The sequence below is a fragment of the Centruroides vittatus genome, unplaced genomic scaffold (assembly GCF_030686945.1).
Source record: "Centruroides vittatus isolate TY-2023 unplaced genomic scaffold, ASM3068694v2 contig_474, whole genome shotgun sequence".
NCBI lineage: Eukaryota > Metazoa > Arthropoda > Arachnida > Scorpiones > Buthidae > Centruroides > Centruroides vittatus.
This window is the reverse complement of record NW_027122266.1, coordinates 3,155,516-3,400,705: the sequence shown is the minus strand read 5'-3', so window position 1 is coordinate 3,400,705 and position 245,190 is coordinate 3,155,516. Positions and strand designations below refer to the sequence as shown.

The 245,190-nt window shown below is 29.2% G+C and overlaps 4 protein-coding genes across 8 annotated transcripts; 2 read left to right on the top strand and 2 right to left on the bottom strand.

Annotated features, from left to right (window-relative positions):
* Window positions 1-4,540: 4,540 nt before the first annotated feature.
* Window positions 4,541-22,292, top strand: Sec20 (vesicle transport protein Sec20). Its single transcript, XM_067273263.1, has 6 exons — window positions 4,541-4,799; window positions 9,989-10,081; window positions 15,266-15,357; window positions 20,322-20,420; window positions 20,512-20,633; window positions 22,025-22,292. Exons 1-6 carry the CDS (start codon window positions 4,701-4,703, stop codon window positions 22,210-22,212), a joined length of 693 nt encoding a protein of 230 aa, XP_067129364.1. The 5' UTR covers window positions 4,541-4,700; the 3' UTR covers window positions 22,213-22,292.
* Window positions 22,293-41,032: 18,740 nt separating this feature from the next.
* LOC136977712 (protein CREBRF homolog) lies at window positions 41,033-131,267 on the bottom strand. Of its 2 annotated transcripts, none has more exons than XM_067273260.1 (7): window positions 130,797-131,267; window positions 70,173-70,305; window positions 54,447-55,601; window positions 50,064-50,478; window positions 47,447-47,520; window positions 41,225-41,344; window positions 41,033-41,144 (listed from the first exon to the last, which is right to left on the bottom strand). In XM_067273260.1, exons 2-7 carry the CDS (start codon window positions 70,195-70,197, stop codon window positions 41,047-41,049), a joined length of 1,887 nt encoding a protein of 628 aa, XP_067129361.1. In that variant the 5' UTR covers window positions 70,198-70,305; window positions 130,797-131,267; the 3' UTR covers window positions 41,033-41,046. The 2 variants fall into 2 exon arrangements, with proteins under 2 accessions (XP_067129361.1, XP_067129362.1); XM_067273261.1 differs by having other exon boundaries at window positions 70,173-70,288.
* Window positions 131,268-131,359: 92 nt separating this feature from the next.
* LOC136977709 (xaa-Pro aminopeptidase 1-like) lies at window positions 131,360-222,842 on the top strand. 4 transcript variants are annotated; one of them, XM_067273254.1, is made up of 24 exons: window positions 131,360-131,495; window positions 145,816-145,955; window positions 150,384-150,481; window positions 150,611-151,065; window positions 164,892-165,049; window positions 165,617-165,680; window positions 172,462-172,566; window positions 174,987-175,027; window positions 175,104-175,155; window positions 179,557-179,700; window positions 179,769-179,864; window positions 179,940-180,021; window positions 181,228-181,381; window positions 182,151-182,195; window positions 187,136-187,222; window positions 193,515-193,624; window positions 193,725-193,874; window positions 193,973-194,033; window positions 200,001-200,070; window positions 201,931-202,035; window positions 217,452-217,523; window positions 217,793-217,869; window positions 217,969-218,067; window positions 220,651-222,842. In XM_067273254.1, the coding sequence occupies exons 4-24, from the start codon at window positions 150,612-150,614 to the stop codon at window positions 220,768-220,770; spliced, it is 2,346 nt and encodes a 781-aa protein (XP_067129355.1). In that variant the 5' UTR covers window positions 131,360-131,495; window positions 145,816-145,955; window positions 150,384-150,481; window position 150,611; the 3' UTR covers window positions 220,771-222,842. The 4 variants fall into 4 exon arrangements, with proteins under 4 accessions (XP_067129355.1, XP_067129356.1, XP_067129357.1 ...); XM_067273255.1 differs by having other exon boundaries at window positions 145,816-145,959; window positions 150,389-150,481; XM_067273256.1 differs by lacking the exon at window positions 131,360-131,495 and adding an exon at window positions 131,531-131,621.
* On the bottom strand, window positions 222,825-244,951 carry LOC136977708 (uncharacterized). Its single transcript, XM_067273253.1, has 11 exons — window positions 244,706-244,951; window positions 227,819-228,699; window positions 227,472-227,689; window positions 226,060-226,192; window positions 225,878-225,990; window positions 225,521-225,771; window positions 224,553-225,445; window positions 224,282-224,478; window positions 224,043-224,181; window positions 223,857-223,969; window positions 222,825-223,792 (listed from the first exon to the last, which is right to left on the bottom strand). The coding sequence occupies exons 1-11, from the start codon at window positions 244,872-244,874 to the stop codon at window positions 223,741-223,743; spliced, it is 3,159 nt and encodes a 1,052-aa protein (XP_067129354.1). The 5' UTR covers window positions 244,875-244,951; the 3' UTR covers window positions 222,825-223,740.
* Between the last annotated feature and the right edge of the window lie 239 nt (window positions 244,952-245,190).

The window sequence follows — 245,190 nt, the reverse complement described above, 5'->3', positions numbered from 1 at the left end:
ATTATTTGATTTTTTTTCAAGGGATGTGAAGTACCTATAAAATTCAAATATATTTCTGTTCATAATAGCTTATCATAATTCTGTAGGAATAGGTTTGTCCTTTTACAGCATCTTCTACCATCAACAGCGTAATACGTTTGTAAATTTTCTAAAAATAATTTTCCGAGCTGCTTTCGGATTTACATAAGCCACTACTTCCCTCAACAAAAGTATGAGGTAGTCTTATCGTACGGTAGGAAACACGACGCTAATTAAAAATAATTATTTAGTGTTATTAAACATCCTATAAATTCTTTAAAATAGTTTAATTTGTTTATTTACCTTCGCTAGTAACATTCGTCGTTGTTAAACATGTTCCGCTATTTTTCAACAATATTCCATGAGTCAGTGCGCAACTTGTTTTACTTGGAGTTCAAACGTCAAACGTGTACTTCTGCTTGCCGTACAAGTTTAACGTTTGAACTTCGGCCGCAACCTCTCTAATCAATTTGACACCTTCGTTCGAATTGGTCCGCAAGTGTTTGTGACCGGAGGGTCGGCTCCTCTTCGGGGCCCTGTCAGGAATGACACCACCGTGTCCCGATTGACACGGAAGCCGCGACGGCGGTTGGATTAGAACTTTGGTTACGCCAGCGGTCGCGTGAATGAGCGATCAGATTCGGGATAGAGACCCCAAGTTAGCAAGCAGGAAGTGACGCACGCAGAGACTAGGTTAACTAAACTAAACAATTTATTTGTAAAGAAGGATTTTATACATTTTTTTTCCGTTAACGAGTTAAAATGAATCAAACTAAAAATACGTCTAGAATTTTCCCCGGGTCGCGAGAGAGAGAGTTTACATGAGGTTTGCGTGGCGATAAATACCTTATTGAGGATCTTGATCTGGTTGAAAGAAAGAATGTTCGGGATGACAGTTCGGGTATCCTATAGATAAAATGTTCATAGGCTTGCTTGAACGTATCCGGAAAGGTGTTCAAAACGATGCTCTCCGATAATATATTAGAATGATATATGAACGTATAATAAAATGATATATCCAACGATATCAGAATATTGAGGCACTTGGGACAAAGAACTAGTGACGACTCCGTTTTTCGGCCGTTAATTTTTGATATCAGTATGATATCGCCCAGTTAAGCGGTCAGCAGATCACGGGAATGCGTCGCTTTCGTCGTCGAGAAAGTGTAGTGGAGGTTTTTCAGGTAGCCAAGGATAACAATTATCGAGCAAGAATGGGGACATTGACGATCGATTTTTGTTAAAATTCGGATTATCACATCATCCCACCCTTTCTAAAATCGTGCTTGTTCTCAAAAGTGCAAGTTCGATTTTTTTCCTTGTTGGTTAGGATAAAAAGGGTTACTATCTCTCGATTAAATACATATAGACTATTAATCATTAAAATAATTCGTTACATTAAGATTAGGTTACGTTAAAACGAAATATTGTTTGCGACATCGCGTATAAAGTTGCCGCGAGTTATTTTTTATATAATAAGCGCATGCTTTAATTAAATCAAATGTACTCTCTCTCTCTTTTTTTGATAAGGGTGTTGTGTGTATACCCGCAGTGAGTTGCGGTTAGAAAGAAAAATATACGGTAATGAGTAATAACTTCATATTTATTGAAGAATAATAAAAGGAAGATACAAATATGGGATATATATTTCAATTAAAAAATTTTCTAATGGTTATATTAGGTAAATATGTGTATAAGAGGGGATACTTATGCTAAACTTAGTAAGTGATTTTGGACCTTATGTGCGAGGAGTGCGATGGCGACTTCGCTAAGATTAAGAAAAACGTGATAAATAGGATTAGTCTCGCTATTGGAAAAAGAAACATTTATTTATAACTTTTTATATTTTTAATTATCATAAAATAACAAAAAGCTTAATTGAGTGTAGTGATGAGTTTTGTAAAAAAGAAAAAAAAAACTTGCAATTGTTAATAACAAATAACATCTTCATTAAGTCTTTTAACCTTTAACCACCAAAATGCGATAACATCAATGCTTCTTATACACAAGCTATTATGCCAAATTTTATTATAGACATCAATACATCAAGCTATTATGCCAAATTTGTTATAGACATCAATACACATGTACGAAATATTTTTTCATTTGTTTTTTTTTTTTTTTTTTTTTTTTTTTACTTTTTGGGTTCAGAAGGTCTCATAAGATAGAGATTTGAAAAACTCTGAGGTTCAAATTTGACACGATTCCAATGCTTTCCTATATTACGTATACATAACGTCCAGGAAAGTAAAATTTAAAATGTTTAGAAATGCATTTAAGTTATCGCTACAGAATATTTTGTCATGTTTAGAAACGTTTGAATAAAGGGTTAAAGAAATAAATGTCATTTTATTTACTTTCAAAATTTACAAAAAGACTAAATAGAATCATTTTCACTCGCATCATCTTAGTTAAGCGTTAAAATTCTTCGGGTCCGCTCAGTACTCGGGGCGGAGACGACCTGGGAATACCGGGTGCTGCTGTCACTATTCTTTTTCTTTCATTTTTCGACCTATCTCTTTTTCTTTCGTCTAAAAAAATTTATCACTTGGCGCAGTAATTTTTCTTTAGTACATTATGTCAAGCAAACATTTCTTTTCTGTAACCTATAGCATCCTGTACTGTACATTGCTTTAAAAATTCTCGGTAAGTATCAATTAAAAAATGTTCTTTTACACGTAATAAACGCATTTAAATTACGTAGTAACTTCTATTTTTATAATTATAATACGATATTTGATTGCAAAATACAACGTAACGTAAATAAATTTATTATATTTAATAATATTTTAAAGCAGAATTGATCTTTATCTATTTATGATGGGCGCCGCCATCTTGGATTTTAAGAGTATTTAAGCTTTAAATTATAAACTACGCAATAACTTACATATTTTCGATCTGATACGATCCTCGATAGCAAAATACAGCGTAACGTAAATAAATTAAGTATATATTATAATATCGTAATGCATAATCGAGTTTTTTACATGTACAATAAGCGCCGTTATCTTGGATTTTGAGATTATCGCTTCAAATCATTAAATTACGTAGTAACTTTATTTTTATAATTATAATACGATTTTTAATTGCAAAATACAACGTAACGTAAATAAATTTATTATATTTAATGATATTTTAAAGCAAAATTGATCTTTATCTATTTATGATGGGCGCCGCCATCTTGGATTTTAAGAGTATTTGAGCTTTGAATTATAAACTACGCAATAACTTACATATTTTCGATCTGATACGATCCTCGATAGCAAAATAGAGCGTAACGTAAATAAATTAAGTATATATTATGATATCGTAATGCATAATCGAGTTTTTTACATGTACAATGGGCGCCGCCATCTTGGATTTTGAGATTATCGCTTCAAATCATTAAATTACGTAGTAACTTTATTTTTATAATTATAATACGATTTTTAATTGCAAAATACAACGTAACGTAAATAGATTTATTGTATTTAATGATATTTTAAAAACAGAATTGATCTTTATCTATTTATGGTGGGCGCCGCCATCTTGGAATTTGAGATTATCGCTTTAAATCATTAAACTGGGCCTTTAAATGCGTTTCTATAAGGGGGTTCCGAAATATAAGCAGTTGAAAAGTGCAAAGATCTCCATGAAAGCTGTATCTTTTCTCTTCCTTATTCATTTGGCGGTGCAGATGCTCCTAGAGAAAGAACACCACTGGGTCTAGAGAGCTCAAATTTTAAACTTGAGCCTTTCTCGTTATCAGTGAGGTGCTGGTGAACCACTGGCTCTCTAGACCCAGTTGTGTTCTTTCTCTAGGAGCATCTGCACCGCCAAATAAATAAGGAAGAGAAAAGATACAGCTTTCGTGGAGATTTTTGCACTTTTCAACTGCTTATATTTCGGCAACCCCCTTACAGAAAAACCCGAAATTTTGCACGATACCTAAGAAAACAAGTATCTTTTGAACGAGATATTCACATTTACTACAAACGTTTAAAAGACGAAGAAATCGGCAATTTTGCTGAGTCAGTTAGTGAATTTTCCATTTGGCGCTGTGTGACTGCGATACTGCAGAACGGCCTTTTTCCTTCGGAATTCACTAATTCGGCGTTGTAAAAGTGGGAGAGCAGTTTTGTTAGTGAATTCCCGATATTTTCCAATTCATTGCAAAACTATGGTACTCATTTTAATTACTTTATTGCCCGTTTCTACATTAAAAATAGTCACGTTATTGTAAACCGAAACGATGACAGGGATGGAAATAAATATTGATAAAAATAGAAACGTTTTAATGAATCTAAAAGTGTGCAGTTTTAATATTTATTTTGATAAATAGCCAATCTTTAAAATTAAATTTCATATTAAAATTTATTAATATAAGTTTCTATTCTCAGTAGATAGTAAAAATTACGTGTGGCCAATAACAAAAACAATACACCTTTCAATGATAATTCTATATGCTTTAATATTTCATTATTTTTCAACTCAATTAACGATTATAAGAAGTAACCACCGAGAGACGGCGCTATAAACCATCTTTCATTCAAAATTCGCTATTATGCGCTTATTGTAGCAGATTGTTGTCGTGTTGTGTTTGTGTTTTCGCTGAATAACAAATTAAAATGTATATAGGATTTAAAAAATAGTAGCTTAGAATTTATTACACATATTTAACATTCTATATACAAATATAAAAGATGTCCAGAAATAAAGAAGCTATCACTCTCGATGTGAATGTGAAGATGTGCTTACAAGATATAGTCAAGTATGATTTACTTGTTAAGGCCTGCATTCAGGTCAGTAAAAGTTTGATGTCACTCAAACTACCTCTGTGTTTACATTGTAATAGCACTTTATTCTTTGTTATAATTATAAAATAAAAATTTACAGACATTAAACATATTTCAAATTAATATATATGTTTTGCAGTAACATTGGCTGCTGTTTATGTACTGAAATATCCACTGATGAAATTTGGCTTTTCAAGTGATATCATAATGTTAAATGATGAAATTGTAGTCATGACAAAGTTATGTTTTGTAGTTTTCAACATCTAAAGGTCTCTCTTCACATGTATTAGTCTGCTCAGTTCTGTCAAATGTCATCTGTCAGTGATAAAAAATATCATTAACATCTTTATAAGTTACTGGATTTATTCCTACTGGATTTGTCGCAATGATCGACTTAACGGACAATTCGGACTTTTAGTCTCTCTTCGGTGGATTTTTACAATTGCTTTTCCTTATGTTTGTTTATCTTAATTAACACTTTCAATGTGTTTCAATTTAAATAAAAGATATTATAAGAAGCTCAAATTGTCCATTAAGTCAATTGTTATGACAAATCTAGATGAAAGTGGATCAAGTAACCTGTAAAGATGTCAACAAATTCTATTAGATATGAAGCAAACAACATAAAAAATTCTTTGCTTTGAATTTGATTGAAGTATTCACACATGTCTGGAACAGTGCTATATTACATTCAGTGTCTGATCAGTATTTGTACTGTGATTTAAAGTATTATTGCCAACAATATTTTTTCTATTTGTGAGTGTACTTAATTTCTATATTTTGTGTAAAAATGCTTTTTTTACGTTTTAAATGTTTCATTAATGAAATAATAATAATTTATTTTTTATATAATAATGTTTGAAAATTTTAAAATGTTTTATTTATATAATTATAAAATTTTTATATATATTTCATATATTGTATTTTTTTATATTTATATTTCATATTTTGTTTTCCTTCTATAGGATAACAAACTTCTTTACTACTGTCTTTTCTTCCATGCATATGTTTTTTACTGATGCATTTCCTCTTCATCCAAAATTATGGCAATTACTGCTAATTCTGTGAATTTTGACATCTGGAATATCACTGACATGACACTGATCAAACTGCATGTATATCTGTATATATATATATATATATTACTGATAGGTCATGAATGTCACTAATACAGAACTGATGTGTAAATAGACCTTAAAGATTGAATTTGTTAGATTGATTTTGTTGTTATTGTGCATGGCCAGAATGTTTTTATTGTGGTTTCAGATAATTATAATTTTCAAACAGAAAAAGAAATTAGTATTAGGCTGTGTACACATAGACTGATACTAATTTCAAGGTTTTAAATGTTTCTCAGCTGTCTTGAAGAGTGAAAGTAGTAGTGGCAATACTAACAATTGAATTTTATTCAAAATTTTTGATAACATATATTGTTTATTTGATTTTTTTTCTGTATACAAATGAAAAGATCAATAGAATTAGATGATTTTTCATCTTTGAGTGCTAAAGACTCGCCACTTATATTATACAGGTGTTCACTTTCACATTTATCCAAGTGCAAAAAAGATTTTTCCAGTATTGCATGAGTATATGCATATGATGTATTAGTTCCATTGTGATGTGTAGAGTAAAATAAATTAATTAATTCAAAAATGAGATATCTATAAATTGTGCAATAGTTCTGAAGCAATATGTAAGATGATAATTCAAATTAAAAATGCAATCGTGATAAATCATATGACAACACATGATGCTGATGTCCTTATAAAAGAGTCAACATCATGCAGTCTGCTAATTGTAACAATGTCTTGTGCTCACAAACACTACTGTGAAATGATTATACTTTAGGAGAAACAAGATGAAATGCATGAGAATCAGCACATAGATTCTATGAGTGCTTTCCAGCTGCATCAAGACCTACTGTATGCATATGGTGATTCTGCATATAATTTGTCTTTTGATAGTAATCTGTAATGTAGTTAAGAATCATGGTCCAGAGGCTTTGAGTCTTGACAGTGTAAGAAAGCACAAACATTTGATAAACACTTGACATCATGTAGCATTATGTCATGTATTCTCTTTACAAGATGGCAGTCTCAACATTTTTGGATACAAAATATAATGATTTGTAACTTGACTTGGTAAGGAAAACATATTACTAATTTTCTAGCAACCATTAATCCATTTGTTTGTTAGCTATTTACACAATGATGATTATATTCTTTGTATATATAATGGCAGTAAAAAGAAAAGACATTTTGTTAGACATCAGAATGATTAAGATGTTCTAGATAATGTATTTGTTGGCAAGTGAAACAATTAAAATATTTTGAATTGTTATGTGGGAATTTGTCATATTAATGTAATGAATAAATTAATTGTAATTGTAAGTGAATTCAACAGTATATCATTATTAATGACGATTACATCTATATATTTAGTTTTGCATGAATATAGAGGTTAGGCTTATTTAGCAAACAAAAATGCTCACAAAAATGCTCATTGAGCAAAAAACGACCACAACATGTTGTGATCTCTTTAAATCATCCACAATGCAAAATTCATGTTGTGCACTTGTAAAAACAGCCACAATGCATTGTGACTAACTCAAAAAGACCACAAAGTGAAATTCAAATCATGGCTTTCATATTTGACCACTACACATTGCAGTGATTAAGAAAAGCCATAACGCGTTCTGAATGTTATCTGACACAACTATGATAGAGGGTGATACGATGCACAGTGGTTTGTAACTTTAAAATATGGGTTCTAGCCTCAAAACATTTTCACTTACAATTTTTAAAGCTGAACAACTTTACTTCTACAGTTTTCCTAGAAAAAATTTCAAAGAAATAAAATGTATAGAGAAAAAATACACATTTTTTTTTTTTTGTTTTGCTTAAAAGTGCTAAAGGTCAAACTACATATACTAGTAGGTGCTTGATGTACTCTACATGATGACATAAAAATCAGCTGATAAAGTTAAAAACCACTGTGCGATGAATTTATTGTGGTTAAAGCTATCACAAGTTCTAGATGTTAACTAATAATGAGGTTATGATAAGAAAATAAAACTTTCTTTTTCATCATGATTTATTTATCTTCAATTATCTTATATAAGAAGGTAACAAAATTATTCACTACATACAGAAATGTAACTTAGTTACTTTTCAACAACATTTAATCATTCCTGAAAATCTGTTGCTGTGCTTGAGATGTCAACATTTTATAACAACTAATTTATTAAAAATAATTACTTTGTCAGGAACTTTTATTAATAAATCAGTCTTTTTTATGAAAATCAAGAATGTTAGTTATTTATTTTTACAAGAACTATTACTGTGATATTTTGAGTTGCATTTTATGTTCTTTGAGCAACATTTGCATTTTTTATCAATATAGTATCTTTTACAGTGAGACATTATAAATCCTTGCTTACTTCCAGATGTTGACATGGATGCTGAGTGAAGTGTTAATGAAGTTGAGGGTATGTCCTGAATGTTAATAAAGTTACTCTCAGAAATTGTAAATTTATCATGAGCGTAAAGTCGATCAAGAGGACCTTCCTTGTTTCCTAACTGATAGAGACCTGATAGATTAATGCTCATAACAACAGCTAAAACATTTCTGGGTGTTGTACATCCCTTATCAACATCAGGCACCCTAATTAAAACATTCAAACCAATTTCATCCTCCATCGTATTGGGTTGCATCAGCTAATGTTCAGAACGTGTTATGGCTTTTCTTAATCACCACAACGTGTAGTGGTCAAATATCATGAAAGCCATAATGTGAATTTCCTTTGTGGTCTTTTTGAGTTAGTCACAATGCGTTGTGGCTGTTTTTACAAGTGCCACAACATGAATTTCACATTGTGGATGATTTAAAGAGACCACAATGTGTTTTTTTGCTCAATGAGTATTTTCGTTCTTTAAGCCTAACATAGATATTAATATTTCAAGTCCTTGCTTTGAAAATATTGTAAATATTTGATTTTAATACTGTTGTTGAATTAAGGATAATCATATTTTGATTAAAAACATTATTTATAAATTTTACTTTGCAACCTAACCAGTTTTTTTATAATTAAAATAATTTTTAGATTGCAAAGAAAATATCAATAATTATATTTAGTTTAATAAGTTTTCATTCTTTTTTAGAATTTTATAGGAAATCATATTTGAGGTATTTTCATTAAATTTTGAAATATAAGAAGAATAATAATTAAACAAAACAATTTACATATAATTATGAAAAGCATAGGTACTATTTTAACCATTTATGTTGTTTCTATATTTGTGGAGGTTTCTATATGTCAACATTTCCTGTAAAAATGTGAAATTTTACAAAAATCTACTCTTGCCCCAAATACTCCAGATGTTTACTACATTATGCTTAAATGCTTATGAAACCATTTAAAATTAACAGGAAAATATTTAAATATGTAAGGTTTTTACAATAAACAGTAACATTTCAGATCCATGTTTCTGAAAATACTATATCAAAATTTTATTACATAGTTAAGAACAAGGTATTCACTCACAAAAGTCATAAGCCATTCTATTCAGATGCTACTTACTGTGAAAGTGAAGATACCCATACCCTACCATCACTCAGGGTAAATGCAATAAGCAACAGCCAAAGTTTTAGTATGACAATTTTATGATTGCCATCATGAAAAACATATCTACAAATATGGAAACCTGGCTATATATATATGAAAATAATTTTGTATTTCTTAATAACTATTTTTTTATTAATTAAAGTTTGTATCAGATAATGAAAAAAAATTAAAACAAAGTTTATTTTATAAGAATATTACTGTTGAAATTTATATAAGAAAAATTATAAAAATAAGAGTTGTTAAAAATTTATACAATACATAAAATAATATATACATATTTTAAAAATACTTATTTGAATTTTCATAAACAATTATGTAATAAAATAAATTTGTATAATTTACTTTATGCTTATTTTTATAAAATAATTATATATTAACGTAAAATTGTAATGCAATTTTGGTTGTAATTATTTAATTATAAGCAATTTTATACGTATGCTATTATTTTATAGAGAGATTTATTTTGTATTAAGTTTTAATTAAAAGTAAAAACATTTATATATAATTTGAACTTTGTATTTTAACTTTTGAAATATGTATATTTTTGAATTTTGCTAAAATTTATTTTCAGGATATTAGAGATTGTACAGGTCCATTAGAAGTTTTGAATATACTTAACATGAAAGTTGGAGAAAACATTAGAATTCTCAAAAACTGTCTCGAAGTAAGTTCCTTATTATTTGTATCTTATTATTATGATGTATGAAAGAGAACTAAAAAAACATATGACTTTAGTTTATTTCAGAATAGCTATTTGTGTATGGAATATATGTAAAAATATTTATATAGGAAATACATATAGAATCTTTTGGAATCACTGATGAAAATGTATTGAACCAAGTTTGACAACTTTAATTGTAAAGGGTAAGCAGTGATATCCAAACTGATCAAAAATTATTCCTTAAATAATTTACCAATGACAATTAAAAACTTGCCAGTGTATGATATGTATACAATAACAATGAATACATAGATTCAATAAGAAAGAATATACAATTGAACTTGGTAAATTTGAAGTTCAAAATGAATGCAAAATAATTTAAATTATCTAAAATTTGAATTAACCAATTTCATTGATAATTATTAAGTAAAACAGATACAGTGTACTTACTTTAGGTGTTACATTTTCATGTTAAGCTTAATTCACACTGAGAGTGAATCACTGGCAAAAGTGAAAAACAGAATGAATAACACATCATGCATTACATCATTTCTGGCAAATTTTACCATTTTGCAAATCGTCAGAAGTTTAGAACTGTCAAAGTTTTGTTCTAGGAAAAAAATATCACCGTCAATTATAGTCCTGTGTGTTGACACTGTTCTATGGGTCTTCTATGAATATAGATATCAATTTGGCTATTAATGAGGACTTATCACACCACAATCAAAAAAGGTGACAGATTAGAACTGTATTCTTTACTTAACTCTAAAATGTATATTCTGGGTCTTTGACCACTCTTCAGTTGGGATAAACCATTTTCATAAACTAGTAAAATTTATAAAATTTATAAAAATTACAATGTTACATATATTTAAACCCAAGAGTTACATAATTTTTTTACTTACAATTGTAATTTAAAATTTTCCATATATAATTTTCTTCTTTCAAGTACAATTTTACAAAAATTATCAAAATTAAATAAATTATAATATTATATACATTTATAAAACTATAAGTAATACAGTTACAAAATTTTACTTTCAATAATAGTTCCAAAATAAATTCTTTATCTTTTGTACAAATTTAAAACTTTAAAATTAATAGTTTATTGATCACAAACTACATTATGTTTATTCTTTAATCAGAAGTTTACTCGACCCTATCATCATCTAACAACAATAATAGTAATCATATATTATCAATTTTCATTCTTTCATTTTCATTCATACAATTATTAAACTTTTTCTTTAATTTTTGAATTTTCTTTTAATTTTCTCTTAAATTTATTTTTTCCCATTTTAAAATTTGTATTTTATTTAAATTTACTTTTGAACCTATTGAATTACAATGTTTTTCCATTACATAATTTTCATATTTATACTTTATTGCTCTATATATCTAAGCTTCATCGAGGAGATCAATTTTCATTTGAGATTTTTCAAATCACTTATTGAGAATATAAATATTTGGGGTTCTGAATGACATCTTGATTCATTGACTGCACAATGGAAATAATATTAAGTAGAAAATATGCTATTTAAATGCACTTTAGTTGAATGATGTCATGGGCTGTGCAATTATCAATAAACATTATCATTTTCTTATTAGCACTGTAAAATTTTTTATCCTGTGCTACAAGCCATTTTTGAAACAGTTCACTAGTCATCCAAGCCTTTTTGTTGGATTTATACTTTACAGGTAAACTTTTCACATTTTCTGTTTGCACCATCTTGTTTATTCCAACATTATGATTTTAGTTTTACTCTTTATAAAAGTTAAAATAGTAATTTTACTAACATGTCTGTTAATAAATTTTGTTAACTTATCTGAAGGTATCTGTTTGCAACAGATAAAATAAACAGAAAACAGAACTAAATGAAAAAATTAAAGTGGAATACAAATTCAGTTTTTTCAAACATATTGAATTTCTACATTGCATGTACCGTATTTTCATGGAATGACCAGCATACTGGTCATTCTGGGGGAGACTAGCAAATCAGATATTTCCACATGGTAATAACCAGCAAGCCAGTTTATCCTGGGTTTTAGTGAGGTTATACATCTCTCTCTAGAGGGCACATTAAAAAAAAACAAATGAGTTTTTATTCTAAAACTGTGAAACTGCCAGCATTTTATCAAAAACTATGATTATATGTTTAATTTCTTCATTTTGTCTTCTTTCTAATGACATAAAATATTCTTGGAATTCTGAAAGTTCTTTTTTTTGTGTGTGTATTTTATTGTTATTTGATTCAAAAACATAAAAATAAATATATTAAACTTAAGAAACTCTGTAAATTATCTCAGCTTACATCTAGCATCTGCTTTATGTGAGAGGATGATGTTATTTTTAACGTTGGTAGATGGTCGGTGTAGCCACACTGACTAATTACTAATAATAATAATAATAATGTCAGTAAGTCGTTAATTGTTTTATTGTCTTGTAAACAAAAACTCTCTTTTTGATTTTAAGTCAGTCAAATTACAATGTTATTATTTTATTGTACTCGGAAGAATGTTTTCTTTAACATTTAATTAACAACTAGTTTTGTTAGATCTGATAATTTTATATTCACAGTTTAACAGGCATACTGATCATTCTGCAAAAATACAGTACAAATTCAATATGTTTGAAAATATTAGGTTACATTTCCAAAAATTAAAATACAAATATAAATTATAAAGTTCCATTTATGGAAGTACTTAGTTGCATGTTATCATGTTACAGTAAGATATACTGTATATTAACCTATATGTTGAAACCATCACTTGTCTAAGAAAAGAAACTTTACATCAGTTCAAAGAAAATACACCAAACTGTGAATAGTGTATCTGTTTCTTTAAAATTAATCTCTACTCCATTGTTAAGTACATGTAAATTTCAATGGCCTTCATGTATTTAAGGTGTGCCTTATCAGAAACTACATGTAACAACCATATGTCTTTTACAAGGAGAGAGCCAGACATTTGGGTCTCCAATTCAAATGAAACTTGGTGAGCATGTATACCTAAATACAAACAGCTCCCTGTCCAAATAATTGGACCCACTTTTCAAGCATTTCCAAAAAACAGGCCTCTAAAAATTGAGTGCTTAGCTTATGTCTTTGGAAGTTTCACATCTCAGAACAATGATGGCTGAGTGGATAAGATTCTAGGCACTGGAGCTATATGATGTAGGTTCAAACTTCTGAAATTTTAGCTTTTTTATGTGTAACATAATTATCCTATTATTTTACTGCATTATTATCACTATTATTATTTAAAGCTTTTAAAACAAGTGATTGAAAAAACGTGATGTCATTTCCTGTGTAGCGAAAATGAAGTCTCTGTAGATTTAACTCTTGTATGTCGTTAAATAAAATTTTCATTTTCTCATATTTATTTTCAGATATTTTTGCTCATGGTTACATACTTTGTCAACACAAGTGAATAAGCTTCAGATGTTACTGCAGATGGACAAAAAAGACAAGTCTGATAGGAAAATAGGGTATCATAATTTTTTTTAATTATTAATGTTATGGACAATTTCCTCATGTATTCATATTTGCTACACTTCAAATATAACAATACTACTATATCTGAAAATTAATACAAAGAAATGAAATTTTATTTAATGACATACAAGAGTTAAATCTAGAGACTTCATTTTTGCTAAACAGGAAATGACATCATGTTTTTTTCAATCACTTGTTTTAAAAACTTTAAATAATAATAATGATAATATGCTAATGATACAGTAAAATAACAGGATAATTTTTATGATTATGTCACTTCCAGAGGGATATTTTTTAACCTTACATATGTAAGGGGGACCAGTAGCCTCAAACAAAAGGTTACTCCACCATAGAATTGTTATTTTCCTCATGTGAGTGTGAAAGGACTAAGTGAAAAGACACATTTTGTATGTATTGTCTACTCAAGAATTTTCTTAAAATTTTTGTACACTTAAATTTGTCCTGGCTAATTTTTATAAAATGTGTTTTTTCTAATACTTTGTCATCATCCACTAGCCCATCTGGCCTTGTAGCTAAGAATGGATATTTTGGATGAAGAAATATGCCACATTCTTTCACAGAAGTATTTACAAAAGAAGAATATGCTGCAATTGCTTCTTTTTCATAACTTAATCCATGAGATTTTGTCTTACTTTTTATTGGCCTGCTTGACAGTAATGAGGCACATAATTTCAACTGATTTTAATTTACAAACTTTTCCAAAGTTTGAAAATATCAAATGCAACAAATGTTCCTTCTTCCAAATTCCACTTTTTTCATTGTGATTGAGTCTCTTTTTCCAAATGTTCTATGAACTCCATACTTGCATTATTATCACTATTATTGTAAAGCACTTAAAAACATTTCAGACAGTGTGCTTTTACAATAATCATGATCAGACTCTAAAGCCCTTATGTTTGCTGGTTGCCTTAACTGCAATATCAGTATTGCACAACCAATCTGCATGTTCATTGCCAAATTAACAACAAAGTTTGTATAATCAGGAATTGAACTGCCAGGTGGTATAGGATCAAATTTCACATCTTCCAATCATTTCCTTTTCATTTCTCTCTTATTAAATATATGAAATGAAAGCATACTAACCTTAATTGGAAAACCTTTATGTTTGCAGGTAGGCTAATGGAATGATTGGACAACCTGGGTGTATGTTTTGTGACACTTATATGTGCCTGTTCTTCCATATTCTTTTATTGGCAATAGTATTACATGTACTGTACATGTTTGCAATGTGCTTTAGGCCCTTTACCTGCTTTACATTCACATATTGCATTTTCTATATCCCCATCATCTGTAATTACTGAATCCATATAATATGTGTTTCCTTGGTTAAATAAGATTTTATATTACCCTTAAAATATGAAAAATTCTTCTCTTTTGTTAATAAAAATTCATTAAAATACATCTGCACAACAGACAATGGCATTCTTTGATCTGACATCTCCGTACAGGCATGAATTGTCTCCATAGTCAAAACTGGCATTTGTAAACTTGGAGAGAGATCCTTATATTCAGATAAATCAGGAAGTTTGAGTGCAGGAGAGCTATCACAAGATATAGAAAAATTGAGTTTCCTGATTCCTCTCATATGCCAGTAACCTAAAAATTATTGTAAACAAGTTTAATAACTAGTTAACATATGATCACAAGTATTTTTTTTATAAATTTAAAATAGGAATTGGAGAAACTAAGTAATGAATATGATAAAGAAGAAGACAGGAAGAGAATACTGGATGAACTAGAAAATCATCATAAACAGTTGACAAGGTAAGTAATGTAATATTTTATTAGTAGGTCCATTTTAATAATAATAAAACTTTTTGATGCTTAGTGTATAAATAAACAATAACAATTTGCTTTGTTTAGAGAATATAATTTTAAAGAGAAAACAGTTCAAGTTCATAAGATCAACATGACAAAATATTGGAATTATTAAAAAAAACTTACTTTAATGGAACAGAAAGAATATAGGAGAAAAGGTTCAAGCACTTTTATTATAATTACACTTTGAGGTTAATATCCATTTTCAGAAATTAAGAAAATTTTAAAAAATATTATTACTATGGAAACATAATAACCATTTATTTAGAGACAAAAATAATTAAAATTAAGCAAAGGTTGGGTCATTTAGAATATTTCCTTGTGCAAAGCATAAAACAGAAATCTTTACAGATTTCTGTTTTATGTCTTTAATATTTTATGTTTTTGATATTAAGAATTCTGTTTTATGTCTTTAATATTTTATGTCTTTAATATCAAAACTATCTTTCTTAGACCTGCTTTTTTTTTTTTTTTTTTAATTTAAGTTTCTAAAGATGAACATTAGTTAGAAGCAACTGAATATTTTTTAATTTTTTTGAATACTCCAAATGTAGTAAATTTGTATTTAAAAATATTTTTAGTGTCTGACCTTTTGTATTCATTGAAATAAATAAATTATAAGTGATTTGAATAATATATATTCATAAACTTTGTAAATGTATTTAAATTTGAAATATAGTGTCAAACTTTGACATTGTTGTAACAATAACTACAAATAAAATTTATATGTATAAATGGTGCTCAAAAGTACAAGGATTGTCTAGTAAATATCTGAACTGATTTTATTATTTCATAAATATTATGCATAAAAAGATATTATGAACATTATTTTTCAACTTAATCCATTTCCACTTTCAAGTTTTTTTTTTTTTTTTTTCCAGTCTTCTAGTTTCTACATTCTGCAGCGGAGTATTCTTTTGGCTGGTAGAACTGTATCAATCATTTTATCATTAGTGAGGTTGAGGCCGAAGTTTTCAATGTAAAAACGTGTACGTTGGACGTTCAGCGCCGCTTTCCTGTAACCTAGAAGTTTGGTAATGGCGTTTGGAATGTCAAGCATGATTCCACTGACTTTCCAAACACCATTGTCAAACTTATAGGCTTACAGGAAAGCGGCGCTGAATGTCTGACAAAAACATTTTCATGTTGAAAACTTCGGCCTCAACCTCGCTATTGTCTGCATAATTTTTTTGTCAAGATATTCTTTGAGAAATCAAACAAGTAATAATCATATGATGATAAGTCCAAAATGTAGGGAGAATGAGGTAGCATTTTTATCTAATCACAGAAACTCTTCAGCATTCAGTAAAATGTGGAAGATGAAATAAATGTTTTTGGAATACATCTGATTCCAGCTTCAGGTTGAGATAGTTTATTTATAATTGGAATACACCAAATTAGAAATGAACTATTTCAACCTGAAACTGGAATCAGATGGATTCCGAAAATGTTTGTTTCATCTTCCACATTTTATTGGATGCTGAATAGATTTTGTAATTAGATGTTAATATATTTTCAATAGTAGAGAAGTACATCTTTTGTTTTCGTAGCATTTTTATTTTGGCTAAAACCTTTGTAGTTTCTTTAGCATAATCCTACAAGATAATGCCTATGCTTGATCTTCTAGATCTTTTCTTGTGTAGGACCTACCAGACAATAATTCAGTGTAGCTCAATGCATTGAAAGTTAATGTACTGAGCTACTTCTTTTCTTCAGGTATTTCATATGCACTATACTACTTTAATTCCAAAGATCACTGCCATGACTTTCCCAACAGAAAGATAGATGGATATAGAACCTGTATGTTTTTACTGCAGCATTTGTCTTGCATTGCCCTGATCAAGGTCAGTCAGTCCCTTTTGCCATCTGTGAGCTATTTTAAACTTATTATCTTATATTTTCAGTTTCAGTTTTGATTCTTGCAGTTTGGGTAGTTGTGTATGTGCTTTGTTTATATTGTCTTGGTCATTTGTTTCTTATAATACTCTTATGTTATCAGATACAACTATAAAGAGTGAATTTACTTCCCTTAGATGAAATTAAACTTTTGTATGTAGGCCTACAGTATTTTTTATATATTCATTGTTTTAATATTAATCATACCACACCATTATTTAAAAATAAGAATTAGTCTTATGTTATCAGATAGCTACCTGTGTAAATTGAGTTCTTTCAGTTACTTTTCAAGTGTACACGTGAGTGAGTTTTATCAATGGTAAAAAAGTTGCAATTGTCATAAAATACATCCATGTCAAGGGAAAGCTTATTACTTCCCAATGTAGAGTGTGTAAGCTACCTTAAAACTTAAAACCCCTCACTCTTCCTCTCTGATTTCATCTCCCTACCCCCAAACTCCCAAATCTTTTAAGTGACCTAGACAAATTTTGCATAATTAATGTCTATAATCCTCCAAAAAAAAATACATTAAAACTTCTATAGGTCAAATGTCTGTAACTCAAATATTTCTTTAACTCAAAGAAAATGAAGCACAATAGGTCTCTTGAATTTCCTTAACTCAAATTTTTTATGGTCTTCTGACACTGATTTATGTTACTTTCAGCTTCCCTGATTTGAATTTTAATATTTATTCTATCAAAAGTGATCCTAATTATTAGATATTCATGAAATTTCTGTTAGTTAGTTGTATCTACCATTCAACACCCACTTACAGACAATATTCCAGTCCAAAGTGAGAGGAGCTCTCACTTTATCTCAACAAGATATACCTGCAAAACTGTTTGATTCCATTAGTTATATTTAATATTTTGCTGAAAGGCATTACACAGGCTGTTTAAAACAAAAAAAAACGATCAAAGATCAATGCACAAGAGGTAAAATTACAAATCCATTCAGAATGTGCATTTTTTCACTCTATTCTTCTCTAACTCAAATCAAAGTTCCAAGGGGCAGAAAAAACTTTGAATTTTTGTATTGGAACCCTTCAAACTTTGAGTTTCAGAAATTTTACTGTATAAACTACTAAAAAAGTCAGACCCTCACTCCTACTAATTTCATCTCTGCAAATTGCAAAACCCTTTGACTGATTTGCATCAAATTTTGCAGAGTTACTCTCTGTCACCCTATGGGAAACATACACTACCCTATAATGAGTTGTCCTCATTATTGGCAACTGCTTGTTCCCCACTAGGTGGAGGCCATTTTGAACACTTATTACAAATAATATAACCAGTTATACTTACAATTTAGTAAATAACTTCTTTCTATAAGAGTTATTTCTGATTTGTTTCTATTTACCAAAAATATGTCATAAACCTTTCAACTCAAATGCCACATTCAATCAAAAACTTTTTTGGGTTTGTTTTCAACAAGGAATCATATGGTATGATTATCATTTGGGTCAGTTCTCATTACCCTGTATATAACAGCTGGAAAAATAAATGAGATGGTCTGGACAGGTCTGAACCCTTACTAAAATTGTAGGTCTATAAATTCCCACTGTTTTCTGTCTGTCCTTCCTTAAACACCGAGAATGGAGTTAGATTGATGAAAATCAAGACCAGATATGGAAAGTTTGGAGCAAGCGGCCTTGATTAACTGTGTAAAAACTTCTGGTTTGCACCAGAAGTCATGTTATTGCAATTTAAAAATTTTTCCCTGAAAGGAGTTAGATAGATGATTGTCATGACTCTATTGCTAGCAGGAAAGTATGATGTACAGGGGCAAGACATTACTAACTTGAGGTGGAGAGCATATATTTTTAATTAAATAAATTAAAAATTAATATGATTAAAATTGCAGCCCAGCATTGTGACTGTCACAATAAAATAATTGCTCATTTGTATTAAAATATTTTTGAAAGAAAAAAAAAGAAACTAGAAATAATTTTTTTGTATGAAAAACACAATGCAAATGTATAAACAATAGAAGAATGTCCTAAGATCAACCATCTCTAGTTGAGATTGAATTAAAGATTGATTTTGACCTCTCCCCTGATCTCAGTTGAAACCTCATTACACTTAGCAATGAGAGACTATCACTTAGAAAGCAAGAATGAGAAAAAGTGATCAATTGGAGTTGATCAGAGACAGAAAGTAATAATAACCCTGAATTTCAAGGACATGACAGCTACTTCTCCTGAAATGCAAAGTGTAGAACCAATTATTGTGTGTGTGTGTGTGTGTGTGTGTGTGTGTCTGCTGTCCAGGTCTGTCTCATGCCTATCTTTGTCTTTGTTTCCTTTCCTTGAATCGACATCTTTCCATTACCTGAAGTTGACCACATTGTTCTGGAGATGTTGAGAGAACTCTCACTCATGAACCAGAGATACTCATTTGTTTGGGACTATTTTGAAAAGGAAAGAAAGACCCAGAGACCACCATCAACTTTGAGCTTCCATGATCATGGAAATCTTACAAAATTTCCATGATCTTGGAAGCTGAAAGTCAGGCAAAGTTGTAAGCTCCTTTTGTTCTGAAACCGTGTCTTCTTTTATCTGTTTTTACTGTCACAACTAGGTGCATAGACAGATACTGGGCATTTCTGAAGATAAAGATTGATGTCAGAAATGCCCTGTGTCTGTCTATGCACCTAGTTGTGACAGTAAAAACAGCTTTTGTGTTAAATAAACAGTTTCTTGTAACCAGAGTCTGTCTCAGTGCTGATCATATCCACTCCACATTTGACCATTCATTCATCTCAACCATCATGCCACCATTGGCAATAAAAAAAATTTATTTATTTATCTATCTAATATGCCAATCTTGATTGTCAAATGAGAATAGTTTACAATGATAAAACACAACAGATTAAGAATTGAGAATGATCTTTCCATTGGAAAAATTGCTCTTAACTCTTTTTTCATGCACATTTTTAATATTTATTAGTTAGCAATTTTTATCTGAAAGAAAATTATGATAAACAAAATAAAGTTTAAAATTTTATTTTTATAGTAATCAGTTTGCTTTAAGGAAAGCCAATCTTGATTGTCAAATGAGAATAGATAAGAACAATAAGACAGAACTTTTCAGGAGACCAGCAAATGTCAGCAGGTAAGTTTTAAAATATTAGTACAGAATTTAATTATCTTATTGTGGACTTTTCTATTTTGAAAATATTAATATTTTGTTCATTTCATTTTAGAAAAAGAGCTGACAAAGAAAGTTTAACGAAAACAGCCTCAGGTATAACAGATAATTTAGTTAGTATTAGTAAAATGATGGCTAGTCAGGTTAAACAAAGTGAAGACACATTACATAGTTTAGGTATGTTCTCATTGTCATTTATTATTATTATTATTTTAATTTTTGCTTTGAAAATTAAAAGTATTTGTTTTAAATAATGTTGAATCTAATTATCAGAACCAGAATAGACATACTTTTGTCTCTGAAAAGATATTAAAATTTACCCTCCAGGAAAATAAGAACATTGCATTATTATTATTATATCTTATATTAATATTGAAATATTTATTTGTATTAATCATTCTATTATAAATATGCAAAATTTCTCATAATCAACATTTCTTATTAAATTAATAATAGATAAATTTTGATTGATTTTTAATCTCCCAATTAAAGATACATAGAATGAAAATTATATAAGTTTAAAGAAATTATTTCTTTGACATCAATGCCTAAGATTCAATGATTTTAACAATGTATATAAATGATTATAAATATCTATTAAAATTTATTTAATCAAGAACGTTTCTACATCTTTATTCATCATAATTCAGGATCAAGAATCAGAGTCAGAAGTTAATTATATAATATATTAATAAAATAATTAAAAATATAGAAATATCATTAAGATACATCTTTAGTTCTTTATTTTGTGTGTTGAGGTTAAGGCTACGATAAAGATTTTTTAATATGAATTTGCATGGGAATATGAACTCCCTTCAATGCAACAAGTCCTAGTTAAAAAGAAAGTCCAAGTAGACAAGTTATACTCAACATATAGAAATATCAATTTATTTATTCATTTAAAACTCATGAAGATTATTTCTGTTTTCATTAGATTTTAATATTTTTACCAGTTAATATGATAAAACACATAATGTCACACATAAACACATAACATCAGAATTCCATAGTGATCTTACCAATAGGAAAATTGCTCTAAACTCTATTTTCATAGGTATTTTTAATATTTATTAGTTAACAATTTTTATCTGAAATAGAATTATGATGACTATTAAGTTTTCATTTTCTTAAAGTAAACTGAATAATAATGGTTAATTTCTTATTCTGACTCTTAATCATAGATTGTGAATATGGAAATTACTCTTACAGTATAATATATAAATATAATATTGTAATTTGATTCAGTAAATAATAATTTTAATTTTACAAATAATTTGAATTTTGATATCAAATCATCATAATTTTTATTTCATGTAGTTCTGGCTCCTGATCATGCAAAATAGTTTTATATTAAGGCATCAGAGTTTTAAGGGGTCTTAATATTTTGGAATCTCTAAAAATAAATTTGAGTATTTAAAGGTTTCTGAAATTTATAAATTAGAATTGGTTAAATAGATTTTTTAAACATAAAGATATTGTTATAATTTCTTCAAATGTTTTAAAATATAAAATTAAATTTATTAATACTTACGGATTTTATGAATTAATTTAATATACCTAATTAACAGTAAATTCATCTAGTTCTGTTGGAGATACAAATGAAGAATTGAAAAATATGGGAAATGTTATCCATCAATCAAGAAAGTTGCTGACTAAGTACAACCGGCGAGAACTCACTGATAAAGTATTGATATTTCTAGCATTGGCTTTCTTTTTCGCATGTGTCCTGTATGTTCTTAAAAAGAGACTGTTTTAAATTTAAAATAATTCCATATTTAATTATTAATTATCTATACATATATAATTGTTAAATAAAATTATATTTAAATTGGGAAACTTTCAAGTGAATATTTAAAATATATACATATATAATAAAAACTGGATTTGGTGAAATCTTTGGTTATTTTAGATAAATATGTATTTACTTTTTCAGCAATGTACTTTTCTCATACAAAATGTGCCAAGCCATATATTAATTTAAACAAAATATTTTCAGTTCTGTATAAAATTGACTGTAATTATTTTCGTACTAAATTTAGAAAATATCTGTTAAATTTAAATTTGTGTTCCAACAAATTTGAATTTTCAAATGAACAAACTTTTATATATTCTATGCCACTTAAAATCATATATATATATATATATGTATGATTTTAAAAAAATGTCCAGACCTTCATAAATATATTAAAATTGAAAAAAATTGTCCAATGTATGTTTATATTCTACTTTAACTGTATTTTAATAGTAATCAGAAATATTTAATTTTTGGAAAATTTTTTTTAAATCAAACAAAATTATTCTTGCTATTTGTTTTGTCTAAAACAGTAGTTTTATTATAAAAATGAAAATATTTTTTTGAGAAATTCACCTCAGATATGTAGTTTTTCAATCCAACAAATTACTCTCTGCTACCTTAATGTATTTAGAATGAATATATGAATTTTAAAATGCTCTTATGTTGTGCTGCTTGCTTTCTAACAAAACCAAAATATTATTGTTTAAATAGATTATCTGCATAGTTTTAATCAATCTGATTGATTAACTATTTATCTTTTGATAAGTTAAGTCCCTGATAAATCAACATTTCTGTCTGTCCTATAGCTGAGAAACCAGTTCTCTCTTTCAAGTCAGCCTCTTCTTGGCTTGAGATCACCATTTAGTGTGAATAATGGATTCTGACGAAGTTCCATATACAGTCAAAGCTGTCTTTAACAGAACCTGCGTATAGCAAAAACCTGTCATTAATAGAAAATTTCTTTGGTCCCTTGAATTTTTTGCAAAAATTAATATAAATTAACCTGTATATAGTGGAACCTGTGTAACATGGAAACGGTAAGGAAAATTGGGCTGAAAAACAGAAAAATAAGTATCTTTATCCGATTTAACACAAATTTAACAAGAAGGTTGCAAGCCTAACATGTATAAATCAAAAAAAAGTCAAAAAATACACTTAAGCAATACAGAATAGCAAAATACTTTATATGGCTAATATTACAGTAATTTTATTGGGATTTAAACCATACGTTTTTGTGTATGTTTATTAACAGCTGTTTTTACTTAACATAAATATGTGATGTAATTACAAGTTGTGAAATTTGACATATTATTACTGATGTGAGATTGTATTCCTTGTTTTGAAGCTTATTTTAAACTTTTTTTACATCACATTTCATTTGAATAAAATCAAGTCAAAATGTTTGCAGATAAAATGCACATCGGGCATATTAGGCATACTTTTAAGTTTTATAAAAGATATGATGCTACACAAACAGTAAAAGATACTCATACTGTGTTTGAGGAAGATGCTTCCGAACTTTGAATGTGTCAAATGTGGTTTTGAAAGTTTTGTTCAGGAAATTTTGAACTGAAGGATACAAAACATATGGAATTCCAAAAGGTGTTGAAGAGAAATTGCAGGTAGAAATTGTTAAAGATTGACAAATAACAACTCGTGAATTTGCAACAATCTTAGTGCGTCACAGACACGTATTGTTGAAACACTCCATCCACTTGAAATGGTTGTAAAATATGCTGATTGTGTTCAGCATGCAGTTTGTTTTTTTCATTTATGAAAAAAACAAATTGAATTGAGTATAATTTTATCTGATGAAAGTAGGCAGCTGTAAGGTTTTATTTTATTTTTAAATTGGTTACTCATTTTTATCTTAAAGAACCTTTTTTTATGGATGAATTAAAAAATTAAAGTTAAAATAAAAATAGTTGTTATTAACCAAAAATCTGCTTTAGCAGGTGGTGATTGTTTGATCAAGTACCGAGGTACCGAGGTCACTGTATTTGATTAATGTGATTTGATATATGCAGTGACATTGAAAAATTTATTAATTGCATTAATCAAGGGATACCTATAGTAGGTAACCTGTATATAGCGGAAACCTGTCTATTAGGGAAGAATTGTTCGGTCCCTTGGGGTTCCGTTATAGACAGGTTTGACTGTACAAATAAGTTAATTTTTGTGGATAAATTCAAGAATGTTCTCAGAATAATGCAACTCTGATCTGGATATTGGATTTAAATTTGGTTCAGTGTATTTTCTTTACAGTATTATTATAAGTTATGTTATTTCAAATTCTTTGAGCTTTTGTTTTTGTTGATTTAATTAGTTTCTGGGCCATATATAGCAGTTGGTATGATGATAGTTTTCAACAGTTTTTCAGGAATTAATTTGGCAAATATTGGATTTATGAAACTGATATGTTTGACTAAATCCTGTTAAATTTTCCTGATTAGTTGAGTTTCATTTCAAAAATCCTGTAAAAATTGATTATTTTAAGAAAAAACTGTGAACATTTTTTTGCTTTTCCCTTAAAATTTGTTTGTTGAAAGTTGAAAATAAATTAAACAGTTCAAAATGATAACATTTCTCATATAAAGATTCACAAAATAATATAAAATTATCTATCATAATAGCAAAGGCTGCTGACGTGAGATTTTATCTGTATTTTTTAAAATTATTAACACTATAAAAATGTTATTAGTTAAATTATTAGTTGTTAATACAATTAAAACTTAAATATTACATATTTTTTAACTCATATATACTTAATGTCCTATATGTAGGATGGTTAAAAGTTGTTTTAACATGCTTTGAACAATAAATTTTCAATAGATTTTTAGGCATTTAGATCACAGTTATAGCTGATAAAGTAAACACAATTTGTGGTTTACTAGCAGCAAATTTTTGAAATATATTCAATTGAAATAGTGACTTTTTTATGATATGGCTGATTTTGGTGTTCACTTCAAAAGGTAATATAAATTTTGTAATAAGTGTCAAATTTTTATTTGTCTTTAGAAAATTTATAAAATATATACTTAAATCTTCTATTTTTTATTTTAAAATATTTTATAATAATCTTGTATAGAATTTAATAGCAAAGAAAAGTTAGGTGTCCTATGTGTAGCACATTAGGCATTTATGATGCTGCTTAGTTTTATAGATTTTACTCTTCATGAAGCATTGTCTATGTTGAAGGAAGATGAAATTTATTCTGAATCAATTGCTCTATTACCTCTTACAAATACATTCAGCAATGTGACTGATGAAGACTTTGGGGATAAGGATATTATATATATATATAATTTACTATGATTGAATTCCTGAATATTAAGTATTGCTTAATGAAACTTCATGCTGAAATTAAGAAAAAGTAAAAAGAGAAAACAACATTATTATGTGAAACAAGATTCATTGATAATCATGTCTTTTCTAGTGCTGAATAAACTTCTTTAGAATTACTTTCAAAATTCTTCAATAATGAAATATTAAAAAAACTGTTGAAAAAACAAATAGATACTCTCAACAAAAAAATGAAAATACTTGTGTTCAAATAACAGAAATACAGTATATTCTGATCAGGCATCTAGAGAAACTTCCAGTGCTTCAAAGACAAACAAACAAACAAACAAACAAAATGTCATTGTTGTTATGCAAAAATTACAATAAAAAGCATGATATGTGATGTTGGTCTGCCTATAAAGTGTTTTGTAAAATTCCACAAAACTTAATTTATAAATAACACAGATTGGATATAGCTAATATAATAGCATGCCACAGTTTTGTAATTTAAATAAAGTAATAAAAAAATTTAGTATAAACCTTGTATTAAAATAGAGACAAAAAAGACCGTTGACATGTTTTCTAAAAATTAGCAAAAAAAATATGGATAATAAACTTTTAGGCATATATGGATTAATAAATATTCTATAATTGCATTCCAATCAGATCAAAACAAGTGCCACACTTATAAAACATTTATTTTATTTAAAATTTTCAATGATACTTCAAGTAACAACTTCTAAGTAATGTGCATGTCAAGTACAATCCCCCATCAGTTGACATATGTCACTTAATTAGACCACAATAACTACAAAAAGTAATATTTATTTATAACCTATGCTGTAACTAGCTTTTCTTGTGCTTTATGCAAAATTTTATTTTTGATCCCCTTTTTCTTTGGAAAATAAAAAAAACATACATTAGAAATGATTGATTAATCTTTAACTTTAACCAAAACTGTTACAGAATGGCAAAATTTTCAAACCTTGGTTTTCAAACGCCTCACTTTTTGAAAAATTTGGTCTACAAACAGAATTTTGAACTCATAATTGCACAAGCTACTCGGCAAGAGCCAGCCACACATTAGATAGAGACAGATGGTCAACTCCCTATATTTCTTATGTTAAAGAAAATCAATGGCCCGACCAACCGACAGGACTACTGATTCAGAAGTTAGTGGTGCTTAGATTACCTCGTGTCATTAGACACCACGACATGAATTATTGATAACATTGCTATTTAAATTAGATATCAATGCACGTGCAGGAAAGATACTATTTCTGTTTTTGGTATGTGCCGTAGTTGAATCTGAATCAAATTAATTAATAAAAACTGCATTAAATGACATTCACATAATATAAATTGCATCCAAGAATTTGTGTTTAAATATGTTTACGTTGAATTAAATAACAAAAATTTATTAATATACTGTAATATAATACTATATTATTTATATTATATTGCATTTGTAGGCATTTTTATGCATGAAATACAGCTTAAAACAGTGTTGTCCAACCGAAATTGTTTACTGGGCCAAAACCAAAAATAAAAATACACTGTGGGCCACACATATTTATTTACGACAAAACAGATATAACTATACAGTATTTTGTATGTATTTTAATATGAAACATGCTTTTCAATTTTTTCACTTAATTTTTTAATATCAACAGGTATTTGTGATGTTGTACAACATAATTGGTTTTCTAATTTTTTATCGGTCAATCTATTACGATTTTTAACAATCTACAATTTTGAGAAAAAAGATCCACAAAGCTAGGCGATTCCAACTGTTGCAACTGTAATGCTTATTGCCAGGTTTTTTAGGTTAGGGAATTTATCATTACAGATGTATTTTGTATAAAACTGAACTTTGTCATTGGCCTCAAACATATATTTCAATTCAGAAGATGACTGGAGATCTATTAACTCCATCTGCAAATTTGTTGGAGCTGATTCAACAACAATGTCAAATGGACTTAAGAAAATATTAAGTATATTCTCATAATTCTTTAAGTATGAAAGTTTCTCCTGAAATTCTCTTAGTAAATTAGTAATTTCTTGTGCATATTTAGAAAAAATGTTTCTTGTCACTATTAAATTTATGTAATTTTGGAAGATGAATTGTAGTTTTTGATTTTAACTGACTTTCATAAAGTTTCAGTTTAGCTATGAATGCTTTTATATTTTGATACCAGTCTGATCAATTTGTTTTCACCTTCAAGCTGCTTATTAAGTTCATTTAATTTCATTGTGATATCTGAAAAAAAAACATAAATCCAAACGCCACTGTTTATCATATAATTCAGGAACATTCTGGTCATTTTAATTCATATATTTTAAGCTTTGTTAAAAAATATTTATTAAGTGCTTTAATTTCTGTGTACATGATAAGGTGTTATACATCATATTAATGTATTTAACTATACATGTGATATTTCACTGTAATAAAAATCTGTACAAGATAATTACTGTTTTAAAAGAGCCGCGTAAGAAATTTTGGTGGGCTGTAGGTTGGGCACCCCTGCCTTAAAAGATAAAAGACTGTTTTAGAGTCAGGAATGGATTAATCCCTTTTATGTTGTTTCTTATGAGAAAATTTGTTTCAGTTTTAGAACAAATTGGTTTTTGAACAACTTTTAGGAATGAATTATGTTTGAAAACCAAGGTTTGACTGTATAATATTGATTATTTTTGTAATACTCAATTCAGGGCTCCTTTGTTATGAGCTCTGCCCTGTGCACGTATTGCACTTGTCTAGTTATGATACTGTTTATAACATACTTTCTTGGTTCTCTTATTCCTGTTTAAAAACATTTCAACAAAACATCACTACACAGGCTTTTTTAAAAAAGTAATGACAATTTTCCAATATTATCTAAATCACTTTTTTTTAAACTATACAACTTCTCACAGCACTATCAATACATTAGTTACAACCAACTTTTTAATTTAAGTAAATGAACATGTCATATCCAAATATTAATTTACATACATACAAATACCATTAAATTACAATCTTTATTACTACTATAAGATGCAAAACTTTGGTTTCCAATAGCTATCAAAAAAATCCAGCAACGAGTTGCTTAACTTTCCCAACAACATTTGGTAATGCCATCTATTATGATATTTTATTAAAAATCTTTTTATATTTTTAACTATTATAAAATGGCAAAAAACTTAATTTTGAGGGTAGGGATGGGTTTTATAAAAAATTATAAATGCTAATACGAGTAAAATAGTCCTTAAGTCCAACCCTACTGGAGATACACACTATTCCCATTAATCTCCCCATCCAGTTGACCTTTAATCATCAAAATTTAATAACATCAATCCCCCTAATAAACAAACCTCCCTACAAAATTCCAGAAATTTGACAAAAAGCAGGAGTGTTACTAAGCTTCAAAGAGTGAACAAAATCATGCCCCCCACACACACACGCACTAAAGTGTGTGTGTGTGGGGGGCATGATCCATACATACAGGAAAAAAATCCCCAAATTTTTTTGCATTTCTCAATGTTTCAAGGTATCCTGAGTCCAAAAATATAAAATTCTTGGGAGTCATTTTTTGACCTATTGCCATACTTTTCCTCTGCTATATATAAGATCCAGGAAAGTAATTTTACATATTACCAGAAAATGCCTATATTACAGGAGTGTTCTCCAACTCAAATTTGCATTACATATTTTATTTTAATAGCACTCTAATAATAATAATTTTAATGTTTTATCATATTAAGAGAGATATTTTATTTGTATAAAATTAAGAAACTACCATAACATGAGAAAATTAATAATGTAATTGCAATATATTAGCAGCATGCTAAAAATAGGATTTTACTGCTCAGGACTTTTGGGTTGCATATAATAATATGAAGAACAAAATTCTTCATATTATACATACAATGAAGTTTTGCTACAATATATATTGTATAATTTTTAACAAGTTGTAATCAATTTACTTGATAAAATATTTGATTGTAACAGATGTTTCTCTCCCATTCATTAAACTAAGGATTTACTGTAATAATTAGTATTCAGTCATTGAGTTACTCTGTTTTTATGCTGTTCTGTTAACAGCATAAAAATTTGCATTTATTTTATAAAGCAAAAATTACTAAGATATGTCTGCTTGTTTTTTAATAATCCAAAGTATAGAATTAGTGTTAAAACACTAAATATTATAATGAAAAACAAATCAAATAATACTGTTAAAACCTCCTATTATTATCAATACAAAGTGAATTTCAACATAGGAACTTTGGAGTCAATTTGGAGTGATTGTAACTGTATAGTACAATCTAAATTCTTGTAGATCTAGACAAGATACATATCTTAAGACCCAATTAGCATAATTATAATGTATAGTATGAAAGCACGGATTTGACTTCTGTTCCATATTGTTTTTTTTTCTAGATATTTCATTGATATTAAGTAAATTTCTCAACAGATTAATATCAAGACAGACATTTCAAATTCAAGTTAATAAATTCACTAATTTTTAGATAATTCTTAGCATTGGATGTATATTTTATTTTTTCAATATCAGACTAATGAACATATTTATTGTATGAATAACAGTACTGTTTATGCAGAAACAAAAGCAAACTGTAAACATATTAACAATATAAAGTTGGTGAACAGAAACTAAGTAGCATTTTAAATTTACATGTTCATTCTGTATTTTTTTTTTTACAACAAAATAGTTTTTCTGTAACAAATAGCGTTTGCTTGAATTATGCAACCGAATAATTTTTCAGTTGCCTTATATAAGCAGTATTCATAGTTGAGATGTTTGTGGAAATTGAAAAATAATAATAATAATTTTTACTGAATTACTGTTTAGATTAAAATGGATAGCAAAAATACTTTTTATTGATTATAAAAATTAATATAATTAAACATGTTTTGCCTACATATTTTAAAAGCCAATCTAATTTCTAACATAAGTGAATTCTGTTATTTATTTCAAATCAAATTAAAATCCGTCAAATTTTTGTGGGCGTAGTAAATTTTATTTATATATCTATATTAAATTCAGCATAAATATTTATGATTTAAGATAGTAAAGGAATGAATCAAATGTCAAAATTTAAATTCATATGACCTTCCATGAAGTTTTATATTGTAAAATTTTTGTCTTATTTTATTATTATTAATTTTTGGAGGATAATTATTATTTAATTACATATGGTGTTCAGTTTATGTATTATATGAAGATTTAAATATAACAATAACTATATTTAAAGTAATTTTTTAAATGTTGAAATCATTTCTACATTTTTTTTTAAAACACATTTGTTGAAAGAATTGCTATATATATATATATATAAACAGTGCTCAAAATGGATAAAGCCCAAATATCAAAATGAATATTTGTGTAATATTTCAAATGTTAGGTATTGTGATATTTATCTTCAAATGTTTAAATTTTCTTATAATTATTTACAAGTTAATAAAAAATGTTATGAAATTTTAAAAGTTAGAAATGAGTTATCTGTTTATTAGAATGTAAAAGGACATAATATATGTTTTCTGTTCTGTATTTCTATATGAACTTAAATTTGTGATATTGAAATTTAATGTCGCACAAGCAGTATCAGAGGAACAAAATAACTATTATTGAATGATCTTTACTTCTTTTGATATATGGTGATTCAAATTAAAGTTACTCTTTCCATACCTTCTGTAGAGAAAACCAGTGGGCAAAACTTTGTTAAATTTTGTTTTTTATACATTTCAGGTCATAGGAAAGAGATTCACAAAGAAAGTTTAAAAAATTACTGCTAGGGGTTCTAATGGAGTCCATGCCAGTTAGATTTACAAAAAAAACTTTGTAGTCAACTGTAATTAGCTTATTCAGGCATATACATGTTTAATTAATGACACTTGTAATGATACATGAGTGTGAACAAGGTGCTGCTGCTGCAGAGAAATACAATGCCATTAGAGAGACATCCTCAGATTGTTAGTGTCAGTCAGAGGATGTATTCCATGTGGCACCATGATGATAATCAACAGCTGGTACTGCAAGATAGCATTCTTAATTGTAGCATGCAACTGATCTGATGTGATGAAATCTGTTGTATATGTTACAGTTAAGAATTAAAATTATAGTTGTCATTAAAATTGTCAGTGATTAAACCTGTCTAAAATATGCTGATTACAGTTGATTACAAAGTTATTTTAGTACTTTTTTTTATAGAAATGTCTTCTGCATGTCCTAAAATATCATTATACCACATTTGGTTGCATTTTGACTAATGTTTCTAGTGTTGAATAGAAGGATACTTTATTTACAATCAGCTGGTATTTGACTAAATTAGAGCAAGAAGAAATTTTAAACTACCTGTTTTTTAACACAAGTATTAATTTGCATAGTAAATGATATCTTATATGAAACTTTATAGGAAGTAAATATTTGAATATTCTCAAATGTACTTTAGTCCATCTTTAATACTATAGGTCAGTGATGTGCTACCTATGGGTCATGACCCAAAAGAGAGTATGCAGAAAAACACTCTTGGAACATAGTTTTTCCAATTTTCAATAAATGTATATATTTATTTTATTGTAAATATTTGTTTTTTAGATTTTCATGTTTGTTCTTGTTGTTATGTTCTTAAACATACATGTCCCCCTAACATTGAAACATTTTTTTCTATTGATGTGCGGGTAGATGTAAAGAAGGTAGTGACTAAAAAAGTTTAATGAGAATGTGTAGCAAAAGTGCACATTTATGGATGTCATTCATCCATAAATGTGCACTTTTGCTACACATTCTCATTAAACTTTTTTACTCAGCACATTACTCAAAGATTTAAACTTTAAAAAATCATTGGTCTATTTTCAATATGAGCTGAAGTCTAAAATTTTTAAACAATATTTGTAAATTATAACAGATCTTAAAAAGGTAAAATTTAATATTAAAAGTTGATCTTAATTTTGTGTCACTTAATTTCTTTCAGATTGAGAGAAACTTTATATCTGGAAATTAATTATAAAATAAAATTATTTGATATTCTGTCCTTATTTCAATTATAAATTTTGAGGTGATCTTAAAAAAGTGAACCGTCTAAGAAACCTAATATATAAAAGTTTGAAATAATAATTTTAAGAAGTATTTTGTACACTTTATTTTTGATACTGTTAATAAATCAAGATGCTATTTAGATGTACTGTACAGTACATATGTATGTATATATATATATAATGACTGAAAATTCATACACCGTATATATAATTTTTTTAAAATTGAAAACACTATATTAATTTAAGAATTTATTTCAATGAGAATTATAAATTTTTCACTTCTTACAATTTGAGATTCAAAATATGCAAATATAAAAAGTTTGAGTGCGCTAAGCAAATAACTCGAAGTTCGTAAAAATGCCATAAAGCAGAAATAAGTCAAAATTATAAAATAGTTGATAATATAAGAATATTTTTAAGAATAAATCTGTAATTGATCAAAATTTTTTATAATTATATTAGAGGTAGATTTGTTGAAACTCTTATTACATTTCTCTTTAAATTAACCAACACAATTCTAGTTCATCTTCAAAAAAAAATTTTCCTATAGTTATAATAATTACTCTCAAATATCTCTGAACTACTGTTTACTTTTTATAATAAACTAGCCAGAACCTGTTAAATATTTTATTTGATCAGAATATGGCTTACTAATTGGTTCAACATTACAGTCATTAAAATTTTGAATTACATTCATACCAAATAAAATCTCTAAATATTTTTCATAAATGCTATATTTTTCTGCAAAAATATTTATTTCTAGTTCACGTCAAACATTTTCACTGATTTTTATAATTTCAATGGTGCCGAATCTGAATCTGGCAACAGAATTGGCCCACCCTCTTAACTCATAAACCCTTTGCCTGATCTGCACTAAATTTTTCGTAGTTATTCTCTGGGACCCTGAGGAAAATATAGACTTCCATGAAATAGTCTCGAGTATTTTAAATTTCTAACAAATTTATTATTTCTAAAAACTCATGGAACACTTTCATTTAGTTTAAGTTAAAATCCAGATAAAGAATTTTGTGAAAAGTCATATTTGTAAAAGTACAAAATGAAGAATGTGTTGTAGTACCAACTGGAACTGTCTCAACTGTAGGAGTTCACAGAAGAGGTCAAACAGGCACTTGTCTCTCCCTGCAATCAAGTAAAAATGTCATAAATTATAGCAATGATTAAATTGTAAAAAGTGATTAAGGTATGTAACCTTATGCCCTTGACCATGGAACACTTTGTCTGTCTTTTTGTATTTTATAATCTACTTGTGAGAAAACCCCAAATAATTAATCTACAAATTTTTATTTGTCTCCAAGCTTTGCCCCCCTGGAAAATTTTCTGTGGACGTCCATACCAAGTGCTGAAACCATGGAACTGTTCTTAGTAGTTCTGAATCTGGAACTACCCATCTTTAGAATATATAATTATAATGAAAACTATTCTATTATGAAGTTATTGGTAACTGAAAAAATACTTGAAATCACATTAAAAAAACTGGTGGAACCAGGTTGAAAAGTAACTCAATGAAAACATCTTAATAAAGGTAACTTTTGAAAGTTATGGTATAAGAATACTGAAACCAGATTTGACAGTAACACTTAACATATGAATAAAGTTCACATTACACATAACTACAGGAAGTTTCGTATGAAGCAATGTCAGCATGATGATAAATCAGGAAAAAAGCACTGTCACAGAAAGACTGAGCTTTACTTTGTACCTTAAAGATTCCTTCACTAATATTGCTCAAAGATACTCTCATGTTCAGCCAAATTATTGTAGATGTAACAACTTTAAGGCATAAAATAAAAGCTTGAAGTCTTTTTCATATAAAGCTAAAATGTCTTCACAGAAAAAAAATCACATTTTCTTCTATGGGAGGATTTTGAAGCTTTTTCTGTGAAGCAAAAGGCTTTGATTTGTATGTGCCCGTCACAATCCAGTTATTGTTCATGTGCATGAATTACAATATATTAGGAGCTCAGGTTTTGTCTTCATCTCACACCTTACTGTCAAAATAATGATGGTATACTTTTTTTTCTAAAGATGTCAGTGATTTTTGTTATGCTTTCAAAGTCGGTTCTCCACAAATGCAACAGAAACAGTCTGGTTTGTTTTTGTACATGACATGTTGAGTTTGAGTTCCTTGGATCTCTGCTGGATCTTATATAGCTGACAGTCCATGCCTCCACAGCTGAAAGGTGGGTGAATGAGGCCACCTGACATCTGTGGTCTACTAAGATATAGTAACTGACCCAGGAGATCTTTTAAAATGATTCCTGACATAAAACTGAAGAAATCATATTTGCTTAATTTTTATGCAAACAACAAAGTTTGTCTAAAAGAGGCATTTTTGTTTTAAAGTGTGGGAAATAATATGAATCTGAAGTTCAAAATCTTCTAAGCACACTAAAATACATTTTTTTTAAAATTGCATTTTCTTTCATTGGAGGATCTCTTCTTTCACAAGTGTTTTGTAAAGATTTTTGGAATTATTTTCAAAATTTGAGAAAAATTTATTCAAAATTCAATTTTTTAAAATTTTAAAATCAGTTCAGAATTTTTGTGTATTACTTTATGAATATCTCACTGAATACATTATTCTTAATAGAAAACTTATTAAAATATTTACAAAAATGAAATCTTTTAAGAAATATTTTCTTAAAAGATTTCATTCTGGACAGAGCTAGTAAAGTACATAAAGTATGCTCATGCATTATCTTGCCTGTTTGATCAAGTTCTATTATATACATATGATTTTCCGATTCAAACTCCTGAAATCCAAAAGTATTTGGGCAAGTATTGTTTTATTTTGTGAAGTTTTATTAAATAAAGCATTAATTTATAGTTATTCGAATTGAATAGTTCTTTTTCATATAAAAATATTGATCAAAGTTAATGCTTTAAATTTAATTTCAAAGTTTTATGAAATGTAAAAATTTGTAATAGACAAATAAAAGCTTGATAAAAAAAAAACAAACAAAAACTGACTTATTAGAATATGACAACAAATAAATTTCATTTCAGAAAAGTTATTTTTGTTACAATGTATTTATTTTCTTTGGCTAAAATATACATAGAATTGATCAGAAGATATGTAACTTGCATTTCCACTGGCATCACAATAAATCACAGATCAAAGCATAATGTAAAATTAATTGTCGTACAAATGATCCAAATTATGTTAATAACTATTGGTGAAATTAAACATTTCACACAATTTTTTTTAAATTAAACTTAATATTGAATATTAATGCAAATAATTGAGATATTTTATATATTTATTGCTTACTTAAAAAGAAGAATAGTTGATTTATAATTTTTATTTATTTATTTATTTATTTATTAGTATGACAAAGATAAATTTCTTATGATAGAAAATGATTTCAAGTTGAGAACATGTTAATGACCAGCATTGGATTTAAATTATATTTTTATAGTACAATAAATATAAATCTTATCATTGAATGCATTATGTAAATGAGAATGACAAGAAAAATACTTCCTTGCTTAAATAATGGGCACTTTCACATTGCCAAACCCATATATCAAAGTGGGACTATGGTTTGGATGTACAATATCTTAAACCTTTTAAAAATATTTTCCTTAACAATAATATACACCAACAATGACTGCCATAAATAAGCAAGTCCATCCTGAGTTGAGTAGTCTCTTATAACAAATTTTTTTATTTTTTTTTAAATATTTATACAGGAAATTTCTTGTCATATACAATCTTTAATCATCACTGGCCATCATATACATATATACATTTTCATACATAGATAAATATATACGCATATAATATATATATTTATTATAATTTCTCATAAGACCACAGATATACTCATTGATTATATAGAGGCACTGACCTTTCAAACTAAATAATTGGTTCGTTCTCTTTTGAGAATGCAAGACATTTTGGAAGGATTTTAATGTTGAAAGATGATCGGGTAGTGCTTCTTCAAATTTTATTAAATGTTAACTTACACAGTAATGAAGAATCCAAAAGGTATTCACATAGATTAATTATTATACTATTTTGAACGTAGATTATAATATTTAACAAAAGAAGTAATGAATGTGTAAGGAACATTTTATTCATAAAAATTCTATATTTTCTAATAATGAATTAAATATATATTAATATAATTATGATATCCCTATAAGATATTTTAACTATTGTTATTGTTACTACTGTATGTTTGTACTATTATGCACTACTGTTACATATAAAAACTTTTGAAAATTTTTCAGTACTGTATAAATGATAAGTTTAATAAAATTTGTTTCCAGCAATCAGTCATCAATTTTACTAATTTAAATTGGTCACTTCTTAATTATTCAAGGAGCATATTTTCTGTAAAAGGGCAACTTCAGTATCCTAGGATCTGATTTTATTCATTTTTAATGAATTGCCAGAAAGTCAAAAGATGTAGGAGTTGAATTTTTTTGAAACTATAATTTGATCTATGCTCATTAGATTTATTAGCTGCTCTGTACATTCAAACTTTTTTTTAAATGTACTACTCTATATATAAGGCCTTGGGAGAAGGTGTTTATATAGAACCCTGATTGAGTGAGAATGTAATGATATTCAGCTATTTAAATAACTTTAAATTTAAGAATTGAAGTCCAACTGATGTGAAATACTCTTTAAAGAAATATACAGGGTGGGCCAATGAAAACAAAAGGGCAGAGTTAACAGATAACACATTATCAGCCTTAATTTTATGATCAATTTTTTTTCCTTGCATGATTTCCGAGACGTCCCTCTTGAGAATAAAATCGACCTGTCTGAGCTATTTTCTTAAATACAAATCCAACTATCCAAAAACTCTGCTGTTTCGTTTTCACTGGTCCACCCTGTATATAATTAAAATTAGCAGCCATTTTCAAATTAGATGATTCTGTATACATTAATAAACTATATTACAAATAAATAAAAATCTTTCAAGTATTATTTAATAAATTCTCTTTAGCTGCTACAGGAAACTGTTTTTATAAAATGCATTTACTTGAAAATAAGCTAAATCATACTTATTTCTAAAATAATAGTTAATTTATTAAAGCAGTCAAATTTATATATTTATTAATAGAAAAGATTTATGAAGTAAGATAATAGGATTAAATGTAATCTTAACAATTTAAGTACATTCATTTGTATATGGAAAATATTTTACTTCTTTTAGAAAGGCAAGCCTAAGTTATCACATATTAAATTTCATATCTTAATGTTTGTATCAAGTGAAACCAAAAATTATTTTACAAAGAAGAAAAAGGCAATGATAACTTATATATAACAAAAAAGTATATCATTTGGTCTCATTATTAATTTGTATCATGAATCAAAGTGATTTATAGATGATACAATATATATATAAAGTAATGGTTAAATAGTTATATACTACAAACAAATATGTATAATCAATCAAACATAACATGTAACAATAATTATATAAAATCTGATACTAGATAAAAAGTTTATCTTAGATTCTGGGAAGACTAATCCAGTTTTCTAATAATATAATAAATATTTTCTTGCAATAATTAGTGACTATTAGAAAAATCATTTAACATGTTGCTTAATACAACCTTTCCATTTTCCAATATATATTATTTTAAAATAATCACCTCTGATTCATAATCAATATAGTGTATTTATCATATCACATCATGGATATTTCAGTATATACATCTTTTTTATATATAACAAAATAAATATTATACATCATACAGATAAATGCAAGTTTATATTCAGAATTTGCTTATTTAAGTATGTAACATTAAAATTATAAATAATTTGTTCATAATATATGAAATAAATTCAAATATTAAATAACTCTGAATAAGCAACATGTTAAATTTAAATCAGCAAGTAAAATTAACATTTTCTTAAACACACATTTTACATTATTTAACACATTAAAATTTAAATAACCTTGTGTGATATTTCACAACTCATCTATCATTAAAAAAAAACTGTAAGATATCCTAACATTGACTCCTTTTGTCCTATCTACATAGTTTACTTTCTTTTTTCTTACAAAAATAACATCTTCCAAAAATTCTGTTACCCGTTCAAATCTCAAAGAAAAAATTTGACACTATAATCTAACAAAGCTGCTTAATAAAATGGTCTATGCTTAATACCAGTTATTTATAACATAAAAAAAGGCATCTTATATACTATGTATAATAGTGCATGGTATTTCAGACATGGTAATGCATAGACATATACACACTATTTACACATATTTACACACAGGAATAAGAATTTACAGATCAAGGCAAGGTGTGACAAAGCTTTGTAATCAGTTTTATGATTATTCCATCACATTAGTAAATCTAACAGATTTTAAACATATTCTTTATATACAGAGATATGTTTTAATTGCACAATATTCAAACTAAAATATAACATAATAAAACTACAAAAAAAAATTTATACATTCATCCGTCATAATAAGCAACTAAAAAGATGCTAAAAGGCAAAAAAAATATCAAATATAGTAACAAATGTTGCATTGATATATGCCTGAGTTTGATTAGTCACAAATCTATTTACTATTTTTATTTTTTGCTTATCTCTGATAGTGATAATAAGAGTTTATATTATCTCTATAAATATTCAAATTATTTTTTTTTATTTGTACTACACATCCTTAATACTTTTTATCACAGACAGTTAACCTCTTAGTTCTTTTTCAAACATTTTTAATCACACTCTAGCCAAAGCTAGCATTACATATTTCATATACTTAATGAAAATGAAAAAAGTGATTAAAAATTGAAATATAAAATAGTAGAATAATTTCAATGCAGGTTATTTCATTTTTTGATAAAGTGAATGAATTTTAATACTAAAACTTGTTATGAGTTCCAATTTCAATAAAAAAATGGCTTTTACTTCAATTTAAAATGCTGTTTGTTTGGAATGAACTATTTTTGGAAATCAATATTCAAAATATTACATTCAGTTGTTATTCAAGTTTTTTTGAAATTACATCATTGTTTATATATATAATTTCTCAAAAATTCCGTAATCTTAAGACCAGAGTATTTCTGGACATAGATTTAAGAATCAGAGGCTCTAATCTTAAAATCTTTAGTTTGATGTCTTTCAAAATATATATTGTTTGTAAAGTAATTTAATTTTTATTAAATACTTTAATAATTGATAAAATTGAATAATAAAATAATTCCAAAAATAAAATTAAAAATAAACAAGTACTTTTAAATGTTTAATAAAGATTTAGAAATGATCTAATAAAGAAAAACTTTTTTCATTTACAATTATTAATTTTACTTTGTAAATTATTTTCTTCATTAATACACACTTTTAATTATTGAAAGAAGACAAGCAATGCAAGATTTGTTCTGAAACTATAATGAATTTTTTTAAAATAATTATATTTTTGAAAAAATAAATATAGAAAAGAATCATTTATTTTATGTAGCAAGTTTTTATTAATTTTTTCAATAATTTTAAAAATTTTATAACTAACTAAAAATATTAAACAAATATTTAAATTTTGTAATTTAAACAGGTCTAACAATATTGTAATTATTCAAAGTATTATATAATTTAATTTGTTGTTCAATAATTACTTTCCCAACAAAATATTTTAATTTTTGAATACAATTCAAAACAAAATAAATTTTATAAAAATTATACTTTGAATCTGCTACAATAAGATATAACAAAAAGGTATTCTAAATAAATGTACAAATATAGTATATTAGTAAATACTATGGTATCAGTTATACTATATAAACACAAAATATTTATAATAATTAAATTTTTCAGAAATGAATATAAAATATTTTATATATGAATATTAAAATTTGAGATAGTTTAAATAATATATTATATATAAGGACAATACCAAGAGAAAAAAAAATCTGAAATTAAACACAAAAACACTCAAATGTTAAATTTTTTCTGCCATATAAGAAAAATGCAAATTGTAACTTTTATATTGGAATTGCTTCAACTACTAATTATTCACAATAATTAGTAGTTTCTTTTTATATATTTATTCACCATTTGCATTTTTATGTAAGAAATTAAATATATATAACACATGAAAATTTAAAAATTTTTCATTGACTAGAGTGTGATAGATATGACTCAATTATATTGTCCATTTATATATATATATAATTTTGTTTTATTATTCTCCAGTTTAAATTGTGAGGTATATGGAGTTGGCAAAAGAGTAAAACATTCCTGTTGGATAATAATTACATTTAGGAATGTTTATCTCAATCATAACATTTTGTTACTAGCAATCTGTGCAAACTATGGCAGATCTAATAAAAATCAGTAAGATAATATTTGTTGCTTACTGAAAATAATTGTGAAGACAAAAGTCTATAATATATATTACTCTATACATATTAGCCTTGATTACTATGCTTCTATCTTCTTTTTTCTTATATTGTTTTATTCATATCCTGTTTTCTCACATAATTCAGAAATCTAATAAACCTCCATTGCAATCTCCATATGATACTTTATCTAAAACTTTATTGACAAATTCTGATGTATGACCAGCAATTTTCTCTGGAACTGAAGAAAAATACATAAAATTATTTCACATTAAAGTAATATTATTAAACTTATTTACACTTTCAAATAAATATATATACTTTTGGCTTCAAATAATTTATCCAAGTCTTCTTGTAATAACGCTGTTTGAGGAAATGTAATTGGATCAATTTTTTCTTTAACTATTTCTCTCAAATCTTCAAGTAAAGATATTAAACTTTCTGAAAAAAAAAAAATTTATTAATTAAGAAATACTTGTGGTTTGTTCAAATTGAATACATAAATATATATATAAATTACATGCAAATTTTTATTATATGAAATGAAATAAATTTAAAAGGCATGTCAAGTCAGACTAAATTTAATACTTTTTCATTATTAAAGGACAAAGTAGTATATATATTTTTATCAATTGCAAGATGAAACCAGCAAATATCATATCTAATAGAAAAAATATTTTATAAATATATATAATATATTATTTAAATTATAACTATAACTAAAATTTCAATGCATGAAATTAATGAAACAATCCTGTATTGAAATTATTGTTTTGTATAATCCATACTTGGCACCATTAAAGAAATAAATGATTTATATTATAGGACTTTAAATTTAAGGTTAATGTTACCTTAGGATCCAAAATGGCGGCCGGGGAAATTTTTCCCTACTTTGAGGACTGGGGTTGTTCGGATTAGAGATTTGTTCAGATAACCGATTATGTACGAAAAAATATATTAACCTGTCTGATGTTCAAATTTTTCTCCATTGCGTGTCGCTTCGTGTTGAATTTTCGTCGATTTTAAGCCTAACGAAAATTTTTATAATAATAATCGAGGCTATTGTATCGTTAAAAATTATTTCTTTATTTTGTACAAACCAAATAAATATATTGAAGAATATAAAAACATGAAAATTATACTTTAGTAGTAAATCTAGTATCAAAAACGTTCGATTCAGCACGACACAGTCCGACTGAAAATTGTTTGGATATCCGGTGATTCAAATTACTGGGGTTTGGTTTGACTCTCTACTGTAACGGTATTCTCAAAATATATTTGTTCCATTGCAATTTAAAAGAGTTTCTGCTGAGGATGTTCTTATAAAAGGACAAAAATATTTCTGATTAAAAACAATTTGTTTGGTTCCTGAAAATAGCATTTATTCATTGTTTATTTGAGAAGTTTTTTAAATTTAAATATGATGATGATAATATAAGAATAATTTGTGAAAACAAACTGTCACAAAAAGTGGTTACTACCAGTTTATAATATTATATTAGCTTTCATAACTAATGATGATTGGTACCTCATAGTTAATAATTATACAACTGTCATTATTTTCAGAAATGTATACAAACTGTCATCTTCATTAAACTATGAGAATGATTGACAAATACCAGTTTAGACCAAGCAATCTCAACCAATTCTCATAGTTTAATGAAGATAACAGTTTGTATACATTTCTGAAAATAACGACAGTTGTATAATCATAATGTCATTATACGTCATGCATGATGTGTATATATGTTATGGACAAAGTGATTAATACGGGCATTATGAATAATGACCAACAAAATCAGGCATTGTAATAAACTTCAATAATTTATCAAATTGACTGGTCATTATGAATACTGCTATCACCTAGTCGGGCAAAGTGATGATAATAAGTTGAGGAGTGATCATCTGACATACGCTAGTCAATCAGAACTTACATCTTAGTTGTGCATGCGTATTGCATTTAGTACTGAATTTTAAATTTATATGACCAGTAATTAATCATTCTTCTTTGACAAAAGTAATGATCATGGAGGAATCATCAAGTGATATGAATAATCGCTTCAACAACCGATTAAACGAGTTAATAGCAGAAAAAGGTGAGAACAATCAAATTTTTACAAAATCAGCGTATTTGTCAATGATACAAAAAGTGAGAGTCAAAAATGAAAGTTACTTCTAAGTTACCGAAAGAATATCAGTTAATAGTACTTTTGAAATAATTCACAAAAAATAAATATTTCTAAATGAAACAAGTAGAGTTTTTTTTAATCAAATTTAAAATTCGGTACTATACATGATACGCACATGCAACTGAGTGCCGACTGGCTAGCGTATGTCGGATGATCACTCCTCAACTTATTATTATTGCTTTGTCCGACTAGGTGATAGCAGTATTCATAATGACCGGTCAATTTGATAAATTAATCAATATTTATCACACTTCGTGCCCTTTTTGGTCATTATTCATAATGCCCGATTAATCACTTTGTCCATAACATATATATTTTTAGATTACTTCAAAAGAACAAACTAAATTATAAAAAAGTTTAAGTTGAATATATAATATTTGATGGGATGATAAAGTTTCAAATATTAAAAATATTTTTTTGCAATACAGGACTAGTTAATACAAATATTTAACTTTAATGATTACAAACAATTTTAGATGAAAAGTTAAAATCATTTTGTAGACAAATACGAGTATTTTTGTACAGAAATATTTTTATAAATCTGCATTGCTCAACAGAAAATTGGTATCATAGTAACAATTTCACAAGAGTTAAATAATCTTAGAAATTCACAAATAAATAGGATCTAACTTTGTTGGCCCAATACCAAACTGTGAAACTAGCAAATTTTCATCAGTAATTTATCATAATTTTTTCCTTTCTGATATATATATAACACCAACATACTTGATTGTATAGAGAAGTTGAAATAGAACAAGAAACAATTTTGTACTTAATTCTAAAGAACACCAACATGTTTTGATTTTTGAATTATTAGAGCTGCCTAATTTTTTAAAAGTATCAATAAGAAATAAAATTACATTAAAGAATCAAATATCATTTAAATCATGTCCATTTATGTCTCTGCAAAATTATGCAAAACAGGTTCACTGGTGACAAGTTCTCTGCAATGGAAGACTGTTGTTCCTTATGATTGGACATGGCAAAAAAAGTGAAGACATTTTAGTCTCTTCTATGTATTTTTTACATTAATAATTATAATTAAATTAAATAATTTAAAATATTCTGGAAGAAAAGAATCGTCTGGAGCAGCACTCGAACCTGCAACTCCTATATTGTGTGGATGCATTACAGGTTACACTACCTGAGCCTCCAGACTGATGTCCTCTTCCAGACATATTTAATTGATATGATCATTCTTGGCTACTCAGAGTGCAACTGAGGATGCCTTCAGCATTCTCAGTTGCACTCTGAGTAACCAAGTGATTACAGGATGAAGATGCTGAAGGCATCCTCATCCTATAATCACCCACTTATGGCACTCAGCTGCTCAACCCCTGCATGGTATATATGTAAATACATATACAAACATCTCAAAATCTGATATATTCATAATAAGCAAAATAACTACCAGATTACATCAGGCTACTTTTCCATGATTATTTTTAATTAATTTCTAAATAATTTGTCACTAGAGGGAGACACACCATCTCTTATTCTAAATATTCTTAAATTGTTTGGCTTACTCGAGTTTATATCGATATATATCAAGTTTTGAGATGTTTATGCAAACATCTCAAAATTCAATATTATGATTTGGCATATATATACATTCATAAAATCCTCATAGTTGGAAAATGTTGAAATATGTTCGAATATTTTTATTGAAAAAAACACCTCAGCAATAGCATAGATGCTGAAATTGCACTGTACTTATGAACATACAGTATGATTTATTAAATGCATGGATTTACAATATCAAAAATTATTAATTTTAAACTGAAATTCATGGTATAATATTCATATTATATGAATAAATCATATTTATTGAATTTTCTTCTTTGAAAATAATGATGCTTTATTCTAATTCTTATTGACTGACAAACAAAATGTACTTCTTTATCACTGGAAACGTAATATCTTCTGACCACTGAACTTCTGCTTCCATCAACACCTGCTAGCTTTGCTCTTCAGCTTTTACTGCCCTGTCTAGGTTTGGCCTGGTAGACCATATAGAGGCTAAATTAAATCAGGCCCAGTTCATCAGATCTTCTACAAATTGGAACTACATCAGACTCATAGAATCCATTGAAATATCCAAAGCCAGCCATAAATCCAGTTGCATCAACTCTAGGAATGTGATACAGCTATCCAAAGCATAGTGAGTATGGTATAAAACATCATTATACTGTAGTGCTACGCAACTATGTATTATTGTTATTATTATTATTATTAATTTATTTTCTCGGTTTCCTTTTTGTATGTATCGGGTTTTCTTGGTTTGTACCGTGTCGCGTGGAATTTTCTTATGATGTCACCTTAGGATACGTGAAAAGCTTTCTGATTGGTTCAGAGTGGGACAATAAGTGAAGCGGACTTCCGGAGAGCGGGAAGTATAAATTGAGGAACTCTCACGATTGAGGACACTTTTTGGCTGTTTTTGGATTCGTCGAGGAAGGTCGTTGAGGAAAGGTCAGCAAGGACGTCGGAGTTAGACCGGGAGAACAGGAGTCTAGAAAGGGCGACCACTTTCAGTCGGGAAGCACAATCCGTTTCCATCGTAGTGTAATTGAGGAGTATCAACGAGGGACATACTTCTGGTGACGTAAATTACGTTCAGGTATCGGACAGAACTATTAGTTTTGAGAATTGACGTAAAGAAAAGGAACGCTTGGAACTCGAGATCGTGTTGCATTCACTTAACATAATACTGTGATTCGTCGAAGGCTAATATATGCAATTATCGTATAGAAGGAAAATGTGTATGTATATATGTATATAGAGTATTGTAAATTTCGTTAGTTTTAAGTCGTGTATCGTGTAAACTTGAGGGTTAGGAAGCATCTCGCGGTTATTGTACTGTTAGAATAAATTACTGTTGTTTCGCCAAATTCGTGCACATGTAATTGGTCATTACTTGAGTCCTTAATATACATCCTTATTACATCCGTGGACTTCGATCCATCGGATAATCAACAATACACTGGGTGACATAGTATGGGTCAGTACATGTCTTATATTGTCTTGTTCAAATTTGAATTCTATACATGCATTCAATTCGAAACGAACTCTCTGAACCTGAAGCTGGAATCAGATAAATTCCAAAAATATTTGTGAATTGATACATTTTACATGTTTTGCTGGAAGCTGAAGAGATTCAGTGGTTTGGCTGACAAAAATATACAAATCTAGCTGCCTTCCTATAACTACAATATAGATTTTTGCAGATAGATTTGATATTTTTCTGCAAATAAGACAAAGTACATATTTTTTTCTGATAGTTTCTATCTATATGCACAATGAAAGCACATTATTCTTAAGCAATCTTTCTCAAAAATACTAGAGATACAACACCATTACAAATATTTTTTGCTTCTCCATAAAATTGAAAAATATGCCTTTTATTGGTATTATTTCTGGCTATGACAATATTAATCTGCCAGCCACAATATTTCTTTATTGAGTTTTTATAGCCAGACATAATTTTGCTCATTATGGGTGGACCCAAATTTCAATCAGATCAACAGCATGGATGAGGATTGGGAGAATGATGCCCTATTCTTACTATCTATGATAAATTTTGAAGTTCCAAAATGAATCACAACAGGAAATCAAAATTCTCTACAAAAGGATAACATCTCAACATGTAGCTATCTAGTCACATACTGATATGTTAGCAAGTAAAGCATGTTATTTGACTAATATAAAATTAGTAAATTTTTAAATTGTTTTTATATATTCATATTCTGTCCTTTGATTAAATGTTTTACTAAATTTAAGAAGAAAAATAGTGAATATATAATACAATGAATAAATTTATTTTCGAAATTTAATCCGAAAAGTTATATATTTTTAATTATTATATTAAAATTAAATTTTGAGGATTTTTCATTCAATGGCCCTAAATCTCATATGACGTATCTTGATTAATCATTTCCATATAAAATTATTGTGAAAAACAAGTGATAAAAACAAATTATTGTAAAAATGTTTTCGAATTAAAATTATTTTTAAGTATAAATATACAGAACATAAATTATGAAGAATATAACTGATTGGCATAAATTTTTTTCTTTTTTTTTTTTAAATACATAAATGGAATTTTAAAAAGTATCATTTGAAATGTTTACAATGGACAAGTACTTAAGATTAAATTATACTTGTTTTTTTATATATAAAAATATTCATTTATATATTTTTAGGATGCAACTATAATCATGAAGAGATTTTTAAATCTGTTTGTAATTATAGTTGCATTCTAACAAGTAAATTCAATTGATCTCATATAATGAATTAATTCTTTTTTCAATTTATATAATTAATAAATAAAGATTAGGCCTTTATTTTCACTTACTGTGTTCCTGTTGCAAGCCATATAATTTTAATTTGTTTGCTTCATGTTGTGCTTTCTTTTTCAATCTACATGCTCTGAAAATAAATTATTATTACTTTTAGTTGTTTGAAATCAATCTATTAATACAAAAATATAAAAACTATTTATATAATATATTAGTAAAAATTTAAAAATTATTACTAATTTCTATAATAATACTAAATATAATAATACTAAATTATTACTAATAATTTTTAACAATATTTATAGGAAAAATTGTAAACGGTCTTACAATTTAATGTAATTTTTCTTAAAAATACTGTTAATAGTAATATTGGTTCAACGTTTTTATAATAAACTTTATTCTAGCACTAGTAATTCTGTCTGAGTTACTTATTACACTGTTTAGATAACAAGAAATTCCTAATTTCCTGACTGCCAGCAAATTTTTCATCAGAATAATAAAATCATTCTTTGAAAATATATTAATTTTAAAATAATTAGAAATCATATTTTTCTAACAGAAAACAGAGTTAAAGAACTTATCATTAGTGCTCCATTAATGAGATGATGACACAATGCAAATGCATATAACAGAAAATTTTGCAAATTGAATTAGAAGTCAAAGAATTTCTTTTTACTTAATTTCAGAGTTGGAAAAAATTAGTCTGAAAAAGTCTAATTGTTAAACTGAAGCTATCAACAGAAAGAATGGATAGCATATCCAGTACAAAAGCAAATCTTCACTCAATAAATTTAATTTAATTTAAAAAACCCTCTAAATTGAGTATTGAACACAAGACTGTTATTTATTAAACACTTGGCTTAATAAATAACACAGTCTTGTGTTCAATACTCAATATACAGTAAAACACAGTTTCAAAAACAAACAGATAAACTCTCCAAATTCTTAAAAACAATAAAGATGAAAAGACATTATTACAAGTATGATTTTATAATAATAGCTTTTAGCATAAATGCAGTATGATAATATTAAGATAGCATCTTTTATTTCTAATGATAACAACAGTAAAGGAAATAATTTTTAATTTTTTTTCCCCCATAATTTAAAGTTTTTTAAATTTGTTTAAAAAAGTTTGTAGATACTAGTTATGAGCTACAAAACTCCAAAAACAAATTTCTTAAGGAGTATCTTCAAAAATATGTTTATTTATCATAAATGTATAAATATAATTTGTCTTCCTATAGTTTATTTAAATATTCCTCTAAAACTTAAACTGTTCTGCCTAAAATGGCAAACTAACAGTTTATGTAAAGAAGAATATCTACAGTACATATTGGGAGGCTTTAACATACTGTTTGGAATGCAAAATAAAGTAACTGTCAGTTTTTTCTTTACTTTCATGCTTATTTAAGTGAATGGAATATTTCAAAGAAATATTCAAAGAAAAAATTATAACAATTACAGAAATGCAAATATGAGATTTTGAAAAGGATCTTTCTCAACTAAAATGAGACATACCAGTTACGCTACCCGGACCTTCGGTCCGATCCTCCCCTTCCAGTTGATATAAGATTACTGTACGACCATCGACGGCTATTACAATGCCGGCTGGGGACACATTAATTGCCCACGTCCTCCCAAAGGCACTCAACCGGCCATCGCAAACCCCGGCAAGGCGTATACATATAAATAAACAACAACTAACCCGTTATATATAAAGACCAACAACTGCCGAATTATCGGGCTAGCAAATGGCTATAGTAATATTAATAATTTAAGTTAATTTGGTACTAGAGTTAGGCGTTAGGCGCCATCTCTTGCTAAATTTAATAATTAGAATTTTTAATTAAATAATTTAAATAAATTTAGGCTTAACTGGAAGAAAAGAATCGGCCCGAAGCGGAATTTGATCCCGCAACTTCTGCTATCCGTGCAGACACGTTACCAGTTATGCTACCCGGACCTTCGGTCCGATCCTCCCCTTCCAGTTGATATAAGATTACCGTACGACCATCAACGGCCGATTCTTTTCTTCCAGTTAAGCCTAAATTTATTTAAATTATTTAATTAAAAATTCTAATTATTAAATTTAGCAAGAGATGGCGCCTAACGCCTAACTCTAGTACCAAATTAACTTAAATTATTAATATTACTATAGCCATTTGCTAGCCCGATAATTCGGCAGTTGTTGGTCTTTATATATAACGGGTTAGTTGTTGTTTATTTATATGTATACGCCTTGCCGGGGTTTGCGATGGCCGGTTGAGTGCCTTTGGGAGGACGTGGGCAATTAATGTGTCCCCAGCCGGCATTGTAATAGCTGTCGATGGTCGTACGGTAATCTTATATCAACTGAAAGGGGAGGATCGGACCGAAGGTCCGGGTAGCGTAACTGGTAACGTGTCTGCACGGATAGCAGAAGTTGCGGGTTCAAATCCCGCTTCAAGCCGATTCTTTTCTTCCAGTTAAGCCTAAATTTATTTAAATTATTTAATTAAAATGAGACATACATCAGATTAGATATATATTTGAAAAAAAAATTGATAAAAGAATGTGAAAATCTTAAAAGAAACAGTCAAGTGGAATGCAGTACAGAGAATTTGAGAAAGAAGAGTAAGGAAGAGCTAAATAATGAGGTATCATAATATGAAATAACTATTTTGAGATTCTTACCTTGATGCTAATTTGTTTTTTTCTTTTCTTGATTTTGATCTTGCATTAAATGGTAATTCACTAACAGGAGTTAAATCATTGATAATTTTACTTAATTTCTTTAATTCTGCACCAATATTGTAAAGTTTCCTGGGATTTGGTGTTAGATCATTACCATCACCTCTTCTTGCTTTTCCTGCATGTTTCACTCCATCCAAATGACAACTTGAACTAAAAACAGGATCCATTGCATCACTTAGGACATGAGGATCTGTAGATTCTGTTGCTAAAGAAATCCGTGGTCCTTTTGGTCCTTTTGACTGTATATTATATTGCCAAAAAAAACGTTTCTTCTTTTTGTTTTTTGTCCATCTATTTCCAAATGTTAATGACCAAGTTGGTGATTTCTTATCATATTCTTCACCATTGAGAGATTCTTTTTATAATTTATATAAAATACAAAAAAATTCATTTTAGTTTTATTAAATCTGAATTCAAAATTAATTCTGAAAATTTTAATTTTAAAGAAATAAAACAGAAATGAAGTAATTTCAAAATTTTAAAAATATTAGTTTACAAATTAAATAAAACTTTCAGTTTATAAGAAAATATTTTACATATTCCAAGCTAAACCATTCTATACAACTTATTTTGCTCAATAAAATATATGTGTTTATTCAATTTTTATATTAACTATTAACTAAGCTACTGTCAAAGAAACTATTGATATATTATATTCTAGAATATCTAATCAGTTTGCAAAAGAAATTCTATAAAAATGTGAACTCTTCACAAATAAATGAATAAATTAAAAAATAAAAATTTTAGTTTTTAATTCAACAGCTAAAAAATATTTAGAAAAGTGGTCAAAACCACTACATCAATTCCAATAATTTAATTGGTTACTTACGAGAAGAATTTGCTGGATAATAATACTTGAAAAAATTGAATTCATTAGATTATGCTCAAATTTGTATTAACTAGCCACTGGCTCTCAGAGAGTATTTTTTAATGAAATACAACAGATTGACAACTATAAAAACTAGAAATTTATATAGTTAATGCAATAATTATATGTCTCTTTAATTTAACACACAAACTATGAAAATTTTAATAGCATGATAAATAGACAGAAATAATTGTTAAGTGGTACAAAGAATTATTCCAAATATACAAATAAAAAATACCTATTTTTTTAAAAGTTATTTGAAATTAGACTTCAAAGTATTCCATCCACCAAAAGATGTTTGAGCAAGATTTAAGTATATCAAAGAGAGAGAGAACATTATAAATATAATTCTCAGATTGCTTTCATGATTCAATCTGTGGTAAAAAGTTCTTTTCTTTAAGGCTACTCAACTTCCTACAATAAATAAAAAATATTCTGAATCCAATTAGTGATGGGACAATACCAAAATTTCTCCCGATTCTGATTCTTTTGAATATTTTTTAAAGTTAATTTTAGTTTAGAAAAATTAAATTTACATTACAAGCACAGTCCATTCATTAATTAATTAATAAACACCAAACTCTTAAGAATGGAAAATGATTGGGAAATTCAGAGTCATCTTTTGAAAGAAACCTGGAAATTCTCTATTTATATGTGGATATGTATGCTTTTGTTGTGTACTGCAAAATAACTTTATCTGAGATAAGAATACAAAGTTAATTTTGCAACACTACCCTCAAAGGAATTACAGTTAGTTCCCTTTTTCTCAAAGAATTATCTGATCATGTCACCTAGGGTCACCATCTTTGGAAACTGCTTCGTTGGTCAATGCCATCACTGGAGGGAGGGGAAAGGTAAATGAGAAGATGCACTTCTGTTTTAATATTTCTCGCAATCATTATGCCCCATAAATGTATTATTCCATCATATTTAACACTAAATGAAGTTTGGCAAATGATGTAACAGGCTGAACAAATGCCATCATCATGAGTTAACCAGCTTTTGAATTCGTTCATTTAAGCCAGGTTTTCCTAAATGTACAATTGCGAGAAAAGTTTATGTACAATTGCATAAACTTTTTTTTGAGGAAAAGAAGAATCAAACAAACACCTAGACTGATTTGTCCTGAAAACATCCACAATAAGTTGCTTAACTTTCCTGGCAACATTTGGTGGCATCATCTGCTATGATATCTTATTAAAAATCTTTATATTTTTAATTATTATCAAATGGCCAAAAGCCTCTGTTATATATAATTATATATAACAGAGGGAAAGAGCCAGGAAAGTAAAAAATGTAAAATAAAATGTGCAAGGAAATTTTGGTTTAGTACCACTTTTGGTATCATAGTTTAAATTTCATCTGATAATGTGATGTAATTAAGTATTTATGGATGTCCCACTTCATACTTAGTGTCTTGATTTTTGAAGGTTGGTCAAAAAATTTGCAGAAAATACCCTTTAAAATTCCCACTTTGTGATAGTGTGTCAGTACCACTTAAACTCACGTGCAAGATGGCAGCCTGTTTCAACAACATGGAGATATGCAATCGTTCTACAAGTGCATCAATCCAGCCTATATCTTGCCTTCCTTGACTGACAAGAGAATTGCAATTTTGGTGCAGTTTTTCCTGGGAGACAGCAGTCTATGGCTGGATATCACCTTATATTTTTCAAGATTCCATTCAGATTGGTTTGTTATTATCAGAAGATGAAATTTTATAATTACTGGATGAACATTGATACAATGCCGGGCTGCAATTTTTAATTTATTTAATTTAAAATATATGCTCTCCACCTCAAATCTGTAGTAGCTTGCCCCCGTACATCATACTTTTCTTTTAAAATCAGTCATGCCAGTCATCTAACACATTTCAGGGGAAAATTTTTGAATTGAAATAACATTGACTTCCAGTTTGCATTGGAAGTTCTTATATAGTTAATCGGGGCCTCCTACTCCTAAAGTTTCCATATCTGGTCTTGTCTTTCATCTATCATGCTAATGCTGTTCTTGAAGTTAAGAAAAGGGAGACAGATGACAGTGGGAATTTATAGGTCTACAATTTTTTCAAATTGCAGCCCAACAAGAGAATTGGAGGGGAAGTTTTATCCTTGGTAAGGAGATAGTTTTGTAGAGAATTATGTATCTATACTTATTTGCTGTAGTGCTAATTTTTTTGTTTAAAAAATTTGTTTTTCAACTTAAGTTGAACAAATTTAAAATTAATTGGAAAGAATCTATTTATTTCAAGACTTCTATCAAATGTCAACACTATATTGAGGATAAAGAATCTTTACTCATCTAAAAGCACTTGTAGCAAAACTGGAAACAAATATACTAATCACACTATAATCTTACACACACTTTTCGTTTTTAAACTAAGGGAGACCTCTGAATGGAGTCGAAAACATTTCCAGCACTAGTTTAATCAAAACAAAAGTGTATAAAGTGTAGTGTGATTAGTAACTTTACTCATCTGTTATTTGAAAATGTTAACTGGGCAGTATTTAGACTGAAAAATGATATCAATGTTTTAACTGGATTCAATCCAAATACAAGATTGAGAAGAATAATTTATAATCTTAATTCTACTGTTTAAATTTAAAAAAAAATTAAATTAATATATTTAATATACAAAACTGAATTTAAGTTTAAAATATTTCATTTCTATATTACTCCCTTCCTAAGAATGAACAACCTAAAAGAAATATCTAAATTTAAAAAAATACTTTACTTCATGTATTTAATAAATTATAGAAATTTCATATATTTTTTCAGTGATGATTTTTTCCATATGGTTTGGGGATATCTGAAAGATCGTGTCTATAGAGGAGGCATATGGACTGTGCCTGAATTGAAAGCAAGCACAACACACTATATTATTGCAATTTCTCAAGAAACCTATTGGGCTACTGTTGAACATGCTGTAAGGTGCTTTGAGCATGTGACTGACACAAATGATTGCATATATAACAAATGTCGTGAATAAAAACCTTTTGCGTGTTTCCATTTTGTGTTTCTTGTTTTTCATGTGCCATTTTTTCACCAGGTGGTAGAAATTTGAACTAATTATTTTTTTTGCATTTTTATTTTCCCCATGGTCCATATAACGTATAGACGTATTTTGATGAAACTAGGTAAACGAGAATGGGCTCTATACAGGTCTGAGTAGGGCAACTTTAATTATACTCTTTCAATATTGCTATCATCCTCATCACAGAATGACAGAAAAATGCCAAATATTGGGTTTTAAAAAAGTTGGAAATTCAGTTCAGTTAGCTGAATTACTTTGGAAATTTTATTTACATTTGATATGAATTTTTATCTTTTATTGCAAAATACAGAACATTAAATAATTTTGTTGGCAAACAAAATAAGAAATATAATCACAAATAAAATGATAATTTGGTAAAGATATTATTTAATCATTATTAAAAACCTGATAAAAAACTTACCATTATCAGATGAAACAATATCATCTTGGTCATCATCTCCATCACTATTAAAATCATCTTCATTGGATAATGATGATACTGATGAAAAGCTGCAAACTGAACGATCAGTATCTCTTCTTGTTCTTTGAATAACTGGAGTTGTAGGTGGCTGTTTCTGTAAAGAAGGTACTTCTTGCCATTTTTGAAGATAATCAGTATTTGCTGGTGCAGAAGAAGACAATTGAACAATATTTGATGATGTTTCAGATGAGGAATTTGAAGATATGGCTTGAATATTTCCATTTTCAATATCCAATGCTTTTACTGAAGAGACTGTGTGTGCTTTTTGTGATGATGTAATATTGTTTTGTAAAAGGGAGGCACAGAGTATTGAATGTGAAGTTGTAGGAATGTTTGAAACTGGAGTTATATTGTTGGTTTTTTCATTCTTTTTATTGATATTAATAGGTTGCGATGTTGAATTCATAGAAGGATTAACAATTTGATTTATGGGAAGTGTTGCAATATTTGCTTTGGCGTTGTTAACTGTGACAGGGTTGTTATTGAGAGTCATTGGAAGTTGTGTTGAAATCTTTTTATTATCTGTTAGGAGAGAATCATAGTAGTCCAAAGAGTTAAATAAGGATTCATCATTAGCATTAAGCTCTGCTAAAGTAGGACCTTGTACAAGATCTGCTTTATCAACTTGAAAGACATCATCCATTTTTAAAAAGTCTAAATCCATTGGAGCACCCCAAAGAGAAAGTGGGCTCCTTGTTTCATAGTATAAATCAAGATTTCCATCAGGACATTTTCCTTGAAGTAAAGGTTCTTCAGTTTCCAGACCCCATAAGTCAGACTCCATTGTCTGTGGTATTTCTGACTTATTTAATTTTTTTCCTTTCATGGGAAGGGGTGTCAAACATCGCTGAGTGACAGTTTCATTTGTTATCAAAATATTGGCATTGCATGTATCTCCATCAGAAATATTTGTCTCATTATTATTTGATCCAAAAACAGAGTTGTATAGTGAATTTACATCCTGTTCTAATGTAGAAATATCAACTGTAAGCCACTGATCATTGTCAAGACACAAAGTTGCATCCAAATTTAAAGAGGAATCTGAACCTGGCGGAGGTTGTGGTTGTGGTTGCTGACTGGCTGCGCCAGCAGTAACTATTAAAATAATTTTATAAAAATTAATATTTCTAAAAGTAAAATTTTTACTAATCAAAATTCATTTAGTTTCTATTATTAAATCTTAAAATATTCTATAGGTTGATATTCACGCCAAATATTGTATAGTAGAATGGAGCAATCACTAAGATTGGCGTTATATGTGCATTTTTTTTGCAAGTACTTTTGACAAACCTATAGTCGTCATCATCAGGCAAATACAGAAAATTAATTTAAAAAAAAGTTAATTCTTAACGATGTTCTCAAAAGTTTTAATTTGAATAATATGTGTTCTGTTCTTCATCAGAATATTTCTGTTCATTTTTTAATAAAAATGAACAGAAATATTCTGATGAAGAAAAAAACACATATAACACTGTTCTCGGTAATTGCTCTGTTCTACTATAATCTTAAAATAAAAATAATTATATATTCATTTACTTAAGAGACTAAAACATAAAATATTAATAATCTTCAAGTTCCTAAAAGCAATGTTTTGTTAATAGTAAAAATGTAATCATAAATATTGATAAAATGTTAAAGAATCACTAGCAAAACTAGTAAAAAAAATTTTTTAAAGATACCATAAATTCTTGCATTGAACAAATATCTTTAATTGTTGCTCTAAACCAAACCAATAATGCTATAACCATTAATAAAACAATGCTTTAAAACTAAAAACTTACTTGGAGCATTAGCTCATTTGTTTAAAAATAAAAAATTATTTAAAATTTAAAATAAAAACTAATGTAAAAAAGTCATTTTCTTTTTCCATACTCTCATTTTTGACAGCATTGAAAAAGCTTAAAAATGGAAAGGCAGTAAAAATCAATGGTATAGTTACAGAGATACTGAAACCTCTCAGAAAGAAGACAAAAGTTTTTTGTTAGATGTAATTAACTTAATGTATAGAAATGGCAACCTGCCAAATTCTTTAGATCTGTGACGATACCAATTTCAAAAGTAAATAATGCCATCAATACAGGAAAATCAGCTCCACATCACATGCATCAAAAATTTTCTTAGGTGTTATCCTCCAAAGAATTAATGTGTGAGGCTCTGGACAGGTCCAAACCCACACTGAAATTCACATTAAAATAATTTTTTTTTTTTTGAAAGAAAAAAGAAGTTATAAATAATATTTTTGTATGAAAATATGACGTGAACTTTTAATCAACAGAACAAAGATCAAATATTTCTGGTTGTGAATAGAATTAAATTTCGATTTTGACCTCTTTTGCACCCCCCGAAAGGTGGTGAATTGTCATGAAGTGACAAGGAGAAACCAATTGGAAAGTGGAATTGGGAGAAAACAGATAAAACCCCGGGAATTCAGGGACATGATGGATTCTTCTCCTAAAAGTTTCAGGTGTGAGACCAATTGTGTGTGTGTGTGTGTGTGTGTGTGTGTGTTTCATGCCCATCTTTGTCTCCATCTCCCAACCTAAAATGAACATCATCTCATCCCCAGAAGTCAACTGCTTTGTCCCAGAGTCATTGAGACATCGAGAGAACTGTTCTTCATGAACCAGGGAAACTCCTTCATATGGGACTATCTTGGAAAGGAGAGGGAGACCTAGAGGCTGCACAAACTTTGAATATCCAAGATTGCAGAAATCTTGTAAGCTCCTTTTGTGTCAAATAAACAGTTTCTTGTAACTGTAGAGTCTGTCTCAGTGCTGATCGCCCACATATGACCCTTTGCATATGACCCTTGATCCTCTTGACATTTTTACCCCATCTGCAACCTTACACTGGTGTCAGAAGTGAGATTTAAATGCAGGCTTTGCAAAAATCTGCAGCCCACATTATAGTTGAGGATGCTGACATTGAAATTTTGCCTCAAAATTGGATTAAAAGTGGGTCAGAACGATAGATGCTGAAACAGAGACTTCAGCACAAACTCACAAGTTACATAGCAGTTCTCTTTCCTTCTTTGCCTTCGGAAGAATGATACCTGCTCTCTTTGGTGACAGTAAGCATATTAAGACATCTTCGATCCCTTAAAAAAAAATATCGAGCTCAGCTGGCTGACCTCGCAAAAATGATTTAGTTAAACAAGTGCAAGCTCGCAGGTGCGACAATGATTGAATAAATCAGCATGACTGAGCAACAAAAGGATTACTTGAAGCTGTACAAATAGGTTGTGAAAATTCTTTAGGCTGAGAAGTTATAAATATTTTTAAAAATGATCGTCTATAATAACGGATGGTGCATCTATCAATATTGGTCAAAAGACAGGTTTTTGGAGTTTGTATGAAAAAAAATTTAAGAATGTATTGGAAAGTGAAGAAACTGCAGAATTATTGCCCCTGTTACTAAAAATTTGGTGTGGAGCTCACAGGTAAAAAAATTTATTTATTTCATATTTTTTTTTTATTACTTATCAGTTAGATTTACTGTGAAAAATAAATGTCTTAGGAAATATTAAATCTGAATAAAAATTATTAATTTTATTAAAGTTTCTTGTTGTTTGATATTTTATCATCAATATTTATATTAGAATTGGAAAAAATTTAATAATTTAAATTTAATTGCAAAAATAAACTATCTGATTTTCTGGTTAGCTAATAATATCATACATGTTTTATTAAATTTAATATATTGCTTTCATTTAGGAGTGAATTAGCTTGGAAAGAAACATGTGATGTTACGGAAGTAAAAAAAAATAATTAGTGAAGTTTCATCGATTGCCACTTATTTTCATAAAAGTGGATTTAGAACTGCAGAGTTAAGAAAAATATCTGAAGAGAGGAATTTAAAATTAGTGACATTCCTAAAATTTTTTGAAATTTGTTGGACTCAATACACTAAAAATTTAATAAATGCAATTTTACAATCATGACAAGCACTTGTAATGTATTTCAACCAATCAAATGAACATGAAGCAAAAGGATAATACAATTTATTGATAGATAAAATTACTCTAACATTATTAAGTTTTCTTGTGGATGTGCTTGAAATTTTTTCAAGATTTCAAAAGAATTTACAGAGTAATGGTAAAGTATGGCAGTCAAGTTTGCAGTAAAATTAGAAGTCTAGCAAAAAAATAATTTACTGGGTGGCTGGTTATCTACTCTAAGTAAGGAAATTGAAATTGATGAAAATGATACACAAAGATTAAAAAATATTGAATTAATTGAGTACACGAGACATAATAGAACTCACAATTTATACGTATTCTAAAAAAAAGATATTCCTGCAATAATTAATGAAACCATAATGACACTAAGTAAATGTTTAGAAAAGAGATTTGAACAAAATGCTAATATTGTAGATGTTTTATGGCCTTTCATAAAATTTGATAAAGATGTAAATTTAGATGTCCACGAACTTACTGCTTCTGATTTAAGTTTATCAGGCCTTGATCTAGAATATTCAGAAATGACAGGAAATAGTTCACAAAATTTTGAAAACAAATCCTTACAAGAAATTTTAACATATTTGATAAATTTAAAAAATTATCCTACTCTATTGACTGTATTTGTAAGAATCACTGCTGCTAAATCTCACAGTGCAGACATTGAAAGGTTAAGTTGTAACAATATTTTAAAAACGTCAAACAGATCTTTATTACAAGTATCGACAGAGTTCCTATACTTATATATTTATTATAATATGCCTTCATTGGATAAATGGAATCCAAGACCAGCTATATCAAATTGGATCACTGCAAAAAATCATAGAGATAATAGTTGCTCAAAGGCTAAGGAATAAAACTGGTACAAAGGTATATTTGATTTTTCTGATATATTGAATAGAATCGACAGATCAAAAGGAAAAAATAGTCAATGTAAACCAAAGAAGTAAAAACAATGCTGCTTTTGAATTTAATTTAAAAATGCGTGAGCCAGAAATAATAAAACAAGTAATTTTAATGTAATTTTGTTTCAATAAACCTTGTCTTCATATTGAAATATAAATGCGTTAATGAGAATGCAATAAATTTTTTATCAACAATTATATTTCAAATTTTTAAAATTTAGTTTAGGTAATTGATTTTACTACTCCTGAAATTCAGATTCATCACTACCTGTTTCATCACAACTACCACTTAGAATACACCCTGATGTAGAATCTGATATGTAGAGGTCCTCCATTTTAAATAAAAATGGTTGACTCAAGGCATTGTCACTGTTGCAGTACAACAAAAGCACAGTGCATATCAAGTGCCTTTAGCTTCTTCAAAGAAGAATGATCCAAGAATAAATGTGGCTTTGAATCCATACCAGACTAACTTTAGGTAAGTGCAGTGGAATTTGCTAGAAAACAAGAGGAAAAAATGTTCTAATGAGGTGAAAATGTGCCTCATTGTATTACAGAAAACTGCTTTCTCACTGTTTGCAGTTTCAGAAGTGCCACAGTGATTAGTTTTGTTATTAATTTTCTTTTTTTATGGAAATGTCTTCTGCATGTCCTGAAATGTCACTATACCAAATTTGATTGCATTTGACACTGCTAAATATCTCCATCTAGAATAGAGATACCTGAATAGGATAGGAATATCTTAATTATACTACTTGATCATAGTTAATCTGCTATTATTTTATTAGCTAAATTATTTCCATATAATTTCTAATGATAAGAGAGAAATTTCAATATATGGAATTATAGTATTATTGCACTTCTCTCTAAGCTTTAGCTCAAGGCCGTGCGGTAGATTTTCTCAGTATGAAGCAAGTGTTCGAAATGCTGCTCCTTAAATGTTTTTTCTTTAAAATAACCTTCAATTGTGATTTTTTTTAAACTGCACAAAATGTACGAATACTATTTTTATTTTAAACTACTATAAAATATTGATATCAACTATCAACTACAGTTTTACTCTTCTAACTTTAACTTTAGCAAATTCGTTAATTAGGGATGTGTAGTTTAGCGTGGCAGCCAATGTAGATTCAATAGAAATTAATGATAGATTTCTAAGTTATGTTTGGCTTACTGAACTTTTTAAGTAGTTTTTTATTAATCTTAATTTGGAAAAAAACTTCTTTTCCCCACTAGCTACAGAGACAGGGAGTATTAATAAAATTCTCAGAGCTACAACGGTATTCGGATACAAAGTAATTAAGTTATTTTGGCACAAATTATTTAAAACATCCAAAGATTCATAGAATATGGTAGCATTCGGGATATATCACGTGATTCTTCTTGAAGATTATTTGCATTTATATCCGATTCATTTTCGATCCAAAATATTGACTGGAGACTGGTACAATAATTTTCTAGCTTTGAGATTTAAAATGTCATATAAAAACTGAAAATTTGCACCATAAACTGAAATCAAAGGGTACCGAAAGCACTTAGACAGAGGTGTGCGATGAATCATAAATCGTATACATCAATATTGGAATAACATAGACCAATATAGAAAAGCATTGCGTAAAAATTTTTAAATTATTGAATGATACAAATAATATTTTGATTTCATTGCTTATGACACCCCCTTACAGTGCCGCTTGATGCGGCCGCCTCTCTGCATCATAGCACGGCACGGCCCTGCTCTAGCTATCAAATTGAATATAAACATGCGCACACAAACCAAATATCCAGCACTGAAAAACTTAGAATTTAACATAAAACAAACATTTTTGGTTGTTAAACAATCATCATTAAGTTATATAGAACATTCAAAAGTTGAATGATATATCAAATTTCTGTGCTGAATATTTGGTTTGTATGGATATTTATACTAGTGATCCAGTTATCTGAGTTAGTTATAAAATTCAATATACTCAGACAACTATATGCCTAGAGATGATTGATAGTGTGTAATTGCTTTTTAATATGTAATGTCTAGTTATATATAGTGGCTGTCAGCCATGTGTGTTATATATTTTTGTATATTATTAATTGATTTAATTTTAAGTTCTTTCCTTTTTCTTTGTTTAAAAGACTCTTTCTAGAACATTCTCTCTTAACCCTTCTCCCTTGGGGGTAAGACTACAAATTCCTGGAACACATAAAAACAAAAGAGGGTGTTAAGCCTATAGGCAAGACGGCCAGAGAGAGGTCAATTTTGGGACGGATCCTGAAGAGAAAGGCACAGAGAAGGCAGTGCTCCCAAATGCAAAGACAGAGTAAAAAACGATCATAAAAGGAAAAAAAAGGAATAAAACGAGAAGGGACTGCGAGGTGCTGAGGGATCAGAGAGAGAAAATAGAACAGCGAACGTTCAATAGAAAATTGAGATGAGTAAGAGGTCACCGGCGAAGGAAGTCTACGGCCAAAAGATTAAAAGAATCTAAGAAAAAGGAGGGTAAACTTAAACACGGTGTCTTACCTTTGGATATATCGACACAAAAACCCCAGGTATTTCTTTACCTTCTCATTACTTGATTCTTAATGCTTACTCCTCATCATTTCTATTTCCTTTAGTTGTAAAGTAGTTTGTAAGATAGTTGTAAGTTAGATTTAGTTAGATCGTCCCGCATTTATGTGTTGTGCGTTAAGAAAATTTTGATGGTTGGATAAAGTAATGTTCAACGCCTGTGTACCTGAAATAATCTAGGGTCAACAAGAAGTTGGGATCTAAATAAACAAAAGAACCAATTCGTTGAAAAAAATAAAGTACGCTGTGTTACAATTTGTATCAAAGTCTATTTTATTGTACTATTCTAGAGTACGTCTCATATAACAAACATCACAATATAAATGTAAAAGTGAAAATAGCAATCACTTAAACTTCATATTAAAAAAGTTTCCATGTCAAACCAATAAATCAATTGATGCAATAAAAACTACTCAGTTAAATTACAATTAAAAGTCTATATTTCTATCTACCAACTCAATCAATCAAATAAATAAAATCTATTGGAATAAATCTAATGAATTCTTATTAGAATAAATAAACCATGCAATATAATTCAATTTTTTTATTTCAGTTAAAAAAAATTCCACCTAAAATCAACAATATTACCATAAATGGGCTGATTTATAAAAAGAATCTGTTAGAAATAAGATTAATGCTGGTAATTTTAATTTAAAATTTTTAATTATATCCATATATATAAGCTGTTGAGTTTGAAAGTGGGGCAAGCCCATTTTGTGAAAAAAATAGTTAAAGCTAATTCTTATTACAAATTAACATAAAATTTATGTTTTTAATCAATTCACAATAAATATCTTTTAATATCAATATAAATTTGTTACTAGTAATTTATATTGTCAACAATATTTATTGAGTTGATTGTGAAAGTGAGGGAAGTCCACTCTAAATAGTGACAGCACAGGAGAGTGGCTCTCTGTTGCTCAGGATTATTACAAATTAATGCAAAAATTTCTCAAATATAATTCATTTTTAGTACATGAAATGAAAAATGAAGACTTCTATTCAACCAAACCATTGGAGGAGACAATTTTGAAAAGAAAAAGAAATACCGATGAATAAACTGTCAATTGGTTGAATATTTTCTGGATAAGATTTTCAAGAAATGCATCATATAAATTGTTTTACAAAAAATCGATGAAAAAATATTTGCAATTTAAAACTCTTGATTTATCACCAAAGCAGGGTAGGCCAAGTAGTTTTGGAAAATAGTATTATAATCTTTAAATGCAAAAACTAGGCCTATTACTAAAGAAAAATATAAAAATACAATGGATTTATTACCCTATGTACTACCCCATTCATCATGAATACTTTAAAAATCTGTGCCACCTAAACTATGAAATATAATTATAAGCATGCAACTTATTACTGAATATTGTTTCTTTGTTATCCATTTTTCCTATAAAATTAAATTTATTTCTTGCTTTATTGTAGCTTTTCAACAGAAGTATGAAATGTTGAAATAAAATAAATAAGTAAATAAATAAAATAATCAATTTTTTGTTATTACAATTATATTCTATTCAAAGAAAATCAACGTTTTCGACAAATCATTGCTTTTGAAAGTGAGGCAGGTCAATTGGCGCACACCATAACCATGATTTTTTTCACCTAACCTGGATAATCATTATTGCATATTAAATTTACATGAAATAAGACCACAAAAAATATAAACAAGTCTATTACTGCTTATGAATATTTTTAAACCCATTAAATATCTAGCAATGATGTAAAATGAACTTGCCCCACTTTCAAAATGAACGGCTCATATATGTATTAATATTTAATGGATCTATAAATATGAAGGTGGTTCAGAAAAGTTTCAGGGTCTATATTTCATTTGTAATATGTTTGACACATGTAATCAAGTATATAGATGATTATGTATATTAAAAGATATTGCAACCTCACAAATAAAGTTTTTCAACACAGTCATCAAAAACATTAAAATGCTTGTCAATGGGTATATTATATTTATCTATTTTGTCAGCATAAAATTCCAGAGAATTTAATCATGAAATAATTATACATTCAATCATTTGATTAAAATGATAGCTGCTTAAATGGCCTTTCAAGCATAGAAAAAAGTAAAAATCACTTAAACCAGATAAAACTATAGTACATGAGAGACAACTAAGAACCTCTCACCAAAAATGCTGCATTGATGTTCTGAGTTAAGTGTTGTGTGTACATAGGTATTGTTATAAAATAAAGATGACACACTGGCTAAGTAGATCAGACATTTCATCTCTTAAGTATTTCACATTCAATAAATTAATTCAATGTTTTTATTCCATTCTATTTAGAATTTTGATGTTTTACAAATAAACTGAAGAATTATAAAATGAAACATACCTTTTGATTTCTAGCAGTATTTTATTTAGTAATCTGTTTCATTATATAATTGTTTTGCATTCCAGTGTAACTTGAGATTATTTAGCTTGAAGAAGCAATTAAATATGTCCAAAAATATTAGTATTGAATAATGTTAAATATGCGGGATTTAAAGTTTATTTTCAGTGTGTTAATACTTAAGTATTTCAGTATATCATATTATCTTTCAGCTGTAATGTCATGTCAAAGTTTTAAACATTCCATCAATACATAAGATGTTTGAAAAGATGTGACCAGCACTTTTCTGACAAAAGATATCATTTTGAACTTCTTTTTTATTAATGACTAGCTGTTACCCGCAACTTCGCCTGGGTGGATTTTGCAAGCAAACACCATTTATATTCAGTATTTCAACAACAATGGTAATTGTTATATAACACCTACCATTGAGAATGATGAGAATTGCTGAGAATCAAACGAACTGTTTTCAATTTAATCAATTTTCTGGAACATTTACAATAGTTCTATAATCGAACCAATATGCAATAACAAATTCAAATTTAAAACGGTTTGAACATTTAGTTAAAAAAAATCAAAATATATAAAAAATATTTATAACAATGTCTAAAATATTAAATTAGTACAGTAAAAGCTGTTCTTCAGGTTAAACCTTAATGCTCTCCCTCTCTCCCATGGGGAAATTTCAAAAAAATCCCTTCTTAGTGTGCATTTTCATGACGTACCCTAACAATGTACCAAATTTCACCTCCTTAGGTTCAGCAGTTTGCTCTGGGTGATGATGAATCAATCAGTCACCCAGTCAGTCAGGATATGTAATTTTATATATTTAGATATATGGTGTGTTTTCATGTGCTGTCTATGAATGTTTACTATTTCCTTGAAATAATGAACCAATATTTCATCAGCTGTCATGACTCACTGAAAAAAACTTTTTCTTTCTGTTGGATTAAATATTAATATAAAATTATTCAATTCTGGCAACCAAAAATATTATTTAATGTCTATTTTTGCCTGTTTTTAGACCATCTTTAACTACAAAAATCTATGTACATACATTTAAAAACAACAGCAAATTCAAAATATAATCAATTTGTACTTGCAGGGAACATTAATGTAGAGAATAATTAAAAAAAATGAATAACAATTATCAGCAGGAAAAATTATTATTATTATTGTTATTGTTATTATTCTGTAAAACTAAAAAAGTTGATAAGTTTTTTCTGTTGAACTAAGAACTTCTGACACCGTTTGGCAACATGTTATGACATCACACTTTTGCTGTATGTCTCAATGATTGGTTAGTGTTTATCTGTTGCCAAGATTTTTCTCATCCACATAAAATAAATAGTTGCTCATATCTTTGTAAGACCAACTTTGTAATCTAGTTACCATATCAAAGTGCAATATCTTCATTTCTCTATATACAGGTATCCCACGTACTGTACAACACGGTTTGAAAATTGGGTATATCCCCATACAACATGATTTCCAGTTTTGCTCTAATATGGTTCAAGAATTTGGAAAAATCCTCTGTATAAAATTTCACAACTTTATTCGATTTTTTTTAAATTTGAGTAAGCGTATGTGTTATCTCAAGGAACAAATTTAGAAAGTGACAAAATCTATGAAACAAGTGTGCTTCATCTAATTAATATTTTTGTGATTAAACTAAATGTTTTGAATTAAAATTTTTGATGCATTTTGTAACTTAATTATTTGTTTAATCAAGGAAATAGATAGAAAGTTAGATTTCTGTGTGTATAAATAGTATTCCACTTGTAAATATCAATATAATACTTTTAATTATAAAGTTTCTAAACTTTTGAAAAGCAGCTGTATTAATAAGCATAAGAAGGCTTCCTATTCGGAAAACTTCTTACTTATGCTACATTAGTATTAAATTATTATGTAGCTTCCATTTAGATCAATCACTAATTATATAACTTTCCACATTGTTATAACAACAAAGGACATTTTAATGTGAATTATGAAATGTAAAAAAATCAATTTGAACACATTCAAATGTCTTGAAAACTTTTTAATATATATAAGATGCAAATTTTTCATTCATTAATGCAAATTTTTAAAAATACTCAAAGTTAAAAATAGATAAAGTTTGATTTAAGAGACCATACTAAACTTTGTATAATGTCAGAGATTAGAAAATGATTTGGAGCAATCTTGTTTATGAGTAGAGAATCTAACAGAATCTAAACATTTCAATTTCCTTATTAAAAAATATTGCAGGGGAAAAAAAACGTTATAAAACATTTAACACTTACTTAACGAAAATATTGATTTTACAACATTCTCAATAAATGAAAAAGTTTTTTTTACAAATTGAAATAAAATAAGAATTTTATAAACTTTTACAAAATATCTAATCATTTATCGAAAATGCGGTATATATTCTACAATGTTTATATACCTATAATATTTGTTAAGATCGACGATAAAAAAAAACACCAAAGTTTATTAAAAATAAATCGTAAAAATTATATATTATTCATTTTAATTAAAGTATTAGCTCTTGAAAATCAATAATTAAAATATCGATCTACAGAAAGTCTTTCTGAAAGTACAGCATGTCTATTTCCAAGGACTTAGCAAAATTAAAATAAAGACTCGTAGCAACAAAGTTCATAATGACTCAGCATATACAATCAGAATCATGTGATGTGTAAAGGAGAGAACACACTCATTTAAAGTCAGCTGACTTCGAAGGTCACGAATCAGTTAGTGTAGTCACCTCTCGCCCATTTCCAGGAAACCCCACAAAATGTTTTTTTTAATTTTTTGACGCCCGTTGTTATATAAAAGGAGTGAAGTTATTGCCCCTTTGATCTTAAATAATATCTTAGGAGTGTCTTCTATTGAGGTTGACCAACTTATTATTTCAAGGTCACCTCTTGTAATTTGATTTTTTTCCAGTAGCAAGTGCATTCCTATTTCAATACCGCTACCCTAAGATCTTTAAACAAGTTTACGATTTAATTTACTTTTAAAGTAATTATTTGATTTTTTTGTTTTTATATCTTTTAGTTTATTAATAGATTTTAGTGTTATATGTTAATAAAATAAGTTTTTACACTGACTGCAAAAAATTCTTTTAAGCACTTAAATTTATAAAGAATTTACACAAAAAGTTGCCTATTAAATTTGAAAGTTTTATTTATTTTCTTTTAAAGTTTAAATACAATGCATTCAATGACGAATATTCTGCAAATTGAAATATTGCAGCTGACTGTAAATATGATAACTGAGATTGTAAACGTACTGTGCGGCCTCCAGAAAAAAGGGAAAAAAACCCGATTTTTCGAAATGCGAAAATTCTTTAACAAACGAGAAAACTTTAAGATTTATATTTTTCATTACAGGCTTTTAAAAATAGTGTTATAGAGATTAGAATGCCAAAAATTTCCATTTCGAATGGCTACGTGGTAGTCTAGTTCTATTTTCATCCTGACAAATCTTGATAGTTCAGCAACCTCAGTCAAACTATATAGCTCTTAGTTACCATATGACAACCGCTGTACAATCTGATACAGAGTCCAATAACATTTGCAATACTGCCACTTCGACATTATAATGTAACAATGACAAAAATAAAATTTATTGTATAGCTAACAAAGAAACTCAAGACTACACAAATTCGCGAAATTTAAAAATAATATAAAACTGGAATAAATGACAAAGCATTATTTATTTTGTTAAATGTCTTTATTAAGAAATTTTTCTTTATAAAATGAAAGTATATAAATAAAGTTATTAAATAAGTAAACAGCATCCAAAATCAGCTACTTAGTTCTTTATGTATAAGCTATTTATTTCATGCAAATATTTTTAAGCATCCAAGGTTAAAACTAAGGTTGTAAATTTATATAATTTCTCGAAACATTTTAAAAGCTGTTATTAGAGATGTTATATTTTAATATATTCTTTTTCTCCGAATTATTCACAGTATGTATAAAACTAATCAGTTATGTTTATAATAAGAACTTATCCGAAAATAACTTTTAAGCAGAGAAACTATCGTCCTAAATTCTCTTTTTCACACTTTCGTTAGAATTAAGAGAAAACTAATTTGATAAATTCGGGTTTAATAATGATCTGTGAATGTTTTCTAAAAGATTACAAATTCAATAATAAAGAATGTTAAAATATTGTATAAGAGAGAATCATGTAGAAAATTATTTAAGAATTAAATACTTTTCCTTTAGAAAATTATTTAATTTCAGATGTCGATATTTTCTATGGTAAAAAAATTTGACTTGAAATTATATAGGATAAATACAGATCTCTGTATGTTTTCAGAAAATATCCAAGCGTGTGCCCGGAAGTCAATAGCAATTTTAAAACGACGCTATCGATAAAGTAATCTAAAATTTCAGAGTAAACATACTTTGGCACATTTTCAACACAATCTCAGTTCTAGAGTACAGAGTCCGAACTTAACGACTCTACAGGAAGTAAAATCTATATCCAAAACGAATTTTAAAGAAATTTGTCCAAAAATATTTAAACTACAGGAAACAAAGGAAAAACTCTTGGACGAAAAATTGTACACGTGCGTTATATTTTAAGTTTTTAATTTTCGTTTGTTTAAACGAAAATATCATAAATATTATTTAATTCAGATGGAATGGAACAAACATTTAATGTTGTCAACATCGCTTTATTGCTTCCCGGATACACGGCAATACTTAAATATCCTGTCTAAAGTGTTACTGAGATGTAATGAGCGTATTCGCTTTCTATTATGTGAGAAGAGACAGCATTAGATCTCTTCTCTAATACATATAAGAATATGTAATTAAATAATGTATTGTATCACTTATATAAAACGATAAAACAATCTATTAAAAGATTCAGCAGAATAAATACACATACATAATGCAATAAAAAAATTCTAGCTGTAAAAAATTATTAATTCGTTTCAATATAACTTAAATATAATTAATTAATGCTTATTTACAATTAATTTATTATTATAAAGCATAATATTGCTACAGCTAATATTTATATATTCTATTATTTATTCCGTGAATACTAAATATTATACATACTTAAAATATTTTAAATTAATTGGTAAATAGAATATTGCAAAATTTTTACTAATTATTTTATTTTTGTTTTTTCGTTTTAACATTAATGTATGCATAATACGTAAAACTTCTATTTGACATTATAGTGTGTAAATAAATAAAAATTCGAGCATACCTCGATTTAATGATATTCTGTATATTTACTAAATTATATCGAGAGAATATCTCCATCTTAGAAGGTCGACCAGTCACTTGACTAAACGTCACGCATTCTAAAATGACGTCAGTAGCGTGTTTTTCAGTCATCAATTTATGTCATTAACATCATAATAATCTTTTATAAAATTTAATATACATGCTAAAATCATATATGAGGATTTAAAAAGTCGTTTTTTCACACTTCAGATATTAAGCATCATAACAGTACTTAATGAATTTAATTCTGTTCTTTGAAAATTATAAATGCGAAAATATTTTAGTTGCTAAGTGCAGTAGTAATTTGTTTCTTCCCATTAATGAAATTTCAAAGAATATTTTGTTCTCGGAGACGTTAACATATCTAAGAAGTCTCTCTGGCAGACGCAAATCTTAGCTTGAAAAACAGAGAACGGAAACAGCTGTGACGTGACGTCATCAGAAGCTGGCCTATTTCCAATATCTTTTGTATATTAGAAGGATTAATACAACATAAAATTCTTTAAAATATATTTCGATATTTTTACATCTGTTTTAATATCAAAATGTCATGGAAAGAAATATATATATATATTTGAAATATCTTTTTCTTAAATTTTAATATAATTTAAAATATTAAAGAAATTTATTAATAGTACATCTACTCACCTTGATTTCCTCCCATCTCCACCATTCTCTGACTGGTGGGTTCTTTCGATTCTGAATAAGTCTCCAATTCTTCGTCAAATATTGATGAGTCGACTACTTCTAAGCTCTTTCACAACCTTGTAAAAGAGATTCCCTAGTAAATAAACCTGATTTCACTTCATTGAGTAATAAGCTGTTATAGAATTTTTAATGAATAATCACCAATTATACATAACAGTACATATTATTTTATAGTGAATGTATTGTAGATAGGAATATAATTTAAAACAACTACAATAGACAATAGACTTATAACATTGTATCAACTAATTATATATATTTTTTTATTTCGCTTATTTTGAATTTTCTTCGTGCTAAATTAAATAGAAATTGCCAAATAATTTTATAATTTATTAGTTCAATAGTTAAAACTTTAAAATTAATATTTACAGTTATTGATATAAATAATTTTTTAAAATCATTTTTGAATTTGAACAGGACTTTTTCTAATAATTTCAAATTATCATTTAATAAAAATTTTTCATGTGATTAAAGATTTAATATTTATAAATGTGTTATCAAATTACAGTAAATATTCTTGAATATTGTTTTACCAATAAAACAAACTGCAGTTTAAAAATAATAGTTTATAATAAAACATAAATTCGTAGCAAAAGTTATTTTAAAATAAACTTGGCTTCATAAAAGTTTTACGCTATATTAACTTTTAAAAATAAAGTTACTACATACTTGGAGGTTAAAATGCGAATATTTAATCTACAAGTTTAAAGTTATTGAATGATATTAAAATTCTAATATAATATATTATATTTTTCGATATATTTTTAGCGTGATTATATTTTTATAATATAAACTATAACAACTTTTTATAAAATTAAATCTATAAATTCCAATAACTGGTAAAATGTTTATTTAATTTAAACAACGCCAAAATGTATCTATCTTCATTTTTTAATGTAACTAAAATATTTAGATTTGTTATTATAATCATTACTCACAAATAATAAATAAACGATTTTCTTTTAATAATATCTTTCACTAGTAGCAAAAAGTATCGGTTACGATTAACTTTTGAAATATAAAATTTAAATCTGGTTAATAAACCAATTAAAATTGATAAATATATTTACATTTAGTGTACTGGAATTATATAAACTTAATAAAGTAATATTTTGAAGGAATGTTACTCTATTTCTATACGGAAAAATGAAATTTTAAAATATTAAATTTTTACTTTAACAAATGATTAAAACTAAAGTATTAAACTGAAAGTTTTAGAAATATACTCTGCTAACATAGACCTATATTTCAATTTTTATAATATATCTAACAGTGTTATTCTATTTTCACTGACATTTTCAAATTTAATATTTCAATATAAAGAAAAGATATTGAAAAATGGAAAGAACTTTGAAAACATAAAAAAGCTTTGTATCTTGTTACTGAAAAGGAATCAAGTAGGCGACTACAATACAAAAACCAGACTATGCACCCACGTTATATACTTTATATAATTCTAATGTAGTTAGAGATAAATTTACCGCATTGATATAATTTACCTAATAAATGTTTTGTGCCTGTATCTTTAGTTTAAATTACATTTTATATTTAAATTAAGCATAAATAATCTAAATTTTATTCAATAGATGTCGGTTTGATTTATTCTAAAACAGCGTTTCTCAACCTGTTGTCTGCGACTGATGGGACAGGTGGTCCCCACAGGCAGCCTTAAATTAATAAAAAATTAAAACTTATTCAAATTATGATTCAATTTTAATAGTTTGCTTCCAATTTAATTGATTACGTTTCCATACCTAATCAAAACATGCTTTTAGATTTATTGTTATAAATGGCACAGAATGTCCAAAATGTTGGTCATAGGCTTTAAAAAATTAGGCCTACATAACTTAATAGTCCGTAGAATTTTTTCAGACATTTTACTGGTCCTTGGGCTTAAACAGGTTGAAAAACGCTGTTTTAAAATTCCAAACAACGAAAAATTACAACACTTAACCACTTTCCCCGCAGTTATATATATAACAAAGGAAAGTATGGCAATCAGTCAAAAAAAATGACTCCCCCCTTCAAGATTTTTACATTTTTGGACTCGGGACCTAAACATGTTGAAGTGCAAAAAAATTCGGCGGGGAGATTCGTATGTATGGATGTTGTGTGTGGGAGGGCACGATTTTGTTCACCCTCTTTGAAGCTTAATAACTCCTGTACTTTTTGTCGAAAATTTTTGAAATTTTGCGGGGAAGTTTGTTTATTAGGGGAACTGATGCTATTAAATTTTGGTGATTAAAGGCCAAGAGGGTGGGGAAATAAAGGAGGTCGTGTGATCTCCAGTAGGATCAGACTTATTGACGATTTTATTTGTTATTAGCATTTAAGACACATCCCTACCCTCTAAATTAAGCTTTTTGTCATTTTATAATAGTTAAAAAGTATAAAAAGTTTTTAAAATAAAATATAACTCTACCAAATGTTGCCGGGAAAGTTAAGCAACTCGTTACTGGATTTTTTTGGTATATCATGTTAATTAATCATTATGATTAATATGACATACTAAATAAGTGTGTGATATTTCAGTGATAGTATCTATTTTTTTCTAAGAAATTTCAATGTAATAAAATGTCTATTTTTCTAAAAAAGTATGGCATTACAATTACGATCCATGTTTTTATTTATTTAAAAAATTTAAACGTTTCACTTATTTTCTAGGCACATCATTTGCCACTTTTTTAGTTATATGATTGAAAAACATTGCTTTCTACATTTCCAGGTGATGATGAGAGGCTAAATAATGGAAGCTATTGACGTTATGATAACGTTGTTATTAGCGAGGTTGAGGCCGAAGTTTTAAACGCGAAGACGTGTACGTCGGACGTTCAGTGCTGCTTTCCTGTAAGCCTAGAAGTTTGACAATGGTGTTTGGAAAGTCAGTGGAATTATGCTCGATTTCCAAACACCATTGTCAAACTTCTAGGCTTACAGGAAAGCAGCGCTGAACGTCCGACGTACATGTCTTCGCGTTTAAAACTTCGGCCTCAACCTCGCTATTATCTCTTGCGAGTTTGTACGTTTGTCTAGATAGCCTAGTGGTATTTCAGTTGAACTTCTGTTTTAAAAATTTTCATCGATGGAATTTATAAGAAAAAAATGTTTTTCTAAATAAAATCGTACTGTATTCATTCATTATTGATTTGAAGCAGAAAGTGACATATCAAGCATTTGGAGGACACCAAGTGCAACTTAGTTTTAGGTCTCCCTTATTCTAAATACTAAATAGACCTAATGCTATCAAATCAGTTTATTACTTAATGAAAAAATATATACTAATCAGTCAATCATTTCCTTAAAAATAAATTTCTAAATGTCTAGATGAAAATGATATCTGTGCAGAATGCATCTCTTTTCCAAGCTGCTAACTTTTGGATCTTCGGATTTTGCACCTGTGCGAAGATCCTCCACTGGATTACAAGAATTCTTAAGGTATACAGAAGTTGCATAATCAAAGATGTATAAGCCATATTTGTTAAAAATAATAAACAAAAAGTACAATTTAAATTGAATGTCTATTTACAGGATAAATGTTATTCTAATATGATTGGCTGCAATGTTAATATAAAACAACAGAAAACGAATTAATTTATAAATTCATGTAAAATAAGTTATATGGCCTGCTGACACCTGCAGTTTCAATTTTCTCAAAAGAAATCATATTTGCATAATAAAAAAATAGCTAATAACAGATTTTTTAAAGGGTGGTGGATAAATCAAAATTGTTATAAACTTAATATTTATATTTTTCATATAAAATACACTGAATGACAAGGCAAATTGATTTAAGACATCTATATAATTTGTCAACGCAAACTGTATTGTTTAGTTTTTGCAAAATTCATGATAACCAATGTAGAATATAGTATTTCTAGTTAATAAGACTTATTTCCACCATTTAAAAAACGAAAACATACACCTATACTTTATAATAAAAATTTGCTTGTTAATCAAATAAAATTTTTTAATGGAAGAACTAATTTGGAGACTAATCTCAAAAAAGTTCTATCGCTAAGTAAAATATATAAGTATCCAAAATCAGTATCTGCTATGAAACATTTCAATTACAACAGTTTTAGTAAACTTCTTTTATTGTGTATGGATAGACCAATTCTTTCAAGTAATTTAATACTATTTTTATAACACTAGTGATTATAAATTTGAATTTGCAAAATTTTTATACTTTAGAATATAACATTAAAAATATTCTATCTTGAGGAAACCGTGTTTTGTATTTTCTTTTTCTTTCGAAGACACAATGTAGTGACTTAAACTTAAACACTGGGCAAATTTTTCATCCTTTTTATTCGGTTGGAACCGAATAAAAAGGATGAAAAATTCGCCCAGTGTTTAAGTTTACGTCACTACATTGTGAAGAAAAGATTAAAAATATTACATATATCTAAAAAAAATATCTTAACATTTCAATTATTTATAATTCCAAATATTGATGTTTTATTATTATTTTTTAACTGAAAATGTTGACTATCATACAGACTATTTGGTTAAATATTAATCTAAAGAAAATAAAAAATTACAATAACTCAATTTTCATATAATACAGATGGAAAATACTTCAAAAGGAAAATAATTCAATGATAACCTTGAATGCAAGAGTTTCTTTTTGTTAAAAAAATATCTCTAAGTTTTTTTTAATATGTAAATATTTTGAAATGTAGAAGTTAAAGTTTATTCAAAATGTATAAATATTTCCCTCCATTATTTGAAATTAATAAGACTATTAAGTTATAAAATCATTTTATTATTTAATTAATAAAACATTTATCTAATTAGTTACCAATTAAAAGTATTAAATAAAAAAATGAAATCAGTTTGGTTATTAAACAATATAGAAAATTAACAGCCCTTTTATTAACTATTCTCACATGATAACAAATTAAAAATATAATTACATAAAAATATTCTATTAAAAATTTTTTTACAGTAGTTAAATATGAAAACCCATCTCAAATTTAAAGAACAAAATTACATTGAAAATGGTAAATTTAAAAATTATTCAATGTTATAAATATCCAACAATTAGATACACATTGTTTATTTACATACAAAAAAAAAAGTTAAAACTAATATGTCAACAAACTGCCAGTCTGGCAGCAGAGTTTGTTAAAATGTTATTTTCTAATTCAACAGAGTGTTAAATCAAATTTTACAATGAAAATGTATATATATTGATATTGAAGATATGGAATTGAAGCGTAACATAAATTACAAATCGTAAATACTTGTACCTATCAATTATTAACAGGAATTGTTATTTATGGGAAATACCAGTGATCATAGAAATATATGGCATTGCATTTAATTAAACTAAAAAATGATAACTATTATCTAATATTTATTATTTATACATACTATAGGCTAATATATATATTTGGTTATTATACATAAAGCATTTAATTATTAAAATAAAATATTAATAAAACTTGTTTTATTAATATTTACATTTATATTTCTGGCTATTTAAATAAGTTTTATATTATTATTACTTATTCAATATAATGACTGTCTACAAATTATTAATAAACTTAACACTGCAAAAATAACAGATATTTCTAAAAATATAGATAAGAGATATTAGAGAAAATTTAGATTTTCAATATAACTTCTTTAGTTATAGTAGTTATATAATATATTTTATGAAAAAACAATATATATAGCATTAAAGGTATTTTGAACAGTATTATAGTATTATATCATCATCAATTGCTAGACATATATAGTAAATAACTGAATTTCCTATTTTATATAATAAAATTTTAAACTAATATTTAATCATTTATAAAAATAATGAATATATTTTATCTTACATTTAAAAAAGAAATTAGGAAACTGAAACAGATTATAAATTTTTTGTAAAAGTTTGACATTCTTAAAAGATAAAAATAATTCAAATTTTTGTAATACAACATAAGTTTTATTATGTCAAATAAGATTATTTCAAAAACTTAATGTGAAACATATAGTTTAAAAAATCTATCAACAATTAATATTTTGATTTGAGAAAATTAAAATACTGTTTTTAGACCTTAAATAAGGAAATAAAATTTTAAATGTTGAAATGACAATTATGATTTTAAAATTGAAACTTTTTGAATCAATCAAAAAGCAGAGACAGAGAAAGATTAATGATAAACATTTCAATATATTGACTTTAAAAAATTATATAATTTAAGAATTTTAATATTTTTGAAGCATTTGCATCTTCAATCTGAATAACAACTAATTTCTAATAGATTTCATTAACTAGTTCAGAAGATAACAATGTATGTTTCTTTATTACTGAAGTTTTTAGAATGTTATTTTTCATTAATTATAACAAATTATGGTAAAAGTTTTAATCAAGCAAAAGTTTTCATTAGATAATAAACATTTTCAATTATAATAAACAGCTATAATCAGTTTGAGCATTAATTTGGTGATGAACAGAATTGAATAACAACAAAATTAAATTTAGTGTTCACTGTTCATTGTATATAAAATAGTAATCAAAAAATTTATTATTTGTTTTTGTAACAATACAGTTAAAATGAATATATATAGTACACATACATTAATAAAGTTAATTTAGTAACAGAGCATAAAATATGTTAATAAATAATAAAAACTAACTGAATTTTAGAAATAATTTTCTAATTTAATTTTGTAATCCATTAAATTTGGCAGTTGTTAATAATAACTGTATAAATATATAAATTTATTCACAAATATTAAATTATAATTAGTTTTATAAAGTAACCTTTGATAAGTATAGAAAAATAAAGAAACTATCTATAATTAAAGTAATATTTCAATAGCAAAGCATTATTTTAGAAGGAGAACTGTGGATAATTTGGAGTATCTATCCAGGATATTTATTTTTAACTCTTGAATCAAAAGTTAACATTTCCCATTACTCGTGTGAAAGATGCACAGGTAGAGATTTAATTGGCAATGACTGTCAGCAAAATCAAGTTAAAATTCAATAAAAATTTTATTTTTAAAGCAACTGAAAGTCAAAGATTTAATTTTGCAAATAAAATGCAAATTTAAATAGTGAATACATATAATAATTACAACTAATTTTTAAAATAATGGATAAAATATTTATATATATATTTTAAATTATACTGTTTAACAAGTGAATTACAACATATAAAAACATTAAAATACTTTCTTAACATGATTTAAAATTATGTTTGTCATTGGGAACTAAATATATATATATATATTTCACATTTATGCTATTCTTGGAAGGAAAGAAAACAAAATTTATTATTCAATAGATATAATTTTTTTTATTTTTTATTAATTTTGAATTTGTAAACTCATTTTCTAATATTTTAATTTATTTTTATTGTCTTTACTTTTGTAATAATTAATTTTAACATGGGTCATTTTTGTTGGAAAAATAATTACTTGCTTTTAAGTGCTATCTACTGTATTCAGAATGTATCTTAATAGTTTCTATACTTTATTATAGTCTCTACTTATCTTATTAAATTGATATCTGATAAATAAAAATAAAAATGATTTAACAATAATTTTTTTTTAAACATTTTGTATGTAGTGTATGTAAATATAAACTTTATTGTACAGTTTGAAATACTTAGTTAATGATAACTAAAATTATCCTCATCCATATTTACTATCTATATCAGTGTTTCTCTAACTATGGGTTATGTTAAAATTTTAATAGATTGCAAAATGATACTACCTTCCACAAAAGTACTTGTAATACTTGTTATTACTGAAATAGTCTCTAAGAAGTAGAAGTAAAAGATGCAACTGTTAAGTACTGAAAAATTTTAACAACTTTTTTCTTATAATTTCACCCCGGTGCTCAAATTGGAATCATTTCTGAGTTCCAGCTTTACAATTAACAACTTGTACACTTCATTATTCAATATATTTTAAAATTTATGTAAGCATGCATGTTGTCTCAAATTTTCCCATGGATTTTAGAATATTGAAATTTTCAAATTATTTCATGCTTTTCATCAGTTTACTTCATTGACTGCAGAACCTGAAGATAGAGGCATAAGAACTCCAAAAATGTTAGTTCTAATGCTAATATTACACATTACTGCTGGAGTTTGGGTATTTTACTTCAATGAAAAACTGACAGGACAAGTAAGAAACAAATTACACTAACTTTCCTATCAACCAGGTGTTGTCATCGTTGCTTTCAGACTTTAAGAATGTCACTGTAACTGTGTTTTGTTTTTATAGTTTAATCTTTATATTTAGTAAAGTTTATTTAAACATTTTTAACTGTCAGTATTACTTACCTAGGGAATGATTACTTCATTCGTAAAAATGATGAACGAAATACAGCAGTATCTCAGTACTCAAACACAAATTCTGGAAATGTTGCTCAGTACTCAACTGAACAAATGCAACCCGCTAGAACGATTTTTGATCAATAACATATTTTTATTTCATCATCCATAAAAAATTTTTATGATAAAAATAAAAAATATGAAAATGTTGCTGATACTTCTGATCAAGATCAACAAAAAGCAGAGATGAAAACAATACTTTGTAAAAAGAAAACACCCTTGTTTAACTAAAATTAATATTAATGCATAATGCAGTACTAAAAGTACTGTATTATGCATTAATTTGTTGGTTAATTATTGATTGGAAATTAGTCATTGATTGTTTTAATAAACATATTTCTCTTAGTAATGGAAAAGAATAGTATACTTTTGCTAACTTCTGGAATGTAACCCTATGTTTTGCATTAGTACTTTGTTTCGTATAGCACAGATTCACATAACATGGCACTTTTTCAGAACATAACTATCATGTTATATGAGTGATACCTGTACTATAACACAGCAAACTTTCTCATAGCATTCACATAACTTCTTTTAGGAAATGCAACTTTTTCATGTATGTATTAAAATAATACATACAGGAAAAAGTTGCATTACCTTAATGCAGGGCTTTTTAAACTTTTTTTATTCACAACCCCATTTATGATTGTGATTTTTTTCGTGATCTCCCCCCAAAAAAATATAAAATAAAGACATATAAATATTTTGCAATATACATATGAAATACAATGAAAATATACATATATATTGAAGATATATACAAATTTGCAAAAACAATAATGGTGTACTACCACAGTTCACTGTTGCGTTACAATGGAACAGACAACTGAATACACTGAAAAGCAACAACACTACAGTACTTCACACTACAATCAGTGTTGCTGAATTGTTGTCTTGCTGCACCAGAAGTGACACGAAGTGCAACTCACGAAACCTACGACACAAAGCATGCCATTTTCAAACTCTCACAAATTATTTTCAATATTTTGCATTAAAATCTCATGACCCCAAGATTTCGCTAAGCGACTCCAAATGGGGTCACGACCCATAGTTTAAGAAGCCCTGCCTTAATGTATAAAAAACACTGAAGTACAAACCAGATGCAAAAGGCAACAAGAGACAACACGTCATAAATATGAACATTGTCTTATAAGTAGTAATGTAAGAACAGTTTTAACAATGTAATGCAAACTTTGTAATTGTAGGGATCGCAAAAACGCGAAAAAATGGTGAATAATTATAAAGTTCCGAAGTCGGAAAGTTTCGAGAGTCAAACCGTGTCAGGAACATGTGTGGGTGATGTAAACCAGACACGAAAGAAACTCTCCCAAACTTATCCTAAAACAAACGCGACACGATAATGAACGACCGAGAGGATGTCAACCGAGAGAGAGGGAGCTTTGTCCAGTTGCTCGTGTACGAGTGTCGGAAACGGGAAACAGAGGGGGGTAAATGGCCACCGAAGCATCTGGCGGACCGCGTGAGGTCAAAAACGTCAAAGAGAGGACCATAACGGCCGGAATATACGAGCACGAAACAAAGACTCCGTCAACACCTCTCGGAACTCTCCCGACCCAGATCGGTCTCCAGTTTCGCCTAGAAACAAAAGAAATGACCAATCGGGATAAGGGAGAGGAAGAATAGAACCAATCAAAAGGGTGAAATTCAGGGGGGAAACTCCTATAAAACTCCCGAGTCGCAAGGTCAAAGGTGGGTGGACCCTCCTTCCGTCGTTCTTGGAAGAAGTGCAGCAGTTCTCCTCTGGACCAGTGTTGCCTCATAGACGCCAGAACCTATGTCCGCCAGCTGGTGACCCCCGTCCAAGCCACACGTCCAGTGCAATAGACAGTTCGTCATCCCAGCCCCGGGCACGCATCTTCGGAAGACGGACCGCATCCGACTACCGACAACTGGAGATCTCTATCACCCCAAGAGTCGATCTAGATTGCAATTTGTACTAACAATATGTAAGTTAACTTAGTAGTTAGAATAAACGGTTTTGTGTAAGACACTTGTCATCTTTGTCTCCTACCGCCACCACCCACATACGTTTTCGACCCTAGGTTTTCCTGACGCGTGATTAACTGTTTTCCCCAGGAAGTCGGCGGCCTTACATAATGTAATGCAGTTTAATGTTTACATTAATATAATTTGGTGTGAACAACACTACATTTTTCTTTTTTTCTTTTAAACAGTTTTAATGTATAAACAAAATGACCTTTTTCTGTACAGTTTCCTAATCCTACAGAATATGTTTGTTCTTCTCATCCTCAATACATGCCATATAGCTGGATAATTCATTATTATTATCTGCAGTGCTCATAAGAATAGAAACTATTATGACTGTTTGCCATATCATTTGTATATTATATAGAATTTTATCATAGTTTCATTTCATTCTTTCACTTTTCTTTAATCTTGATTTTCTTTTGCTTCATTTTCCAAGAAATTCAAACAAAACCTGTCCCCGATAGGGTAGGCAGTAAGAATGATAGAAGGAGGGAAGGTCCTGAAGGAAAAACAGAGACAAGTTAAGCACTTTTTGGGTCGACACCAAGGAGACCAGACATGTTGAGAAGAGGCTCTTGGTCATTTTCTGCAGACAAGAATGTAAGGAAGTGGTGTTTGATACAGAAACACACAGGAAAGACATTTTTTGTAAGTGTCGTTAGGCATCTCTGAGAGAACATCCCAAATCGCAGAGAAGTACAAAGAAGTACAGAGAAAGAAAGAACATTAACTTGGACAAAGAAAGTTGAATCCGATCAATGTGCAAGAGGAACATTGAAGGCCATTGGGTACCCCTGTCGTAGATCTCTTCTTCCTTTCTCTATCTGTACATATATCAACTTATTTTAGTCATAATTAAGTTAAGGTTAGTTTAAGGACATGACCCACATTTGTAAAGTCCAGAACTGTTACATTTGTTATTTCTGGGACATAAGGTTTGTGATGGAGCCAGTTTTATACCATGAAACCCTGTATATAATTGTATCATGAGTAAAGGGAAATTCAAGGGACTTGTCTTGGAGTTGGGACTAAATTCTTGTTCAAATACAAAAATAAAGTTTTAGTGTTTTTCTTTTTTTTAAATTATACCTTGTGTATTTCTCATTTCAATACAAACAATAATACACTATTTCTGTGCCTTGTGTTACTAGGCACCCTATGTAGATGCCTAGATTCCTTAACATATTGCCTAATATTGATAATAAGCAGAAATATTAATAGATAAAATTATAACTAACTATCCAAAATATTGCTAATAGTAGAAATAAGCCAATAAAGATTTATTTTTATATATTTTAAAAGCCTAAGATTCATTATTAAGATAATTTATCTTAATATTTGATTTTTTTGTGTCTGAACAGAAAAAAAATAAACATGAACAAAGATTATTAAATAAAAAATTCAAATTTAAAATATGATAAATATGTTTTGTAAATAAAAATATGATAAATTTGTTAACAAATATTGCAATATCAAGGTATGTAGTTTATTCACAAATACATCTATTTGTAGAAAGAAATTAATATCCAGATAGATAATACAATTAATCAGTGGCATGCCATCATTGGAAGCAGTGGAAGTGCCGCTTCCCTTGTATTTTCTAAAATATAAATTCATATTGGGCGATTATTTTCATATTTTAATGTACTTTGAATTAATTAAAATGAATATTTTATTATAACCGCATTATGTATCTTATTACAAATTTCTATACTACGTGTGAAAAAAACAATATGATTGCTATTGTATATTCGAATATCAGTGGCGGAATGGAAGTGCTATATTGTTGAAACAGGGTCAGCTTCCACGACGAAAATAACTGAATGGTGTAAAGCAGCCAGATTACAGGCATTTGCACATGCACTTTACAAAGCACCAATCTCACCCGGTTTAGCTGGTGGAAGCTACATACCAAAATATTGTATAACGCTTCCAACGATCCTATCTGTTAGCCACTGGTAGGGAGCTATTTGACTACGTGAATTGTTTAAGATTTAAAAAGTAAAGAGTATTCAATGTTATTTTTATGTACGTTCTTTGCAAAGTGTACGGTTTTTATGGTACCATTTACCAGTGCGTCTGTTGAGCGCAGACCATGAAGCAAATTCATACATTGGTCAGGAACACTCACTCAGTCAGAGGAAAAAATGTCATTGTTAGCATTGCTTTCGATAGAAAAAGAGCTTTCAAATACGTTGATGGAGTCGATGACCAGCAACTTTTATGATAAAGTAATCGACGACTTTGTGGAAATAAAAAAATCACCGAATAGAGTTAATTTATAAAAAATTAAAAAACAAGTTTTTTTTTTATCATTTGTATCATATCAATTTGTATTATGAATGTATTATTTGTATTTTAGAAGTAAAATATATAAATTGTTTATTTTTGACATTTTCAGTATATGTTTAAAACTTTTATGGAAATGTGATGTACCAGACAGGTCTGACCTGTCACAAAAGATGCGAAAAATGGTTAATTTAGAGAAAAATTTATTAGTTTAAAAAAACATAGGTAAAAGTCATTTGTAGTCTGACACACATTGTTTATATCAAACTGCGATGCAGAAATCATAAATTATGGAAGGAAGTCGTCCTATGATCGGTGGAAGATCGAATTCATCTTCAATTTTGACTTTTCTCGCACTCCAGGTAAGAGTCTCGTTACGTTTAGTAACGAGGGACCAACCACTCGGGAAGCGTGATTCAGGGAGAATGACCAATCAAAATGGATGAAAGAAAGAATGGAGATTGATATAATCCCTAACAATCAAGGACACCTTGCACTCGGATAACGTTCCAAATAACCAAGACGCCGTGTGTCAACATGAAAAAAACAAAAAAAAACAAAAAAAACAGTTTCTTGTCTATTGTGTCAACCTGTAACCTGTGCCACTTTGGACTTAGACCGTGTCCCCCATGCCAACAGACGAAGACTCCCCATGCCTTACAGACTTGTCAACGCCACTGTCCTGGAGCCACCTTCAATCGACGATCAAAGAACCACATCGATGCCCAGGACGTCGAATGGCTGATTGTCCTAAAGCAACTATTTTGTACTGTACATAGTGTAAGTTTATTTTGTGTTAAAATAAATGGTTTTTGTCAGATACTTGTCATCTTTGTCTCTTCCACCACCACGCATGTACGAATGGACTCTAGACCATCACTGATGCACAATTAAGTGATTGCCTCTGGAAGTCGGCTTCTTACAGAAACAGTTTCCCTATCATCAAATATCATGGCACACCACTGCAATTAATTCAGGAAAAACTGAATTCACGTGGTTAATCATAGTTAACTTAAAATTAACTGCTCCATAGGAAAAGTTAAAGGTTCTATAAGAAGATAGTATGTCCCAGTAATTTAGCTAGTATATTTGGCATGTTAACAAAGAATGTGGGATCAGTTCCTATTTGGAACTATATACATTTTTCTGTCTAGTTTTTTGTAGCAAACAGTTTATAAACAAAGGATGTTTACACTTCAAATGTTGTATGGTAATTAAATATATCAATCATTGAATTACTTCATGAACTTATGTTTCTGAATAATAAATATATCATCAAAATTTATAAACAATGCAACATATCTAATTTCATTTTATTTAAATGAAATAGAAATTAATAAGATTCTGACCTTTTGTTTTTATTCATTCTAAAAATGCAACATATAAATTTAAAATATCATTTTAATAAAAAAAAACTGATGTCAAGTTTTTGATTAAAACATATATTTTGATCTAGTGTAAACAAGAATTGATTATGTGATTAACAAAAGAACTGATTATGCATACACTTCAACTATATTATATACAAAAAATTTTAATATTACTATATATGCCAGTATATAAGTCAATCTGATGTATAAGACAACTTCAAGATTTCTAGCTCAAAACTCTGGTTTAGATTTATCTACCCTATAACATACAGTAGACTACTATTAGGCTATTAGTTAAATGTGGATACAATATATTGTATTTTATAGTAAAATGATATAAGAAGGTCTCGTCATCACTTTCCTTGAGATACTATGTACTGTATGTTATGTACAGTAACTCTAGATAAGCATATATAAGCTTAATAAATAAGCATAATTCATAGTTGCATATAATTAATTACTGGTCCATGTAAAATTATCAATAATTTTACCAGTTTCTGATGAGAAAAAGGTTGAAAAACACTAATCTAAATTGTCATAATTTTTTACATCTCAAATTTTTTTGTTTGAATTAATCATATATTTAAATATTAACTTTTTAAATTTAAAATTTATGTATTCTTATTAACATAATATTTTATGTTACTTTTCAGATCTTGCAGATTTGATTTGTTAATATTTTCAAAATAAGTAATCTCTATTAAAATAAAAATACATTTTGTAGAATTAAATGCTTTGCTTCACTATTAAGTTATCTTAATTTTTAAAATACTGAAATCCTAACCTGTTATTTGTCAGGATTTAATATTCCAGGTGGGGAAAAAATCTCAAGATGAACTACATTCATTTTTAAAATGTTTAAACTAATAAAAATGCGTTTTTAAAAATTAAAGTCATCTTTAAAATATAATTGTAAAACTTCTAAAAATGTTATTTGAAAAACAGTCAGAAAATTTTTTAACAATACTGTCTTAAAATCAAAAATTGTTATGAAATTTCTCAATAGTTAAATAAAATAATTATAAAAACACAATAAATATTTTAGATTATTATGTTATCTTAAAAAACTAGTACATTTACATCTGTTATCAATTTTTTAGGATTATACTTTGATCCATAAAAATGATAACACAGATGTAAACAAATTACTATATTTTTATATATAAAAATATAGTAATATGTTAATATTTTAATAATTTTCAAATCTGATTATTTATGTCATTATAATGAAATATACTTTATGAATTGTTTTAGGTTTTACAAAGTATGAAGAAATATATCAAATTGAAAAGAAATAGGAATCATGTGACTATAAACAATTAAAAATGAATTAAATTTAATAATACACATGCAAAATTGTAATAAAAATGAAAAAAACTGACAGCTTTAGAAAAAATTTTTGTTAGACAAGACTCACAAGCAACTTCAACATTGATTTATGTTATATGTGTTCTGGATATATTCTACAAGTTAGAATTCTAACAGATTCATTAACATATTCAAAAGAGAATTTAGAATGGAACATTTAATTCGTTTTTGAATGTTAATGAATCTGTTAGAATTCTATATGTGTTCTAGATACATTCTACATTGCCCAAAGATGTCATAATACAATGGTGAAAATGCTTGTGAGTCTTGTCAAACATTAAAATTTTTTCTAATGCTGACTGGCAGTTTGTTTTTTTCATTTCTATAAAAATGAATTACAAAAAATTATCACTGTTTAATAACTATATGGGTCTTGATAAGATGAACAAAAATATCAAAGGTTCAATTCTATTTAAAATATAATATATAGGCCAAATTATATACTATTAATATGTCCATAAAATAAGCATAAACATTAATATGGTCTATATCTCAGGAACTATCAATCAGTTAATATGAAACTTAACATAGAAGCAGAACACTGATTCTTTAAATAACAAAACAATTGAAGTGAAGTTTCTTAATGCATGTATATTTGTTAAATCAAAACTTTTATCTAAATTACTTTGTCAAAACCAATAAGAAAAACTACTAAGCACTATTGTAAATCTTTTTGCACAGAAAATAATTAATAGGCATGTAATTGCCTCCTGTACACACATACTCAAACTCACACACTGCACAGTGATTGCTATGATACAACATTATTTATCAGCTCTGTCAGAAGCAAAGTCTATTCATGAACAAGACCATCTTGAAGCTCCTGGAATGTTCTAGGTAGAAGACCCACAAGATTTTAACCTATATTATTGTTGTCTACAAATTGCTTTGAAGTGCCAAGCTTGTTTTACCAAAGAAAAACTCATAAGAAAAAAATTTGACTGTCATTGTCATAATTTATTACTTAGTGCAGTCTTTTAACATCTCAGATGTTTTTCTTTGGATATCAATTGTTTTTTGATTAATACTTGTGTTATTACATCAAGACATAAAGACAAAGTACAATTCGGTCGGTGCTCTGCTACCACTGCCAAACTGCTTTTGATATGCCGTTTAGAATTAGAATATTTAAGAAGATATAAAGATGATATGCCATTTACAAGGATATTTTATTAAACTTGACAGTGTAATACATATACCATACCAGTTAGAAAAAATAATGTCAAGACAATAGAACAGGTGTTATTAAAACTCTTTTAAACACAAAATAACTTTAATTACAACTCCAGTATTTTCAATCAAGTCAATTTAAATAAAAATATAGATAATTAGTTAAGGCTAAACTTTATAAAATTCTACCCTGATCATTTTTATAATTCAAGTAAAATGCAGTTTTCATCATATGAAACAGCAATTCAAAAATTTTATTGTATTTCTTAATACATGTTTATTTGTTAAGTTTGAGAGCACAGTGATTAGTGTTGCAACCTTTACAAAATTGCCGACCCAGATGGCAGGTCAGGTTTGTTCGAACAGAAGTTCCTGATGCATGCGCAATGTCATTTTACAATGCGAAGAATAACTTGCATGCTGGTTCTAAATCAGTTACAGTTAGGGACTAGGGACTTGCATAGGAGTAACATACAAGCAAAAAATAAAAAAAAAAGGTTGAGAGGCAGGTTGTGTGTCACACATCAGCATAAACAGAGTAACATGGCAGAATGGCAGATGAGCTTCAGTGAGTGTGAGGTCTTTCGTTGTTCAAATGGCGTAAATTTATAAAAATATTTGCAAGAACTTTGCTTCATTGTAATTTCACAATTTCTACGAAATTCTCAGACAAAATTAATAGTTCACATGGACAGTGAGTCAATTTCCGGACAGTCCGGGAATTGACTCACTGTCCAGACAGATGGTAACACTAACAATGATAAATACGCCATATATGAGCTTTCAAAAAAAGCCATGTGTTGTCATGAAATAAACAAAGTGCCAAAATGAATGCTTGATGTGTGCCACATATCAAAAATTTTTTGGAATAATGTACAATAGCTCAGATCTGAATTTATATACTTTTTATTTTACGTTTAAAACTGAAAAGTTCTTTTAGCTCTCACATATTTTGCTAGATAGTTATTTTAACATAAAATCATTTTGTGAATTTCTCAAAAAGTCATAAAAGTTAAAGAATGTATTGTAATTTCATGTAAATAACCCACTGTGTTTTGTATACCGGCAGAAAATTGCAAGGACGAAAATAAAACATCAGTATAATGAGCTCTACTGCCTTCAGGGCAGTAGAGCTCATTATACTAATGTTTTATTTACTTTATTTACATTATACTTATTATACTTATTTATTTACATTATATTTATTATACTTATTTATTTACATTATACATTATACTAGTGCCCTGGAGCCATGGGTACTCCATGCCTCCAGGGCACCCGTTAAAAGCAAGAACAATAGTTGTGCCTGTTGTCTATACCAGGGGTGGCCAACTTTTGTGTACATAAGTTCTACTTTTTATCTAAAAAATGTGTCGCGATCGACTTGTTGTCATGGGCATAGTTTAAGTGGGGCGGGGAGGTGTGAAATACATACTATGTTTATACAATGTGTTTCAGTACGAGGTGCACTCCCGCGAGCTATGGGCAGATAAGCAAAATATATGTTCAAAACTATTTTTTAGTTTTTAAATCACTTACTAAGTTTTCGAGATATAGGCTCATAAAGAAAATAAATTTCCAGACCCAACTTTTGATATTTGCAGCTGCGAGTTCATTCCGTACAGGCGGAACCTAAAAAAATCGATTTTTGGATACTTTTTCAAGATAGATTTTTAGTAACTTAAAATATAATTTAATTTTTTTATCAATTGCAATGTATAAGTTGTGGTACTATTTGTTCGTAAATATGAAAAAGTTGTTATAAAAATGCACAGTATGGCTGATAATTTGATTACAAGATTTCACTTTCGAGATTTTTTTGGGCCAGGATAATTTATCATGGAAGAAAGATTTTTAGACTTATTTTTTGCTAATCTGTCAATAATTCACCGGAGTCCACCTCGTACTGGAACACCCTGTATACCTACCTACGTAAAAAGCAACATAATTGTTTAATGGGCCAAAAAACTCACGTCCAAGGGAATTAAAACAACATGAGTAATTATTAACAATATTTATTAATTCAAATTAGCTACAGATAAAGACAGATTTAGAATTTATTTTATTACCTTAACATTAATGGGAGGACTGAGTTCACATGTCTCTAACCAAAAAATCATAATTAGGTGTATATCCTGACAAAGATGATAATAATGAGTCTTCAGTATAGGAATCAGTCAGGACAGAATGTTGTTTAGTCTTCGTTAACTTTAAGTATGAAAATGCCAATTCACACAGGTATGAAGATCCAGAACAAGAATAAAATTAATATATTCGCTACATTTGGTGATACTGGGATATTTTTCTCGGTTGACGTATTTCCAAAAATCCAAAAATATAGAGGTCTGTTGCCGAAAACGCTCACTTATCAAGTAAATAGATAGGTAAGAAACGCCACAATTTAATTTAAAACATAAATAAAAGGTACTTACATTTTAAACAGAAGAAAAATTGAAACTCAACGTTGTCACCGTGGATAAATAATATTGATTAATAATAATAATAATATTGTTAATACTAAAAAAAAGAAGTTACCGTATGACAGTACCAAATATTCAAGCTAAATGGCTATGTTTTCTACAAGTCCAGACAACTGCATGCATATTGTTTTTGCGGGTTACGTTCACGCGTTGCGTTCAGTTACAAGTGTAATACATTAAGTCAAGACATCGCGAGCGATCGACCGAAATTGGCTTCGCGATCGACTGGTCGATCGCGATCGACTTGTTGGCCACCCCTGGTCTATACTACCGATCTCTAGACTTCAATGAAAGACAGAACATATAATTTTGTATTTAGAAATTTTTATGTTCCATGCTTGTGCATGAATAGCAATTTGAAAGTGTGTTTTTTCTCTAGATTTAGTGCAGTCTTTTAATATTTATGCACAAGAAACCATTTCACCATGTTACATGAAGAAGACAGTTATATACTGTCAAAAGTGTTCATACTCATTAATTAAACATATTTACCAGTAATGCCAATAGACAGTTTTTATGTTTTGTAGTAAGTGATGTTTCTTGTTGTTTTTATCTCTCTACTTTTATGGAAACTGTAAACAAGTGTTTCTTTCTGTTACAAAAGCAAGATAATACCAGTATGCAGTTTTAGAAGTTGCTGTCTAAATCAATAAAATATTGCTTTTTCTGTTTTATTTCTATTAATAAAATCACTGTAGATAAACATAAACCTCCAAATCCAAATATTCTATAATGATCACATTAATTATTAATAATTAATATAAAAATAATTTTTTCTAAAGGCAGAATGTTAGACCACAATCTTATACTGATATTAACTAATTATTAAATTAAATTTTAAATAATAATTAAGGAAACTGAAACTAAACATAACATTATCTTTTTGCTTTATTTTTTAAACTGTAAAATAAAAATTCATTTCAAATTAAACAAACATTTGAACAAAATTTAACTCAAATAATTAGAATAAAATATAAGATTACACATGTTACAAATATTTCTCAATAATGCAGGCTATCTTTATTTTTCTTGAGAAAATCTAGGTCTAATTAGTGATTTATCTATTGATATAATCTTTAATGTTCTTCACTCATTCATTACTCTAATAGTTTGTATTAGCATTAGTGAAAGATCATAATTTTTTTAGCATTTTGCAAATAATTTATCATTGTTTATATTTTCAAATTCATAATTTTATATTACAACTGGTATTGATCTGGTTCATCTTACACAGAGAAAAGTGAAATAAAAAATTTCAACAAAGCAATGGACAGAAATAATACTCTTCTATATGCTTTTATTTTTGTTGAAGATTTCCAATTCATTTTTTAATTCTGAAATTAATGAAGTTTCTGAAAATAAAGTAAACAAGTAAGGCTTCTGATTCTACTTATCAAAAACATCATTAGCATTTTATATCAAGAAATTTTAGTTTTCTTAATTAAGATACTAATGATGTTATCAATAATATTCTAGGATGAGAAAAGCAGCCAACAGTGATAAAGCACTTCTCAAATAGCAAAGTCAACAAAATTCTTGTTCCAATTCCAGACAAATATACCAATTGATTTTTTTTTTTTTGTTACAAGAAACATTTTTAAAATTAATAATAAAATATTTACATGAATTATAAAGTCCCAAGGATTAATTTACTTTCAAATAATGATAACCATACAAAAAATTTTGGGTTAGTTTAAAGTCTCCATCCTTCAATAATAAAAAATAAAATATAAATACCATGTAATAATAATAATAATAATAATAATAAAATATCTATATAATTGTTATGTTAACTTGCAAATATTTATGCACAAGAAAATACTTTCATTACTTTCCTGGCTCTGTTATACTAGAAGGGAAGTATGATGATCAGTCAAAAACTGAAACCCTTAGATTTTTACTTTTTTGAACTCAGAGGATCTTGAAACATCAAGAAATGCAAAAAATGTAGTTTTTTCTGTATGTATGGATGTTAGAGCTTGTATGTAGGGAGTGTAATTTTGTTCACCCTCTTTGAAGCTTAATAACTCCTGTGTTTTTTGTCAAAAATTTCTGAAATTTTCAGGAAGGTTTGTTTATTAGGAGACTGATGCTATTAATTAAATTTTGGTAAATTAAAGGTTGAGAGTGTGGGGAGATAATGGGAGCTGTGTGTATCTTCAGTAGGGTCAGACTTAATGATGATTTTACTTGTTATTAGCATTTAAAATTTTTTTATAAAACTCATCCTTACCCTCAAAATTAAACCTTTTGCCATTTTTTATATTTTTAACTACAGTATTATAAAGTTTTTAAAATAAAATATGATAACAGATGGCACCACCAAAATTTTAAATGTTGCTGGGAAAGTTGAGCAACTTCTTGCTGGTTTATTTATATATAATTTTAAGATCTTAGTATTAGAAATATTAAATAAAATTAAAATTATAAAATTTAAAATTTCTCAAGATTTCCACCACTTTGTACAGAAATAATGTGTTAAATAATAAAGTCTATTCTCTTTGTCATATGTATGTTCCTGTATGTTAAGTTCAACACAGCAACTTTGTGCATTTTTCCAATAAACTTTTAGGCACTGTTTATGTTTACCTACAACTGTTGTTTCCTATTTTTTTTAGGCAACCTGAAAGAGGCCATGGAATTCTGCTGGTGTAATAGTTAATTTTGCACTAGAAAATTATATTATAGTAAAAAAAAAATTGGTCATTCTTCCCTTTCCTATATCTTCTGTGGGACACCTTACTGTTGTTGATTTGCAATAATTGTAGATTGTGCAAAGTAAAGCAGATTAAGGCCATTGAGATATAGGTAGAGTCAGATGTACAAATACCCAAAATTGGCACACATAAAAAGCATCCTTCTTTGGCTTGCAAAAAAAATATACATGCACTAGATTTTTTTTAACATAATTTAATATGTACCTCAGCTCTATTATATAGATCCTGGATTGTTTCTTCTTTTAAAAAGGACTTTTCCATTCTATATGAAAGTTGTAAAAGTTACCAAAAAATTAGAAACTATCATTAAAATTTTAAAGTTTATATTTTTATGAAAATCCGTTTATATAGTATTGTTAACTACTACTAATTTCTTTTTCTCATTTTCTTGTCTTCTCAAAACTATTTTTATATATTCATAATGTAAGATGCTTTTAAAATTTAAAGCTCTTATTTTAAATATATTTTATCTTAATGGAATGTAAGGTAGGATCTTTTTAACAATGTTCTTAAAACAAAAATTTTAATATATATATATATATTTGCATCTAAAATGAAATTAGTTGCATTTAGTTGGCATTTTATATAAAATATATTCTTTATACATCAGACTAATAAAGACTATCTTAATTTTATTGATATGTGCAAATTCAAAAATTACCTCTCTTTATAATTAACTGCAATTGAATTCATTCTTTTCATTAATTTCATCAATAAATTTTTTTCGACTTCTCTCAACTGTTCATATTATTAACACATTAAAAATAAACCAAACTGTCTTTTGATATTAAAGTTGTTTACTTGCAAAGTTTTTAATTACAAACAAGTACTTTTGACATTTCAAAATGTCATTTGCAGGTTGAGCATACACCATTCAAATTAATGTAATTCCAATGTTACTCACTCAACCTGAAGATGACATTTTGAAATGTCAAAAGTACTTCTTTGTTTGAATATCACAAACATTTTATAGATTAGAGTTCCTGAACATTACACACCTGAGAACCCTTGTTTAACTCCAATAAGTCCTGTATGTATAAAACGGACTAACGTTTTCAATCCTTCTCTTTCCTAGGATCTTCTTCAAGTCTAGTTTTTCTTATAAAAGTATGAATCCAAAATAAACTTAATTACAAGTTCCAAATGCATACTCATTTTACAAAATACCATATTTACTCGCATATAAGATGAGGTTTTATTGATTTTTATTGCTTCAAAAACCTAGGTCGTCCTATACGCACAAGCAAAGGATTCTTTGCTTTTTAGCAATAATTTTTGTGAACCGTGTGTTAGCATTTTTTACCAGATGCTCACCCTCATGTTTAAAAACAAAAGTATTTTATCTGGTTCGTTTGAATCATTCTTGTGTATTGTCAGGAGTAAAGGTTAATAGCAATAGGGAAAGCAAAGCTGTTGAATTGAATTCCAAAATCACAAGGGAGACCGATATAAATTTTAATACATTCCCATGTGAAAACATATGGTTATTCGGAAATCAGAATTCAGAGAAACTCAAGTGTAATCAATGGATGGAAGTTGTAATCAACAAGTGGATTTGACTATTAAGAATTGATAAAAAAGGTTTCCAATTGTCCAGCTTTACATGAACAAATTACATTGTCGGTTATACGAGACTTTTCCTTAAAGTTTAAAATGTCAGTAATTTTTGCAGGACAATGTGTGCATTTATGTGTATTTGATATTTTATTTGTGTTTAAACAAAATAAAATTAGAATTGTATTAATAAATCTATCTTTCTTTATTTTGATCTTTAAAGTCACACTTCGTCCTATATGCAAGATCATCTTATACGCAAGTATATATAGTATCTAACAAAACTTCAAATTCAAAAATTATCCCAATACGCATTCTTTTTGTAGAATTTTTTGTCTAAAAAAAAAAAGAATGCATGTTGGAATAATTTTGTGTAACAATGATGACTACTACTATTTGTTTTCTGTAAGCTGAACATTAGCCTCTCGCTGGTAAAGTGCAAATTATGTTATTTCACAATGTTGAAAGAATTCAAATTGGTAATTATTTGAGTAAAAAAAGTCAGGGGTTAGTTTATCTATCAATAAAACTCAAAAGAACATGACAATGAACTTAATTTTGTCATAAATGCTAATATTAAAACTTTTGTTCTCAAGAAGTGACGATGCATAAAAATGACATCATTTTGCCAACGGAATCTGCACTAGATGCTACATGCAAGAACATAAATCTAGCTTAATGCATTTGAGTAGGCTTATACTATATTATAAATAAACTGAAGTTAGAGTGTAGTGGAGAAAATTTCTGATCTGAACATTTCCTACTTCAGCAAATATAATCACATGGGGAGCATTTTGAATAACTTAAAAAAAAATTCAGCAATGAGTTGTTTAACTTACCCAGCAACATTTGGTGATGCCATCTGTTATCATATTTTGTTTCAAAAACTTTTTAAACTATTATAAAATGGCAAAAAGCTTAATTTTGAGGGTAGGGCTGAGTTTTATAAAAAATTGTACTGTATTTTGGCAGAATGACCGACATATGCTGGTCTATCCGGGGAAACAATGAAATCAGATTTTTCTTTACAGTAAAAATAGGCATCCCAGTTCATCTCTGTGATGCTGGTATGCTGATTTAAGTGAGATTATATATCCCTTTCTAGAGGGCACGTTAAAAAAAGAAATGAGTTACATCACATAAAAACAACAAGATTTTATTCTAAAACTGTGAAACTCAGCATTACAACAAAAACTACAGTTATTTATTTAATTTCTTCAATCTTTCTAACAATGTAAAATATTTGTGGAATTCAAAAAGTGCTTTCCTACATTTTCTTTATGGTAATTTAATTCAAAAATGCAAACATAAACATATTAAATTTAAGAAACTTGCCCCAAATTATCTCAACTTATGGCCTTAACATTGGGTTTGTGTGAAATTTAACAGGAAGGTATTATTTTTAAGGTCAGGGTAGATGGTCAGAGTAGCCCACTCTGAATAACTACTACTACTACTACTAATGTCAATAAGTTGCTAATTATTTTATTGTCCTGTAAAGGAAAACTCTTCCTAATTTTAAGTCAGTCAAATTACAATGTCATTATTTTATTGTACAGGGAAGAATGTTTTCTTTCACATTTAATTAACAACTAGTTTTGTTAGATCTGATTAATTTTATTTTTTAGTTGCAGTTTAACCAACATACTGGTAACCCCGGGGTTTCTGGCATGATAGTCTCTTCCATTTATATGCAGCATGCTGGTCATTCCGCTGTTAAAACACGCACGTGGTGATTTGTGATCTAACAAAGAGATGACAAGAAATACAATAAAAAACGTTCTTTATTTCACCCGTGGTCTTTACAATAAGCAGGATTCTTATGGATTCCAATACTCCTCGTGGTCTGTTCGTGTTCTTGTACGAACAATTAACACTAGACCCAGGCAGAACGGTTGACGCGATTCCCGCAACAATACAAATAAAAAAAACGATCAATATTAATCTACTGCGGTACAAAGAAGTCTTATATCTAAAGATCTAAAAACTACTTATGCTAACATAAAAAAGGGAAGAAGGAAAAGGATAGAGAATAGAACGGGTATATCGATAGAATAAGACAAGAAGGGTACCCAAGATTGGTGAACACTCTTGTGGTGGTGGTGGCCGAAATATTTCTTTCTTGAGGGTTGAGGAAAAACGACGTAAATATCTTCAATCAAAAACTTTCCTATAACTTTCCAGAATTCGTGGGATCAAAATATTCAGTCTTAGCTTAACTAACGTCTCTCCAACTGAGGCTAAAACAGTCTGGAGAACACTACACTGCGTCTTCTTCCTTCGACGTCCCAGCTAAAAGTGGCTTATCATTTCTTACTTTTGCCCTCAGGGTTACCACCTTTCTTTTGTGTTTGAAGTAGGGGACTCACCACCCATACTAAGAAGTTTCTAGAAATTGAAAGACAAAAGAACCGAGAACAAAGAAGGAAAAAAAGTATAGAAATATATACATATATATTACATATATACAAATAAAAATATTAGTGTACTACCACACCGCAAAAATATGCTAAATGCTAATAACAATATTAGTATTACCTCAAGTCTGTATTTAGTACAAACAGTCCATACTTTAAAGGCTCTGTCTATGTCCATACCATGCTTAAAAAACATAAAAAAAAGATGTCCATACTTTTCAACTGATTGCTCAGTTAATAGTTAAATTATAATCACTTATATTTAAATCTGAAAAAAGGTGCTAAATTTTTGATAATTATTATTGCATTTGTTAACTACATGGCAACATTGTATAAGCAAATGTAATAGTGACATTGCTTAGGGTGATCATCCATCCCTGATTTTCAGGGGCAGTCCCCAGTTTTGACTCTCTGCCCCTAGCAAGTAAGAAATCCTCAGTTTTGTTCTCCCTGTCTGTCTCAGTTTTTTTTTGTTTCCTTTTGGTTATTGTAATATTGTCACTGTCACAGTTTTTCCACCAGAGGACATGTCCAATGTCTTCAGCATTTCAAGGTAATTTTTTAAAATGAAGTAACAAATTTTTTCAGGAAATGCCAAAAAGGGGTCAAATTTTAAAACGAAAACAAGCAATTATTTATTGTGACATCGTCACAATAAATAATTGGTTGGGCCTGTAATTTTTCATCAGTGTTCTCAATTTTTAGTAGTCTTGCCACTGTACATCATACTTTTCCTGTTAGCAATAGAGTTGTGCCAGTCACCTATCTACTTCCTTTTCAAGTGAAAATTTTGAATTGAAATAATGTAACTTCTGGTCCAAAGAAGAAATATGTATATAATTAATCAGAACCTCTTGCCCATAAGCTTTCCATATCTGGTCTCAATTTTCACCTATCTAACTCTGTTTTTGAGATTAAGAAAAGACAGACAGTGGAAATTTATAGGTCTAACAATTTTTTTCAAATTGAAATCCTACAGAAAATATGGCTAAAATGCACCAAAAGTAAATAGCTCTCCTCCAATAAGGTTTATAGCTATAAACCTTATTGGAGGAGAGCTATTTGATTGAAGCAAATGAGCTAAAACAAAATTTAAATGTTTAGGTTTCAGTCATGTGTATGTACAGTACCCATTTGACAGTACATACACACGTAGGCTGCCACTATGTACTCTAACAAGTGACGATTGATGTGTCCCCGGATTTGCCAAAAGAAATCTGGTCACTCTAGCTTAGAGAATGGTTTTTTTAAAAATTCAATAGTAGTTGTTTAAGTGATAAAATAGTTTTCTTATATTTAAAATTGCATTCTGTACCCCAAAGGAAAGTGTAAATTGAAACTTTATGTTATATGCCTACATTTATTAGGATGAAAATATGAATAAATTCCTTTTATTTTACTTTGCTGTCTGAGTACTTTTAATGTTAATCTGTCCATATTTTGCCTTCAACTGTTATCAATACTGGATACGTTCGTTAAGTCAAACGAGTTAAATGAGAATGATGTCATCGTTATTCTTGTTTTGTTAGACTTTTCGAACGATTCGTTATCACTAAATGGCTGTTTCTAAAATCGAAGATATGAATGTTGCTAGTGCAGCCTTATCCAAAATATTTTTCTTAGGTTGCTTCGGATGGACAGTTATTTCAATCATTTCACCTTTTAATTCATAATTTAAACACTCAAGTAGATCTAGAAACATCGATATCGTCCGGCACCATTTTCTTAATGAAGTAAACTAACTCTTTCCTTCGTGAACTTCGTTAGAGTTTAGTTCGATACGTCATCACTGTGGAGCATGCACACTGAGCGAGACTACTACTTTTTGAACGATTTGTTTCTAACGCGTTTAACTCGTTCGACTTAATGAACGTACTGTGCCCATTGTCATTAAGTCTGACCCTACTGGAGACATGCACAACCTCCTTTATCTCCCCACCTCCTCAAGCTTTACTTACCAAAATTTAATAGCATCAATCCCCATAACTTTGCATGAAGGTTTGATGTTGTTAGGAGCATCAAACCTCCCTGCAAACTTTCAGAATTTTCGACAAAAAGCACAGGAGTTAAGCTTCAAATAGGGTGAACAAAATCATGCCCCCACATACACATGCACACAAACAAACAGAGAAATTACCTGAATTTTTTTGCATTTTGATGTTTCACAGTCCCAAGTCCAAAAATGTAAAAATCTGGTGGGTCATTTTTTGACTGATTGCCTTACTTTCCCTCTGTTGTATATAACAGCCAGGAAAGTAATAATTAGATTTCTGTTTATTTGAACATTATTCTCAAAATTTAGTCAAATTTATCTGCATTTAAAACAAATAATTTATTTATTAAATTACAACTTTATGATCTGGAAACTGAAAGTTTGTATTCGTGTTGCTTCAACCTTTCTCATGGTAATTAACAAATCCGAAACTTGATTGAGACAATTTCTTTTCACAGTTAAGTTTTATTACACTAGTAATTCAGACCTTGATATTCAATATTATCATATCCAGAAAAGTGGGTGATAATGTCTGTAAATTGTTTATTCTTTAAATAATAAACTATAAATAAAGATTTTCTTTTGTTTTTGAAATCTTTACTGTACAGTAACAGATGTAACATATGTATCTTTTAAATTAGAAAAATATTTTAATTTACTTTGTAAAACTAAATATTAAAGGAAAAGTTTGATGTTTCATTAAAATAGAAAAGCATGCCACATGCACACAATTCCACCATGCATCTATAATTTTCTTTAACTGCATTTCTCTATCTCACATAAACATTTCAATTAATAAATTCAGCAAGATTATATAGAATAAGTCCAATGTAACATACAGAATTAAAAATATCCTAATGTAATTGGAAATATAATGAATTAATATATTGCATCAGTAAGTAATGCCATCTTGAAACAAACAACAAAAAATAATACTTTCAAGAATTTTATAATTATAAAAAGCAGTAAAAATTTGCACTTAATTTATAATAAAAATAATTATTATTAAACATTAAAAATTTTGTAATTCTGCTGTTTTCTGTGGCAGTGTAGAATAAGAGGTCTTTTAAAGTCACAATACAATATGTTAAATACAAAGAATCTCAAACATTTGAGAAAATGGAATTGTGCTAAAATTATCTGAATTTGAATAACATTTTTCACAACTAATTAGTCAAATTGCTAAAGAATTTTTTCAGGTAGTAAGTTCTGTACCTGTAAAAGATGTTTGCACCAGTGAAAGTATGGCATATCACTTTCATTCCCACAATCAATCTCTTAACACACAGAAATGTGCATTGGTTGCATACATATCTTTCATCTCAATTTCCATCTGGGATCCAATTTCCATGTGTCTAAACAAATTTCAATTTGTGGAATACTAACATGCCAGATTACCAGCTACTTTTCAGAGAAAGCCTGATTACCATACATTATAGATTATCAGGTGCCACTTTAACAAATTTCTACTGTACTAATTCATTTAATAGTTTTAATTCTAACTTAGATATTTTATTGTAATATTTGGAACTAGGAAATATAGCCAGCATCCTCTAGTTATTAAGAGAAATTTAAAAAATCTGACTATTTTTAGAAGTGTCAGTTAGTTAAAAAATATAAATGTTTCAGGAATTTTGATGTTTAGACTTTCATAATGTATTAAAAAGCTGATTTATTGTTTATTAATTTGTTAAAGCTAAAAAAGAGTTTAAACTGACCCAGAATTATTTTGTATTGTCATTATTATTTGAATACTTTATTGTTTAAACCTCTTAATCAGTTCAATTATAATCTGATAAATTTCAGCAATTGTTTGAAGTTAATCTTAAAATGATATTTAGATTATTTCACAAGAAATGACAGATTTGCAGATTAGTGCACTTTTTTTTACAAATTATTATTAACAGTAGATGTCACTAGTTGCATATTAAATTGAAACAGTCTACTGTACTTAAGGCATCATTTATTTTTTTCAGTTAAAATCAATTTAAAATTATTTAATATAAATTAAGTGAAGAATGGATCAGAGTCAGTTGAGTATCTTCTTATAATTTAAACTTGGACAGTACACAATAGAGGTAACTCATAACATTAATGTAGTATTTGGGAAAGATTCTTAAAAATTTGTTAGTTAAACAAAATTATAAATTTAAGAGAATTTCTGATAATCTAACAATGTCAAAATTTTTCCAAAATATTTTAACTCTCTCACAACCTCTAATAATTATCCTCACACACACAGTTAAGGGCAAGTGTTAATGAACTAATCTAAAAATGTAAACAAAGTGTAAAAGGTTATGAATAATTGTAATTTAAACAGTATCATTAATCATCAGTAATTTTGGACTATTTAACAAAAAAGTTAATTTCAGATTAATTTTTATAAAATATTAATAAACTGGAAGAAAATTTAAAGTTAAAGCACAAATTTAATAATTTATACAGAAAATCCTCATTAATTCAAACTTGGATAGTTCAAAATCCCATTAGTTTGTAACTGTACTTTTGTCCCAGCCAGGAATATAGAGATTTACATGTTAAGGAATTTGATTAGTTTGAAATATAGCTACTTCAAAATTCAAAGTGAAAAGTCCTGTCCAAACTGTGATGTGTGTATGTTAAACCATTTGTTTAGATCAAAGTGCCTCCATGTTATAAGAGAACAATAGACAAAGAACAACTCTAATCTAGTGAATATGTCTTTGCTTTTACAGTAATACATTTTCATGTGTCATCTTACTCATGGACTACCCCCTTTTTCTATTATAAAATACGACTGACTTTCAGGATTGCAAGATTGGGCTATGAATAGCAGATTGAGATATTTGTAGGGCTCTAGGCTACTTGATTTGGGCGACTTACTTCTTTTTGGGCCATTTTTAAAATAATTTGGGCTATATTTCAAGGAAGTCTGCTTTACATTTTATAAAACCTGTCTGACAACCTGTGAGGTTCTAACTGGACACATGCTGTTTACTTTATTATTATTATTAACAGAAATAGCATTCTTTATATGTAGCCTTATTTTGTTTCATTAAAAAATTACATCAATTACATTGCATTTGGCATACTGTATAGAAATATGTAAATCTGAATCTTCTCAAAGCTGGTTATACACAATTAAATAACTTTTCATTCTAATTTTGTAGAACATTAATGACCTGAAGCAGATCCATATTGGATTGAAAATGTTTGCCAGTTTGTAATTATTATTTTAAATATATTAGTGTGCTGGTACTTTTGAAGGTTCTTAGTGGAGTTATTTACATGAAATATGTAAATCTCAGATAATTCAAAACTCAATAATTTGTAGTCACAATTATTTCATCCCTTGAATTTTGAACTAATGAGGATTTCCTGTACCTTTTTTGTAATAGATTACAGGCTTTATTAATGAATAATGTATTAAAAGATTTTCTCCTTGTAATCAAAGTATATAATTTTATGGCTGTGGATTAACAACAGCATATACTATATTATTTTTATTTAATAAATGTGTTATTGGGCTTCAATTTGAAAAAAATTATAGACCTATAAATTCCCACTGTCATGCATCTGTCTTTCCTTAATCTTGAAAATGGAATTAGATAGATGAAATCTGAGACCAGATATGAAAACCTTGGGGCAGGATAACTAATTGACTATATATGATTTGCATTGGAAGTCATGTTATTTCAATTCAAAAGTTTTTCCCTGAAAGCAATTAATAGATGACCGGCATGACTTTGTTGTTAAAGGAAAAGTATGATGCACAGGTGCAAGATACTACTAATTTGAGATAGAGAGCATATATTTTAAATGAAATAAATTAAAAATATGATTAAAAATTGCAGCCTGGCATTGTGATGATCTCACAATAAATAATTGCTCATTTTAAATTTAAATAGTTCAGTGATTCTAAAAAATACCTCTCTCTAACAATTTTAATCAATTATAAGTTTTAGTTTGCAAAACTAATCCTTTAAAAATTGAAAATGATATTTCATAAAAAAGACCATTCAAATTACATTATTAAAAAATGTTTATCAATCAATTTTTACATTTTTTGCTGTTTACACATATACAGGTATACTGCGGGTTGCGTCATTTCGAGTTGTCATTCTCGATTATCAAAAAAAAAAAAAAAATATGGAAAAATAAAAATCAAGTTTAAGTCATTTTATTCGACTTTATGTCTGTCCACCACAAATATTAAAGTCATAATATCACTAGAAAAGCATTACAAGCGCATAAAATCATGTAACTGTACAATAAATAAAAATAAAAGTACTGTATATAAAATTATATTAAAATACGTACATTTACAGTAAATGTTTATACAATCATCATAAATCCTAGAGAATGAAATATGAAAACATCTGTGACTCTGTGTTGTCATCTTATTTAGCAGTCTTTAAGAGCTCAATATTAGCATTTTCCACAGTAGTTCCAATATCCACCATTTGCCGTCATTGTCAGTGCCACTTGTGATTCCCGTGAAATTGAAATCCAGTTTATTTACGCATACACACGGTACATGTCTGCTTATCGCCTACTCTCATTCTCATTCATTTGTGACTTTATATTTTGCCCCAATGGATCTTAAGAAAATTCCTAGTGCAAGTGCTAAGTGTCATGCTATAATGATGGACGATAAACTGGCTATGATAAAACGCCATGAAAAAGGTGAAAAGGTTATATCGATTGCTCAATCTTTTGGAATGAGTCAGATAACTGTATCAACAATTGTTTGCAATAAGGATAAGATTTTGGCACATATCAAATCTGATGCCGCAGAGATGAAGAATACTGTTATCAATAAGAAAAGAGGAAAAATCTTTGAAGAGATGGAACAACTTTCTCTTTGGATTAATAGGTTGAATCATCAGCATGCTGCTATTAGTCAAGAAATCATTCAAGTGAAAGCATTGTCTTTGTTTGAGGACCTGAACAAAAATACCCAGATGAAAAAGATGTAGAGTTTAAAGTGAGTCAAGGCTGGTTTATGAGATTTAAAGAACGAAGAAGTTATCACTCTATTAAGAAGCAAGATGAAAGTGCATCAGCTGACGAACAAGCAGCAGCCAATTTTCCTAAAGCATTGGCTAAGATCATTGAAGAAAATGGGTTTCTTCCTGAACAGATTTTTAACATTGATGAAACTGGATTATATTGGAAAAAACTGCCAGACCATTCTTTCATTTCCAAAGAAGAAAAATAAATTCCAGGCTACCAAGTCTCAAAAGAATATGTGACCATTATGTTAGGAGTCAACTGTACTGGGGATTTTAAATTAAAACCATTGGTGGTGTATCATGCACATAACCCCCGTGTCCTGAAGGATATAATCAAGGCATCTCTTCCTGTTATATGGATGGCTAATCCAAAAGCATGGGTGACTATTGTTATTTTTGAAGATTGGTTCTTTAAACATTTTATCCCAGCAGCAGAAAACTATTACAAGAAGGAGATTCCTTTTAAGATATTTTTAATAATTGATAATGCTCCTGGCCACTTGCAAAACATTGTAGATTTTCACCCCAATGTTACTGTCGTGTACTTCCCTCCAAACACCACATCTCTTATACAACCAATGGATCAGGGAGTCATTGTAATCTTCAAGCATTACTATATGAAGCATACATTGAGGCAAGCAGTAGCTGCAACTGATCTTGATGAGTCATGCACACTTCGTGACTTTTGGAAGGAGTATGACATATATAAGGTTGTATAGAACATAGCAGTGGCATGGAATGATGTTCAGAACACAGCTATGAATGGTGTGTGGAAAAAAACTATGCCCGCAATTTGTGAATTTCAAGGGGTTTGATAATGTTGAAATCAACAAAATGTTAGTGACCATGAGCAAAGAGTTGGAAATGGATTTGGAGGAGGATTTCATAGATTTATTTGAAAAAGACAAGCAGCCCCTAACGAATGAGGATTTGATAGAGCTCAACGAGCAGCAAAAAAAAAAGAAGAAAAAGAAGTTGAATCTGAGCTACATCACTTTTCCCTAAAGAAAATGCAGGAAGCACTTGCTTTTATTGAAAAAGGACTTCAAATCTTCAAGGATAAGGACCCAAATGGTCAACACTTTTCAAAAGTTATGTGTGCTTGTCACAAAGCTTTTGCTCCTTATCATGTAATCCTTGAAGAAAAGAAGAACACAGTTCAAGGTACTCTCGACCAGTTTCTTATTAAAAAGCATATCGAACAACAACGACAACATCAGCCAGAATCAGCTGTTGATACTGATGATCCACCGCCATCTACGTCCACGATGTAAATAAAGAAATTGAATGTAAATAATGGTAAATTTAACATAAATTAATTTATTTTCTGCTATTGCAAAATAATTTTAATAACTGTATTTGTTATTTAACCTTACAAAACCATTTTATTTTATAATGTCTTAGAGCAAACCAGGGCTGTGGAGTTGGAGTCGGGAGGAATTTCTGGCAGAGGAGTCGAAGTTGGGAAAAATGTGTCGACTCTGACTGGCATTTTAAATTTAATTTAGTTTTTTTTTATTTAAATGAAAGAAAATTTATTTTATATTTATTAATTTTTTAAAATGTTTTTGTATTTTGTTATAATTCATTTATTTTAAATACAAAATGCAACAATTTAATTTATTAAATATGTTTCAATAGTTTTCTTTGTTGTATTTGTGTTTAGTAGTTAAATTATTTTGACCCAATTGAATTTGAATATTTTTAATTCATTCCTTTATTATCCCTGCTCTAAATAAGTACTCTATTTTTCTGAATGAGCCAGACTAATTGATCAGAGTATATATTTTTCCTTTCTGAACAAGAAACAGAAGTAGCTAGATCGCACCCTTTTTAGTTGGACTAACTTTTCTGGAAAGGTGAAATTGAAGTGCAAAAGCTGTAGAATAAAAATATGTAGATGTAGAATTTTATCGCTCCCCCTTTTTCCTCTTATTAAATATCTGTTAAAAATTAATTTTTTTATACAAATAAATATTAATATATTATTAACAAAGTTCCAAGGATTAATTTTGTTGATTAAATTAAATCAATATTATGACCATATAAATAATTCTGCAAAGACCCAAAATTATTTGTATGGTCATAATATTGATTTAATTTAATCAACAAATATTAATGTAAATTAAATATTAAAAATACTAACTATAAAATTATTTGGGGAAATACCCAGGGCTCCTTTCAGAGTTCAGAGTAGGGTAACCCCCTATGAGTGCCTCTGCCCCCATAAAATGACTTGGTATTTAAAATTGCTGGAATTGGGAGTAGAAGTCTGAGTCGGCCTACTAAAATTATTAGGAGCCAAAGTTGGGTGTTTTTTACTGACTCCGCAGCCCTGGAGCAAACCACATTCACAAATAAAGAGTCCACAATGTACTGTAAACATGTTCATTTACAAGTATGTATGTATATGTATTGGTAAATTTAGATTACTTTTTTCTATATTACTACATTAAAAACTAAAATTTATTTGTTTGTAAGCTTAAAATAGATTCTTATTAACCATATATTATTAAAAATGCATTTATAAATAAAATACAGAACTGGGAATGGTTATTTGTGGTTTAGAGTAGTGACAAGTAAATTTGACTTAAGTCTCTCCTGGAACAAATTACCAACATAAGGTGAAGTATACCTGTATGTGAAAAAATCATCATCTTTTAAAAAGATACTGAACATTCAGTATTAATATGAACTAAATTCAGATTTCTCCATAGTGAATAAAAGTAAAGTGATCGACTCTCCACTTATTAGATATTATGGGCATTAAAATTATTTTAACATCCCAAAGCCCAATGTATTAATACTATCCAAACTCTTGCTGTAATTAATCAGGCAGTTATTATGTTATAATTAATAATTAGAAACTAAGTTGTAAGAAGTAACCCACTTTGGGCTAGTTTTTTTCTACCAGAATGTACTAAATTATTTAATAAATTATTAAATTTTTAATTTAGATAAGAGATGATACCTAATGTCTATCTCTAGTACCAAATTACTTAGTTTCTAATTTTTAATTCCAGCATAATAATACCCAATTAATAACAGTGAGAGTTTGGATTAGTATTAAAATTATTTTCTATTAAATTTTAAAATAAATTCAGAAAAAATTAATTATTATATCATCACTATATATTATACTGTGATTATTTTACATTTTATTATTTTTATTATTAGCGAGGTTGAAGCTGAAGTTTTCAATGCAAAAATGTGTATGTTGGACGTTCGGCACCGCTTTCCTGTAAGCCTAGAAGTTTGGCAATGGCCTTCGGAATGACGAGGATGATTCCACTGACTTTTCAAATGCCATTGTCAAACTTCTGGGCTTACAGGAAAGTGGTGCCAAACATCCAACGTATATGTTTTCGTATTTAAAACTTCAGCCTCAACCTTGCTATTATCATTATTTGATAAACAAAAACGAACTGATATATAGAAATATTTTGTTGTTTGGCATTTGTATCTTCCACATATTAAGTTCAGGAAATCTCTCTCAATATTCCATTTTTTCATTTAACTTTTTTGATAATTGCATCACAATGGAGTATAATAATAGAAAAATGATGTTTTAATATTTTGAGATGTTGTCTTAAACTGCATACCAGTAATTGTCTTGTTTTCAATGGCTGCTCCACGAGCACAAGGTATATGGTAGACTAGCTATGCAAAGATTTTATTTCCATTTTAGTAATTTTCTTCAGAGCATATGCCATTGTGGATTATAAAAATGAAAATATAATTAAAATCACGAAACTTTAAAAGAAAAAATTTAGAAACATCCTGAAACTGCATCTGCATAGTAAGCAAGAGTTGTGGGTTCAAGTCCCACTCCAGGCTGATTCTTTTCTTCCAAAATATTTTAAAATTATTTATAAATATTAATTTAATAAGAGACACTAATGCCTATCTCTAGTTACAAATTATTTAGAAAGTAATTAAAAATAATTGCAGTAGTCTGATTTCATCCAGTTGCTGGGAATAAAAATTTTTTAAAACAGTAAAAACAGTATTACATTATCAAACAGAATCTTTACATATTAATATAAATAATAAAATCACAAACAAACAGAATCAATATCTACTTGCCTTAACCTAATAACCAGAGAGTTAATGTTCTATACTTGCAAATTTTTTCGAAGCCCCTTCTGGGCTCTTCCTCAAGCACCTACATATAATTTCCTACAAGCTGGCCTTTAAAATTCCAAGTAGATATTTATTCACTCTGGTGTGGTGGATAGTCAAGTAACAAACAGAATCTCAATAACCATTAGAAATGAGCATTTTCTAAATGAAGATTACATTACTGTGATTGAAGACACAAGGATTAGAGTTATCATCTTATAATAAAATGAAATGATAAAAACAAAACAGAATACATTATTTTACACTAAATGTTATTTTTCTTTACATAAAAAGGTTTAGCATCACAAAATATATACTGTATTTATATAATATATTGATAGCAATTATTTTAGACAATTCATCAGTTTAATGAAATAAGTTATTGAAAAAATATTAAAAAAAAGAAAATAAAAAATTTATAATTCTGTATTTTATATTTTTTTATTCCTATTTCAACCAATATGGTTTGACTTTAAATTGATCTCTCTAGAAAGTATTTCTGATATGATTCATAACAATCACTAAATGAATTAATCAATCAATATACTTTTAACTATGACTGAAGTTTAAGGAATGCTAATGCTTTGACTCTTACCAGATCAGCTTTTAAAAAATGTATTAATTAATTCAATAGAGTAACTACTGTAGCTAGTTCAAACTTAATACATGAATGAAGTCATTCACTTGAAGCAAATAAATTTCTTATAAAATACTGTATCCTTTCTATAAACTAACAGTTCTCAATTCTTAAGGTGCCTGACTAAAGAGTTTCAACTTATATATGTAAGCAAGAAAAAAAATCACTGAAGATAACAAAATATGTTTTCATAAATAGTCTAAAAATGATATATTCTTAGTGATTTGCCTGTAAATGACATGTTACAAAAAGTCTCTTTCCTTTCTATAATAATGTTTTCAATTGATTTCATTATAAGCATTGTTACAGTTAAACAGGAAAAAATTAAAGTAAGTCACTTAACATTTTATATTCTACGTTTAAAAAAACTAAATTTGTGGTTAGTAAATTCAATTTAAAAAAAAAGACAATTATTTCATTCTTATAACAGTAAATTTTATTTGTTAAAAAGTACAGTATTGAACACAATGTTATTCACTAAATATTTTTAAAATAATTATAAATATTTTTGAAAACATTTAACATTTTTCATATTCAAAATCTAAGATTACAGGTAAAGACTGAAGTCAAACTAATTAAAACAAAAGTTAATAACATTAATTCAGAAAAAATATTTTAAAAATAGCCCAACTATACTAAAAGTATATCATTAAGCTACTGTTCTATATTCTGAACTATAAATGGACTTCTTGATATTTTTGAAATTATTCCAAAAACTAACTGTCACTAAGCAACAAAATGTTTTAATTATTAATAAAAGGCTTCTTGAATCAGGTATATACATCAATGAATATTTTTAAAGTTTACAGTTTAAACAAAAATTAATATAAATATTAGCATGTTAATGCCAGAAAAAATTTAATGAAACAAAATTTAAGTTATGAGGGAGGTGTGGTATGTGGTACAGGCAACAAAAATTTAAGTTATATACATATTAATATAATGTACTGTACTTTCAATTACTTGTATTTAGTGTAACTACATATTAAAAATTATTTATTTATTTAAAAAACACATACATACATACATGTGTGTTTATGTATGTATGTATGTATGTATATACATATATATATATACACACAAACACACACACCTAACATAACTATATTTTGTGTTAGATGTTAGATATGTATTATTTATGACATATGAATACTTTTAAATGCTGTTAGTAATTTCATCTAATTTTATAGTATGTTTATATTATTTTTTATTTTATTTATCTATTTACTTTTACAAAAATTAGTAATGTTTTACAAAGACAAGCAATGATTGCCCCCTAATTATCAAATATTAATAACCATTAAAAGCAAGATAAATGATTTAAAAAAAAGAAAGAAAATGTGACAAAATAAAAAATATTTAAAAAAAATAAATACACTGAAATAATGTATATAAAAATATACATGTTTTAATGATTTATATTTTTTCTATATCATAAAGAAGTTTTTTTTTTTTGCATAAAATGAGTAGAATATAAAAAATGAAAATTTTAAATTGGAGATAATATTTATTGTCTAAAATTGAACAAATGATAATAACATCAATGTTACTATTATATGAATATAAAAATTGTCTACATATCTTGCATATACAGTATCATAAGATTTTAATAATTCTATTTCTTATTATCTAATAACAAAAAAGTATGTATTTAAAAATTTAATAAATGAAAATTTACTGAAAAATATAATTACAGTGATGCATTTCATTAGTAATATAGTTCTATCAATTTTTAATTATAGCCTTCAAAACAACTTTATAAATTAGCAGCTGATAACGATTAAAACAAAATTTACATTTGACCTATATATTTTTAAAATAAATTTATTTTATATTATCTCTCTTTAAAAGTTATAAGTTATATATATATATATTTCACACAACTTCTTGACTCATAAATAAATAAACATAGAGCTTACAGTAACAGAAGTCAAGAAATTTATTATAAGAAAAATATGCTTGAGAATATATTATACTATCTTCAATTCTATATATAGTAAAACCTGTGAAAGCCAGAAAGGGGTGGAAATTTCAAATATTTTTCAGTAAAACAATTATATTATTGTTCTCTGAAAGCCAGAACCTGAAATGCAGATGGAGTAAAAGAAACTGTGCTATTGCAACACAAATATGGAAAGTATAGACTAAAAAGTGGAAACTTTTAAATTCTATATTTTTACATTACAATAAAATTAATTAGAAAATAAGCATATTTTGACAATACACTCAAATACTTTTTTTATATAATAAAAACAACAGTAAGCTTAAAGCTGCAAGTTATAACAAGTGAGTGTAAGAAAGAAAGAGGAAAGCTATGCTATCAATACTTAAAATAGAATTAACTGAAGGTTTTATTACTTTTTATGAAATTGATCATACTCACACCATCTATAACAGGCATGTCAAAGATATGGCCCTCTAGACAATTAGTTGCAGCTGGGGACATCAATTCAATAATGCTATTTGTTTACTTTTTATTATCTTGATACCAAAGAAAATGTGATATTTTGTACTTAAACAAATAATACTTAATTAATAAGTGAGTTCAACAATTTTGTTTTCGTTTTTATTTTTATTTATTCATATTACTTAGATACAGTATTTATTTTATTTGATTTATTTTTGTGTTTAATTTCTTGTTTACATTTATGTTTCCTCTATTTCATCTTTTGAATTTCAAATTAAAGTCCGTCTTGGCAAGATCATTTATTGCACAATTCTCACTATTTTGCACATAAAATGCGTGTTTTCAACATATTAGTAAATTACAGTTTATGCTTGTAGTTTGAGCCTTGCGATCCTTATTTCCAGATCATTTTACAGACCTGTAAATTGGCCGAAAATGTTTGTTCTGTGATTAAAGTTATTGCTAGAAAACTACAAATGATGATTTCACAATTTTATTGTGAAATCTTGCATTATTAAAAATGAATTTTTTGAGTTGGCTACTTTAGGGCTACATTTTAGAAAATTTTTGGCTACAAAAGCTCAAAACATCTGGCCCACTGTCATACTCAAGACAAAAAATTGGCACTTAAGCAGTTTGAGTTTGACACTCCTGATCTATAGTGTATATTTTGTGTTTGTTTATTTTTAAAAGTTTATTTCCTAAGATACGAAAATTGTTCTAGAAACCTGAATGGGACATTAGATTTATCTTCCAAAATTAAGATTGGTTTAATCCATTATACTTCTGTTTTTATGTCTGAGACACATTGCATTAAGAACTGTTCTACTCCATTGATGTTAGGTAGTTTTACTAAAAATTGAACTTTGCCACGTATTTAAATTATATTGTATATATATTGTGAAATTTTTACAATATATGAAGACATCTCTAACAGATTATAAGCATATATAAATTGTAAAAAAAATTATTTTTTCACTCACTCTTATAAAATCAAACATTTTCAGGGCATTTGTACAAGCAATAGAAAAGTGGTAAGACTACATCCTGTCTGTAGTCAAAAACCTGCAAGACACAGAAAGAATAGTCCTGTCATGTTCCAGCTTTTACTGTTTATAGGGTGACCAGACATCTAATTTCAGAGGACTGTTTCTGGTTTTGGCTGTTTTTAATATTTGATTGTAGAATCACAATCTTTGAATAGATCAATTTTATAACATGCCAAGATATCACCAATTTATAGATCAGTAAATAAATAAATTTTAAAAAATAACCAACTTTCAATCAGGTTTAGACCCCATTTTCACTTATTCTGAATATCCCCGATTGAATTGTAAATTTTATGGTCAGCCTAATTATATAGCAAATGAAATAAGTCAAATTAGTTTAGTTTTGTAACTAGGGCCTAAGAATAAGAAAAATATTTAAATTTTAATTAATATTTGGTATTTATAATTTTTAAACACAATTAAAAACTTTTTAAATATTGTATAAGAAATTTTACTAAAAAATCAAAAAGCTCTCTCTGTTCAAAGGATACATCTATAGTTGGTAGTAAATATGTAATGATGTTAAAGTTAACATGCTGTCTTTAACAATTAATCAATCAATTAGATTTTTGATTAATTGCAATTACCAATTTCTTCAATATGCAAATTGATTCTACCAGTGATAGAAATGCTCTCAAATAATTTTTGGTTTCAAAAAAGCAAAATCACTTAAAGAAATACTATTAGTTTCTTGCATTATACTTCAATAGTTTGCTAAGCACTAACCAAACAAACTTGTTATACTACCAATATAATATTGCATCCTTCCTTGTTCATTCCTACAAGTTTTAAAAGGGGTGATACAAATTCTTGCTTGATCAAAATCTTTCTTGCATTTTTTTTTTTTTTTTTTTTTAACTAACACCAACTGGTGAACAAAGAAAGCGTACATACAAATTCCCTTCCAGCCTCAAGTGTACCGACAATTTTCTCGCGTGGAGAAAAAAAAACATATATAATCGTTCAAGATTGTACCTTGGACTGTCCTATGTCTGTGCTGATTCACTTTAGTTCATTAATCTTTCATACGGCTCCGATGGAATTCGATTGTTGAAACACTTCTCCTTTGTTCTCCGGGGGCTTCCCGATCTTCGCTCACGTGCTTGACACAGGTCTTCCCCAACGGACAGCATTCGGCCTCCAAAGATCCGGAAAAAAGGTGCCCTTCTACGTCAGGACCTTCTATATATATACCGTTCGCTGTTGCCGTCTCCCACGTGATCCTTCGGCAACCAATCCAAAGGCCCCTTTTGCGCGCGTCCCTCAAAGGTGGAACAAAAAGGGACACGTGTCGTCAAAGAATGACGAAACAAAGAAAAAATAACCCGTTACAAAGAAAACGCGATAAAATAATACCCGATACACAATAACGCGATAATAACTCGATACAGTAATAACGCGATAATAACCCGATACAGTGACGCGAACTTAAGTCTAATAATATACAATATATACAATCAAAAAAAAAAACGAACAAATAGTGGCGGAGCACTACATATCTCCCCACCAAAAGAAACTTACTTCCCGTAGTGTAATCTACGGAAGTCAATTGCCCGCTCCCTCAGGTTATACGGCCTAACACGCGGTTCGATGTTAGTCACCTCGTTCGCTTCGTGTTGGTCACTCTGTGTAGTGACCGTCTCGCCGCGTCTCTGCATTAATCTGTCGTCAAACAATTCCTCCTCATTCTCCGATTCAACTTTCTTGTCTTTCTTTCTCTTTGCCTTCCTCTTGCTAACAATTATCCGATCGTAACAGGGCTTCATACGATCGACGTGGATGGTCTCCACATCTTTAGAGTCGCAACTCTCCACACGGTAAGTCGTTGGGCTTAGTACTTTTGTGACCCGGAACGGGCCTTTATAATTGCTGGAAAATTTTCCTTTCTTAACGCCCATCTTCCTAACCCAGACTCTTTGCCCTTCTAAAAATTTTGTTAAAGTCCTACCTTTATTTCGGTAGTCCCTTACTTTACGATTATGATTCCTCGCCCGCATGTTCGCGCAATCCCTCAACGAACGAAGCTTGGTTACCAAGTATGCCCTTCGCTCGTCGGTGGTCCAACGCTCGGAAACATGATCAATATTCGGGACGCGGGGGTCGAGGCCAAAAAGGAGGAAAGCTGGCGATTCACCAATAGCGGAGTGATGGGAATTATTATAAGTGAAACAAGCTGAGGGAACCATCTCATCCCACTCCACTCCCCCGCTGGCGGATGATTTAGCTATCATCTCGATTAATGATCTATTCACCCTTTCACACATACCATTAGAACATGGCCGATAAGCAGTTGTAATGTTACGATGGATCCCCAACCACTTACAACAATCTGAGAAAAGTGAGGACAAAAAGTTTGTTCCCCTATCGGAGATAATAACTTCAGGTGCGCCATACCTGCAGATCACCTCATTAAAGATGGTATTGCTAATAGACCAAGCCGTTTGATCTTTTAGGGGGTGCGCCTCAACAAAACGGGTGAAAATGTCGATAATGACGAGGATGTACCGGTTCCCGTTCCTTGTCGTGCGGATGGGCCCTATTATATCGATTGCCAACTTCTGGAAGGGTGACTCAGCTTTCTCATTTTCTTGGAAGGGCGATTTGCCTTTATGCACGTTATGTTTTTGGCACTTAGCACATACTTTGACGACTTGCTCTACCTTAGTTCTCAGGTTCTGGATATAATAGTGTTTTTCGATATTCCTGATAGTTTTTTTCACCCCCCAGTGCCCAGATAACTTATTCTCGTGCACCGCCCTGACCAACGTTTCGGCGAGACTCTTCCCTACACATAGTTGGTTTACGTACTGGTCACGAGACCTTAGAAATTTCTTTCGATAAAGACAATCATCTAGCATGACATATTGAGGCAGATGCCGTTTCAAAACATCATTATCGGGGTCTCGCGTTATGTCCCTCTTGATGGGGCCAAAGGTATCGTCGCAATCCTGGGATGAACGAATCTCATCACGGCTTACGCACGCAGTCTTGGCGAACTCTACGTTGAATTGGTTCACCCCGTCAATATTCCTAGATAAGAAATCCGCCACCTTGTTATCTATGCCCTTAACATGCTCGATCTCAATATGGAAATCCATCAATTCCATAACCCAGCGAGTCAACCGTTTGCTCCCATTCTGAATATTACTTAGGAACACTAAAGGTTTGTGGTCAGAAAGGATCGTCGTCTTCTGACCCAATATCAGGAATTTGAAATGTCTCAGGGCTAAGATAATGGCAAGGCATTCCTTTTCGATTGTTGAGTAGTTCCTTTCCGCCCCTTGGAACCGTCTACTAAAATACCCTATCGGGGCCAACCCCCCCTCTTTACGCTGCTCAAGCACGGCCGCCGCTGCGGTCTCGGAAGCGTCGGTATGCAAAAAAAATTGATTATTAAAGTCAGGGTGCACGAGGGTGGGAGGATTGATTATCGCCTCTTTTAGTTTCTCGAAACTCCGTTGACATTTTGCATCCCACAAGAACCTCCTCCCCTTTTTTGTGAGTTCGGTGAGGGGGGCTGCAATTTCCGAAAAGGATGGGACAAAATTCCTAAAAAAACCCATCATGCCAAGAAAGCTGCGGACACCCTTCGTATTCTTAGGTGCGTCGAGACGTTCAATAGATTCGACGTTACTAGGGTCAGGTCTCACCCCTTCACTGTTGATAATATGGCCCAAATACTTAACCTCGTGTGCCAGTAGTTGGCACTTATCCGGGTTCAACTTTAATCCCTCGTTTGTTAAGGTGCTAATCACGCGGTCTATCAGCTCAAGGTGATCCCCCAAATTCCGCGAAAACAAGACTATATCGTCCTGAAAGACGAAACAGCTGTTCCCCATGAACCTAGCCAGAATCTTGGTCATCACGTATTGGAAAAATCTGCCGCTGTTCTTTCCCCCCTGGGGCATTCTGCATAGTTGGTATTTACCCCAAGGCGTGGTAAACGCAAACACATGCCTCACCTTGGGGTCAAGAGGGATTTGAAAGTAGCCAGCTTTTAAATCCAACACGGAGAAGTATTTATTCCCGTTAAGTTGGGCCAGGATGTCATCGATTCTGGCCATGGGGAACGTTTGAGATTTCGTTATGTCGTTAACCTTCCGCAGGTCTAGGGTGATGCGGATCTCGCCGGAACTTTTGGGGACAATATGTATAGGCGAGTTCCAATCGGAGGAACTCTCCTCACATATTCCCGCCTTCATTAAATCACTGATTTGTTTCTTGAGGCCAGGAAGATAACAAAAAGGAATCCGGTATTGCCTAACATTAACAGGTTGATTTGTGGTTAGGGACACAGAATGCATGTAATTATTTGTACCGGGTAATTCGGATAATTCATTAGCAATGGAATCGGGATACCTATTCAAAACTTCAAGCACCCTTTTCTTAACGTCGTTATCAAGGTGATCTAATTTCCACCCGTTTTTGCTAATACCCATTTCACTGTTGATGTTAATGAGAAATTTTCCTTGGACAATTTGTTGGTTCGGTATAACCACAGATTTAACTTCGGTTAACACTTCAGGATTACAGCAGATAACATCCATGCCTATTATTATATCGTACTGTGCGTATCCAGGAAAATTAACACTAGGTGCTCTAATTCGGGTTTTATTACCGTTGTCGAAAAGGCATTCAATCATAACGGCTTCATGGCTTTCGATTAGGGTTCCTGACATCCCGCTTATTCGCGAATCATCCGATGTCACCCACCCTTTATTCTTCGACCTCATGCATTCGGTCAGTTTGCTCCTAATCACCGTCCTCTCGGCCCCCGTGTCCACCAGCCCCTTAATTCTTATGCCACCAATCTCTCCTTCCACTAAGGGTAGCCCTTTCTCAGATAATCGTACCCCTCTTGTCAGGTTAAGCCTAACGATCGGGTCATCCGCCTGACTTCCCGGATGACCCTCATCTAGTTTAAATCCTTCCTTTTACCGCACTGTCGGGAAAAATGGCCCTTTTCGCCGCACGAATAACATCTTTTATCCCCTTTCTCCCGTTTCCTAAAACCCCCATTCTCCTTTATGCATTCAACCAGTGAGGCAATGGACTCACTTAAAACTTGTACCTGATTCTCAAGTTTTACGATGCGATTATGCGTCTCATCCTCCTTTTCGGAAGGTGCATTCTTTTGGTCAGAGTTAGCGTATACTTCACTAACGGGCCCTCTTCCGCACGCGGTTTCGATCTTTTCCTCCTCTTCTGCCCTCCGGATAGCCTGGTCCAAAGTTTCAGGACGACCTTGTATAACAGATCTCCGAATGTCGGGGTTTAAGCCCTTCATGAAGCAGTCCTTGATGGTGTTATCACGTAAGGTAGACAGATTTTGATTCCGCGCTACGGCCCGAGAAAATAAGGATTTTATGCGTATACCATACTCGCATGCCTTTTCCCCTCTTTTCTGTGACATCTTCAAAAGTTGATCAAACGGGTCCTGCTCCTTCCCCTTACGATCAAAACACTTTACGAGACCTTCCTTTATCTCGTCATATAGCGTCACCCCCTGATCCTTCAAGTCAAAAAATACCGATAACGGTTCCCCTTTTAGTCTCGCTTGGACTACGGTCACTTTGACCCTTTCCTCCCATCCGGCTAAAGCCGCTACATTTTCTACAGTCTGGAAGAACCGATGGATGTCTAGGGTATCGCCCGGCAAATTTGAAAAACATGGTATCATTCCCATGAACCCCGTAACAATGGGAACATTGCATATTTCTGCTACCGATCCACTAACTTCGCCGTTCATCTCCAGGGAAAACACCACAACCAGTAATACACAAAAAAAAATAGTAGCACTAACCCGAACTAGAAAGGTTTGAGAGGAAGGGAATATAATACCGGCCGACTTCACACAATGCAAACAACTATCCTGTCGCGGACGCCAATGTTAAGACCCTGAGGTTAGACCGAGGTCTACCGGTCTACAAAAAAAAAAGGAATAAGTCGGCTTACAGAAAACGTGTTTATTAGTAACTAACACCAACTGGTGAACAAAGAAAGCGTACATACAAATTCCCTTCCAGCCTCAAGTGTACCGACAATTTTCTCGCGTGGAGAAAAAAAAACATATATAATCGTTCAAGATTGTACCTTGGACTGTCCTATGTCTGTGCTGATTCACTTTAGTTCATTAATCTTTCATACGGCTCCGATGGAATTCGATTGTTGAAACACTTCTCCTTTGTTCTCCGGGGGCTTCCCGATCTTCGCTCACGTGCTTGACACAGGTCTTCCCCAACGGACAGCATTCGGCCTCCAAAGATCCGGAAAAAAGGTGCCCTTCTACGTCAGGACCTTCTATATATATACCGTTCGCTGTTGCCGTCTCCCACGTGATCCTTCGGCAACCAATCCAAAGGCCCCTTTTGCGCGCGTCCCTCAAAGGTGGAACAAAAAGGGACACGTGTCGTCAAAGAATGACGAAACAAAGAAAAAATAACCCGTTACAAAGAAAACGCGATAAAATAATACCCGATACACAATAACGCGATAATAACTCGATACAGTAATAACGCGATAATAACCCGATACAGTGACGCGAAATTAAGTCTAATAATATACAATATATACAATCAAAAACAAAAAAAAACGAACACAATAGTTGCTAGCACTACTACTACCAATATAATATTGCATCCTTCCTTGTTCATTCCTACAAGTTTTAAAAGGGGTGATACAAATTCTTGCTTGATCAAAATCTTTCTTGCATTTTTTTTTTTTTTTTTTTTTTTTTTCTTTAGTAAGTGAAAGATGGGAGACTTAACAATTAGTTTAAAATTCTTAAATATTAATACTATATTCTTTACTTATAAAAGCATCCTTTGTTTTTATTATAAAAGATCCTAAATTTGACTATTATATACATCCAATTGGGCAAAGACAAGACTTTTCTGTAAGTATTCTCCAATAATCTATTCAAGTAACTAACAGCTGTTCTTGAATTGATAAGACCTTTCTCTGTCTTCCTGATTAGAACAGTAATGAACAATCTAAAAATAAAGAGTTCTTAAGAATGCTATTTGTATTTAAACAAACAATTTGAATGATAATGAATATAGGTCAGAAAATGATTTTCTACAAACAGATCTCTAACATGTTTCCAGAAATAATAATCTTGATTATCAAAAAGTTAATGATGAGTCTTGATTCAATAAGCAATGTTAAACCAGATTTTTTTTTAATATAAACAAAACTGAATATAAAATCAGTTAACTTTAATAAAAAATAAATATTTAAACAATGCTGATAACATTTTAAAATATTTTCATTTAAAAGTATTGAAAAATAAAAAAAATATACTCAAATGTTTTCTTTATTTTTGAAAACTGACAACTCAAGAAGTCTGTCGCTTATAGCTTATTAAAATACAGTATTTGATCAAAGTTATGGTAATCCAGTTCCAATTTTGTCCATAAAATATTCTATCTAAAAAACAGTATTAATAGTATTTGATAAATTTTATATTTTCAGAGATAGATCTTGATTAATTGTCTTTACAGAAGCAACACAGAATTGAATATACAAAGAAAAGTGTGCTTCTAATGTAATGTAAAAGTACAAACAATATAATCATTTAAGACTTGAAATTAATATAATCATTTAAGACTTGAAATTTAGTGTTTAACCTAGTCTACAATTTCAGACACTCTCAGCCACAGTTTCTAGAGAAAATTCTTTTGGATTAAAACCTATTAAGTTCATTTTAATGTTAATAATCAATTACAATTTCTTTAGAAAGGATTGGAATTGATCAATCTGCTATGCTTCAGTAAATGAAATCTTTTATAGCCTTTCAGATAGACAACTTTTACCCAAAGTTCAATATAATGATTAAATTTCTTCATTGTTCTGTTTTCTGAACTAAACTTACTGATAAGGTAGAACCTTATTTCTAGTTTCAGTACCATGTTAACTTAGGAAAGATAATGCTCTTTACTACAACTAGATATCATTCTTTGTCTGGTTTTAAGCAAGGAACCGAAAACACAAAACTTCAAATGTATACTGTTGTGACATTAAAAATTGCAGCCTGGTATTATAAAATCATATTTTTAAAAATCACATTACTACCAGTCTAGACTAGAAGTTTGTATATAGTTAATGAGGGCCTAAGCTCTCCATATCTGGTCTTGATTTTCATCTAACTCTGTTCTCAAGATTAATGAACAGACAGACAGATCAACAACAGTGGGAATGGAGGTCTGCCTGTCTGTATGTGTACAGTGTATAATGTACTGTACATGGATAGTGGATATACGTCTGCAATCTGAAAACCGAAGCCCAAAAAAAGTACATTCTCAAATTCTCTTTCAGCAATAAATCTCTGGATTTGCCATTTACTATTTAATTTATTAATTTGACCAAAACACTTTTAGCAGCAAAATGCAAAATATAAATCAAGTGTTACATTTCTTGTTCATAGAAAGAAAAATTGCTAATATAATTCTCCATTTTTTTTTCACTTTTGACATCATACAAGATTAGTTTGAAAAAATTTTTTCAGTTAATTTTGTATTAACTTAAATGTTCATTCTCCAATTAAATTCCTAAAAAGGAATAGTGTAAAGCCAAACTTATATGATTAAATTTGATTTACACACATTTGTTTATTTCGCTCCAAATAAAAGTGTTTTAGTCAGATTTTTGACTGAGGATCTTTGATTTACTAAACATGTAATTTATAATAATAATATTTTGTAGCTTTCATGAATTTTATATATTTTATATACAATATACCAAGAGTTCTAAAGTCTTTATCAGTTATAGTTTAGCTGAAGTCTCAATATAAAATTTTTTTTTTAAATGTTGATAATTTTTTTTACAATTTTTAATTTATTTTGCCAAGTCAAGATCATTTTTGCTTAGAATAAAATTGTGTATTATTATAAAATTAATCTATAAATATAATTGTAAAATCCATAAATTCAATAACAGCAATTTTATAACAATATAAAGTTATATCTATCACATAGTGTTGGTTTCTCTGTTTAACATTGAATTTGTTATGCACAAAATCTAGCTTTACAGGAAAACAAAATTATCTGTATGGGATAATTTTGTTCAATTTAAACAATTACTAGAAAATAATTGTTTAATTGCACTAACATTGAAAAATTATTAAGTAATGTACTTTGAGTTATATTAATTACATTACTCAATTAGTTAAACAAATTTAAATATTTAACATATACTTGGTAAATTTAGTTTCCATCCAGACAAATTAATTTTTTAAAGATGTAGAAAATAATTATCATATGCATTTTGGTTCAATTGATCCTTTAGAAAATCAACATTTCTCATATAGACTGCAATATAATTACATCAAATAAAATACATAATCAAAATATTATAAACTAAATTTGTAAAATATAATGTAGAAATTATTAATAAAAGAACTATCATGAGTAAGTATTCAGAAATCTCATAAAATCCTGTAACATTACTTTCTTTTATATTGAATTATGTTGTAATACAAATCAGATATATTAGTTTAAAAAAAATTACACTAAATATTTTATTTCATTTTTCTATGTTATGAGTTTTCTTTTAATTACATATGATTTATTTGTTATAAAGGCTCAAATGATAATTAGAGACAGTGTTTAATAAGAGATATCTTGAAATTCAGTTATTTTCAGGGTAAGTTTAGTAGATGCTGATAACTTTTGACAAAAACTCAACAAATAATTCTAAAAATACTACAAAAAAAACTAGAACAGTAAACAGAGTAAATATTTGCAAATAATTGTATACAGTATACAGTATATATAGGATTACATAATTAGGTTATTTTAGAAAAATATTTTATTTTATAAAAATACTATATTCACGCTAAAATATTAATATAAAAAACTTTTAAATCATTATTAAAAAATAAATAAGGAAAAAATACTATGTATGTATGTAAGATTAAACAAAAATAATTCATTTAGAATTTTTATATTTATTTACCTACTGCACAATCTGAGTTTAACCAAGCTGCATATCACAAAATAAATAATAGTCATAACTAAGAATAACAGAATATAATTAAAAAGAATATAAAACAACAAAAAAGTAATTAATACATCAGTTATGAAGAATATATCTTATCATTTTCTCATGGAATGTTTTGTTCAAAACTTTCCTGCACCAATATTTTTATCTTACCTGTATAAAGATGTAGCTAAAGATTGTGTTTTTAATACCAGAAGTCATGTCTCATATCTATCAGTGTATTCTAATATAATTTTATTCATACACAGAAATCATAAATATGTGACATGAAATTCTTACGTTGTTCAAATATTTTTTTTTTATAAGCATAGCTATAATAATATAACTTATCATAAAAGAAAAACATTGAAAACAATTTTTGTATTAGTATTTTGCAAGTATTAAATAATAGTTAATAGTTATTATTATTGTCAGTTAATGATGTATGCATAAAAAAACTCATAGTTTCTTTTTTAAATTCTGGGTGAAATTTCTTCATTAAAAAATAATTTAAACCAAATGTATAGAATCAATTTAAATATATTTTCATATCTAATTATATAAAATCTAAATTTAATATATATATAAATATTAGGTAAATCAGTACGATATATGAAAACATTAATTAATGTGACAAACAATTGCTGGAATTAAATCAGATTTCTTTACTGCTATTATTTTTAATTAAATTCTAAATAATCTGGTTAATTTATAATTGCCAAATTATTTAGAATTTAATTAAAAATAATAGCAGAAAAAATAAAAGCATCAGGTGCTTCTGTTTAGAAATATTCTATGACCAAAAATACTGTAAACACTGAAGAAAATTTATTTTTTACTTTTTAGTACATTTATCTGAATAAAAAGCATTACTTTAAAATGTTTCTTTTTTTTTACATATATTTTTTTTTATTATTCTAACACTAGTATCATTGGTACTATAAAATATAAATAACATATCAAATATAAATATATTTACATATATAAAGTGTATATATACAGGGTGTATCAGTACAGCAGTTACAAACTTTCAGGAGAGATAGAGTACATCTAGATGATGGAAAATCACATAGCAATGCATGGTTGGAAATGTTTTCCTGGCACGATAGTGACGACACAAAACACAAGAAAGGAAGGACACAAACAGAGTGAGAAAAAATGTTTATTATTCTTAGTACAGCAAAAATCAAAGAAGGTGTTCGAAATTACGACCTTGAGCTGTGATGCAGGCCTCACATCTCTGACACATTGAAGATATAACATTGTCGAAAATACCGGTGTGTCCCGGACTTCCCCAGCAGCTGCCACGATGTGTGCAACAAGTTCCTCAGCACTGTTAACAGGTGTTTCATACCCAGTGCCTTGATGTATCGCATACACCAGCCAAAGACATCCCAGCATTTTTGTTGTACTAAGAATAATAAACATGTTTTCTCACCCTGTTCATGTCCTTCCTTTCTTGTGTTTTGTGTCGTCACTACCGCACCAGAAAAGTGTTTCCGACCATGCATTGCTATGTGATTTCCCATCATCTAGGTGTACTCTATCTCTCCTGAAAGTTTATAACTGCTGTACTGATACAGCCTGTATATATATATAACATGAAATAAACATATTAAAACTATTTTAATTTTTTTCACAATTTAAAACAAAAAAAAATTCTTTGGATTCTTATTTCTCTAAAAAATTTATAAGAGAATAAGAAAAACTGATGAAATAATTTTTAAAGTTATAAAAACACAACATTTTTATAGTTTGCTTTAAATCTAAATGCATAGTATAAATTATTAGTGGCAGAATAAAAATTGATATAACAACTTGGACTGGACTTAATGGTTTAGTTACATACATGGTGCCAAGGTTCAGATATTAAGTCCAGTTTTCTTTAAAATGCTTTATTGACCATTTCTTCAGCAAAATATCAAAATTTATTTGAATTTAATTATCTTAGTTATCAAACAGATTTAAAGAACTTCCAGATACTGAAACAAATGTACAGTATATTAATTAAATTGTTTTCATACATAAAAATACTAAGAGATATTTTAAAAATATATCAATTAAAATACACTCATTGCCATAAAAATTAGCCCACCAAACAAGAGTTGTATTGCTGCAAAACTTGGCATGCAGATAAATCTCAAGCATATATGGAAATTATTAGAGTTATAGCATGATGTCTCATTGCATAATGCCAGCAGAGGGCATTAAACTGCATCCCCCTTGACCTTAATAAAAAAAAAAAAAAAAAATCACACAAAGGCAACCTGTCTGTAGTTTACCTGTTGCAGAGGGACACCATATCGCTAGAGATGCTTTTATGTCACAATCAAAGACCATATAAATAACTAACTGAGTTTGAGAGGAAAAGGATCATTGGGTTGAGAGAAGCCAAATAGCCTGCCATCTAGGCCATTCTGACAACTCTGTGGGGAGGTGTTGGAATCAGTGAATGAGAGAATGTCACATATACAGTGCCAAGGCTCAGGATGCCCTTGGAAGACCACTAGCCGAGAGGACCGCCTGGTCCTCCAACAAGCATGCACACAGCTGATTGTATTTTTGTCTGCCATCTGGATAAAGGTGGCATTGTCATTACATGCTCCTGTACCTATCTGTCTGTACCATTTCAAGGTGCCTGGATGAGGAAAATCTGCTATTGCAGCGACTATTATGTGTGCTGCTATTGACACCACCCACTGCTGCTTCTGTTTGGAGTGGTGTTGCACCCAACAGGATTGGACAGCATTGGAACCAGGTTGTCCTGGAGTAACAAATCAAGATTCAGTTTGGGCAATGATGACAACCATGTTTGTGTCTGACACCATTGGTGAACACCTAAATCTTGCCTACACTTTTGAGTGATACACTGCCCTCACAGCTGGTGTGGTGGTCTGGGGTGCCATCACATACGACATCTAGTCACCTCTAGGAGTGATCCAAGAGACCATGAGAACCTAGAAGTATGTTAGTAATATCCTGCAGCCACATGTGTTGCCTCTCATGGCATTGTGCCCAAGAACCATTTTCCAACAGGATAATGCTTGACCACACATAGCTAGTGTCACAAGACTGCCTCTGCCACATTGCCTCTTCTCCGGTCTGCCCAGTCCTAATTTGTCAATGATCAAACATGTCTGGGATCACCTGGAATGCAAAGTTAGACAGCCTAGGAGTTTGACCAAACTAGAGAACCACTTACAGTAACTGTGGACTGAAATGCCACAGGACACCATATGGCATCTGTATGCCTCCACACTCACCCATATCACATTATGTATTCATGCTAGAGGTGGCCCAAGATACTAGAACCTGCAATTTCATTTGTAGTTTTCCTGCAATAAATGATCCTTTTGCTTTCATTTTGTAATCATTTGCTTATATCACCATTACACACACACACACAATTTCATTCGATTCTTAATATTAATTTTTATGTCAATGAGTGTATTATGTATATGATTACACAGACTGCAATCATTTATTCTCTTTCTCTCTCCTCAACCAACTACTCTGTACCTTCAGATTCCTCAGTGATCTGAACATTATGTTCCAGTCCACTATAAACTTTATAAAACATATATAATCATTTATTGAGTTTTCTTTATTCTTCTGTTATAAATTTTACTTACACAATGATGACATAGACCAATAATTAAAAAAAAAAAAAAAAAACAGGAAATAACACTGTCAAAACACAGTATTATTTAATTATTTTATTTGAATTTCACTTTATTCACTTTAATATCTAAAATTATGACAAAGTTAAAAACATTGTAATCTAAGCAAAAATATTAATAAAATAAATTGATCATAATAAATTATGTTTATTTTCCTAAAATTAAAAGTAAATTATAAAAAAATATTGAACCTCTAAATGGCAAAAAGTTCATAAGATTTATTTATAATTGTTTCTACAGCAACTAGTTACCAGTAGTTCTATAAAATGCTTTATTTCATTCAAGCTCTTTTGTTATATTAGTTATATTTAAATAGTTTTTTGTTTTATAAAGTTTATAGCAATATAAACTCAACTGTTTAAAACAAATTTAGCATATTGCATTTAATATTTCCTCCAATGAAGCATTTCTTGAGAACTCTGTGACTAGATGCAATATAAGTGATGAACATCTTTAATCAAAAATACGTGGTACGATCCAAAAGTTTGGGGACTGCAGTAGTCTATGACAACAAAAGCATGTATTGAAGTTACAGTGCATGAAATGGATCCTACCAAACCACCTCTACGTGTTCAGGTTAATTTCACCCATGTCATGTGATTAAACCGCAAGCGCTGCTGTTTTTTTCTGGATATAGTTACCTTTGTTCTGTGACGTAATAAAAGTGGAGTTTCAAGAACAACTTCCAACATTAAATTTTGTCAGCATTTAGGTAAAACACCTATGGAGACTAAAATTGCTAAGAAAGGTGTATGGTGATTCTACCATGGCGAAGTCGAAATGTTGGAGGTTGTTCTTGAAACTCCACTTTTATTATGTCGCAGAACAAAGGTAACTATATCCAGAAAAAAACAGCAGCGCTTGCGGTTTAATCACATGACATGGGTGAAATTCACCTGAACACGTAGAGGTGGTTTGGTAGAATCCATTTCATATGCTGTAACTTCAAATACATGCTTTTGTTGTCATAGATTACTGCAGTCCCCGAACTTTTGGATCGTATCACATATTTCTTTAAACTACAGTATTTATAGTAATTTATTGAGATAGAAAACTATGCAAATCTTTTTATAAAAGAAATTATTATTCTGTTTTCATTAGTGAAATTGTTTTGTGAATTCTTAAATAATAAGTCTTTGTTTACAAAAATCAGTCTTTGTTTACTTATTTAACAGCCCTTTGGGTGCATAGAGTATTGTGACATCACTTGGCACATGTGTATCCATGGGATACATAATGAAATTAATGCAATTTTTATATTTTTACAGATATGTGCACTTGACTATGATTATATCTTTGATTTCTACACTTTCTCTACTATCTAATAGTATAAAATACTTGTGGGTTTGAAAAAATAAGATTTTTATTTTCTGTAATTTGATCTGTAAATGCAAAAAACTAAACTTATCAATCAAATTTCAACTCACTATAAATCATTTCAATTTTCACTTACTGACATCAGATTTCTTAAATTTCACTGGATTGTATTATCTTTCAACTTTACCATAGTCACTGTGAGGGACAACAAACTGCTAATCATTTTATTACTTTGTTTTCAAAAACTCTCTTATCTGTCAGTAGTGGGTCAAATGACTAACAAATTGTTTTCTTACACTCAGGGGAATGTTTTCTTTTAGATTTAACAACTAGTATTGCCAGTAATGAATTCTGTAATTTTATTTTTAATAATTTAAAAAATATTGATAAAATTACCAAATAAATGTTTGGGTCACAATTACTAAATAGTATTGCTCTGTAATAAACATAAATTTTAACTGTTACAAAATTGAAAGTATTAAATTTCTTATTATGCTCTGATTGCTAGAAAGCAGGGTGATAACACCAAAGCAAGAAAATCATTTTGTCAAAAATAGCTGCTGCAATGACTTATTTGAGATAAACTGAGATTGAATAAACGTTGCGAAAAGTTCACTGAGTTCAGCGTTATATCCACGTTTGCTTGTCGCAAGTACTTTCAACAAACCTTACTGTCGTTGTCTTCAGGCGAGTTCGTAAATTTGCCGAAAAACTTTAAAAAGAAACAAAACCGATGCAGAACTGGAACAACTTTAAAGCAACTGCATCGGTTTTGTTTCTTTTTAAAGTTTTTCGGCAAATTTACGAACTCGCCTGAAGACGATGACAGTAAGGTTCGTCGAAAGTACTTGCGACAAGCAAACGTGGATATAACGCTGAACTCAGTGAACTTTTCGCAACGTTTATACGGTCTTTGGCGTGAATATTGTCGTACCGACAAACTGAGATCGACTGGTCAAACTGAGATTGGTCCAGTCATTGAAACCAAGAGAAAAAGATAGAATGTGTAGCATTATGGTAAAGTTTACATATTCTATATTGTTATTTTACTGAATTGCAATTGTTATGTGCAACAATCAAGAGTACAGAGCTTTCATCCTGTGAGAGAATTTATTGCAGGTGGTAGTAAGGTATTGTTTTTTGTGAAATTTCTCTGAAAAAGGATCATAAACTTGAAAATCACTGTAGGAATCACTTCAGAACATATCGGTTGAGGAATGCTACAAAGCCCGCAGTTCAACTATTATTTATTTTTGAGAAATTCAATTTTAAAAAATGTCATGTATCTGCTGGATACATATGCCCTAGAATGTGGGTTAAAATCTCCTTTTGTTAAGGAAACATAGTTTCTATGTAACAGATTAGGTAATAAAATAAAAAAAAAATTAAATTTTTTCAGTTGCTATATTGTTTTCTGTAATAAACTGTTTACTGATATATGAATATAGCCTACAGTTATCATTTTTTGTTATATTTTGAGTTATGTAATGTGCAATTCATTTTATCAAAAAAATTATTATAGAATCATTCATTTATATAATAATAAGTACACATTATATGTGTATAAAAACAAAATGATTTAAGATATTAAAATTTGACAAAAAATATTGAATAATCAAAGTTAATATAATTCTTAAAACTGTCATTTCTTTGAGTAATTTGAAAGTAAGTTTAAATTACTTGTAAATAGTGATCTATTACTAAATACTGTAAAATTTATATTAATTAGATATCTACAAAGAAGTAAGAATAAACAGCAATCTAGCCTGTTTATCTTATCTATGAATAAAACTTTGGTATTTACAACCCATTCATTTAAAAATATATACTGTATTACAAAACATCAAATAAAAAATAAATCAAAAAATATATTATTGGCAAACTCAAGCAATATTGATCTGAAATAAAATATATTGTTGGATTATTGAAAACAAAAACTATAATTTTATTATAGTCATGATCTTTTCATCAATCAAGAAGTAAAATGAACAAAAATGTATTCATTCCAAAATTGATATTAATATATAATTCAGACTGAAGTGTTTTGATCCTCAAAAAATATAAACTTCAGATGATGACACCAAAGCAACATTATTAGTTACAATACTAAATTTGGCAGAAACTGACTGCAGATCTTCCATAGAAAAATTAAAATTTATTTGATGCTTTTTGAGAAAAAGTAAATGGCATATGTATCAAAATCAACTTCTAATGTATGTTGCTAGAATAAACATCATTAATTACACTTATCATAATTGAAAATTTCTTTATTAAACTGATAAATAATTAAATATTTAAAGTCATCAATGCAAAATCATTTTAAAGTTTATAGTGATATATCCCGATTGATTTAAATTTATTATTTTATTAATTTAGAAACAGCATCAATAGTCTTTCTAAATTAGTAGGTAGTAATAAATAATTCTTCATATATCATGTTGACATTTCCATTTAATAGTTCAGAGCAAATCAGTACTATAACCCTAAATTAGTAATTCCCAAACTTTTCAAGCCACTGCTCCCATGGTTCCATAAACAATGCTTCTAACCAGTTTTCCCTTGTGTGAGAAAGGCTTGGAAATATTCTTAGAAAAACTTTTCTATGAATCTAACACTTTGTGTCCTTACTGTATGTTGTTCTCCATATCTGAAAACCATTAAACACAATGTTTCTTCTTAGCCATTTTAATGGAGAAATAGGAAAGGTTGTCAGTGACCCCAACCGTTGCCTATGGTTGCTATTCAGTCAGGAACCTGACTCCAGAGCCCCCTGCCTTCTTGCATCTTTTCACCCCCATACATTTACTCACCACCCCAAGGGGAAGTAGTGCCTGCTTTGAGAACCACTGCTCTAAATGATTACCCTGTTGAAATTGATGACATAAATTAAGAAAGTATAGTACTTCTAATTTAAATTACTTTTGAAGATATAGACTTACTCTAAGTTAACATTTAAACAATTGCAGAAAAATTTTTATGGAACTGTTTTTTTCTGTCTTATTACATATCTAGAAAAGGGACAACTTCAATTTTTCAATAATTATCTAATGAATATAGAAATCAAATTCTTATTAACTTATTATATGAATATCCTATTTTTGTCTTATATGTAATTATTTATTAATTATCAAATAAGTATAAGAAAAAATTCTTAGATAATCCAACATTTATATAAAAACAAAAATAATAATTTTAATGATCAACATGTTTGTCTTTTTAATGAGATGACTTTCCACATAAAAAAAGAAAAAGGTTGACTATTAAAAAAAAAAAATTAAAATTATCTATTATTAGAATATATTGAATATAATAGTTTTATTTATACATTTACATATATATATCTTTACATCTACAAAAATTTAAAATATTACTAATATTAAAATTATTCTGATTTATGCTTAAATATTTTTAATTAAACAATTTGAAAGTTAAAATATAATATATTTTTAAAAATTAATAAAAACAAGACTATAAATTTATAAAACCTAAATTTAAATTTATTTGAAAAATTCTTGAGTTAAAATTAAAAAAATCATTTAAAGTCAATTCAAATGGATTCATCAGTGTAAATAGTTATCATATAATTCTATCTTTTAATTATAAATATTTATTAGATTTTAATCTTCATCACAAATATAAAATTTATGATCATGCTAAAGCTTATCCAGCATTTATGTTTACACTTTTATCATTTTTAAACACTATATAATAATAGGCAAATGGTCAATTAAAGAAATATAATCAATAAAAATACATAATTAAAGTGTAATTTATAAAAATTACTCATAAAATCATTATTAAAAATACTTTTATACATTAATAATTAAATCAGACTCCAATATCCATACAAAAACATTATTTTTAATAATTAGATAATAATTAGAATAAAAAAACAATGTCATATATTCAAAAACTTATTTATAATTTATCATCTGTTAAACATTGCATTAAAAGTTTCAAATATTATTCAATCATTACTTTCATCAAAAACTTAAGTAAACTAAATGGTAAAAGTATTCTATCATAAATACGGAATAAAGAATAATTAAAACTTTAAAAAAAAGAAGTTAAACAGACAATTCTTTGTTCTCTTTGTTAATATTTATTATAAACAGAGTTAAATTGAAAAGAAATCACTTTCTTGATATTTAAACATATTTAGTGAAGATTCAGTTTAAAATACTTCTTGGAATTTGTTTTGATATACTTGCATCATAAACAGAAGAAACATATAAGCAAGTAAACATAAACATATACATTTGTATTTAGATATAAATAAAAATCTGCTGATGATAAAACTTTAGGAATTAAAAACTTACAATACTTTATTGTTGACATTTTATTTGAAATCAGCCATTATTAATCAATATTTATAATTTAAATTTACAAATAATTTTTAAATTGAAAATACTGTTCAGTGTCTTTAAAAATGGGAAAAATAAAAATATTTTTCCTGATTTATAAAGTTCTAATCTTTATAATTAACATTTTGTTTTGATCATTGAATACATATTTTGTTTATTATAATAATCAGACAAAACTTTTATTTTAAAACAAAAAAAAACTTTGCCTGTTTATCAATAAAAAAATTTATATTGAAAAGAAAAAATTAGGAATAACGCGAACGTAAATGACAGTACGTAATTTAGGCCTATTACAATAGTACTCACTTATTTAACTTCTTGTAAACAACTAATTCAAATGTAATGAAGCCACTTATATCTCTAACCACAGTCTTGTATGATCATGATACAGTTTTAAGCCTTTCTCTTTGTTTGAAGAATAACGTAAAAGATAAGTAACAAACACACACTTTTAAGTTGGTATTTTTGTTCCCGTTTGTTTTGGTCTTAACCACGATCCGTCCGTCACAATCACATGATCTGACATCAGTCAACTCAAATTCACCAATGGTAAAGCAAATTTCACAATAAGCTCCACCTCTGCAGGTTTCGGTATTGGGAGAATTTAACCATTTTTTAATTCTTATCAAAGGTTAAAAGGTTATTCTGTTATAAATTAAGCAAACCAGAATAAAACTCTTTACAAAAATTAGAAGTATAATAACTTATATATAGGATAATATCACTAAATATGCGTGTCAATATTTATTTATTTCATCAGTCGAATGTTTTTAGCAAAACCGCATATAATAACACCGTAGTGTGACGTCAAAGGAGATTTCGTCATGTGTTTTGGATGCAGCACGTGAACACGTGAGGTCACCTTCAATGACTACCGCAAAGTGCCATCTAGTGGTCAATATTGACAGTATATAAGTCATGACATCTAGTGACGGAAATTTGCAACAAAAGAATGAATAGTCTTTTATTCCAACAACTTATGATCTGATTTGCATAATTGAAAAGGTGCGAATCGCTTTTTGTTCTGTTGTTTGTTAAGAAAAAACATGGATATAGTAACGAAACATATGCTATACCTATTATAGAACCTGCAGTAATACGATAAGTTACCGTTGCGGGGGTGGAAAAGACGTAAATAATTTTGTAAAAATCGGGAAATAGGTTTGATGACAATGTCGTCTGCTGTATTGACGTTAGGCTTAACGACCTATGTTAGGCCTAATGGTGTAATTTTAGATAATTGAAAATTTTTACACAGAGAAGAAAATTTTACTTATTTTATCATTTTCTTATGATAAATTTTAATTTTCTCCATTAATTAATCAATTACGATTGTTTTTAATTTAAAGAAGTTATTAGTTACTTATTTAGCATATTATTCCTTTTTTATACTTAAGCCTAACAACTGTTAAAAGATTTCTCAACTTGTTTTGACTGTTGAGTTCAAAAGCCTCTTTGAACACGTGGAATATGGGCTTTTAAGGAAGTCGCAATCGATCTTTTGCTTTTATTCAAATTTTACTAAAAACTCTTCAATTTTGCCTTTTTTAACCAACTTATTTTAATATATTTGATTTATTTTCACTTTTTAATAATAATATATATATAAAACTTTTCGAAACTTGTGTACAGATCAACACTCGCACGATTTAAATTGCCTTCATAGTATTTACAGTATTAAAATTCGCTTGTGGGCTATACTACTAACAATATGAGTAAATCATAAATGCTTCTATATATTTTTGCTTGTTTAAATATTTAAAATTTGAAAATTATTAAATTAAGATTAAATAATTTAAAGTTTAAATTAAAAGTATATTTATTTCATTTGATAAAAACATAAACTATATATTAATTGATATTTTTTTTTGTTATAAAGCTGGTGCAAATTTCAAATTTTATTTTAGAAAGTATTATTTTTAAGTAAATTACTCGGAATGAATACATTTAAACAAATCTCTGTCTGTTAAAATAAGTTAATCATATATCCAGAGAATTTTTTGAGATATATTGTTAGAAAGTAGACCTATTTTTATAAGTTCATTTTGATAAATAGTTATTGTTAATCAAATATATTTTTTTGGAATCTGATAAATTTTTTCGTTCATAAAAATGATTGGAATTTGGTTACATGAAATGAAGTGTTAAATTACTTTCAAAGAAGGATATAATTTTTAAACAACATTTATCAGACGGATTAAATTTATTAAATAGTATTTAAGTTAAAAAAAAAGTGCATGTTTTTTTATCGTTTATTTTTTAATGCATTTATGAGATATTTAAAATTTATGAAAAAATAAAAATAAAATAAAATTCTGTAAAAAGTAGCTAATTGTCAAACCCAGTCTATATGTAATAAAACATTTAGCCTAGATATTTTATTACTTACATAAAATATTAGGTTTTCTGCAATTGGTTTACAGAATTAAAACCCTACTGGAAATTTAAATCAATATTTTAAAAGATATTAAATTATATTATATTACATCTTTTCATTTAATATCTTTAATTTATTTTATTATATCTTTATCTAAATATGAATAGATGTTTTCTTCACATTCTTAAGTGAAAATAACAGTTTTCAATAATAATTAATTCAAAAGATTAATTTAAATCAATAATTCATTTTCATGACTAAAGTGTTACTGTAATAGCAAGAATATAATTATGTTAATGTAATGAATATGATTGAGTCCAACTATATTTTAACTGGCACATTATATTTTTCTTTACTACTATAAAATGATATATATATTTACATTTCCTTATTTCTTTATCATTATATATATATATAATATATTTAATACATTCACTGAATGATTTAGTATTATTTGTATTTTACATATTAATTGTTAATGTATACAACTAAGCATTAGAATTATTACTGATTTCCTACTAAAATTATTTAAATTCCTAAAAGTAGAATGATAGATCTTAAGAAAGTTTTTTTCCATTAATTATTTATAAAAAATGCTTAATATTTTGTTTTAGATTTTCTTTTTCAAAAATATCTTTACTTTTCAAATGCATTTGATATTTACTAATATAAAGCCAGAAGTTTGGATTATATAAGATTACTCCACCTACAGTAAATATTTATTTTTAAAAAATGAAGTATTAAATTTGAATTTTAAAGGAAATTAGCACCAGTTGATTTTTAATTATATAATTACAGTATAAGTACAGTACATTCAAGAAATTTTGTGTTTCAACATTATTCAATAATTTAATTAAATTATTGAAATTATTTATTAGATGATAGTGTTGAACTGTTTTTCTTTACAGATAATAATAAAAAATTTAATTAATATAATTAATATTAATTGATTAGTTCATTTCTGATGAAATAAGTGATGCAATTACAGTAATACAGAATCTAAAATTAATATTTTATTTATTATTATTGTCTTGTAAAGAAATATTTTAATGTTTATATTTAAATAAAATTAGTTCATTACATAGAAATAACCAGAACTTCTGTTTTTTTCAAACATTCACTTGTAAATTAAAATATACGTTAAGTATTATTGTGAAAACAAGGCATTAGTTTATATTTAGAGTGAGGAAAAAAAGTGTAAAAATTTAGACCAATGTATTATGCCTGCACATGTTGAAATACATTGCTGGCCACTAAAATTGCTATATCATGAAGGTAACACATAACATATGTGAAATTTGCATGAAAGGTACAACATGCTTGGATATGCAAATGATTAGCATTTCAATGCATGCTTGCAAAGAAGGTAGGAATAAGGCCATCTACATCCTGCATTAAAGGGAAGTTTGTTAAAGCTGGTTTCTCAAATGGAAACTGCATTTGCAAGTTGGTTGCTTGTGTAAAGGTTGTTATGCCTCATGTAAGGAGGAGGAATGTTCACCAAATTCAGTTTGATCGTGGTAGAATTGTAATCTACTGGGACTGTGGTTTATCATTCCAAATGCAAGCAGCTAATCCCATGACTGTCGTGAGAATATGGAATTGATGGGTCGAGGAGGGCGATACAGAACGATATGCAGGATTTCAGTGGTCCTGGTCACTAATGCCAAGAGGACAGGCATCTTGTCTGCCTGACCTTGCAGGATCATACAGCCACATCACATACCCTGAGTCATGAACTTGTGTCATTTTCAAAACAATAAGTGTCTGCACAGACAGTGCAATGTCTGCTGCATCATGGATTACCAACATGGTGACTATTGTTACAGCTTTTCTTGATGCTACAGCAGAGACAGGCATGCCTACAATGATGTGTTTAATGATTGCCATATCCATGTGGATGCAGGAGTGGCATCATGTCTTTTCAGATGGAGCCTAGTTCTGCATATAGCATCATGATTGCCATATCCATGTGCAGAAGCACCAAGGGGAACAATCATTGCCAGTTTTCATTCATCGTCATCATGTGGGTCCAGAACCTGGAGTAATAGTATGGGGTGCCATTGGGTACACATCTCAGTCACCTCTTGTTTGCATAGCCAGTAATTTGGACAGCTGCCATTACATTTCTGATGTGTTAAGGCTAGCCCTATCTTCAAGACCTTCATCCTGCTACATTTCAACAAGACAATGCATGACTGCATGTTGCCCATGTTGTCCTGACTTTCCAGAATACAGAGAGTAATTGACTGTTGCCCTGGCCAGCACATTCTCCAGATCTGTCATCAATTGAGAACATCTGGTCAATAGTTGCTGAGAAACTGGCATGCCATCGTTCACCAGTCAGTACGATAGATGAATGTTGGCATAGAGTTGAAGCTACATGGACTGCTATACCTGTAACTGCTATCCAAACTCTGTTTGACTTGATGTCCAGCGGATTACAGCTGTTATTGCTGCCAGAAGCAGTTGCTCTGGGTACTGATTTCTGCATGCTCTGTACCTCAAAATTACTGTCAATTTAATCATGTATTCCTCTCATTATACATTATACTGTATATGTATAATAAATATGATTCTGCTATTTTCTTTCCTTCTTGGTGTAGCATATTTAATGGTCAGCAGTGTACTGTACATTACTGCCAGTTTCATTTCCTGTACATATGTATACATATAGCAGGAGTCAGTCTGGAAAATATTTTAAAAAATCTTCAACTATTTTGCCAGTTTAAAAATTTTTTTTTTTTGCCACTTCAAATTATTTATTGCCTCCAGTTTTACTTACTAATTAATGCAGATGCTGGTAGCTTTATCAGTTTGGAGTCAGGAAAGCAAAAGTAACATGTTAAGCTGTCACTTAGAAATAGGAATTATTTTTGAATAATTTTGTAATGAGTAATTCCAAGTGACACATTTGATCACAATACTTAAACAGTTCTGTGATCTCAAAATTTTTATTCTTTAGTCTACTGAAAAAGTCAAAATAAAAAAAATATCACCACAAAAGTTCCCCAAATTTTCTGTCAGTTGATGATAAAATTAAACACTTGGCATCATTGCATGAAAAGTGCCTTTGGCTCTCAACATCAGTTCCTGCTTTCCTGTTGGAACTTGCTGCATGATGTCATGACATAGCTAGGTGTCTGGTGTACAGGATTTCCATTGTACATGAGCTCGACATTTTTCTGTTTTTCCTGAAGTGTGCTTTGATTGAATTTCACTCTGAATGTCGAAATAAGTGGGCTAAGGTTTTTATCATTACTTTAATAAAAAAAATATTTGCCAAGTGGCAATTTTGGCACTATGCATGCAGCACAACCCCATAGTATATATATCAATAAAACAGCTTTTGAATGACAATTTTAATAATTCTTTTTCTTTTATAGTTTTTTAATTATAAAAATTTTGAAAGATAAATATCATATTTAATTTCAAACTCCACAAAACTACTGGTATAAAGCAATAAAAATAATTTCAACCATACATAACTACCGACAAACCAGCATGAAGTAGATTTAATCAAACAACAAATGTTTTTTTCAGTTTTTAATGGCCGTCCTCAGGTTTACCAAGTAGAATTAATAGAATGTTTGTTTTTTTTAAAAAGAACAAAAATTTAAAAGTTTTGAATGTCATGAAATATGCACAAGTCCAATATTGCATTTAACAAGGTTCTTTAAACTGGATGACAGCTTTTAAAAATATACAGTCTATACAAAATATAAAATCCCAAACTTAATTCAAGAACTAGGTTGTATAACCCCACCACTTCCACCTCACCAAAAAATTGCACCCAGGACACAGATTATAGGACCATTGCTTACGACAGGAAGCTGTCCTCCCTATACAAGGAGGTACCCAAGAAAAGTAACTTTCGTTTAGCCTTCTATAGAAATCCCTCAATTTTCTCCCTCCTCTGCAATACTAAAGACTATCTGGACAATGTCCAGATAGTCTTTAGTATTGCACATTCAACCAGGCATCTACACTATTCCAGATACCGATTATAGATCCAGCTGCCACTTAGAATACATAGGCTACAACACTTATGTATTCTAAGTGGCAGTTGGATCCTTTAAACACCTGCCTCAAGGAATATCAGGCTTCCTTCACAAAAGGATTGGCCACACTGCATTGGCTATCTTCACCTTGGCTATTGACCCAGACATTGATGTGGACTTTGACAGTGCATGTCTCTTACATAACTCTTCCAGGCAACCCTTTCTCAAGCAGGTGGAAATCTGTAAAGCCATTCACATTAACACCCCTATTAATTTTCACAATGCTGACTTCTTCCCCATAGTGTGGAATGTGTCAGGCAGTCCCCTGTTGTTTAATTACCTGATGGGTAATTAGTTAGCCTGATGATGCCTGTTCAACACAGGCAAAAATGTTAGCACTTATTATAAAATTGCTGGAGTTTAGGTTTCTCAGTGGTTTAAATTCAAATACAGTAGAGCATCAATTAACCGACTTAATTGGGGACTGGGGTTGGTCGGATAACTGAAAAGTCGGATAATCGAAAAGTATGAAAAAATACATTATTAGTATAGTGTATTAGGTCTGGTTTAAATACTAGACTCCCTTTCATGGTCGAGCCAGTGCTGCCAGCTAAAACATGCAAAAATTTAACAAAAATAATATTAAAGTAGCCAAGACATAACCGAATATTGTAGTGCCACATCACTAGCGGACATTTGAATTTGCCGACTAGAACGCGGTCGGTTAACCGATAAGTCGGTTAATCGGGAGTTGGATAATCAATGCTCTACTGTATATCCAGTTTTGATTGGTAATATTCTATATAATTATTTTGTAATATGTAGCAGATGATGAAATATTGAGTTGAATCAAAAATAATGTCTTATTAAAACTTATAAAAAAGACATTATTTACTGTATTTAATCCAGTATACAATTTTTTATGTAAATATCGAATGCAATCAAGAAGCATTCGATTTTGTTTTAAATCTTTATGTTCTATTTTTGATGCATTCCATTGGTTCTACCTGAGGAAGAACTATTTTAAAAAGTTTGAAAACGTTTGTGAAGAAAGGTTTTCTCATGATTTACGCCGGTAACAGCTTCAAGATTTAATGTATATTTAATTCGTGTTTAAGATGTTGAAGTTGACAGTGTACATCCAGTAAATGCAATTTTCAGTTTATTATGTTGTATTTACATATTTTATATATTGTTTTCATGTTTTAATTTATTATCAGGGTATTTAATTTTGTTATTTTTATGTTAAATTATGTGTATTGCCAGTTTAAGTTTATTTAAATAGAAAGTTAATTTTTCCCATTAGAAATAATGGAAAATCAGTTAATCCATAACCAGTTAATTGACTTTCCATTATTTCTAACAGGAAAAATTAATTAATTAGTTAACTTCAACCAGCCTCCTGGAATGAACTAAATTCAAAGTGCAAGGCACCACTGTATTTTCCTCATATCCCACTATATATATAGCAGCATCTTTCATGGATGAAGTCTGCTTTGGTTTTTGAGTTGGAGTAGCCTGTAGATCTAACCACTATCTTTTACAAATATTAGTGTATAGTATCCACTTATCTCCAGTTACTATTCTGTCCAGAAGTGGGATTTCTGTTACCTGTTAAGGGTGATTCTGTTACCTGAAATTTAAGATAATTCTGTTCAGTAAGTTCATATTGAATATATATTTTACACTTATTTTTCCTAGTTGGTGTAACTGCCTAACTGCTATTGATTGGGACACTTCAATTTATTTATTTTTTCTTATCTAGACACTTTTGGATCAGCTTTTACTACTGCAACAATTTCAGCATTTTCTAAATCAGAAGGGTTGTTCAGAGGAAATATCATTGTCAAGTAGACCTAATGAAAGTGTTTGAAAGACAAAGTGATTTTGCCTGGATCAGTTTTTCTGGAGGAGTCAGTTCAGTGGGAGGCATATTTAACAAATTTGTCAGGAGTCACAAACAGGCAGATCTGAAAATGCTACTGGCCCAGCTCCAATTGGACGATCATTAGGCCTGAAAAATCCCTTAAAAAGTGGGATGGCAATAAGTAAAGGAGAGTTTCATCCAGACTGAAAAGAAGAGCTATCTCTGGACTGCTAAGAGGGAGCAAGAGGAAAGAAAGTACTTCAGAAAGCCTTGTCTGAACCTTGGAGAGAGAGAGAGAGAAGAAACTTTGTTTGGACACTATAGACTCATTTCCTGGTGCAATCTTTATATATGTGTAAAATAAAGGACTTGCCATTAAATTTGGGACTTAAGTGGCCTTTCTGATAAACTGGGACACACATTCATAGTGGAGAGAAGGACCTCTGATCAAGACTTCTCTCAACACAGAATATAATGAACTTTACTCTCATCTTCAAGATTGAAATCACCAATTCTTAAATTTTTTCATTTCTGGCATTTAGTGTGTATGGCAGTGAAGCATACATTTATTTTATGTAGTAAAGAACCATTATAATTAAAAAATTAGTACTCTAGCTGATTGGTGAATTATTGGGCTGCAATTTGAAAAAAATTGTAGATCTGTAAATTTCCACTATTGTCCATCCGTCAGTCCATCCATCCATCTTTCTTTAATCTCTAGAACAGAGTTAGATAGATGAAAGATGAAACCAAATATGGAAACCCTAGAGGCAGGAGGTCCCAATTAACTATATATGAACTTCTGATACAAACTGTAAATCATGTTGTTTCATTTCAAAACTTTTCTCCTGAAAGCTGTTAATAGATGACTGGCATGACTCCATTGCTAATGGAAAAGTGTGGTGTACAGGGGCAAGACACTACAGTACTAATTTGAAGTGGAAAACTTATATTTTAAATTAAATAAATTAAAAATATGAATAAAAATTGCATTGTAATGATGTCATAATAAATAATTGCTTGTACAAATTATGTTATAGCATGAAAACAATGCTTATAATAAACTACAGTAGTTATGATTAATACAATATAAAATGCTCAAATCAGTTCTTTATTTTACATTTTAAATCTGTGTTGAAAATCTTTTAAACTTATTAATTACACAATATCATCTTTCTGAAGAAGCCTTAATTGTTCTAAAGGCAAAAGTGCTTTCAATCAAAGTGTTAACTATTTATCATCAAATTTGTGTAATTAATAACTTTGAAAGACTTAGATTGACAAGAGAAACATTTATGTATTTGTGTATAAATAGTCAGGAATCAAATACATATGATTCTTTTACCATTAGACTGAATGGATTTCACTTTTCACAAATGTGAGTTGTGCAGTCTGTACATAGGCCACCTTTCCCTACTGAATATTAATAATTTTTGGAACTTTAAATTAGTTTTTATACATATTGAACTTTAATTAATAGTTAAAAATAATTATTGAGGAACCCCAAATTTCCATGCATTCCTAACTTGAATTCTGTTGAACCTTCAGGTTCCATGGAATGCAAAATGAAAATTGCTGATTGGACTGTCCATTTTGGCTGTGAAGACATGATGCAAGACTTATTTTCTAATGCACCCTTGCATTATGAATTCTGAAAATATTGTAAGAATATTCTTAAGTCACTACAAACCCAAGAGATGCTCTATGGAAATTTTTGTACAGGAGAAAATTCAACTCTTATAATCAACTTGATTGATGATATGATGGCAATAAATGGAGCAAATGTATTTTGTAAAAAGATAACAGACAATATCAAAGAATCCAATTATGCCAAAAATCTGTCAACAGAAACTAAAAAACTAAGCAGTATCAATTTAATATCTGAAGTAGAAATGTCACATGGAAGAATCAGGTTATCAGCTAAATTTGCAGAAGAGGTGGATTGATATTCAACAAGCAAGAAAGATAGTTGATTTTGAGAATATTGGTAAAATGTAGCTTCTATACTGTTTCATTGTATGGTAGCTTCAAGTGTCATCGTCAGCTTAAAATGTTATTGTATTATAGACAGACATCATCTATGATAGCTATATCAATTTTTTTAAAAAGTAAAGAAAGACTGAGACTCAAATTCCAGTAATGACAACTATCTGGCTTAAAAATTCTGGCTATCAAGAATTGATTTAAGTGCCAATGTTCATAAGACTTAGGACTCAAAAAGGCTTTAGAAATTGGAATTGTCAACTTTAGTGCATCTATCTTGGAGTGGGTAGCAAGGTTAAAACAAGGTTTTCTTAAGAGCAATAACAAAAGTTGTAAGAATTAAAACTTGGGACAAAGACATCAACATTAGTAAGAAGTGATAAGTTTTACAAAGATTTGATACCTATAATGAATGTCATATAACCTATAATCACATTTAAGAATGTCATGCTTTGTGAATGCTGCATTACTAGGGAGAGAAGTCGATGAGGCATTAGCGAGATTGAGGCCGAAGTTTTAAACACAAAAACGTGTATGTTGGACGTTCAGTGCTGCTTTCCTGTAAGCCTAGAAGTTTGACAGTGGCATTTGGAAAGTCAGTGGAATCATGCTTGACATTCCAAATGCCATTGTCAAACTTCTAGGCTTATAGGAAAGCGGTGCTGGACATCCGACGTACACATTTTCGTGTTTAAAACTTCAACCTCGCTACTATCGCAGATGTTGCACTCTTCTCTATAGGCAGCAATAACACATGCAACAAGGTCATATTAATCTTAGATGCCTCATATACCAAACTTATATTTTCCATTAAAAAGAAATTCAATTGTGATAGGTCAGATGATCTTGTGGGTCATTTAATAGTACACTATAACATTTCAATGGAGGTCAAATGTTTTGTTGGGGTGATTCCTAACAGGGACCTGGATTCACAAATGTCTCATAAGATACAGTATCTCTCCAATATCAATATGAGAAACTAATGATATTTTATATTTTGTATTCACAAATCATGTCATAGCAGTTACCAGAAAACAGAAAAAATTGGTAATGAGAGTATGTCTTATTAGTTATGACATCACTAGTGACTGCTTTTGTTTTCATAGAGCCAATAGGAAGATGTTTCTTTCAGAATTTTCTTGCTACATTTGGTACTTAATCTGTGATCTGAGGAAAGGTAGCATTTTGTTTCTTTAGAATTAAAATGGATAGGAATTAGTTACTTTTAATTAATCATATGTAATAGATGATACCTAAAAATGTAACTGATCTAAGTGTGGAATGAAATCCACCCAAAATTGATACATCAATACAAATAAGAAAAAAATTGACAAACTAAGTTTTTTGGTTTAAAAAAAAGTTATTCAATTATAATAAATGAATATTTTTTTTTCAGACAACATTATATAAACAGTTTTAATTTCGCCATGAAGAATTCTGTTAATTTTTTCAGCATTTGATAACATCTTAGAAATTTCAAATCAGAAAAGTTTAAAAGAAGCAATCAGAATAAACAATTGATTTGATTATTTGTCAATAGGTGCAAATACTCAACTACCAGTACAATGTCTTATGAGAGCTATTAGATAGCATAGTATTTGAAATTTTTCATCTTTCAGCATTGTATAATAAACTTGCAATTTCCAGCATATGTGCTGTACCCACATGTATGCTTCACAAGTGAGGGAATGCTCAACAGCCAAATTGAGCATTCAACATGGCTGTTGAATGCTCAATTTGGCGACTTGTGAGAAATTTCATTATAACTTATAGTACAAAGTGTTTGTGAATCCAGGCCATCCATGGATGACAAAGTGTTTGGATGATCATCATACTGAAACCACATATGTTCTTAGATTGCCAAGGCACATTCTCTAGCAGCTCAGAAGGCAAAATGTCTGTATGTGTAAAGTTCAGTCAAATTATCATGTATTATATTTGCCTATATGTCAAACTGATAAGAATGACAGGAATGCATGTGTATTTTCCTTATCCTAAACATGGCTGTTGAGCATTCCCTCACTTGTGAAGCATACATGTGGGTACAGCACATAAGCTGGAAATTGCAAGTTTATTATACAATGCTGAATTTGCAAACTTAATTGCGTGAAAAGTTTTTTGTTAGGAGTCCTTGCAACTTCTGACAATGGTACAGATTAGGGTTTCTCATTTTTCGGTCTTTTGCTTGTCCTGGGATTCTGTGATAAAAGTGAACTGTTTTCCAGGATCCCGGGAAATCCTGGGATATAATTAATTATTTTTAAAATATAGAATAAATCTTAAAATCGTATGATATAATTACTTTTCATTTTTAAGTAACTTAGTACATCCCGCAATCTTCAAAATAATAATAATAATGCTGTGTAAAATATGTATAAAAAGTTACTTTTGAGTTACATAGAAATTTTCACAAATAGAAAAAGTTTATTAAAGTTTGTTGGAAACTGCTTACAACAAAAATGCCTTTGAATTGAGCTGTAAATTTAAATAAAAAAATGAAGTTAGGTCAAACTTCTAAGTTAGAAGGTAATTTGTTATTTAAATAAAACATAATACAAAATATTATTGTAAATTTTTATAAGAAGATTTTAAAAAGAAAAGATGGTCAATACTTCAAACTCTCAATATGATTCTTATTTTACTAAAGAAAAGTCTTGCTACCGAGAATGCCCTTTTTGATTCAATGGATGTGGGTGGAATTGTCTTTAATGCATTTAAGAGAATACAAATGTTATATGTTTTTTTACCTGTAGCCTGGAAGATTTCTAGTTCATTTTGAGATGTGTTACAGTATTTCTTTTGCTGTCTAGTATTCTTTATCTATCTATCTCTTCTGCTTTAATAGCAGCATTGAGCTTACAGACTGATAATTCGACAGTTGGTTTGGCTTTAATAATCAGGTTTATGAAGAAACACTTCATACTTGCAGACTTTGTACTTGTTTGTATCCTTGCCAAATTTGCACAGCCTGGCATAATGCAGTTGTTGGAGCTACTGGGCATGGTTAAAAATTAAGACAGCATAAGCATAATTATTCCAGATATTACAGGTTCTGACAAGTAAAGAATTTTCAGAGTCCTGTCACAAATAAGCTAACATATTGATTATTGACCATCAGTGACATACTTAAAGAAGGGTTGTGGGCAAATGTATCCAAAATTATTTCTTTCACTTGTGTTTGAATGTTCTGTTGATTACTGTATCTTGTTTAGAGACCTGTAAAGATTCATCCTCTTGTAATTGATTATTATATTGACAAAAATGTGCCATAGCAAGAAGGCTTTTGCAAGAAATATTTTTTTCCATAAAGTTATCTGGCAGCTTTTCTGTTACACTTAGCTACACCATATACAAGGTGCATGTTAAAGTTGAGCCAGCTAGTTTGGTACAATACTTACATAGGCATAATAAATTTGTGCCTATGTAAATATTGTAAGTATGCCAAAAAATCATGATACAGGAAATCATTAATTCAAACTTGAATAGTTTGAAATCCCTCTATTTAAAATTTAATTTGTATACTAGTACATTCTATATATTAACAGGACTTATTATACTGGAAAATTATGGATGCAGATATTTAGTCTTACAGATCAGAAATAATGTTCTTTATTGGTGATAAGTGCTCTCAGGTGCACTCAAATAAAGAACATTATTTCTGATCTGTAAGACTAAATATCTGCATCCATAATTTTCCAGTATAATAAGTCCTGTTAATATATAGAATGTACTAGTATACAAATTAAATTTTAAATAGTTAGAAAGGACAAAAAGGCATAATAATTAGTTTGAAATCCCATTAGTTTATAACTGTCCTTTTGTCCTGGCTGGATATACAGATTTACATGCTAAGGAATTCAGTTAGTTTGAAATATGGCTATTTTGAAATTCAAAGTGAAAATTTGTCTGAACTGTGATATGCATATGTTTAACTCATTTGTTTAGATTGAAGTGCAATAACAACTCTAATCTGGTCAATATAGCTTTGCTTTTACAGTAAACGTATTTTCAGGTGTCAACTTACAAGGTCTACCTATTTCTCTTATTTCATAAAATCAGCAAGTTTTCAGGATTGCAAGATTGGGCTGTGAGTAGCAGATTGAGATATTTGTAAAGCTCTAGGTTACTAGATTTTGGTGACTTACTACTTTTTGGGCCATTTTAAAGATAATTTGGGCTACATTTTGAGGAAGTCTGCTTTACATTTTATAAAACCTATCTGACAACCTGTGAGGTTTTCACCAGACATGTGCTGTTTACCTGCAGTTTATTTATATTATTATTAATTAACAGAAATAGCATTCTGTATGCATAGTCATATTTTATTTTATTAATAAATTACATGGCTTTTTCATATTCTACAGAAATGTAAATCTCAGATAATTTGGAGTTGCAATCATTTTGTCCCTTGAATTTTGAACTAATGAGGATTTCCTGTATCAGTTACTGACAGGATAGTCAACTATCCTTATATGATCTAGACAGTCTTAATGTTGTAGAACTGAATGTCTTGTGACACAACTTTGCAACTGATTGTCTTAAATGAGACTTTTGTTGTAGTTATATTTTATTTTTATGTACAAAGAATAAAAACCTCTATGTGGCTGCAAATTCAATTTAATGTGTCATTTCTGTGTTCAGCTCAGCAACTATGCAGTTGCCAAATAACTTGATTGCTTTCATTTTTATCACCAACTAGGACATGAGCATTATTCTGGAAAGGTACTATGATTAGTTGATTATTATGGAAGTGCTGTATGGTCTGTTTCAAATGTAACGAATTTTGATTTTTATATACTTTTGCTGAAATTAATATTTATACTATAAAGATTTATTCAATTGCATTCTCCTCTAAAGTAGCATACAAAGATCCTTTAGTTTTTTTTATAATGACTGTTGGTAATATATAAATTTATAATAAAAAGCAAATTTTAATTCTATGCATTTTTTTTCTACCTTTAATCCCTACGTTTTGGTTGTCCTGCATTGTAGTTTTAGAAATTTCACCACTTTGGTTATTGGTATCATAAGTATACTTTTTCCATTATAGATTAATTAATTTTCATAATTTTCTTTTTTATAAATTAAATATTTCAGAACCAGCTATGCCAATTAGAAAAGATGAAGAGAGGAAAAGATGTGAAGCCAAATTTCAGAAAAGCAGACCATACCAGACCACATAAATAAAGTTTACTTGTCATGAGAGTAGACTGGAAAGCATTTAGAGAACTTGGCATGTATGTGTATTATTAAAATAATAATTTGTTAACATTGTTTGTAGTTTTAAGTTATGCCTATTTGACTTAGTGATGGGATGATGCTAAAATTTCTAATGCTTTAGATACCAATGCTGATTCTACTAAAAAGTCTTGATTCTGATTCTTTTCAAAAGTATAGTTGGATGTAGTCTGAGCTGGCAACGCAATAGCACTAGCTGCATAGTTATTTGGAGGGTTACCAGATCGTTTTCATTCAAAGATGTCAAAATTTGCATCATTTTGCATAAATATGCAAAATGATGCCAATTTATTCCATTGCCATTTTTTACACTCAAATGCTGTAAGTTGAAGTATAACATTTAGAATTCAATGACACTTGACATTAAGAGTATACTGAACAGATTTATTGTAAAACTTAACTTCATTTAAAACTCAACAGCAGTTTATTATTTGCTGTAATCAATTGGTGTATTAAAAGTTTTCAATGTAGATGCAACATTAAATAAGTTAAATATAGTAAAATCATTTCAATAGTAAAATTTTGACAGCAGTTTGGACTATCAGACTATTAATAGTCTGATACTCCAAACTGCAGAACAGTCTGATACTCCAAACTGTAGAACAGTCTGATACTCCAAACTGCAGAATAGTCTGATAGTCTACTTTTAATTGTTGTTATTGCTGACAGTATATTAATTAATGAAGAGTTCAACTTTTTGATGAGTAGATTTACTGGTTCCCTCTCCTCCCAGAATGAGTTACTTTTTAAACTAAGCATAGTTCATTTTCTGTCAGAACACAAATTAAGAATTGAGTCGAAGTGCTAGCAAGTCAAATAATGTTTGGGGACCATCTATAATGATCACTTGTTGTCACAGCAGTGACATTGCCACTGGAATAAAAAAGAATTTTAAAAATATTGCACATGCCTGGCTAAAAATAGAACATTTATAAAAAAATACTAATGTCTCATCTTTCTATTCATATTTCTTAATAAACTAGATAGTACTTTTTTCTGATTCCATTGTTTTTGGTAACTCCAACAAATCAGGATGAGATAGCAAGTAAGTCTACTACAATGAAACAAACTTGAAGAATGTATGTATGTGTATAATATACAGGGTGGGCCAACGAAAACAAAACGGCAGAGTGTTCATGTTCGTCCAAGCAAATCGCTCGGACAGGTCGATTTTATTCTCGAGGGGACATCTTATGCAAAGTTAGATAAAGTTTTTGCAAATCTGAATATTAACTAAACAAACATTTTTTTTTTTTTCAAAATAAATGTTTATTTAGATAATACAAAATAAATGAGTTTTTAAAATTTTTTGTTGTCTGTTGTATTCAGAATCACAAAAGCTTTATTGCAAAAGATGTCCCCTCGAGAATAAAATCGACTTGTCCGAGCGATTTGCTTGGACGAACACGAACACTCTGCCGTTTCGTTTTTGTTGGCTCACCCTGTATATATATTATACATACGTACTTACTCTGTAAAGCCCACTATATGTATCATATATATACAGAACTCATCAAAGGGTTAATTTATAAACAACTACTCACCAGGCTGAATTAATGATAACGATGCACTCAGAACCAATTACAGTGTGATAAAAAAACATTGAAAAAAAATGAATGTTTTTGAACCCCTTCTGGGCTCTGTATCAGGTTCTTAACTGTTCCTTGATGGCTATTCAATTAGGGATAATTTTTTCGAACTTATAATTTAAATGTCATTCCATAATAGAATAATCATCTAGGAATGGTTAAGAACCTGATGCAGAGCCCAGAAGCGGTTTGTAAACATTTGTTTTTTCAATGTTTTTCTTATCACACCATAATTGGTTCCGGGGTTAATTTATTTATGCCAAATATAATCCCTAATAGGGTTTAGAATTCCAAAACTTTTTTGTGTGCCAAAAAAACCTTTAAAAATGCCAAACTTGATAATACTGGTTACTTGCTAGTTCTGATAATCTGTGTTGCTCTTGTTTCTTATCACAACTTTGGGTTTTCATGTCACACAGAGTGAATTTGTTTAATTTTGTATGTCTTGACTGGCAATGCAAAATAACTTAATTGTTCACTAGAAATAAAAAATAAAGTTAATTATTACCAAACAAAAAATTAATTTTGTTATTAGATGTTAAAGAATCATTTTAAGAATCAGAATTCATGATAAATTTCTCTCAATACAAATCCTGAGTACTGAAAAATGCCCAATTCTTCTAATTCTTGATACCAATTCCATTTAATCATTCCATCACTACTTTAAACTAATGAAGGTACTATGTAGGATGGTAGTAGTCTGTAGTGTTTTTATATATAAAATATTTAAAATAGTTGAAATATTTTTCTTAAAAGTTTTGAGTAAAATTTTTTAAACAAATGATACAAATACAGTTACTTTTTGTTTAACAAGCAGAATTAGTTCTGATGATTTCTGTTGTTGAAGAAATCCATCATTAGTCAGGTGTATTTATATGTATCATAAATATCCGGTTTAGGGTGATAAAATTTTTAAATGACGATAATTTGCATCATAACAGATATACTCTTGTAACTTTACTATAATAATAAACAATTTACTGAAAAATAAATTCAAATATAATAAAATTCCTTAATTATGATAATTTCATTACTGTCAATTGTAATTACTTCTTTAGTGCACTACACCTGATGAAATTAAGCTGTAATAATAAATAAAATTCTGAATTAGTCTTTCAATATTAGATGAAATGTTTTCTTTATAATGATTAGATGTCTAGTAAATATGAACAATAAGTCAAAAAAATATATACTAGGATTATGCTAATCCAAACCCCAATAGTCAAAAATTCCAATAGGGCAAATAACAAAAACAATTTTTTTTTTAATTTATGGAATTTTATAGTAACAGAAGATTTTCTTCCTCTCTTCTTCATTAAGATCTCTGAATCATTAAGCTCAAAAGTGCTAGAGGGTTTATGGATTTTGTAAAATAAAATAGTAGTTTCTTTTGATGTCATTGTGTCTTCAAACTGTTTGTTATATTCATGGGATCTGAACGATTAATATCTTTTTTTGGCTTTTAACTTGTCGTATGAAAGCTGGAAAACTTGCTGCAGAAACAGCAGTGATATCTCTACTTTGTGAAACTTTTGTCAAAGCATTAGATAAATGATTTTATGAAGAGTTTTTTCACTCTGAGTATAGATTGAACAATTTTATTCTGGAATTTTCTTTCCTGCTTCCTGCACATTTGTTATAAAAAGCATATGGAACAAGCAATTATTTATTGTGACATCATCATAATGCCGGGCTGTAATTTTTAATCATATTTTTGACTTATTTAACTTAAAATATGTGTTCTTCACTTCAAATTAGTAGTGGATTTGCCACTGTATATCATACTTTTTATTAGCAATGGAGTCGTGCAGGATGTTTCATGTCTAACATGTTTCAGAGGAAAATTTTTGAATTGAAATAACATGACTTCCAGTTTGTATCAGAAATTCATATATAGTTAATTGGTGCCTCCTGCTCCTAAGGTTTCCATATCTGGTCTCATCTTTCATCTATCTAATGCCATTCATCAGATTAAGGAAAGACAGCAGATGACAGTGGGAATTTATAGGTCTACAATTTTTTCAAATTGCAGCCCACTAATTCAAATATATTTCTACTGTTGTAGGAAAAATGTATATGATAGAAAAAAAACTATCAGGATTTTTTGTTATTCAGACTGACTTAACTATCTAAGAACAACTATCTGAAAGAACCTTGTATTTCAGTAACTACTTATACAGTACTATAGTTTGATCACGTAGCTACGTTCATCTGAGATATTTTCAAGATTGACAAAAATTTTTGATGCATGAAAGGCTACCTTTGAAACTAAAACAAGTTAGTTGTGTTTTATACCTGATAGCTGTAAAATTTCTATTATACCATTACACAGTTTTAGCACAATTTAGTAACTGCAGTTTGATAGCAGTTCACATGCCAAAAAAATAAAATTTTGTTCTAATGCAGTCTTTTACTTTTACATTTTATTTTATTTTATTTTTTTGTTTTTATTAAATTTTTGATTATCAGTAAGGAAATATATGCTACTGTTTAGTGATAGGAATTATTATTTTTTCATATATTATTTTTTTTTTTTTTTTTTACTTTTGTTGATTGAGAAAATCTGGTGTGATAGAAAAATAGATATTTCTGAAATCTTCATAACAGAATTATTAAAAATATGCATGGTGTTTACAAATTAACAAGCTTCATTTTATAGATTGGTGGTGTTTAGTTTTTGCTGAAAATTAATTAAATTACAAGTATAAATGTGTGTGTGTGTGTACATATTTTTCTTGGTGGTGATTATAAATTTTGCAAAAATATTATTCTTTAATAATTTTATGTATTTTTATTTTAAATCATTTTTTAAAAACATAATTTATTGCTACATTACAGATCAGCTTTTTGTCCTCTTTTTGAAGAACGTTATTGAAAATAAGCTGGGATATGAATCATCACTTATTACTTTCATATATAAGTTGTTAGGAAAACAGGTTTAGTATAAATTATCAAACTTTAATTAAATAATCACTTTTAATGGCAACATGTTTTGATGTGTCTTCTACATATTGTGTTAATTTCATTGATAATATAAAAATGTTTATTTTTTAATAATAATTTAGAATGGAATGTCAATATGTTGCTACACAGAGAGGAGGAATAGCCCTTCTTTTTGAAGGCCACAGATATAATAAAGTTCGTGATGGTAAAGAAGGTACTGTTTATTGGAGATGTGCCAGAGATCGACAGTGTCCAGGACGAGCAGTGACTGTTTATAGCCGCATAAAGAAAGCAAATAATAAACACAATCATCCACCTGATACTTGGAGGAATAAAGTGGACCAAGTCGTGTCAGATTTAAAATTACGTTCTCAAGAAGATGTTACTGCCTTACCTACTCTTTTTACTGAAACGTTGAAATGCCTCGCTGCTAATCCACAAATGGCTACACTTGCATCAATGGTGCCATCACTTCCAGCTCTTAAATCATCATTATATAGGACAAGGCATAGAGGAATGCCAACATTAGTGCCATTTAGAGATTTCTGTCCAGATGATGAATGGACACTTACAAATAGTATGTTAATTTTTTTACGTTAAAATTATAGTATTTTCAATAAATGTTTGCCTGTTTATTTTAATTACCAAAAATTCAAAATGATTAAGATTTGATTTTAATTAAATTTGATGTGATCACTGAAAATTTTTCTGGTATTCAGTTTTACTTTATTTTCTTTTCTTTTGCTTATTGCTTTATTGCTTCCTGTATGTAGAAAGGTGTAGAGTAAATAGTGCTTTGTGCCGTAACAGTAACAGCATGCTGGCTTGCTGTAGTACTTTCTTTTTGTATGTTGTTATTGGATGGTTGTAGGAAGAGAAGAAAACTTTTTATCATCTGCTGAGGCAATACTTTGCATGTGCAGTTCGATTTTGTCCCCTTTCATGAAGGCTATTTAGATCAGCAGTCCAGAGAGAAAGAGCCAAATACAAGTGAGTAAAATCAAACAGCTTTGTGTTACCTTTTTTCCCCTGCTTGTTGCTTAACTAAGTGTGCATGTGATGGGGTGTAAAGTGTTATTATTTTTATCAATATTGATATAAAGAAAATTCAATTTTAAATTGATTTATAATATGTTGTTTACAATAAGTAATATAGGATGATCAAAAAGCCATTTTTTTCAATAGAAATACTTTAATTTCATAAATATATTTAAAATTGTTAATTAATTGTTACTTAATTAATTGTTACTTAATTAATTATTAAAAATATCATTTAAATGATATTTTTAATAATTAAGTAAATCAAGTAAAATCAAATCATGAACTATTTGGATTTGTAATCTTTTTTTAATTACTGTATTTTCACAGAATGATCAGCATGCTGGTCTATCTGGGGAGCACCATAAAATCAGATATTTCCATATGGTGTAAAAGCTGGCATGCCAGTTTAAATGAGGTTGTACAGTAAATCCCTCTCTGCATTAAAAAACTGAGTTATGTCATGTAAAAATAAGTGAGTTTGTATTCTAAAACTATGAAACTGTCAGCATTACATCAAAAACTACAATTAAATGTTTAATTTCTTCATTTTGTCTTCTTTCTAATGACATAAAATACTCATGGAATTCTGAATATGCTTTTTTTTGTGTGTATTTTATGGTAATTTGATTCAAAAATGCAAAACAGTCAAATTACAATGATATTATATTGTACTTGGAAGAATAATTTTTTTTAACATTTGTAACAACTCATTTTGTTACATCTGATTAATTTTATTTTTTAGTAGCAGTTTAACTTGCATGCTGGTAACCCCAGGGTTTCCAGTATACTGGTCTCTTCTAATTATATGCGGCATGCTGGTCATTCTGCAAAAGTATGGTATAAAATTTATAATTTACAAATATTAACATTAATTCATATTTAATAACTTTTTGATCAATCTATATAATTACATCATATATATATATATATTTTATAATAATTTAAAAATCAATCATTTATCATTTCTTAGTGTACTTCAAATTTTTAATTTAAAAAAACATGTGCTCAGCCATCAAATGTTATTTCCTACATACTGTTTATAATTGAGGAAGGCACTTGATCCCACATAATCACTAAACAATTTTATCATTTCTCAAGGAACATAGCTTAAATGTCAAAACTTTTAAATCTATAATTAGTCTCTCTGCTACTAGCCTGATTAATTACTGAATATAAATTTATTTTATATTGATGAAGAAGCAAAACTAAATTAATTACTTTTTAAATTTTCATTTGATAAGCAGATAAGATTTTTGTTAATATTTCTATCTAATTTTATTTTTAAGATACTTTTATTACAAAGTGCTTATTTTAGTTATAGATCTTGATATCATTCTTTAACTATTTCTAGTCTTAAATCAAATTTGAAATGGATAAATAAAACAATACTAAAACTGTAAGCTGCTTTGAGTTCATTTTTTAAAATTTTTAATTTTTTCATGTTGTTGATATCACATTCTTTTCTAGTATCTTCACATGACTAAACAATATATTTACTCCATTTAAATTCTTAAAAATCATTTCCATAGTCACTTTAGTATTTATTAATAATAATAATAATAATAATAATAATAATAATAATAATAATAATAATAATAATTTTTATTTCTTTTATAAAGTAGTTAAATACATTTTCAGATGGTTGTTATTTGGAATTATGAAATACAATAAGTTTTATCAGTATATTGATCAATTAATATTTATGATTATTAGCTGATAACCAATATTTTGTATTTTTCAAGATAAAACAAATATATTACAGGTTTTATTAATGTAGTATATTTAATAATATATTTAGTAAAAATGGTTTACTTTTGCTTTGTTGCTCGTGTTCCATCAACAAATGAGTTCACTCTGATGTCTCAGATGCCACTGTTTTTTCTAAAATTGTAAAAGTTTGGCATTACATCAAAAACTAAGATTATATCTTCAATTTCTGCATTTTGTCTACTATTTAACAATATATAATGCTTATGGGTTGAAAAAAAAAGTTTTTTTATGTTTATTTTTTTGTAATTTGATCCATGTTTGCAAAAAATAAACATATCAAATTTCAACTTGATATGTTTAAAAGTTACAAGGATTGACATTAGATTTGTATTAAATTTCACTGAAAGGTATTATCTTTCAAGGTCAGGGTAGAAAGCTTTGTTCATTCTCTACCAGGAAAATAATAGACCCAGTCACATCTCCTATTGTGAATGTGAAGGTCAATAAACTACTGTTTTATTGTATTCAGGAGAATGATTTTTTTTTTAATTTGACAACTAGTGTTGCCAGGTGTGAATTTCATAATTTTACTTTTAGTTTTTTCTTCCCACAATAGGTATCTGATTTTTGAAGCAGAGTGACTAACTTCAAAAATATACATTGCTCAAAGTATTTCAGAAAACAAAAGAAATTGTGGCTAATTGTTTAAACAGGAATGTGTTTTATATGAGAAATGAATCAATTGAAAAAGTAATGCAGGAACCCCCCAAAAATTTGGCAATTTACACGTCAAATGCCAAATTAAAAACTTAATAACTTAAAAAATCTTAATATTACCAAAAAAGAAGGCATAGGTCAAAGTAACTGAATGAAATTGTTAATAAACAAAAATTTTAATTGTTGCAAAGTTGAAAGTATTAAATTTTTTATCTTGCTTTGATAACAAGGAAGCCACATAACATCACCAAAGTGCAAAAATTGGATTGTTAAAAATAAATGCAGTGACTCATTTGAAATGAATTGGAATCTGTCCAGACATTATAAGAAAAGAATATAAAGAATAATAATATTGTAGTTATAATTATAGTACAGTGCCTTTGCATTGCAATAGAATTTACTGCATATGGTTAGTCAAGTATATTTTTTTCCTTAAAATTTGCAGTTAAAAGTTTCAGTATGCAATGGAAAATGTATGTATCACATTCTCTGTTACTTGGAGAGTTAGGAAGGTATTGATTTTTTTTCAAAAATTCTTGAAAAATAGACTTTTGATACAGATACATGGTGTCTCACAGATGCCACATACCTTTTAGACAGTACAAGTTCTTGTAAACTTTGACATTAAGCAAAATGATGTACAATGAAACCAATTTTACTATAAGCTAAATGATATAAACAGAATATAATTCAGTTAATAATAATCTTATTGGATCGTGTTTGCAACTCCATCTTTTATTTTTAACTTCATAAAATCAATTTTACTGTTTATAAAAAAATTTCAACAATAATTGTTAAATGATCACAAATGTACTTGTTTTTTTCCTCAACAATATTATAATGAAAAGATGTTAATTGAGGCCTTGCTGTACTTTTAAGTAAATTTGTTAATAGACAGATTGATTGAAGGATTGAAAAAGCAAATAACATTTCTAGTCAATATCAAATTTAATAATAAATGATGCTTTTAGCCCATTACTTTAATTTAGATAGATAGATAGCCTAATAAGTAGGATTTTAACAATTTGGAGGGACCACACCAATGCCGACTGAAAAATAGACCAGATCTTTTACAAAAAAAAATTTTGTCTTTAATAATCACTTTCAAATTTAGGAAAGGATGCATTTTGGGTACAAGGATTTCAGGTATAATACATTTCCCTTGTACCTGAAATGCATCCTTTACTAAATTTGAAGATGATTATTAAAGACTAAATTTTTTGTAAAAGATCTGGGGCCATATTCTGATCACTGTCTCTGGTCTCTTGTCTCTCACAAGGCAGTCACTGATTGGCTAATCCAAATGATTAGCCAATCAGCAACCATCTTGTGAGAGACAAGAGACCAGAGACAGCGACCAGAATACGGCCCCTGGTCTATTTTTCGGTTGGTTTTGGTGTGATAAACCCTCCAAATTGTTAAAATACTATTTATTAGGCTATCTAACTCTATCTAATATCAAATTTTCTGGCATGAACTATCAAAACAGTTTACAGGTATCCTTTGCTTAACATGGAATTTGATTAAAGTGCAAAATTAATTGTGGCAATTCCTTTTTTATATGCAGCTTTAACAGCTGATTTTACTTAACGTAGATATGTTTTTCTTGGAAAATAAGGTGTTAGTGAATTTGGTATTCTTGTTTATTAAAATAAAATTATTTGTTATTAACCAAAAATTCGTGTTAGTGAGTGTGATTGTTCAGTGGAGTGCTAAGGTACCACTGTACTTGATTGATGCAATTTTGATATATGCGGTAGCATCAAGGGATTAATTAAATGCATTAATCAAGGGATACCTGTATATGAAAGTGTTTAAATAACTAGCATTATAAAACTGTTGCCCTGTGTTGGTAATATGTATACTGCGCAAATATTTTTGAGCCACTCCTGAGTCCTGCTTCAGGTGAATCACATTGTTTCGTTGATAGAACACACAGAAAAATAAAAATTCAAATGTCCATTAAAAAACCAAACAAAATCCAATGTCTATTAAAAATTGAAACAATAACATAGAGTTTAAATTAAATATGTTTGAAATACATGATCTTAAAATAATTCAATATAAAAATCAGTATACATTTTTCAAAATATTTGTACTAAAAATTATGAATGTATCAAATCATTTGAATGATACTGACTGAAAATTTGTTGCTGTGAACATCTTGAAGAATCATAGAAGAATTTAAGAATTTACACATGATGTGTTTTATATTATAAAACATTCATTATAACTTTATGCTTAAAGTACCAATATAAGCATAAGAAAATCAGACAAATTAATTGGGCAATATTACGTTACAGTTAAGAATTATGCTAAGAATTAGAAATTGTGAGTAGAAATTAGAGGTAGATGTTAGGTGCCATCTCTTATCAAAAGCAGGAACTATAATTTTAATATAATTCAGAATAGTCTGGAAGAGAACAATCAGTTCAGAGCAGGAGTCGAACCCAGAACCTTCACTTGTGTGGTGTGCTGACTAGTTATGTCACCTGGACCTCCAAGTGACACTTCCCTTCCAGACATAAGTAGAAGTTGTGGGTTCAACTTCCACTCTGGACTGATTCTTTTCTTCCACACTATTCTAAATTATATTAAAATTATAGTTCCTGCTTTCAATAAGCGATGGCAAAGATTAATAATACATTGGGTTATTTAGATGTTTATATATAGCATAAGAAAAGTTTAACAATAGAAGTTTATTTTATAAAATTGTGGGATTAATTATATTTGATTCTTTATTGACATCAATGTATCGTTATTGTTATAAACATTCATATAAGAACTTGCTTGGTGTTTATCAGCCATATTGTTTTTGCTTTGGTATGTGTATTTGCAATCTTGTTTTTAGTAATCATCTGTTAATTATTTAATTGTTAATGCAATGATATAAACTTTGATATCTCCAGGAGAAAACAAAGCAAGAGCTTCAATGGTGTCTGAATTAGTTATATTTTTACAATATAATGTTAATACAATTAATAGAATACAATAATATAATTAATACAATATAATGGGCTTAGATGTGCAAATGCCATCTAACATTGTGTGTTTATGATTATAACATCCAGTAAATATAACATAAAATACATCCTGCACAAACTCTGTATTTTCCCAGCTATAAGTTTATACATCTTGCAGCAGGAAGCTCATACATTGAAGATGCCTAAATTTATATTTAATTGTCTTTATCTTAATTTTGGCCATTTTTTAAAATTCTCTGACATGTTTATTATTAATTCTATCTTTTATTAGACAATATATCTGTTTAAAATATACTTTTTCACACATCTACACATTTGCTATTTTCCAAATGCTGAAGCAAACATTTGATGAATACCAAGTAGTGTGGATGGTTTACTCATAATGAATATTTGGTATTCACTGTTTTCTGGTTGTTGTCAGTAAATTGTACTGAATCAAAGGAGATGAATATTTGCCTCCATATTTGTGTTGTCCATTCATACTTGCATTCATGTATTTTCTAGTTTTTGGTCATCAAGGCTAGATCTAGTTTAGTCTTTTGAACTAGATCTAGTCTTTCAGTTTTGAATTTAGATTTTTTTTTGGTTTATAGTTTAAACATATAGTTTATATTTTTTAATGTAGTTTTATCTAGTAATTTTTTTAATATGATTTTATTGTATTGTTTCTTTATGTTTACATTTTTCTGCTTTAATGAAGTGATACCATCCACTATCTTCTTTTTGGCTTCCATTTTTTTATTAACAAAATATGAACTACTCATAACTAAAAGTAGTGGCACAAGTTATTGTTTGAGAAGTGTTCCTTTTCTAGATCTTGGACAAACAGTATTCCCACAGTGACTGATGCTCAGTGAATAATTGTGTACATGTGTGCTTGCAAGTGACAAACAACTTTGGCAAATATTTTGACAAAAGGAATATATATTCAGCATTTAGAAGATACATAATGTATGGGCATATCCTTACAAGAAGATGGTTCATCATACTAGCAAAATTTCAGGTACGGAGGAGAATCATTTAGAGATATTAAAATGTGAAATTTTACAATTGAAATAATGTTAATGATTAATTATATAAAGATAAAGGAATTAATCAACAAGCAAATAATTCAAGCAATACTTGTTTTCACAAAGTGAACATTTTAGAAAAAGATCGTTGTTACACTTTTCATTGGTCAAATTCAAGCAGACTTTTGTAAGGTCCTGTATGTTCAGAAATGTAATCAGCCATGTAAAACGAGTCGAATCATATCTTATATCATGGAGCACAGAACTGATTGAGAATAAGTGTAATTAGTTTCATTAAATTATTCCTTGTTGAAATTCTGAATTCCATAAATTCAATCAGAACAGTAGTGCTTATAAATCACAGGTATGATTTAAATGGTCTGAAAAAGCAGCAGATCCAAAAGCTGAACAAGGTTCATTGTTTGAGGCCTGATGTTGCACAATTTCACAACTTTTGAATCATTGTGTTGTTCATGTATTAACTGATTAATTGATTCACTTGTTTGTCCTGCAGAGGAATCTTGAAAAAGAATGAAATGATCTGATGTATTAGGTATAGCACATCCTCGTAAAACTGCTTTACTTTGTTTTTGTCAACTTTCCAGAACAAGACTATATAACAACAATTGAAGGATTTTTGAACATTTAGTCTTGGACATTGATGTTCAAGTTAGATACTACTTTTAAACATATATAATTGGAAGGAGTTACCAGTTTCAAGATCACAAACTGAATTGTAAACAAGTAAGTGGTAGCATTACTATCTGCACTGTAGCCATTACTAGATGAACACCTTGATATTAGTGTATGCATCCAGAATATGTCTTTAATATGATATCAGTTAGATCCATATTGAACACCAGGATTCTGGTCACAGCATTCATATTATGAACAAATTTGATCATATCATTTTCAATTTGTTCCTTACTTTCAACATAAGTTAGTGATGAGATGTGTGTGTGATATTTTACAAGAAATGATACAGAACTTTTTCTTGAAAATATGAATCCAACCATGTAATGCTTGAAAGTGTCTAAGATTTACAGTTTTAATACTATGTAATGCCCAAATTCAAAGGTTCTGTTACTTTACAATGATCCATGTTTTCTTGCATTATCAAATTGCTGCAATGAAATAGATTCACATTTATCTGAAATTCCTCTGGTATTGGCTGTTTTCTCCATATTGAACAGTTGAGTAATTGACTGTACTATGCATGAACTTTGTTTCAATAATTGTTTTGAATTATGAGGCTCGGATTTGTAGTCATGCCAATAAGCAACAAATTCACACATCTTGTCAAGTGGAATGTAACTTGTGTTTGCAAACTATATTATTCACTTCTTTCATTCATCTGAGTATCACCATTGTAATCTTCTTCAAAAACCTCATAATTTTCAATTAAATCATTAAGGTCACAATCAAGAGTAATGACAGCATCCACTTTGCAACCCCAGAGCACAGGTTCTTAAACATTTTTATAAGGAAGTCAGATATTGTTTAAGTTATTGTAAGATAGCTGCTATAGTAATCTCAGATTAGCTTATGATTTACTAAAAATTTTCAAAATTTTTTAAGTGTTAATGAGTGACAATTTCAGTGAAAACAATGAATGCACTAAATATGGAAAAAATCAACATAAAAATTCACTGTTCAGTGCATTCAAGATTTTTTTTTGAAGCAGATGACTTTTTTGCACTCTTGGTCACAAGAGAGCTGGAAGAAAAAGTTGTCTTTTTTATTTATCTATCTATATTTACATTAATTTTTATACCATGCAATAACTTGAAGATTTTTGTAATTGCCCCTTCTGCAGAAGCATCCTACACAACTAAAATTATACCATCTATTATTTCATCAGATGTATCTTAGAGATCTGCTGTATCATCTTAACTTGTCTGATGCTAAAGAATGAGATAAATCAAATAAATATTCGTCATCCATTGGAAGACAAAATTTACCATCAGTGAAAATATCGTTCCCGTCAAATGTACTTTCACATTACAGTCACACCACTGCCACTGCACAGCACTGTAACAGATGAGTCTGGATAGGGTGGTTTAAAACTAGGTCAACAATTTCCCACAGGCAAAAATTCACTGCATTGTGCTGACATGTCACTGTTCTTGACAAGTTAAGATGATACAGCAGATCTCTAAGATACATCTGATCTCTAAGCATCAGATCTCTAAGATGATACATAAAATTTGTGAAAATGAGAATCAGCCCAAATAAGCACAACTTGTTAGCACTTCTTTATTCTGTATCATTGTTTGGCTCAATGAATGGAAAAAACCACCACAGGTTTGTTGTCACTTTACAGAAACAACCAAAACAAGAAATTTTGCATCCTGGCTGCTTATAAAAAGCCATGTTCTGGTATTTTAAAAAATGCCATAATGAAAAATTTGTATTTGATTGTTAAAAAATGACCAAACATATTTCAGAATTATCAACATACCATAATGCATCATTATAGAAACAACATGGAGTCATTTTTCTCACACACATACTACAATCTGCCATCTTAACCACATTGAGGAAGAAGAACAGAGCCCAGTTTAAGGTCCATTTACACACGACAGTGACATGCCAGCACAATGCAGTGAATTTTTGCCTGTGGGAAATTGTTGACCTAGTTTTAAACCACCCTATCCAGACTCATCTGTTACAGTGCTGTGCAGTGGCAGTGGTGTGACTGTAATGTGAAAGTACATTTGACGGGAACGATATTTTCACTGATGGTAAATTTTGTCTTCCAATGGATGACGAATATTTAATTGAAATCGTGCACCAACACCCTGTTTTATTTGATTTATCTCATTCGAAATACATGGACATTGGGTACAAAATGAATATTTCTTTGGTTTTTGTTTAATAAAATATGAAATGCATGTTGGGACATTCAAAAATATTCAAAATATATAGATTAGTCATCTCAATTTTTTATGAAGGGTATGAAACTCCCATTCTGTGATGTTTTTTGTCCATGCTTGATGTATGCTTTTTTGATTGCATTTCTTTTTCTTCTTCATCCAAAGATATAGTTATCATAGTCAATTCATCCTCAGAAAAGTCCATGACCACTCACCGACAGCATGGTCACATCACTGTTGTGTGTAAATACTCATCACTGTGCCGTGCTCGATGTCACTGTCACCAAACAGTCACTGTGCCAGCACGTCATTGTTGTGTGTAAATGGACCCTTACAGTCAACTCACAAGTCAGTTGTAAGCTGGTGTCACATCAGCAAACACAGGCTTCAGCTTGGGCATGAAATGTCCAGGTGATTGTCATTGATGTTAACTTGTCTGATGCTTTATCAGTTGGGTACAACTGATAAAGCCCAGACAAGTTTACCATCTCTTTGGTCAGACTAAAATTTATATCTGGAAGTAATCAGGGTTAAATTGCAATTAATATAAAAGGTCAGTATCTTTTATAATTGATAAAATTTGTACCATCATTTGAAAGATATCAACTGTAATTCTAAGTGTTGTTCTAACAATTCCTGCAAAAATAAATTAACTTTGTCATTGTTCATTGTTGTTTTCATGACATTTTTTTAAAATAGAATATGTCATGGCTCTTTACAAGCAGTCTAGAATGTGATATTTCTTACAGCTGTTTCTGTAAAGCAACAATGTGTTCTGATCATTTTTTCTGTTCAATGAGTATTTTCACTCTCTGAGCTTAGCATCATCACCAATACAAAATTGCTGGCTTTGTCTGTAGTCTGTAATTTTATCAGCATTTGCTTGTTTATATTCCATATTATCAGTTTTTTTTATTTATATTTTATTAGTCTTGAGTTACATTATCTCAGTAACTTCAGCTATCTAAATTCATTGCACAATAGTATGAATAAATTCTATTTTTTATTAAAACTTTTTATTCAAATATTATTAAAAATATATAACATATATTCCTCAAATTTTAAAATATATATTGTTTTTATATTATATAAGCTGTTATTTTTTCATTTAATGTCTTTTCTGTAATTTGAATAACATATCTTTATTCCTTATTGGTAAAGTTTTATAGCTTGTCAGACTATATCTTCACTTTTCTGATATTTGTCTGTAAATAGTATTTTTCTTCAGACAATGCAGAGAGAAGTCTGAAAGGGTTAGGGTAAAAAGAGATGGAGCAGTTTTTATTGACTTGACCATCAAGTCAGCAAATTAGTAACTGTTTTTACCTAACGACAATGTACTAAATCAATTTCAATTTCAACTAAATCAATGTACAGTTAATTCAATGACACTCATTGTTTTGTTTGATAGAGCCAGAACACTAGTATTTTGAACAGTGTTTATTTTAAATTTGAACATTTCCACTTGCCAGTATGGAACAAAGTGTCAACTTGACAACCTATCACCTGTTTATCACAAGGAATCATATATCAAGTTGACTACAATGTTCAGTTAGTTGTGTTGTGTTCAATTAGGTTACATAAGAATATATTGAATTAACCATTGATTGGTTGAAAACTGTTTTTATTCAAATACAGTAGAACCTCGATTATCCGGATTGTTGAAAATAAACAAAAATTTTACAAATTTGCTTATTTGCACTTGGCGATTGCGACACTGTTTATGTACATGATAGAATGCATAACTTTTTTTGTCCCAACAACGTCTCACCCGGCACAGTGGTCCTAAACTTTTTAATACGTTTTGCGTCGTAATAAAAATATAACTTGACATACATATTGTAGTTTGCATTTTTATGAATAAAAATTTGACAGTTTCAACTGCTTTTTATTTTATAAAATCCATCTTCTTGTGCCACCAGAGGGCTTTAAACAATAGGCAGTGTTAGTGCTGGTCAGTAGTAGTCCAAATTCAAAACGAATGTTTGTTCCTTGAAAATCTGATCACGATTTAAATACAGTACAGTATTATTTTTTGATTATCTAGATTTTTTCCTTATCCGGACTACCTTTTTCCCCAATTAGTCTGGATAATCGAGGCTCTACTGTACTAGACAATTTAGGTGCATACACATAAAGAGGCACTGGTAGAATTTACTTGGCATGCAAAATATAAGTTTTATTTAGTTTTATACATCCACAAGAGCCGAATTATCGGGCTAGAGTTGGCTATAACGCTGTATAGCTTTGTAACGGGTTAGTCGTTATTTATTTTTATTTAGTTTTACTATATAATATTCAATAATAATAATTATTAATCATAAATATTGTAATAGAATATTACAATAATTGCTTTTGAGAAGAACAACACTTTTAGTTTTATCCGCCTTAATGAGAACCTCTTGATTGTCATGAAGCCAATCTCTTGCTTCTTTTATATATGCGTTTCCACGCATATATAAAAGAAGCAAGAGATTAGCTTCTTTTATAAGATAAGATTAGCTTCTTTTATCTTTCCACACATATATAAAAGAAGCAAGAGATTGGCTTCATGACAATCAAGTGGTTCTCATTAAGGCGGATAAAACTAAAGGTGTTGTTCTTCTCAAAAGGAACACATACAATGAGAAGTTAAGGGAGCACATCAATGCTACAATAATTGCATTATTCTAACTCATCAATATGAAATACTCCAAAATCAGTTTAATGGAGTCATTCTGATAAAGTCATTCTTAAAATTAATTGATTTTAATTTTAGTTTATACCTATATAAATTTCATCTTTTAATTTTGGTATTTTGTTCAGTTTATCTTTTTAAATTTACTCTAATTAAAATATTGTATATTCATTTCTTTAAAAGTAGTTTTTCAGATTTGGAACTTTAGTGCATGAACATTTTTTTACACTTATTCACAAATTACAGACACTAAAAGGTTTACTATTCCTATAGTAGATTATATGGTGAGTGGTGAAAAACAATACATTACATATAACAAGTTTTCTTATTCACATATTGTTACTGTAAGGCAGGAACATTTTGTATTTTTTGATTTTTCTTAAACTAGCTTTATCAAATATGAGTTTTTTTTATTTTTGCCTTAATTCTAGTATTCATTTTTCCATAATATAATTAAAATAATTCTTTTGATACATCAGTAGCTAGATGACATCTCTCATTCATGTTTAAAGTTTAAGACAGCCATTTTAGTAGTCTTAAACTTTTTGTATATCACAATTGGTAAAGAACTTTATTTTAATTTATTATGTGAATCTATGTTATTATTCAATCAAAGCCTAAAAAGTCATTTCCATTTATTTTTATTGATCCAACAGTTCTAATAAAATCCTTTCTTTGAACTTTTTGAACTAGTAATGTTTCACAGAACAAATTATAAAGAATCTTTAAAAAAACCAGCTCATGAAATATCACATTTACATTTCTCATCTGATATAGATTTACAATAATTTTTGATAATCCTTCCAAACATATTAATTCATAATGATAAAATTATTAAGATGAAACAGATTGGATCAGTAAATGAAGCATAGTTCATCTTCCAAATTTTTCAAATATACCACATAGTTTACTCAGTATCTAATTATGGTTATGTTGAAAATGTTACACAAATATCTAGTTCTTATTCATATTTGTTATTTTATTCCTCATTTATTTGGATTTTGATACAATTTTGTTATCAGATTTTTCTTAATCAAACATTACATCTGTGAAATTTGGTGTAACATAGAATAATTTGACATTATTAAAAGTCAAATATATATTAGATTTGATATGTTTTTGGCAATTTTTAGTTGAAATGAGAAAAAAATGTGAGAGAAAAATTTATTGATTGACTTTTATATAAAAATTTTGCTTAATTATTATGTGAAATTGGTTTTTTATAATTTAAATATATTGATATGTATTTTAAAGTAAAATGATAAATGAAAATAGACATAAATTTTAGTATTAATTTATATTGTAATTTGGATTATAACAATTAGATAATTAAAATTAGCTACATATATAAATGTTTTATAATTAATATTTCATTATAAATTTAACAGATGTTGATGGAGCTGGGGCCTCAACATCTGAACCATTAGATATGGCCGTTAAAAACACAGGAGTATTATTAAAAAGATTGCGTTCTCTTATGAAGAATACAAATTATGTCAGTGAAATACTTCAAGCTTATATTATTCCTCATAAAGATTCTCATCAGGTAAGAATTTTTTGTTCGTTTGTTTTTATTTAAATTTTATTTTTATTTAAAAAAAGAAGAATAAAATGGAAAAAATTAACACTTTAATAATTAAATTAACTGCTAATAGAAATTTTGAGTAAATTTCTATCTGTTTATTAATTACAAAGTTACGGACAATGAAATCCAACAATGCAAATTTTATTGGATATAATCAAAATAAAGAGGTGAGAATCAGATGTAACTTCAAAATATAGATATATTTTTTAGGCAAAAAAACAAATCATAGGGGGATCGATTTTTGAAAGAAAGTATAAATCTAGAGAACAGAGTAAAGCTGAGTCCAAGACATGTCAGAAAGATTCAACCACTGGTCATTTACCACTTTGATCATAAATATGTAGAGTAGGGATACAGGACAGTACTAATCAGAGTATTTAAGAAAAACAAATTTAAAAACAAATTGCACAAAAAGGGATGAAAATACTTAGGATAAAAATGAAAAATTTCTTAAATTTAAAAATTAAATAATTTGTTCATTTTATTTATTCTATTTATTTGTAAGAAGTTTCTTATTGTAAATTACAGAGTGAATATCTGGCACCATGTGACAGAAGAAGAGCCTTCATAACTGGTTTTAGTGGAAATTACGGTATGTGATAAAAATTTCTTCCTATTGTTAAAACAACAAAAATCTAAATTCCTCATTCATGATACCAACCACTGGTCAAAAGTATGGATATTGTTCACTTTGCAATATGTCATTCAATTCAGCTTAAAGTTTCAAAAAACAGATGTTAAATAATTAATTCTTTTTAACAAAATTTATTTGGAGTTTTGTGCATGTAACAACAGAAAAGAGATCAAAGCAATTATATAAAAAATTTAAGAAACAGCATAGGCAATACTTGAGCAACACTAGACAAAAATATGGAATATAGTAATTACAGACACATAAGTATGGAAGAAAATAAATTTATATTGTGTGGGACTCCCTTTGGCCTTTATTACTGCTTTAACTCCTCCTTCCTTTTTGTTTAATCCCTAATGGCACAAAAAAATCCTCTAAGAATTTTATTTTTTATATTAAATAGATTTGCATTTGAGTGGAAATATTTAACATTAAAAAAATTGCCGAGAAATAATTCTTGCGAAACAAACACCCTCCCAAAAAGTGGTTTTACAGAAAAACTATATAAGAAGTTAAAAATAATTTTTAACAATTATTTTTATTTGATAAATATAGCTGCAGGAAGTGTTATTCTTTCATTTAACAAGATGTGAAATTTCACACTTGTGGTCTACATTGTTTACAAACTAGTTGACCTTGAGAACAGCTGGTGTCAGCTTTCCCGGGTAGTTCTCATATATGCTTAAGGGAAATATTGGTCTAAAGCTGGAGGGGTGCTAACTTACTGCATCTGTTCAAATATAACACAATATTTCTGATTTTTATGCTATTAAAATATGAGGGGATTGAAAAAAAGTATGAGAAAAAAATTTTACTGAATAAAAAATGAAAAAAAACTGCTGATGTCATAAAAAACATCCAATAGTGTTTTAAAAAATTTTATAGAAGTCAAATTGGTCAAATAGAAGTTTAGAACGATTTAATTAATATGTCTTTGTGTTGAAGAGACTAACTTTTCACATAAGTCTGCAGCTATTTCTGCCCATCTGGTTTGAATAGCACACTTCAGTTCAGGCAATGAAGCCAGTTTCTTTTTTCAAACCAGTTTCTTCAAAACATTCCATAAATTCTCTATTGCATTTAAATCCAGGTTGTTTGGTGGCCAATCTAAACATGAAATGCTTTTGTTTAAGAACCATTGACATACTGTTTCAGCATAGTGGGAAGATGCATTGTTATCTTGATTGATAAAGTCAGAATCACCAAAGTGTTCCTCTGCTGTTTTTAGCACAAAATTGTCTGAAATTTTCAAGTAAACTTCTGCATTCACTGTAGTGTTGACAATTTCCAAATGTCCAAGTCTGCAGCATTCATGGCAGCCCAAACCACAACTCCATTTGGAAATTTTGTTTTTCAGATACATCTGTGCCAGCTTCTTTCCATTTAGCATTTATTTCTCTTGATGACTTAAATTTCTCTTTAACGATTTTGATCAGGTTTCTGTCTTGTGCCATAGTTATGCAGATGCGTCGATATCTATGTTGATTGGAGACAGTTTTTTGTGCTTTATATTTAACTATAATTATAGACACTGCGCTTATGTACAGTACATTGTATGTGTTTTGCAATTATCTGCTGCTTTTCACCATGCTTGCAATATGAAATTATCAATGCTTTCTTTGCATCACTCAGTTCTGGTGTTTTTGGATTGTTTTAGAATGCAAACATTAAGCACGATTACAGTTCTGCAGATTCAATCTCAAAATATGATACGCAATGTCACTAAATTAATTTTAAAATGGAACATGCCCATCACATTCTAAACTTTTGTCTCTGCTATGCTTTTTCAGGTATTCCATATTTTTGTCTCTACTCTTGATTAGTAAAATGAATCATACTTTTTTTATAATACATAAACTGATTTCATTTTAGCACATGTTTATGAAAATATATCATCTCAAAATTTTCATAAGCAATCAACAACCAAACATTAAATGTTTTTTAATTTAATTTAATGTTTATTGATTTAAATTATTCCTTACAATGGAGGAACAATTTAGTTACATAATGTTATTTAATATACATAGTAATAAATTATCACAAAAATTCTAAAGATTTAGAGGAGGAGGAGAAAATCTTAAATAAAGTTATTTTTTGTCATGTTCCATTTTTCAAATGATTATACAGTAGAGCGTCGTTATCTGAAAGCCGGTCAACCGAAACGTCAGTTAACCAAAAGCTTTCCATTCGGACTGTGTCGTGCTGAATCGAACGTTTTTGATACTAGATTAACTTCTAAAGTATAATTTTTTTGTTTTTATATTTTTCAATATATTTATTTTGTTTGTACAAAATAAAGAAATAATTTTTAACAATACAATAGCCTTGATTATTATTATTATAAATTTTTGTTAGGCTTAAAATCGACGAAAATTCAACACGAAGCGACGCAACGGAGAAAAATTTCAACATGGGATAGGTTAATATATTTTTTTGTACATAATTGGTTATCTGAAAAATCAGTTATCCGAACAACCCGTCCCCAATTGATTCGGATAAACGATATTCTACTGTACTTAAAATCTTCTCCTAGTACAAAACATTTTAGTTGATATATCACTTGACAAGATCCAAACAAGTGTATTAAGAGATTCTCTTCCTCTGTACTACTGCAATAACTATAAAACTTTCTCTTGGTATATTTATCCGGTAGCCCTTTAACATAATTTGAAATTTATTAAGTCTAAGTTGCATAATGAAGCTTTTCATGGAAAAATTAATCTCACAGTTTAAGTAGATTTTTTTGTACACCAACTCAAGCACGTTTCAAACAAGTTAAACTCATTTAGCTGAAGTAGACGATATATCCTGATTTCACAGCTGGTCTGACTTAGTTTGAATTATAGCATTTAAGTGAGTTCTCAACAATGAAGCTGATCAAGTTGAAAACAAAAAGGAGTAACCCAAACTATCAAAAATATTCTTAACTGAAGCAGGCCAACTTTTCTTATCAGGTTTGACTGCTGTTAACAAAACATTATAAGTAATTCGGCACAAGTTGTATGAGGGTAACTCCATAACTTTTGACCAAAACAGAAGAATAGCCTTGACAAATTTCAACTCCAATGGAGGTCTTCCCAATTCAAGATAAACTGCAGAGCTTGAAGCTGTATTCTATTTTAAAAAGTCTCTTAAAATATTTCATTTGTACTTTTTCTAGTTTAGACAGAAACTCCAGTCCCTAGACTGGAAATAAATAAGTCATCTTAGAACCAATAAAAGCATCAAAAAGTTTAAAGATACTACTCATAGAACTTAGCCTCATTCATTTTTGTAGAGTAAGCATATAACCTGTCTTATTCTTTATGTCTTTGGCTATTAAATCAAAATGATGATTATATGCACCTGAAAAAGAAAAATGTACTTAAAATATGACACAAAACTAATTTCAGTATTATTCATAAATATCTTATCAGATTTAAGTAGTCTACCTCTGTTGCAAAAAGCCATTTCCTTCATTTTTTGTAAGTTAACTGTAAGATCATTTCTTTTAGCATAATTAACTAGCAGAGAACGTTTTTTTTGCAAACCCATTTTTGAATATGCCAGCAGAACTACATCAGCATACATTAAGCAATGCAGGTCAACAGATTTTCCAAGAACAAATCCCAAAGTTTCAGAGGTAGAAAACAATTGTGGTAAATTATTAATAAATAATATAAACAACAGAAAGCTTAAAGGTTTCCCCTGAGGCAACCCACCACCAGAAATGACACCCTTAGTATTTGCCAGATTGCCTCTCACATGATATATTGTGTTACAAAATAAATTTTTAAGTAGCTTAATGAACAAAGTTGAAACTTTTAGTGAATGTAACTTTTCCCATAAAATATTAAAATTGATTTATCAAAAGCCTTTTCCAAATCCACAAATATCAAATAGATTTTACATCTTTTTCTTGACAGGACATACAGTATTAAACCATTAAGTATAAAGATGTTGTACATGGTCCCTCTTCCTCTAACAAATGCTCCTTGAAACTGGGAGATAACATTAAATTCTCTTATCCATTGATTCAACCGATCTGCCAAAATTCCAGTGAACGACTTTCTAAAGGTATTTAACAATGCTATTGGACAATAGTTTTGAGGATTTAGTTTGTCTTCTTTCTTGTAAATCATTTGCAACAATACATTTTTCCAAAGTTCAGGAAATTTTGATGTTTCCTTAATCTTGTTAAATAGTTTGAGTAATTCTAAACACATCAGATAAGTATATAATAAATTCATTTTTTATACCATCCATACAGGGGCTGATTTTCTTTTAAGTTTGTGAATTGAAGTTTTTAACTCAGTGAAATTGAATCATCTGAAATAGGAGAGACATTATCACAGTCAAAATCAAGAATTGAATCAGAACTTGGATGGCAAAAGTTATATTCTAAAAAATGTTCCCAGTCATGAAGAGGAATTTGATTATCAGATTTCTTTCTCCTATTAAATCTATTAACAATAGACCAAAACTGTATAGAAGATTGCGCAGACTGCAACTGTCTATTAATATTTGACCAATAGTTCTTTTTAGTCTTGCATAATGAACGAAAGATTGCTTTAGAATCACTATATTTTATTAAATCTTCATTATTATGGGATACTTGAAATTTCCTCAGCATCCTGTTCTTTAGTTTCTTCACTGTTCTACAGTCTATCAAACCAAACTGAAGACAGTAATTTTGTCGTTCTCAGGTACATTGTCATTCTACATTGTTCAGCTGATGACGTAATCAAATCCAGAATTGCAGAATATCTGTCCTCTATTTCATCACTTAAGACAATATTTACATATTTGGCCAAAACCATTTCAGAATATAAACTGGATTTGTTTTCTTTCCAGATTAGTCCTTTTTTCTTGTCAATCAAGTTAGATTTTCTATCCTCGTTGGTGTCTATCAGAATTTGTCAATCAAGTTAGATTTTCTATCCTCGTTGATGTCTATCAGAAATGGTCAGACATATAATCTTCAGAAATAAAAAAATTTATGCAGTCTCTGTACCGGACTCTTGCTCAAGATCACTAAATCGATTATTGAAGCTCTCAGTTTGGAAGTGTAAGTAAAGTCTGTTGATGATTCAAGAGAGTATCGACCATTTATTATGTATAAATTATAAGTTTTCACTAGTTCAATAAGTAAATTTCCTTGTTTATTAAAATTTTATCATTTGATCGTCGGATGTTTGATATCGCATCTCCATGATAAATAATGTCCATAGTCAAGCCGATTCGTGCATTAAAATCACCCATCAGCAGAAGATCATAATCTGAAGTATAATCAGAAATCAAATCTTCCAATTTTGCAATTAAAGTTTCAAAGACAGGAAAATGAAGATATGCTAATATAACTATCATTTCTCATAGCCCTTTATTTTTCCTCTTTTTAAATTTCACTTTAACAATCATTCTATGTTGCCATGACAGCAGCAAGTTTACTTCCTCCAGGTCTTCATTTATACCTAGAAGTAACCTGCCCAAAGGTCTACCTCTTCCTAAACTTTTAGTAGCCATTACTTCAAAAACTTTTAATTTCCAGTTAAGGCTTTTCACTCTCGAACACAGTGGAGCTGTAGACCAAGTCTCGGTTAGTCCCAAAATATCAGTTTCAGACATACGTTTTTTTCTTAATTAATTAATCTTAAAAATATTGGAATTATATAATATTTTTACAAGAATTAGTAAAGCTATTTTAACAGCCAATATCAAAAGATGATGTTTTATTGATATGGAATTGATTTATTGTAGATTCTGATGGCTTTAGTAAGTTTTGTATCTCATTTGTGAGTGTGCATCTCTCCATTCTAGCAAACTTTTTATTCACATTAATCTTTTTTGAATATAGATTTGTTAGAACTCTGTTATTTTTTAGAGATTGAACTTCAGTAGGAATGCACAATGAACTTTTTAGTTCGAGGGAATTTAGTCATTTCTCTTCTCACTTACACAGTCTACACTTTGCGATGACAATTAACATTAGCTAAATAAAAATTCAATTGCTTTGAATATAAAAATTTTTAAATTTTACAATATATTTTCACAGTTCTTAATAACTTAAAATTATCATTATCATTATCATCATCAGAAATAATGAATAAAAATTGTGGCATTTTTAGAAATAGAAAATAATGTTTGTTTATGGAATTTTTTATCCAAAGAGATTAATATCACTACAAGTAACTTGATGATTGAATATAATATATTTTAATACATATATGAAATAGTGTATGCTCACATGAATGTGATAGTAGCTTTTTGAATTACATATAGAAGTAAATTATTTGTGTAAGTTTATTGTAAACTGCAAAAAAATCAGTACATTTAGTAGCTGTAGTTCAGTGATAAATTAAATAAAATACATTAAATTTTTCTTATCAAAATTCATTTAATTTTATGTAATTAAATATTCTAAAAGAAAATGCAGCTTTTTTGCAAAATTGAATGATGGAAAAAATTTTATACAAATTATCAATTGAAAAAACAAAACAAAAAAAAAAGATAAATTAATTAGGGAAAGGTAATAAAATTTCTCTAAAAGAATAATACAGAAAAAAATTTGATACATTATCTTAAAACAAATATTAAGATAATAAATTATGAAAACAACTAAATTATTTTCATAATTTAAAATGACAGTCACTTTAATTATATATATAAATTATAAGAGAGTATAATTTGAAAAGCTAATAAGCAAAATTTATGTAATTTTGATTATTAAAATTTGCTTTAATTTTTTTTAACTCTGTTCTAATAGGAACAGCAGTTGTCACAGAAGATCATGCAGCTCTATGGACAGATGAACAATATATTCAGCAAGCTGAGCAACAGTTAGATCATAATTGGACTTTAATGAAAGAAGGTAAGTTTTTAATTTATGTAAAGCTTATGTTAAAGAATCTATTGTCTAAGTAATATTAAATCTACCAAAGTGTTTAAAAGTCTCAAATTTTTACTTAAGTGAATGATGATCAAAAAATTTAGAATATTTGAAATCATGTTCAAAAAGTTCAGAATATTTACTCTAATAGTTTGTTACATCTAGATTATGAATTACTTATTTATTCTTTTTGGTGTACTATCAATAACATTTGAAATTAGTCTTGAACTGATTCACATTATTCAAGACTAATTTCAGACAAAATTTTTGTAAGTTTTTCTTTTAAATTTTGTTCATTGGTTGGGTTACATTCTTGCAGTCATTTTTTTACAAATGGACCCAATATTTTCAATTGAGGACAAGTCTGATGTATTTCCAGATTAATTTAAGAGCTTTATTTTTTTTTTAGATAACTCATTTGGCTCTTTTGCATGTATGATATTTAGTTCCATCCTGTTGAAAGATTACATTATCTTGAAAATGATCTTCCATTGTTGGAATGAAGAAGTATTCTAAAATATCACATCGCAAATCACTAATTACTGTCTCATAAAAAAAAAATTTTAAGTCTATTAAAGTCAAGTGAACACCTACACCATAACTTTAGTGAGAAATTTAATGACTTGTAAACAATTTGGATTGTTGGTTTCATATTCAAGTGCCAAACATTTCCTCCATTATTTAAATCAATGCAAAACATACTTTCATTATTAAAAATGACTTTTTGCCATTGTTCAGATGTATATATAATTGTATTTTATATATATGTTACTGTAAAAGACTGATATCTGGCAAATGTTGAGATTCTTCAGTAAATATCAACATTCACACAGTTGTTTTATGTATGTACAAAATATTTGCTAAATATCATTATTTCCCACTTACACTGGCAAATTTCAACATTCAGCACTGATGGTGAATGTTGAATAAAAATATTTTTCTTACATTAAGTCAAAAATGCTACTTTTTAACATATGATATATGTCAAAGTAGGAGAAAGTAACAGCACATGTAAATAAACTGTTGAACCTAAGACAAACAGTATATTCTTAATCAGAAAAGAAAAATAATACCAATAATAAACTAACACATAAATTATGAGATTAACATCATACAATCTTATTTATTGCAACAACTTAAACTGTTATGACACTTTGAATTGCACAAGACTCCTTTGCTTTTACAACTGCATTTAGTCATGGAACACTTTTTTTTCAATTACAGTGTGTATAGCCTTGCCTTCCACTTCTCGAATTAGTTGCAGCTGCTTCTCTCAGGGAGAAATTTTACCTAACCTAAACCTAACTTAACATTGCACGCACCAACAAACCTTGTATAAGACTGACAAACAGCTGTGTGAGATCCGGAAAGTCCCCTGAATGTAAAATTATAATAATTGTTCCCTACATTAAATTGAAAAATTTTCCTATTATAAACATCCTGCCTAAAAAAGATCCTGGCCGAGAAAATATGTGTCCCCGGCCATATAACTGTCAACTATCCATTGTTCTTAAGCTGTGTACAGATCATCTTGCAACCTAAGTTTATAGTTAACGTCCAAATTCGTCATATATTTTTGGTCCCAGGAACACCTATGACCCAAATCGCCATCAACCATCGATCATGTGACCAATGTTCCCAGCCTAAAGCTATAAAAGCCACTTCTTTTCCCCCTCAGGGGAGTCTCTTATCATCTGCCGGACCAACGTCATCGCAGGTAGTCACCGCTCTGGACTTAAGTTCCAGCATCACCACGCTCGGTTGTGACTTTATAAAACTGTGTCATTTTCGGATATCGATTTACTCTTTTTTGGATATCAAAGGGCCTAACTCGATAAGGAAACTAATAATGAGGTATGAACTGAACCTGTAAGCTCTCTCACGAACCCTATGTGAATTAGGGAATTTAGTCAATTTTTGAAATTGTGTCCTTTGGTTAATTCCAATAAATTTTGTTTTAATTGTTAAATGGTGTCCTCTTTGACTCGAATATCGCTTTCACCTTATCGTCGACCCCATCTCACCTCCTATCCACTCACCCGACAAGAAGAGTCTCGACTCTCAGGACCGAAATCGAAACTTTAGCCATCTTGACAAGTGAAAGGTCAACGACCTGTTGCCAGAAAGGGGAAATACGACTTCCTCCTACCTCCCTCGATCGCACAGCTGTGTTCGAGAGTATAACAAATAGATGTGGCTTTTTATTTCAACCTCCACCAAAGCTCATCTGTGCTTGTCGAATGTGTAATAAAATAACCAAGTATTCAGTCTTTCACCAATGTATTTGTATGTGTCGACATTCTCTAATTTCGGTCTTTCATGGTGACATATATATATATATATATATATATATATGATGATTTCTATAACATGTCTATATAATGATTTTAAAATTTTGATAGGTGCCCCAGGTACTCCATCTAAAGGAGAATGGCTAGCAAGGGTGAGCTTAATTCATTATTTTATTTATTTATTGTGGATTTTTTAAAGAAATCATTGTTAATTTTTATCTTTATTAGGTATTGCCTATAGGCAGTAGGATTGGTGTTGATCCTTATTTGATCCCATTTGGTAAGCGTTTAATCTTTATTATTTAATAATTATAACTGTTTTTAAGCAGCATCATTATGTTATTGAATTTAACAATTTTATTTTTATTTTGTCTAGATATTTATAAAAAATGTTTTATACAAAAATTCAAATGCAATATTATGTATTTCAAAATCATTCTGCTCACAGCTTGCAGAAAAACTAATTTAGTGTTAAAATGCATCTTTATTTAATTTAATTATTATATAGAAAATAATACAAAAACTTATTTTAGAAAATATTTTTCAATACATGTAGTTTGTTTGTTTGTAAGCTGTTTTTGTTGCTGTGAATTAATAAATTGCAGTAAATCAATTAATAAAAATTTCTATTAGTTTTTTCAGTATTGAATTTTAAATTTTATGGTAAATTTATATATTAAATATTAAATTTATATTACATTTGTATTTAGTGCATTTGAATAATTGCTTTAAATATACAGCTTTAATTTATATTTGTCAAATAGCATTATTTACCATTGCAGTTTAAAAAAGCAAACTGTTCAGTTTAAGAAGCTAAAATTAATTTTTATTCAGTAACATTTTTGGTCATGGCTATTCTCAGGTTGTATCAAATATAGATTATAATATGATGCTAGGTATTATACATTTTCATATCATTACAGCTACAATTTTGATATTTGGCAATTCTTTATAAACACTTGACCTTTCTTATTGATAATCAGAATCAACTCGTTCAATTTGAGGTCATTGAGTGTGTCTATAGCGACTGTGTTAAGTGACACTTGATTCTCGTGTTTTCTGTCATTGCCATACTGTCATCTGTGACATACATCACTGTCTCAGGAATAGTCAGTGGTTGCCGTCATCTAATTTTAGAACAAGGATTAGTCCCGCCTTTCTGTTTAGTACCATATGGTGGAAATCTCAAGATTTGGATAACCAATACCAACCAAACACAATAGCGAGGTTGAGGCTGAAGTTTTAAATGCGAAAATGTGTATGTCGGCCATTCAGCGCCGCTTTCCTGTAAGCCTAGAAGTTTGACAATGGCGTTTGGAAAGTCAGTGGAATTATACTCAACATTCCAAATGCCATTGTGAAACTTCTAGGCTTACAGGAAAACGGTACCGAATGTTTGACGTACACATTTTCATGTTTAAAACTTTGGCCTCAACCTTGCTATTAGGTCTTAATTGCTAGAAACTGTTTAGAGGAATGGAAACCAGAAATTGTTGTCACCTAACTTCTTGCCTGCAAGAATGAGAATTTACAGATAAAACTAAATAAGAAAGAACTAAAACTACTGCAGTCACTAATTAATGGGTTCCTAATTCAAAATAGTCAATCTGTTGGTTATGTTGTTGAAGTTGGGACATGAACATTAAGAAGCTTTTGATGGCTTAAAAGTGGCCTTGGCTTCAGAACCCATTTTATGTCATTATGATTATGAAGTGACAATTGAATTATTATTGACAAGCATCCACTGGCATGGATACAGTTTTGGTTCAGAATCACATAATAGCTTATGCTACTCAAATGTTAACAAATAACAAGAACTACTCAACTGCCAACATTCCTTTCCATTGTTGTTTGGACTATTGAGAAGTTTCTAGCTTACAGTTTTGGGCATCCCTTTTAATTGGTAATGCATCATCATTTATTATGCTGGCTTACAAATCTTTGGAATTCCTCTGGATAACTCATTCCATGGCCCTGTGGTTACAAGAGTATAATTTTACCATCATGGCCACAAACATCTTGACACTGACACCCTTTTACACAGCCTAATTTACAGCAAGGCTCAGTGCCAAATTAAGCCTCTAGCAGGCCCTAGACAAAATTTAAATTGGGATTCCATTTAAAGAAATCTTCAATAATGTCACTTAAAATTTTTATTAATAATAGAGAATACAAACTTGTATAATAATAATTGTATAATAAAAAGAGTTTCCAGCATAATGAAAAATATATAAAAATATATCAGGAGTCACTGCAGTGACTCCCCACCAACTAAAAAAACCACTGACTGACTATATATATAGGAATCAGAGTTTCCAATTTAGGGGGGTCAATTTCTCTGCCCCAAACATCTATAGTAATTCTGAATATCTTGTTCAAAAGAAAATCGTTTTCTTAGGTAATGTGCAAACTTTCAAGAGTTTCTAAAAAGCAATTGTTGAAATATAAGTAATTTAAAGTGCAAAAATTGCCAAAAAAGCTATATTTTCTTCTTTTTCTTCATCCAGCACTGTAGATGCTTGTAGAGAAAAACTACTGGGTCTAGAAAGCTCAGGTTTTACACTTAAGCCTTTCTCGTTATCAGTGAGGTGCTTGCAAAACTTCTGGGTCAAAGTTTACAGTGGTTTCCCCATAAAGCTAATTCAGTTTTATGGCTTAATATTATGCTTATAAAGATAAAATTGCATGGAAATACATGAATTTTATTCAAAATGTCATCCAGAATAAGAAAAGCTCAAATGTATGTGAATTAAAGCTTTCTATAACATTTTTTTATATAACCTTTTTTCTAAATTGTGTATCAAAAGTGTTAGTCAGTGATGTGCTCAGTCAGCACTGGACAAAATGAATATTGAAAGCTTTCAGCTTAAATTGTCAACTAGGACTTAACTATTATTAGGACTTATTATACTGGATAACTGGTTCTGCAAATTAAGTAAACAAAGTCAGAAAAACAGTCTTTATTTATCACCTAAACACATAATATCTTTGTGTTTCGAACCTGTTGGTCCCTCATCAGCATGTATTCGACTGACATGTTCTAAAAAATTTGAATTTCAAATTGTTACAAACTTATTTAAAAAACATAAAATTTCCAACAATAAAATCAATTTAAAACTTACAATTCTTGGGTTTTTAAATACATCCTTGAATCCAAATTTATTAAAGGCAAAGAACAATAATATAAATCCAAACATATTCCTGTTTTTAAACAATATAAATAATTAAATTAATAAAGATTGGTTTAAACCTATATTAATAAACTTACGTCATCGAGTTTTTGCTCTCCCTTGAACATCGTCTTAACCATATTTGATTTTTCCTTTTATACTTCCCCCCTCTCCCTCTATAGATGATGCTGTTCCATGATTAGTGATTTTCTCTTCCTGTGTTGTTATTTATTCTGTCTTTATGGATGTGTTTGTACAATTGCATTTTATAATTATTTTCCTCTTTTTTCCTTATTTTTACTGTGTTCAAATTTATTTAGCATCCTGTTAAATTACAATGTTCTGCTACTGCAGAATTTGCATAATTTCCTTTGATTGCATGAATATATTCTTTTAATCTTATTTTTAGTTTTCTTTTTGTTTCTCCAATATATGTTTTCTTCTGTTATTTCATATTTTTGATCATTTCTATAACAAAGATATTTTTTAGTTGAACTTATTTTTTCAAGTACTAAATTTATTTTATTCTCTATCACTTTTTTAATTCTTTCAAATAATTTTGGTACATACATTACTTTTACAAATTTTTTTCTCATTATCTATTAATTTTTTTGGTTGTTCATTTTTTCTAATTTTTCTATCCATTTCTTTAGTAAGAATTTTGGATAATCATTTAGTATGTACATTTTAAGTATTTTTTCTTCTTCTTGTTTCTGAATTTCTTTCTCATTTGTTCTCTATTTCATTTTGTCCATATACATTTTGAATATATTGAATTTCATGCAAATAGGAAAAATAAATTTGTAATTAATTATTTTAGGGATCTTTATAGGTTTTACATATTTTTTTATAAATTAATCTATCATCTTTTCTTTCAATTGTTAGATCTAAATAACACTATTCTTTTTCTCCATTTCTATTTCGAATTTAATGTTTTCTTTTATCTGATTAGCCTTTTCTAAAATTATATTTTCATCTGTTTTTCTTTTGTCAAAAATTATAATACAGTTGTCTACATACCAGTCGTAGAATTTAATCCCTTCTATATTGCTAATCTGTTCATCAATCTGTATCATAGATATTTCTGTCAGTTTTGGACCTGTGCAAGTTCCCACAGGTATTCCATCTGTTTGGGTGTAGAATTTATTATCATACTGAAAATAATTATTTTTGATTATTATTAAACATAATTTAATTAACCAATCAGATGCTTTTATTCCTATTAAAGAGTTTTCAATATCTTCTATTGTAATACTAGGGTACATATTTATAACGTCTAGTGATACTAACTTCATATTATCATTAATTGTAATATTATTATTCTGTAATCTGTAATAAGTCATCTATATTTTTTATACTATATTTAGATGTTTCTAATAAGTTTAGTTTATCTTTTGTTTGTTAAATTAAACTGTGTATGAAGAAACCATCATTTTTGTTTTTTTCTTTTCATTATTTGTAACAATATTTGATATTAAAGTTTTCATACAAACTTAATTTATATTAAACAGATTCTTGGAATCCTCTTTCTAATCAGTTGGAGTTAGCAGGGCATCATCTAGTAAGTGTGAATCAGAATTTAATTGATTTTATTTGGGATGATAGGCCACCACCACCCTCAACTAGTATAGAACCTTTACCACTGTCATATACTGGTAATTTTCTTTTCAGTTTTTAATAAATTATTAATAAATTTATTTACTTATTTAATTTTATTTCTTAGGAAAATCATTAGGAGAGAAAATAACTGAAATACGTCAAGAAATGACAAATAAAGAAGCTGTTGCTTTATTAATAACTGCTTTGGATGAAATAGCATGTAATTTTTCTTTTATTTTTATTAACTAACTAAAATATGACTTAGTATTTTAATATATAATAAAATGTTGAATAGGGCTTTTCAATTTAAGAGGATGTGATGTTGACTACAATCCTGTGTTTTTTGCATATTCCATACTTACTTTGGAAACTGTTTAGTAAGTTTATACTTTAGAAATTATAAAAAGTTATATCTGATTTATACGAGGGTGACTCTGAAAGTTTTGCAATACAAGAAAATCATCCATGATGAATTAGTGTTTTTTTTTTTAATACTAAACATTTCATATGACACATTACGTATAAATAAATTTTATCATTCTTCCTTACTCTAAGTGAAACAGGTCCTGTTTCTAGTAGTAATAATGGGACTTTCTAGAGAAGCACTTCATGTCATGATTTACTATGATTTTTATGTTGAACTGAATGACAAAGATTGTTATGAGCAATTGAAATTGGCTTTTGGGATGATGTCCCATCATTTGCTACTGTGATAGTGTTCAGGTGGTACAAAGAATTTCAGAGGGGTTGTACTTCCTTCCACAATGAACCATGTAACCACAAATAGCAGTGACTCCTGAAAATGTAACTGCTGCCCAACATATGATTGCAGAAGACCAAGGATTTACCTATGAAGTGATATAGGAGAGACTATAAACAGGAGTGTCTGCAGTTGCAGATATTTTTCCATACAGAGTTACAATTTTAAAAAAGTAGTGTCTCGATGGACTGTACTGTCCCACATGTCAAGAAAGCCATGTATGTATCCATAAAGATGATCCAGTTCCAATAACTGTGAAAAGGCAGAGCAATAAAAAAAAAAAGTTATGTTTGCTGTTTTTTCCATAGCACTTGTCTGATGAAAGTAATTAACCTGAAAGAACAGAAGACAGTAATAGCTAATTGGTCTACTACAGTTTGTCTTCTAGAATTCTGGAGTCTGAAAATTCAAGGTCTAATTTTGCATCATGATGATGCTTCATCACACACAGCCAAACAGACTGTTGATTTCCTTGGAGCTAATGTTAGAATCATCAGATATTCACCAGATTTGGTGATGTGTGACTTCTGGCTATTTTTTAATCTCATAAAACATTTGACATAGAGGATGAAATTGAGCTTCCTGGCAGAGCATTTCTATAGCATTCCAGAAAATGAGTGACATCATGCTTTTTATCTTCGAAGGAAATGACTATATAAGTACATTTTGGCCAGAGGAGAGTACTTTGAACATAAATAAAAAGTATTTTGTTTCAGGCCTTATAGTATTCCTGTATTGCAAAACTTTCAGAACGACTCCTGTAATGTATATAAAATAAGTTAAATGATAAATTTAATTAAAAATGAGCCACTTTTTTGTTCAGTTTATTTATAGATGAAAACAAGTTAACATCATCAGTAAGACGCCATCTTCAAAATGATGAATCTGATTATTCTGTTAAAGTGGAAATCCGGCCATATAAACTAGTGAAAGACTGTCTGGGATGGCTTGTAAATCAATTAAATGGAAAAATTTGGGTATTTATAATAGATTTTAATTAACTTTTATAATACCAGATCCTTTATATGTAATAAAAGTTTGGTGATTGACATTCTCTCTCTTCATATTTTTCCAAAACAGTGATAAACTGTAAGATTATTTCTAGGCTATATTTTGGTCAAGTTTTTAATTAAGTAATACCTATTGTGAAAATATTTAATTATTAATCTTAAATAAGTTGATAGCTTAACATAATGCAGGGGACGCTGCCATGTCCAAACTAATTGGGTGGGAGTGATCCAGATATTAAAAAAAATCCTAATTAGAGAGACTGAAAATTTTTAAATAAGACTGTAACAACGTCAGCTGTGTATGAAAAATGCTTATTTTTGATAATTACAATTAATTTTGAAAGTATTATCTTAAAGTTTTTTGTTGTTGATTTGCTTATGAGCTGCTACATCACATCAATGCCCCATCATCAAGTCACAAATGGTTGATGTATTGTGCTCTTCTAAGAACTTCAAGGCAACCTTAATTTTAAAAAAATTTTAAATATGCACACTACATGGAAAAGTGAGATTAGGAGTAATGTGTAAGATTTTTGGTTGCTTTTGATCAGTTTGGATATAGGAAGGTCTATTGTAATGATAAAGAAATTGTTGTAACAAACAGTAATAAAGAAATTGAAATTAAATATTAAATACTGAATATAATACAATAAATTGAAGAATAAACATTGAGTTAATGCAATTAAAAATAATACAATTGATCAAATAATGTATTTTTTTTTTTTTTTTGTTTCAGATCAGCACAAAATCAAGTTATGCTCTAGTCAATGTAGTTCCCAGGGTAATAATAATTACTTATTTTTTTTCTTTACAATTAGTTTATCAAGTCTTAAACATTTAATTTCTCAAATATATTTTGTTTGCAATTAATACATTCAAAACACAGTTAATGTTAATTTTATTCAGCATTATTATTTTTATTAACTTTTGAATGTTGATCATGTGTATTTAAGTCACTATTTACAAATAAAAGACTAACAGTTATAAATAAATGAAAATCAATTAGTGTTTGAACTAAGAGAGATAGAATAGTTCAAATTAATTTTATGACCTCTTTACTTTCAAAGTTATATAAGAAAAAATATTCTCTCTCTCTGCAATGGGTTAAATTAATTTAATTTGGTTTTTATACGTTTATTATGATTTTCAAATACAATGTCAATATTTTATTTGGATGAAATTTTATAACAAAATTAATTTTTAATGACATTAGTTACCAATTGAAAAATGTTTCAATTTTGTAAATTTTAAACAAAAATGAAATATTTATGAAAGATTATGTTAATTTCAGTAGATTCTCATTAATAACCTCTGTAAACTATCTGTGAGGGTTGATGTTAACTGACAATTGTCCTTAACAAGTATTATACAACTTCATCAAAAAGAAGGTTATACTGCATAAATATGGTAATATTTCACTGATATGTCATGTATAATTCCAATTTCTGTTTTCAGATAATTTTTTTTATTCAAAGAATCATCACAGAAAAATGTCAAAATAATTATTATATACATATAAGAAAAACTTGGGCATGAAAAAGTTTTTAAATCTTACAAATAAAATTATCATCTGTTTTAAATATGATTTTGTGAAGATTTTCAATTAATTTAGCAACATAAATAAATATGTATAAGAATTTTTTTAGGTTGTCAACTGAAAAAGCATCTTTTGAAGTAAGAACTGTCATCATCATCTTTAATCATCAATTTCCTTTTCACTTTCTTAATTCTCATTATTTGTTAAATTAGATTTTGGCATTTTAAAACAAAACTCCTTAGAATGATTGTACAATAAAAAAGACTATGTAGTACTTTCATGTGATATGTGTGTTGCCAGATGCAACTTTTTAAACCCTGAAAAGACACCCAAAATTTCTGAAAAAATCCTATATTTTGTTGACCAGTGTTATCAATAACACTGGTCAAGTAAAAAAACAATAGTTGTCTCTTTTATCAAAACAGTCATTTCTTACCAAAAATGGGGTGAGAAACCAGAATATGACTTCAGAATGCTTTTATTAGCTCTTGGTTTTAAGATATATATGGAACTCTAATCTATTTACTTGAGCACTTGTTTTTTTTTTTTTTTTTTTTTTCATTTGTAATCTACTTCTGGGACATCTTTTGTTGCATTTCAACAATAGTTAGCAAGCATAGATGCATTCCACTTGCCCTGATAACTTCTTTCCATCACTGAAATGTCTTGATAGAAGCTCTCTTGTTCTTTACTCACTGGTCAATAAATTGCTCGGGAAGAAGTCAAGATAGGAATTAAGAAAGTATATTTTAAGTGACATACTGCAACCTAATTCTCAGTATGTTGTTAGAAGTTTATTAACAGTTACATCATAGTTTTCAGATCTTCAGTTACCCAAGAAGTCATTAACAACAGATTTAAAAGCTTCCCAAGCTACTTTTTCATCTCTTGAATAACTCTATTAAAGGTTTTATCCTTAAACAGTTCTTGAATCAGCAGGTCAACAAAGATTCTTTCTTTGATCTTATTAGCATCACTTGTTTGGGGATTTTCAAATATTTGAAATTTTTTCCTTCTTGATTCATTGTCCTCACAAAATTCTTCATAAACCCAAGTTTAATATGTAGAGGTGGCAATATGATTTTATCACAGGCAACTAATAGAGTGTACTGGATATTTTTGTTTTCAGGCTCCATTACTTTCAAGTCATTTTTTTATTATGTAGTATAAAGATCCATTCCAGCTGAGAAAACAGTAATATTTGGTATACCCTAACTATTTTCCAATAACCTGGCAATAACTTTCAAATCTCTACAGATCTCTCATTAATGGTCTTCACATTTAAATTTTTTTTAAATGGCTTTCACAATTTCTTAGCTCTCCTTCCTATGTACAATGTGACCTACAGGAACAGATGGCAGTGAAGTTCCATTGTGAAGCAAAACTGCCTACAAACTTAGATGAGTCTTTGAAAAATCTCCAGTCTTTTGAATTATGCTCCATTTTCAAAAATGTCATCAGATCATTTACATCAATACAGTAAATAAGGTTGTTGTCCATTCAGAAAAATGGAGTTGTCTTTCTGCTGCTTTCTATATACAAACACGTCCTTGTTTTCCTCCAGAAGATTCCATTGTTGAAGCCTAGAAATAAGAAGTTCAGTTTTTTTTTTGTAACTCCAGATTACAAATTAAATCACACAGTTTATTTAAAGAAATTTTATGTTAGTTTACTGGATGAAGTTGATTCTGATGTAAAATCAGGATCTTGCTGTATTAAGACATGGCAGGTAGTCACTCTGTGTCTTCATCAGGCTCTAGGACATAATCTTTAGATGGGATAGGAACAGGCAGATCATCTCAGTATGCCACTGGTCATATAACTCAGCAGTTCTCAACCTTTTCTGCAGTATGCCTCTCCCATCGGAGCTCACATGCAATGTTGCCTTCCCCTAGCATATGCATAAATGTTTATAGCTCTGTATTCAATATATATTTATTTCTTTTTAATCACAAATTAAATGATACTAATAAAGTTTGATTGAAAATATAAAGCAAAAATACAATTGCACTACTAAAAATACAAATTCCTACCTACAGCACTTTGCACAAGTAAAATGGGTAATATCTGTACATGGTGTACAACTAAGAATTTATTCCTTCTAAATAAAGTTATAATAGAGTAAATTTTAAAAAAGTTTTTCCATGTTTTCTCAAACTGTAAACATCAATGTGAAGTTTGTGCTTTTTTTGAATTGCACAAAATGATTGATGTTTGGTTCTAACTCTGTCTGTTCCACGTGCAGGTCATTTTACTGCCAAGGCTGTGGCTTTCATTCAAGTTACAAGGTCACTATTCTTCCCTGCTATAACTGCAATGCCATTAGTGCATAAACTTATACAATCAATTGAGTCAAGCTTTCAGCACAGACAAATTTGTTAAGTAAGCAGATACGTCTTTGCCTTAAGTTGTTGTTGAGATTGTTTTACAAAACACTAACTCTTCTCATATTTCCTTCCATGGCATATCTCATGTAACAAATAAGCTGAGCCTGTGATAAAATAGTGGTTGATTCATTGAGTAGCAATTTAAATATTTTACTTTGTTTTACTTGTTGAATTAACTGCATTTTTAAATCCATAGCCAAGTCATTGGTTTGCTGTGAAACTGTTATTTGACAGTAATTGCAGCTGCCTCTCCATTTCAATATTCTAAAATCCACAGGCAAATATGAGACAACATGCATGCTTGCTTGAATAAAAAAAAAGTATTGAATGGCGGTGTTTGTAATTAAAAATTGTTACATTTTATATGGTGATTTTTCCAATTTTTGAACCATATTGTACGAATGCTGTATTGTATGAAGGATATCTGTATTTGAAAATCATAATATCAAATAATTTTGTTACATATATATGTGATCTAAGTTTCAGATTATAAGCAATTATCTAATATGTAATGTTAATTGATTCTTAAATTACTATATTACATAATTAGATTAATTAATTAATTTATTAACCTAAAACAAAAATAATAGTGAAATGTCAATATAACAAATGCTAGTTTAACAAAATATTTGGTATAACAAATATATCTTAGTCCCTGCCAATTTCCTATTTAGCTTATTGCAAAAATGTTTCAGTTTAATGTAAAAATGAAAATTTGAAAAATGAAAAACTGAAAAAATGAAAATTTCAGTTTAATGTAATAAAAATTCTGGCTGTTATAAAAGAATAGTTTCATTATAACGAAATCTATAAATGCTTAAATCATTCATTATTAGTAAATGATGAATATTATGTCAAATAGTCTGGCAACATTAATTTTAATGTCTAGTTCAGTTGTCAACACTGATTTTAATCAAATTAGTTATGGTTTTGTTTTGATGCTATTACTCTACAGTTTATTTCTTTTTTAAGTTTATGACAAAAAATAGAGAAAAACAAAAAAAATGAAAGCAGTTTTTTTGGAAGAGAATAATAAAATATTAGATAATGTGCAAAAATGAATTAAACAAAAAGATGTGCCTGACAGCCTACTGGAATGCTGTATCACAGTACTGGATTTTATCAAAAAACTTTCATTAAAGAAATAACATGCAAAAATCGGACTTCTTTTAACAGAAAATAATGGCTTCAAGCGGAAATAACAATTAGAGAGACAGGATTCCAACTAATTGGTACTACTATATTTTTATTTTGGTCATTATTTGATAATTTTTTTTATTACAGATTAATTTTTATTCTAATTTAATATTATTTACATTCTGAAAATGTGAAATTTAGTTTATATAAATATTAATACATAAATTGCATTTTTAAAAACTTTCTTACTTTAAAATGTAAGCATTTTTTTTTATCATCAATAAATTTCTTTTATCCTTTCATTTTTGATGGTATTTCAATATAACAAAAATATTTTGATGGTTTTTCTCAATTTCATTATACTGACATTTCATTGTAATAGGAAAATATATGTGTCTTAATATAGTTAATAAATAAGCATTCAGTTTTAGAGACGTTTAAAGAAATGAATAGAATGGAAATTTTTCAAAACTTTCACACATTTGAGCAATTACTTTACAAAACATAATTTAGAATTTTATTAGAATAGAAATATAATTGAATTATTATAGTATATTTACTGATAAACAGTAAAGTATTTGAATTTTATATTTTCAGCAATATATTTTAACTCAAAAAAAACTGGTATATTTGTTTTACATTGTGGATTTTCTTCTATAGGCTCGTCGGATAGAACTTTCAAGTCCAGTTCTTAATGCAAAATGTATTAAAAATGAAGTGGAAATAGAATGCATGCGTCAAGCTCATGTAAATTTTTAAAATGTTTTGCTTGATTTTAAGAATATTGATCTTGTAGAATGTTTTTAGTACAAATGTATATTTAACTTAAACATACAATAAAAGTAAATGAACAAGTAAATCAATATTTTTGAAATACCAGAAAGTAAATTATGATGATATTGAATATTATGTGAGAATTGGTAATATAATAAACAATTTTCAGTATGCAAAGAACATAAATATTTTATCTTCAAATTGGGAATTTTTTGGGATGACTTTTTGGGCTGCAATTTGAAAAAACTGTAGACCTATAAATTCCCCACTGTTCATTTTCCCCACATCTGTCCATCTTTCCCTAATCTTGAGAATGGAGTTAGTTAGATGAAATCAGAGATTAGATGTGGAAACCTTGGAGGCTGGACTAACTACATACGAATGTCTGATGCAAACTGGAAGTCGTGTTATTTTAATTTAAAACTTTTTCCCTGAAAGCAGTTAATAGGTGACCAGCATGACTCTATTGTTAAAGGAAAAGTATGATGGCAAACACTTCTAATAATTTGAGGTGGCGAGCACATATTTTAAATTTATTTAATTTAAAATATGATTAAAAATTGCAGCCTCAATAAATGCTCATTTCACTTTGATCTTTTTTCAGTAGACTAAAACAAAAATTTTTACATGACAAAACCTGTGAAATACTGTTTAAACATTCTGATCAAATGTGTTATTCAGAATTATTCATTGAAAAATTATTCAAAAATGATTCCTATTGCTAGCAAGGGGAGGACCAGATGTTCAGTCTCCAATTTGAACAAAACTTGGTGAGCTCGTAGCTCTAAACACAAACAGCTCCTTGTTCAAATAATAGGACTCATTTCTCAAGCATTTCCAAAAATTGGGCCTTTAAAAATTTAGTGTTTAGCTTGTAAGTCTTTTGAAGTTTTAAGTCTTCAGGTAGCTGAGCAAATATGACGTTAAGCACTGGAGCTAATGATGTAGGTTTGAAGGAGTTTTGGTTTAGATTAGTTAATTTTGGGTGTAACTTTATTATTTTAATGCATCATTAGCATTATTATTAATACAGTAGCTCCTCATTATATTGCAGATTCAGATATATCGTGCTTTTTTGGTCCTCAAATTTTAAAAGCACTCGAATCAATAAGTTTTAAAATAATTGTGATTGAATTTCTTTTTACAACGAAATAAGGTATTTTATTCCTACCATTGTTCTCGAAACTACCACTGCAGGTGAAAAAATAAATTTGTCAGAATCTAAATAAGCAAAACAGGTGGACAGATCAATTATCATTTGTTTCCTTTCAATATTAAAAGTTGTTTATTTATTGCTTTTAAGTACTGTCTCCTCATTTACAAGTTCCCATAAATTCAAAATTTCTGCACCTTTATGAGAATTGACACAATACTGTCAATTCACATAAAGGTCCAAATTTTGAATCCACAGAGTAATGTGTAAGGAAAGGATTTTTTTATTTCTAAACAGAAAGTTATAAATTTTTATACAGTAGTAACTTTATTTTGCATTTTAAAGAATTTTTACTCTAATTTTATAAGTTTTGATGTTCTATTATATATTCAATATATTTTTTTTTTAAATATTCAATTACTGTATTTATAATTTTTATTGTAAAATATAAATTGGTGGTGTTGCACCAAACTGCCTTCGATTCTCAATGTCACTTCTTACTTTTCTTCCTAAACTTGCCGAGTGACGTCATTAAATTGCTGGATGTGTGGTGCATAAGACTCTCATTGTACGAAAGCTTGGCATTTTTCTGTTTTTCCTGAAGTGTGATTTGGGATTCAATTTTATGCTGAATATCAAAACAAGTGGACTAGGATTTTATTCCAGTATTATATTTTTATTGCCACTTTAATAAAAGCATCACCAAATGGTGATTTTGACCCTATGCAGCACAACCCCTGCATCACTTTTAAAAATTTTAACCAGTATCTGGAGAAATTGATAGCATCCTTTCCATCTTAGGATAATGTCTCTAAAGTACTTGTCTTGGAGTTCTTTCATTTTTGAAAAAGGTCAAAGTCACACTCATGTCAGATGAATATGATGTATTTCTCCAAAACTGGAATTGTATAAACACACAATGCACAAAACCAACACCATGAGGTTGAAGGAGCATGAATATTTGATAAGGAAAAATCTCTCAACTATGGTGTTAGTGACGTATGTGGATAATGATGGCATGCAGGTTGAACTGCACAACATAAAAATGTTACACAGGGTGTCAGATAAAGCACAACACAAATATCTGGAGGCAAATGAGATCTATCGAGCAATTAAACAGGGAGTCTCTATTAATTTCAAGAAAACGGGCACACACTCCAAAGCATGGCATGCCATTTTTGAACTAGATTCCGCCGACATAAACTTGCATTAATGATAATTTAAATTACATACAATGTGTTTGTCATAATAATTAATGAGAAATTAATTGATTATTTATTCGTTTATCATTTAAATAATAAACATATTTTGAAATTATATCCCGAACATATAAACATTAAATGCAATGTATTCTAATTACATAATCAGTTGGAACATCTAAAAATAGCATGTGATTTTTGTTAGCTATTTTGTTCTATATTGTTTTTACCTGATGATGTCTATTTTTATATAGACAAAAATGTTAGTTAATTTTTCTTTTCACAGTGCCAGTATTCATTTTGTATGTTGTGTGTTGAGTGTGATGTGTGATCTAGTATCTCCCACTGCCGTCTGCTTAGCAATGGCTCACTTGTGGTGGAGAAAGGCTGTGTATATAGTCATGCAAGACAAATGGATATGATTGAAGTAGATGTGGCCTTTTCATCCTTCCACTTTCATTTTACAGGTTCTTGCTGCAGTTTCTTGGATTGTTGGTAGTGACACTTGTTCAGTTGGCATTTCAGTTCCAGGCATTTCATACAATCTGGTTTGTTTCATCAATTCAATTAATCCAAGGAAGGATTCTTCTTCATACTTACAATACTTCAGATCTGCTGCCAGTGATGGCAAATTGTTTTTCAATGATGGGTCAAAATTGAGATATGATCAAAAAAGATTCACATTTGGTTTATAAAGATTTAAATACTTAACTAATTTAAATCTGATCTTCATCATTTTTAAAGTAGTCTCTCCGGAAGTTATACAGCAATCCCACTGCTTCTGCTGTCTCAAACATTCCTTGAAAGCCATTGTTTTGAAAATTCTGAAGAACCTGTTGTGTTTTGGACTGGATCTCTTTGACCACATTGAAACACTGCTCCTTGAGCTTCAATTTCCTAATGGAGAACAAAAAGAAGTTGCAATGGGCTAAATCCAGTAAGGGATTTAGTGCATTGTAACTTCTTTTTCTTCAAAAATACTTACATTTTGAAGGCTGTGTGCAGAAGCATATTTGTAATGAAGGAACCAGGTTTGATGACATCACAGTTCTAGTCTTTTGTGATAAACATCTTCACACAATTACCTCAAAATGTCAGTAAAAATATGAATTTAATGTATGACTGAGAGGAACAAATTTTACACAATCCATTTAATTGAAAAAATTATCAACATACTCTTTTGTTTTCCTGACTTTCCTTGCCTTCTTGTGTGTTGGAGATTATTATCTTACCTGTGAATTACTTGTCATAAGCCTTCCAAAATATTTCAAGAGTCTCTATAACAGATTCCCAAGTTTAATGCAAAGTTTAATATTTGCTTTTTTGCTCAATTTAAAAGTTCATTCTTGAATTACATCATGAACTAACCAATTACAAAATTAATAATGTTTTAGTTTGAAAAACTCAATTTTATTTGGAAGACTACTGTTTAAATGCCTAAGACAGTAATCCTTGATGGCAAAAAAACCTGTACTTTGCACTATTGCCAAACAACAGTAACAGACCAGTTTTTGATCAACCCATATATGTAATGGGACTTTAGCATAAACTAACTAGACTTTTCATCTAAGAACTTAAAAAATGTGTTCTATTAGAACATGTTTAAAAAGTCAAAATTTAAACATTCAGTAGATCCAAATTATCTCATACAATAAACTATTAATATTAAGAAAATAATTAGATAATACAAATAATTCAAAAGAATTTAGGATTTTCTTAGAAATAATATAGGAGAAGGTGGTATTATGGAACTCCATTTTCATTATAGGAAATTGTAAACAAGGTATCATAACTACGCCCACATTTTTTGTGCGTAACTATCTGGTAACTAGTACTGGTAACTATCAAACTAAATGTTCCTAATTGAATTTTTTGCTAGTTTAATTATAAGTATGGTTTTTAAAGGCTTCTGTAAGAAAAGTCAGAAAGTTGTTTTTGGAAAGCCAGGTGGTAATGTGGAACCCCATTGTATGTTTTCAAGAAAATGCTTTAATGTATTCAAAAACAAATAGAAAAGTAGAAAAAAGTTAATTAATTACAAAATCATTTACTCCAATGTATTTTATTGAAAAAATGCTTTAATAATAGAAAAATATGACTTCCATCAACAATATATTTTCCAGCATTTCTTTTTCGATATACTCAGGAAGAATTGACTTTCTACCTGGTTTCTTTTTCACAAATTGTTCTGGACGAATGTCTGCTTTTTTTTTTAACTCTTTCCGCCCTGTGGGCACTAAGAGGGCCTCTTTTAGTAGGCCCATTATGGGTTCGGCCAGGCCCACAATGGGACGACTGGGTGGTGAGGGACGGGGCCCGACATATCTGAACGGACCACCCCCTGAAAAATTCCTGGGGATTATTCGACCCGTTCGGATTCGATCCCGGGTCCCCCAGAGCTGTAGGCTGCCACCTTGACCGCTCAGCCATCCGGCTGTCGACGAATGTCTGCTTGCAAAGAGAAAGTTTGCAAAGTAGTTTTTGGCACCTCATAAAATTTTGCAGCTTTCTTCAGCTGCATTTTATTATCCCTTACCATACTCACTGTCTCTACCATTTTTTCCTGGCTCCATGTTTCTCTCCAAGTTTTTCTTTGGCTTGTTCAGCTGGGCTCTAAGCATCTGAAAATTAAAATAAAATCAATTTTAAAAATCTGTTTAAAAGAACGCTTATCTATCCGGAACGGTTTTTTAAAACCAAAAATAACTTCAGAATTTAGCTAGATCTATTTGTCTATAGTTTTAGGTATCTATTTCTAATTTTTTCATTCGTCAACCATATACTTATACAAAATATTCCATGGTTTTAATTTGTGGGTATTACAAACCCAGAGGAGTCAGGTTCCATATTAAAAGCACCAATGGGGTCCATATATCGTGCATCTCCATCTTGGGTTAAATTATTTCTGTCAACACCAAACTTTAAAAATGTAAACATCAGATAGATTAACATGTACCCCTAAGGCCTATAGAATGGGACACATGCACCAGTTAACAACTACATGATTTATATTTTAGAAATAATTAAATTCACTTACCATTCAAAAGTTCGGAATTGTGAAAAACACAAATTTCCTGTTTCACTGAGCTCAACGACATAACTGAAATGGGAAGCATCCTCCTCCCCTTGCATGGATTGCTGCCCAGTGCAGCACAACCACAATTTGCTAGAATTCAGATCTATTATCAGTCTAAAATGGAGAGGTTCCATAATACCCCCTTCTCTGTGATATAGGCCATAAATTATTTTTATACATACAGTTTAGCATTTAACACACTATTCAGATTAAAAGTAGACTAGTTGGTTAGTAATCAAATTAAGAATATTAATAGTTATATATAGAAAAAGCTTTTTACAAAACGGCAGAATTCTTTAAAGCAAGAGTTTAAAACACTATAGGAAATCTAAACAAAGATGGCAGTTTTCTGCCTACATATAAATTGTGATGAAGTTCTGCCAAGTCCCAAACTTCATCACAATTTATATGTAGGCAGAAAACTGCCATCTTTGTTTAGATTTCCTATAGTGTTTTATATTTCATAGATTCTGAAGTTCTGCACTTTAAAGCATTAGCTGTGGCACTTTGCTGATGTATAGTAAAGGGATCCTATAGACTTTTCATAATTTTGTTATGTTAATCCAAGGATTTCTAAAAGTTTAAATTTCTGTGTTTTTTATGAAGATTTCTACTATATGTAGAAATCTTCATAAAAAGTGCATGCAATGTGATATAAACATTGCATGCACTTTTTATTTCTATTCATTTAAAAATTTTATTATTTTAGGCTATTCCAATATTATCATTGTAGATTAAATACTATTACTATTATTATTTTAATGAACATTATCTTTACAATAATGTACAATAAATTATTTGTTAGAATTCCTAAAATAGAATTTATTTTTATAATAGATAAAAGATGGTGTTGCAATGTGTGAATTTTTTGCTTGGTTGAATGAAGAGGTGTCTCAAGGAGAAGTTACTGAATTAATAGCTGCTACAAAACTAGAAGAATTTAGAAGGTATATGAATTTAATATATTTAGAAATGATTATATATAAAATTTATAAATTACTTTATATTAAAAATAATTTTTTTTTTTTTTTTTGCATTAAATTAAAGGCAGCAGAAAGATTATGTAGGTTCTAGTTTTGAAACAGTTTCAGCTTCTGGAGCAAATTCAGCTGATATTCATTATCGTCCTACTGAAGAAACTTTTCGAGTAATCACTGCAGATGAAATTTATCTCTGTGATTGTGGAGCACATTATAGGTATAAATCGTTTTCTTTCATTGTTTCTTTTCAGATTATTTTTACTATGTATTATTTATTAATAAATTGGAGTAATTTCTTTCCTTTTATAAATGTAGAGATGGAACAACTGATATTACTAGAACAGTTCATTTTGGTACACCTTCTCAATATGAGAAAGTGAGTATTAAGTTTTCAATGACTTTTTCAAGTACCATAGCACATTACAACTTTTACTGATTCTAACTTGCCTTATCATTGTTGAAATAATAGATGTTATTTCAACAAGTACAAAAATGACATAATATAAATTGGAATTATAAAAAAAATTATATTATTTTAAAAGCTTGAAGTGACATTGTACTCAAGGACGTTCCACTGAAAAATTTTTTTAAGTGGAAGGTCCTTTTTAATTTTTTTTTATTATATTATAATTAACTATGAATTTCTTTATGATATACTTTGATAAATAATTATCAGTAATAGAAACCTGAACAGATTCTAATGCACTAAACTATTGCATGAACAACACTCAAAATCACATTTGAAACTGACATTTTTACTGATTTCATTCAGTGAAGAGTATATTAGAAAGGAATGACCTAGACAATATAAACAAAGCATATAAACAACTACCTGAACTGCATCTTTACTGATTTCAATTCAGTGAAGATGTCAGTCATTCAGAGAATTTGTCACTTTACATATCATCAATGTTGCCAAATAAATAGAATTAAAATACTCTTTTTGCTTTTGAAAAGTTTCATGATTCTTTTTATATTTTCAGTTAAATTCATCACAATAATGTTTAAATTAATAATTATGTTAAAATACTACAAGTTGTAATCCATACTAATATATAAAGGGAGAATGTTTATTTGCTAGAGATAATTTCAGAATCTACTGAACCGATTTTTAAAATTCTTTCACAATTGGAAAGCTTATTCCTTCTAGATGAACATAGGCTATATGCTATTTTTACATTGAAAAGGGAAATGCACAAGAAAGATGTTTTTACCACAGCATTTGTTTGTCTGCTCCATTCAAGGTCAATCTCCTTCACTGCCTGGTGGGCTTCTTTAAACTTATTATCTTACGTTTCAGTTTTGATTTGTGCAGTTCAGGTAGTTGTTTATATGCTTTGTTTATATTGTCTTGGTCATTCCTTTCTAATATACTCTTAGGTTATCAGATACTTACAACTAATTTATAAGGAGTGAATTTACTTTCCTTATATGAAACTAAACTTTTGTATATAGGTCTGTAGCATTTTATTATATAATGTTTAAAAATTATATTAAGTTAAATTATTTTAATATAACATTTATTATTATTATTTTAAGATAATTAAAAGACCTTTAAAAAACTGTATCATAATAATTAGAAATATCTGTGTAGTGATGTGTGACCAGCTATGCAAATCAGTCTGATGATTACATTTTTTCACAAACAGTAACCCATCAAAAATAACAGAAGTAAACTAAAAGAATTGACTTTTAGTTATAATTCAATAAAGCTTGTATAGTTTTAAAATGAATTGTATTTTAACATATTTTATAAAAATCAAGTCGTGTTCTAATAATCTTCTCCTTTATCCTGGATCCAAAATATAAAGTTTTAAGTTCTTGACATTACAGCAAGATAATTCTAACTTATTTATTTTCCTCAACCATTGAATTAGTGCTTGTTGAATTATTGCTGCACTATCTGACAAAATTGGTATATTTAACTTATAGTGAAAAATATCATTCACCACGAATAACATTGAGTCTTGTCAATGCAATATTCATATATAATTTTATCATTTTTGAGCTTCAGTGTACTTACATTCCAGAAATCAATTATTTCCAATACTTTATGGTCCAGCTTAAACTTAACTGTAATATGCATTATAAAATGTAATATAGAGTTAAGATTTATCAAATGACAATGATAAAAGGTAAAATGATGTAATTTTCATTGGTTGAATATGCAGTTCTGGGATTCAACAGCATTTAAATTCAAATTATTCTTAGAATGAATTGTTAAATATTAACAGATTTTGCAGAGCTTCATATGTACAAACATAGGATAATAGCTTTTGAAGATATAATTGAATTAATTTGAAAATCAGTTTGGTAGAAAAGTGGGATGAAAATGTGGGATGACTTCCATATTGTACCATAGGATGCACTCAACTGCTGTGACATTGTAAAATTTGATTACATTTTAATTAAACAAACATCCTTATTAGTGTGTTTATTATTATTCTATAAATTAGTAAAATGAAAAAAACAAAATTATAACATTATTCCTGTTAGTTAAAAAAAAATTATGAAAGCAGAAACAATGTCTAGGAGAATATTGGTGATGATAAGTCCATTCATATATCTCATGCATGCACACATGACCAAATTTCACTGCAACATATTGTACATGCGCTACTGGAGCTTGCAACATTTTTTATTAACTGGTCAATGATAACTGATAACATCTTCAACTTGTGAAGTGATAGGTTTGCACCTTTCACCAGGTTGAACTGCCAAACATCAGAATTGAATGGTCATTCCCTGAGAGCTTGTAGAGGCAATCATCCTTAATGTAAATAATTAAAACAGCAAAATCCTTAAAATATAGCTGCAGCATTGCTATTGTTTTCATGAAAAAACAGCTTTACAAGAAATGCACATTTAGGCATAGTGATTCTCTTGAAAATTTAATTTCATTGGGAGATGATTGAAAATTATTTCCCATAATAAATGAAAATACAGTATTTAGGTGAGTAAAATAGAATAGTTTCAATTTATTCAACAATTATTTGTATGTTACATCAAACGTTGAATAAAAATGTTTTGGAAATATCCAAGTAACTTTTTTAAGTTAATGAATGGCACAACTGTCAGCAATAGCTGGTTTTCTATATCAAGTTAAATAAAAAGTATCATTTTATTGGTTATATTCTTTCTTCTTGTAAGTGATTTTTGAAAATTGGATATTCAATATCAATTGATATCCAGTTTTCAAATTAATAGTATCATAATTTTGATTATCTGCACAAAACTTTTGGAGAATATTAAAATCCTTTGAACACTGCAGTCATATTCATCTGTTATTACTCTCTTGATCAATTCCTCATACAGTAATGTTTTTTTCTAAGAATTACCACAAAATTTAGGACCAGTAGCTTTATTTTTGAGTCAGTTGTGATAAAAGCAAGATGGCAAGTATATACAGTAAAAAGAAATTTTTGTTCATTAAAGAAGAGAATTTTTGTAATTAAGCAAAAGTGAAACTGGAAAATTGCAATAACAATGTAATTGTAAGAAAATCAAATTCAATTCTTGACCAACCATATGAAGATGTCAATGGAGCAGTTTTGGAATGGTTTAGTTGCAGTTAGCAAAGGTGGTCTATCTGTTCAGGTTCAGTGCTGCAAGAAATGTTCCTAAACTTTATCACAGAACTTGATGTTTCAGTTTTCATGCCAGAAATGGATGATTTGATAAGTTTTGTTTATGTCACAACATTATGTTTTGAACAGTTTGTTGCAAAAGTATAGATGTAAAAGGTGCTTGAATTGAGTTGAAATGAAGAATTCTGACCATTACTGATGATAGCTAAGTTTATTGTGATACACATAGTGCAGACAGGTCAGGATTATTTTGCAAAGCAAATTTCAGACAAAAACATTAATAATGAAAGATGAACAGTGCAAAAGTAGAAACTTGCAATGTAAGTTGTTATCTTATTTCATCCACTTGTATGTCTATTAACAGGACTTATTAAACTGGCTTTAAGGATACTGCAACTCAGTTTCACAGATTATAAAATTATTGTTTTATTTAATTTACATGTAAATTAAATAAAACAATAATTTTATAATTAAACATCATGCATTTATAATAGAGGCATTTTTCAAGGCCAAAAATTCTTACACAGTTGCTAGACATAAGTTTTGTGTTCAGTTTAATATCTGCTGTTTATGTGATGCACCAAGTGTCAATCTTATTCTTTTGTAAGTGAAAAGCTTTAGGATGACATCTTCAGCTAAATACAGTCAAACTCTTATAATTGAGTATTAGGGAACTGGCACACGATTTCCTTGTTATATCCATGAAGAGCAGTGACATAACCAGGGGGAGAATGGTCAACTGCTTTGGGTAAAAACACTTAAGGGGTGCCCCAAGGATGGCAAAATTTGTAGCTAGGTCACTGATAATGAAAACTATTTTTTAATTTTTAATTCTAAATAAGTCGTTTAAAAAAATTTAATTACATTATACTATATTTTTATTAATAGTTATATATATATAACTACAATATAATTAATATTAAACAATTTATTTTTTTTAATTAAAGATAATACTAATTAATAATACAGCCAATTTCAGTTAGTCTTTTTATGTACAAATCTTAAAATTGATGTTTGCTTTATTTTTTCATAATGTCAATACTGTTGAAGATGACAAAGAAAACTTTCTACACACTTTGATGGTTTTAGCACCATGTAGTAACTCAAGAATAATTTCTATTTTTTCATAAACCAAAAGACATTCTTTTCTTCATAGAAATTTTTCTCATAGAAGGATTCATTTCTAACTAGATTATATGGTAATTTTACAATCATAGTGGTGATTAGATAAATTGGCAGAGTAGAGCTGGAAGCTTTCTTTTTGGAGACAGTCTCCCTCTTTGGGAGATGGTCTCCAAAAAGAAAGTTAAGTGATAAAAAGACCTGTAATCCATGCAGGTCACAAAACTAATTATCCAGTGATCATAAAACTATCAATAAATAACCCTTTCAGTTTTATTTATTCCAAGAATTCAGTATCACATTTCTTATTACTTAAACAATTGTGTTTGTGTTTGCATAGCTACTGAAAATTTGCTTGGTATATCCATGAAGTACCCTCATTATAACTGTGAAAAAATGTACAGAAATATGCATAAATTAAAATTGTTAAGGCATTTTGCTTGTTATATCTGTGCTCATTATAACCAAGTTTGGCTGTACTCGAAAACTGAGTTGAAGGAGAACTTCAAGTGATGAAAATATAGATGTTGTGTTGGTGGCTGTTTTGCATAAACCAAGGCACTCTGTGCACAAATACTGTTTACAGATTATGAAGTTAAACCTATGCTTGCATCCATATAAGGTCCAAATTGTGCAAGAAATAATGGATTCAGATTATGAAAGTGCAAATCTTACTGCAGAAAATGCTGAAAGATTTTGTTTTCGATAATGGCTCAAGCAATGTTTTTGGAGTAATGAGGCCCACTTCTACCTAAACAAAACTATCATTACTAGTGTCAATGAAACCTTAATAACAACCATCAGAGACCATCCTGAAGTGATAGTTTGGTGTGAAATGTCTATGATGAGAATTATTGATCCATATTTCTTTGAGAACAGCTGAGGTTGCCCACTTACTGTCAACAATACACATTCTGAAATGATAAGAAATTTTTTCATTCCAAAGCTTCATAAGAATTCTGCCTAAAATGCAAATACCTGGTTTCAGCAGAATAAAGCAACAACACACTTCAAGAGCCTCAATGAGCACTGTTTGAGAAAATTTTTGGGTAAAGTTATTTCAAAGTTGCACCTCTTCTTTACTTAATGCACTCATCACCCTCTAATAGTACCCTGTGGTTGATATTTTATTCATTTCAAAATTGTAAATTTATTCTGAGATACTCTGTATAAATATATATTATAAGTCACATTTTTATTTTAACAGATTATTGCATAATATACTTATTTTATAGTTTAAAATTTTCAGTGACATTTTATTCTTGAAATGTTCAAATAATGCTATTAGAATACTTTTGAAAAAAATTTTTTTTTTTTTAATTAGTTGAATTATTTGAATGTGATCTAATTGAAGACAAAATGTCTCAAAATGTTTTATCTTGATTAAAATATTTGGATATCTTAATATTTTAGTATTTCTATATTTGTTGGATTGTTCTGATGGGATCATATAGATCTTAACACACTTAATTTACATGTAATAAAAAAATAATTGCATAAAATACATTATAAATACTATTAATATTAAATATTTATTAGTTAATGTATTTGTTGTTATAAATTCTTATTATTTAAATTTTCAATATATGTAAATAAGTTATCATTAAATTACATTAAACATTGTTTTTTTACAGGAATGTTTCACTAGAGTAGTGAAAGGTCATATTGCTGTGGTATCTGCTGTGTTTCCAAGATTAACGAAAGGTTTAAAAATTTCTAGTCTATTTTATATATGTATATAAAACGCTTAGCTTAAAATTATTATGACACTTTTCCATTACAAGAAAAAAAAATAGAATTCCTAGCTCTGAATCATCGTGAAATTTTAATTATGAATAATCTATATTGAGGAATAAGGAAAGAGCAAAGCAGGCTGGGGCAAAACACCCTAGTAAAGACATTTTTTAATCATGATTATCTATAACATTTCATTTGAAATGAAATTAATATCTGTTTTGTAAAATCTCTCAATTAATGTAAACTGTTGAAACTGGAAATTTTATTAAATTTGTATCATTTTCATATTAATTTTTTTTTTAAAATGTAATATGTAAAGAAGAAAGTTTGTAAGTTTAGTTTGTTATTTATACATTTTGAGCAAATGCAATGAAACTTTTTGGGGGCCATCCTCTCATCCACAAGGAGCTTAATGACTACTTTTGGTTGAGTTAACTTCAACCTCCCCATCAGCGACAAGGTCCCCTTTCTATCTGACCAACAGTATGGTGGTATTCCAATAGGAAAATTATTTAATATGAAGTTACTGTAAGCATAAAATATGTTTTAGGAGTTTTTGAGAGTGCCAAGTTTATATATTTGACCCTTTTTTTTTTTTTTTTTTTTTTTTGTGAATTTTGATTGGTTGGACAATTACAGTTTTGTATTTGGCTGTGAATGGTATGTTAGAGTTAACATTATAAAAAATTTGGATGTTTTGAATTATCTGCTTATTCAGGCAGAAAGAAACCAATGACTATTATCTGTTGAAAAGCATAAATTCCTATCTACCTGACCAATGAGATTGCACCATTCTCTATCATCCAAGTCAGCATTTCTCAAAGTGGACAATAACGCCCCCTTGTGGGCGGTGAGTAAATCTAGGGGGGCGCTGGAGGCAGGGTACTGAACGGTGACCAGTGGCAAAAGTTGGGGTCACTGACAGCTGTTCTTTTTTCTCTGTTAAACAGATAAGAGAAAACATTGCGTTTAATGGTTTCCAGATGTTGAGAACAGTGTACGGTAAGGGCACAAAGTGTGAGATTCATAGAAAAGTTTTCCTAAGAATGTTTCCAATCCTTTCTCACACAAGAGAAAATGGGTTAGGGGGGTTGGGTATAACTTTATAGACAAAGGGGGCGGTGGATCGAAAAAGTTTAAGAATCACTGATCCAAGTATTACATTTTTAGAGAGCACAAAACATGTACTTGGGATTTTCCAGGATGCCAAGTGTGAACTTTTGGTCCATTTGTTGACTGTTCATTTTTATTTTTTGTTATAAGTATGTAAATAAGACTAGTTTGTTTTTCCTTCTTCAAAGTAGATTTGTGTCATTTTTATTTTGTTTTGTTACATTTTATTTTCGCTTAATTATAATTTACTTAACACTTCACAATAAGCAAGACAGTGGTAGGCTAAAATAACCAAACTCTTAATATGGTTTTTATTTTAATGTTTTTTGTTCTTATTTTTTTGCCTGGGCAGCAATCAGTATATCTGCTAGTATATCAATAAAATTTAATATTTATTAAATCTATAACAGTTTAATGATTTTATTTAAATTAAATTTTAAATATATTAACATTTATTTTTGAAAACATTCAATAACAATTAAAAAATTATAAATATTGATATTTTTTTTTCAACTGAGTAAAAGTTGTTAATGAATTTGATAAATAAGCAAAGAATTAATTTTAAAATAAGAAAATAATTAACATTGTACATTAATATAATGTTCTTGTATTTTTGTTTTTAAATTTTAAGTTATTTTTATTTCAAAAAAATTTAATGTTTTAATTTTTTATAGTATATACACAACATATAACATGAATATAAGTTTATTACAGGGCAAATGTTGGATACCTTAGCTCGTAGATTTCTCTGGGAAGTCGGTTTAGATTATTCTCATAGTACAGGACATGGTGTAGGTGCTTACCTTAATGTTCATGAAGGTGAGTAAAAGTGATACTTATTATTTATAAATTTATGATTGAATAATTGAATTAACAAGAAATTTATTGGAGAGAATTTGTTTAACAAAACATAGAATAGAATGCAGTTTTAGTAATCTGGCATATGGCCATGCTGTGACCTAATTGGCCATCAAAAATGTCAAATTAATAGAAATACATGTGTGTGTCTACATTAAAGTAAATAAACAGCCAACAAGAAAAAACAATAAAGTATGTACAGTACATATGTTATTTTTGATATTTCTTTTAGTTTCAAAGATGAGTCTCCTTTATATAAAAATTTTATCATTAAATTTTATATTTTATTGTGAGAAGCAGGAGGCAAAGGGGTGGTTCCCTATAGACCACTTAATCGGCAATGAGTTGGTAAAACCCGCTCACTTTGTCACTGGATGGCTATTTGATAAATTGTTGTCAGGATTGCAAGATCCTTCCAATGTCAGGGCCTGACACCAGTTAGGATGGTTAAAGGTCACACCCTAATGTGCGAATCATAAACAAATGTTGAGTAGGAGGGCTGATTCGACTGTCCGAGTGGGGAGTGCAATGGGTAAGTTGATAGGGATCCAAAGTTCGAAAAATGGAGTCAACACCAGGTTTAAACAAAATAACAAATTTAATATATATCTAAGCCCTAGATTACAAGATAAAATACTCTGACACAAATCTATATACTAAGTGTAAGCACAGCACTCACAAGGTTCTAGGGAAATCATTCCCATTCTATCTACTTCTAATGGAGAGAGAGTTTACATATATCCTATTCATATGCAGTCATATTTTTTTCAGTAGTCTGTACACTGCTGGGTAGCTGGTGGGTAGAGCTTTTTCTATGCTCTGTGTATGTCTGCCTGAATATGGCGAGACTAACAGTCGTCCTCTATGGCGCTGGGGTGTCTGCCTTGAGACTCAAGTTTGAGCTGCTTTTATACTGTTAAAACACGCACGTGGTGACTTGTGATCTAACAAAGAGATGACAAGAAATACAATAAAAACGTTTTTTATTTTCACCCGTGGTCTTTACAATAATCAGGATTCTTATAGATTCCGATGCTCCTCGTAGTCCGTTCGTGCTCTTGTACGATCAATTAACACTAAACCCAGACAGAACGGTTGACGCGATTCCCGCGACAAAAAAATAAAAATAAACGATCAATATAAATCTACCGCGGTACAAAGAAGTCTTATATCTAAAGAACTAAAAACTACTTATGCTAACAAATAAAAAGGGAAGAAGGAAAAGGATAGAGAATAGGACGAGTATATCGATAGAATAAGACAAGAAGGGTACTCAAAATTGGTGAACACTCTGGTGGTGGTGGTGGTGGCCGAAATATTTCTTTCGTGAGGGTTGAGGAAAAAACGACGTAAATATCTTCAATCAAAAACTTTCCTATAACTTTCCAGAATTCCTGAGATCAAAATATTCAGTCTTAGCTTGACTAATGTCTCTCCAACTGATGCTAAAACAGTCTGGAGAACACTACACTGCGTCTTCTTCCTTCGACGTCCCAGCTAAAAGTAGTTTATCCTTTCTTACTTTTGCCCTCAGGGTTACCACCTTTCTTTTGTGTTCGGAGTAGGTGACTCACCACCCATACTAAGAAGCTTCTAGAAATTGAAAGACAAAAGAACCGAGAACAAAGAAGGAAGAAAGTATAGAAATATATATTGGGTTGTTCGGAAAGTTCGTAGCGATTTTTAAGAGAAATAAAAGAAATTGTTTTAATACTAAAAATATACTTTTATTCCATTATGTATGCGCCATTGTTTTTAATGACGTGTTGCCATCTATGGGGCAGCTTCATGATACCCTCTTCGTAGAACTTTCCAGTTTTTTCCGCGAAAAACTGATCCACGTGGTTTTTGCAAGCTTCCAAAGTATCAAAGTTTTTATCATGAAGGGAATTTTGTAGAGAACGGAACAAATGGTAGTCCGACGGGGCAAGGTCGGGTGAGTAAGGGGGGTGGGGTAAAACATCCCAGCCTAGTTCCAATAATTTTTGGCGTGTTCGTAAAGACGTGTGAGGTCTGGCATTATCTTGGTGAAACACAATGCCTTTTCTATTGGCCAGTTCCGGACGTTTTTCTTTAATTGCCATGTTCAGCTTATCCAATTGGGAACAATACTTATCAGAATCAATTGTTTGATTCTGTGGAAGCAGCTCATAGTACAGGATTCCTTTCCAATCCCACCAGACAGTGAGCATGACCTTCTTTGGATGAAGACCGGCCTTTGGAGTTTTTAATGGGGATTCATTTTTCTTACCCCACGATCGTTTTTGGCTGATGTTGTTATAAATGATCCACTTTTCATCACCTGTCACTAAACGCTTCAGAAAAGGGTCATTTTCATTTCGTCTTTCAAGAGAATCACAAATGGAGATGCGATCCAGTAAGTTTTTTTCCGTTAAGTCGTGAGGTATCCAAATGTCATAACGATTCACGTATCCGAGCTTCTTTAGATGTTGAAATACAGTACTGTTTGATGACTTCACTATGTCTGCAATCTCTCGAGTTGTGTAATGAGGGTTTTCATCCAATAATGCTTTGATTTGGTCCTCTTCAATAACAGGAGGTCTTCCTGAGCGAGGAGCATCTTCAAGGCTGAAATTACCCGTTTTAAATTTTGCAAACCACTTTCGAACAGTTGATTCTGATACAGCACTCCCACCATAAACATCACATATCTTTTTTGCTGTTTGTACAGCATTTTTGCGTTTACGAAAAAAGAAAAGAAACAAGTGTCGATAATGCACGTTGTTCGCATCCATTTTTGCAATGAGCCAAATTAAACGCTATTTGAATAATCTTAACGGTTTTTTTGTAACGGACGCGTCTCAAGGTCATTTATCGTAATATTCATTGGTTTGTACAATTCTAATCATTTTTGCGTCAATCGGTGTCTCAACTGTCGGCTATCAAAAATCGCTACGAACTTTCCGAACAACCCAATACATATATATTAGATATATACAAATAAATATTGGTGTACTACCACAATACTCCTTAGGCCTGGGAAAATGATCAGATGATCGGATGTTTGGAGATGAAGTTGCATGTGTGAAGTCATAGGTGAGCTGTTGGTGACATTAAGCTGTTGTTTTTACAGAGCAGATAGTGTATTATTTGGTTTGAGACACATTAGATTCATCCTGTTTACTCATTCAAAGGTTGACATTCCCTTCTTTTAACAATAGATTGTTATAATTTCTTAACCCTTTACAACCACCATCTTGTTTACATTTATTTTGTAATCTGTCCTAAGGCAATATAGGTCAGTCAGGCTATATTATTTTAAAAATTCACCAAAAATCAAATTATCATTATATTCATATGAAAAAAATCATGTACATTTATTAATATCTTTAGTTTTAAATATGATATTTTTCAATACACTTTATTAGAAAAATTTACAAGAAAAAAATAGATATATATCTATCAGAACTGACATTTAAACTTGATAATTTGTAACTTTTTGTTAAAATTAACATTGTCTAAATACCTAGTTTTTGAACCAGAAAGACATAGAATATTGTTTTGTACAACTCTATATAACACTTATGCATGTATGTTTATTTGTTGTGAAATTATCAAACATTATATCAAACATTTGTTTGAAATCAAAACTTTATTCTGTTATCAACTAATATAATGAACTAATATACTTTATTCACTTCATATCGAACAAGAATATAAATATTTGTAATATACATATGATTACCAGTAGTAATACATGTAACATTTGCTGATATTTTAGATTAAAATAAAAAATAAAAAATGCATAAAATGTCAGAACTGAAAGTTACAACTTGAATATTTATAACACGTTGACTTATTATATGAATGGATTTATTATATGAATGAACTTATTATAGTAATATTATTGCATGAATATGCTAAAAATGAAATAAAAAATTATCAGAAAAAATAAATTAAGGAAAAAAAAGCATTAATTAAAATTTTTTAAGTCAACAAAACACCACCTGGACAAAAATATGTGAAACAGATGATAGACAAGATGCTGCTGTCAAGTGCTGACATCTGTTGTCGATAAATTTTTATTAGGGTGCCTACGAATTGGTACCCTCGAAGTTTTGCTTAACAATGGGGGGTACTGGCTGATTGGTACCCTCGTGAAGAAAGGGTTAACAGTTGTTGATGAGAAGGCTGACATTCAATCCTTTTTCTGTGTGATGTTTTCTTAATGATCGTGAAGGAGAAATTGGTTAAACTTTTCCCTAAATTAGAGAAAAATCAGGCTCTCGATCTTCACATCAAATCAAAGTGTATGTGTGTGGTGTATACAGTCAGTGTATACATGAAGAACCCAAAAATATTGGGAAAAAAATTTAGAAAAAAATCATATATTTATTTTAACAACTTTATATTTTAGTCTCCTTCAAAATACTCTCCGTTAGCCTCAATACACTTGTCCAAACTTTTTTCTATTGTTCAAAACACCTAGAAAATTCCTGTTTCAAAATGCCTTTTAGTGTCTTTGTTGTTTTTACTTTTACCTCTTCTACTGTCTGAAATTGCTTCCCTTTGAGTTCTTTCTTCATTCTGGGGAACCAGGAAAAAAAATGCAAGGTGCGAGATCAAGCGAATGGGGTGGGGAAGAGGGTCATACCATTTCTTGTCAAAAACTGGTGCACCAGGGAGTGTCGTGTGAGTGGGTGCATTGTTGTGATGGAAAAACCAATCCCTCATTTGCCACAACTCCCTTCTTTCTCTTCCTTCTCATAGCATCATGAAGTCTTTTGAGGACTTCCAGATAACAATGTCAATTGACTGTCTGGTCTGAATGGAAGAATTTGGAATGAACACTTCCTTTCACATAAAAAAAACAGATTAACATGGTTTTCACATTTGACTTCACTTGTCTTGCTTTTTTGAGATGAGGAGATCCTGATGTTTTCCACTGGCTGGATTGACATTTGGTTTCGTAACCACACCACCATAACTCATCATCAGTTATCACCTTGGAAAACAAGTCTGGATCATTTTCCAAAAGTTCTTTCAAAGCCTGACAAGCTGCCAAGCAATTGCCCTTCTGATCAGTGGTCAACAAGTATGGAACAAACTTTGCAGAAACTCTTCTCGTGCTGTGTTCTTGTGACAAAATTCACTGATTCGAACTCCATGAAATCCCAGACAAATCAATGAGTTCATCAATGGTCCCTCATTGATGAGCGTGAATTTTCTCAGCATTTTCATCAGTTCGAACGTTGGATGGATGTTCAGACCTGAGTTGATCTTCAAGAGACATTTTTCCTTTTTGAAAGTGGGAAAACCACTCATAAACTGTTGTCTTATTCATGGCACCTTTTTTGTAAGTGCATTGAATCATTTCAACTGTTTTCGATCCACTTTTCCCTAACATGAAACAAAATTTCACAGCAGCATGTTGGTCTTTAAAATCTGGCATCACATTTTCAATGAAAATGAAAAACAGCTCTCGCAAAAAAAATTGCTACAGGTTTCCATCTACTGACATCTAGCAGTGGATATGGCTACTACAAACCTCCTGCACTCCACAAAATTATTCCTGTTATTTTTGGGTCTCCCCATGTATACATATACACTTTCTTTACATCTCTGAAAATAACTATCAATTGTTTTTACTGAAAACAACTGCTTTTTTATATTTATATTTTTGCATTTTTCTCTATTTGATGATAGCCTCTTCTTTTTGTTTTAGATGTCTATTTAAAAATAACCAAACTTTCAACATATTAGTGTACATACATTTGACACTGTCTGTTCATGCTCATGCTCACTTTTGATTTTTGCCATCTTTCTGCACATAATTATTTCTTATCATCATTGATTTGTAATTTTTTCCCTCTGTATCACTTCAAGCAAACTACAGGTAAACCCAGTATAACACAGGAGTTGTTCCAAAAAATTGCTGCGTTATGCGAATCCATGTTATACAAAACAAAACTAGTATGAAAAGAGGGGTTAGGTTCCAAAAATTAAAAAACATGCTATTATATTTTCATAATTAAGATAAATATCTTTATTAAAATTTTCTTAAGAAGTGATACATATTAATATAAATTAAACAATGTTTTCTTTGTCATCACTAATCATTATTAACTGAAGGCATTTTCTTTTTGCAAGATATCCTTATCCTCTGAGCATTTTTCTACATTATCTTCAGATCCATGCTCTACCTTTTGCAACTATTGGGACAATCACATCTTTACAAGTATATAACATACTTGTAAAGATGTGATTGTCCCAATAGTTGGAGGTGTGGTTCAATGCCTAAAAACCGGTGATGGAAGAAAGCAAGTATGGAATAAGGGGCCGTCCATAAATTACGTAAGGGCGATTTTGGCCATTCTAGACCCCCACCCACCCCTGTGTAAGAAACCGTAATATTTTCTTTGGTCCCCTCCCCTTCCCTATCTTACGTAATATTTAGGCATAATTTTATAGAAAGATTTTAACGAAAATAAATTTTTTAATGAAACCCTAAAAACTTTAGGTCCAAAATGTATAATTATTAATTTCTTAATTAATATGTACTATTATTTATAAAAGACTATGTTAACAAATTTGAAAATATAAAAATTTAATGAATTCGAATGAACAATTTATTTTAAGAACTTTATTTTTTAATTATTAACAATCTTTTTATTATCATCATTAATCAACATCATAATATTCATTTTTATATTAATTTTAATTTTCACAAAAAGATGCAGAAAACTTTGACAGATCAACTAGCTAGTGCATCGTGACCGGGGAACTAAATCATAAAGCTTATAAAACTGTATATAATGGGGCAATACAACCAATGCTACTTTACGCGGCCTCTAGCTGGGATCATGGAACTAGTGAAAATTCAGTAGCGAGTAAATTACTCTCTCTTCAAAGACAGTTTGCCATCAGAATTTCAAAGTGCTGCAGAACTGTTTCTACTAATGCCTCTGATTCTAGCAGAGCTCCTTTCTTTGCCATTATGTATTGTAGAAAAGGTTGTGAATTACTATATCAGAACTACAAATATCAAAGCTCAACAGCAGTCTCTACTCCTATCTATGATTGTTCAAATGCTACCATATTGCAATTACCCTATCTCTGATCATCACCCTATAAACAAGGTTATCCCCAGGGTACATTCTTCCATGGATAACCATGCAGACATATCTACACAGATGGGTCCAAAAGCCCCCTTCATGTCCGCTCAAGTATCTGTAGCTTCCTCCAAACTGACATATTTTGCCCAAAATATGTTAGAAGATACCCTCACATCAAGCTGAAGAAGACGCTGTCTACCAAGCTGTTCAGTGGGTCACTTCACTACCAAACAAAACTCTGTCTATCAACATTTACAGTGATTCTTAGTCCATCCTAAAATTTCTAATAAATACCAATTTCAATAGCAATAAAATCACATATATCCAGCAACATATTAAAAATCTTGTAAATAAGATAACTTTTATGTTTGTTCGCGGCTATACTGGCATCCTAGGAAATGAAAAAGCCGACTTTGAGGCTAAGTCAGCTGCAAAGGACACTGACTTGGACTACACTCACAACCCTCTCTCATACAGCAGCCTTAAAAATTATATTTATGACAACGCTATGCAAAAGTGGAATTAACAATAGTTGAGCAGTAAAACTGGTAGAATAAGATTATTTTTCTAGCGTTGAATGCAGGTTCTCATCACCACTTAAAGATTTAACATTTGTTCAACTACTTACTGAGCATGTATAACCGGACAGAAACTGCCTCTTGCTTTTGCTCTACAGAAAACCTAGACACCGTCGACCATATGATCTATCATTGTCCAATTTACAATCAAGATAGACTTATTCTGAAATTAGAAATCTTTACACTTGGTTTCGGGTGGCAATGTCCACTCAATAAGCTTGTTCGGTAGCCACTGTTTGATACTTTTTACAATTATGTTAAAAAAAATATGGAAGATAAGATTATTTATAATTTCTAGTTTTACATTTTAGTTTTCACTAAAAATCGAATACTAATTTTATGTTTACTTTGAATCATGTATTTTGGTTATGTATTCTTAGTGTTATATACCCATAGGAGTGGTGCACTTATTCAAATAAAAAAAAAAACAGTGAGAAACCCCTACACGGCCTTTCTCCCATGATAAAAAATGTGTAGAGAGTGAGTCTGCTAGCGTTGTTATTCTAGTTCTACGTCACATCTGATGGCATTAGTACAACGAGCATTCTTAACCCCCTACCCCTGAGTAAGAAATCGTAAGAAATCCTTGACCCCCACCCACCCCAAAATACCTTACATAATTTATGGACAGCCCCTAAGGGAAAAACATCTGGCAACATGAAATAAGTTTCGAGAAGGACCACGTGTATTGACAGAAGGCTGAAAAAGAAAATTTACATACTGTACTTAAGTACTAATAGTTCACAAAAATTATGCAGGAAAATCTGATAGTGCGTACGCGCTCGAATGAAAAATGTCAAATGTCTTTTGCACTTAAAAGCTTTATCGTGTTTATTGAACTGTTGTACGGGCATTTCCCTAATTTTAAATTAGATAAAGTTTGCTTTTAATAGTTTTTATTACATTTCATGTTGTACGAGGGTTTTACCCAATTCTCAAACTGTGTTAGAGTGAATCTGTGCTATAGAAGTGCTGTGTTATATGGGGGGAGTTACCTGTAGTTAACTTCATCTATATTTGTCTCTGATGATATATTTACTTTCATAGTTCAGCTAGTTTTTTTGGAGATCAAAATTTAAAGCAACAGTATTTTTTGTTGTTTTCTTGATTTTACTACTACTACAAGCTAATGAACATGATGACCCAAGATAACACACTTTTCCAAGATAAAATAATTTTATTAGGTTGCAATCTGAAAAAAATTGTAGACGTATAAATTACCTCTGTTGTCTGTCCTTCCTTAATCTTGAGACTAGTGTTAGATACATGAAAATCAAAACCAGATATGGAAAGCTTAGGGGCAACAGGTCCTAATTAACTATTATATTCAAACTTCCACTTTGCACTGGAAGTCACATTATTTCAATTCAAAAATTTTTCCCCGAAAGGAGTTAGATAGATGACCAGTACAACTCTGTTGCTAGCAAGAAAAGTATGATGTACAGGACAAGATACTACTAATTTGAGGTGGAGAGCATATATTTTAACCCTTTCCCCCATTTGACAGTAAATCGTCATTTTCAAATTTGTTTAACATTAATTAAAATATATATGTAATAATTAACACTGCCATCTAGTTAAAAATATGTGAAACACAATGTAATGATGCACATAATACTACATAATATCATAAAATATATACAGGTATACCTCGAGCTACGTCGTTCTCGATTATACGTCATTTGTCTAAAAAGTATATGGAAAAATGAAAATCAAGTTTAAGTCATTTTATTCGACTTTACATCCATCTGCCACAAATATTGAAGTCGTAATATCGCTAGAAAAGCATTAAAAGCACATAAATTCATATTAAAATATGTACATTTACAGTAAATGTTAATATAAACATCATAAATCCTAGAGAACGAAACATGAAAACATCTGTGTTTCTGTGTTGTTGTCGTAACTACACAAGTAAATTTGACTTACGTCGCCTCTCCTGGAACCAATTACCGATGTAAGGCAAGGTATACCTGTACAGTAGTGTGTCATTTATCCGAATCAGTTCGGGACTGGGGTTGTTTGGATAACTTATTTTTTGGATAACTGATTATGTATGAAAAATATATTAACCTATCCAATGTTGAAATTTTTCTCCGTTGCATGTTGCTTCGTGTTGAATTTTTGTCGATTTTAAGCCTAATGAAAATTTTTATAATAATAATCGAGGCTATTTTATCGTTAAAAATTATTTCTTTATTTTGTACAAACAAAATAAATATATTGAAAAATATAAAAACAAAAAAAATTATACTGTAGAAGTTAATCTAGTATCAAAAATGTTCGATTCAGCACGACACAGTCCGACTGGAAAGCTTTCTGTTAACCGACATTTCAGTTGACTGGCTTTTGGATAAACGACGCTTTACTGTATATATATATATACAGGGTGTCCCATAAGTTTGTAAATAGTTTAAAAATTCATAAAAGTTGAAAGAATCGGTATATTTGAATGCAGTTTGCGTAAAAGTTATTCTCATGAAGGGGGATTTTTTGGGTAGGGAAAAAGAAAATAATGTCGATAGGGGGTGCTGAACTCAAGAAAATCACTGAAATCATGCAAATCTGAGTCTTATAAAATGCAGGGTGTACGATTAACAGCTCATTTCTGAATTTTCCTGTTACTGGCACTGATATATGGTTTTCATTATGATGTTGACATTGGTGGATAAAGCACTATTGGTGAAATTGTTTTATCTCAGCCGTGAATCGCCGGCTGAAACTTTACAAAGGTTTAGGACACAGAAAAGAATTAAGAAAGGTCCAGGTCCAATCACTCCTGTAGGATTGATTTCCCTAGTACAACATTTCAAAGAAATGGGAAGTTTGTGTAATCGCCCACGCAGTGGTGCACTATGTTTATCAGAGGTTCGTCAACTTCACCAATAGTGCTTTACCCACCAATGTCAACAGGAAAATTCAGAAATGAGATGTTAATTGTACACCCTGCATTTTAAAAGACTCAGATTTGCACAATTCCAGCTAGTTTCTTGTGTTCAGCACCCTATCGACAAAAATTTGAACTATTTTCTTTTTCTCTACCCAAAAAAATCCCTCTTTATGAAAATAACTTTTATGCAAATTGCATTCAAATATACCAATTCTTTCAACTTGTAAATAGTTTAAAAATTCATAAAAAACACACACACACACACACACGGGACACCGTGTGTGTGTGTGGCGTGAAGTGTGAAAAACACTTTTGGCTTTGCTGTTCTGTTGAGTGTTTTGTGATTTCTACTGAATATATTAATTTCATTATTTTGTAATTCTTTTAAATCTTACTCTCTGTAAGATATATCATAACAAATGAATGAAACTATACAGAAATTATTTTTTGAAACAGAGAAAACACGTATGTGTATTTTTTTTTTGTTATTCCTTAGCATTGTTTTATTGTTTCATCATGCTTCTGTTTACTGCTAAATCAGTAAGGCCTACATATATATTTATTATTTATATAATATATTTTATAATTTTTCCAAACAAAGGAAACAAGTGTTTTTATTTTTTGAGTTTCATTTTATTGTTTAATAATTTTTGTTTTTTTCTCTTTTGATAAGTCCTACATATATAAGTTCATTATATGTATAATTTTTTTTGAACAAAGGAAACACGTGCAATCTTTTGTTTTATTCTTACTTTTCTTTTTGTTTTTCATTAGGCCTATACTTTTGTTTCCTGCTTTATTGGTAAATCCTACATATATATTTATTACTTATAGAATTTATTGTATTGTTCATAAATAAATAAAACCATACAATAAATTATATAAATAATAAATATATATATAGGATTTATTGATAAAGCAGAAATAAAAGTATAATGAAACTACAAAAAAAGAAAACTAAGAAAAAAAACAAAAGATCACACATTTGTTTGAAAAATGTTCCTTTGTTTGAAAAATAAATTATAACTGAATATAATTATTATTTGTATAATTTTTTTTGTGTAAACATATATATGTAGGACTAATCAAGAGAGAAAAAACATAAGAATTATAAAACAATAAAACAAAACTCTGAAAAGAAAATATTGCACATGTTTCATTTGTTTTGGAGAAGATTATAAATAAATGCCATGTAAAAGAAACATGGCATTATTAAACATGGCGAACATGATTTGAAAAATATTTAATCTTATGATCTTTTAGTTTTGTTGTTATTTTTATTTTAGTATTTTTTGTCTTTCATTTATTTTCTATGCACTTTAACAAAAAATCCTTGCTACAAATATTTTGTTTTGAAACTTAAGTTTTAAATTTTTCTTTAGATTTGTAAATAATGGCCGGTTGATCTGTGCAGGTAGACGATTCAGATCTTTTAGACTACCTAGACATGTTTGGTAACAATATTTGTGATTATGAGTTAGAGGAAAGAGAGGAGTCTGAGTCTAGTTCTGATGAGTCCACTTCACTGGTTTTTTAAATAATATAATAGATTTTAATTTTTTAAATTTAAAACCTGAAGCATTAAAACCTGTAGAGCCAGTTGGGAGGAAAAGGATTAAATTAAAAATATTAAAAATTGCAGCCCTGCATTGTGATGGTATCACAATAAAATAATTGCTTGTTGCAGTATATTTTGCCATACATATACTAAGTTGAAAATTGCATTTTTCTGTTTCTTTTCTTTCAGGAATTTAATGATATTCATTTTGGTTAATTACTTTAAATAGTAAGCTTTTATCTTAGTGAGATTTCACTCTCTGGTTAATATTCTAATCCATTGATTTGATAAGAAGAGTGGTTCCAGCAGCAAACCCTAACTTAATAATAAATGATTGTTCTTTAGATGGTCTTAAAGCATTGTCCAGAATTCATAAGGTGTTATCCTTTTATTAAACATAAGATTTTCATGAAACCATTCATTAAATTAAATACTTTTCATATTTTCAGAGATTCTTGGATTTTTTTTTACTTTTTCAATAAAGAACAGTTTAAGTTTGTGCTATTAAGTTAGCATTGAAACAAAAAATGTCATTATCTTTCTAGTAAAAGAAATATTGAAATATTTTCTTTACTAGAAAAATGTTTGGTTTACTTTGCAGAATTTCACTGTAGTCTTTTACATTTGATCTGGCATAAGACCTAGCTCATCAGCTGATCTTGAAATTTTTTTAATGAAAAAGAGGATATCACAAGGGATGTTACAAGATAATTTGTTGTTATTTATGGTTAGAAAACAGATCTTACATTACTTTTAAATTTATTAAATCAGCCATCAGTTGCTCTAACTCAGTTTTGTTCATTATCCATTTGTAAAAATATTTTGCTTTTTCACAAATAATTTCTGCAGAAATAAGAGAATATTTATTGTTATTATAAAACAAGACATAAATACTCAAATTCAAACTTAAAAAATCTTTTTATCAGATTCCAGAACCCATTAGAATCAGATTTTTTTTTACTTAACATTAGATGTATTTTGCAGCATATAAGAGATTAAATTTGGCATACAGGTTGTATCCTAATGTAAAATATGTTGAAAAAATAAAATCGAAGAAAATTTTCTAGAGCATGCTCAAGATTTCACTGGAGAGCTAGCTACTGCTCATCCTAGACCATGACTGTTGTTCACTAAATCTTACATTTTAGATCATTTTTGCATTGTTTATTTTCTTTGTTTTAATGAGTTGTATAATCTAAATGCAGAAATAACCTTATTAATATTATGTGGGTCTAGCCTATATTATGTTTATTGTAACTTTATCTTTGATTATCAGAAAGTTGTTTTTTATTGCTTTTTGCCATATATGGTATTTTAAACATTTTTGGCGCACACTTCTTGGAAATGCCATATCATCAGTGAAAAATAGGATGCAATGACGTCATGTTTTGATTGTGATGCATTTGTTAGCTGCTAGTGTCTTGGCTCTGCTATGACTGTGGCCTTGCTGTGTTAAAAAAGTAGTAATAAAGTACAGTATGTAGTAAACTGATATTTATTGTACACTTTAAAGAATTATGTTGTAACAATCAAGACTTCAATTTGCTGAATATTTCTTTATTATTGTTTTAATCTTTTTTTTAAATAATTGTTAAAATAATGGAATCTACCTTAGATGCTGAAGCTGACCTTTACCATATAGAATGCAGGGTGATTTTGAAGGTCATATGTTGAAAAAATTAGCATATTTTACAACATATAAGACTTATCTTATTCCTTTTTTTCCTGATGATATTGATTTAGTGTTATGTGTGATACAATTTATAAGTTTTTTACACTTATTTAATTTCTTTAAATACTAAGGGAAAAATAATAAAGTCAGTTTTATGTTTACCTTTTCCAGAACTTTAACATTTTATTTGAAAAACAAGATCTTGTACTTCTATATCAGAGAAAATTTATATATCAAAAAGAAATTGCAGTATTTTTAAGCACATCATCCTGAATTATAAAAATAGTGGGAAAAGTTAAATCAATCAGTAATAATATTTTTCAATATACAGGCAATGTTTAAATGATAATTTAGTCTATATAATTGCATTGTATATACAAAAAAAAAAAAAACACAAGATTGTCATACTGCTGATGCTTCCATCATAAACATGCAAGATTTATGCTTCTCCTACCACAAACAAGCATAAAGCTATCATTAAAAATATCTTTTTTTTATCTATATCTATAAATGAGAATGTGTTTGTTTGCTATACACTCCTAGGTCATTTGACAAATTGCTATGAAATATGGCAGTTACATTAACACATTTCTAACTTAGATAATGTAGTACATACCACCCCGAAATAATGATTGGATTTTTATATATCAATTAATTTCCGTTTACATTGGATGTGCTGGATTTACATGTAGTGAACCTATTGGCAAAAAAATGTTTAAAAATAATAAGATAAATATTACAGTATATTCACTTAGTTACTGTAACAATAATATAACATAAAGTTATGCTATATTATTGCTTTGATGAGTAGCATATAGCACTAACCTGAATGGAATGGAAGTGGTACAGTGGTAGTTGGTTGTGAGTTCTTGCATCACCAACAGACTGGCCACGTGCAATTTTCTGGATTTTCTTCAAGTTAGCAACAACTAAATAGGGACAGCTTCCCGTAAAACTCCTCCCAGTAGGCATCCCTTTCAGCAGATTGCCCAGGTGTTGCATTGACATAAATTATTAAATTTGGTTTATTTGTTATCTATAAACTTGCTATTTATGAGGTCATATTTCCTGTATAGTTTATGGGCATTCTGATAATGTTCTTAAAATGGGTTTTACCACATACATTTTTTTGAAATTACAATTAATAATGCCGGGTGTAACAATTACTGCAAGGAGTACTTTATAAGCCTGGCTTTGCTTGGGTTTATCTATTAGTAGTACATAAATTAATAAAAGTTAAATTATTATAAGACTATTTTCTTCTTTTTATTTATTTTAAATGTATAATTTTCAGTGCTTTATAAACCTAAACAAATTTTTTCACAAGTGTTTGAAAGAATTATCAATGATATGATATGAATATGCATCTAATAGTCATTACCTTTTTAGAGCTTTATTATTCATGATAATTTAGGTGACATCATAAGTAACATATTCTAATAATATAATGACAAGGATACTCACTTTAGAAAATTAAATATTATGGTTAACACATATATATGTCAATGACTATTTTTTTTAACTGAATATAGGTAATTAATAATAATTAAGATTTCAAATTTTATAGATGTATTATATATATAAACATATTTCTTCATTTTAGGTCCTGTTGGAATAAGTTGGAAAAATAATCCAGATGATCCTGGATTACAAGAGGGAATGATACTTTCTGCTGGTAATTGTGATTATTAGTTATTAATATAGAATATTTAAAATATGGGAAATTTTGAAAAATATGTAAACTTTCAAATGATATTAATAGTTTAAAAAAAAAATTGTTTATATGAAAGTACTCGAGAGCATTTTGTTTCAGTTATTTTTGCATATAATAAATTTCATAAATTAAATGATAGAAAATTCAATTTAACTATTTAAGTAATATTCTTTAATATATGTATAAATAAAGTTATTTTCATATTTGTAAATATAAGTATAAAATTATAGAGCCAGCATATTATGAAGAAGGTCAATTTGGAATTAGAGTCAAAAATGTAATTGTTGTGAAGACTGCTGATACAAAGGTATTATTATAATTATAAATATTTAATGTAAATATTAAATAATAATAATAAAAAAAATTAAACTAAAATATATAAACATATATTTATTTTTTGAAATAGTATAATGTGAAAGAGCACAGCTTTTTAACCTTTGAGCCTTTAACATTGGTACCCATTCAGGTGAAACTGTTAGATCCTACTCTTCTTACAATAGATGAGGTAATGAAATTCAAATTAAAAATTTTGAACTATGCTATTAATTGTAAATAAAAATAAATAAATTTGCAATGTATGTGTGCAGAAAGCAATACATTCATGAAAGTTATAAGTTCATTCCTAATATGAATTATCAATATGTAAATTTTAATTCTAAATATTTATATATTACCTTGTTTAAAAAATTACTCATAACATTAGTGGAAAAATATGTACAAAAATCTAGTTTATATTTGATATTTACATTTTATGGAAAGAAGAGCATGAAAATTTTAATGAAATGTAATTACTCATTAATTGAAATTTTTCTTACTTTATTCTTCAGTTCATTAAAATAAATTATGTAGAGTTTTACTATCATTTTCATTAGATCTTCAAAAATAATGATAGTTTATATTCTAATTTCATAAAGATTGAATTTGTAAATAATATTGTCTAGAAAAATGATAGTAATTTTAAACTATAAAAAATGAGTGACAGTTTTAATAACTGAAGCAAAAATTTCATTTTGTATTCTATTTTTCCTAAGCTGTATTAATTCTTTTATACCACTTGGCACCATAATAATAGTAAATCGAAAAAATTTATTTTGAAGTATTTTTGACCTCACTTCTTGACTAACTTCAGAATATGTAGAACAATAAAATAAACCTTGGGGGAATCATAATCATGTTCTAAGAGACAAAAGTTAAAAAAAATCACTTACCATATTTCCATGCATAAAAGAGCATGCTTTAATAGAGGGACAGATCAACATATAGTCTATGTCGGGTTCCCAACTTGTGCCAACTGATAAAATTTGGGGTTCCACAATAAAAGCCATTGAGTTTAGTGATGTATGAATGTGCCAATGCAGATTTGGGATGTGAGGTGTAACTATTCTAGTATCGGATCAAGTCCTCTTATGACATCTTATACATGTGCTAGTTATTTATAGCTTTATAAACAGTAGGCACTGATTTATCAGTAATGGAATGAAGTGAAGTCAGGATTTAATGTTTGACAAGACAATGAAAACCATAAAAACGGTAAAACTTAACTTTAAGATTTTAAAATTATTTTCTAGCTTTTTCTTAAGGTTATTCTTTAAATGATTTTTTTATGAAAGTATCCAACGTATAAATAATAATACAGTCATTAAGTATGCTTTAATTCATTGATATTTGCAGCTCAAGCCTGTTGAATCAAGTGCTGGGAATGGTCAGTCAGATGCTTGATGGTACTGTACAGTACATACTACAATACTAGTGATGGGACACTCATGTCAATGTTCGTTGTGTCACCAAAGGGATAGTTAATGTCCCATCATCTGTAGTGTGTTGTACCACAACGGTTCAACACACTATAGACGATGAATCTTTGATTGATATGCCTGCTTGTGTGTATAGTAATCTTTGATATGCCTGCTTAAAGTATTTTTCATATAAAAATATAGTGGAAATCATAAATTTATAGTGCTTTTAGTATTGTGTATACCCATAATTAAAAAAATCATGGAGTGTTGACTGAGAGAAGAGTTTTGAAGAAAAATCTAGCAAGTACTTCAAATGTTTCTAGTGACAAGGAGACTGAAAAGGCAGATATAAATGAAGGTACAAATCCAGGCACTAGTGCAGTTTAAAATACTATATTGAAAGAAAAGTTTAACCCTTCACATTAATGACCTGTTTGAATTAAGTAGTAATATTTGTTTTTTATTTTTGTTTTATCCATAATCATTAAGGTTCAACATTTTTTACTGAGGTGAAAAGGATTCCATGATAAAAATAAGTTGAGAACTGCTGGTCTACATAATACTTTAAAAAATCTATTTTAAAAATAATGTTTATAGCATTGAAAGCTTTTTATTTGGGCTTTAAGTAATGGTTATCAGAGATGCCACTGAATACTTATTGTATCAGTACATTTACATGTAATTTACATTGACACAACAGTTCAAAGTGCAGAACTCATAAATTGACACACACAAGAGCATGCTCTTATGTGAAATCTTGCACAGAAATATAGTAAGTTGGGTTTCTTCATTAGTGTTCTTTTTTTTTTGAGATAATATTAGCAAGTTTTTGAACTACCGAAACAAAATTATTTTTATTATTATTATTTTTGAACTCAAATTTTTTTTAAATATTAAGAACCCAATATTACAAGTTCAAAAATATTTTCCTTTTTTAAACACACATTTAATGTAAAACACACAGTATTAAATATATAATTATTGCAAACATAGCTTAAACATTATCCAATGTTTTACTTAAAAAAAATTGTGAAGCTCCAACAAATATTTTTATATAATGAATGTTTTTTGTGGAATTTTAGAACAAGTAAATAGGTAGTTGTTGAATACAATGTAAAAATTTCGTTTATACATCCTTGTTCAAAAATATTTCAAAATAGATAACTTTTGATTTTCTAAAGCAAACAGTTACTTTTTGATTTGGAAAAAAATATTTCTAGATTTTCTAAATTTTAACTTATTTAAAATGTTTTAGAAGGGATTTTACAAAAATTAATTATTAATTTATTAATTTATTATGTAATTGAATTATTTAATTTGCTAGCATCTAATGAAATTTCTTTTTCCTTTAGTTGGAGTGGCTTGATAATTATCATCAAATGTGTAGAGATATTGTGGGAAAAGCTTTGAAAGAACAAGGAAAACATAGTGCCTTCCAATGGCTGCTAAAAGAAACACAGCCTTTAGGATAAGGACCATACCATAATGAAAATGGGTTTGATCAATTGCTTGTAGTGTATTGTGTATATAGGTTTACAGTGAAAATTAACAAAAAATATTCTGTGCCAAAATTTTAAAAATTCCACAAGGGGGTCTAGCATTAAAAAAAAATATTTTGTACAAGAGATTGTATTAGGCTTTAAGCCCTTGATTTATTTTGCTGGACCACCAAATGTGTACATTTTTAATTTTAGATTCTCAAAACAATGGCTAATCATGATGAAGTAAGCTAGATACGGTCAATTATGGCCGTGTGTGAAATTGTGATAGAACAAGCAGCTTATTGTTAAGCTTTTTTAAGTCATGCATTTTTTTTTCTTTGTTAAATATGTTTGTTAGAAAACTTATTGTCTTGGATTTTGTTAGTAAGAAAATGTTGTCTTCCAGTTTGTGTAGTTTTTGGCAGAGGTACAAATTTTTATGAAACGATCTGTGGTATCTGTAGGTTTTAAAAAAGCCTCAACTTTATACAACAGTCAAGCATATCATGGCCTCCTGTTGAAAATGTATAGCAATACATTTCTTTGTTACACTGTGCCATGTTGTTGGTGTGAAATTAAGAAGAGTAAGCTTATAGGTGTGATAATCATAGTGTCTTCCTTAGTTTTTTTGTTTTGTTTTTTAAAGAAATATTTGCTGTATGTTTTATACATTGTGCATGATGTGAATTTGCCAGGTTTTAAACATTTGTGATAGATATTTGACATAAAATGTTTTAATTGTGCTTTGCATTTTTAATGCAAGATATATACATATATATATATTATTATTTTGCATTAGTCATAAATATTTTTTATTTTATTCAAGTGAAAAAGTGAAATGTTTAAGAGGATTGAAAACTATGATATGGAACAAGAAATATCAAAGAAATTTTGAGTTGTCTTTTATAAATTTAGAATGCTAAGAGAGACTTAAGCAATTTTTAATTGTATAAAGTAGAAAGTCAAGGCAGAATTTCAAGAGACCTGCACACAAAATGACAATCTCAGCCTTTAATAATAATAAAAAGCCATTCAAAATTCAGTGGACATTTTGCATTTAGTGTATTTTCAATGGTGGACACCTGAAGTACAAAACTGCATCGTAGTTTTTCAGAATTAAATAGGTGTAACAATAATATCTAGCTGTGGAATAAATACCGAGATTCCTATTTTATAATTGAAATTTCTGCACTTGTGGTTGAGTAAAAACATTTTGTACTGATAGATTCTCATCACCAAAGTTTTTAAACATCTGTCCATCACTGCAACAAAGCTTGACTCCTTCACAATATCAAATTCCCCATCCATATGAACTCAACCTATGCAGGATAAAGGTCTCTATGGGAGGAACAAGTGTAAAGTTATACCGTAGCTGCTATGCAGATTTACATCCAAATGCAGTAAACTCCCAAATTAATTTTCAAGTGAAACTTGATTATAGCCTTCCATATGCCATCAAATTGTGGCCTCTACATACAGCAATAGATGTTTCTCTCAAAGAGAAACTAGTGTTAGCAAAATTTGCATGTCATCAGTATTTCCTTGTGAGTGTTAATAGTTCCTGTGATTTCAGTGGGTCTTCCTGTGTTTAGATGCCAAACATTGGATTTGAGCTTATTTCCAAAGCATTATATCAAGTCCACGTGGGTCCACTGTTAATTGGTAGTCATGTTTTATATACAGTTTTTCCTATCTTATTGAGAAAAATCACCGTATTTAACTGTCTTTCATATTATGTAGTTGTCACAAATGGACATCTTTTTGATTGTAGTTTAACAGAAAGTGATAATGTTATTTGTGAACATAACCATACTAAACATTGGTTATAGTTCAACTTTCCATAATTGCGTTCCAGTATTTTTATTTAAAGTTAAATTCTCAGCTTCTTTGTACGGTATTAATGAAGGATTTCAAATCTTAACAGTTTTCCTCATCAGGAAATGTCTTTTATGAAACATAATGTATGAGAAATTTTTCTGTTTTCAAAAACTCAGAATTGTCTGTGCACAATGTGTTTACAAAAAAGAAATAATAAAAAGAATGAATAATTCTTTGAATGAAAATTTTATTGTCTAATTGATGCATTTTCAAACAAAAAGTATTCTGAATTAATACAGTTAATATATTTTACAGTGCAGAATTGCTTTTACAAAATTTTAAATGTGTCTTGCACAATATTGACAGATTAAAATACATTTCTACTCAGTGCAATTTTTTTTTTTTTTTTTGCAAACCATAAACGTTTGAGTTTAAACTACATGTAATTTCTATACCTATATTTATTATGAAATGAATTTTCTATGATAGATTGCACTTTTAGATTAGGTCCCATGGTGTAAAATGTTTGTACACATATATACAGTACATTTTTAGAAAGAAACTACAAAAACTTTAAATAATTAAAAAGGAAACTTTTAAATATAGCTTTTTGTGATTGTCAATTAATATTTAACAAAATTTCTCAGATACATTAATATATATTTCTCCTTTATTATTAGAAATAAGGGTTAAATTTAGTACATAATTAGCATCATTTCAGGATACTGGGATTTAAAAAATTCTTACCAAAAATCATCACAATTAATTTTATCACAGTATATAAATATTTTAGACAAATAATTCTTTGATTTTTCTGTATTATATGTTGTTTTAAAAAGTTAAAAATATGCAAAATTATCAGCCACATTAGAGAAAACCTTAAAGCATATTTGGCACTAAAATAGATAGTAATATAATACTGATGATCATATATGTAATTTCTATAATACACTCTGATCATGTGAATCAAAATATATATATTTAACAGTTTGAGCACATAAAGCTTTTGTACCCGTTAAGCTAATTATGAGAAAATCTTTACTTTCAATTCTTATTATATTATCAATATTGCACTTTCTTTTGGTCATAGAAGCTAATGGATCTAAACAATTATACAGTTTCTGCTTTATAATCACATAGGGTTTAAAGTTTTGGATGAGAAGGATGTAGTTCAAAAAGTGCATCTTTCTGATTCCTTAAAACAGAAATTGTTTTTAATTAATAATTTAGAAAAACTTTAATCTTATATTTTTACTTACCACCAAAATAATGTCAATCGATCTGCCTCTTTCCATCCTGAACGAAGTGCCCCATGAACAGTAGAAAAGAATTCATGATCTGTACCTTCTCCAGCAAATAAAACTGTTGGCCACTGAAATATTTTAGTACATTATTTTTGTTATTTCTTAACAAAATAAAATAGAACAAAATTAAACATTGAATACCTTAATTATTTTGTCATCTACAGTCACATTACAAAATAATGGTTCAGACAAATCATTGATTTTTAATCCCTGTTTTTCAAATATTACTGTACGATGACTGTATGCTCCTAGAATATAAGGATTACTATACCAAGATGATCTAAAAAAGAAAAAGGGTATAAATTTAAAAAATTTCTTACATATTTGAAAAATAATAATAATAAAATTTTATAATTTATTATTATTAAATATGAACAAACTTGACAACTTGAATTGGATCTGATATATCAGATTTTCCTAAGAATCGTTTTAAGTATTTAACACAGATTTCTCCAACTTCTTTTTCGGGTACTTTTTCCATATCTTCAGCTGCTTTCCCGCCAATCCAGCCAACAAGAACATTTGGTTGTCCATGTACAACATCAAAACCGGATATCCCACGAATCCAGGATTCTTCCTGTAAGAAATATTTTCATAAAATTAATTTTTATTTTTAAAAAATCTATGAAAAAAAAAATAATTTTAATATACTTCTGGCACTGATGAGTCTTTAGTTTCGCTTGTCCAAATTAACTGAAAACCAATGTCGTGCTTCTCCCAAAATGGTTTTTCAAAAATTAAGAATATCTTGTTTATGGTGCCAAATCCTAAACTTTCAATTATACTTTTCTTCTTGTCTGGTAATTCAGGTTTGAAAAATGTATTTATATGTTTCTTTAAATATCCTATTGAAGGAGTTACAATGATGTGATCTGCTTCAATGATTTCTCCATCTTCACATTCCACTGAAACAAGAAAATCTCTACTGACTAATTCTTTACACATTTTTATTAAAATGCCATGATGTGCTTCATATGATGTTTCCCAATTAACATGTTTTGCAGGCTTGTTTTGTTTCAAACAATTCATAGGAATGTCTTGGAGTAAAAGTTTGATTAGACTATTAAATCCTTTCCTAAAATTAATATTGCAAACTCCTTCACATTCTAACCATTCTGAATAACCTTCAAGTGAAAGATCATCCAGGCTATTACAAGCATTATCAATGATCTCAAATCTCATATACCAGTCAAAAATTCCTTTCATCATGTTAACTTTATCTTCTGAACAATCTAAGGAAGATAAATATTTATCAAACTGCTGACAAAATACCTGACCAACAGAGAGCATTTCATTTTCTGGTCTTGGCCAAATTGAGCAATGGTTATTAATACTCTCTCTAATTCCATCTAGAACCATAATAACTTCTTCAACTTCATTCTTGTTTAAAATTATTCCCTCGTCTGTACAAAAGACTCCACTCCTTTCTACTGAGTAATCCAGCTTTGGATTACTAAGAAGACCACGATTATTTGCAAACTCAAACAGAGGATTACCTTCTTCACCATGAACCCATTGTGCTCCTAATTCCAACACTCCTTTTCCTAAAGCAAAAATATTTTAAGATATGTCAAAAAATATTTATTTTATTAAAACAAATTACAATTAAAGTAACACACCATATTTATAAGTGTGTATTCGTCCTCCAGCTGATTGTTGTGCCTCTAGAATCACAATGTCTTTAAATCCATTTAGCAGTAAGCGTTGAGCTGCAGCCAGTCCTGCAGTTCCGGCTCCGATAATAATTACTTTTGGATTCATTCCATGAGGTAAGAAACTTGGAGAGTGAAATGTTTTGAGATTGTTACATATTAAAGAAGGTGGAGTGCTTTTTTGTACTTCTGTAGTTCCACTCAGTGAAGTATTGTCTCTAAAATCAAATTATAACTCTTTTGGCAATAGTAAATTTATTATAGGACAATTTGACAATATAAATTTTCATTTTTGTTTTCAGTCTATTTTCTCAATGCACTCACTTGTAAAAATTTGCAAGACGATCTGCTTCTCTGATACCAGTTGAGTAAGCACCATGTGCAGTTGAATAATAATCTGAATGTGTTGCTTCTCCAGCAAAAAGAATTAATGGATACTGAAAAATATAAGTAAGTTTAATCAAAATATGGTTATTTTATAGAATTTCATAATAAAATTGGTTTACCTGTTTAGAAAAACTGTTGTTAGAAACATATACTGGTTCAGCAAGGTCAATAGGCAATATATTGGAAAGTTCACATGCTACTGATAAATAAGTATAAGAACCTCTAGAATAAGGATCACTATACCAATTTGACCTGGAATATAAGTTACTGAAATTGATACCAGATTATTAACTTTTTTCAGGTAAGTACATACAATTTTCCAGCAACCAGCAACTTTATAACATTACAAAAAATCAGCAATCATGTATGTATATGAGTGAAATGCAAATACAAAGCATATAAAATTTCCCTGAGCAGTCACAGTTGAGATAAATTTGAGGAAGACATGTATCAAAATCTTCTGAGTTTTTAAAGATGTTGCTCTGGATCATAGCCTTTAAACAAGACCCTAATAAATTTAATTTGTTTTTTTTTTTTTTTTTTTTTGATAGGGGGGAAGAATTTTCTTTTCTGTATCTGATTAAGTAAAACATTTTAATGCAAAACATTAATATTTAAGTAAAATATCACATAAATCGTTATACTGAATTTATTGTTAATTTAAATAATAATAATATTTTTATTTGTAATAGGAATTTGTTATTAAACGAATATTATAACAAATAATCATTTTTGGTTTCTTAATATTTCATTGTTAAGACAGTTCTTGATAAACAAAACAAACAAAAACTGCCATGTTGCAAGTATCTGTATATATATCAATTATTATTATAGTATTTATAAGTATCTATATACATTTGTATTTGTAATAGGATTTTATTATTGATATGAATTTATTATTTATACCATGAAATGACACCGCTGCTGCTAGAATGCCCACTACGGGGGCATCCTGGGCTACTAGTATAGTTATATATCTTTACTTTTTGTTTATTTTCAAAATCAATCGAAGAAAATTGTTTTCAGAAAATTGAAAAACTGTTGTGGTAACAGTCTAAATTAATATAGAAGTTTGTAAAAATATTTGGAACCAAAATATGATGATTAATTTATTTCTGTTAATCTCACATGACACAGACATCAACTTGTGTACTAACTGCCATTTCTTAATATATATTATTATTAAAAAACATTCAAAAAATTGTTGAGTGATATATCATGAAATAAACTTAAAAACTGTCTTGTCTAGTGAAGATCATTTGAATAAAAAAATTAATTAATTTTATAATTTAATCTTTAAGTTACCTACATCTTTTAGACAATTTTATAATTTTGAAATGCATTGTGAAAAAAGAGAGATAATAGGAAAATCCATTTTTGTTCTTTTTCATATCATCATGGAAAGTATTCTCTGAAGATGTGTAATAGAAAATTTTCAGAATACAATGCAAATTCATTCTAATCAAAAAGAGTGATTAATTTAACATAATAATTAATTGGCACAACAGTTAATAAAATATAAATATATTACCTAATTATTTTTCTGGGAAGTGGTACTTCTATTGATAGCAGCATCGTTTTTAAAACAGACTGACATCCTTTTGCAACTTCTTCATCTGATAATGACTCCATAAAAACAGCCCCATCTCCACCAATCCAAGCGCACAATAAATGAGGATGTCCAAGTACATAGCTAAATCGTGCAATACTTCTATGCCATGGTTCTTTTAGCTCTTTATCAGTACTATCCTGTTGATTATAATAATGTAATTAAAAATGTTTCATCTCTCTTTTATGAATTTTTAATAAGCAAAAAATTTGCTTAAGAAAAACTCAAATGCTTAAAATTTATTAGTAAGATCACCTTTTTGATACTACCTTCTCATTTTCCATTCGCAGAACATGAATTATTTCCAAATGGTTCCAAAATGGTGATTCAAATTCCAAATATATTTTATTTACTGTGCCAAATCCTAAACAATTTATGGCTTCAAGTTTTCTAGAAGAAAGAGGAGGATCAAAGAGCTTGTGGGCATTTTCTTTTAAACAACCTAAAGGAATGGTTAGAATGACATGATCTGCAGAAAATGTGTTACCATTTTCACATTTCACTTCAAGTGGATAAAATCTAGGAAGTGCTTCATTTATAATTGATTTGCCTAAATTTTCACTTTCACTTATATCAGATGAAGATTGTTCTTCAGGAAATGAATATTTGATAAGTGAAACAACATGATTTTTATGTATCCATTTTAAAGGAATATTTCTAAGAAATAAATCAATTATACCAGCATAATTATACTTCAGTTCAACTAAACTGCGTCCTTCACATTCTTTATAATGTTTTAAAAGAACAGCAGAAACATCATCTAGTGATTTACTTCCATTTATTTCATTTTGAAGACTAACATACCATTCAAAGAAAGCCTCTTTTAATTTCTTCATGTGAGGTTCATCATTTGATTCTTCCAGATGTTCGTGAAATTTCTGACGTAAAAAGTGGCCAAGAGAAGGAGGAGGCGGATCTTTAGACACTTCCAAAAGTTTATGGCATTCTTCTCCTGCTTCATGAAGAATGTAAAAAAGTTTTGCAATTTCATTTTCTTCTTCTCTTGTTTTTACCTGTTGTAAACGACACATAGCTTCAAAATAATCAGGTGCATCGTCATCTACTAAATCATGTTCTTTAGCCAATTCATACAAAACATTATCTTTTTGTCCATGAATCCACTGAGCACCCATTTCGATGTAGCTTGCACCTAAAAAAAAAAAGATAATCATTTTAAATTGTAAAATGTTACCAGCAAATATTATATCATTAAAATTATTCTTACTAAATTAAAATCAGCTGTTATTTAAGAAAGACAGGAAAAATATCTTAAGCAATGAATGTGAACAACAATTTCCATCTTTGGAAGTAAGCATAAAATTGCTATAGAGAACTTATACAGGAACACATTTAGTGGGTAATTTATTTTATAAAAGGAAATGCATTTTGGGTTATTTGCCCCCCTTTTCAGTCTTTATTATACAATTCAGTGGACTACAGTATTTATCATCATACATGTGTGTAAAAACCACAAAAAATTGGATTATCTCAAATAATTTATAGTCATTGCTGGAATAACTAAATATTTTAGTTTTTGTTAATTTAAAATAATTATAAAATACTATTAAAATATGTTTATAAAAGGAAGTATGTGTGTGAAACAAAAGTTAAACTTGCTAAAAAAATTGGCAAATAAAAAGGTTAACACACACACACACACACACACTAAAATGAACCTGTAAAAATGCTTAAAATAAATGTACAATGAAGCATTTTACACTTTTTGATACTGTTTGACAATCAGTCTACCTGATAAAAGTGTAAAATGCCTCACTATATTTGTTTTAGGTGTTTTTACTGGTTCATTTTAGTGTTTGTGTGTTAAACTTTTTATTTGCCAATTTTTTTAGCAAGTTTAACTTTTGTTTCACACATATACTTTCTTTTATCACATTTTAATAAATGACAAAATGAACTAAAATAAATTAGTATTTTATAACCAACTTGTTTTACCCCCTTTGTTTTTTTTAAAATATTTGGTTATTCCAGCAGTGACTATTAATTATTATTTCAGATAATTAATTTTTTGTGGTTTTTATGCATAGTAAAAATTAACAACTATTTATTATCTTATGTAATGTTTACTGTAATTTATTCTGTAATCTATCAAATTGTGTAATAAGGACTGAAGGACTCTTACTCGTAATGCAAAACACTTGTTAAGCAAAACAGTTTTCCCCATATAAATTAATGTAAAATACGATAATGCATTCCATGCTGAAAAAATATTCAAATATTTTATATTTAACATTTATTCAAAGAAAATTATACAATATATACATTGTTAAGAAGCGTGAATCATCATCATCATCTTTTCTTCTAGCATGGAATGAACCAACCTGGAATGCAAATTCGATTACCTGTGATTTTTTTTTCTGAAAATGTCTGATAAACATGCCAAGTGATATGCCATAACGGGCAATGGTTGTTGATGTTTATGTGTAATATGTGTGATCACAAGCGACACTAGTGCTAAACCCAAACTGATGGAGCATGTGCACAATCCTCTTCTCGTCACTCGTTATGCGAAACATCACTCATTAAGCAAGTCATTTTTTTTACAATTTTGTTTTGCTCGTTATGTGAAATTCAATTCAATTAAGCAAGGTTCCACTGTACTCCACTTTAGTTGGAATTACTTTGAATTAAAACCTATAGCAATTTATATAAGGAATAAGCATTGAAAAATGTCACACAGCCACTCAGAATCAAAGTTTCATCTATAGTATGTGATCTATATTCTGCCAATCATAAAAACTCTCTCCACACTCCAGCAAACCAGAAGTTCTGCCATTTTCTCTCTTGCCTTAAAGATTTAATTGATGTAAAATACCCACAGCACATTTTTATTTGTTTGATAGTAGTTGTATATCTATGCAAATTATGACAAAATATATTAAATACTCTCTCAATTAGTTTCATGTTTATAGTTGTTTGAAATGAAAATTGAAATAATTCCTCTTCTGGACAATAAGAAAATGGCAGCAATTCAATATCATTATGAAACAGTTCTATTTTGCTTTTTAAAATTTATTTTTAAAAATTAACAATTTTTAATTAAAAAGTACTTAGGATAAAAAATTTATGTAGTTAAAGTTTCCATCTTGCACATAGAATTTTAAATTATTTGTGTTGATTGGCTTTGTTTTATGAACATAAAGGTTATCCATAAATTATGTAACAGATACAAGTTTGTGGATATGCAGATAATTGTCATGATGTGTTACAAGGAGAAGTATTTACAAAAATGTTATGTATTGTTAAGATTTCAATCAACCCTTGAGTAACAAGGATTTTTGTTTCCAAAGAATTACATAATGAACCCTACTGTTTATCACTGCTTTGTATGTAATTAATAAAATTTAAAAAATAAAAGTTCAGTACCACCATTGCTGTATTTTACTCCTCAGTTCAAATAAGAGAGCTGAATACTGATTCATAAAGATCCTTTCAATTGATTTTATTTTCATTACAGTTAGTTATAACTAAGGAATTTCAATCCACACTTGAAACATTTTAATCATATATATAATTTAGCAGCACGATTGTGCCCTATGCCTGCTAGTATATACGTAAGCACATACATGTATACTACATTAGGGTGGCCAGCTAATGTCCTCAATTTCAGGAAACTGTCCCCAGTTTTGCCTGCTTTAATATTTGATTGTAGAATCAATCTTTGGATAGAAAAATTTTATTAACATGTCAATATAAGATTGCCAATTCATAGATCAATAAATAAATGAACTTTGATTATTTTAGGTCACTTTTTCACTGATTCTGAAACATCCCTGGTTGAACTGTAAATATAGTCTGCTTAACTACATAAATAATGCTATTGTTCTTGCAGATTATGTTATCATAAAACACAGATTAATTCTGAAATGTAGATTTAAACATTTTACCATAAAAATGTAAAATACATATTGAGCATTAATGGAGTTTGAGATTTAAAAATTGAGGAGTTGGAATTGGTCAGAAATTTAAAAATAAAGGAGTCTGTGTATTTCTTCTATAACCAAGTTTACATGTAGCACAGAATAATAATTCTTGTTACATTAAAAGGATGTCTACAAAAATTCCAAACAGTATAAAGAGGCTCTCTTTCAAATAGTATTTTATAGATGGCATTGTTTTTTTAATGAATGAATTTATATTTATCCATTAAAATGATAACTGCATATTTATTTGTTTAATGGAATTAAAGATTTCATTGAATGAATTCAGTTCAGAGTAAAAAAAACTTTATAAATTTGCAAAATTTTAAAATAAAATTCAAGTAGCTATCTATCTATCTTATCCATTTAGTCATGTCTGACTCTCGGCCACTCTATGGATCAAAGCTCTCTATGCCTATCCATCCTGCACAGCCTCCTTCAATTCTGTTATAGATAAGTCAGCGTCACTTTTGATTGTGTCAAGCCACTGAATCCTTGGTCGGCTTCGCACTCTTTTCCCACTAACCATCCCCAGCATTATCACCTTCTCGAGGGAGCTGGTTCTCGTTATATGCCAAAAAAGGACAATTTCTGTTTGGTTATCTGGGCTTCCAGTGAGGTTTTCGGTTGGACTCTGTGTAAGACAGTTTTGTTGGTGATCCGCACTGTCCATGGAATGTGCAAAAGCCATGTCCAACACCACAGTTTGAAAGCATTATCTTCCTTCTGTCTGATTTCTTTAGATTCCAAGCTTCACATCCATATATGACAATAGGAAAAATAATTGCTCTAACTAATCTGCATTTTATTTGGTGGCAGATGTATTTGCTCTTCCAAAAGCTGTTCATGCTGATCATCAAGGTTTGTCCAAGGGCTATGCATCTTCTGATTTCAAGACTGCAATCTCCATTACAGTTCATTTTGGACCCGAGAAATATGAAATTTTCCACTACCTCGATTTCTTCAATGTTTATCGCTATTCTGAGTTCCATATTCCGTGCAGTAGTCATTATTTTGGTCTTCTTGAAGTTAAGAAGCAGCTGCTCAAGATCTTCCTGACTTTCTGTGAGCAGAATGGTATCATCCACATATCGGAGATTATTGATGTTCCTGCATCCAATTTCCACTCCAATGTTAGACTCATTCAAATCTGCTTTCCTCATCACCACCTCTGCATACAAATTGAATAGTGATGGTGAAAGGATACAGCCCTGGCACATACCTCTTCTGATCTTAAACCAGTTTGTATCACCATATGGCGTTCTTACAGTGGCTTCTTGTCCAGTATATAACGATCGTATGAGCTGGGTGAGATGCAGTGAGATTCCCATTTCCTTGAGGCACTTCCACAATTTGTCACGATCAATACAATCGAAAGCCTTTGAGTAATCAATGAAGCATGTGTATAGATCCTTTTGGTATTCCCTTGCTGTTTCCATTATCCAATGAAGATTAGCGATATGATCACATGTTCCTCTTCCTTTTCAGAAACCTGCCTGTACATCTGGCCTCTCTCAACAGCATATGTACTCAATCATAGACAGAATGATCTTCAGTAGAATCTTACTAGCGTGTGAAATCAGAACGATGATGCGGTAGTTGGAGCAATCTTTGGTATCGCCCTTCTTTGGTATGGGGATAAAATTAGATCTTTTCCAATCCTTTGGCCATTGGCCATTCTTCCACACACTATGGCACAGTGCTGTCAAAACTTTTAATGGTTTCACTAACTCTGCTGGTATTCCATCAATTCCTGGGGCCTTGTGGCTGGCCAGCTGTTTGAATGCCCATGCTACTGTTCTAAGATGTTTGGCTCCAGCTCTGTCAGTCCTTCCTCTTCAATACCTTCAGTACCAACTTCCATTCACTGGCATAAAGTTGTTCTGTTTATTTCTGCCGTCTTTCTTTGATTGCGTGTTGATCATGTAATTCATGACCATCTTGGCCATTGACAGCTGTCTTGCATGTGATGAATGGTGTTCGGGCTTTCTTCACATAAGCAAAGCATTGTCTAATGAGGCTTTTTCTGAGCTGCTGCTTCCATTTTCTTGCACTGTTCTTCCCAGAATTTTCCTTTATCTTTCCTGGCTTCTTTTTGGAACTTTGGTAACTGAGAGGAAATGCAATGATTTTTGCCTTTTGTTGTTGTTCTGCTGCTACTATCGTAGTTTCTGACATCCATTTTGCCAATTTTGCCATCTTCTTGTATGGAATGAGTTGACGCGTTACATCATTGATGTGTACAGTACTTTTATATCTTTCCATAGTTCTTCTGGTTCTTTTTCTGCAAAATTGAGCAAGTCAAATATATTCTTTATTTCAATATCATAAAGAATATATTTAACTCATTCAAGTAGCATCAAGTATCATATGGGAAGAAGACGTTGGACTGATTCAAAAAGAGAAACATCAATTTGGTATCTAAGGAAGAAAATCCATCAAGTTGTCCACAGCTTGCACCAGTTTGGAAAATATTTAGATTCTATTGAACAATTTCTCATGATGATGACATTTAAAGAAAGAAAAAAAATTCAAAACAAAATAAAGTTTGGAAACCAGGAATGTATTTAATGATGTGCTCATGATTGGCATTAATAGAAAAAAATCAAAATAATGTGAACACCAGTAACATCAAGCTGAATGTTTATTAATAAGGTTAGACTATATTTTGGTTGTAATACAGCATTTATCCAACATCAAATAGACTACAATTAGGGGAACATTTCTCTGGGCACTATCCATATTCTTCATGAAGAATAAACTCAAGTTCTAAAAGTGTCTATGGAGGAGAAAATCTGCTGCACATTTTAAAGCTGTTGAGATCAGATGATTGTGGAGGCCAAGAAAAGTGTTGAACTTCCTAGTGTTCATCAAACCATGACTGGATGATGGATTGGCACATTATTGTCTTGGTCACTGCCTTTCCAGTTGGAAACCAAATTTGCACCAAGGGATAGAATTGGTCATTCAAAACTTTAACATAATGTAGCCAAGATCTTTCTTTTTGAGTATCACAATATGTCCCAGAAAATGCCAAGATAATGCTATACATGACTACTTTTACACAAGGGTTCACTAAACCCATTATTTTGTCCAACCCTTATATTTTTATTACAAAAAATTAACTATTTTCTGTTTAAAAGCAATTTATACTATTGTTGGATTATTTTAATCTAAAAATAATATCTATATTGTTTTAAATAAAATGAACAATTTTAAAAGAATTATTAAATTTTTTGTGGCCATCATTTCTACCAGTAGCCTATATTGATGGCAGGATATTTATGCAAAATGGATTTATTACTGCCACAGGCAATCTGATTTCAAATATTAATTTACTTAACTATTTCTGCATTCAATTATAAGAAATAAATTAAGAATAGATTATAATATAAATCAGATTTCAAATATTTAATTTTTTATGTGAGTGGAGGACAATTACATCTATCTTGAATGTCACAGAAATGAGAAAAAATTTGAGATAGACAGGTTTCAAAATATAGAAGTTCCTACACAATAAACAATAATAGGTTTGATTTGAGGTACAGTATTTTACTAATACAATAGCAAATATTATTTATACCTAATACAGGTATCTACTAAACATTTTTGACATAACAGAAGTAGTATGTTAATATTTTCCATTGCCTGACTTTCTTCAACCAATAAGATACAAGACAAGCAGTGTTAATTGAAACTGATTGGTTACAAGTTTTTCTCTATGTACTGTATTGCAAGAGATGTTTCTCAACTACAGTTTATGCTATCAAAATGTAGTCACTAAGCTTTGAATTTGCAATTGACAAGTCAGTCTATAATTTGAGATACAGAGGTTTTGGGAGAAAATTATTTGAGTTAAACATGGAAAATTTATTAAATTCAGGCTAGAAATGCAGGGGAAAAAATAAATTGAGATAGACAGCTTCAACTGTATTTGATCAATTCAAGTTTTTTCAGAATCTGGAAGAAGAAAAATAATATGAGCAATTATTTATTGTGACATCATCACAATGCTGGGCTGCAATTTTTAATTTAAAATATATGCTCACCACCTCAAATTAGTAATGGCATGCCCCTGTACATCATACTTTTCCTTTAACAATAGAGTCATGTTGGTTATCTATCTAACTCCTTTCAGGGGAAAATTTTTGAATTGAAATGACGCTACTTCCAGTTTGCAATGGAAGTTCATATATAGTTAAATTGGAGTCTCCTGCACAAGGTTTCCATGTCTTTCATCTAACTCCGTTCTCGAGATTAAGGAAAGACAGTGGGAACTATTAAGTCTACAATTTTTTCAAATTGCAGCCCAATAAACTAATTTCAATCAAGCATCCATTGGCTTTTTAATTATTATTTCATTTGCTAAATTATATAATTTAACAATTTACTTTGACAGATCTGGATGATGATTATTTGCACATCACTACTATCAAGTTAGTTTTAAAAAACAGTATGAGTTACTATTTATTACACACTATTACCTTCTCTTGGTGTTGATTCAAACACATTGACACTTACTGCTGTAAGTGCTTTTGTGATTAATAGTTAAATTTTATAGTTAAAATTTAACAATTCAAAAAAGACAAAAAAAAAAAAGTTAACTCTTGTGATTGGTTTTATAACCATTTCTTCCTAGGTTGTAAGAATATTATAGTATACACTTTTTGCATAATCATTGCCAGTTTGCTGATTTGATCAAAGTGAGTTGAATGGAGAGGGATGGGAATGCTTGTTTTATAAATTTCCAAGTTAACATCTGAAAAATTCCTGAGAATCTAGGAAACCCATTTTACAGAGGAGGGAAATACTATAAACACCAGAGCCATCTGGCTGTCAATAATATATCATGTTTACTTGCTTACAGGACGAGGTGTGACTTTATTTTGATCTTTAAAGAAAATTAGATTTATTAATACAATTTAATTTTATTTCGTTTAATCACAAATAAAATTGTGTGTCAAATGCACATAAATGCACACATCGTCATGCAAAAATTACTGGCATTTTAAACTTTAAGGAAAAATCTTGTAAAACCGACAACATAATTTGTTTGCATAAAACTGGACAATCGGGAACCTTTTTTGCCAATTCTTAACAGTCGATTACACTTATGAGTTTCTCCTAATTCTGATTTCCAAATAATCATCTGTTTTCACATGGGAACAGATTAAAACTTATATCAGGCTCCCATGTGATTTTTGAATTTCAAATTGGGAATTCAATTCAAAACTTTGCTTTCCCTATTGCTATTCATCTTTACTCTTGACAATACACAAGAATGATTGAAATGACCCCAGACAAAATACCCTCTGGTACTTAAAAACAAAAGTGAGTATCCAGTAAAAAATGCAAACACACAGTTCACAAAAATTATTGCAAAAATGCAACAAATCCTTCATTCACTCATATAGGATGATCTAGATTTTTGAAGCAGTGAAAAGTGAATAAAAACCCTCGTCTTATATAAAAGTAAATACAGTAATTTTTTATGGTTGCATTTATTAAATTGTTACTCCCAAAACAAGACATTTCCTTTAATATATCTCAACCCTAAAATCAAACAAACAGAAGAAAAATAACATCGAGAAATTAAAAAGTAACAAAGGCAACCAAATCAAAGCTCAGCTGAGGAACTTATCTGAATCATTAGTCATTGGTCTATGACTAAGAAACCAACACTTCATCCTTCAGTAATTTGACAAAGAAACATTAAGTTAAAATAACCTCTAAAAAATCTGCAATTAATTATAAATATGCATTAACTATGATTACTCCCACAAATGTCTGAACTCTGTTCATAATACAAATTAAAGTAAATTATATTTAAAGAAACAACAATTAATCTGAGCAGGAACAGTATCTAAACAAAATTTTAAAAAATACATATTTTGTGAACTTTTATTAAACAAAAACCACAAAAAAATTATGCAAGTTCTAGTTCTATTAATTATAGCAAGTATCATATTTGAAATCTCTAAGTAGTAGTTATTCACTACCAAATTGCTATTGATATTCAATTACTTGTTAGAAGGCAACAAATAAATACTGAATATACAAATAGCAAAATTGTCTGTTTCTCAAAAGTAACAGATGCACAATATCACTACCAAGTAGTAATTAAGTAACAAAGAATAAAGTGTATATGCTTCCTAATATATACTGTACTTGTTACTCAGAAATAACAAATTTGCACATTACTATTATATTTGATACTTTATAAGCAAGTTTTCACATCACAATGATGCCATTTTGAATTGTGGTGAGAATTTTAAATAAACATTTCATTAAAAAATGATTGTAGTTTTTACAATATTGGATTGCTTATGATGCTTATTCTTAAAGCAGTTTGTTTACATAAAAGTAAACATTCCCTTTAATAGTATGTAATATAAAATTTTGTTAAAACTACATTTACTATTACTAATGAATAATTTAAAAAGAACAAAAAAAAAATAAACATTTTAATAAAAACTATCATCATTTTGAGAAAATGCAGTAAAAAATTTATAGTTTCAATTTATCTTCAATTAATTTACATAAAATTAATTGGACTAATAAGTCCAATTTATTTGTAATTGTATTATAACTGAAACAAAAATTAAATTTCAATTTCTATGGCATTGAAATTTTACCTATGTTAGAAAATTTAATTCTAGAAAGTCAGTCAGTAAAATCAGATTTAGTAGTTTTTTTGACCATGTCATCCACATAAAATATTCTAATACCATAATACAGATTTCCTGATCATGGATAATAGCAAATCAATAGAAAAAGATATTGCCAATGTCAGTTTGTAGTACGTTATTACTATTAAAAAATATTATTATTTTCCTTATGTTTATTAATTACCAGTATATACTAAAATAGTTGTTTTTTGAAGACAATCCAGAAAATAACTTGTTTTAGAATAAAAAATGTTTCCTTTCACTTGATTTTTTGTATTATATATAGTATTATATATATATATATATATAATGTTTGGAAGCTACACTCAAACTATTTTTCAACATTGTTGGCATTCAAATTGAGGCACTTATCACAACAGTGCACCAGCTTATTAATTCTATCATCATAAAATTTTGTCACAAGCAACTTTAACCACTCATTTATGCCTGTCAGCAGTTCTGCATTGTCGTTGAAGCACTGCATGTTGTGAGCTACAACTTTAGGTGTGGAAACAAATGGCTGTCATTTGGTGCAAGATCTGGACTGTATGATGGATTATCAAAGATCTCCCATCCGAAACCATCCAAGAGCTGTCAAGTGTGATTGGCCATGTGTGGGCGGACATTGTCGTGAAAAAAACAGAATCTTAGAACTCGATTTTCCCCGATGTTTGTTTTGAATCGCTCTTCTTAACTTTATGTTTCACAATATCTCCGTGTTTATTGTTGAATCACGTTCAAGGAAATCCACCAGAAGCACACTCTTTCTGTCTCAAAAAATAGTCACCATGATCTTTCTTGCTGACAATGTTTGCAAACATTTCTTTGGTTTTATGGGAGAACTTGTGTGTCCCCACTCCATAAATTGTGAGACAAAAAAACCAGTCTATATATCTTATCCAAGTCTCATCCCTAGTTATGACACAATCAAGAAGTGAGTCACCATCTCTGTGATAGGCTTCCAGAAATGTCAATGATGCTGCTATGCACTTTTTTTGTGGTCATCTGACAAGATTTTCATTATCCAACTGGCACAAAACTTATGGTAACTTAGCTTGTGCATTACAACCTCATGCAACAAACTCCATGAAATTTGTGGAAATTCAAACGAGAGCTCCGTAATTGTAAAGTAGCAGTTTACACAAATCTTTCCATTAATTTTCATCACCAGTTCATTAGTCAAAACACTCATCAGCCATTTCGCTTTTCATTGTGAACATTAGTGCAGCCATTTCTTATCATAATGCACCACTACCTCAATCCACCTTCACTCATTACATCATTTCCATAGAACTCACAACGTTGCCAATGAATTTCAATTGGTTTGTGGTTTTTTCCAACAAAAACTTATTCACTAACTGCACTTCACAACTTGTGGATTTTCAATTGTAGCACACATTTTAAAAATTCACAATGGACAAAGCACAAGCAACACAAACCATATGCTAACACAGCTGAATGCATAATGAGAGGACAAAAAATACACTTACGTAAAACCAGATAAGGACGGAATTCGAAACTCGTTTCTTTCAAAAAGGAATATATTCGAATTTATTACTACTAAGCCTGAGGAAGAGCCTAGAAGAGGCTACGAAAACGTTTGCGACCCGAATACTAATCACTCCGGTTATCTGGTTTTACGTAAGTGTATTTTTTGATTGAATCACCGGTGTGTAAGGAAGATTGAGTAATGAGAGGACACCAAAATGGTGGCTCTAGCTCAACCCTATGCCCCTAGTGACCAAAACATAAGTTACTTTCTAGATTTCCCATATATATTAAATAATTTTCATATTCTATAAATATTTTGATATAATTTCTGCTTATAATTGAAAAATTTAATTCCCATTCCAAAGAATAATATATAGCAAAAAAGTTCATTTAAAATTTTAAATCTCTGCATTTTTATTTTTTCTCTTAATTTGTTTAATGAAATCCTTTTTATTTATTTAAATTTTGCAAACATTTTAGAGTTTCTAAAAAGTATAAGTAGAAATAAAATTTTCATTGATTCTAATAATGCAATTTTTTAAAATAATTAAAATTAGCACTTTTAAATTTCCATTTCTACATTTATGGCAGTGGAACAATCAGAATGAGTTACTGTTGAACAATACTATTCTTATTGATTATACAACATTTAATCAAATAATGACAGTTTACATGTAAAATCATCAATAATTTAATCTGATAAACAGAATTTTGTTAATTTTACATAGAAAATATGTTAATTAGAGGAATATAATAATGTCAGTGTCAGATCAAAATGTTTTAATTAAATTCTATCATACATACATACATAATGTGTGTGTATATAATATATATAAAACAAACTCTGCTTTAATATAAAAATACTAAAATAACTGAACACTGTAAAGAAAAAAGTTGGACCTGTTTAAAGTAACCTTGTTTCAATTATATCAGTGCATTGTAAAGATGGTTTGCCAAAAATACAAACAAAAATTTCAAATAGTCATAACAAAAATACACCCGAATAGAATCTTTTACTTTGTATAATATTTATATTGTATTGTAAGTAAGGAGAGCATATTTAACTAATGTTTTATTGGTGATCAGCAACATTTTCTTATGGATGATGATTTCATTGAAATAGGTTGATGACTCTTAGGTTTACATTTGTTTGTTAAACACAAAATAAAGCATATCTATACGTGACAACTGCTACTACACCGGATTAAACTAATAAAACCTACTTAAAGCCTGTTACCGGTGGGGTTCGCTGAAAATCGTTACAAACGTTTTCGAACTATAAAGTTCTTCTTCAGGTAACCGACGACCGTTAATCGAATGCAATTCGAATAAAATCCTAATGGAATACGATTCCGAATTCTATCGCTTGGATCGTTGACGTCATCCAGGCATGCGCTCTTACCGGCTGTGTACTATCTTAAGTTCTTGTTTATGAGTGCTTGCCATGCCGTTGACAGGGCGATTTCGTCCTTATTGTTGATGCAGTTATCTTCCTTGAGATTAGCCTTATATATGCACAGAGCTTCCAGCCATCTAAGATGGTTTACGCATTGAGTTGTGTGTATTATTTTGGCTTGATTGAGAAAAGGTTCTATTTCCGGATCCGAGGCATAGATAGCAAGAGCGGTGGTTGACCTCGCGTGTAAAATATCACTCTCGTGTTCTTTTAGTCTTACTTCCAGGGAGCGCTTCGTGGATCCTACGTAGATTAGACCTCTGTCTGTTCTATGGTCCATAATCGGGATGGAGTATACGCCCGGAAGACGTTCCTTGTTGGAAATGTCTTTACCGTTCTTTAATATATCCGAAATTGTAGCGCATCTTCTGTAGGCTATGCGTATATTCTTTTTCTTAGCTATTGATCTGTATATTGCTTCAAGATATGGATTATATGTGACCGGTATGAGATTAGGTCTAACTTCCTCGTGAAGCTGTTTAGGTTGTGGATCTTGGCTATTGTGTTTGCGGATCAATTTACTTGCAATCCCTTGAGTAACCATGTTTCTCGGCGATGTGATGTATACGATCACTCGCTCTTGCTATCTATGCCTCGGATCCGGAAATAGAACCTTTTCTCAATCAAGCCAAAATAATACACACAACTCAATGCGTAAACCATCTTAGATGGCTGGAAGCTCTGTGCATATATAAGGCTAATCTCAAGGAAGATAACTGCATCAACAATAAGGACGAAATCGCCCTGTCAACGGCATGGCAAGCACTCATAAACAAGAACTTAAGATAGTACACAGCCGGTAAGAGCGCATGCCTGGATGACGTCAACGATCCAAGCGATAGAATTCGGAATCGTATTCCATTAGGATTTTATTCGAATTGCATTCGATTAACGGTCGTCGGTTACCTGAAGAAGAACTTTATAGTTCGAAAACGTTTGTAACGATTTTCAGCGAACCCCACCGGTAACAGGCTTTAAGTAGGTTTTATAAAGCATATCATTTACAAGTAAGAAAATGATAAATATTTTGTACTGTATACTATTTATAATAATAATGGCTGTAGTTATAAAAATTGTAATAAATCTCTAATATAAATTCAATGTAATTCAAATCATTTATAATTATTCTTAAAAAGGAAAGTGAAGTTGAATTATTACAAATAAAGTTTCATTATTTATAATAATTCAACTTTTAAATAACATTTCAAAACAGCTGGCAATGTTTTGCTGGATTTTTCCAACATTATTTTTTTTTCATTCCTGATAATTACTATCATTATCATTAAATCTTCAGGTTGGATGGGAAAATAAATAAGTGGGACTATATCTCCCAAACCAATGGTCTAATTTTCCTGAAAATTTCCAGAAACTAAAGCACAAACCTGCCTGAAAAACTTCAGAAATTTTCAACAAAAGGCATAGGAGTTAAGCTTCAAATTTTTTCATTTTTTCCCCACATACAAACCACACTAACATCAATACATAGAAAAAGTTGTGGTATTTTCTGTGTTTCTTAATGTTCCAAGGCTCCAAAAAGTCCAAATGAGTCCAAAAAATGAAAAATATTGGGGGTTGATTTTTGACTGTTCACCATATATATACAACCAGAAAAGAAAAAAGAATGTGAAATTAAATTATTATAAATAAGGAAACCTTACTTGTAATAAACTTATACCATTCAAAATATTGTAAGATTTGGTTAATAAAAATCTTTCCTATTTAAGAAAAATACAAAAGTGACAGAGACACAAAACAAAATTCTGATAATGTACAATATCTAGATTATCAAATTTAACTGCCTTAACCTAATAAAATAAGTACAAATAAAAATTTCTATATTCCCAGAGATTCAAACATTTACATATTCCGAAAAAGTTCATTGATTTGACAACTTTGGCAATCATTGATGATAAAACAGAATTTGAAATTTTCTTAATGCTTAGTCATATTGATGAAAGTTGCGAGATACTGAAACAAATGACTAATTTATAGAGAAATTTTTATTTAAACAATTTTTGGTGTCAAATCTTGAAAAACATTACATTTTACACGGACATAATTTTTATACATCATCACTAAAATCGCAATAACATATTAATGTTACATATTAAGTACTAAATAGAAAAATAATAATAAACACATTTTAACAAATTTCAAAATCATGCATGGAAAATTAATTGCATTATAACTTAATTAACTCTAGACTAATATTTTACTTTGTTTGGAAAACTTAACTTTCAAGTTTTTAATCAGATAAGAAATAACTGCAATTAATTCTGTACTGTTGATTGGTCAAGATTTTTGTATAAAAATTAGGATTATTTAAAAAAAAATAAAATTAAATTACTTTTTTGAAATTACATGTAAAGAAATCAAAATCCATAGTATACATACTATGGATTTTAATTTGCCCCTCACAAACTGTTTTCCAAAGATAAATTATAAATGTATTTGTACAGTCTTATGTCATCAAATATTTCATTGCTTTGTTTTTACTGTAGTTTGTTTAGATTTTTACAAGAGAGATCTCAATAAAATATTAAAAATTTTCTATTATAAATGAGAAAATCACAGTTAAATATAGCATAAAGTTACAAAATGGTATAAATTCTGCATACTTTTAAAAACAACTCTAACAAAAACAAAAAAAAATGATGTGTCTGTAATTCATTGGAGGAAAATTATTATTATTCAATAAAGTTATTCTTTATACTTAACTAAATATATAAAAATGTATTCTCTTCATACCGGAATTTATTTTATGGTTCCTCGGTGTATTTTGTTTTGTAAAATGTATTCTTTTTGTATTCTAAAGTTGGAATTTCAAAATAGTAAAAGTTCACAAAATAAACAATACTAACTTTCTAATTTAAAAAAAAAAAAATTATCATCAATACAATAATTCCAGTCTAAACAGATTATAAATGACCAATAGACTAGAAGAAACTTTAAAAGTACATATTAAATCAGTTTACAAATTAATTTGTCTCCTATAGCTTCTTTATAAAGCGTGCAACGTGGACAGAGAAGCAAATAAGAATAAAATGAAGTAAACAGTAAAATAATCTTATAAACAAATGGCTAAGAATTACTTTATTAGAGGAAAAAACTATGCAAAAAAAATCTAAAATGCTGTTTCGTAATTTTTTAAAAATTGCTTAGGAATTGCTTTTTCTATATGTAATTGTATCTCAAAGAATACATATTTATCATGTCTGACTTGGGCATAGAATTTGGGTAATAACATGAAATGAAAAACTTAATGATCCTTAACAAATGTAATTGCAGAATTAAATCAAATTATCGACGGGAGAAAATGTTACATTGGGTAGAAGATAAGAAGTTTGAAAGATTTATTCTACTAATTTCAATTAACATATTTAAAGTTATATTTGAGAAATATTCATGGCTTATAGCTTATATATTATTAAATGAATTTGTAATAGACGAAGAGATTAGATGGTTTATGAACAGAGGACACTCACTCGACATCCACGCAAACCTGAGACGAATATACGAATACCTATCTACATTATCGGCATAATAGATTTTTTAAAATAAAACTTTAAAACATTTTTTTTTAAATAAGTAAAACGCAGTTACCATAAGGCTTAGAGTAGGTTCGGCCTCCGATACGATCTCGAGCTTCGATCAAGGCAACATCTTTAAAACCATATTCTTTTAAACGGCAAACGGCTGCCAAACCTCCCATTCCTGCCCCAACGACGACTATTTTCCGAAAAATTGGTCCTCTTCCGATCGCTCTCGCCATTTCGTCCTCTTCGACTATCGTTAATAATTTGACGGCTTTGCTGTCACTGAGTCACAGAAGATGTCGCTCTTTGCCCTCACTCATAATGGAATTACAGTAGTAACCTTTCTATTTATAAGATTTTTTTTAAACCAGATTTCATCGTGATTAGCAATTATAAGGTATTTTGAAATGTTAAATAATAACATATTTAATATTTCAAAATACTTTTGTGTGTTGTTGATATATATATATATAATATTAAAGAAATAAATACTGAAAAGATATAAGGCTTATATAACGGTAAAAATGAAATGTAATATACTGTGCGTAATAG

Coding starts and splice junctions, on each gene's coding strand:
- LOC136977709 (XM_067273254.1), top strand. CDS start 150,612: ATGGAATGTCAATATGTTGCTACACAGAGAGGAGGAATAGCCCTTCTT. Junction 202,036..217,451: donor TTACCTTAATGTTCATGAAG/GTGAGTAAAAGT, acceptor TCTTCATTTTAG/GTCCTGTTGGAATAAGTTGG. Junction 217,870..217,968: donor TGAAGACTGCTGATACAAAG/GTATTATTATAA, acceptor TTTTTGAAATAG/TATAATGTGAAAGAGCACAG.
- Sec20 (XM_067273263.1), top strand. CDS start 4,701: ATGTCCAGAAATAAAGAAGCTATCACTCTCGATGTGAATGTGAAGATG. Junction 15,358..20,321: donor CATCATAAACAGTTGACAAG/GTAAGTAATGTA, acceptor TTATTTTTATAG/TAATCAGTTTGCTTTAAGGA. Junction 20,634..22,024: donor AGACACATTACATAGTTTAG/GTATGTTCTCAT, acceptor CCTAATTAACAG/TAAATTCATCTAGTTCTGTT.
- LOC136977712 (XM_067273260.1), bottom strand. CDS start 70,197: ATGGTGGAGATGGGAGGAAATCAAG. Junction 55,602..70,172: donor GGAGATGGGAGGAAATCAAG/GTGAGTAGATGT, acceptor TTATTTTAATAG/TTACTGCTGGCGCAGCCAGT. Junction 41,345..47,446: donor TGGCTTGCAACAGGAACACA/GTAAGTGAAAAT, acceptor TTTTTTTTTCAG/AAAGTTTAATATCTTTACTT.
- LOC136977708 (XM_067273253.1), bottom strand. CDS start 244,874: ATGGCGAGAGCGATCGGAAGAGGACCAATTTTTCGGAAAATAGTCGTC. Junction 225,446..225,520: donor AATACACACTTATAAATATG/GTGTGTTACTTT, acceptor TTTTTGCTTTAG/GAAAAGGAGTGTTGGAATTA. Junction 223,970..224,042: donor TAGATGACAAAATAATTAAG/GTATTCAATGTT, acceptor AAAATATTTCAG/TGGCCAACAGTTTTATTTGC.